Source organism: Symphalangus syndactylus, chromosome 2, assembly GCF_028878055.3.
Source record: "Symphalangus syndactylus isolate Jambi chromosome 2, NHGRI_mSymSyn1-v2.1_pri, whole genome shotgun sequence".
Lineage (NCBI taxonomy): Eukaryota > Metazoa > Chordata > Mammalia > Primates > Hylobatidae > Symphalangus > Symphalangus syndactylus.
Window position 1 is genome coordinate 37,089,975 of NC_072424.2, and position 288,358 is coordinate 37,378,332.

General features: G+C 41.8%; 1 protein-coding gene, 1 long non-coding RNA gene and 3 other non-coding genes across 13 annotated transcripts in view; 2 read left to right on the forward strand and 3 right to left on the reverse strand.

Annotated features, from left to right (window-relative positions):
- Positions 1-3,906: 3,906 nt before the first annotated feature.
- On the reverse strand, positions 3,907-217,966 carry BTRC (beta-transducin repeat containing E3 ubiquitin protein ligase). Of its 9 annotated transcripts, none has more exons than XM_063627685.1 (15): positions 217,789-217,966; positions 138,380-138,487; positions 106,135-106,212; positions 88,474-88,563; positions 45,798-46,029; positions 41,528-41,714; positions 35,879-35,975; positions 34,784-34,921; positions 34,149-34,267; positions 32,628-32,877; positions 32,065-32,183; positions 30,881-30,991; positions 29,161-29,239; positions 10,311-10,504; positions 3,907-8,061 (listed from the first exon to the last, which is right to left on the reverse strand). In XM_063627685.1, exons 1-14 carry the CDS (start codon positions 217,834-217,836, stop codon positions 10,343-10,345), a joined length of 1,818 nt encoding a protein of 605 aa, XP_063483755.1. In that variant the 5' UTR covers positions 217,837-217,966; the 3' UTR covers positions 3,907-8,061; positions 10,311-10,342. The 9 variants fall into 9 exon arrangements, with proteins under 9 accessions (XP_063483755.1, XP_063483760.1, XP_063483797.1 ...); XM_063627690.1 differs by lacking the exon at positions 217,789-217,966 and adding an exon at positions 172,444-172,565; XM_063627727.1 differs by lacking the exon at positions 217,789-217,966 and adding an exon at positions 161,157-161,296.
- Positions 199,955-200,055, forward strand: LOC129478183 (small nucleolar RNA U13). The gene has a single exon (XR_008656337.2). It is a non-coding gene; the product is annotated as a small nucleolar RNA U13 (small nucleolar RNA).
- On the forward strand, positions 207,031-207,221 carry LOC129478210 (U2 spliceosomal RNA). The gene has a single exon (XR_008656354.1). It is a non-coding gene; the product is annotated as a U2 spliceosomal RNA (small nuclear RNA).
- A 47,184-nt stretch (positions 217,967-265,150) lies between the features above and the next one.
- On the reverse strand, positions 265,151-265,340 carry LOC129478213 (U2 spliceosomal RNA). Its single transcript, XR_008656357.1, has one exon. It is a non-coding gene; the product is annotated as a U2 spliceosomal RNA (small nuclear RNA).
- An 18,429-nt stretch (positions 265,341-283,769) lies between these two features.
- The window catches only part of LOC134735180 (uncharacterized), a 5,096-nt gene continuing 507 nt past the window's right edge, over positions 283,770-288,358 (reverse strand). The window contains exons 1-2 of the long non-coding RNA XR_010117971.1: positions 287,208-288,358; positions 283,770-285,135 (exon numbers count right to left, since the gene is read on the reverse strand). The exon at positions 287,208-288,358 is cut by the window's right edge and continues 507 nt beyond it. This is a non-coding gene — a long non-coding RNA (uncharacterized lncRNA). The remainder of the gene's footprint in view (positions 285,136-287,207) is intronic.

Consider the following 288,358-nt stretch of genomic DNA (forward strand, 5'->3'; position numbering starts at 1 on the left):
CCTCAGCATCCCTCCAAGCAGATTATAGGGTGCCCTGGTGCCTCCAAAGAGGAAGGACTGAGGCTGGACCTGGGGGCTGGTCAGGGGCTGGGGTCTGGGGCCTGGCTGGAGAAGTGAGAGTGGGAAGGAGGCCGTGCAGCTGGGGTGAGAGGGCCTGGGCTGATGCCTGGGTCTCAGCCAGGAAGAAGTGGGTGTTTCTGTGTGAGCATAAGAGAGCGCTAGGTGTGATTTCAAGGCACTCATGCTTGGGGGTAAGTGGACCCTTGCCAAGGCCTGGGGTGGGGGTGTCTAAGAGCCAGGCCTGGAGGACTCAGCCTGCAGACCAGTAACCATAACAAGGCTCTGGTGTGCCAGACTGGCTTTTTTTTCTGGCCTAGGCTTCAGAGACTCTCCTGAGGGCTGATTTGTCCTTAGCTGGGGGTCAGGATACAGGGCAAGGATCTGGCCACCTGGAGGGAGGAGAGACGGGCTCCTATGGCCGACCTGGCTTCTGCTGCTCTCCCCTTCAGCAGGGCAGGCCTCCAGCCACCCCTTGCTCCACAGCTCCAGCCTGGGACCACATCTAAAGTTGCAGGCATTGGTTGTCCTTGGGAGGCCTGGGGCTTGGGACACCTCTTCCTCTCCTGAGGATCCCAAGGCCTGTTTGGCCTGGGGCCCCCACTCCCACTTACCCTCAGGGAACAGGAAACACTGAGCATACAGTCAGGTCACTCTGAAGCCAGCCGGCACTATGACCACTCCAGGGCCAAGGCATGAAAACCTGCCCCTTGGGAGCTTGGTGGCCTCAGCCTCTTAGCCCTACCCGCTGTGGTGGCCCCTGGCCAGGTCCTTTGGAGTGTGTGGGCCAACCCCACTGGGGAGAGGGATGGGTGGGGAACGGTGGGAGCCCAGGCAGGCAGGCAGACGGGCGGGAGGAAGGCCCTTGACAGCAGGACAAATGCTTGTAATTTTATAACCAATCGCAGCGTGTCCATGGGGGGCCGTTTGTGCCTCCACTCAGGACCAATCAGCCTGACAGAGCTATGAGTCCGCCTGAGTGAATGTGAACAGCTCACCCCACTACTTACTGCAATCTCATTACCCGGCCAACTCAAGACTGGCCAGAGCTGTGGGGCTGCAGGGAAGGGGGAGCCACCCAAGCCGAGTAGAGCCAGGCCAGAGCCAGGGTGGGCCTGGGGCCAAGAGGGCAAGGTGGGCGGGCCTTGTAGACCCAGCAGCTCAGAGGAAGGGGGAGGAAGGAGTCAGAATCTCAGGAAACAACAAACAGTAAACATCGACTGGGTGCGGAGCATTTAGGATCCAGAGAGAGCCTAAGCCCCTGCCCTCAAGGGGCTCGCAATCTCCTCAGGGCAGATGGAAGATTACAGATAGATAGGCCTTGGGGAAAGGGCGGCTTAAGATGGAAGTGTTCAAAGTACAAAAAGGAGGCTGAAGGCAAGGTGAGGGACAGAGTTCTAGAGCCAGGCTGGTACTGGGCAAGGGGCTGGAGGGCAAGAGTAGGTGAGAGAGGGAACGGGAACCAGAGACAGCTCGGGAGTGCATGTAGAGCCCGGGCAGAGAGAGACAGGGGCTGGGGAGAGAAATGCCCACCCACGGGAGGGAGAAGGGGGCAGCCAGGGGAGGGTTGGGCTGGCCAGTGGTGGATATTAAAGAATGGCCTTGCTGGATCTGGATATCTGGCTCTGGGGATGGCTATGTGCCCATTAGTCTCCCTAATTGTCAAAAATCTAATTTAGTGTCTGGAGCCCGGGCTGGCCTCGGGTTAAGTGGAGGGAGGCAGGCCTAGTCATAAATCTGCCCTCACGGGCTGATGCTAATTCTGCAGTTAACTGAGGGGTGAGGTGGGCGCAAGATGGGACAGGCAGGGCTCTGGAGAGGGCGTGTCCCTGCATGCCAGCCCCCATGTGTTAGGTCATAGCCAGGCTCTCCTCTCTTGCAGGGGGCTCATTTGGAGCGCCCAGGGGAAGCGCCTCACATTCAACATGAGCTCAGGGACAGGAGTCGCTCAAGGGTCTGCACGGCCGGGATTGTAAAACTGTCAGCCCCCTCTCCTCCTCTCCTCCCGGACCCATTCAGGGTCTACGTGGGCTGTGCTCTTGTTAAACGACCAGGGACTGTCCCTCACGGGTGGGAAAGGCACATTTCCTCCATGAAATCATGAGCGTTTGTTGAGGAAAGGAGCATGGGGATTCACACTATGTGAACAAGTGACTGGTCATCCAGTGACTGTTAGGGATGGCCCCAATGATGAGGACCAGGTGACATTCACCTGAGCTGCTTGGGGAGTCATGCCCCATTCCTTAGTAGGGAGAGCACACTCCCCATTGGGCTGCCCAGCCTCTCATTCCCTGGGCCCAGGCTCACGAGGTGCCTGGGAGTCTGGCCAGCCCCTGAGGACCGCATGCAGCCTGAGGTGGTGCTGGTGGTGGTGGGGGTTCCAGCCTGGGTTTGGTAATGACCTTGCTCCCCTCAGAGTTGCTAATTGAAAGCAAGGGGTGTAGTAGGCGCAGCGGGAGGGTGGGGACCGAGAAGGTTCCCTGAGAGGCTCTGCTTCCATGGGGGGAGGAAAACAATTTCTCCCGGCTTCAGCTCCATCTCACCAGGCACCCACTTGGCCTCTCCTGCTGCTAACGAAGTGCCTTTAATTAGCAGCCTAATAAAATGCTGTTAATTGGCAAGAGCCAATCAGGAAGAAGAGAGGTCTCCTCCCCTTAGTCATTGCTGATGGTGGCACAGCTATAGATTTAAAGTGGGGAGGGATTCCTGGCCCAGCCTGGCAGTAGGAAACCACGGCTATAGGGTTGAGACTTCCCAGGGCAGGCCCTAGACCCCACCCTTCCTGGGGAAGAGATCTATAACACAGTTTGAGGGTGAGGTCCACAAACTGTTAGGCTCAGCCTCTGCTCAGGAGCCCAGCTGGTGAGGAACATTAACTGAGCAGGTACCAGTGGCCCCACAGTGGCTCCTCTGACACCTCCCTCCTTTCCTTCTCTCTCTTGGGTGCTGCCTGCCCTTAGTTGTTAGGGAGGATTCTTCAGTGTAGTTTTGGGCAATGTGCGTCCCTTTTCTTGCTCCTCAGTTTCCTCATCTGCCAAGGGTTGGGTGGACCTGATGCTCTGACATTCTTCCAGCTCTAGTAGGGAGGGTTCTGCACAGCGGTCCTGATGTTGACCACAGTCTGAGATTGCTCATGGCCAGTGGTCAGTCCAGACAAGACAATGAGACTACAAGGCTGATGGAAGCCAGGGAGCCTTGGTCATGTGGAAGGGTTATTAATACAAAAAGCCCATAGATCTAAAAGAAGGATGGGTCAATTTTGACAAGGATCCTGTTTGTGACACTAGAGAGGGGAGGGGAACAGGGCCAACGGGGAGAGAGAGTCCTATTCCGCCACTGCCTGCAACCTTGTGCCTCTCTAGGTTTGGCTGAAGGAGGGAAGGGGGGTTTAGGGGGGTTTCACTCAGGAACTGCAATATCATATCCCACATAGTCAAGGGTGCCTTCATTCTTACAGCTTGTTGGAGTCCCTCTGGAAATTGCTCCCAGATGTGAGCTTGCTTGCCTATAAACTGATCAAATGGGATGTAGGGGAAACTCAAGTCTTTTCACCACTGAGGGGCAGAGAAAAATTTAAATTCTGCATTCAGGTTGGGCTGTGGTTGGCTAAGGTGACCAATTCACAAATGAGACATGACTTTGGCTTTAATTTAACTCAACATGGAACAGTAGGCGTAAGCCAGAGACCCCACACTCATCCACAGCGTCCAGCCCTGCTTTCTCTCAATCTTGTTTTCTCATGTCAGATTATCTGCAAAGGTATTCTATCTCCGCACTCCCTCAGTCTGTATACTGAAAAGTGTATTGTCCTTTTGGATGTTGGGGCAAGGAGACAAGACGCTTAGAAAATTCACTTTAATCTTATATTTGTAATTTACTTTTTTTCTGAACAGTTAAAAAAAAACCAAGACACACTCTATTATCATGATCCTAGGTTGTGAACATATTGGTACACTGACTACACATCACCATAACATAATCACAAAAGTCAAAGCAGTCAGTACTTAAGAGTCTAGAGAACAAAGAGCTGAACCAGCTGAAAGCTCTCGGGGAAGCTCATGTGTTGCTAGGCCTGTCCCATCGTTGGAGTGCACTGGCCATCCCTCAGATTTGTCTGGGCTGGCCTGAGTGGTCACTGCTTTGAGAAAGCTGTTAAGTTTCCTTGGTGCCCAGAGGGCTAACATCCTAGTTGGCCTTTTCCTTCAGTGTCCAAGAAGGGGAAGGTTTAGGAGGGGAGGTAACACTTTAAAATACGACTTGCTGCACTGATCCTTAACAAAACACACACACAACCAATCAGGAGCTAAGAGCGCCAGCTGTGCTGGTTGGAAAGCACATATTTTAGATGTCATCTGCCTCCAGGACTTTTTAGATCACAGGTACTCAACTTCCAACAGAAGGGGCTTCTAAAGATCAATGCATTAAGTTCCACCTGAAACCAGGCAGCCATCATCATGCTCTTTTGATTTCTCTTCAGCTCCAAGGATTCTGACACTACAGATTAGCTAAAGGCAAAGAAGTGAAACTCAGTTTTATTCCCCTAAGAAATGGCTCTTTCTGACACTATGTTGACATTGTGGTTAAAGGAGGTCTGGTCTGTTGGTGACCAACTGCATGGAGGAAGACCAGGGAGGTTGCACCCTAAGCCTCAGGGCTGCACTAATCTGGGTTGGACTGCTCTGCTTCAGACTGGAGGGTGTTGCCATCTAAGGCAAAAGGGAGATGCTGAGAAGGTCAACAGTACAAAGGTATCTAGTCCAATTATGGGAAAGAAAAAAATTGCCCTGATTATTTCCAGTATTCTCCACCCCTCCCACCTTTGTTTCCCCACACAATCAAGTGCTAAGTAAGGAGTAGACCAACTACAGCTGTTCAGACCAATGGTACCAGGAGCCGGCAAGGGAAGAGTGCATTTTTTTTTCTCTGTAGCTTTAGACTGTACAGAAGAAAAATAAAAAAGGATTGTTCTTACTCAAGCAAAAAAACCAGAATGATGTAGGGGTCTCACAGTCTTTTCTAGTTCAGAAACAAGTTATGAGGGCCAGACTTTATTACTTGTCAATAGAGATCCAAAGAGTCCCTGTCTCTGAAGTTAGGAGACACCAGAAAGAATTTTGCCAAGTGACATGTACAAATGGCCTTCCATCCATGATTCACATCCTTTCAAATTGCACACCAAGTTAAAGGATGTTCTCAGCAGTGAAATACACACACGTGCAGCAAGGCATGCTGGCCTTGTCCAAGCAGCCCAGGTGTGCACCAAAAAGTCACGTGTCTGTACCTCCTCATCTGCCTTCGAAGGGGTTTCAGCCTGTCTTTAAGAAAGGTTTCCTTTAGGCCCTACATTGGAAAGTAAATTTTGGTGAGAAGAGACTAATCTACAATGGGGACACCTTCAGCTCTGTTTCTACCACTCCTTGGAATGTGCTGAGACTTTGTCTCTCTTTTCGTTTTAAAAAGGTCAAACTTTACATTTATTCTAGCTCAGTTGGGGATTAGTGATAATCAATTCCCACTGAAATCATGCAGAGATGGTAAGTGGGGTTTACCTTCTCTGGAAATGAACTTTCACTTACCCGATTATTTCTTCTACAATGAACTGGTAAATAACCCCCAGAGCTGAGAAATGTGAACCATTCAAGTTTTTCAGACCACTTAACTTCATTCCCATTTCCATCAGCAGCAGAGAGGACAACTTGGAGAATATCCTCAACTGGGCTAATGGCTCCACACCTGCAGGGTTCGCCCCAATCTCCTTTGTGATGTACTGGACATGTTTCAAAACAGTCTTAGAAACAATATTCCTTCAACTGAACCTAGATTGGAGAGCAAAACCCTGGGCACCAATAAACATTCAACAGCTTCCACTTTGTAATAGCAGCATATGACAGAAGGGCTGGTAAAATTATGGCTATTGGGCAATATTTTGAGACAGCTCGAAACCCATGCCTTTTAAATGTCTGACCTGTGTGTTTTTCAGGGCTGACAGCCCTCTACCTTCATCTATAGCAAAATCCTCACCCAATCAAAAAGCCGTTAATAGTCAACACAATAGATGACAAACCCTGACAGTGGCCAAGTAGAAAACATTTCTCTGTAGCATTTGGGTAGCTGGGAAGGGAATTACATTGAGAAAATATTTCCTAGGCTATGATGTATCATTATACTGGGAAGTATTTTCTGAATATAACCTTGAACTAAAAGCTTAGAAATACTCATAAAGCAGGAAAGGTAGAATGCATATGCATAAACTGACTCAATATGTAGTAACAACATTCAGTGTGGGTACACCTTGGGAAGAGGATACCTTCTTGCCTGGGGAGACCAGCTGGGTGCACATTAATAGTATTCTGTGTGCTCCCAGGTTGGTGTGGCACAGGTACCCTTGCACCTGAAGCCCACTAGCTTGGCAGCTCACACAGCTGCCTTCCGAGTGACTGGGTTTGCCTGACTCTTGCCGAGGTCCAGCCGTTTATGCTGTTCACCAATCACCACAGACATTTTATTGGCTGGGGAGAGTGAAGAGCAAAATAAGGTCAGGAGGAGGAAGAAAAGGCAGTTTTTGCCCCATTAATAAACCCTGTATGCCAAACTTCACCCTGATCCTCTCTCTTAGGCAGCTTTGCCCTTCTGCAAATACTGGGTGTGGGAGAAGCAGAAGGAAGGTTCTGCAATACAAGGTTGATATGGTGAGATCAATTTTTGAGAGATTATATTTAACTGGCCAAAACAAAACAACAAAAAAAACCAAAAACAGTGTTTTCTCCTGACCATCTCTCTTAAGCTACCTTGATCACGGTCTTGGCAAAGATACAGGCACCTGGGTATTCACAGGCCCTGATGAGGAAATCGGAGATGGAAACCATTACGCGGAATGCACCAAGCGATTGGCTCTGGCCATTTCAAATCTTTCTGTAGGCTGAGCCTTACCAGTGATTTAAGATGAAGTACAATGCTTTTTATTACACACCTAATTGTTAATGAGAGGAAATGCAATCAGCAACTCCTTTCCACACGCTACATGGAATCAAGGAGACTGCTGAGTCCAGAAAAGATGCAGCCATTGACGGAGCCCAGGAAACTTCTCCCCACCCCCTCCGCCTGCCCTCATCGCCAATCCTCCTCTTGGGTGTGGGGAAGAAAGACAGAGGAGTTGCAAATATGATGAGAGTATCATGTCTGAGAATCCACTGTTGCCACAGGGTTACGTGCAGCAAAGGCCTGGGGCTGAAATCTTCACTGAACAGCATTTAACTCTTCCAAGTGTTGCATTTTCTGGCTGATCTGGCTCATGCTAGAGGAGGACACTCTCTTCATACACTTTCTTCTCAGGTGAAGCAGACAGAGAAAAAAGGTTGAAGGGTCGTAGGGGAGTAGATGGGAAGAGGAACAGAAACAGAGAAGGCAGGCAGGAGGCCCAAATCTTCCAGTGTATACATTCTTGTGTTTTCTTTTTCTTGCCCCAGAGGCTATACAGAGGGAGCTCTGTCTCCTCCTAAGCATATTGGGGCTGGGCTGCTCTGGCCAGGTGCTTGGCATTCCAGCAGTTAACAGGGAGACACTGGGCACTGTCTGGCTTGAAGCTGCATCCCCCATCCCCTAGAAGTGGGTCTCTCCCAGCAGGCTATACAGGGAAACTAGTTCTTCTGCTTAATGGCAAAGCAAGAGAGATTCTGGCAAAACACTAAATACATTTATAAGTCATCTTTGTCTGGAACCAATGGGAAAAAACTAGGTGCAGAGGTGAAAGGAGGAGAGGAGGGGAGGTTTAAAAGTTCCAATCATTCACAAAAGATAGAAGACATCTTCTGATAGCAGCACTGAAGCAGTCAGCTGTGCTAAGTAGACCGTCCTGGGCCGACTGCAGACCAACTGTGTCCCAACAGGAGTCTCAAAGCCCTGCTCCTCGGCTAGTCCGGGGAAACTGGGCAGTAGTTTGATTGTTACTGTTGTTGCTCATCCTGGTATTGGCAGATACGTTAAATACCGCAACTTTAATGGGTCCTGTGTGAAAACAGAGCAAATAGTCATTAGCCCCTTTTTCGATATTTCTTACTTGCTTGAAGAGAAAAGAGCATTCACTTAGCTGCCAATGCGGAAAAGGCTTAGGGATCCTTCCTAATGCCTGCTCTCTGCCTATGCCACGCAGGAGCTTCTGTCAAAAGTGACCTGGCCTGATGGGGAAGTTATACTAAAGGCAGGGCTTGCCGACATGCTCAGGGCTGTGGTGTTCAAGCAGAGTGACTCTGATGTCTTGAGGCTGAGATGGTTGGCACAGCTTTCACCTGCCCTGTAGAATGGCAGGGCAGGGATGGGGGATGGTCTGTGGGCCCTGCCTTTTGAGTGGCCGTGAGCATGGCAGTGCTACTAACAGAAGTGGGGAATCAAGGAAAGCTGGCCTGGCTGTGTGGCTGCAGAGTATCAGCAGTGTAAAGGAGGGGACAGTGTAGTTGAGGATGTGAGCACTAGAAGTGCTCTTGCTATCTTCAAGGACAGCTGTGTAGATGGCAGCTGGAAATGTGGCCTGGAGATTAAGGCAGAGGCTTGGACTGGAGACAGAAATTTGAGTCTTCTACAATGAGATGAGATCTGAAGCCTTGGGAATAGAGAAGGCAGCCTAAGAAGGAACTTAGATAAGGAAGAAAAGCCAGAGGCAGGCCGGACATGGTGGCTCACACCTGTAATCCCAGTAACTTTGGGAGGCCAAGGGAGGTGGATCACTTGAGCTCAGGAGTTCGAGACCAGCCTGGGCAACATGGTGAAACCCCGTCTCTCCAAAAAAAAAAAAAAAATACAAAAAATTAGCTGGGCATGGTGTTTTGTGCCTGCGGTACTCAGGAGGCTGAGGCAGGAGAATCACTTGAGCCTGGGAGGTGGAGGTTGCAGTGAGCTGACATTGTGCCACTGCACTCCAGCTTGGGTGACAGGAATGAAACCCTGTCTCAAGAAATAAAATAAAATAAAATAAAATAAAAATAATAAGAAAAGCCAGAAACAGACTCTTAGGAGTGAGGGGGAAGGAGGCACAAATAAACAGAGAGTCAGGAAGAATATTAAAAATGGCAAAGTAACACAGAAGTCTAAGGAAGAGAAAATTTTGGGCAAAAGGAGGGGGTAGGTATATGGAGATAGCAATATTAATACTCATGACCAGTTTTTCCTGAGGGCATATTATGTATTCGGCACTGTGCTAAGCACTAGGAATTTTCCATACAGTATCTCCATGCAGCCTTCACAGGGCTCCGTGAGGTGAGTGCTGCCCCTCATGTTACTCATCAAGAAATTCAGGCTCTGGGAAGTTACTTGTCTAAGGGCACACAGCCTATGCGACTTGGCTGAGGAACGACGAACCGTGTCCTTTGTGAGAGAAAGAGGCGCTGAGGCAAGCCCAGTTGGGTGTGAATCACTGCCCTCAGCGGAACACTGCAAAGAGAGATGCAGAAACGTGTAGCGAACATGAACTTCTGCCATGAGAACTGAGGCACACGTGGCAAATCCTAAAGACAGCAACGCTCCTCAGCAGCTAGGGCAGCCATCTCAAACTGGCAACAACCTAGTGTATTCGAACTGGTTAGAACAGCAGGTATGACCTGAATATACCACAATATGTATGGACCACCTGGGTATTTTAGGATCTTCCCCTGCCTGAGAGAGAGGCTGGACACTTGAGTGGGAGGACATGTGGAGTTCTCACCAACGTCAGAGGTCAAAAGACAGGTCCTCTTTTTGGAGGGTTGAGGAATGGGGATAGGGATATAAAAGCTACTTTTTATATTCCTTTTAAAATCTGCCCTTTTATTTATATGTCAGTGTGAACTTTCACCAAGAGATGTTTCCATTCATACATTAGACATCAGAGTGTTTACTTGGCTTGAAAGGTCTCTATTGTAGGTATTGTTTGATCTGGGAACTTAAACATCACAGGCCTTTGGGTCATTACAGTACTTAGTTTTCAAACTGATTCGAATCTCATTTTATTTTCATAATAGTACTACTGGATAACTAGGGCAGGAATGACTAGGCTTACCACACAAGTAGGACCCTAGAATCATCTAGAACTGAGGCTGGCTACCTTGGTGAAAGGCACTGTCCACACTGTGGCAGCTTCAGCCCTGTCTCACATTGTCTGCTTCCTCAGCTTTACAGGAGTTGGTGACCCAAATGGCAGGAGAAAGCTCCATGAACTAGCAACACCTTACAGCTAATATCCCGTCTCCTACCCACAGTGTTATGTACATAATAGATTTTGATACCTGGGCAAGTAATGAGGTCAGTGTATGGTTATTTATCTGGAGATGTAGGTGTATGTTCGAGAAGGGGAACGGGGGGGTTCAGCCTGGGCAGCTGGATCATTTAGGAAGTCCCAGATGAGGATTGTGTCATCATGTGAACTACTGACAATCTGGAATTCATCAAACTGGAGTCGAAAAACTCTTCCGGAATGCTCCTAAAGAAGTAGAAACAAAAAGGGTAGGAACTTGAACTACTCAAAATCAATAGGACACAAATTCAGCAACATGTCAAAAGGAATCTATGGAAAGGCTATGGTTTGCTGTTAATTTTCCACCATTAAGTTGTTTTTTAAAATGAAGAGGCTGGGCGCAGTGGCTCACACCTGTAATCCCGGCACTTTGGGAGCCTGAAGCGGGCAGATCACGAGGTCAGGAGATTGAGACCATCCTGGCTAACACGGTGAAACCCCATCTCTACTAAAAATACAGAAAATTAGCTGGGCTGGTGGCAGGTGCCTATAGTCCCAGCTACTTGGGAGGCTGAGGCAGGAGAACTGCTTGAACCTGGGAGGCGGAGGTTGCAGTGAGCCGAGATCACGCCACTGCACTCCAGCCTGGGCAACAGAGTGAGACTCTGTCTAAATAAATAAATAAATAAATAAATAATTAAAAAAATAGAGAAAATTTACTTTGGCTAAAGGCAGCATGGAAAAGTCAAATACTAGGCAGCTGTAAACAAAGTAATACTCTTTGGCCAAGACATGCTAAATAGCATGCTATTAATAGTTTCTCATGGCCAACCCTTTTTGGCTTGTATGAGAGCATTCCTTACTACCTCCCTGGTTTTCATCTTCTAAGTTCCTTCTACAATCAGAGGTCAAAGATTGGTGAGCAATAAGAAGCAGTATGCTGATAAATGTTTATCAACCAAACTTTGCTACTTTGTAAAACCATCGGTAGACTTCCACTGCATTAAAAACTCCTACCATGGCCAATTATAAGCTAGTCATAGTCAACCAGCTTGCAAAATTCATGAATATCTAATAGTTGGCTCTCATAAGTGAGTATGAGCCTGTTCTAGCACACCACTGGCAGTTACCACCCTGATGAAGATGTAGAATGTTCCCAGCATACTGGAAAACAATCTCACACCCCTTACTAAACAACGTTACCTCCGCTTCAATTTTATCATCATCATCTTTATCACCATCATCATTTTTTTTTTTTTTTTTTGAGACAGAGTCTCGCTCTGTCGCCCATGCTGGAGTGCAGTGGTGCCATCTCGGCTCACCGCAAGCTCTGCCTCCTGGGTTCACGCCATTCTCCTGCCTCAGCCTCCTGAGTAGCTGGGACTACAGGCGCCCGGCACCACACTCGGCTAGTTTTTTGTATTTTTAGTAGAGACAGGGTTTCATCGTGTTAGCCAGGATGGTTTGGATCTCCTGACCTTGTGATCCACCCGCCTCTGCCTCCCAAAGTGCTGGGATTACAGGCGTCATCATCATCTTTTTTTTTAGAGACAGGGTCTCGCTTTGTCGCCTAGCCTAGAATGTGGTAATGTGATCATAGCTCACTGTAACCTCAAACTCCTGGGCTCAAGTGATTTTCCTGCTTAAGCCTCCCAAGTAGTGAGGACTATAGGCGCATGCCACCACACCTGGCTTTTTTTTTTTTGTAGAGATCAGGTCTTTTTGTTGCCCAGGCTGGTCTTGAACTCATGGACTCAAGCAGTCCTTCTGCCTTGGCCTCCCAAAGCTCTGAGATTATAGGTGTGGGCCACTGTGCCTGGCCCAATGTTGTTATTACTTTGTTTAGTCTCTTATTGAATTTCATATAAATATAATCATATAGTATGTATTCTTTTGTGCCTGGCTTTTTTTTTTTTTTGAGACAGAGTCTCGCTCTGTCGCCCAGGCTGGAGTGCAGTGGTGCAATCTTGGCTCACTGCAACCTCCACCTCCTGGGTTCAAGCGATTCTCCTGCCTCAGCCTCCCGAGTACCTGGGATTACAGGTACGTGCCACCACACCCAGCTAATTTTTTTTTATTTAGTAGAGACAGGGTTTCACCATGTTGGCCAGGATGGTCTCAATCTCCTGACCTCGTGATCTGTCCACCTCGGCCTCCCAAAGTGTTGGAATTACAGGCCTTAGCTACTGTGCCCGGCCATGCCTGGTTTTTTTTTTTTTGGAGATGGAGTCTTGCTCTGTCGCTCAGGCTGGAGTGCAGTGGTGCTATCTCGGCTCACTGCAACTTCTGCCTCCCAGGTTCAAGCGATTCTCCTGCCTCAGCCTCCCAAGTAGCTGGGACTACAGGCACCCCCCGCCATGCTTGGCTAATTTTTTGTATTTCAGTAAAGACGGGATTCCACCGTGTTGCCCAGGCTGGTCTCCAACTGCTGAGCTCAGGCAATCTGCCGGCCTCAGCCTTCCAAAGTGCTGGGATTACAGGCATGAGCCACCAAGCCCAGCTCATGCCTGGCTTCTTTTAGTCAACATTATAAGATTCTTCCATGTTGCTGCATGTAAAACAGTAGTTCATTCTTTTTTATTACTGGTTGATATTCCACTGTATGAATATACTACAATCCATCTATTCTCTTGTTGGCGGACATAGGGGCTGATTATAGTTTATGGCTATTATAAAACAAAGCTGCTAGGAACATTTACGTACGTGTCTTTTGCTGAATATATGCACCCATTTCAACTAGGAGTATACTTGCTGGGCCATGGGGTAGGTGTATGTTTGGCTTTAGAAGATACTATGAAACAATTTTTTAAAAGTCATGCCAATTTATACTCACACCAACAGTTTATCAGAGTTTGTTACTCCACATCTTCACCAAAAATTGATATTGCCAATCTTTTACATTTATTTTGTAGGTTTGTAGTAGTATTTTATTATAATTTTAATTTGCATTTTTCTTTATGAAGTTGAGGAAAAGCCTCTCTATCCCTTGTTTGCTGAGAGTTTTTATCATGAATGGGTGTTGGATTTTGTCAAATGCTTTTACTGCATCCATTGATATAAGCATGTGATTTGTCTTCTATAGCCCCCGATGTGGTAGATTACACTGACTGATTTCTGAATGCTGAACCAGCCTTGCATACCTGGCATAAATCTCACTTGGTCAGTGTATAATTCTTTTCATACATTGTTGGATTTAATTTGCTAATATTTTGTCAAGGAATTGTTTTTAAATTTCAGAGTTACTACATTTTATTGGCACATTATTACATTTTAAAATATTTTAGAAATCATGAAATTGCTAAACATAAGGGCAATAATAAGGCCATACATGGCTGGGTGCAGTGGCTCATGCCTATAATCCCAGATCTTTGGGAGGTTGAGGCAGGCGGATCATGAGGTCCAGAATTCGAGACCAGCCTGGCCAACAAGGAGAAACCCAGTCTCTACTAAAAATACAAAAATCAGCTGAGCATGGTGGCAGGCACCTGTAATCCCAGCTACTCGGGAGGCTGTGGCAGGAGAACAGCTTGCACCCAGGAGGCGGAGGTTGCAGTAAGCCAAGATTGCGCCATTGTACTACTCCAGCCTGGGTAACAAGAGTGAGACTCTGTCTCAAAAAAAAAAAAAAAAAGAAAAGAAAAAGAAAAACCATATATTTACTTATTTATTTTGAGACAGAGTTTCGTTCTTGTCACCCAGGCTAGAAATGGTGCGATCTTGGCTCACTGCAATCTCCGCCTCCTGGGTTCAAGCATGAATCATATAGTTTAAAATACAGATGCTCCTCAGATTACAATGGGTTACATCCTGATGAAGCTGTTGTAAATGAAATTATCCTAAGCTGAAAATGCATTTGATCTGCCTAACCTATTGAACTTCATAGCTTAGCCATTATTAGTCTGTATTTTTCTTTTCCTATATTGTGTTTGTCTGGTTTTGGTTTTAGGGTAATGCTTCATAGGATGAGTTAGCAAGTTATTCATTCTATTTTTATCTTATAGAAGAGATGATAGAAAATTGATATAACTTCTTCAAATGTTTGGTAGAATTCACCAGTGAATCTACTTGGGCTTAGTTTCTCTGTTTGGAAAGGTAATTATTAAGTATTGATTCTGTGAAGATCTAGGATGTCTTTCATTTCTGATATTAGTAAATTACGTCTTCTTTGTTTTTCAAGTCTGGCTAGAGGCTCATCCATTTTATTGATCCTTTCAAAGAACTAGCTTTTGGTCTTGATGTAATCCATTGATTTCCTGTTTTCAATTTCATTGATTTCTGGTCTAGTTTTTATTATTTCTTTTCTTCTACTTACTTTGAATTTAATTTGCTCTTCTCTTAGTTGGCTCTAGTAGAAGCTTAGACTATTGATTTTAGATCTTTTCTAAGATATGCATTCAGTGCTATAAATTTCCCTCTAAGCACTGCTTTCACTGCATCCCACAAATTTTGATAGCTGTGTTTTCATTTTTATTTACTTCAAAATACTTTTCAAAACATCACGTTCCCCATAAATATATAAACCTACTATGTACCCACTAAAATGAAAAGTAAAAATTAAAAAAAATACATTTCAATTTATCTTGCAATTCCTTCTTGACCTACATGTTATTTAGAAGTGTGTTGCTTAATCTCCACATATTTTGGGATTTTCCAGCTATCTTTCCATTACTGAATACCACTGGAATCTTAGAGCATACGCCGTACGATTTCTACTCTTGTAAATTTTTTAAGGTACACTTTATGGCCCTGACTGTGGACTGCCACGGTGTAATTTCCTTGGGAGCTTGAGAAGAATGCGTATTCTGCTGCTGTTGGATGAAGCATTCTATAGATGTCAATTATATCCACTTGACTGATGGTACTGCTAAATTCAACTATGTTCTTACTGAATTGGCTGCCTGCCAGATCTGTCCATTACTGATAGGGGGTGCTGAAGTCTCCGACTATAATAGTGGATGCATCTATTTTTTCCTTGCAGTTCTATGGTTTTTTGCCTCATATGTTTTGATGCTCGGTTGTTAGGTGTGTACATGTTAAGGATTGTTAGGTCTTCTTGGAGAACTGGTCCCTTTACCCTTATACAACACTTCTCTTTATCTCTGATAATATTCCTTGCTCTGAGGTTTGCTCTCTCTCTAATTAATACAGTTACCCCAACTTTCTTCTGACTAGTGTTAGAATAGTCCATCGGGGCTAGGGGTGCCATAACAAAGTATGGCATACACTAGGGGGCTCAAAAAATAGAAATTAATTTCCCTACAGTCTGGAGACTAGAATTCCAAGATCAAAGTGTTGGCAGTGTTTGTTTCATTCTGATGCTTCTTCCTTTGACTTGTAGATGGTCATCTTCTCCCTTTATCTTCACATGGTCTCTGTGTGTCCCAATCTCCTCTTGTTATAAGGACACCAACACCAGTCATATTGGATTAGGGCCTACTCCAGTGACTTCATTTAACCTTATTTACCTCTTGAAAGCTCCTATAACTCCAAATACAGTCACATTCTGAGGTACTGGTGGTTAAGACATCATATAAATTTTAGGGGAACACAATTCAGCCTATAACATGTGTTATATCTTTCACTAACCATTTACTTTTAAGGTGTATGTGTCTTTAAAGCAGCTTTCTTGTAGACAACATATAGTTTAGCCTTCTTCTGCAAATTGCTCCGACAATTTCTATTTTTTTAATGTGAAGTAGGAAAAATACAAACAAAACCACACCAAGACACATTATAAGCAAATTGCTGAAAACTAATGATAAAGAGAAAATCTTAAAAGCAGCCAGAGGAAAAAGATACAGAATGGAGATGAGTGACTTCCAACTTCTAGTCAGAAACCAGGCCAGAAGAAAATGGAATGACATCATTAAAGTGCTGAAAGACACTGTCAATCTAGCTTTTTTTTTTTTTTTGAGACAGGGTCTCATTCTCACCCAAGATGCAGTGCAGTGGCACATTTGTGGCTTACTGCAGCCTCAATCTCCCGGACTCATATGATTCTCACACCTCAGCCTCCCAAAAGTTGTTGGGAGTACAGGCACGTGTCACCATGCCCAGCTAATCTTTGTATTTTTGAACAGAAGGGATTGCCATGTTTCCAGGCTTGTCTTGAACTCCTGAGCTCAAGCAATCCACCCGCCTCAGACTCCCAAAGTGCTGGGATTACAGGTGTGAGACACCATTTCTGGCCTATATAGAATTATTTAGCCAGCAAAAATATCTTTCAAAAATGAAGGCAAAATGAGAACTTTTTCAGAGCCAGGTGCAGTGGCTTGCAACTGTAATAATCTCAGCTACTCAGGAGGTTGTGAGGCAAGAGGATTATCTGAGGCCAGGAGTTCAAGACCAGTCTGGGCAACACAATGAGACCCTATCTCTAAAAAAATAAAGAAAATTAGCCAGATATGGTGGCACAAGCCTGTAGTCAGCTGTGAGAGGCTGTCAGGAGGATTGCTTGAGATTAGGAGTCCAAGGCTGCAGTGGGCTATGATCATGCCACTGCATTCCAGCCTGGGCTATAGAATGAGACCCCATCCCTTAAAAACAAAAAAAACAAAAAAACAAAAACAAACAAAAAAACTTTCCCAAGTGAACAACAAGTGAAAGTATTTGTCACCAGTGTACCTGCATATATGAAATGTTAAAGTAAGTTCTTTAAGCAGAAGGAAAATGATATCAGATGGAAATAGAATTTATACAAAGGAATGGGAAGTAATAGAAAAGGTAAACATGTGGGTAAAAATAAACTCTCTTTTTTCCATTAAAAAATTTCTTTAAAAGACCAGCCGCAGTGGCTCATGCCTGTAATCCCAGCACTTTGGGAGCCTGAGGCGGGCGGATCACGAGGTCAGGAGATCGAGACCATCGTGGCTAACATGGTGAAATCCTGTCTCTATTAAAACTACAAAACATTAGCTGGGTGTGGTGGCGGGCGCCTGTAGTCCCAGCTATTCAGGAGGCTGAGGCAGGAGAATTGCTTGAACCCGGGAGGCAGAGGTTGCAGTGAGCCAAGATCACACCAGTGCACTCCAGCTTGGGTGACAGAGCAAGACTCCGTCTCAAACAGAAACAAAAACAACAACAACAAAAAACATCTTAAAAGATGGTTGATAGTTTTAAGCAAAGCAAAAATAACAAGTGCTGTGGGGATTATAACATATTAAGTAAAATCTATAGCAATAATAGCATAAAGGATGGGGGTGAAAAATGAACATTTAGTGATTTAAGTTTCCTACATTATACATGAAGTGGTACAATATCATCTGATAGTAGACTGCAATAAATTAGAGATAACTACTGTAAACCCTAGATCCCTCCTCACCAAATTAGTGAGATATAACGAAGAACCCATAATAGGAGCTAAACTGAGATTTAAAAAAAAAAAAAAGAGCATGAAAACAGGAGGTAATAAACAAAAGGAGACCGGTGGAGCCAAGATGGCCGAATAGGAACAGCTCCGGTCTACAGCTCCCAGCCTGAGCGACACAGAAGATGGGTGATTTCTGCATTTCCGTTTGAGGTACCGGGTTCATCTCACTAGGGAGTGCCAAACAGTGGGTGCAGGACAGTCGGTGCAGCGCACTCTGCGCGAGCCGAAGCAGGGCAAGGCATTGCCTCACTCGGGAAGCGCAAGGGGTCAGGGAGTTCCCTTCCCTAGTCAAAGAAAGGGGTAACAGACAGCACCTGGAAAATCGGGTCAGTCCCACCCTAATACTGTGTTTTTCCAACGGGCCTGGAAAACGGCACACCAGGAGATTGTGTCCCGCACCTGGCTCAGAGGGTCCTGTGCCCACGGAGTCTCGCTGATTGCTAGCACAGCAGTCTGAGATCAAACTGCAAGGCGGCAGCGAGGCTGGGGGAGGGGCGCCCGCCATTGCCCAGGCTTGCTTAGGTAAACAAAGCAGCCAGGAAGCTCCAACTGGGTGGAGCCCACCATAGCTCAAGGAGGCCTGCCTGCCTCTGTAGGCTCCACCTCTGGGGGCAGGGCACAGACAAACAAAAATTCAGCAGGAACCTCTGCAGACTTAAATGTCCCTGTCTGACTGACAGCTTTGAAGAGAATAGTGGTTCTCCCAGCACGCAGCTGGAGATCTGAGAACGGGCAGACTGACTCCTAAAGTGGGTCCCTAACCCCCAAGCAGCCTAACTGGGAGGCACCCCCCAGTAGGGACAGACTGACACCTCACTCGGCCGGGTACCCCTCTGAGACAAAACTTCCAGAGGAACTATCAGACAGCTGAATTTGTGGTCTCACGAAAATCAGCTGTTCTGCAGCCACCGCTGCTGACACCCAGCCAGACAGGGTCTGGAGTGGACCTCTAGCAAACTCCAACAGACCTGCAGCTGAGGGTCCTGTCTGGGAGAAGGAAAACTAACAAACAGAAAGGACATCCACACCAAAAACCCATCTGTACATCACCATCATCAAAGACCAAAAGTAGATAAAACCACAAAGATGGGGAAAAAACAGAGCAGAAAAACTGGAAACTCTAAAAAGCAGAGCACTTCTCCTCCAAAGGAACGCAGTTCCTCACCAGCAACGGAACAAAGCTGGACGGAGAATGACTTTGACGAGTTGAGAGAAGAAGGCTTCAGACGATCAAACTACTCCGAGCTACGGGAGGAAATTCAAAACAACAGCAAAGAAGTTAAAAACTTTGAAAAAAAATTAGATGAATGGATAACTAGAATAACCAATGGAGAGAAGGGTTTAAAGGAGCTGATGGAGCTGAAAGCCAAGTATCGAGAACTACACGAAGATTGCAGAAGCCTCGGTAGCCGATGCGATCAACTGGAAGAAAGGGTATCAGTGATGGAAGATGAAATGAATGAAATGAAGCGAGAAGGGAAGTTTAGAGAAAGAAGAATAAAAAGAAATGAACAAAGCCTCCAAGAAATTTGGGACTATGTGAAAAGACCAAACCTACGTCTGATTGGTGTACCTGAAAATGACGGGGAGAATGGAACCAAGTTGGAAAACACTCTGCAAGATATTATCCAGGAGAACTTCCCCAATCTAGCAAGGCAGGCCAACATTCAGATTCAGGAAATACAGAGAACGCCACAAAGATACTCCTCGAGAAGAGCAACTCCAAGACACATAATTGTCAGATTCACGAAATACAGAGAACGCCACAAAGATACTCCTCGAGAAGAGCAACTCCAAGACACATAATTGTCAGATTCACCAAAGTTGAAATCAAGGAAAAAATGTTAAGGGCAGCCAGAGAGAAAGGTCGGGTTACCCACAAAGGGAAGCCCATCAGACTAACAGCTGATCTCTCGGCAGAAACTCTATAAGCCAGAAGAGAGTGGGGGCCGATATTCAACATTCTTAAAGAATTTTCAACCCAGAATTTCATATCCAGCCGAACTAAGCTTCATAAGTGAAGGAGAAATAAAATACTTTACAGACAAGCAAATGCTGAGTGATTTTGTCACCACCAGGCCTGCCCTAAAAGAGCTCCTGAAGGAAGCACTAAACATGGAAAGGAACAACCGGTACCAGCCCCTGCAAAAACACGCCAAATTGTAAAGACCATCGAGGCTAGGAAGAAACTGCATCAACTAATGAGCAAAATAACCAACTAACATCATAATGACAGGATCAAATTCACGCATAACAATATTAACTTTAAATGTAAATGGGCTAAATGCTCCAATTAAAAGACACAGACTGGCAAACTGGATAAGGAGTCAAGACCCATCAGTGTGCTGTATTCAGGAAACCCATCTCATGTGCAGAGACACACACAGACTCAAAATAAAGGGATGGAGGAAGATCTACCAAGCAAATGGAAAACAAAAAAAGGCAGGGGTTGCAATCCTAGTCTCTGATAAAATAGACTTTAAACCAACAAAGATCAAAAGAGACAAAGAAGGCCATTACATAATGGTAAGGGGATCAATTCAACAAGAAGAGCTAACTATCCTAAATATATATGCACCCAACACAGGAGCACCCAGATTCATAAAGCCAAGTCCTGAGTGACCTACAAAGGGACTTAAACTCCCACAAAATAATAATGGGAGATTTTAACACCCCACTGTCAACATCAGACAGATCAACGAGACAGAAAGTTAACAAGGATATCCAGGAATTGAACTCAGCTCTGCACAGAGTGGACCTAATAGACATCTACAGAACTCTCCACCCCAAATCAACAGAATATACATTTTTTTCAGCACCACACCACACCTATTCCAAAATTGACCACATAGTTGGAAGTAAAGCTCTCCTCAGCAAATGTAAAAGAACAGAAATTATAACAAACTGTCTCTCAGACCACAGTGCAATCAAACTAGAACTCAGGATTAAGAAACTCACTCAAAACCGCTCAACTACATGGAAACTGAACATCCTGCTCCTGAATGACTACTGGGTACATAATGAAATGAAGGCAGAAATAAAGATGTTCTTTGAAACCAACGAGAACAAAGACACAACATACCAGAATCTCTGGGACACATTCAAAGCAGTGTGTAGAGGGAAATTTATAGCACTAAATGCCCACAAGAGAAAGCAGGAAAGATCCAAAATTGACACCCTAACATCACAATTAAAAGAACTAGAAAAGCAAGAGCAAACACATTCAAAAGCTAGCAGAAGGCTAGAAATAACTAAAATTAGAGCAGAACTGAAGGAAATAGAGACACAAAAAACCCTTCAAAAAATTAATGAATCCAGGAGCTGGTTTTTTGAAAAGATCAACAAAATTGATAGACCACTAGCAAGATTAATAAAGAAGAAAAGAGAGAAGAATCAAATAGACGCAATAAAAAATGAAAAAGGGGATATCACCACCGATCCCACAGAAATACAATCTACCATCAGAGAATGCTACAAACACCTCTATGCAAATAAACTAGAAAATCTAGAAGAAATGGATAAATTCCTCGACAAATACACCCTCCGAAGACTAAACCAGGAAGAAGTTGAATCTCTAAACAGACCAATAACAGGCTCTGAAATTGTGGCAATAATCAATAGCTTACCAACCAAAAAGAGTCCAGGACCTGATGGATTCACAGCCGAATTCTACCAGAGGTACAAGGAGGAACTGGTACCATTCCTTCTGAAACTATTCCAATCGACAGAAAAAGAGGGAATCCTCCCTAACACATTTTATGAGGCCAGCATCGTCCTGATACCAAAGCCTGGCAGAGACATAACCAAAAAAGAGAATTTCAGACCAATATCCTTGATGAACATTGATGCAAAAATCCTCAATAAAATACTGGCAAACCGAATCCAGCAGCACATCAAAAAGCTTATATACCATGATCAAGTGGGCTTCATCCCTGGGATGCAAGGCTGGTTCAACATACGCAAATCAATAAATGTAATCCAGCATATAAACAGAACCAAAGACAAAAACCACATGATTATCTCAATAGATGCAGAAAAGGCCTTTGACAAAATTCAACAACCCTTCATGCTAAAAACCCTCAATAAATTAGGTATTGATGGGACGTATCTCAAAATAATAAGAGCTATCTATGACAAACCCACAGCCAATATCATACTGAATGGGCAAAAACTGGAAGCATTCCCTTTGAAAACTGGCACAAGACAGGGATGCCCTCTCTCACCACTCCTATTCAACATAGTGCTGGAAGTTCTGGCCAGGGCAATCAGGCAGGAGAAGGAAATAAAGGGTATTCAATTAGGAAAAGAGGAAGTCAAATTGTCCCTGTTTGCAGATGACATGATTGTATATCTAGAAAACCCCATCGTCTCAGCCCAAAATCTCCTTAAGCTGATTAGCAACTTCAGCAAAGTCTCAGGATACAAAATCAATGTACAAAAATCACAAGCATTCTTGTACACCAATCACAGACAAACAGAGAGCCAAATCATGAGTGAACGCCCATTCACAATTGCTTCAAAGAGAATCAAATACCTAGGAATCCAACTTACAAGGGATGTGAAGGACCTCTTCAAGGAGAACTACAAACCACTGCTCAATGAAATAAAAGAGGATACAAACAAATGGAAGAACATTCCATGTTCATTGGTTGGAAGAATCAATATCGTGAAAATGGCCATACCGCCCAAGGTAATTTATAGATTCAATGCCATCCCCATCAAGCTACCAATGACTTTCTTCACAGAATTGGAAAAAACTACTTTAAAGTTCATATGGAACCAAAAAAGAGCCCGCATCACCAAGTCAATCCTAAGCCAAAAGAACAAAGCTGGAGGCATCACGCTACCTGACTTCAAACTATACTACAAGGCTACAGTAACCAAAACAGCATGGTACTGGTACCACAACAGAGACATAGATCAATGGAACAGAACAGAGCCCTCAGAAATAATGCCGCATATCTACAACTATCTGGTCTTTGACAAACCTGACAAAAACAAGAAATGGGGAAAGGATTCCCTATTTAATAAATGGTGCTGGGAAAACTAGCTAGCCATATGTAGAAAGCTGAAACTGGATCCCTTCCTTACATCTTATACAAAAATTAATTCAAGATGGATTAAAGACTTACATGTTAGACCTAAAACCATTAAAATCCTACAAGAAAACCTAGGCAATACCATTCAGGACATAGGCGTGGGCAAGGACTTCATGTCTAAAACACCAAAAGCAATGGCAACAAAAGCCAAAATTGACAAATGGGATCTAATTAAACTAAAGAGCTTCTGCACAGCAAAAGAAACTACCATCAGAGTGAACAGGCAACCTACAGAATGGGAGAAAATTTTTGCAACCTACTCATCTGACAAAGGGCTAATATCCAGAATCTACAATGAACTCCAACAAATTTACAAGAAAAAAACAACCCCATCAAAAAGTGGGCGAAGGACATGAACAGACACTTCTCAAAAGAAGACATTTATGCAGCCAAAAAACACATGAAAAAATGCTCATCATCACTGGCCATCAGAGAAATGCAAATCAAAACCACAGTGAGATACCATCTCACGCCAATTAGAATGGTGATCATTAAAAAGTCAGGAAACAACAGGTGCTGGAGAGGATGTGGAGAAATGGGAACACTTTTACACTGTTGGTGGGACTGTAAACTAATTCAACCATTGTGGAAGACAGTGTGGCGATTCCTCAGGGATCTGGAACTAGAAATACCATTTGACCCAGCCATCCCATTACTGGGTATATACCCAAAGGATTATAAATCATGCTGCTATAAAGACACATGCACAGTATGTTTATTGTGGCACTATTCACAATAGCAAAGACTTGGAACCAACCCAAGTGTCCAACAACGATAGACTGGATTAAGAAAATGTGGCACATATACACCATGGAATACTATGCAGCCATAAAAAATGATGAGTTCATGTCCTTTGTAGGGACATGGATGAAACTGGAAAACATCATTCTCAGTAAACTATCGCAAGGACAAAAAACCAAACACCGCATGTTCTCACTCATAGGTGGGAATTGAACAATGAGAACTCATGGACACAGGAAGGGGAACATCACACTCCAGGGACTGTTGTGGGGTGGGGGAAGGGGGGAGGGACAGCATTAGGAGATATACCTAATGCTAAATGACGAGTTAATGGGTGCAGCAAAACAACATGGCACATGGATACATATGTAACAAACCTGCACATTGTGCACATGTACCCTAAAACCTAAAGTATAATAAAAAAAATAAAAGGAAAAAATAGAAAATAAATAGCAACATGATAGATTTAAAACCAAACATACAAAAATTACATAAATGGTCTAAACATGACAAAGGCAGAGATGGTCAGGCTGGATTAAGAAAAAAAAAACAAAAAAACAAAAACAAGGCCCAACTATATGCTGAATATGAGAAATTCATTTAAAATATAAAGACACAGGCATATTAAAAGACTATAATAAGATATACCACACAGACACTAATCATAAAAAAGCAGAATGTTTACATATAATATCAAAGTATTAATTTCCCAAAACAAAGAATACTATAAACATCAAGGAAAGACATTTCATAATGTTAAAAAGTCAGTTAATCACTAAGACAAAGATCCTAAGCAGGCAGGTACCCAATAATAGAGCTTAAAAATACATGAAGCAGCCGGGCGCGGTGGCTCACGCCTGTAATCCCAGCACTTTGGGAGGCCGAGGCGGGTGGATCACCTGAGGTCAGGAGTTCGAGACTAGCATGCCCAACATGGTAAAATCCTGTCTCTACTGAAAATACAAAAAATTAGCCGGGCATGGTGGCAGGTGCCTGTAATCCCAGCTACTTGGGAGGCTGAGGCAGGAGAATGGCTTGAACCCAGGAGGCGGAGGTTGCAATGAGCCGAGATCGTGCCACTGCACTCCAGCCTGGGTGACAAGAGAGAAACTCCGTCTCAAAAACAACGACAACAACAAAAAAAACCATGAAGCAGGCCAGGTGCCATGGCTCATGCCTGTGATCCTAGTACTTTGTTGAGGTTGAGCTCAGGAGTTCCAGACCAGCCTGGGCAATGTGGCAAAACCCCATCTCTAAAAAAAAATACAAAAAAGTTAGCCGGATGTGGTGGTGCACGCCTGTGGTCCCAGCTACTCAGGAGGCTCAGGTGGGTGGATTGATAGAGCCTGGGAGGTTGAGGCTGCAGTGAGTCATGGGTGTGCCACTGCATTCCAGCCTGGGCGACATAGTGATACCCTGTCTCAAACAGACAAAAACCATGACACAAAAGCTGTCACAACTGTAAGGAGAAACAGACAAATTCAAAACTACACTGGGAGACATAAAAATTCCTCTCTCAATAATTGGTAAGGATGAATAGAAAAATCACTAAGGATACAGAAGACCTGAATATTATAAACCAATTTGACTTAATTGACATTTTTGGGATGTGGCTAAAGTAGTGATTAGAATTACTTCTAATAATATTTATAGCTTCTACTGATTATATTTAAAAAAAGGTTCAAAGTTAATGATCTTAGTTTCTAACTTAACAAGCTAGAAAAATAAAAAAAATCAATGAAACCGAAAAAGGAAACAGGACTGTGCTCCTACAGGCATTAAAAGGATAATAAGGGAATATGATGAATAACTTTATTTCAATAAATTTCATAATTTAGATAAAATGGCCAAACTGCTTGGAAGACAAAGTATTAAAGTGGACTTTAAAAGAAATATTAAATCTGAAGAGTGCTGTATTTATTAAAGAAACTGAAGTTGTAATTAAAACTTTCCACAAAGAAAATTCCAGGTCTAGATGCTTCACTAGTGAATTCTATCAAGCATTTAAAGAAGCATAACATCACATATGCAAACTCTTAGAAAATAGATGAGGGAATACTTCAAAAATTATTTTATAAGGCCAACATTATCATGACAGTCAACCAGAGACATAGAAAATAAAGCAACAAACCAACATCCCTTACAAATACAGATACACACACACACAAAAATCCTTAAAAAGATATTAGCAAGGTGAATCCAACAACACATAAAAAGGATTCTACCTCATGAACAAGTGGGGCTTATACCAGCAATGCAAAGGATTTAAAGCTAAAAAAATTCAATGTAATATACCAATTAACAGAATAAAAGTGAAAAACCATATGATTATCTCAATGGATGTAGATAAAGCATTTCACAAAACCCAACATGCGTTCCTCATTAAAACTCTCGGCAATCTAGGAACAGAAGGGAACTGCCTAATCCCCTGATAATGGGTCATTATCAAAAACCCTAGGCCGGGCGCGGTGGCTCATGCCTGTAATCCCAGCACTTTGGGAGGCCGAGGCGGGTGGATCATGAGGTCAGGAGATCGAGACCATCCTGGCTAACATGATGAAACCCCGTCTCTACTAAAAAATACAAAAAATCAGCCGGGCGTGGTGGCACGCGCCTGTAGTCCCAGCTACTCGGGAGGCTGAGGCAGGAGAATGGCGTGAACCTGGGAGGCAGAGCTTGCAGTGAGCCGAGATCGCACCACTGCACTCCAGCCTGGGCTAAAGAGCGAGACTCCGTCTCCATAAAAGAAAAGAAAAGAGAAGAAAAGAAAAGAAAAGAAAGGAAAAGCCCTATAGCTGACATACATCTATATACACACATATGTGAAATGGTGAAAGACTGAATGCCTTTCGCCTAAGATCATGAACAAGAAAGGGACATTCACTCTTACCAATTGTTTTTAACATTGTACTGGAGGTCTTAGCCAGTGCAATTAAAAAAAAAAAAAAAAAAAAAAGAGGGAGACAGAAATAAAAGATACACAGATTGGGAAATAAGTAAAAGTATATTTCTATGTATTTGCAATGAACAATCATAAACCAAGGTTTAAAAATACCTTTTCCAATAGCATTAAAAATACAAAATATTTAGGGATAATTGTGACAAAAAGATGTGCAAAACCTTTACACTAAAAGCTACAACATGGCTGGGAAATTTAAAAAGACCTAAACAAATGGAGAGAGAAAGACTCAATATTGTTCAGAAGTCAATATTCTCCAAACTGATCTACAGTCAACACAAGTCCAACAAAAATCCCAGCAGATGGAGTGGTTCAGGCCTATAATCCAAGCACTTTGGGAGTCTGAGGTAGGAGTACTATTTGAGGCCAGGAGTTTGAGACCAGTCTGGGCAACACACTGAGACCCCATACCTATTTATTTATTAAAAAATTAAAAAACATTCCCAGCAGATTTTTTTTTTTGGTTGAAATTGGCAAACTGATTTTAAAACTAACATGAAAAATCAAAGGCCCCAAAAAACTTCGAAAAAGACAAAGCTGAAGGACTCCCATTACTTGACTTCAAGAGTTGGTAAAAAGCTGCAGTAATCAAAATAAAATTATACTGGAATCAAGACAGACAAAAATCAATGGAACAGAACAGAGTCCCAAAGAAGACTCACACATATATGGTCAATTCATTTTTGACAAAGCTGCAAAAGCATTTCGAAAGGACAGTCTTTTGAATAAATGGTGCTGGAACAACTGGATATTCATGTGTAAAAAAGCCCAACCCTTTGATCTATACCTTGTACCATATGCAAAGATTAACCCAAAATGGATCATAGACCAAAATACAAACTGAAAATTATAAAACTTAGAGAAGAAAACACAGGGAAAAATCCTTGTGACTTTGGATTAGTCAAAGGTTTTTTTGAGATACAATAGCAAGTAACATACGCCATAATAGAAAAAGTCAATGCAGTAGACTTAAAATTAAGAACCACTTTTTGAAAGACATTTTTAAGAAAACAAAGAAACAAATTATGAACGTGGAGAAAATATTTGTGAATTACATCTGATAAAGCATTTATAACTTAGAATATATAAAAGAATCTCAAAACTCAATAACCACTCAATTAAAAAATGGGAAAAGATTTGAACACACTTCACCGAAGTAGATATACAGATGGCAAAGAATAGATGCTCGACATTATTAATCATTAGAGATACACGAATTAAACCACAATGAGAATGACTAAATTAAAGACTGTGCTCAGTACTGGCAAGTATGTGGAGTAACTGGAACTCTCATACACAGATATACTATAATGTAAAATGGTAAACCACTTTGAAAAACAGTTTGGCAGTTTCTAAAAATTTTAAACATACACTTACCATATGACCTAGTCATCTGCTCCTAGGTATTTACCTCAGAGAAATAAAAGCAAAAAGCATATATTCATCCCAAGACTTCTACATAAATGTTTATAGAAACTTTATTTGTTAATAGCCAAAAATGAGAAACAATCAGTGAATGGGCATAACCATACAATAGAATACTACTCAGCAAATGTTCAAAAGAAATGAAATATTGATATACATCAACAACATGTAGTGCCACTTCACTATAGCCTGGGTGACAGAGGAAGACCCTGTCTTACACACATACACATAAATCCAACAAGGAAGACAAGAAATGTAACCTCTTTCTCTTCTCCAGAGCCAAGAATGCCTAAATGTTGACAGTCAGGATTTAGAACACTGGGCTTCAAATGCTTGCTCTCATCTTTTCTCTGAGTGGTGTCTGTCCACCCTGTTGCTCCAACTAATTTTCTAATGGAAGCAGCATTTATCAATCTGGGCCCTTGGCTAACAACATGATAAATAATTTAGTGCTTCTGAAGGTGATATTCCTCCTTTTGAATCACTTTTTTCCCCAAATATGAAAAGGGGGTATATGGGGAATAAAAAGATGGGCTCAAGTTGCTGGAGGCACTAGCTCATGAACAGGCTGCATAACTAAGGGGCTGGCCAGGGGGATTCATGCAGATTCCCAGGGCACTTTTTTTTTTTTTTAAGACGGAGTTTCGCTCTTGTTGCCCAGGCTGGAGTGCAAGCACGATCTCGGTTCACTGCAACCTCTGCCTCTCAGGTTCAAGTGATTCTCCTGCCTCAGCCTCCCGAGTAGCTGGGATTACAGGCGCCTGCCACCATGCTTGGCTAATTTTTTTTTATTTTTAGTAGAGACGGGGTTTCACCATGTTGGTCAAGCTGGTCTTCAACTCCTGATCTCAGGTGATCCATCCGCCTTGACCTCCCAAAGTGCTGGGATTAATAGGCATGAGCCACCACACCCGGCCCCCAGGGCACTTTTTTAAGGCACACGTGTACAGGTCCTCAGATTTTGGACAGGTTCCAATTTGAATAATTATATTCTCTCTCCCTTAGTACCCCCTGCTGTTTCTGGTGGATACAGAATTCTTATTCACTCCCCACACTAAACTTGTGTACAGTTGCTGTGCAGCTGTTAAACAGCTGCCACATTTCTCTCCATATATAGTCTCTAAAGCATTTTTGGATGAAAGGAATTATATAAACATATTTTATTGTCATGTACCGGTTGCCTTACCACTTAGTTGTAGGTTTTGTGAGGTTGTAACTATTAAATTCAAATCTATATTCCACAGCACATCAACGTTTACTTTCTTCCCCCACCTGCTCTCCAGTGCTCTCTAAACAGCAAGGCTCTTACCACAAGGGTCCGTAGACAGAGTGTCCCTGCAGGAGCACGGGGGTCCAAAGCAGCCACAAGATCCCACACTTTAATTTTTCTAAAGATCAAAAAAGGGACAAAAATGTTAGTTAAAAGCGAAAGTAAGAGAACACAGGGAAGAACAGAAGAAATTCATGGCAATAAATATGGATGGTGAGTATAGTTTAAATATACGTGATTAACCTACAAATGAGAAACAGGCTAGCTTTAACCAAACTGAAGACAGTTAATAGTAAAGTTATACCATACTTTGGGATCAAGAGGAGATCTTATACATTAGACCTCTTAATGATAAGATATTACACAGACCTAGAAATCTAAAACTCTGAAGCATCCTCTTCCTGGTCACTTCTAAGAGTGGCCCAGGTCACATGTACTGAGGGACTGGGGTCCATGTAAGAGCAATGGAGTTTATATAAGCAAGCCCTCATCTTTTGATTTAAATAAGGTAAGTGTAGTTCTTTCAAAAATCTTTTATAGGCCATGTTTCCTCAAGGTACATAGCAGACAAATTCCAAGACAGGTGGGTACAGATCAAAGCCAGGGCAATAAGAAAATATTGTCTTGACCAAGCTGGAACATGTCACCACACTCTGAACAATTTCCCAAGGTTGTAACAGTGATGGCTGTCCCAAAGCAGAAGAAGTGAGCAGTCTACACTTCCTGCTGCTTGCATTGGCTAATGAATGTATCAGTATATTTAGCTCATGAACTAAAATAATGTTGTTAGTTTCTGATATTTAAAAAGCTGCCAAAATCAGGCAGATTGACAAAAAGAAATGATAAGAGTCCTTCCTAAGTGAATAACTTTTTTTTTCTTTTTTTGAGACGGAGTCTCGCTCTGTTGCCCAGGCTGGAGTGCGGTGGCACAATCTTGGCTCACTGCAACCTCTGCCTACCTGGTTCAAGCAATTCTCCTGCCTCAGCCTCCTGAGTAGCTGGGATTACAGGCGCCCGCAACCACACCTGGCTAATTTTTGTACTTTTAGTAGAGACTGGGTTTTGCCATGTTGGCCAGGCTGGTCTCGAACCCCTGACCTCAAGTGATCCACCTGTCTCGGTCTCCCAAAGTGCTGGGATTAAATGCATAAGCCACTGTGCCCAGCCTACTTTTGTTTGAATTTACTCTGTGTTTAGGATTGGTGGACATGGGGTCCATTCACAAAATTAATGGATTCCATAACCACTAGAAATTAGAAGAAAATAAAGATGACTAAACTCATAAATGAAAAGCTAGGATGACAAGTGATGACAAGAGAACTGTACTCTTAAAAATTACTCAAAGAGATAAAAAACCCAAGAGATCAAAATTCAAGATCTTACCACACTAAGTCCCCAAATACTGCCCTCTAGTGTTTCTGTTTTGTTAACGGGTTACCCTTTTACATGGGTAGCCTGTTAACACTGGGTTTTTCTTGTTCTTTGCTTTACAGGGCAAAACAGTCAAATACATAACCAAATAACCAAAATATGAATGACAACCACGTGCAAACAAGTATAATAAAATAAATGGAAAGAATATTTCAGGACACTAAACCAAAGAGAGGTAAATATATGGATTAAAGAAATATGGTATCAGATATTTTGTGTAAAATCTATAAGCTTTTAGAAACAAGGAATGGTTATGTTTAACACCATAAACATAAGGAAGGATTAAGACGCAGATTTTCTCTTTTTTACACTCTGTTAGCACACTCACCCATCATAGGCCCCACTGACTATCCTCTTGTTATCAAATCGAATACAACGCACCAATTCCTCATGGCCTTCTAACACTCGTAAACATGCACCACATTCTATGTCCCATAATCTGGAAGAGAAAATTAAGTCAAGTGAATTATCACATATTCTTTTCTAAGCCTGGAATGTTATAATAATACACTTCATATGCCTTCTAAAAATTCACAAAATAAAATCAATCACCACCCACACAGATACGTACTGCTTTCAATGTAATGTATTTCCTTTCTGCTATAGAACTCACACAGAAAAACGTAGGTTTAAGTTGAAACGTAAAATGTATTTTCAAAGCACAGTGCTTTACTAATTCTGTAAACAGGTTCTTCCAGGCATAAAAACAAATTCAATGCACACAGTTGCCTGAGAAGGAAATGACCAAGCTAAGAAAGTAGTTTCCTGAAGTCACCAAACTGAAAGAGATACAGATTATCAGTGATGTCCTTTTCTCACAAAGCACCTCCCCCTCTGCCACGGTGGACACTTCTTTCACCACTGGCCAGGACAGCTCTTCTCAGAGAATGGAAGTGCAGAGTCAGTTCTCAAAAACTTTTGTGTACTAATTTTAAAAACTGTATGTTTTCAGAGCAATTCAAGTGATTCCTAGGAATAATTTCCTTAGATATAACAAACAGTAGCTCTATCTGTTGTTTTTTTTAATGGCCTTTTCATCCTTTTAGTACTTCACTGAAGGGAGAGGATGGATAATCTTCCAAATTCTAATCATATCTATGTCATTCATCTTTGTGAAGGGAAAACCCCAAAAAGGACATCCAACTGTGAAATCTTCATAATTCAAAGACAGATAACTCTCTGGCCAATTATGTAATGCTAAGACAAAAATTACATAATTTCTAGTAAGGAAACAAATCTTTCATTTCTTAAAAACAATGGCAAAGCAAAGGCTGTTAGCTGTTTATTAGCACTTTTCAACTGTAGACAGGAGAAATTTAAAAAGAAGGGCAACAAAAGGCTTTGCTGTGCTGCTTCTCTGCTTGGGGCAAACTTCTGACCTGTAAGAAGCTACAGAAAGGAAAAACAATTGATTATAAACATAACAAAATTGAAGACTTGTATGATCTGTGCATTAATAATGAATGGGAGCATAATATTGATCCCTTATGATACAAGGCACTTGCTGCTCACCTGATAGTGTTGTCAGATGAGCCACTCACTACCAGCCTGTCCCTGTACTGCAAACAGGCAATGCCTCGTTTGTGTCCATTTAAGGTCCTTACAAATTCACAAGTACTTGTGTTCCATACCTGAAAAAGAAAATGGCATTGAGCAGTTGATTTGGTGCTTTTATTGGTAAAATCTATGGCAACTGGAGTCTTAGGGAAGCAGAAAACAGGACTGAACCATTAGAGGGAAGTCAACTTCTCAAACAAATAAAACAACGGACAATTTAAATTCATGGTAACACAGGCTAATTTGCAGTTGGCTGTTATCACATGAGAATTCCTCAAATTGATTTACTCTTCTAGGGTTAGTCTCTTCTCACACTCACCATTATTTATAGGAATAAAATATCTAGGCCAAATTGTCACACAACATCTCACATATTACCTTTTCACTTGTAAACTAGTCTCTGAATTAAATATTACATTTTTCTGTAGCAAAGTTTAAATATTAAATTGCCCTTGATTAAATTTTCATATGAATTCCCCCATTCTAAGTTGGAAACTTACTGAAAAATGCCTTATTACCTTTATAGTTCTATCCCCAGATGCAGAAACGATGTACTTGTCATCAAAGTCTACAACATTGACAGCAGCTCGGTGTCCGACCAGCACCCTCCGGAGAGTAATATCAGTTGGGGAGGCCATATCCCATACAGCAATGGAACGATCTTTGGAGCAGGTCACCATCATGCCATTATTGAAACGCAAGTGCAGAACTGCTTCACAATGGTGAATCAACGTGTTTAGCATTTCACCTGTATTCACATCCCACACTCTGGAAGTGATAGATGAGATTTAGATGATACTCAAGCTACAATCTGTTACCTATATTTGACCATCATGTGCCCTTCCACCCCTTACATTTAGAGAGAGCGCCCGACTGGGAGAGTGGGAGAAGGAAGGGGATGGGATGCTGCCAGTGTGTCCTTAAGACATACTGCTTGAAATATGGGCAAGTTGTGGAGGGCAAGGATGAGGTGGCACCACTGTCACCTAATAATTTGGCCCAGACTTGAAGATTGTAAAACTTCTCACATTCAATTTGATACCATTAGTAAGATACATTTTAAATGAGGAATCTGATTAATAACAATAGCATTAGTGCCCATTCCAATGATAGCCCCCAGGAGCCAGAAATGAAATAGGCCAAGATGCTTCCGTCACATACTTAGTAATGTGATGTTAGTTAGCATCTGCAGTGTTTCAGATTCTGTGGGGCACTCACTCCACAAGCACCAATAAATGTTAAATGTCAGTAACTACAAGGGCCAAGTTTGCTATGCCTTTAAGTCAAAAGACAAAAAACAGGAACAGTCTTTTCTATTCACAGAGGATAACTTGGAATAGTAAACATTTAACTTCAGAGTATCTAACAATGCAGTTAACTGCTTTTTTCCTAGGTCTATTTTTTTTTAAGTTACTTTTGATGCATTATGTTTGCTAAATCCTTTAGCTTAAGGCAAAATTCCTAACAGAGGTTCCCAGCAGTGCTGCTGGTACCCAGAACTCAAGCTATCCTGGACTCCAGCAGTATAATGGCTGTGTCATCAAATCACTAATGCCTCTGGAAATTGAGGGCCCCTCCCTGAGTGAAGCTTGCAATTAAAAACTGCAGGGATGGCAGGGGAGGGGCTGGCAAAGAGAGCACAGCTCACCTGTACATGTTTCAAAGGAGATAATACAGACCTGCACTACAGTTACCACTACCTGAAAGGAAGGCTTTATTGCATTCACGTTATTCCCCTGTGAGGTGGTTTTTGTAAGGAATGCAAAGTTTACCATAAGGATAAGAAAAGTTTCTGTAATAGACGATCCTCCAAATTAAAATAGAATGTGTAGTTCCTTAAATGTGCGAAAATGTAAACTTACCTCAAGCATTTCTAAATCAAGTTTTCTAGTTCTAGACTGACAGAAATGATGGGGACCCGGTGGTTTATTCTTCTTTAGTTTCAGAACTGTGCCGATATATACAAAATTACTATCTATGACAAAGAACAGAGCAGAGCTGATATTTCAGAGTTCAAAAGAGCATTTGAAATTTTCTACCTGACCGTGGAATCCGATGATCCCGTTATGATCACTCTCTCATCATACTGGAGACAGAGGACTGAACCCGTATGGCCTGTGAGAATTCGCTTGCATTCCAATGTGTTTTTATCCCAGATCTAGGATGGCAAATAAGATCCTTTTGATCAATGTGATGATGGGGTGCTGTGGAGACTTGTTGGTCCTATTATGTGTCTGATCCCCCAAAATAATCAAAGCCCAGAGTAGTGTGGAATGCATTCTTTTCTATAGGTATAGCTAAGCACACACACACACACACACACACACACACACACACACACACACACACACACACATATACATATATGGTTTCAGTACTAATGCAAACTTTTATCCTTTTCATTAAGGAACAGGGTAGTCTATAATTATGTGAGGGCCAAAAGAGTTACAGCCCATTCAGTGCTTTTCAAGAAGAGAATTTAACCCTAGGACTACCCATTTGTATAGTATTCTGGGGGGAAACTGATGTCTGTCCTTTAAGGAAATGATTTTGGCTTTGGGACTGGAAACAATCTAAAATCTTCACTTACTTTCTAGAAATAATGCTTAGAGTTTATGCTTTGGACTGCGCTATGAATGTGGTCACTCTCGCGCTACAACTGAATAGACCTCACCTTGATTGTGTTGTCTCGAAGGCCGCTTACTATTTTCTGATCATCATACTGTAAACAGTAAACTCCTTTGCTTGTTTCACTTCGGCAGTGAATTCTCTGTAAACTATGTCTTCCACATCTCCAATTAGATTCTATTGTCTGAGAAGAAGGAATGGGAAAGAGGCAGTGTTAGGAAACGCCTAGAATCAAACTATTTTTAGGCTTTAATGACAATCAATGGCTCAATGCTTTATGGGATATACACAACTTACGGAAAACTAAAAAATGTCTTTAAAAGGCTACTATCTACATTTATAAAATATTTTTCCTTTTGCAAGGTAATTAAAGTTTGTTTCCTAGAACTCCCCTGCCTATAATTTGTTCAATTAAATAATAAATCTGGTAGAAAGAGACTACTCACCAAGAGAAGAAAAGCTACGAACTATGTGAGGTTATACACTCAGTGCTCTTACATATGTGATGGCCATTGCTACTGGTGAACTTCTAAGGAGGTTCAATTCAGAAGATATTTAAATATGAGCTTATGAGTACAAGTTTACCAGTCACGTTGCTATTGTATGAAGGGATCAATCTCTTTAACTCTCTCATCTACTTATTTATTAGTAAACAATTTTTTAAAGCTTTAAAATTTTGCCTAGCAATTTATTTTACCTACCCTACTTGCCTGTAAAGAGATTGATTTTCTTTTCTTTTTCTTTCTTTTTTTTTTTGATGGAGTCTCGCTCTGTCGTTCAGGAGGGAGTGCAGTGGCGTGATCTTGGCTCACTGCAACATGTGCCTCCCAAGTTCAAGTGATTCTCCTACCTCAGCCTCCTGAGTAGCTGGAATTACAGGCATGTGCCACCATGCCTGGCTAATTTTTGTATTTTATTAGAGACAGGGGTCTCACCATGTTAGCCAGGCTGGTCTCAAACTCCTGATCTCAGCCTCCAAAAGTGCTGGGATTACAGGTGTGAGCCACCGCGGCCAGCTAAGAGATTGATTTCCAACTCATGTCAATAAACCTTCATGGGCTTGCTGTAACCATATTGTGACTGAAGAATGCTGATAATTCTGTGCCCTTGGGCAAATACCCCAAAATACATAGATTCTTACCTCAATGTCTTGTATAATTTTAGGATAAAGTGCTCTATAAAAAGAGTTGGGAGGAGCATTCCCGTCAGGAGGTTTGTTTTTGAATAAATACTGTCCCCTAAAAAATAACAAATATTTCCCAATGAAAATCATGACATTATATATTTAAATACATATATATTTTGAGACAGAGTCTCGCTCTGTTGCCCAGGCTGGAGTGCAGCAGTGCGATGTTGGCTCACTGCAACCTCCGCTTCCTGGGTTCAAGTGATTCTCCTGCCTCAGCCTCCTGAGTAGCTGTGATTACAGGCATCTGCCACCACGCTGGCTAATTTTTGTATTTTAGTAGAGATGGGGTTTCACCATGTTGGTCAGGCTGGTCTTGAACTCCTGGCCTCAAATGACCCGCCTGCTCAGCCTCCCAAAGTGCTGGGATTACAGGCGTGAGCCATCACACCTGGCCGACATTATATATTTATAAGGAACTTCATATATTTTCAAAGTGTTTTCATGGTTACCATTCCATATACTCTCCATAGCTGCCTGCGGAGGAACAAAGGTAAGCCTGATTTCAGGAGTCCCATGTCAAAGAGTAACCTTCTGGGCTCTAAGGAATCTGACCAACACTGATTTGCTTTTGGGTAAAACATGATTATTTCCAGCATAGAACATCGGAGTACCAAGCCTTTAGGAATATTATAGTATCAGTAAACAAATGGAATATATATAATCAGAATTCAACTATTAGTCTATTAAGACTACTGCTTAGATTCACTGGCCTCATCTTTTGGAAATTTTGTTAGTAATGGTAACTATTACCTTTGAACTAGCACATGCCCTATAGATTTTTTTTCCCCCTTTTACTGTGTCAGTGGTCCCCAGCATTGTAGACAGCAGCAATGCCTCTGGCATGGAGATCACTTTTTCTAGGTCTTTATTTGTGCGGGGTAAGGTGTGGTGGCTGCTCAGTCACCCAGGCTGCTGCTAATCAGTGCAACTATGCTTTGAAAGGAGCAATTCAGTTCATTTCAACAGAAAACAAAAGGATCACAGGTGTGTCCAGCAGCAGCTAGGGAAGAAGAAAAAAATGCCTAAGAGCACTGCTATCAAGTCTAAGGTATGAAACTGATTTTCACAGGTGTGTTCCTGGCTGTGTACATACATACATGTACTTAACTGCCTTCCCTGATTCCAGTGAGCAACATTTGTTAGTATCTCCTTCCTTGTGACAGCACATCTCTGGAATACTCGTATCCCAAGCTAGATCTTTGCTACAAAAAAAAAATCAGTAAATGGCAATCACTTCCTGCTGGGTAAAAAATTTAATTCCTCATCCTGAAGTTAAGAACCCACCAAACACGGTGTGGAAGCTAGTAAACCCCACTATGGGTGTACTAACTGCTGTTCTCACTGGCACCGTGCCTTGCAAAGTGGAGACAGGCAGAAATGCCTCTGAGTGTAATCCTGGCACCAGAGAAATCATGTTTTCTCTGGGCCAGTCATCCACTCCTCCCTCTATAGCTCCATTACAATATAATTAATTGTTTGGTGTCTCCAGGAGTGTTTCTCCCCTGCCCTCTCCCTATTATACACCTTGAAAATTAGTTGAGAAAATTTCCTGTCAGGAAGGTAGCTGGCTCTAACTTCTGTGTTAATACAGAAAAGAAAATCTGAAATAGAGAAGTGAAAATAATACTTATAAAAAGGGGGATTAATGAAACATGATACACCAGCATAAACAAAAGGGGAAACAAGATGCATTATGAAAGAATTCCAGATTAACGGTACATTTCTCTGTACAATATTATTCCACAAACACTTTGCAGGCAAATAATAGATTTTGAATGTGAAGATTTTAAGTCTGACTCCTGAGCCCCCCCACATTCTTAACTACTTTATTGTTTCTCAGTGCTCACCATTCCTGAGATTCCTGTCTTCTTTTAATCTCTAGCACTCTAAGACTTTTTTCCTATGCAATGATACTATCTCTACATTCTAAGGAAAGAGAACTCATATAAGCTTCTGATCTTGTTTTCCACCTCACCGCACTTACCATGTCTTGGTAAAGTATCTAAATTTCTTCAAATCAAAGTGTTACAGAAAGGGGTGGCTAGGTACTGAAAACTGGCTTCTGTCTTTATGTTTTAAGTCAAAACCTTTTATGATGGAAGATCTTTGACAACAGGGACTACTTCTATGTGAAATGCCTAGTACCTACGAGAATGTGAGTACATGATAAACGTTAAATATTAAATTCAGAATGTTATCATAAAATGTGATCTGCTGATTAAGAAAATTGACTTTTCCCAAGTGGTCTTTTATTATACTTTTAAGAGTTACCATTACTGAGCAGACAGCATATTAGTATTATTCAAGAGAGAAAACTACAGAGTTCATGTCCCAGGGAAAGACTGTCAAATCCATCTAGATATAAAATACAACATCAAATACCAAGTTAAAACTTAGAGATACAAAGCTTTATTAGAAAACTGTATTTACTTACTATTTTTGGTTAGTAGAAATGGAAGAACCTTTCAAAGCTAGCATATGGGAAATATGGGAAAGGTGTAACACAGAAAAACTTTATTGACTTATTAGGCTTGGTAAGACAACTTGAAAGAAGAAAATGAGAAACTGATGGAGTAAACTTTTTTTTAAAAAAGGGAGGACAACTGACACAGGAATAAAGTCAACATGTAAAAACAGAAGCAGCAACAAGAAAGTCGAGGGAATAATGGAGGAAGTCGACACAGGATGTATAAGTATTTGGAATTTCATGGGTGTATCATGGGATTAAGAGGATAAACATGCCCAAAGACAAGGGGATATAGTCAGAACTCTGAAGGATACTCAAAAGAGTGGGAATGGGTTTCTGTGGATAAAGAGATAGAGGAAGAAAGTGGTAATTAGTGCTGGATCCTGGATTATTTCACCTACCCTTTAGAAAGGCTCAAAAGCCATCTTCTCAATGATTGTTTTTTCTTTGTAACTAACATAAAAGATCTTGCCATTTAGTGCCAATCCCAAGCAAAACTGTGGAGCCTTTTACCTTTGGCATTTTCACATCCATCTGCCAAGAACTGCCCACTTACTTCTTGATCTTTCTGCCTTCAAAAAAGGACTCAGTAAACTCCCAATGTCTGATGAAGGTTTACTGTCATTTACAGTCCAAATGGGAACACAATGTATTTTAACAGGGAACAAAACCTTTATAGCTAAAGGAATGAATCTCCTTAACTGAAGTTTCAGGAGTTATTTGGAGAAGAGATTCTTTTTTTCTGAGGGATAAAGAAATCTTCTCAGCTGCCCTAAAATTTTCTCATGTAAGCAATTGCCTGCTGTATCCCCAAGGCTGGTCCCAGCATTCTTAGCAAAATGATGGACCCCGAATACCATATAACTCTATTTTTATTTGCTTTATTGTACTATTAAAGAGTTTATTTCCATAACCAGGTTATGAAAGATTTCTATTTTTCTATGTAGTGAAATAAGTGAGAATTAAAAAACATATTTGAGAAGTAGTAATATTCTTTTGTGTGTGTGTGTGTGTGTGTGCACGTGTGTGTGTGTGTGTGTGTGAGAGAGAGAGAGACAGAGAAAGAGACAGGGTCTTGCTCTGTTGCCCAGGCTGGAGTACAGTGGCATGATCACAGCTCACTGCAGCCTCAACTTCCCAGGCTCAAGCCATCCTCCCGCCTTAGCCTCCAGAGTAGCTGGGATTACAGGCATGCGCCACCAGGCCCAGCTAATTTTTTGATTTTTTTGTAGAGATGAGGTCTCACTATGTTGCCCAGCCTGGTATCAAACTCCTGGGCTCAAACGATCCTCTTGCCTTGGCCTTCAAAACTGTTGGGATTACAGGCATGAGCCACCCCGTCTGGCCAACAATATTCTCTGTTACATAGCCTAAAAATTGCCTAGTTTTTTTGTTCCTTTAATTCAATTTGAGAGAAAAATTTAAACAGTCTTCCTAATAGCCAGAATGATAAAAATCTCTGAGGCATTTGGTATAATATTTATAGGTCATTGTATTTATTATGTGTTAATAAATTTCAAAGATAGAAAAAAAGAAAGAGAGCCAACTACTTTTTCATGAAAATTCGAAGGAAAGCTGGCCCATGAATATTTATCTTTTAAAAGTGTTCTCTATTTTTAACTGTTTTCCTCTTTATGATCCAAGATAAACAACTGATAAAATTAATTTGGAAGGACATCACTAAGCACACACATGCCTATTATAATTTTTTCTGTCAATGAGAATATTTAATATGTCACCTTTATTTGTGAACTATTACTACGTAGCTTTCCTATAGTGACATTCTAGAGACATACTCTGAGAGAAAATTATTTAAAGAAAGATCTTTCAGAAGTTCTAATGAAATGGTACTGTTAAGAGAACAACAAGGCCGGGCGCGGTGGCTCAAGCCTGTAATCCCAGCACTTTGGGAGGCCGAGTCGGGTGGATCACGAGGTCAGGAGATCGAGACCATCCTGGCTAACACAGTGAAACCCCGTCTCTACTAAAAAATACAAAAAATTAGCCGGGCGTGTTGGCGGGCGCCTGTGGTCCCAGCTACTCGGGAGGCTGAGGCAGGAGAATGGCGTGAACCCAGGAGGTGGAGGTTGTGGTGAGCCGAGATCGCGCCACTGCACTCCAGCCTGGGGGACAGAGAAAGACTCCGTCTCAAAAAAAAAAAAAAAAAAACAGAACAACAAAAAAAAATAGTTAAGTCTCTTAGACTGCTAACTATATGATGCTTTGGGGAATTCGGAATTAAGTCAGAAAATCTTGAAAAACAGAAGTCTTAAGAAGAAACAATGATTTATACTTAATTTCATTTTCACTTTTTCTGATAGCTAGAGTTCTTATTCCACTTGGGCATAAAAATAATTTTTGATTACAAAGGTGACAAAACACCAGAGGCATAAGATAAAGGCAAGAAATTTTCTGAAAGAAAATAAAAGCATTTGTCCTGGATTATTTTAGGGGAAAGCCATACTGGATGGTTCTATGTGATTCAAAGTCATCTACTTTTTTTTTGCCTCATAAATTGCTCATCAGTCCTTTTGCAGGATACCAACTTTTTTTTTTTTTTTTTGAGACAAAGTCACGCTCTGTCACCTAGACTAGAGTGTAATGGCTCAGCCTCCGCTCACTGCAACGTCCACCGCCTGGGTTCATGCGATTCTCCTGCCTCAGCCTCTACAGTAGCTGGGATTACAGAAGCACGTCACCACACCCGGCTAATTCTGTATTTTTAGTAGAGACGGGGTTTCGCCATGTTGGCCAGGCTGGTCTCAAACTCCTGGCCTCAAGTGATCTGGCCTCCGAAAAGTGCTGGGATTACAGGTGTGAACCCACTGTGCCCAGCCACAGGATACCAACTTCTGCCCAGATAACAGAATGCTTTAAACAGAAGGGCTGGTCAGCTTTCCATTATTTTTTGCAAAGCAGTATTAATACAGTATCTGGTCATTTTGTGAGTGACAGGTAAGAAGAAAAACTGTTGAGTACATGAACATTTGTTCTCTGTTACAGTTTAAGCTACAAATCAACAAAATCACCATATTAAATGAGAAGTGGTCTCATTGGCTCCCCAAAAATCTTTCAGTGACTGTGAATGGCCAGGTCCTGAAGCCGTGTAATAGTAAGAAAAGTTAAAGGCTCACCACCCTCTTCGTTCTGCCAGGCCTCTCCACAGAGAATCTGTCCTGACCATTCTCTCGATGAGCTTCTTCCATAGCATGCCATCAGAGGTCACTCGGTACCATTCCTTGCACACAAGTTCAGCAGCACACAGTGATTTGGCATCCAGGTATGACAGAATGTTCTCAGCAATATGATCCAAACCCCGAGCTTTCAGTAGGGGGAGGAGGCAAAGAAAAAGAACACAGAGGGTGGTGAATGATTTTTCACAAAAGGTCCTTTAAAACAGAACAGCATTTGTTCTGCTATGAAGACACATCATTGTCCCTAGTGTGGTCCAGTTTCTTTTTCAAACAGAGGCTTGGGTAAAATGAGTGTCAATAATTTTTCCATAAGGTTACAGAAATGAACAGTATTTTCCATCTTCCTTTAGATAAGGAAGTTAAAGCTAACAACCAGCAAACCCCCCAAGACATTAAAAATAAAAAGGATTCCAGAAAACAATTCACATCTATCTATATGGATTTCAGCACTAGGGGATGTTCTATGGATGGCATCTCAAACTCTATGATTCAGACCCCCCCAAATCTCTATATTAGGTCCATTTCTCATTCTGTTTCTATTACTGCTGTAGTTCCAAAGCTGTTCGGTAAAAGAAATATCCTTTAAATGTACTGGGGGAGAGGCACTAAGTCAGAATGTGCTCGGTTATAGAATTTTGGGCATGCAGAAAGGAGAGAAGGAAATACAGGATGGCATGGAAATATCCCAAGAGAAAGACAGAAATCTATGTTTAAGTTCAAGAATAAGTTTAATTTCAGATTAAAAAAAACTATATTTGGTCATAGCTGCTGCTATAAAACCTAAATGACAGTTGAGCAAAAATGAAAAAAAAAAATCCAGACCAAAAGATAACTTGGTTAGCATTTCAGAGAATATTTTGTAGGAGGTGCAGAGGAAAACAGTGGAGAATAGATCTTGGGGAGTGTAAACCAGAAGGGCTTCCCAATTAAAGTTCTCCACCACCCAAATCTGTACTGAGGTCTCAGATGAAAAGATCCTATAAAATAGGATGATCTCACTAAAAAAAACTTCTTTTGCCTGCTGTTCTACATTTACAACTGAGATAAAAACATTCAAAGTTATTTCTGTTTACAAAGTACATATCAGAGGTTTTCTATAGACTTAAATAGTTCAGAAGGATTCCTTCATACTCTCACTCCCGTCGGCACAAACTTAACAAGAAAGAGAACATGGCATTTCATTTTGGGCCTTTCCCCTGAATCATATCATTTTAATTATAAAGCTTGTATGGATATCAGTCACACTTTTCAGCAGACTTAAGAAAGCATTAAATGGATTTTGTTTGGCTGGCATCACATGTTCGTATGTAAGCATAAGCAGATGGAGACATGCATTACCCCATTCTTATTAAAGGAACATGAACAAAAGCCAATTAAAGATATAATAATTAGTTCTTCATGTAAAATACAGTAATGGTACAATTTATATTAAAACTTTCTACACCATAAGAAATTTCCAAAATGCAGTCCTGTGTTTTTAATGGGTGCCACCAAATTGCTCCTGATCATTTCACCATGTACCTATAATAAGTCTTTGGAAGTAATTTCACCTAACACTCCAAACAAACCCATTACATTAATGGACTACAGGTACTTTTTGAAGTAGTTTGGTTTACTAAACATAGCCAGATGGTATAGGTTTATAAGTTTAAATGGCCATAAAGCATTAGATTGATGATTTAATACCTCATAGAGTGGTCAGCGGATACAAACCAGGGATCAATATTAGGTAAAGGATATACAGGTCTAATCAACTCCTGTTCAATTCTTAGTGGTATAAGCTTGAGATAGTAACATGTCTCAGTGATTGGGGAGAACAAAGTAATGAGGTACACACAGACTGTTTTGTACAAAGAAAACTGCCTATGGCTAAAACAAAATCCAGTGAGCAAAGAGGGGGCAAAAATCTATTCTATTTAACAAAAGATATAGGTAAAATTCAGTTTTTATAGTGGTTATTCCTAAGATATAAATAGGTACTTCTTTTGTTTTAAACAGCAACTTAAATTCCTAGTTTAGAAAAACAAAAATTTTAAAAAGGTATAATTGGCAAATATAAAACAAAGTAGTATTAATAGTTGGGAGGCTATGAGCTGGTATATTTTTATTAGGGGATAGTTTGGCACCATGTATTAAAAGCCTTAAAATGTTCATATACCTTAATATATAGCGATTCTATGTCTGTATTTTTTTCCCTAGGATTCCCACAAGATTAATGTATAAAAATTCATCATCATATGGTTTATAATACAAAAAAATTTTGAAACTACCTAAATGTTCAATAAAGGGGTTAAGTAATATGTGCTTCAACCATTGTAAAGAATATTATGCAACAACTGAAAAGTATGTTTTAAGAGAACACACATTTAGAAAAATACATTGAGAATGTATTAAGAAAAAATGCTCACAAAACATTTATGATCAAAGCTTTATAGGCAAATACACATACCTAGACAAAACAGGCTACCTGCCAAAATATTAATTACTTAGCAAATCAGTAGTTCTTTCTGAATGGTGGGGTTCTAGGAAATGTTTTTTAAATATTTTCTAAGTTTCCTGTAACTTCTATAATTGGAAAACAACAACCAACACCCCCTCCCCTAACAAGATAATGATATTTAAGATAAGATTCATTCATGTTGGTATGATTTTTTTCTCTTAAAATAAACTTTGAATACACAAGACTCTTATTTTCCTGAAATAGCATTCCCCCCAAATACTGACACCTTGGCAGTGTTCTCGTCTGCCCTCAAGCATTCAGAAAAACCACAGCATCCTCCAAAAAAAGGATTTTACATATCATTTTATATTTATTTAACACCACAACAAGGCTTATGAGATATCCTTCTAAAAACCTCAACTAAAAATGTTTCTTACTCATCTGTAGAATTTATTTATCTATTTATTTATTTATTTTCTGAGATGGAGTCTCGCCCTGTCGCCCAGTCTGCAATGCAGTGGTGTGATCTCGGCTGACTGCAACCTCTGCCTCCTGGGTTCAAGCGATTCTTCTGCCCCAGCCTCCCAAGTAGCTGGGATTACAGGTGCGTGCCACTACGCCCAGCTAATTTTTGTATTTTTAGTAGAGAGAGGGTTTCAGTATGTTGGTCAGGCTGGTCTCGAACGCTTGACCTCGTGATCCACCTGCCTCGGCCTTCCAAAGTGCTGGAATTACAGGCGTAAGCCACTGCGCCCAGCCCATCTGTTGAATTTAAATATTCTGTTGATATATTCTCACAGAAATACAAATCCAAGTACATAAACATATCTTGAAACTAAGACGTGTTATTATAAAAGACATATCTTACACCAGGTAACACCTCAGAAAAGATTTTATTTGGACCTATGTATGGGTAAAAATAGGTTGAATAGAAGGGCATGAGTAAGAAGATAGGTAAAAGGAGTCTTGGCTGGGCGTGGTGGCTCACGCCTATAATCCCAACACTTTGGGAGGCCGAGGCGGGTGAATTGTTTGAGGTCAAGAGTTCGAAACCAGCCTGGCCAATATGGTGAAACCCCGCCTCTACTAAAAATACAAAAATTAGCCAGGCATGGTGGCAGGTGCCTGTAGTCCCAGCTACTCGGGAGGCTGAGGTAGGAGAATTGCTTGAACCTGGGAGGCAGAGGTTGCAATGAGCTGAGATCACGCCACTGCACTCCAGCCTGGGTGACAGAGTGAGACTTTGTCTCAAAAAAAAAAAAAAAAAAAAAAAAAAAGGAATCTTTATTTCTAGAGTTTTTTTTTTTAGAAGCTTTATACCGGCTGGGCATGGTGGCTCACGCCTGTAATCCCAGCACTTTGGGAGGCCGAGGCAGGTGGATCACGAGTTCAGGAGATGGAGACCATCCTGGCTAACATGGTGAAACCCCGTCTCTACTAAAAATACAAAAAATTAGCCAGGCCGTGGTGGTGGGTGCCTGTAGTCCCAGCTACTCGGGAGGCTGAGGCAGGAGAATGGTGTTAACCCGGGAGGCGGAGCTTGCAGTGTTGCAGTGAGCCAAGATCACACCACTGTATTCCAGCCTGGGCGACAGGGCAAGACTCCATCTCCAAAAAAAAAAAAAAGCTTTATACCAGAAAGGTACAGTTAAGGAACTTAATTTGCAAAAATCAAGCCAATAAAGACTTTTAAAGAGAGATATATAGCTGGAGATCTAGTTCTGTTATCATCATAGCAAATTAATGGTTTACAAACACTTGTAGACATACCTGGCAGAGCAGTTATGAAATCTCTCTGCAACATAGGTTTAAGATACGAGTTTATGTGCCCATGTTGGTAATGACACATTTGGGATATAAGATGTTCCACAAATTCCACTTGATCTGACTCTGACCACTGCTCAAAGTATTTGACACACAGTTCCTTTTCCTTTTCATAGCTTGCCGAGAGTTTCCGTTGCTTGGGCACAATCATACTGGAAGTGCCATTGGCAAGTTTTGTCTGTAGAAGGGGGTTAAAAGAAACATAAAATGATTAGTATTGAAAATGAGGGAAATATATATGATTTTCTGGTATGGCATGCTATATTATGTCTACACGATTGAGCCCACTCTGTTTTTCTATTAGCAATTACGTGGAAAACCACAGAAATACCATAGAAAGTTGGTAAATCAACTATAATGCCAGAAGACTAAGCATCCATTTCCAAAAGTTTGCAGAAGACATTCTTGATATTTGAAGCTACACAAATAAAAACCGAAAGCTGAAAACATGTTATTACTAGTTGTGGGACATTCATACAATTACTTGCTCAACTTTTTTTTGAGACAAGGTCTCACTCTGTCACCCAGGCTGGAGTGCAGTGGTGAGATCATAGCTCACTGCAGCCTCCAGCTCCTGGGCTCAAGCAATCCTCCCACCTTAGCCTCCAGAGTAGCTGGGACTATATAGGTACACACTATCATGTCCCGCTAATTTTTAACATTTTTTTTGTAGAGATGGAGTCTTCTTTTGTTGCCCAGGCTGGTCTCAAACTCCGGGCTTCAAGCAATTTTCTTGCCTTGGCTTTCCAAAGTGCTGGGATTACAGGTGTGAGCCATTGTGCCCCGTCATCACAACTTTTTTTTTTTTTTTTGGAGACAGAGTCTTGCTCTGTCGCCCAGGCTGGAGTACACTGGCACGATCTTGGCTCACTGCAACTTCCACCTCCCAGGCAGAGAATCAAGTGATTCTCTTGCCTCAGCCTCCCAAGTATTGGGACTACAGGTGCCCACCACCACGCCTGGCTAAGTTTTATATTTTTAGTAGAGACAGGGTTTCATCATGTTGGACAGGCTGGTCTTGAACTCCTGACCTCAAGTGATCCGCCCACTTCTGCCTCCCAAAGTACTGGGATTACAGGCGTGAGCCACCGTGCCCGGCCAACAACTTGGTTTTTAATCGTCAAATAAGAAGTCCTTCATGAAAAGAGAAACCAATGAATATTCTGAGACTCTGTGGTACCTTTTTGGACATAAAGCTAAAATAACACTCATATGCTCAATCTACCTTTTTCCATAAAATAAAATATTCTGTATTTCCCATGAAGTCTTTTTTATTAATTGATTCATTCAATAAGTATTTACTGAACATCTACAATGTGCCAAACACTGTCCTTGGTACTAAGAATATAACAATGAACAAAAATGACAGTCTCTAACATCACTAACATACACTCTTAGTGTGAAAGACACATTAAAAACAGAAGCAGCCAGGTGCAGTAGCTTACACCTGTAATCTCAGCATTCTGGGAGGCCAAGGTGAGGAGAACACGCCTGTAATCCCAGCTACTCAGGAGGCTGAGGCAGGAGAATAGCTTGAACCCGGGAGGCAGAGGTTGCAGTAAGCTGAGATTGCACCACCTCCCTCCAGCCTGGGCAACAGGGCAAGACTCTGTCACCCAAAACAAACAAACAAAGAAAATACAAGCAAATACTTAGAAAATATAATGTAGGTAGTGCTATGAAGAAAAATAAAGCAGGATAAGGGGACAGGAAAAAAGTATATGTTATTGTGGTAGGCAAAATTCTAAGATGGTCCCCAAGATTCTTTTTGTTTGTTTGTTTTGAGACAGAGTTTCAGTCTTGTTGCCCACACTGGAGTGCAATGGCGCAATCTCAGCTCACTGCAACCTCTGCCTCCCGGGTTCAAGTGATTCTCCTGCCTCAGCCTCCCGAGTAGCTGGGATTACAGGCACACAACACCATGCCCAGCTAATTCTGTATTTTTAGTAAAGACAGGGTTTCTCCATGTTGGTCAGGCTGTTCTCGAACTCCCAACCTCAGGTGAGCCGCCCGCCTTGGCCTCCCAAAGTGCTGGGATCACAGGTGTGAGCCACTGCACCCGGCTGGTCCCCAAGATTCTTGGCCCCTGGTGTACACATACCTTCTCTGAGTTATTCAAACAGTAATGTAGGTATTGCTGTGATTAAAAGAGGGATCCAAATCAGCTGACCTTAAGATAAGGAGGTTACTCAGGTGGATCTGACATAATCATATGAGGCTTTAAAAGCACAGAGTTTGCTCCAACGGGTTGCAGAAGAGGAAAGGGGACAGCTGGCAAGGAATGTGGTCAGTCTCTAGCTGCTGAAAGGAGCCCCCAGCTGACAGAATGGGGGCCTCAGTCCTACAATGGCAAGGAACTGAATTCTGCCAACAACAAGAATGAGCTGAGGGCCGGGTGTGGCGGCTCACATCTGTAATCTCAGCACTTTGGGAGGCCGAGGTGGGTGGATCACCTAAGGTCAGGAGTTTGGCATCAGCTGGACAACATCGCGAAACCCTATCTCTACTAAAAATACAAAAAATTAGCCAGGTGTGGTGGCGGGCGCCTGTAATCCCAGCTACTTGGGAGGCTGAGGCAGGAGAATCGCTTGAACCCAGGAGGTGGAGACTGCAGTGAGCCGAGATCACGCCATTGCACTCCAGCCTGGGCAACAAGAGCGAAACTCCATCTCAAAAAAAAAAAAAAAAAGAGCTGAGAAGAGGATTTTCCCTCCGAGCTTCCAGATGAGAACTCAGTCCAGCCCAACACCTTGATTGATTTAAGCCTTGAGATACTCTCAGCAGAGAACCCAGCCACTATGTGCCACACTTCTGACCCTCAGAACTATACACAGAAGTAACAAATACATGTTGTTTTAACTTGCTAAGTTTGTAGTGATTTATTAGGCAGCAAATAACAAAAAATAGGATTATTTAAGTCTAAGTGGTTAGAGATCGTTTCCTGAAAAAGGTGACATTTTAACTCAGATATGAAGGAAATGACTAGACAGCGAGGAAGAATGGTCTAGGCAATGGAAATTTTGAGACCCTAGGTCCTGGGTGGCAGTCGGCCTGGCATGTTCAAGGAACAAGAGGGCCTGGTATGGCTGGAACAGAGTGAGCAAGGAAAAGTTAAAGCTGGAGAAGTAGCCTGGGTCAAATCATCCTTGTCATTCTGGTGGTGGTAACTAATCTCCACAGATTGGCCCCAGCAACTCCAGCCCTCCCTCTACATGAATGCTACTCCTCCCATGAAAAGACGGAGATTATGTCCTATTCTGTGAATCTGGGCTTTGACTAAGAGAATGGGGAGAAAGTTGCATTCCATTCTGGGACTTCTAAGCCCAGGCAACTTCTGCTTACTCCTTACAGCGTTGAACTACCATGTAAGAAACTCAGGCTAATCTGAGAGAGAGACAGGTACGGAGGATGAGAAGCCATACAGAGGGACCACACAGGCAAACACCCAGAAGCATAATAGCGACACAATCTGACACCGTTTAAAAGGACCACTGCTATGTGGGACATAAGTCGAAGGAGGCCAATTAAGATACTACTTCAACAGTCCATGGAAGACAGAACAATCTCTTGGACCACAGTGGTAGCTATAGAGATGGTGAGAAATAATTGGGATTCAGTGTATACTCTGAAGACAGATCCTACTGAATTTGCTGATCGACTGGATATGAGTATGAGAAAAAAGGAGGAGACAAAATCACACCCAAGTTTGAAGCTGGGGGACGCTGGAAAAGATTCAGAAATCAATAGAAACTTTTGCTACTCTGAAGAAAGTAGGATTTTCTTTAAAGGATAATCACAAATGGGTACAACTGGGTACTTTTCAATGTAATTTGATGGATCTTTGGCATATTTACTTAAGGCAACCCAAATGTGGCAGGAAGACCCATGTTGCCATAGAGTTCATCCCTGCTCAGACATACTCAATGTGGAACATGCTGTAAAACGGTACCACATTTAGATAATTCATTTCAAGGCTCAGGCTTGCCTTATTTTCTTTTATTTATTTACTTTTATTTTTAGAAACAGGGTCTTGCTCTGTCACTCAGGTTAGAGTGCAGTGGTGTGATCATAGCTCACTGCAGCCCTGAACTCTTGAGGCTTGCTTATTTTCTAGATGTTAAATCCTAACACAGGCCTCTTTACAAAGTAAAGATACACAGCTGAAAGCATATTTTCAAGAATGGCATTAGGCCATTTTATATACACAGAAGGAGCTGACACCTGTAATCCTGGTGTATCGAGGTGGATGTTTTCTAGCATAAATGCCACTGTTGCCTATGATACAGACTAAAAATGATTACTAAGAACGTTGTTGGACACAGGCCTTGGGGGGACTTTAGGGCTGCTTTTTGTGTAAGTTATTAGTTTGTATCTCAGAAATGACAACTCATGACATGTGAAGATTTAGAGAACTAACACATAGGCAAACTTATAAGCTTGACTAAATGCCACTTCTAATCCCAATAATGAAAACCTCCAGAACTCTATCATTTTTTATATATTTGCCTTTTAAAATGCACCCTTTGTCTTTTAAAAGGTGGAAATGGACATGAGTTGGGTGCTACTGGAGTAATGTTTTCTGGATAAAGACCAGAATGCCAGTAACAGAGAAGAACAATCAGCAACTTAATGAAATTATTCCACTTATACATTAAATAAACGAGATATTGCTATAATCATGAGGAGTCATGCTTTGCTCAGTGGCTATCAGACTGTTAGGTAAAACTGCCTAAGGATTTAAAAAGTTTGGGTATCCTACTGCAGAAGCTAAAGATAAGACTTTGTGATACTTTCAATGATTAAGTCATAAGTGGGAATCACACATTTGGTTATTAGACATAAAGAATAAACTGAGATTTCACATATTTATCAACTGTTCTGGGCTATTCTAGCTGGTATACATTTTAGTCACTACCCCTCAAAACGAGTATTTTTTTGATGAGGCAGAAAGACACATACCTGAGATCCATTAACAAATGGGTTACTCTCAACTGTAACCCATACTGTACTGTATTGTTTAAAAAGCTTTGGCCCTGGAGTAAAAAGACCTGGTTTCAAATTCTAGCTCCTCGATTTAGCAGCTGTGTGACATGGAATAAATAACTTGATCTTTCTGAGTCTAATTCTCTCATTTATAAAACGGGGAAAATAACATAATAGGTTCTATTCACTGGGTTTTTGTAAGGAACAAATTTAAAAACCCTCATGAAAAGCCTGCTTAGCACACCACCTAGCATACAGTCAAGTGTTCCACCAATCAGCACTCTTAATGAGCTTGTAACACTGTTGGAGCTGAGCCTTCCCTCTCTTTTTGAAAGTACATTCTTCTTTTTCACTATATATTTTTTTCTATTTTAATTTTCATTGAAGTATAACGTAAATAAAAATGCTTAATCTTAAGTGTACTCAACTAATTTTCACAAGGTGAACATACCCACATAACCAACACCCAGATCAAGAAACAGATCATCATGAGACTCACTAGCCCCCTTTGTGTCCCTTTTCAGGTCACTAGTCACCCTGAGAGTGACTCCTACACCTATTAAAAAAGAATACATTTTTTGAAAACCATCCACCTATACAATTTTTAGTACCATAAAAACACAAAATTGTCAGAAATAAATTTGATAAAATTAAGGCTGGGAGCGGTGGCTCACGCCTATAATCCAAGCACTTTGGGTGGCAAAGATGGGCGGATCACGAGGTCAGGAGATCAAGACCATCCTGGCTAACAAGGTGAAATCCCATCTCTACTAAAAGTACAAAAAATTAGCCAGGCGTGGTGGTACGCACCTGTAGCCCTAGCTACCCTGGAGGCTGAGGCAGGAGAATCACTTGAATCCAGGAGGCGGAGATTGCAGTGAGCTGAGATCATGCCACTGCACTCTAGCCTGGGCGACAGAGCTAGACTCTGTCTCAAAAAAAAAAAAAAAAAAAAAAAAAAAAAAAATTGATAAAATTTGTGTAATACTTATAAATTGAAAACTATAAAACATTGCTGAGGGAAATTTTAAAAAGACTTAAATAAATGGAGAGATACACTATATTCAGAAATTGGATCTATTAAGATGTTTATTCTTTCCAAATCAACCTATAGAGTTAGTGCAATATCAAAGTCTCAGCAGGCAAATTAACTCGCTGATTCTAAAATTTGTAAAGAAAAGCAAAGGACCTAAACTTAACCAAAATATTCCTGAAAATAAAAAAACGGTTGGGTGTGGTGGCTCACACCTGTAATCCCAGCACTTTGGGAGTCCAAGGTGAGTGGATCACTTGATGTCAGGAGTTTGAGACCAGTCTGGCTGACAGGGTAAAACCCTGTCTCTACTAAAAATACAAAAATTAGCCGGGTGTGGTGGTGCATGCCTGTAATCCCAGCTACCCTGAAGGCTGAGGCAGAAGCATTGCTTGAACCCGGGAGGTGGAGGCTGCAGTGAGCCAAGATTGTGCCACTGCACTCCAGCCTGGATTACAGAGTAAAACTGTCTCAAACAAAACAAAACAAGGGCCGGGCGCGGTGGCTCACGCTTGTAATCTCAGCACTTTGGGAGGCCGAGGCGGGCGGATCACGAGGTCAGGAGATCGAGACCACGGTGAAACCCCGTCTCTACTAAAAATACAAAAAATTAGCCGGGCATGGTGGCGGGCGCCTGTAGTCCCAGCTACTCGGAGAGGCTGAGGCAGGAGAATGGCGTGAACCCGGGAGGCGGAGCTTGCAGTGAGCCGAGATTGCGCCACTGCACTCCAGCCTGGGCGACAGAGCGAGACTCCGTCTCAAAAAAAAAAACGAAAACAAAAAACAAAACAAAACAAAACAAAACAAAACGCCAAAAAACCACAAAACCCTTTGAAAAAAGATGGAAGACTCAGACTAGTAAATTTCAAGATATGTAATAGTAATCAAGATAGTGTGGCTTTGGTGTAAGGACAAAAGTGTAGATCAATGGAAAGGAATAGTGAGTCCAGAAATACATACAGCCAACTGACTTTCAAGAAAGATGCCAAGATAATTCAATGGGGAGGCCAGGCATGGTGGCTCATGCCTGTAATCCCAGTACTTTGGGAGGCTGCGGCAGGCAGATTACCTGAGGTCAGGAAATCGAGACCAGCCTGGCCAACATCGTGAAACCCCATCTCTACTAAAAATACAAAAATTAGCTGGACGCCTATAATCCTAGCTACTAGGGCAGCTGAGACACGAGAATCACTTGAACCTGGGAGGGGGAGGTTATAGTGAGCCTAGATCGTGCCACTGCACTCTAGATTGGGTGACAGAGCCTTCTAAAAAAAAAATAATAATAATAAATAAAATAAAATAAAATAAATAGGGAAAGGATTGTCTTTTCAACAATTGGATATCCATAGAGGAAATAAAGTCTGTTCCTAACTTCATACCATATACAAAAATTAACTTAATTCTAGATTTATATATAGGAGCTAAAACTATAAAACTTCTAAAAGAAAACACAGGAGGAAACCTTGACATTCTTGGAATAGGCAAACATTATAAAAGGAAAAACAAGTCAGTAAATTGGCATGTTCAAAACATGATTTCCAAAAATGATTTGTCATTTTTATTAACATTTGCAATAAATGTATTTCACAAAGGACTTGTATCCAGCATCTATAAAGAACTCTTAGAACTCAGTAATAATTTTTTTAAAAATCCTGTTTTATTAAATAGGCAAAAGATTTGAACAGATACTTCACAAAAAAAGATCCACAGATGCCAATAAGCATATGAAAAGATGTTCAACATCATTAGTCATTAGGGAAATGCAAATTAAAATATCAAGACATTAGGACACACTTACTAGAATGTCTAAAATTTAAAAGACTGACAATACTAAGTGTGGATAAGAATGAGGAACAACTGGGTCTCTCATATATTGTTGGCAGTCACGTTTAATGGTACAACCACTTTGGAAAACAAGTTGACAGTTTTTTGTAAAAAAGTTAAAACATATACTTATCAAACAACCCAACAATTCCACTTTATAAAATGAAACACAGTTCAACACAAAGACTGTACATTAATGTTTTTTGCTTCTATATTAATAAAAATCCAAAACGGTAATAATCCAAATGTCCATCAAAAGATTAACTGGTAAACAAACTGTGATGTTGCTGTAGAATGGAATAGTACTCAGCAACAAAAAGAATAAACTACAGACACACAAAATGGTAAAGATGAATCTCAAAAACACGCTGAATCAAAGAAGCCAGGTACAAATAAGTCCATTATGATTCTACTCATATGAAACTCTAGGAACAGTAACTCTAATTATTAGAAAAACAGATCAGTGGTTGCCTGAGGCTGGATGTAGAGATGGGACTGACTGGGGAAGGGTACAAGGGGTGTTTTTGGGACAATGAAAATGTTCTCTAACTTGATTGTTACACAAGTTGCCAACATTCATTGAACTACATACTTAAAATGGGTGTATTTTATTGTATGTAAATTATATTTTAATAAAGTTATTTTAAAAAAACTTCTAAGGGTAGAGTATTCCTACTGATAAATCCACTGTAATACGAATTTTATTTGTAACTAAGGTATTATGTTTGTAGAGAAATCTAAAGATAAAGGTCTTTGTTGTCAAGCCCCTTTCTTCTACCATTCTCCAATACAGATTTTTCTACAATTATCTAAAGTAAATGCAGCAAAATTCCAATTTGAGAACTTCTGAAAATCTACAAGGACACAATGAAAAAGTTCAATTATTAAAAAACCAAAAGGTTGTATATTAGAGTGTATGGGAGATATAATGGTTACTGGTTGCAGTAGAATTGATTTGGCTTTCCCAGCAAAAGCCTGATGACTCAACCACTACTGTCCAAGTGTCTTGGAAAGCTGACAAACAGCCTCAGCTTAATGGTAACACTAAGTTTCTGCCACCCCTGCACATCTCCCTCTTCTTCTTTTCTGTTTATAGTGAACAGCTGTCTCCACAAGAAAGAAAGAAGCTGTCAGGTGACAAGCACACAAAATGAAAGGAGTTAAGTATTTCTAGAACTGTCCTTCAGCTTAGTTCTCAAAGGCTAGGGGCTAGTTTCCTCTCCGAAAACATATTTCATGTACCACTTTCAAAATTACCATGAATTTCTCTGAAGCTGCAGCCTGGGCCAGGAGGGAAAAATAGACACTTGCAGACACCAACTGGCTTGACCATCAACTATCACTGTAATACTAAGTATGCTGACTTTACTAATTGTATTATGTATAGGTTGGGAAATACATAGTGGACTGACTGAACTTTATGGTGAAATGACAAATATTTCTAGTTTGCATCCAAATCTGCTTTAACCAAAAGGAAGGGTGTAGTAAGTAGAGAAAGACATTCCAGACATAGGACACTCTTCAGAACTGGGGTTGCAAGGACTAGATGAAGAAAGTATTTATGACAAGAAAGATGCAAATTATAAAAGATATCTAAGGATTCCATTGGCTTCGAGAAAGGCTTTAAGGAAAGGCTCTGGCATTGAGAACTATGGGGGGAAAGGAGATATAATGATTAAATGCTGAATTAATTTAAGAATAAAATGGGCCAGGGTTTTGCAGGGGATAAGGCTGTAGCCTAGGAGGGGCAGGACAAGAATTTTGACTAAAGCTGGAACTTTAGTTGTATCAATCAACCAACAACAGTTTATTGAGTGACTACTCTATTCTGGGCACTTTACCAGGTAATAGGGAAACTGCTGTGAACAGGCATACAAAGTGTCTTTGCCTTCTCTGAGGAGGAGTGGCGAAAGAACATATATAAATATGTTAATTTCAGAAACCAGTAAGGATTGTGAAGAAAACAAAGAAAGATAAAATAAGGAGTAAAGGCAGGCATGGTGGCAGCTCATGCCTGTAATCCCAGCACTTTGGGAGGCTGAGGTGGACAGATCGCTTGAGGCTAGGAGTTCGAGACCAGCCTGGTCAACATAGTGAAACTTCATCTCTATTAAAGATACAGCCGGCATGGTGGCCCACGCCTGTAATCCCAGCACTTTGGGAGGCCAAGGTGGATGGATCACTCGAGGTCAGGAGTTCAAGGCCAGCCTGGTCAGGCATACATAGCGAAATCCTGTCTCTATTAAAAATACAAAAATTAGCTGGGCTTGATGGTGTGTGAACCCTCGCTTGAACCCGGGAGGCAGAGGTTACAGTGAGCTGAGATTGCCCACTGCACTCCAGTCTGGGCAACAGAGTGAGACTGTCGCAAAACAAAACAAAACAAAACAAAACAAAACAAAACAAAACAAAACACCCAAAATACAAAAATTAGCTGGGCATGGTGGTGCTCACATGTGGTCCCAGCTACTTGGGAGTCTGAGGCACAAGAACTGCTTGAATGCCTGGGCAACAGAGTGAGATCATGTCTAAAAAAAAAAAAGAAAAAGAAAAGAAATAAAGAGTGCAGCCTACTTTAACTGGAGTGGTCAAGAAATGCTTCTAAAGGAAGTGATACCTGAGCTGAGATTCGAATGACACGTCAGTCTTGTGAAGATCCTGTGGAAGATCCTTCTAGATAGAAGGAAGAGCTAGTGCAATGGTATGTTCAAGTGAAAGATAGAAGGCCAATGTGGCTGGGCAGAATGAATAAGAAAATGGTGGGAATTAAGGAAAAATGGTGGGAATTAAGGTGGCTGGGGCTAAAATCATATAAGGCCTTCTAGGCCATCCTAAAGAGTTTAGATTTCATCTGAAGTGTAAAGGAGAGCCCCTGGAGGTTTTGAAATAGTCACATGTGGCATTGTCTGATTTGTGCCTTACAAATATTTATACTAGCTGCCACACAGAGAATGGACCAGGGGCTGGAAAGGTGGGGAGGGGATAATAAGAGCAAGTTGCAAAAGCAGAGGAAGAAAGATCAATTAGAAGGCTGATAAAATAATCCAGGCAAAATGTGACTATGGCTAGGATTAGATTAGGCAGATTAGGAAATGTTTAAAAGAAAGGTATTTTAACTCTCATGACAGAGGATGAAGGAGGAGAAACTCCCTGTTGAGAATTGTAAGTCTGGGTCATAATATACATTTATTTTAGTATAATACTTTACTACCTCATTAAGGCTGATCCTTTAGATATTTAGTCTGGTACATTAATCTGGATGGGGATACAACAGTGTTCTTGCTCCTGTGGCCAGGAGAAACAAGGCAAAACTTACAAGGATTTTGAGGGGGAAAGGAAGAGATTTTTTAAAAGTCTATGTTATACTCTCTAGAGGCTTGTCAGGCTTTAGTTAAATAAACATCTAACAACGACTTTTTTTTTTTTTTGAGACGGAGTCTTGCTCTGTCGCCCAGGTTGGAGTGCAACGGCACGATCTCGGCTTACTGCAAGCTCCGACTCCTGGGTTCATGCCATTCTCCTGCCTCAGCCTCCCGAGCAGCTGGGACTACAGGTGCCCGCCACCATGCCCGGCTAAATTTTTTTGTATTTTTAGTAGAGATGGGGTTTCACCATGTTAGCCAAGATGGTCTCGATCTCCTGACCTCGTGATCCACCCACTTCGGCCTCCCAAAGTGCTCAATTACAGGCGTCAGCCACCGCACCCGGCCAAAAACAATGACTTTAAAGATCTTTTTCTGATTATTTTCCTTTGATTTCTTTGTAAAAGCATCTTTCTTTCTTTCTTTTCTTTTTTTTTTTTTTTTTTTGAGACAGTCTTGCCTGTCACGTAGGCTGGAGTGCAATGGTGCGATCTTGGCTCACTGCAACCTCCGCCTCCCAGGTTCAAGCGATTCTTGTGCCTCAGCCTCCCAAGTAGCTGGGATTACAGACATGCACCACCACGCGCAGCTAATTTTTGTGTTTTTAGTAGAGACAGGGTTTCACCATGCTGGCCAGGTTGGTCTCAAACTCCTGATCTCGTGATCCACCCGCCTCGGCCTCCCAAAGTGCTGGAATTACAGGCATGAACCATTGCACCCGGCAAAAAGCATCTTTAAAAAAAAAAAAAAAGCCAGTCAGGCATGGTGGCTCATGCCTGTAATCCCAGAACTTTGGGACGCCAGGGCAGAAGGACTGCTTGAACCCAGGAGTTTGAGACCAGCTTTGGCAACATAGTGTGACTCCATCTCTACAAAAAAAAAAAAAAAAAAAAAATTAGCTGTGTGTGGTGGTGCACGCCTGTAGTCTCAGTTACTTGGGAGGCTGAGGTGGGAGGATTACTTGAGCCTGGGAGGTTGAGCCTGCAGTGAGCCGTGGTCATGCCACTGCACTTCAGCCTAAACAACAGAGAGAGACCTTGTCTCAAAAAAAAAAAAAAAAAAAATCCATATTGCCATTGTCATGCTTGAATTGAGAGGAAATAGGATTGTTTACACTTTGATTAGAATGGAAAGAGATAAGTAAGCACACCTAGTGATGAAGATGGTGATAGCAGGAAGACCTAGATTTCTAAAGAGCTAGAATGGAAAAGAAAAGGAACCCAGAAGGGATAGAGCCCATTGGCACCTGAGCATCCTTTTACAAGGAGATTTCAAGATAAATTGAAAGAATTTAGCCACAAATCGAACATGCAGAAAAAAGGAAATTAATGCTCAAAAGTGGGATAATAACTTTTAACATTCTACTTTTAGTTCTTTTTTTTTTTTTTTTTTTTTTTAAGAGGGAGTCTTGCATTGTTGCCCAGACTGGAGTGCAGTGGCACAATCTTGGCTCACTGCAAGCTCCGCCTCCTGGGTTCACGCCATTCTCCTGCCTCAGCCTCCCGAGTAGCTGGGACTACAGGCACCCGCCACCACACCTGGCTAATTTTTTGTATTTTTAGTAGAGACGGGGTTTCACCCTGTTAGCCAGGATGGTCTTGATCTCCTGACCTCGTGATCTACCCGCCTCGGCCTCCCAAAGTGCTGGGATTACAGGTGTGAGCCACTGCCCCCAGCCTACTTTTAGTTCTTAAACTTTGTAACTCTCAGTGATCAAAGGAGCAGTCCATTCCTTTTTTTGGAGTAGGGTGGGAAGTGGGAGTGCAAATGAAAAGAAAATGGTACATATAGAATGGGGCACACATTTCAACAGAAGTAAACATCGTATTTCTCAATGGGATTATTGTATTAATATTTTAACAGCCTCTACTAAATATGATTACATATTAGGTGAACTCATAAACATGTCAGATCTGATTAGTGAACATGGAAGACAGGAAGGGGCAGATTTGTCAGCAGAGGGAAAGTTCACATTATGAATCTGAATGATTTCTAATAACCAACAAGAAAAAGCTTGCAGTCATTCCAATTCCTTCATATAAAACCCAGTAGGAAATGAACTGACATTGCCCGTATATACGATTATTTAATGACTGGACATTTGCCAATCTTTTTTTCTATTTACTAACTATAGGAAAAGTCATATATAAAATTCATCAAATTCAGAACAAAGCAGTTTTTCATTATTTTCTAATTTCTGACATAGTTAAAGGGACAGGATTGTCATTTAACATTTTTAGGCTTCAAAACTGAAACTCTTGCTTCTTTATTGGCCCCCTCATGCAACTTTATAGCTTCCAGGGTGATAGGTTCTTTTGTTCTAAACCAAGAAATTCACAGCAGTTTAATTTACTGCTGCATTATTATAGTTACTAACTACGCACACCTCCAAGGCTGGTAAACCCACTGATGTAGATAGTGCCACCTTAAAAGGATTTTTGGATGGGTCCTAGTGGTGAGGAAAAAAAAAGGACATAATGTTTAATTATAAGAAATGATTGAAATAGGCACAGACATACCCCGGGTGCCTCTGCACTGCAGCAAGCTCTAAACTTGTTATCGTTAATGGTTTAAATTTCACTGTGCTAATCATTTCAGGACACAAGCCTTTCTTGATAATCTAATGAATTATTCCAACATCCTTCAGCAAAAAAAAAATCTTCCATGACAGCACTAATTACAAGACGTTTTCCCAGTGCTTATGTAAAATATGACAGAGCAGCAGCTTAGGGAATTGCAGAAAACTGCTTCTAATTTCCACTGAGAAACTGACAAACACCTCTCTTTCATCTCTCCCAGCTCTCAAGTAAGATTTAACTTTCTCATTTAGTTAATTACCGAGTGAGGATCATCATTTCCCCGGATCGGAGCGGCACAGAGCCTTTATCGTGTTAACTTGTGAACTTGATCGATGGCTGCTGCTAAAACTTAATAACTTCACCCCCTGGCAAATTGTAAGATAAATATAATAGGAGAAACTCTGACAGTAAAAACCTGCCAGAAATGAGCGCTGTGTTTATGTTTCTTTGCAGGCAGCAAAAAATCAACCGACAGCTTATTACTGGTTGCGTGTTACTTATATTTAAAAGACTCCAGGCAGTTAACTTTCTACGTACTGTTAAAACTTTGCTCACAAGATGGGAAAAAATGGGAAAAAAGCACCAGTGATACAGACTTGGGGAAGTGACAGAAGAAAAAACAGGGAGAAGGGCAATGCAAGGGAACAAATACATGGTATAAAATCTTTTAAAATGTCGTGGTTATCTTATTAAATGTTCAGTCAGCATATATAGGCATAAAATCCTTCAAAAATAATTCTGGATTCCTAAGACATGGTATGAACTATATCTAGGAGCAAAGCAAGAGAATTTTGCTCACTCAAATTTTTTCAGAGACCCTGAGTCCATGCTTGAAGAATTCAATTAACTGCAGAATTCCTAGATCTCTTTTCAAAAACCCCTGCAGCTAGAAAAGCATTCACTAACTACATAATTTAACCCTTTGTGAAACAATGAGTACACTATAGCCAGGAAATAAGTAAACTTCAGTTGTTTAGAGCACTTCATCTAGCCTTGCCATCCACCTTCCATACCTAGGGTTAGTCAACTGAGATTTAAATAGTCTGCTGAAAGATTTCCTTTCAGTCAATTTTGAATCTGAGCTTGGAATTTTAACATTTAACTATGGCAGAGTTGGCATCTAGGCTTGGTACAGCATGACTGTTACACTTTTTATAACCAACACTACCAAGGACAATAAACAAGGTATATAACAACAGAACTGCTGCTCATCAATGCCTGTCCTCCCCACCCCCAAGAGTGATAACAGGGCTGAAAACAAATCTGCATAAAAATTGACAAGTCTATCAGACTGAACACTCTAATATTGAAATATTACAAAAAACCATGAACTAAATTTTGGGAGGACAGAGAAAGGCAGGAAAGGTCTTATAGGACTTAGAGTTGAAGCCTAACTTGAGCAACTGTATTTAACATTCACCATGTGCTACAATAGTGCCAATGAGCTGATGGCTTCATGCTTCAGTTCAAAGGACCACACATTTTGAAAGGTAAAAAAATTTGGAAAACTAGCCAGGCATGGTGGCTCACGCCTGTAACTCCAGCACTTTGGGAGGCTGAGGAGGGCGGATCACCTGAGGTTGGGAGTTCGAGATCAACCTGACCAACATGGTGAAACCCCATCTCTACTAAAAATACAAAAATTAGCAGTGGGTGGTGGCCGGCACCTGTAGTCCCAGCTACATGGGAGGCTGAGGCAGGAGAATTGCTTGAACCTGGGAGGTGGAGGTTGCAGTGAGCCGAGATCGTGCCACTGCACTCCAACCTGGGTGACAGAGCAAGACTCCATCTCAAAAAAAAAAAAAAAAAAAAAAAAAAGGAAAACTGAACATCAAAATAGCAAACCAAATTCATCTGCAAAAAGGATCAAATCTGAGTCATTTTGTTTTCACTTTCATTAAATAAAGATCTATGGGGGGGTCAAGCAAAGAACGTTTATTCATTTTCTAAAACTAGCATTTTTTTTTTTTTTTTTTTTTTTTTTAAGACGAAGTCTCGCTCTGTCACCCAGGCTGGAGTGCAGTGGCACGATCTCGGCTCACTGCAAGCTCCGCCTCCCGGGTTCACGCCATTCTCCTGCCTCAGTCTCTCTGAGTAGCTGGGACTACAGGCGCCCGCCACCACGCCCGGCTAATTTTTTGTATTTTTAGTAGAGACGGGGTTTCACCGTGGTCTTGATCTCCTGACCTCGTGATCCGCCCGCCTCGGCCTCCCAAAGTGCTGGGATTACAAGCGTGAGCCACCGTGCCCAGCCTAAAAATAGCATTTGTAGTAGACACATTTTAGTAAATATGAAAAATTCAGAAACACAAAATACATGGAAATTGCCCATAATTTCAACTATCAACAAAGACATAATGTTCATATTTTGGTGGGTATATATCTTCGTTTTTTTAATTATTTTTTTATTTTTATTTTTTATTTTTGAGAGAGAGTCTCGCTCTGTTGCCCAGGTTGGAGTGCAGTGGCACAATCTCTGCTCACTGCGAGCTCCGCCTCCTGGATTCACGCCATTCTCCTGCCTCAGCCTCCTGAGTAGCTGAGACTACAGGTGCCTGCCACCACGCCTGGCTAATTTTTTTGAATTTTTAGTAGAGACGGGGTTTCACCATGTTAACCAGGATAGTCTCGATCTCCTGACCTCATGATCTGCCCACTTCAGCCTCCCAAAGTGCTGGGATTATAGGTGTGAGCCACCACACTCGGCCATCTTTCTGTTTTTTATTTAAAAATGTATTAGTCAAGGGCCAGGCATGGTGGCTCATGCCTGTAATCCCAGCACTTTGGGAGGCTGAGGCAGGTGGATCACTTAAGGTCAGGAGTTTGAGACCAGCATGGCCAACATGGTGAAACCTCGTCTCCACTAAAAAAAAAAAAAAAAAAAAAAAAAAAAAATTAGTTGGGCGTGGTGGCGCGCGCCTGTAATCCCAGCTACTTGGGAGGCTGAGGCAGGAGGATTGCTTGAACACGGGAGGCAGAAGTTGCAGTGAGCTGAGATTGTACCACTGCACTCCAGCCTGGGTGACGGAGTAAGACTTAGTCTCAAAAAGAAAACAAAAATTTTTTAAAATTTATTAGTCAAATATTTGAAGAATGTGGGGGGGGGGGAGTGTATCTGTGCCATCTAGAGAATTCTTTGTTCATAATATCAAATTGATCAGAGCAAGCAAAATTAATCTTTGCTGTTAGAGAAGTCAAGATTGATCCTGGAGGACAGAGAATTATAGGTTATTGTGATGAGAGGAGCAGAAAGGAAGGGAGGAAAGAGGAGAAAGGAAAGAGAGCCAAAGGGAGAAGAAGTGAGGAGAGAAAGAAAAGGGAAAGGGAAGGGGGAAAATGGGAAAGCAGAAGGAGGAGAGGAAGGGCTAGGGCTAGAGAAGAGGGTAGGAGAGGATGAGGAATGACAAAAGTGACTGAGGATTGGGGAAAGGACAGTGGAGAATAGGCAGTGGGGTTGGTGAGAGATGGGAAAAGGATGAAGGAAGAGGGATAAGCAGGTCTAGGGGAAAGATGGGGACAGGGAGAGATGATGAGCTGGGGAAGAGATGGAGGGAAATGGCTACAGGAGACATGAAGTGAGAAATAGGTGGGAAGGGGGAGAATGAATATAACCAAATGCAAAAGGGACTTAGCATTACCAGGCTCACCTGCTCTAAAAGGAGCAATATGCTTGTTGGACAAACATCCTCTCCCACACAATAAACATCAAGAGGGAGAGGAAATGAAAAACTATCTTTTAAAACCACTACTTAATGTTTCAGGCAGAGTAATAAAGTTTAATTATCTGGAATCTAGTTGTTCTTTCTGTGTAACTTCCTCAGGTGGAGGTTGTTCACCTAGATGTCAAATTATGTTAAGATTACCAGAATAAAATTTCTGTGATGCTGAAAGTTGAAACTGAGAGTCTTCTGCCCAACTTACCCCCAACATCCTTCTCTCCCTTTAGTTAGCATCAGAAAATTCAGTTCTAACATTAGTAGGGAATACATCAGATGTCAGAGCAAAACACAGAGGCACATGTAAAACAGTTAAAAAGTGTATGGGAAAAATACAGTCGGGTTTAAATAAAGAAGGAAAAAACTACCTGCTCTTCTTTGTGCTCTAATCCTTCAATTTCTATGTTCTATAAAAAGGCCTCAACAACTTGGTAAAACTTGCTCCTGAAAAAAGCCTTTGAGAAGCTTTATTTAAAACCGGGATTAGGAAAATACAAAGTTTTTTGGATAGGATCTCAAGAAGCCAACTCAGCTTTCTAGAAGAAATTCAACTCTTTTCAAATGCTTGTTAATGCATGTTAAATGCAGCAAGAAATAATCCTATGAGGCAGCAGCACAGGCCTCTCTTAGCTGCCGTGAATGAAGTAAATGACTTGTAATTTCTGGAAGTCTTGGTTATCTTCAGGTAAAACTTTAATAACCCTGGGAACATCAAGGGACTAACGACATTTCTCTCTGGAATACTTCGGTAATTGTTTTCTTAATTTATCCAGGAAAAGCTTAGTTTAGATGCAGCATCTGTTTTTTCAGCAGAGGTGATCAAAACAACTTGCTCAGATTCACACGAGTTAGTAAAGTTCAGATTTCAAAATGCAGTTGTTATATAAACTGAACAGTTTTTCTAAAATGAAATTCTGGTCCTCTTCCTCTTTTCAATGACAATGAAGCTCCAAGTCAATGACTATGACTAAATGCAGAAGACCAGGACTGCTTTGCATAGATGGATAAATGCATTTCTATAACCAAAAGAGGTTTACATATGCACTGAGACTCAAAGTGCCACACTGAAGCCAGCTTAAATATCTTTCTGAAGGAGTTTATGTAATAGAATATCATAAAAAAATCATAATTTGGCACTGATTCTATCCCAGCTCTACTATTTACCTGGAGTGTGATCTTGAGTAAATTAATTAACTTCTCTGGGCTTCAAATTCCTCATCTATAAAATGGTGACAGTTACAATACTTAGCTAGAAGGGCTAATGTTAAGATTAAAATAATACATATAAAGGTATTCAGAAAGAGTACCTGGCACATAGTAAGGGCATAAGTTGTGATGAGTTTTAACTAGAAAGGATTGTATCTACATAGTTACTTATTATAATTAGCTTAACGCTTCACTATATTTAAATATACTCTTCTTTGCTTTTACAATAATTTTATGTCCAGAAACTTTCACTTTAAAATAGATTATCACATAAGTTTTCAGTATCTATATAACAGCAGCTCAAAAATATTTGATAAACTGAACTGTTAATCTAAACGAATGAGGAGGTGGGTATTGTTTTTTGTGAGTACAATGGTAAAATGTCTTGTGGTGTAAACATATTTGGAGTCTCCTTCTCTCACCAAGAAGGATGCCACGATCACTATATTGATGCTTTGTCCATAGGTACTCAAATTTGGCAATCTAATCCATTTTCTAAAATTGGTATGTAAAAATGTAAGAACCAAAGTAAAACTGAACTCCCAAAAGGAATGAAGACTAACCGTAGGTTAATGTTTCATGAAACTTAATAATTGAAAACAGAAAAGAGCAAAAGGAAGCCCTCAAAGATCTTCTACAATATGGAATAAAAGACATTTGCCATTGATTTTTTTTTTCATTTTCAATCTTTCAGAGCTATTGCTACAATGTTTTCCCGTAACACCCAACTTCAGGGAAGGAAGAACAGTAAGGAAATTATCAGAATGGTAACAAGACTCTCAGTGCATTACTCTAATTTTTAAAATCCACTTGAACAATTTCTACCAAAGAGCTAACATCCTGTAGGGCACAGAGTACATTTTGCTTCCTTCTGATTTGTGGCATTGTTTTAGAATCAGCAAAGACAAGAGCCAGGGCAGAAACCAGACTAAAATTCTGGCTGTTGTCAGCATCCACTTTCCTTTCTCTCAGAAATAGGCAGAAAAACTCTACTACCTTGTAACTTTGGAGGTTATTTATATGTCCCCTACATGGGCACCATTTTTAATGGGGTTTCATAGACCAGAGATTGCAGATTTTTGGTCTTTCTAAGAAAAGACATAGAATTTTGAGGGTCACTAAAAATGGTTTGTTTGTTTAACCTAGAATGGGACAAACTCCCACCAGGGGTTTTGTGTAGGTGTTTTCTGGGAAGAGGGGTTGTAATAAGAAAATGGAAATCGGGAAGATAGTCACCTCCATAAAATTTATGCACTTGATTTAAAAATAGGACTTGTATCCTTTCTTTGAAGAACTTGGCTTTTCTTAGAGCACAAAATAGTTTCTATAAAGACATTTTCTGGTTTACTACCTAACCTTTTTATTTTACCATATTTAAGTTCATATGGAGCACTATAAATATGAGGCTCAAGGGTACTAATAACTCTTTCCCATGGAATTTTTCTATGTATCAAACACTGTAGTTTATTTCTATTTTCTATTTAAGGAATACATACTGAAATTTGATGCTCTGGAAACAAAACATTCATCAAAAAGTTTTCTTATAGTCGACAAAAATGTTTTAATGTAGCCTGAAAGCAAAAGTGAGGCAACATGATGCTAAAGAGATTTAGGCCCAGTCTAAATCACTAATTAGCCATATAACCTGGGGGAAGTATCTACTGGCATGGGAGCTCATCTGTAACATGAGTGAGTGGATGGGATTATCTGAAGCTCAGTCTGGCTCTTAAACTTTGAGTCTATAATCCAGTTCTACTGTAAGTTAAAATAAAATTGCATACATACATTTAAAAATAGAGATTCATTCTTCATATGTTCTTACTTAAAACCCATCATATTGGAGTTTAAGCATATACCTTTTTTTTTTTTTTTTTGAGACAGAGTCTCACTCTGTTGTTGCCCAGGCTGGAGTGCAGTGTACTCCACTCACTGCAACCTCTGCCCCCTGCCCGGGTTCAGGCAATTCTCCTGCCTCAGCCTCCTGAGTAGTTGGGACTACAGGCGTGTGCCGCCATGCCTGGCTAATTTTTTTATTTTTAGTAGAGGCGGGGTTTCGCCATGTTGGCCAGGCTGGTCTTGAACTCCTGACCTCAGGTGATCCACCTGCCTTGGCCTCCCAAAGTGCTGGGATTACAGACTTGAGCCACTGTGCCTGGCCCTCGAATTTTAAAAAACATTTTTCACAATATTATTTGGGCAAGCAAGATATTCTATAATCCCAAGAATAGGTCAAACTTTTCTTAAACAATTGAGTTTTTAATGCAAAGAAATGCTATCATTCTGAGTGACAAGTACACAGGTAATATTATTCTCTGACTTTTCTACATGCTGACTCTAAAATTAATAATTTAAAACCTTAAAAGCTTTAAGGTTTTAGCCTTCTTCATGGCTGACACTAGGATCTGAAGCCCTAGTAATGCCTTCTTGAAGTTTTCTGTTTCAATATGCCTCATTTCTTTCACATCAACTCTTCTGATAATTTCCCCAACTATCCCTCCACACAGTTTCCAGTATTTAATGAAGGTTTTCTAGAAAACTGTCTATAAATGAATGTATCTATTAATAATCCCTTTGCTTCATAAGAAGGCGAAAAATTATATACACCAACTGGTCTCCCTTAGGGCCAAATAAAAGTATAGTCATGCACCATGTGATGATATTTTAGTCAATAACTGCATATACAACTATGGTCCCTAAGATTATAGTATTGTATTCTTACTATACCTTTTCTGTGTTTATATACACAAACACCATCATGTTACGATTGCGTACAGTATTCAGTATGCTGACATGGTGTACAGGTTTGTTGCCTAGGAATAATAGGTATACCATATAGCCTAGGTGTATAGGAGGCTATACCATTTAGGTTTGTGGAACTACACTCTATAATATTTGCAATACGACAAAATTGCCTAATGACACATTTTCATACGCATCCCCATCATTAAGCAGTGCACAACCACAGTAGGGCCACAAGAAAAGTCTGCAACTAGATATAAAAAACCCGTTGGAATCCTCTCAAAGCTTTATTAAGATAAGTGCTCATGATCAGATGGCTACTGTTCTTTGCCAGTTGTATTTTCAGCATTATAGTCTATAGCCTGCTGTATTACAGAGAGCTTTTTCTTTCAGATTCCAAAGTCCATCAAGCGCCCTCAAGACCAATGTGGCATATTAGCTATTGTAATAACTAAATGAATATGGACAAGCACTGAGGCTTGATTTCCATTTGAAAGAATTAAGTCTCATTGAAAGTTAGAAGCAGAATTTGTAACATCATCTTTCTGTGGTGATAGCATTTTTTGATAGCGAGCAATCTGGTAGGATTACATAGTAAGTAAGGATGGAAGAGTGGGCTGATATCAGAAAAGACGTGAACTAGGAAAGCAGCAGTGAGAATGGGGATTAGGGGTGTGACAAAGACAGAATCAAGACATTTTGGGCCGGGCGCGGTGGCTCACGCCTGTAATCCCAGCACTTTGGGAAGCAGAGGCAGGCGGATCACGAGGTCAGGAGATCGAGACCATCCTGGCTAACACAGTGAAACTCCATCTCTACTAAAAATAGAAAAAATTAGCCGGGCGAGGTGGCGGGCGCCTGTAGTCCCAGCTACTCGGGAGGCTGAGGCAGCAGAATGGCGTGAACCCTGGGGGGCGGAGCCTGCAGTGAGCCGAGATGGTGCCACTGCACTCCAGCCTGGGCGACAGCGAGACTGTCTCAAAAAAAAAAAAGACATTTTGGAGGGTAAATTCTTAAATATAATACAAAGGACCCAAGGCTTTATTTATGGAGGTGGTAAGATACATAATTATTTAAAAGGTAGTACTGCATAGTGGCCAGGCATGGTGGCTCATGCCTGTAATCCTAGCACTCTGGGAGGCCGAGGTGGGCAGATCACTTTGAGGCCAGGAGTTTGACAGCAGCCTGGGCAACATGGTGAAACCCCACCTCTACTAAAAATACAAAAAATTTTAGCTGGGCATGGTGGTGCATGCCTATAATCCTGGCTACTCATAAGAATTGCTTGAGCCCAGGAGGCGGAGGTTGCAGTGAGCCCAGATCACACCACTGCACTCCAGCCTGACAGAACGAGACTCTTGTCTCAAAAAAAAGGTAGTATTGCATAGTGTCAGACAAGCCCAGGTACAGGCCAAGTGTCTGCCATGTACAAGCTATGTAGACCTGAACAAGTTAGTTGCCTTCTTTAAGCTTCACTTTTTCTCCCTGTAAACGAAACTAATACCACCTACTTCCTAGAATTGTCATATGAAATAACAGATTATGTATATGAAATACTTGGAACAGGATCTAGCCCGTACATGGTTACTGAAGGTGGCTATTATTATTTTCTTTTTCCTTTTTTTTTTTGAGACAGAGCCTCGCTCTTGTTGCCCAGGCTGGAGTACAATGGTGTGATCTCAGCTCACTGCAACCTCCGCCTCCTGGGTTTAAGTGATTCTCCTGCCTCAGCCTCCCGAGTAGCTGGGATTACAGGCACGCACCACTACACCCGGCTACTTTTTTTGTATTTTTAGTAGAGATGGGGTTTCACTATGTTGGCCAGGCTGGTCTTGAACTCCTGATCTCAGATGATCTGCCTGCCTCGGCCTCTCAAAGTGCTGGGATTACAGGTGTGAACCACCATGCCTGGCCTGCTATTATTATTTTCTAGCACCAAGAAACCATCTCAACAATTCAGGCTGTATTAAGACCTGCCCACTAAACTTTAAAACTGTAGTTTTAATAGAAACTTAATGCCAAATTCCCCAGGAGGGGAATTATGACTAAAATACTTTACAAATGTGCTAACTTGTGTGGCCACCATTAGCTTATGGGACTGAGGACAGAATTGTGAAGAAAAGAAAAAAGAGTTATGATGTGATTTAGATTGTAATAGCAGCTTAGGAGGCCGGGCGTGGTGGCTGACACCTGTAATCCCAGCACTTTGGGAGGCTAAGGCGGGCAGATCACCTGAGTTCAGGAGTTCGAGACCAGCCTGGCCAAAATAGTGAAACCCCATCTCCACTAAAAACACAAAAATTAGCTGTGCGTGGTGGCACATATCTGTGGTCCCAGCTACCAGGGAGGCTGAGGCAGGGGAATTGCTTGAACCCAGGAAGCAGAGGTTGCAGTGAGCTGAGATCACGCCACCGCACTCCAGCCTGGGCGACAGGATGAGACTCCATCTCAAAAAAAAAAAAAAAAAAGGCAGCTTAAGAAAGCCAGGTTAAAAGGCTCTGGGCAAAATCAGAAGAAACTACAACTTAGGGAATTTTTGTGTGTACACAGTAATCACTCTCTCTGTATGTGTCAATATATATCTCAACTTTAATTAATTAATTAATTAATTAAGAGACGAAGTCTCGCTCTGTCACCATGCTGGAGTGCAGTGGAATGATCACGGCTCACTGCAAGCTCTGCCTCCCAGGTTCAAGCAATTCTCCTGCCTCAGCCTCCCGAGTAGCTGGGACTACAGGCACATGCCACCATGCCCAGTTAATTTTTGTATTTTTAGTAGAGATGGGGTTTCACCATGTTGGCCAAGATGGTCTCGATCTCTTGACCTTGTGACCTGCCCACGTTGGCCTCCCAAAGTACTGGGATTACAGGCATGAGTCATCACGCCCAGCCAACTTCATTTATTTATTATGGGTTGATTGATTGATAGACAGGGTCTCACTCTATCACCCAGCCTGGAGTGCAGTGGCATGATCATGGTTCACTGTAGCCTCAACCTCCCAAGCTCAAGTGATCTTCTCACCTCAGCCTCCTGAATAGCTGGGACTACAGGTGTGCACCACCATGCCTGGATAAATTTTTTTTTTTTAATTTTTTATTTGTGGAGACAGGGGTCTCACTTTGTTGACCAGGCTGGTCTCAAACTCCTAGGCTCAATCCTCCCACTTGGGCATCCCACAGTGCCAGGATTACAGGCATGAACTACCATGCCCACCCAGCTTTAATATATTAATATTTAAACAAATATATGAAGACTGTTCCATGTTCAAGTGCTGTAGTACTTAAGGCGTGGATCACACAGCTGGTAAATAATGGCGATTCTAAAATTTATATGGAAATGAAAATAACCAAGAATAACCAAGATAATCTTGAAGAGTAACAACAAAGCTAGGGCACTTACTATTAGAGTTCAAGATTTTGATAAAGACCTATAGGCATATGGTCAAAGAAAACAATCCAGTATAAGAGGAACTACACATTTCAATAAATGGTGCTAGGTCAACTGGGTATCACACCGGAAAACAAAGAATTCTCACCTCTACCACACATCATACACAAAAATCAAATGAATTATAGATCTAAACATGAAATGTAAAACCATAAAAACCGAGAAAACAATGTCTGCAAGACATTGGGATAGGCAGATTTCTTAAGTAGAATATAAAAACACTAACTGTATAAGGCAAAGATCCATAAATTGGACTCTTAAATTAAGAACCTCTGTTCATTACAGACATCATTTAAAAAGTGAAAAGGCAAGTCACAGTTTAGGAGAAATATATGCAATACATACATCAGACAAATAACCCGTATCCAGAATTTATAAAGAACTCTTATAAATCTTTAAGAAAAATACATAAAATCCTATAGAAAAAAAATGGGCAAAAGAGTTGAACAAGAACTTCACATCCAAATGGCCAATCAACATATAAAAATATGCTGAATTTTAATAGTGTTCAGAGAAATTTGAATGAAAAACAATGTGACAACAATGTGAATATACTTAAAGCTAATAAACTGTATACTTAAAAATAGTAAGATGGTAAATTTTATATTATTATTATTTTTTAAATTGCAATTTTTAAAAACATCAGTAATTCCAGCACTTTGGGAGGCTGAGGCAAGAGGACTGCCTAAGGCTAGGAGTTCGAGGTTACAGTGAGGTATGATTGTGTCAATGCACTCCAGCCTGGGTGACAGAGTGAAGCCATCCCTCTAAAATAAAAATTAAAAAAAAAAATCCAAAATGTCATACATAATACTACTACGTATCACCAGAATGCTACAATGAAAAAGATAGACAACACCAAGTGTTGGTTGGTGAGAAAAAGGAATGATGGAACTTTTATTCACTGCTGTATAAAAATTGTGCTAGTTTGGAAATTCCAATTCCTCTGCTGGTTAATATACCCATTCAAATACACTCATTGTACACTTGATCTTAGCCAAAAGGCCGAGAAGCGATCAAATACACTCATTGTATATATTCATGAAAATATATGTAAAATAATCTTTTGTAGTTATGAAAATCTGAAAGAAACCCAATGTTCACTTACAGTAAAATGGATAAATTATGGCATATATGTATAATGAAATATTGCATATCAATAACAAATTATAACTATATATATATAACAATATAAACGACTCAAAAACAGTGAAATAATTCAGACAGTAAAAAAAATACTATATGGTTCCATTTATATGAGGCTCGAAACCAGGCAGAACTAATATATGGTGTTAGAAGTGAGGATAATGTTTACCCTTGGAAGGGTTGTGACTTAAAGAGGGTAGCAGTGGGCTCCGGTAATGGTCTTTTTATTTCTCTTTTCCTATTAAAATCTGGGTGGATATAAACTTAATCTGGAATTTTTAAAAAATAAAAATAAAATCTGATGGTAATCACACAGGTATGTTCACTTCATGAAAATTCACTATGATTATATTCATAGAAAGGGCAATAAGGATGAACACAGTTCTGTTTGGCTATAGATAGACTGTCCTAGCCCTTATTTTCAGATATAAAGGAAACAGGGACTTCTAATAAAAAAGATTTAAATTTTTGCCACAGAAGAGCCTGAGACTATATCTTCACTTGCAAACCTATGGCCACATATAGACAATTGTTCCCATATGCCACCACTCTGAACAAGGTTAGAGCTCCCTCTAGCACTTTTAACTAAGGAAACACCACAGGCCCTTACAGAGCTGACACAGTTTGGTGCTGCCCACGGTTAAATGCAATATGGTGATTTTTATTTTTAATTTGCTTTAATTGTTGCTATGATATGAATAATTAATAGGCTGCCTATGCCAGTTTTGTAAAGTTCACAGCACAGAAAGCCAGGAGAGAAATATCTACTTAGAAAGGAGGCTTAAAAATGGTTATAACTGCTATAATATTAGATAATTCAGAATATTTATTCATGGTTTGTGGCAACATTATGTTCCACCAACAAAGCAACATGCTACCAAACATTTCCTACTAAAAAATCTTTCTGGTCTCATTTATTTTTCTCTTCATGGCTGTATAACCACTGTACCTGTAGTATTGTCTAAGAGCAAAGTAGGTCAGTATTAGGAGAAGCCTGCTCTTTGGTGGAGGAAAATAGAAAGTTTTGGCTGTAAACACTTAACCTAGTTCCATCCATTCCAAAACAAGTATTTATTAGCATTAAATAACCCCCTGGAGGGCAGAGACCTTTTTCAACGTAAAGCCTGTATTCTCTTCCTATGCTCGTAAACTCCCTTTACCATTGACACTTTAAAAGATTGAAAATTATGATGATATCACTGCCTCCACACAACAATGTCTATTTCACATTTGAATATTATCAGAAAGTATAATTTAGATATGATGTTGTAATCCTACGCAATCCAGACAGAATTTGAGCAGGTGTTAAAAGTTCAATAATTATACTACACACTACTATTCTGGGAATGCAGCCAGAAATACAAGGGGCTTCATTTTTCGTGGTTGGATTTCAAATCTTTCTCATGCTGAAAGAAACATGGCTTTTCTATACACTTGTTAAAATCAATACATGTATAAAACCAGCTAATTAATAAGTTCCTTGAATCAAGGAGGGAAAATGAGAGAAAGAAAAAGCAGAAAATGCAGTCACCTTAAAAGTAAATTCATTTTAGGGAAGACAGTTATGTCTTATTCAATATTTGGCATTCTCAAAATTAAGAAAATATTTTTTGAGTTATAATATAGCAAACATTTCCTATCAACTTATTTTAAAGCATATGGATCCCTCAAAAAGTATGTCTATAATTAAAGTCAGCTTTAGCAATTTCCTAGAGAAATGGTTGCCATTTTGTTTTTTAGCATATGACATGAAGATTAATATAAATCAGTATGACTTCCTCTCTTGTACTCTGGTTATGGACAAGCACTCTTCAGCCAAAGACAGTATACCTCTGACACCAATCCTGGATCTTTCCTGCATGTGCAACAAAGCCAAGATGCCAATTTCCCACCACAGTTTGGTTTTGCATTATGTCTGCTGGTCACATTAACCTGGCCACATTCATTCTAAGAGCAGCTCAAACTAGGGGTGAAATGTCTGAAAACAGTTATTCATTAACCTGCTGATAGCCTCAATCAAGAGTTGTGTTTTTCCTAAGACAGTATTCACTATAGCTCCTCTTTCAATTCACCAAGTGAGTATCTGGTGGGAGCTGTACATCATGAACTAGAACAAGAACGACAAGGCTAAATTAACACGACAGAAAAGCTATTTGATGCTGCCCCTTGGTTTCTCCACCTCACTCTCTTTTGTGGCATCCAAAGGCTTCAGAACTCTGGCATTAATTAAGCCACAGTTTTATTACACACAATCAAAGCTTGAAAAGAAAAGCCTAACAGTAAGAGATTACAAGGTTCAATTAACAGTTTTACTTTTTTGTGGCTGCTAATTGAGGCATTTTTAATTTTTATCATCTCATATGGAAGGCTAAAAAGGAAAATACCGTAAGTGCAAGAGAAGAACAATAAACCTAAGATGTATTACTCTATCATAATTTTGATATAACCAATTTGCATACTTCTGTGATTTCCAAATCCTGGATAGTTGTTAGTAAATTGTTAACATTCAATAGACACCACAGAGAATGTTTTGGATAATCCCCCCATTTGCTGCATCTACCCTAATTTCTATGTACTAAAATTCACACAGTGGTTTGAAAGCACAAGGCCATGGGGCCAGATGGTCTGGGTTCAAATTCCAGTTCTGCAACACACAGTATGACCTTGGGCAAATTACTTAATCTGAATTCTACTTCATTTGTGTGTAAACACAATGAGACTATTGTGATGATTTCAGTGAAAATGTATATGCCTAGTACATCATAAACATTCAATAAATACCTGTAATGGTGCAAAAAGGCTGTCAAATGTGATGATAAAATCTTTGGATTTTAGTACTTTTTAAAAATTTTTCACTTTTTTTTTGTTTGAAGTCATTCACATTCAAATACATTTTGAGAATCCATGAAAGTGAAAATAAATCCTATACAAACTCTATAATAAGACCATTTAGCTTTGGATACAATTAGTCTTTTATAAATAACCTTTACTACACATTTTCTATTGAAGGAAAGCAGGGAGTAACTAACAATTGAAACTTCCAACTTTAGAAGTTTCAAGAGCACTAAATAATACTAGTAATTTGCGATCAACAGCAACCTAAACTGCTGACTAAAAAATCAGTTTTATAAAATCTTACTTAATACTTACCTTTATTACATGTTATAATGTTATAATGTTGAGATAGTGGCTCCTCTAGTGTCCCAGGCTAGATGTATTCAAGTTCATATTAATTAGTACCTAAACCTTTGAAAAGCATACCATATCCACAAAACTATCACTGCAAATGGAATCTGCTATAATCTGGACACTCGTGGTATCTATACTCCATCTTTTGTAAGAAAAAAATTAAAAATAGCTGTATTTTATGAATTCAATACATTTCAGAAACTACCTCGTCTCCTTATTATCTAAAGAAAGGGTTAAAGAAAACGCCTTCAATCTATCAATTTTAAAGTCTAAAATGACACTATATTAATACTACAAAAATAAATATGGAGCAAGATTCATGGAAACAGATTTTTTTAAAAACCAGTAGAAAGTTCCATAATTAAAATGTCAGATTTGTAAATACTATAATCACAAGAATAAGAGAAAAATATACAAACTGAAAATGAACGTCACACATAGATGTAAATAAAAGCACTCTTTAGGTTGCCCATTAATCCACAAGTAGCATATTCATCTTATTTACAGTATTATACCCCCTGCCATGATATTCCATTACAGAGTCACGCTACAGACTCCATAGTTAACACTGTAGGAACCATTTCTTTTTAAACATGGTTTTCTCTCTATATTTCCCTTTTGGCTTGCTCCCACATTGAAAAAAACAAACAAACCCAAAACTGTATAATTAAATTTCTTATGCTCTTAGATATTCCTAGAAAATGTGGATTAAATTAGAGAAGTGATGTGTGAGGTATAAAACATAAATTTATGTTCATTCTTCTAGAAATATTTTACTGCTCCTGTTTGTCATGGTCTTAGTGCTCCATGTTGAGCAAGTGCTTCTTACATACTTTTATGAGTCTGTGTGAAAAATTTATGCCACCCTTAACTGTCAAGCATTTCTGACCTTTCCATTACAGAATATCCAGGGAGTTAAAAAAAAAAAACAACTACACATACACACAAAATAGTAATATTGGTGTTTGTTTGCTTTGTTTTCATTTGCTTTAAAAAAACCTATTTCTTCTAATCACTCATCCCTGTCCCAAGCCTTTTCTCCGAGACAGAGGATTTCAAGGTCCAGCTAAATTCTCATAACCTCATCATGTCTTCACAATCACCGAACCATCTAGAAGCATGAATCAAAATATAAAAATATTTACTGAAGTGTAATCAGACAGACCTGAAGCTTTAAGAGACTTTTTTTTTTTTTTGAGATAGAGTCTTACTCTGTCACCCAGGCTGGAGTGCAGTAGCGCGATCTTGGCTCACTGCAACCTCCGCCTCCTGGGTTCAAGCAATTCTCCTGCCTCAGCCTCCTGAGTAGCTGGGCTTACAGGCGCCTGCCACCACACTCAGCTAATTTTTTTGTATTTTTAGTAGAAACGGGGTTTCAGCACACTGGCCAGGCTGGTCTTGAACTCCTGACCTCAGGTGTTCCTCCCATCTCAGCCTCCCAAAGTACTGGGATTACAAGTGTGAGCCACATCAGGCCAAGGGACACATTTTTAATTGACAAAATTAATAACCAAGTTTAAGTGGGAAAAACAAATGTGTTAGTATGAAAGGACTGCCAATGCATGCTTACACTACAAATTGTGACACAGACAACAGGATAAGATCTGTATTCCAAAACAACTTCTAAAACAATTACTAAAGTAAGTCACCACCCTGAACCAGTTGTCTAACATTATCTCAGTCATTTTATATACAGAACAATGTAATATGGAGCCAAGAAGTCATCTTAGATCCTTGAAAGATCTGTATACTATGTTAATAAGGCAGGTGACTATTTAAGCTACATGGAATTACTGACTAGGTAACCCAGAAAAGAGAGAATTCTTTTTTTTTTTTTTTGAGACAGAGTCTTGCTCCTTCACCTAGGCTGGAGTGCAGTGGCGCGATCTTGGCCCACTGCAACCTCTGCCTCCCAGGTTCAAGTGATTCTCCTCACCTCAGCCTCCTGAGTAGCTGGGACCACCGGTGCAGCCACCATGTCCAGCTAATTTTTGTATTTTTAGTAGAGACAGGGTTTCATCATGTTGGCCAGGCTGGTCTTGAACTCCTGACCTCAAGTGATCTGCCCACCTAGGCCTCCCAAAGTGCTGGGATTACAGGTGTGAGGCACCACACCCAGCCGAAAAGAGATAGTACTAAGTTTTCTGAATACACTACTTCTCTCAGTTCAGCGTGAACAAGATATTTATACAAGCAGCAAGAGGTAGGAAGAGGAGAAAGACGAGAAAATAACATTTGCTAGATGTCAAAGTGCTATAGAAATCAAATGGAGAAAAGCTATAGGTGCTGCACAATGCGATGGGGGAAGTATCCTGGTAGGAGAGGTGCAGAGGCCTCCAAATACTACCTGAAAGGCAATCTAGTGAGCAAGAACTCTGAAGTCAGATCTTAGTTCAAAACTTGACTCTATCATTTAAAGATGTGAAAATTTGGAAAAGGTTTAACTTATCTAAGCTTCTCGTTCCTCGTTTGTAAAGTGGGATCCTGTCCATCTCACCAGGTTCACATGAGAATCCAAATAAGTAACACATAGCTAGCACTATATAGTGCCTGAACACTGGGGCTCAATACATTTTAATGTATTCTCTCTCCTCCTCAAACTTCTTAGTATAAAACTGAAAAGGAAGGAAGGAAGAAGAAAGGAAGAAAGAGAGGGAGGGAGGGAGAAAGGGAAGGAGGGAGGGAGGGAGGGAGGAAGAGAAGGAAAAGATCTTCCATCTTGAAGATACATGAAAAGAAAATGGACTTTTTCGATCTTTATATGGAAACACACCCTGAAAAAAAAATTGGGGTGGGAGAGAAAACTTAGAATTATGATAACCTTTATAATAGATACAACTGGTCCCATGCATAAGAACTTTAATTAAGGGTGTACTGGGTAAGTGCCAAAGGACTAGACTAATGAAAATTTCTCCAAGGTGAACTTAATTGGAATCAGTAGACTTTAAGGTGACTTGTTAACTTTAGCTCTATTAGGAAATTAAAAGGGAGTTTCCTGGCCATTCAGCCAGTTGGACATTTTTGGGATTACAGTATAAACAAAAAAAGATGCCTTCAAAAACAGGACATCTATTTTAATGCTAATCTTAAGAAACAAATCTTTTAACGATGGGAACAAATACCGGCAGAAACACTAGTCAGATGAAACTTTCCTTTTAGGAAAAAGGAAAAAATACAATTTTATTTTCATAGAAACTTGGTATAGAGTAGAAGAGTCATTTAAATTCATAGCTCATTTCCCTCATAAGCTGAAGTCACGACACAAGAATAAAATTTTATATGTATGGTTCCTGAGCTCATGGGTAGTAAAAGGTTCAAAAGGAAGGCTCAGGTTTCACAAGCTTTGTAAGTGATCTTTTTACACCATATGACTAAGAACATATTTATTCATGGAGAGCTTATGAACTTAGGCTTTTGAAACTGTCAAACGAGAGAGGAGAATATTTACACCCATAAAAAGCCACAAAAATCCATACAAGAATAAAAATCTCTCTTTCAGATTAAGGGATGCAGAAAAGGATCTGCAAAATAATAACAAGTGGACTTTAAATATTAATATGCACAGTAGCATCAGACTATTAAGGAGTTATCTGGGTTGCTTTTATTCTTGATTCTGGGAAAGAAAAAGAATTGTCTGGGGGGAGTCCTAGATACTATTTGGTATTACATCACTGATTCTAAAATATTGGTACATACAAGTCTAAATGAATGTTTTCAGGAAAAGCTCACTATCAGTCAAAATAAAACATGACAAAAAATCAGATTTCTGTTCCAACAGAATCCTAAGTTTTTTCAGGGAAGAGGATAGGGAGATGGTACTAGGGGGAAGTGAGGTACTTTTGTACAATGAGTTTTACATAGAGGCATAATATTAGAGACTTAAGTTTCTGTAAATGCAGTATCTTAGCACTGAAAGCCTAGAGAGTTATACATATTATGATACATATAATCTACATTAGTTATAAATATTGTGAAAAAAAGTCCTATGAGAAAAGATCACCTTATACCTAACCTAAATATTTCACACTAACTTTAGGCTCTTTCCTACCAATTCTGTACTCAGGTGGGTAGCTGGTAACCAGCTTTTGCCTATTAGTACTTCAAATAAATGCCTAATTATTAGTATCAAGAAAAAAATATTTTGTGTATCTTTGGAAGATATTTGAATTCATTTACATAGCCTATAACATATTACTTGCTTTTATAGTAAGTCACTAAGTCTAATATATAAAGACTAACATGCTGCAAATCATGATGGCCTCATATACTTTCCCAAAATTAAAGCCTTCCAAAAAGGTCTAGGAAACAGAAGCTGATTTGGTTCAGAAAATTTTGCTCATTTATGTCTTCTATAGCCTTATACCATTTGATTAACAAGGTTACAATTTTAGTATATCTGAGCTTTGAATGGATGAATCAGCCTTTAGTCTCAGTTAATGCCTAGATTTTCTTCCTCTTCCTCCTATAAACACCTCACTTGATTGATATTCAGTTCTCAATTACATAAATTGAAATAACACAGCCTAACACTGAGAAGTCAATAGCACAGGTAATAGAAAAACAAAACAGCAAATTTCTAATAAACAGAATCAGGAAAGGAATATAATTTAAATATGCCATAGCTGGCTGCCTGGATTTTGCTCCTCTTTTAAATAATCCAAAGTGACAGAAATGCTCCAAACCAGAAAACTCTCATGTTACTTGCAAGGAAAACTCTAAATTGGAGTGATGAGGAGAGAGGACGCTGACAAGGCAGAACTTTAAAAAATGTAATTCCTCTGGTTATCTGATTTTCAGAAAAATGAAGCTTAAAACCCAGAGTACAATGCCAAAGAAAGTATGCTGGTAATCAAAATCAAATGACCCCTGATAGAATTATAGTCTATAGATTATTAATATATCAACCATATTTGTGGCATTACTTTGGAAAGTAGGCAGTATTTCTTGAGCCTGCAACCAGCTCTAGAATGGAAAGAAAATGCCTGTACACAGCAAGAAAAAAGTAACATAAAACACAGATTTTTTTTCTTTCCTTTTCAGAAACTGTGGCTGGCATTGTGCAGCTGTGGTGCTGCCTTCATCATTCCCTCTGTTTCCACTCTTGCTAATTAAAAGGTTGATCACAGAACACTGTTCTTCTCATTAATTTCAGTGTTCCGATTGGGTAGGATCCCTGCTTATCCCACCTGATCTTTTCACACTGTTGAAGTTAATGTGACAGGAGTCCAAAGATGGATTACCTGCTGCCATATTGCCCATCGCCTCCAATCAGGAGCTATCTGTGTAAACTGATTGTTCTAATTTGCTCTCATTATTTTTACAATATCAGGAGAAAATAACGCACACAGCTCACTGTCAAAGCCATGAAAATCAGCCATTAGTTAAACCCAGACACTGAATGGCTTTATTAGAGGCACTGCGGTTTATTGATGTAGCTCCAGTCAAAGAAGGCTGCATTTGCTTCAGTAGAAGGAAATGTTTAAGACTGCAAGTAAGTATTTATTGTGGTAATACCCACAGCAACAGGATATTTTGAAAAATCCTGTTCTTCATATAGTTGGTTTTGACACAAATTATATAGCAATGAAGAAATGGGTTGGCATAAGAAAGTAGGTAACACTGAATAAACATTGAGTAGCATGAAAATCTATTAACTCAAATCCATAAGCACGCTTCACCTCCTATACCTTATATAATAAGAAACCCTATTCTGTGACTACAAATGCTAATCAATTAATAAGGGTGATTTTATTTTGCCCCATATAACAACAAACATTTTTTCCAAAACAGAAATTTTATTACTTAGGAATCAAAATTATTTCTATAATGATCACACAAGTATAAATTTAAATGATACTATGTTCTTACAAAATGTAATGTTTCAATAAGATTGATTACTAATCCTAGTATCATAGATATTCACAATATATTTCAGAATGAGAAAATAAGCAGTGCAGCTAAGCAAACAAGCTGAGATTTAAACCCTTCAGTAAGTGACAGTTTCTTAAAGCAGAAGTCAGAACACCACAGAAAGGTCTGATATTCAGTGAGATAGTATCTTTAAAAGATTTGTCCTGGTCATAAAGAATATACATTTTCATGTTGTAAAGAAAATGCTAACTCCAGAAGCAAACAGATTTAAACTCAGCATTTCTAGGCTTGTCTTGAGTATGAACATCTTCTAAAAATGTTAGCTAAATGCTGCCTGAACAGCATTTTAGGGGGCTGGAGATGAAGACATAAATAATAGAAACCGATGCCTTTTAAATAAAGGAATTTAACGAATTCACACACTCTTTTCCCCACCTCCCCTCTTTAGTATTAGAAGGAAACATGGCTTCCTCCTGTTTTCTTTCTACACTAAGATTCCTAGGTAATGTGAAGGCAAGAGTATGCCCTTCTTGCTGTTCCCCTTTTAATGGCCACTTTTTTTTTTTTTTTCCCTGAGAAACGTGTGCCACGCTTTTCTCCTTAAAATTCCTGCACTAAAAGACTGCACCATACTGCACTCCGCAAAACGTGCTGATGGCGCCAATTACAAGCCCCCAGCCGAAAGCTCCAGCCCCCACCATTCCGGCAGATTTATGCGGACTCTTGCCGACGTTATTACAAGTCAGAGTTTATTGGGAAATTGTTACATTATGCGGAGTGTCTAACAAATTGCTTATGCTGCTATAATTGGATTACAACAGCCGCTTGCTCCCACCGGTAAGATTAGGCAAGTAGGACTCCTGCCGATCTCTGAGCGTTAGCAGTAATTTTATTTGCCTTGCCTCTCTCTTTCCTAACAACATGCCTCTCTCCCTGCCAGCTGTCTGCTGAAAAGGCACAGGCTTGTTCCTTGGCCCTAACAATGCAATTACAGCCCCGCAGATCGCACTGTTTGTGCATTAAGTACAGAGCCAAAACGAGGCGAATTGATCGTTTGACTTTTGGAGAAGCCATGTGATCTCTCTGTGCGGGTGATCCGACATGCATCAGCAGGCAATACTGCAGTCAATTCTTGATGAAGAACTTTCTTCTTTCATCCCTCTTTCCCCCAACCTCTCCCTTTTCACTGAGGAAGACACTGACTGGGCTCATTTCATGCTAATCTAGATCAATCCACAAAGACAAGCTTGAGCTTATTAGCTCCCTGGCTAGATAGAAATATGAATAGGTTCTAGCATCTTGAAGTGCCTCAGTCAGATATATCAGTGGTTCCCAACGGCTGAACTGCTGCTATTTAAAAAAAAAAAAAAAAAAAAAGGTTCATAGAGTTCACTGAAGAAATTTACAGAAACACGGCAGTTCAAAAGAACTACAGAAAGTTTTAGATTTGTAAAATAAAACTGCCTTGGAATGGCTTTGTTATAAGCCGTCTATATTCTGTCTATATTCAAGGGCCAACCAGAATCAGCACTAAAACCTGGGTCCTGCCTTTCTCTGCAGATCTGCTCTGCTGGAAGATGCTGGTGGCCAACGTGTATAATCAATGCGGCTGGACTTCAGGCTTAAAAACAGCCAGTCTGATGAAGTTTTAAACACATTTTGTTGACAGCTTTCAGTTTCTTGTTTCTTTTTCTTGTATGTTTAACAATGAGTGCCGAGAGCAAGAAGACTGCACAAGCAATTATTCTTATTTTAAGGCATAATTCATAAAGCTTCTGGGCTGGGTTCTGGACTTTTTAAAATCTCTTTTTGGTTGAAAATGGCTTAAATTTTACCAACTTTAACATAGACCAAGATTCCTGTTTACACTTTCCTCAACCAATGGCATATGCTACTTAGGGTTCCTGAAGCTGATTACACAACAAATGTGCAGTCAATCTGCTGATCTGTTTTGGTGCCCCATGTCTGTATTTTTCTTAAACGGCATGCACATCTAGAAGAAAATGTATTCTTGCATCCTTAATCTGACAAACACACAAACTCTTGTCTATAAGAGGGGTCCTGGCTTCTCTTATTAATGTAAAGTGAACTTGGAAAAGTCATTTAACTGTGTATATCTCTGTAACCCAATTAACACATTAAGCTCATATGAATATTAAGATTTTCAAAAAGAATATTACATCTGAAGTTCATTCCTGTCTTTTTGAAAGAGCAATAAGCCCAATGTGTAACACGTTATACTCCAAGTTTTTCCAACCACATCGGCCTCAATGACATGGTTATATCTTAGTATGTTCTCCGTAAAGCTAATGTTTAGACCTGACAGAGGTGCCTGTGTGAAGAACGGACCATATGACACGCTACTTGTGGAACAGTATCTTAAAGAAGCCTGTTAACATGTAGTTTAAAACTCAAAAGAAACTCTGAACAGCTGAAATGCCTTATAAATAGCACAGACCCAGAGGAAGTGCAAACGTCTGCATTGTGAATTGTAGATCTTAATTACCGACAATGGCTGGTACAGCAAGTAGCACAGAAAAAAAGTGAAACAGTTGCACTGTTCATGGTCGGCAATAATTCTTCAGGAAAATATTTACTATCAATCAGTTATGAGAAAAGGGACTCTGTGCTCGTAAAACAGCACGTTGCTTCTCATACCAGGACCATTTTGCTTCAGCATAATCTGAATTTAAACAGCTTGTTTCCTGCGGATATAATTTTGGAAATAAATAAAACAAGTCTTCTATCAAAATCTGGAGTGAGTGGAAAGGAACATCACATTTTTCTGTCTCAGTCAGTTTCAAACAGATTATTAGTCTCAAATAAAAAAACAGTGACAACAACCAATAACAACTAAAATACAGAACATCCACAAAGGGCTACTGAAGGGGTTTATTTCCCAAACATAAAGAGGAAAAACTTCTCTTATCTGGGCCAGGAATCTCGATAGATGTATTCAAATAATTCAATTTTAACTGCATGTATTTATCTGTGGGTGTGGGTAAGGGTAAATTAGGAAAAAAACCTAAGACCAAAATTTGCTGTAATAGTTTAATAAAGCCAATAGCAAGATAACATAAAAAAGTAATGCTTTTCAGCCTTCCAGTTAGTTTTCTTTACCAATTAAAAAAAATCATTAAGGTTGACAAGTAATAAGCACGATATGATTATGGATTTTAAAGACTAAGTTGACAGTTAATAATGACTGTCCATTTAAAGCTACAATAAACACAGAGCTCATCATGCTCCAAACATAAATCTCATGAAACACGGGGCCATAACCAGGAGAAAGAATTCTGAAAAAAAATAAAAAGGTATCTCAATGCCTCCAAATATTACTTGGATTAAGTTATAGTGATAAAGTAGACCCTCCTTCATTTTTAGTTTTTTTTTTTGAGACTGAGTCTCGCTCTGTCACCAAGGCTGGAGTGCTGTGGCATGATCTCGGCTCATTGCAACCTCTGCCTCCCGGGTTCAAGCGATTCTCCTGCCTCAGCCTCCTGAGTAGCTGGGATTATAGGTGTGTGCCACCACGCCCAGCTAATTTTTATACTTTTAGTAGAGACAGGGTTTCACCATGTTGGTCGGGCTGGTCTCGAACTCCTGACCTTGTGATCCACCCGTCTTGGCCTCCCAAAGTACTGGGATTACAGGCGTGAGCCACTGCACCTGAGCCACCGCACCTGGCCATTTTTAGTTTTAAATTTTTTCTTAGGCCTGTTTCTTCAAGTTAAAGACTAACAAGATTATTGCCAACTTAGGGTGGTTGTAATTTGTTTTACAGCTTTGTTTTCTTGTATTCTACAGAGGACTAATTGATACCCTTCGTATGGAGCTATCGTAAGACTATGATATTTCTGGCAAAGAGTTACAATCAAGGTATTATAGGGGTCCAAACATAATACCATTGCTGCTTTTAGGGAAATAAATGGTATTAATGTCTTCTCTAAAACTTACATGAACCATACTCAATAATAAGGTTTTGGACTATAATTAGTATCTCTAGCCAAGCCAAAGTCACTCTTTGAACTAAAGAACAAAAATGGTTGATACCGCTGTATTATAGTTGTTCACACATGGAAATGGTTACAGATTCAGGCCACAATGGAGTACAATCTGAATCAACAACAGACACTTGTACCAAGTTGAGAAAACACTGCAGCCATATCATTGCAGCAGATGAAACTATTCAGTTAAGGGCTAAAGGTGAAGAACAGGAAATAGAGACAAGCTTGCAGACCAACACAAATAATGACAAGTCATTTCATTCAAAGGTCAAGCAATAAATGAGGCCAACAGAAACAGCTGGCCGGGCGTGGTGGCTCACGCCTGTAATCCCAGCGCTTTGGGAGGCTGAGGCAGGCGGATCACGAGGTCAGGAGATCAAGACCATCCTGGCTAACGCGGTGAAACGCCATCTCTGCTAAAAATACAAAAAATCAGCCGGGCGTGGTGGCGGGTGCCTGTAGTCCCAGCTACTCGGGAGGCTGAGGCAGGAAAATGGCACGAACCCAGGAGGCAGAGCTTGCAGTGAGCCGAGATCGTGCCACTGCACTCCAGCCTGGGCGACAAAGCAAGACTCCATCTCAAAAAAAAAAAAAAAAAAGAAAAGAAACAGGGATCATGAGACACACAAAACACATGTAAATAAAAAAGAAAAAACTTGGCCAGGCGCAGTGGCTCACACCTGTAATCCCAGCACTTTGGGAGGCCGAGGCAGGGAGATTACTTGAGGTCAGAAGCTTGAGACCAGCCTGGCCAACATGGCGAAACCCTGTCTCTACTAAAAAATAAAAAAATTAGCTGGGTGTGGTGACACACTTCTGTAATCCCAGCCACTCGGGAGGCTGAGGCAGGAGAATGGCTTGAACCCAGGAGGTGGAGGTTGTAGTGAGCCCAGATGGCACCACTGCACTCCAGCCTGGGCGACAGAGTGAGATTCCATCTCACAAAAAAAAGGAAAACCTTTTTCAGTATTCTCATGCTATGGGTACCTCACTGGAGACTGTTGCAAGAAAGAAAATTTTTCAGCTACGTGTTTTTATTTGACATTGACCAACTGATTATTTGGCTCAAATCTGAAGTAATGAACCAGAAGACAGGATGTGGGCCAATAAAAGGAACCAGTGATTTAACTGGGTTCCAATAGGAAATGACAGACATCATTATTAAATTAGATTATTTAAGAAGACGATGAAAGGATATAGGTGTCAGAATAATGTTAAAATAAGCAACAATACAATGAGGAGGTCACCACCTGGGAGCAAGTGAAACACGTTGATGAGCAGCAATGAGCAAACTTACTTTCTCACTCAAGACCCAAAAGCATGGAAGAAATTACATAATTGTGCTAGATGGCAGAAGATTTTTAACCATGTACCAATAAAGCAGAGGGTGGGAGAAAAAAACAATAAAAAAAAAACTCCACATCATATAGACACACACCAACCTATTTAGATTAGAGATCCTGGCTTACAAAGTATGGAGAAAACAAAAGGAACAGATGCTCACTTGGCCAGCTCTCAATGAAACTCATTAAAATCGTCACCCTGTCCTTGGATTGGTGCTCATGGTAAAATTTTACCTTATTTAGCCAGAAGTCGCCCACTTGTGATGAAACTAAGAGCAGCATGGCCAAAAAAAAAAAAAAAGAAAGAAAGAAAGAATATTTTTAAAGGCCCAAATAACTGTGTATCCCTGTTTCCACGCACAAAAGCAGGATATAAAGTAGACTTGGGCTGGGTGCAGTGGCTCACACTTGTAATCCCAACTCTTTGGCAGGCCTAGTGGGGAGGATCACTCAAGGCCAGGAGTTCGAGACCAGCCTAAGCAATACAGCGACACCTCATCTCTACAAAACAACTCTAAAAAACCAAAAACCAAAAATTAGCTGGGTGTAGTGGCATGCACCTGTGTCCTTAGCTACTCGGGAAGCTGAGGCAGGAAGATCAGGGCTTGAGCCCAGGAGGTAAAGGCTGCATTGAGCTAGGATTGTGCCATTGTACTCTACCCTGGGCGACAGAGCAAGACCCTGTCTCTAAAAATAAAATAAAACAAAACAAAATAAAATAGGGTCAATTAGCACTTGTTAGTTGTAACTAAATGACTGAAAAAATAAATATGTAATTTATAATAATTACATTTTGTAACAAAATATTAACACATTTGAATTTAAGAGACATTTAACTGATGAACTCTACATTTTTAAACTGTAATTTTAAATAAATTCTGATATTTCTTACATGTATGATTTCGACGGTTATATTTTGTGTGATATATTTCCAGTTGACAGAGTAGGCCCAGAGACTACTGCATGTTTTAAGGAAAAATAAACAAAAACTCTGCTTTTGCTATGGTCTGAACGTTTGTGTTTTCCAAAATTCATGAAGGCAGACCCCTTGTAAATGGGATTAGTACCCTTAAAAAAAAGAGACCTCGGATATCTAGCTAGTCTCTTCTATCATGTGAGGATGCAGTGAGAAGGCACCATCTATGAGGCAGAGAGCAAGCCCTCACCAGACACTGAATCTGCTAGTGCTCTCATATTGGACTTCTCAGCCTCTATAAGAAAAAAATTAGTTTTGTTCATAAGCCACCCAGCTTACAGTATTTTTGTTATGGCAGCCTACATGGACTAAGACAACTGTCATTAGATTTTTGTAGCAAAGGATAGCAGTGACATGACACCAGTCCTGGCTCTAATAATAACAGTAAGGAACTGAGGGCCTGGGTCTATAATAAAATAGGTTAAACTAAAATAGTTCAAGTTGGGAATGTTGTAACAGTAGCAAATCTATGAATAGATATAAAGGCAATATTTTTGCAGATAATTCAAGTAAAAGAAACAAAGCCTATACTTAATGGTACTTATTCCTAAAATGTCTGACACTGAATTTATGTCAAAATTCCTCAGTAATTACAGATATTTGGAAAATGTGAGTTATGACAGACATAAAAAGCATCAGATCTCTAATATTTAAGATTAATTTTACATCTAGGCTATAGAGATGACATATATACATGAAAAAGAGGTAGCCCATAGACATGACTAAACATACTTGTTCATGTGGATCAAGATCATCAAAAGCAGTATTTCTAACATTAGCCACTCAATAAATAATAATGGTGATACAATAATTGGGTTGTCTATAGCATATTTCACAGTCCTTGCAATGATGTGATGTACTCTATACATAACTGCATTTAAAAATCATAAACTTATCAAAACAATTGTACATTATCTTATACAAATCCTAATGATATGTGATAATCTACAACTAGTGTCAAGAAACAAATGTGAATCAGTCTAAAGAGTGACCAGAATTCATAAGCAAAAGATTCCGTTGCAATTAAGAGGTGGAGAATCTAACTTGCAATCTGTTCTAGATAAAATGATGCCTGTTTGTTTATTTTTTTCTTAAATATATAATCCTGTAATAATCCTTAAGCAATACTGAGTAAAGATGCCTACAGATATGGCACTGTTGTGGTGTGGTATAATATACAGTATGAGCACTATTACTTACTTTGGCCACACAATTCTCAGTCTTCATAGCAGTGCTTGCTAAACATACTGTTTCTTGGTTTAAGCAGAGTCTGGTACAGCTGTTGTATGTCTGTAAAGAGAATTTGTTGGAAACAGGTTTTTAAAATATTGAAATACTGCCATATACTGTTTTCAAATTCTGCTCTATTTCTCAAGTCAAAACACAAATAGATTTTATCTATAAATTAAGACTTACGGGAACTGAGAGGTAAGTTAGAAAAGGAGGAGGGCAAAGATAGAGGCTACAAAAGCCACGGATGTGCCTATGAACAAGTACGTAAGCAGCAGTGGCTTCACTGTATTAATGATTAATGGAAGGTGAGGGTACTGATCATGTAGCATTTTAAAATGCAAATTTGAAGAGCTTAGTTCTGTTTAAAACAGCAGTTATCGTTCTGAGAAAAGATTTATTTTTGTTGTTTTTCCTTCTAAACTTTCAAAACCATCAAGATCTGAAAGTAGTTAGAGGGCATGTTTATTTATTTTTTTTCCCCCCAGATGGAATCTTGCTCTGTCGCCCAGGCTGGGGTGCAGTGGTGTGATCTCGGCTCACTGCAACCTCCGCCTCCGGGGTTCAAGCGATTCTCCTGCCTCAGCCTCCCAGAGAGGACATGTTTCTTTCTCTTTTTTTTTGAGATAGGGTCTTACTCTGCCACCCCAGCTGGAAGTACAGCGGTGAGATCTTGGCTCTCTGCAATCTACGCCTCCGGGACTCAAGTGATCCTCTGAAGTAGGTGGGGGACTATAGGGACACGCTCACCCACCCAGCTATTTTTTTGTATTTTTTGTAGAGATGGGGTTTTGCCATGTTGCCTAAGCTGGTCTTGAACTCTTGAGCTCAAGTGATCCTCCTGCCTCAGCCTTCTAATGTGCTGGGATTACAGGGACGAGCCATTGTGCTCAGCTGACATGTTTCTTATTCAGAACAATAAATGAAAAAATTTTAAGCTATCCAGAAAAAAAAATTATTTTAAAACCAATCATGAAATATTTTTATAAAAGAATCTCAGTACAAGCTTTGACTTTTGGCTTTAAAAAGAAAAAATAAACCAAAATTGAAAGAACATTGAAAAAAGATAAAACCAACATTTACCTAATCTTTTTTTTTTTTTTTGAGATGGAGTCTTGCTCTGTTGCCCAGGCTGGAGTGCAGTGGCACAATCTCGGCTCACTACAACCTCCGCCTCTCAGGTTCAAGCGATTCTCCCACCTGAGTCGCCCGAGTAGCTGGGCTTACAGGCGCCTGCCACCACGCCCAGCTAATTTTTTGTATTTTTAGTAGAGATGGGGTTTCATCATGTTGGCCAGGTTGGTCTTGAACTACTGACCTCTCTCAGCCTCCCAAAGTGCTGGGATTACAGGCATGAGCAGCCTCACTGGGCCTATCTAGACCTTAGAAGTTATCCCTTAAGTACATCTGGTAATGTTGAGGAGATACAATAGAAAAATCAGGCCAGGTGTGGTGGCTCACACCTGTAATTCTCACACTTTGGGAAGCCGAGGTGGGAAGATCGCCTGAGCTCAAGAGTTTGAGGCCACCCTGGGCAACATGGTGAAACCCTGTCTCTACTAAAATACAAAAAATTAGCCGGGCATGGTGGTGGGTGCCTGTAGTTCCAGCTACTCAGGAGGCTGAGGCACGAGAATCGCTTGAGCCCAGGAGATGGAGGTTGTAGTGAGTCGAGATCATGCCACTGCACTCCAGCCTGGGCAACAGAGCAAGACATTGTCTCCAAATAAAAAAGAAAGAAAAAAATCACAGGAAATGGATTTTAAAAATTGGTGGTAACTGGGCACAGTGGCTCATGCCTGTGATCCCAGCACTTTGGGAGGCTGAGGCAGGGGAATCACTTGAGCCTAGGAGTTTGAGATCAGCCTGGGCAGCACAGCGAGGCCCTGTCTCTACCAAAAACAAAACAAAACAAAACATTGGTAATACTATAGTTATACTTTATGAAAAGCAAATTTATTAATTACTGGACAATATATTAATAGAAATGTTTCCTTTTAGTCTTAAGTTTTTACTGATGGTATAAATCATGTTTATCAAACTTTAGTGTGCATCAGAATCATCTGGAAGGAGGGCTTGTTAAAACACAGATCACAGTGGGGCCCAGTGGCTAACACCTGTAATCCCAGCACTTTGGGAGGCGAAGGCAGGAGGATCACTTGAGATTAGAAGTTTGAGACCAGCCTGGCGAACATGGTGAAATCCCGTCTCTACTAAAAATGCAAAAAAAGAAAATAAAAAAATAAAAAAAATTAGCCAGGCGTGGTGGCACGTGCCTGTAATCCCAGCTACTCAGGAGGCTGAGGCAGAAGAATCGCTTGAACCCGGGAGGCAGAGGCTGCAGTAAGCCTAGATCACGCCACTGCACTCCAGCGTGGGTGACAGAACAAGACTCTGTCTCAAAACAAAACAAACACAGATTGCTAGGTTCCATCCCCAGAGCTTCTGAACATTTGCATTTTTAACAAGGCCCCAGTTGACGTTAGTGCTGCTGATCCAGGAACACTCTTCGAGAACCATTGCTATAAATATTTGTGTTGGATTTAAGAAGAAAAATCTTAACACACTCAAAACCAACAGTAAAAAAGAATTAAATTTTTTAACATTTCGAGATAATTTTAGATTTATAGAACAAGTATAAAAATAGTAAAGATCAAGCACAGTGGCTCATGCCTATAATCCCAGCACTTTGGGAGGTAGAGGCAGGAGGGTTACTTGAAACCAGGACTTCCATACAAGCCCACATTTGTATTAAAAAAAAAAAAATTAACTGGGCGTGGCAGCACAGGCCTGCAGTCCTGGCTACTCAGGAGGACTGACTGAGCCCGGGAGTTGAAGACTGCAGGGAGCTATGATTATGCCACTGCACTCCAGCCTGGGCAACAAATCAAGACACCATCTCTTTAAAAAAAGAAAGAAAGAAAAAGTAAAGATTTCCTATATACTTGTCACCCAGCTTCTCCATATGTTAATGTCTTACATAATCACAGAACATTTATCAAAACTAAGAAATTAACTTGGTACTATACAAAGTACAGAACTTACTCAGGTTTCACCAGTTTTTCCACTAAAGTCCTTTTTCTGTTCAGCATCTAATCTAGGATCCCACATGGCATTTATTTGTCATGTCTCTTTGGGCTCCTTATTTTCAACAATCCCTCAGTCTTTCGTTGTCTTTCGTGACTGACACTGCTAAACAGCACTGATCAGTTAATCTACAGACTGTGCCTCAATTTGGGTTTGTCTGATGTTTTCTCATGATCGGATTGAGGTTATTTTGGGGAAAGACACTTTAGAGGTGATGTGCCCTTCTCACTGCATCAAATCAGAAGGTATGTTGGTATTTCTGGTGATGTTAGCCATATATATATATATATATATATATATATATATATGGCAAAATACTTGGAGACTATGCAAATACTCTGTTTCTACTTGAATCTCAGCTTGCTAATTTTAGCATCCACTGGGTGCTAATCATGCCTACGGTAATTTTTACTGTGTATTCTAATAGTGAATTTATTATTTTTGTCTTTCCTTCCACATTTATTAACTGGAATTCTTCTGTAGGGAAAAGCTGTGATTTCACCCCTCATTTATTTATTTACTCATTTGTTTATTTCTATCAGCATGAACAGATATTTTAAAGAATCTGATTTTGGTCAACTATCATTCTTTGGAAAGAAAATAGATAAAATTTAAGAAAAAATGGGGAAAATAGTAGAGATATATAACTCCCCATCGATATTATAAAGTCAATTTTGTTTTTGTTTTTTGAGACGGCGTCTCACTCTGTCTCCCAGGCTGGAGTGCAGTGGCACAATCTCGGCTCACTGTAACCTGCACCTCCCAGGTTCAAGTGATTCTCCTGCCTCAGCCTACCAAGTAGCTGGGATTACAGACATGTGCCACCACACCTGGCTAATTTTTGTATTTTTAGTAGACACAGGGTTTTACCATGTTGGCCAGGCTGGTCTTGAACTCCTGACCTTAATTGATCAGCCTGCCTTGGCCTCCCAAAGTGCTGGGATTGCAGGCATGAGCCACCACGCCCAGCTGTTTTTCTTCTAAACAGGCTAAACCTTAAAAAATTTACCAACTTGTTTTATTCTTATAATTTAAGTAAAAATTATTTCAAAATATATATGAAAAAATAGAGCATTAGAAATTAGTGTACAGATTTAAATATTGGTGCATGTAAATTCTGGGCTCTAGATTTGTTATTTCTTTTACGTTGTCTAATTCCACAAACATTTACTATTCATACACACACACCATAAATATTTTTAAAATAAAATTCACTACGTTTTAAATATAAATTTATGAAGTAATCAGTATTTGCTGAATAAAATATAACTTGACTCAAAGAGTTCTGCTTCCAGTAATGGCAGAAATGTTTGTATCAGATTAACCCTCCTGCAGATAGGAAAAACATTTTAAAGCTATGTAAACGCACTGGAGATTGACTTAAAACAGGCAGAAAATGGGGAAGGAGTGGCCTGATCTTGAAAGAAGAGAACCACACTGGGTGAGATGTGTGTTTATGTGCTTTTCCCCTGAAGGCACTCACGAGTCCACTTGGTGCAGGGTGACTAGAATTCAATCTGAAAGCCACAGTCTATTGGCTTGAGATACCAAGTGATAAGAGTTCAAAATTGCCATAGTGGCTGGCAATAGAGAACAGAAATCCCAGAAAGGAAAGAGAACCACAGGGGAAGGAAGAAGACTGAAAAATTACATATAAATTCCCCTCAAATATATGGCTAACCCCCAAACTACATACATGAAGGGGAGATTCCAAGGATTTCAATGGAGAGCAACAGCTGGAGGGTTGAAAGGCCTGTGCAGATATTCCAGCTGCTGCTCATGAGGGGAGAAAGAGTTTAGAGTTTGACTTCTATCAAGTTAGAGGGACTTAATAACATCTTAGGCTTTCCATTGAAAATTCAAAGAGACCATGAGGTTAGATTGAAGAGTATGTCTTAGGACTAAGGGCAAAACCAAAATACACCTGACCTTAACAAATACAAAACCAAGCCTCCACAAGGTCATAGTGATCGGCCAGTAATTTAATTAGAGGAAGAAAAAATGAATTCACAGTTTCTGCAATGTACCATTTATAATGTTGGTTATATGATCAAAAATTACTAAAAATGAGAAAAAGGAGATAAATGGGATCCATTGTCAAGAGAATAATGAACCAAAAACCAACCCTGAGAAGACCTAGTTGTAGAAATTAGCACATATTAAAGCTCTAAAGAAGCTATAATAGATATGTTCAAACTTGAACATAGCAATAAAAGATATGATCACAATGAATAAACAGATGAAAAATTCTACCAGAAAATGAAAAACCAAAAATAAACTAAACAGAAATTCTAGAACTGAAAAGTGCATTATCTGAAATGAAAAATTCAGGCTGGGCATGGTGGCTCATGCCTGTAATCCCAGCACTTTGGGAAGCAAGGCAGGAGGATAGCTTGAGCCCAGGAGTTCAGGACCAGCCTGGGCAATGCAGTGAGATCCTGTCTCTACAAAAAATAGAAAAAATTGGCCAGGCCCAGTGACTTACACCTAGCACTTTGGAGGCCGAGGCGGGCGGATCACCTGAGGTCAGGAGTTTGAGACCAGCCTGGCAAACATGGTGAAATCCCATCTCTACCAAAAATACAAAAATTAGCTGGGCACGGTGGCACGTGCCTGTAATCCCAGCTACTTGGGAGGTAGAGGGAGGAGAATCGCTGGAACCCAGGAGGTGGAGGCTGCAGTAAGCCAAGATTGCACCACTGTCCTCCAGCCTTGGCAACAGATTGAGATTCTGTCTCAAAAAAAAAAAAAAAAGAAAAAGAAAAAAGAAAAATTAGTTGGGCGTGGTAGTGCACACCTGTAGTCCCAGCTACTCAGGAGGCTGGGGTGGGCGGTTGCTTGAGCCCAGAAGGTCAAGGCTGCAGTAAGCCATGTTCATGCCACTGCACTTCAGCCTGAGCAACAGAGTGAGACCCTCTCTCAAAAAAATCAAAAAATTTACTGGAGAGGCTTAAAAAGCAGACTGGAAGTGACAGAAGAAAAGGTCAATGAAGACAGATAAATTGAAAAAAAAAAAGGCAGATAAACTGAAATCATACAAACTGAAGAACAGAGAGAAAAAAAGGAGAAAAGAAGAGATACACCTAATGCTAAATGACGAGTTAATGGGTGCAGGAAATCAACATGGCACATGGATACATACGTAACAAACCTGCACATTGTGCACATGTACCCTAAAACCCTAAAGTATAATAAAAAAAAAAAAAGAAAAGAAAAAAAAAAAAAGGAGAAAAGAAAAGAAAAAAAAAGATCGGTCTTAGTCACTGTGTGGGACAATTCTGGGTTATCTAGAATATATGCGTGGCTGGAGTCCAAGGAAGGGAGAAGAGAATGGTACAGCAAAGAAGTTATAAAAATAGTGATCAAATACTTCCCCAAATTTTGTGAAAACTAGTGGCTTTCTGATTTAAGATCAGCAAACCCCAGTCATGTTAAAAATACAAAGAAAACAACATATAGGCCCATCACAGTCAGAACTGATGAAAACGAGTGACAAAGATAAAACCTTGAATGCAGCCAAGGAAAAAGGGGATGTTATGTATCTAGGAGTAACGATATAAATAATGTCAGGCTTTTCATAAAAAATGAAGGCTAGAAGACAAGGGAATAATATTTTTATTTCACTGCAACCTCTGCCTCCCGGGTTCAAGCAATTCTCCCGCCTCAGCCTCCTGAGTAGCTGGGACTATAGGTGTGCGCCACCATGCCCAGATAATTTTTGTATTTTTAGTAGAGACAGGGTTTCACCATATTGGCCAGGCTGGTCTCAAACTCCTGACCTCAGGTGATCCACCCAACCTTGGCCTCCCAAAGTGCTGGGATTATAGGCATGAACCACCACACCCAGCTGGGAACAATATTTTTAAAGTGCTGAAAAGAAAAAAATCTTAAACCAGGTTTCCTATGTTAGGAAAGGGGTGGGGTGGCTCATGCCTATAATCACAACATTTTGGGAAGCCAATGCAGGAGGATTGCTTGAGCTCTGGAGTTCAAGACCAGCCTGGACAACATAGGGAGAGACCACATCTCTACCAAAAGCGAGAAAGAAAGAAGAGAGAGAAGAGAAGAGAAGAGAGGAAAAGAAAAGAAAAAGGAAGGAAGGAAGGAAGGAAGGAAGGAAGGAAGGAAGGAAGGAAAACAAAATATGGAAAGAAAGAAATCTAGAACAAACCCTGTGGGGTTGAATTAGAATTGGAGTTATCAATGTGAACTAATGGTTTTCAAAGTATATAAATATAGATGTAAAAGAAAAGTCAGTGTTTGAATCTTGGTTTCTAAATATCATTCTGCACTAAAGGGAATCACACATTCATGGAAATATGGTTGACTCCAGGACTGACCAGGGAAACTATAAGATGGAAATACTCAGAGAATGATGAAGATATGTCAAAGGGGGCATGGAAGCCTGCCTAAAGAGGCTTTCAGTAGCCCAATATGAAACAATCACAATATTAAAATAAAAGATATTAACATATTATAATCTGTTGAATAAACAGGAAACATTTCTTCAAAAACACAAATTACCAAAATTGACACATGAAACAGAAAATCTGAACAGCTCTATACCTCTAAAAGAAATTCAAATTGCTCTAAAAAATCTTGCCACATAAATTTAAATAATAAGTTTAAAAAATCTTTCACAAAGAAAACTACAGGCCCAAGTGGTTTCACTCGTGAATTCTATGAAATCTGAAGGAAGAAACACCACCAGGATTATACACAAGTGCTTTTAGAAAACAGAGGAGGATGGGAGGAAGATTTCCCAATTCATTTTATGAGACCAGCATAACCCTGATACCAAAACCTGGCAAACACTTAAAAAACAACAAACCAGTACCTCACATGAAACAGACACAAAAATTCTTAACAAAAATCAAGGTAATTTGTCGTATTAACAGAATAAAGGGGGCAAAATCCTATATGATATATCTCAGATGAAAAAAAAAAGGTAGCTATCTATCTGCCTGTCTATTTTTGGAGATAGTTTCTCATTCTGTTGCCCAGGCTGGAGTGCAGTGGTGTGATCATAACTCACTGTAGCCTCCAATTCAGTGGGCTCCAGTGATCCTCCCACTTCGGCCTCCCAAAGTGTTGGGATTACAGGCGTAAGCCACCACACCCAGCCCCTCACAGACTTCTTTTTAATAGAAAGTGCTAGGTTGATTCTAAAATTTATATAGAAATGTGAACTATCTGGAATAACAAAAAATAAAACAACAAATCTAGAGAACTCACACTATCTGATTTCATGGCCCATTATATAAAACAACAATAATCAAGACACTATGGTATTTGGTGCAAGGATAGACACCTATCATTTTTCTTGTCCTCCTTGTCTACAGGGACATAAAATAGGGATGGGTCAGTGCCTTAGCCACTGTCACCCACTGCTCTGGGTCCAGCAGCAACGTTTTCTTCAGGAGGTTCGAGAATATAACTCTTATATAACTAAATGGTTTGGACAAATGAATTCATGTAATTCAATGGGGGAAAAGAAAGTCTTTTCAACAATGGTGCTGAAACAACTGAATGAAATTATGGCAAAAATAATGAAGCCCAAACTCTACTTCATGGCACGTATAAGAATTAATTTGAGATGGATCATAGAATTAAGTATAAATACTAAACTTATAAAGCTCCCAGAAGAAAACTTAGAAGAATATCTTTACAATCATGGGGTAGACAAAGAAGATTTCTTAGGTAGGACCAAAGGAAGTATCCCATCTAAAAGAAAAAACCAGCTAGGCGTGGTGGCTCATGCCTGTAATCCCAGCACTTTGGGAGGCTGAGGCGGTCGGATCACCTGAGGTCTGGAGTTCGAGACCAGCCTGGCAACATGGTGAAACCCCGTGTCTACTAAAAATACAAAAATTAGCACGTGGTGGCGCACGCCTGTAATCCCATCTACTCAGGAGGCTGAGGCACAAGAATCGCTTGAACCCGGGAGGCGGAGGTTGCAGTGAGCCGAAATCGTGTCACTGTACTCCAGCCTGGGCGACACAGCAAGACTCCATCTCAAAAAAAAAAAAGAAAGAAAAAATTGGTAAACTGGATTTCATCCAAATATTAGAAACTTCTCATCAAAACACACCATAAACAGGCAAGCCATAGACTGTGAGATATAATCAGAGTACCTATATCTGACAAATGAATGGTATCCAGAATTCAATATAGTTGAGTCTATAACTCAATAATAAAAAGGCAAACTGCAATTTTTAAAAATGGCTAAAAACTTAAAAGATACTTCATAAATAAAATGTCTGAATAACCAATAAGCACATGAAAAAGTACTTAATATATGCTCACCAAAAATCTTTATAGAAGAACGTTTATAGTAACTTCACTTATAATGATGGAAATGGCTCAGATATCCACCAAAAGGAGACAGAAAACAAACTGCAATATATTTATTCAACTCAATGAAAGAGAATAAACTACTGATATACACAGCAACATAGAGGAATCTCACAGACATTATGCAAAGTGAATGTCAGACCCCAAAAATATAGCATTCCATTACACAAAATTCTAGAAAAGGCAAAATTATAGTGACAGTAAGCTGATCAGTATTTGATCCATTGGTGGTGTGGAAAATAAGTAGAAAGGAGAACAAGAGACATTCCTAGGTTATGAAAATATTCTATAGTTTAATTAGGGTGGTGGTTACACAGGTGGTTAGATTTATCAAAAATTCAGACTTATACAATTAATATCTGTAAAATTAACTGTATGAAAACTTCCAATAAAAGTATCTTAGGAGTAAATTTTTCCAGAGATTTGTCCAGTCATCAATAAATGTATCATGCTATTTTTCTGAAAATACTGTTATAAAAAGAAAATTTGTTTTCCTTTAAAATTACCCTCTTTTCCCTTCATGAATGAATATGTAATAACATATTTAGGGGAATATTAGATAGATTCAGAAACTCTGTGCCAGGCCTGAGGGAGTTTCCAGAGTAGAGCTATATATAGGACTTTATTTTCTAGACATTCCATCTGTAAAATGGGTAAATGACTTTGCTTATCTCCCAAGGAAGTAACACAGATCAATAAACTAAAATTTGTCATAGTTCCTTTACCACTCTGCAATTAAAAGGCTAAAACATTCAATATTTTCCATTCAATATTTTCCTATAAGACTCTTTCCAGTTTGAAATCCAACTAGTGAATATAATAGCCACAGGCAAGATAGGTTCTCTCCCCATGCAACACTTGAAAAGGTAGCTTCACTGCTGAACCAGAGGCAGAGAGTTTTGCGTTGGAGTACTTTAATACATTTTTATATCGCATATAAAGCACACAAGCATAAACTAGTAAGATGCCTTGCTGAAAACTACCTTCTTTGTGAAAGCAGGCTGTAATTCTGAACAAGTTTTCAATTTTCACACTGCTGCTAGGGTAAAACATTTTAAAGAGTTTAATTTTTTACAATGGATTCAATGACATAGGATTATCTAACAAAGTAATGGCTAATCAATAGAAGGTTTAGTTGTCAGGTGAAACATATAACACACTAAAAGGGATTGATTGCCAGACTTGCCCTTATTTACTAGAAGGTATATATTTAAAATGACACAAACTTGTTACTGGGCTGCATTGTTTTAACCTTGCAAAAAGCTGCTTAAGAAATCTGTTCAGCAGCCCTATAGCATAACAAGATATAGTATAATGAAAATGGTTAGTGACTGGGAGTGGGGGTATAGGAAGACAGGGACTTCCAGATATATGGTAACATCAAATCATGTCCCACACAAGAATATGGTATAGAAAAAGCAAACCAAAAAGTGACATCTAAGGAAGCTGGAAGCGGGTTTTTAAAATGCCACACAGATGCTACTGAATCTTGTTCAATAGATGCAAAGCTGTATCTGCTATCATTCCATGTTGTTTTTAGGGCAAATTTTTTTTTTAGGGCTCATGCAGATGAGCACAACAGGCTTCCTCCCACCCCCCACCCCCCCGCCTTTTTTAATGGTACATCCAGAGTAAGCACTGAAAACAAAATGGATTGGGCCCATATGGACTTTGACCAGCATATAAACTGTTTCCTTTATAATTTATTCCCAGTATCACAACTCTCTATATGAAAATACACTCTTTATGGTCATTGCAACCCAGGAGTTCAATACTATTTTTTTCTAGTAAGTCAGTGATTACACAATTTATCAAAGAATGATTACATTAAAATACAAATAAAACAAAGCACCAACCCCCTATACGGTCTTCCTTCCTCAAAGTAATTTTAAGAAAGCTGGTTATTAAATTGCTCCTTTTTGAAGAAGGGTTTTTGTAGCTAGGCACAAATTGCCAAACCATGTTTTCTTAAAAAAGTTATTAGACTCTAAAGGATTCAACAGAAGTGGGAAGTTATATAAACAAATCACTTCATCAGATTTGAAAAGACCACTTTTGTCTTACCTAAGAGATCTACATTAATTACCTTTAAGATCTTTTACATGGACTATTTAAAACAAGTACAATTTATTTATTTATTTCAAATGAGGTGCTTCTTCTAAAGTATTAAATAATGTCTACAAATGCAAAAGCGTTTTTATAAATAGGTAATTAAAACAGATGACTAAAATTAAGTCAAGCTGCAAAACATTACCCAGAATGCATTGTGATTTTTTTTTTTTATTAATAAACATCTCAGGCAATTTTTTTTTTTACCCAAAGCCCAAAGCACTTTAGGGGGGCAAAAAGAGGTAGTAAGTTTTATAGAGTAAAAAACAACAATAACAACAAACAACCACACATATATAATGAAATAATGCCAAACCCCAAACGAAAGTATTTACAAGACAGTCCCTTAAGTATAGTTTGTCATATTGCAATTACACCTTGCCTACTTGCCAAGACAAAGTGCTTACTATTGATTGCCACTAGAGGGAGAAGTGTCTTAACACAAAGCAACGGCAGATAGGGAATGGGTTTTCTTGAGCAATTATCAGAACAAAGCTCCCTTGGCTGTGTGCACCTTCTAATTACTCAATACAATTAAAGTGACTAACCTAAAACAAATAGAGAAAAAAAAAAAACCCTGCCTGCCTGATATCAGGGACTTCATTAAACCTTTTTCCCTCATCAATCAAATCAGAAAGAAGGGAATGCCATCATATATGAACATTACAGAGCTATTAAAGGAAGCAAATTCTGTGCTGTTTTTTTTTTGTTGTTGTTTAAAGAAGAAAAGGAGCTCTCTTGAAAAAAGAAATGTCTTGGTATTTACCCATCTGGATGCTGCTTGAAAATAAATTGTCCTCCAAAGAACAGAAATACAGTATGTTTTCTCTCAGTTCACTGGCTTATGAATGACTTTTTGTTGTTGTTGTTGTTTTGTTAATACACACTATAATGTCATTTTCTGTGTCAGTGATGTGCTTTTTCCTCCTACTCATCCAACTGTATAAAGGAGCTATGCCCATCAGACTTCCATGCTTATACTGGCTGATTTAAGTTCTTCACTGCTGTTTGTTGTCGATCTACTCCAAGGCAATGTATTGGCAGGAATTTTTTCAGGGGAGGGGAATATGGTAGAAAAGGAAAACAGCTACTTATTCCTTCTAAAAGACTTATGTAGTACCTTTTATAAGGCCCAGTCATTAACAGAAGATGACAACAGAGTCATTTTTCTTTCAGCTGACAATTGTGACATTTTTCCAGCAGCGTGCAAGGTGTTGAAAACCTGGCAGCTGTTACCTCCCGGGATGAAGATACTTTTTTATCCTCCCTTGACAGTTTAACTCAGTGGGTCAGCACCTTTAAAGACTGCAAAGTATCCTTGAAGAGGATGGAAGTTTGAATTACTGCTCCCTCCCTAATCAATGTAAACCCTCACTGCAGGTGAAGTCTCCATCTATAGAGGTGCATGGGGGAGGAAAATGTAATGCCCTAAGCCAGATGGTTTTTATCTTGTTTTTAAAGAATAAAGGAACAAGCTAACAAGGGAGACAGCTACTTTGTTAGCTTCTTGGCCTCTCTCATGGCTTTGCATCCCCAGGGTTCCAGCTACACAAGAGAAAGAATACAGAAAAACGTAAACACTTAAAGAAATATAACTAGAGGGCTGGCATCATGCTGCTTTCAAAGAGTTGAGAGAGCTCTACTCAATGCTTTATTTATCACTGCCCACGTTCTCAAGATGGTAAGTGGACACATACACAAAGGAAATGGGGGATGGGAGAGGGATTAGACAACGGTCACAATTTACTCAATTACAGAGAAAGGCAGGGCTGACAGATCCTATTAGCACCAATGAGAAGCAAAGAGTTGAACGTTATAATGCCACACTTTCAAAAAGAAATGAGTACTTTCATGTATCCTCCCAGGCCTTTGCCCTTGATTGCAGATAGGAATAAAAGCTAGGAAAACAGTGGCTATCCTTTCCTTGACTTCACATTTTTAGGAGTAAAACAAAAATTGTAGCTATTTTGTACATCCTTTAAGTAAAAGTTCATATTTAATGCCAAGAAATGAGATTATTCTGAAACTAAGAAAATTAACTTTCTTTACAAGGATATACTGCTCTACTTCCTCTCTCTACCCCAAACTCTTCCACCTTCAGATGCTGGAAATGAAACAAAAAAGCAGGTATACAAAATGACTTGGTGACAGACACAGGGAACAGTGTCTCTTAATTTCCACCTTCATTATTTCTTGTTCTGGTAATATCTTTGTCGGATTTTGGAATTACTGTTATGGTGGATTTATAAGTCAAGAAGTGTTCTTTCCTTCTACGTTTCACCTTTAAATATTTATCATTTTTCCACATCTTGATTGTGCTACCTTGAGCTGTTCACTTAAATTCTCAGAGCCTCATCATACATAAATATGTATGTATGTTTTTGCTGAACTATTTGGTAAGTCACAGATAGCATGACACCTCTATTCTGTGAAGGGGTCTGGCATAAAATTTATACCATTTCTTCCTTAAATATTTGTTGAATTCACCAGTAAAACCACATGTCCCTTCTGATGATTAATTAAATTTATTTAATAGACATCGGGCTATTCAAATTTTGCTTCACCCTGTGTTAAGAGTTTTGGTAAGTTGTATTTTTCAAGGAACTTGTTCAACTTGCCAAATTTTTGGTATAAAGTTGTTTGCTCCTCCAATATTTAGATAGCTCTCCAAATTAACATGTAGTAATGTCCTATCAACAATGGCAAAACGCTATTTTTGAATAATATATGTCAACTATAATATTAGTTAAAAACAATGCTAAATTGCTAGAATATAACTGAACTTTTAATAATCAATAGTGAGTTTCTAAAATCCCATTAGAAATACCTGCAAAAGAATCTCAAGTTAATGAGATGCAAATCCTACTTGTATCAACACTAGGTATAAGGTGGCCTTGACATCTTTTTGTCTACAGAAGTTCACTACAGGAAAAACAAAACAAAAACAAAAAAACAAAATAGCAAATGGCACTTCATTATTGTCATATGCAATAGAGAAAAGAGGGAGTTTAAACAGCTTATATACTATGTTCTACCTTAAAAAAAACCAGCAATGGGGTAATCAAGTTCAGGGCAGTCCTGGACAGCTGCCCTGTGACCCGCTTCTATTGACCCCTGCTATTCATCACTCTTCCCTAAGATAGAGAGGGCAAGCTCCTAGGGAGTGACCACCACAATAGACAGACACAAGCCAACAGTAATCTGGTTCGAGCAAAAAACCAGATGGCACTGCAATAAATTTACAAATCTGCATTCATGGGGCTGTTAAAACACCCAGAAGCTAAAAGACTCTGAGGGCCCCAGGAGGATCTCCTACTTCCCTGTTTCTAAAGGCCATTTCTCTTTCCAAGAACATTGAGTTCATGCTCTTCACAAAGAGAATGGAGATAAAACCCTTTACAAAGAAGGGAGGAGAAAAAGCCTCATGACCTAATTAATCTCCAGAGCTTGGATCTCAACACTGAATGACAGATATTAGAAAAATCATTTCAGAGCACCATGAGGGGGGGAAAAAAGGTTGTTAAAGTGGGCGGGGGGAGTAGGGAAGAGAACCTGCTAAAACAGCAGTGAAAAAAACAACATTAAATCTCTTTCGAATACTGCACACAACAGATCTTGCAAGTAGAAAATGATTCAATAATGTATGCATTTATTTTTAAAATGAATCAGATTAGTCCCATGTGTGACCTGCTGGTCCATCTGTATGTGCTGGACTTAATAGGCATGATTCTCTCTCTTGCTTCAGTTTGAAGTATGAGAGAGATAAATTTAGTTTAATTTTCAACAGATCAGCCTATCCATTTTCCAAATGGACCATCTGGATCAGCCTATTAAAATTAATTTATAACTTTGCAGAGAGAAAATTCGTTTGTTAGCTTAAATAAAGTTGCCAAAACTTTTTGTTGTGTCATTGTTTTCCGACAGTTGTTTCTGTATAGTGGGCAGAGTGTTCCTACTTCCCAATTTATCTTATTCAGTATTGTCCTATTGATTTAGATGAACAGATCAGGTGTTGATTCTCCAAACAGTTAAAATTGTAACTGTCTCAACATCAATTACTGATCATTTGTGGATTTTTTTTTTTAAAGCTTTCTGGATGATTCAATTCTATTTACTAAACAATTATTTTTATAAAAAAAAGTGTTCATCCAAAAAACATTTAACATATAGTAAATTAAAAAATGAATGTGTCACAGTTTCAAGTACTTTCCCTCTAAACACTGTATATAAACTGAAGTCAGAAGGCACAAGTAGAAACGCTTTGGAAACACTGAGATCTGAGTATCAAATCACTAATTAGCTAGACAAGTCATCTAACCTCTCTAACCCTCCATTTTCTTCATCTATAAATTGGAAATCACATCATATCTAGAAACTTTACAGCGTTATTGTGAGGGTTAAATCAAATAAGCATCATGTTCATGGTGGGTGCTCAACAAATATTAGATCTCCTATTTCCTAGAACAATGCCATAAATGCAAGTAAATTAGAATTATTTTTACTGCTGCTCAGGCTCATTGTATCCAATTTTATATTAATGAATACAAGGCCAGGTGTGATGGCTCACGTCTGTAATCCCAGCACTTTGGGAGGCCAAATTGGGCAGATCACCTGAGGTCAGGAGTCTGAGAACAGCCTGGCCAACATGGTGAAACCCTGTCTCTACTAAAAATACAAAAATTAGGTCGGGAATGGTGGCTCATGCCTGTAATCCCAGCACTTTGGGAGGCTGAGGTGGGTGGATCAAGAGGTCAAGAGTTTGCGACCAGCCTGGCCAACATGGTGAAACCCCGTTTCTACTAAAAATACAAAAATTAGCCAGGTGTGGTAGTGGGCACCTGTAGTCCCAGTTACTCAGGAGGCTGAGGCAGAAGAGTCGCTTGAACCCTGGAGGTGGAGGTTGCGGTGAGCCAAGATCACACCACTGCACTCCAGCCTGGGCGATAGAGCAAGACTCTGTCTCAAAAAAAAAAAAACAAACAAACAAAAAAAAACCCAAAAATACAAAAATTAGCCAGGCATGGTGGCAGGCACCTATAATTCCAGCTACTCAGGAGGCTGAGGCAGGAGAATCGCTTGAACCCAGAAGGCGGAGGTTGCAGTGAGCCAAGATCACGCCACTGCAATAATAAAATAAAATAAATATAAATAAAAATAAAATAAATAAAAATGAATAGGTGGCACACTTATTCTCTGGCAACATCATAAGAACTTGTGTTTTTTGTTTTTGCCAAGGACATTCTAATTTTTACAAGAACACAATGGTATTGAACTTTCACAAGTAAAATGTGTTACCTTCTATTGGGGCACGGTGGTGAGCATTTTTTTTTTTTTTTTTTTTGAGACAGAGTTTTGCTCTTGTTGCCCAGGCTGGAGTGCAATGGCGTGATCTCAGCTCACCGCAACCTCTGCCTCTGGGGTTCAAGCGATTCTCCTGCGTCAGCCTCCTTAGTAGCTGGGATTACAGGCATGCACCACCACGCCCAGCAAATTTTTGTATTTTTAGTAGAGACTGGGTTTCTCCATGTTGGTCAGGCTGGTCTCGAACTCCCGACTTCAGGTATTCGCCTGCCTCAGCCTCCCAAAGTGGTGGGATTATAGGCGTGAGCCACCTTGCCCAGCTGCTGTTTTTTTAAGTTATTATTAATAATGGCCTTTCCTTCTAGAAAAAGCAAACAAAATATTGCTCATACTAAAAGGGCTCACTTTATTACAGGCAGATCTGTTTTTATACTTTTTAAAAAATGCCTGAAGAATCTTAACAGGAAAATAGGGGTTAAAGTCAACTATTCTACCATCTACATTTAAGAAGCATTTAAAGTTACTTTTCCTGAATAAGAACTCTTTTGATTTTTCTATTCACTACATGTAACCGGCTGTCCTGTACATGTATACCTAGAATGTTTTTTTAAATAACTGGGAAAACCATGTCACCTGATTGAAAGTGATGGCTATGACCAGGCCAACGTCAGAGTACTCTTAATATAAGCTCCAGTGCTTAAAGAATAGCAAATCAAAGGTTTCCTGTCTTTTGTTTTGTTGTTGGTAGCTTTTTATTTTAAGTAAGGCTGAATTTCATACCTGTCTAAGTGAATTCTTCTCTGGTATTATCTTCCTAGGGGGTTCGCCATTATTACAGTCTTCTCTCTCTGAGGAATTCTGTGAAAGAAAGTAAGCTTTAATTCAGTTCTCATTATCTTCGATCTTATTCTTTGGGAGTAAACTGGATTACATTTCTGATTCTGTAAGTTAGAACATACATATATTTATACAATTATTCGCTTGAAGATTTGTATACATGCAGATATACACATATGTAAAAGAAAACATATGCCCATGTATATAAATAATGTAAGGATTTAGACGGGAAGTATTTCATGTATCTTTAAGCATTGTGTAGGAGATCACATTCATTAGATCTCTAGCTTGCACTTTGACACAGGTTGACACTGGATACAAGAAAGTTCCAGCCCACACTTAGCTGATGACAACTAAAACCATGATTATTACCTTTTCTCGATTATAGTAAATGTTTGGTTGGCACAGATCTCCAAGTCTGGGTCCTAAAAATAGTTATTTCTCTTCCCCCTCTTCTCAGATTTGATTTTATTTTCTTTGATAAAAGTAGCATAGGACTTAAAAAAACATTTACCCCGTAGTTTAGGATTAGAGTCCATTCCTTGGCACTGTCACCTCAAACAGCAGCTAGAGGCCCTAAAATGTCAGTGGGGTTTTTATTTTTTACTTATTTATTTATTTATTTGAGTCAGAGTCTGGCTCTGTCCCCCAGGCTGGAGTGCAGTGGCATCATCTCGGCTCACTGCAAGCTCCGCCTCCTGGGTTCACGCCATTCTTCTGCCTGGGGTTTTTACATACTTAGGAGGGGGAAAAAACAACAATCCAATTGAAAATGAGTTCATAAGTACTAAAAATCTGCTAGTCAATATATGTAAATCACTATCTACAAGGCAAAATACAGAAAATCCAAATTACATATTATTTGAGTTCCATTTTCGGCAACATTAGCAATATTAATAACATTAATATTTAAAACCCTGCAGTTGTGCTGGGTGCGGTGGCTCACACTTGTAATCCCAGCACTTTGGGAGGCCAAGGCGGGCAGATCACCTGAGGTCAGGAGTTTTAGACCAGCCTGGCCAACATGCTGAAACTGTGTCTCTACTAAAAATACAAAATTAGCCAGGTGTGGTGGTGGGTGCCTGTAATCCCAGCTACTAGGGAGTCTGAGGCAGGAGAATCGCCTGAACCCAGGAGGCGGAGGTTGCAGTGAGCCAAGATCACGCCGCTGCACTCCAGCCTGAGTGACAGAGCAAGGCTCCATCTCAAAACAACAACAAAAAACTTACAGTTAATATATTCTTCACATTATATATAGTCATAACATTCTAACAGGAGAGTTAGTTTATTTGTAGGTTCAGAAATTATTTCTAACAGAGTTTATCTGAAAATTTTCATACAAGCATGAAATTATTAATATACAATCATTACTGTGTTCTAAACCTACACATAAGTTTCACTTTTTTGGTTTGTATTAGATATTACATTTTGAAAGATACTGAAAGATAAAAAATGTACTGTGCCATTCTGAGGCCCTTTCACCTCTGTGGCTAACACCTGTGTGTCACCTTTAGTAAGCCTGACAGGCCAGTACTCTCATGTGTTTCTTTTGGGCAGAAATATCTTATGAGGTTTAACTTGATATTTTACATTTGTGATGATCCCTTGTAAAAGTCCCTAAAATTAAAGAAAAAGCATGCTATACTACAAAGAAAGGGACAGAGACTCAAGAACTTCAGAGTTCTAACTTCTTTTCCTCCCTGTTTGGAAAAAAAGGAATGGAGATCATCTACCAAAAAATGGAGGAAGGATATAATTGAATTAATGACTACAAAGCTTGGCAAATGAGGCAACTGGCAATACATGCTATGTAAGAGTATCAAACAAAGAAAGGGAAAGGTCAACATTTACCCCATAACATCAAGTTGTATATTTAACTTTGTTTTTTTTTTTTTTAAATGTAAAGATCAATGTTTTAAACACCAAAATTAAATGCCTTATATAATAAAAGCTTAAGCCAGTATCCAATTATAAACTTAGACTTTGCAAGTAACTCTCTTTCAGGTCATGAAATTCCTCCTTCAAATAAATAAAAAAAAAGATCAGATAAACTAAACCTGTTTAATTCAGTGTAAGATCCTGTATTTCAAAATTAATTATGTTTTTTGAAATGTTATCATATAACTTGGAAGCCTAATTACTTTTTGCTGGATGTTTGTCATACCAAAGATACTATAAATCACATTTTTATTCTACAGGTACTTGGGCTGATACACAATTGCTGGCAAACTCCTCCATACTGAATTATAAAGTGAAAAATAGTCATCTCAACCTAACAGCCTGAGTAGTGACTAGCCCATATTCACAATTTTCTTTTTACTGACCCTCTATTTTATCAGATTTAGATGGATAACCACTGGGTGGGTATTATGAAAATGTCTAAAGAATGAAAACACAAAGGGAGCTTAAACGGTGTTACTAACATAACATAGAACACAGAGCTCCTTAGGAGTTCCTTTCCCCTTTCTATCCCACTAGGGCAAAGAATATTTAAATGGTATTGTTAAAAAAAACTCTTAAACAAAAAAAGGGGGAAAACCCATAAACATTGGTATGCTCTTTTAATACAGATTAACCCAACACTTTTACTCTGGGCCATCCATCATGAGAAATCAAATCAAACAAAAAATCCAACTTATAATGTTGTTACAAAAAATAGAGGTAGGGACATTAAACAGTCATGATATCAGGAACAAGGATTAGGAACCCTCCTAATACTAAAGAGTAGAAGCAGAATGCCAGTGAATGAGATGACTAGGTCTACAGTCTTGAGGGTAAGGGGCAATGATGAAATAGCCATGTATACCTAGGTAGTCACCTCAATAGTTCTCAAAGCCTGTCCAACATCACCCAGAAGAGCTCAGCAACACAGTTATTTCTTGCATCTTTATCTATAAGGATTCCCAATAAGCTATGTGCATAATTTTCCTAGATCATCAGGCTAAATTATATCCAATAAATTCTGTTTAAGGATAAGTGATTAATATAAGCAAGAATCATCATTGGGTACTAAAATTAGCAAGTGGGCCTAGTACTGTGGCATGTGCGAGTAATCCCAGCTGCTCAGGAGGTGGAGGCAGAGGGACTGCTTGAGTCCAGGAGTTTGAGAGCAGCCTGGGCATCACAGCAAGACACCATCTCAAAAACCTAAGTAAAATTTAAAACTAGAATAAGTGAGTGAAAGTTTGACAAGTTAACAGGATGGTCACATAATCTCAAAATATTTTTTCTATAAAATGCTTGATAGTTACAATGAAAAAAGAGTAACCTCACAGTGGAGAAATCCAGCAGACGCCACCTTAACATTATGTGCCTTTTGATATGAGGTACTGAAAACAGCACATCACTTGTGAGGTATCCTCGTCAAAACCACAAAACTTAAATCGACTTGTAAGAAAACATCAGGCTAACCCAAAAATGAGTATTTCATTCCATAAAGTTACTAGTTTGTACCTAAGAAATGTCAAGGCCATGAAATAGACTAAGGAATTGTTTCAGATTAAAGGAAACTAAAGAGGTACAGCACACACTGTTGAGGCAATTGGAAACTTTTTAGTAAGTTCTGTAGGTGAACTAATAACACTGTATCAATATTAATTTCCTGATTGTTTCCCCACCATTAAAATTTACATACAGAAAAATTCACCCTTTTTAGTATATAGCTCTGTAAGTTTTGACAAAAACATACAGTTGTATAACACCAGCATTAAAAAATGAAAAATTCCACCACTCCCAAAATTCTCTTGAAATTCTCCTTAATAGTCAACCCTCTCCCCACTGAAAATCACTGATTTGTTGGCTCAATAATTTTTGCCGTTTTCAGAATGTCATATAAATGGAATTATATCGTATGTAACCTTTGAATCTGGCTTTTATAACTTAGCATAAAATATCTGAGATCTACTCATGTTGTTGCAAATACCAGTATTTCTTTTCCTTTTATTGCCAAGTAGTATTATCTACTGTATGGATGTGCCACAGTTTTGTTTATCCATTCAATTTCCTGATTTTGATAATTTGTACTGTGATTATTTTTATTAAAATGTCTTTGTTTTTCTGGAAACACGCACTGAAACATCTAGGGGGGATGGAACATTACGTCTGTAACTTTCAAATTGTTCAGAAAAAAACAATAAGTAAATGGATGTATGTGCGTGTGTATATGTATTTATAAGCAGATATAATACAAATGTGGTAACATGTTAACATTAGGTAAATCTATGTGAAAGGGTGTAAGGAGATCCTTTGTGCTATTCTTTTCATTTGTCTATAAATCTGAAGTTATGTCAAAATAAAAAATTAATTAAATCCATAATAAAATGTTAAGAAATGGGAGAAAAGTTAAGTGAAAAATAAATTTTAAGGGGAAAATTTCATCAAATGTAATTAACGTTATATTCTACTGCTTAACTTTAAACCAACCCTAAGCAAACCTGACTGCTCAGAACAACAGATTCCCAATACTCAGATGGAAAGTTTCATTATAGTAAATAAATTGCAGAATGTGTTTGTAGTCCTTCAGTAATAATAGTCTATGAATAGCATTACAGTAGTCCTCCCTTATCCACAGTTTCACTCACGCAATTTCAGTTACAGTCAACTGAGGTCCTAAAATATTGAATGGAAATTTTTAGAAATAGTTTTCAATTGTGCGCCTTTCTGGCAGCTCTGTCCTGCCCAAGATGTGAATTATCCCTTGGTCCAGTGTATCCACACTGTACATGCTACTCGACCATGAGTCATTGACAATGTCTGCTCCTGACATCCCACCACCAACATCTTCATGGCTCAATAATCCAGGATCACCTGAAGCAGGTAGCATGCTGTCAAAGGGTCAGTAGTAACCTAATGCTGTGTCACAATGCCTAGATCATTTACCTCACTTCATCTCATCACATAGACATTTTATTGTCTCACATCATCATAAGAAGGGTGAGTACAGTACAGTAAGATATTTTGAGAGAGCACATTCATGTAACTTTTATTACAGTGTAGTTATAACGGTTCTATTTTATTCTTATTGTTGTTAATCTCTTACTATGCCTAATTATAAATTAAACTTTATCATAGGTATATGTCCATAGGAAAAAACACAGTGTACATGGAGTTCAGAACTATCTGTGGTTTAGGCATCCACTGGGGAACATACCCCTTATGAATAAGTGGGGACTATAGTATATTAAAATATTTCTGTAAAAGATTCTACTCAACTTGTTACCTTTTATATTAACTCAAATATTTATTTCTTAGCCCAGTGCACAACTTGTTACCTTTTATATTAACTCAAATATTTATTTCTTAGCTCAGTGCTTACTAGCCTAGAATTGAAAGGGCAGAATAAAAGTCTCCCTGACAACTTTGAATTTAACTTCAAACTAGATGCATTTGGGCTGTAACACCTGCAGATACGGTAACAGAGATTTGGGTAGGAAAAGGTCAATAAAGGAAATACTGCTAAAGCTCATGCATTAGACCTCACGGATGCATTCTGGATAAAATGTTTCCACAACCAACCTGGGTGAATAAAAAAGTAATTATATTTAAAAAGTATTGAGGTGATAAGCTTAAACTGTCTCAAAATCAACACATCTAAATTTAAAGCACTCTTTTACCATCCTCACTCATTTCTAGGTGAGCTCTTTTCCTCCCAACTTTTTTTTTTTATCCTAGACTTAAATCCTCAGAGTCAGTTTTTACTCATTCCTTTTTTTCTTTGAACATATCTAGCTAATTTCCGGTCTACAAACTTTTTCTTTGAATCATCTATGTTAATACATCTGACCCTACTTTTGCATTTCCACTGTTTCTACTCTAGTCTGGACCCACAACACCTCTTACCAGTGCTATTACTATTGAGACAGCCTTCTGACATCCTTGGCTAAATCTATATCTGATATATTCTATACACTAGAGTGGCAATCATCATTCTTTTTTTTTTCTTTTTTTTGAGACAGAGTCTCGTTCTGTCACCCAGGCTGGAGTGCAGTGGTGACCTCGGCTCACTACAACCTCTGCCTCCTGGGTTCAAGTGATTCTCCTGTCTCAGCCTCGCGAGTAGCTGGGATTACAGGCATGCGCCACCATGCCCAGCTAATTTTTTGTTTGTTTGTTTGTATTTTTAGTAGCGACGGGGTTTCACCATATTGGCTAGGCTAGCCTCAAACTCCTGACCTCAAGTGATCCACCCACCTCGGCCTCCCAAAGTCCTGGGATTACAGGCGTGAGCCACCGTGCCCGGCCATTAGAATCATCATTCTAAAAAGGTTACTTTCCTGTTCAAAAGCCTTTTATAGCTTTTTGGCAATAACAGGATAAACCCAAACTTCTTAGTACAGCATCCGTAAGACAGCCAACTTAACACTCCATCAAAGTCTCTGTACCATTTACATGACATTATTTATCATTCACCAAAATAAGGAAACCACTCTTTCATCTCTGTGTTTTTGTTAATTCTAGTCCCTCAACATGTAACAGGCTTCTTTCCCAATCTCTCCATCTACTAAAAATCCCGATTCAAGAGTCAGCTAAAATTATACCTTCTCTGAGAAGCCTTTGTTTATCCCCTTATGCCCAACCTGCAGTTAGAATTAATTACTCCAAAGAAAAACTTCACTTCCAATTGGCACTTAATTCTTTATATCTCTTTATATCTCTACATGAACATGCTTCCCACCCCACACTACACTGTAAATTCCTTCAAGGCAGGGCCAGTTTCTGTTTCATCTTTTATTTCAGAGGTTCAGCACAAAGCTAGAGAATATAGTGTGAATTTTAAAATGTTTTCTTGTTGGGAGGTAGAGGCAGGAGGATTGCTTGGGGCCAGGAGTTCAAGACCAGCCTGGGTAACACAGCAAGACCCTAGCTCTACAAAAAAAAAAAAAAAAAAAAAAAATTAGCTGGGCATAGTGGCACATGCTTGTAGTCCTAGCTACTCAGGAGGCTAAGGCGGGAGGATCGCTTAAGACCAGGACTTTGGGGTGTAATCATGCCATTGTGCTCTAGCCTGGGTGACAGAGTAAGACCCTGTCTCAAAGAAAAAAGAAAAAAAAGTTTCTTGGATTGAATATTATTGCCAGGTTAATCTTTCTTAACACTGCTACTGTCACAATGGTCTTTCTCTAAAATATTTGTAGTGGCTCTTTATTTCTATGAAATCAAATATGAAGTTCTAGGCCTGGTTTTCAGGACCATCCAGAATTCCCTACTATATTGCACCAAGTTATTTTCCCCAACACATCTTTTCTGCCCCAGTTAAGCAAGTTTCTTCATAGTCTCACCAACAGGTGATATGATCTTGAAATTTCGGGGCTGAAAGGATTCTTTTTTAAAGACAGGGTCTTGCTCTGTCACATCAGGCTGGAGTGCAATGACATGATCATAGCTCCTTGTAACCTCCAACTCTTGGGCTCAAGTAATCCTCCTGCCTCAGGCTCCTCACTAGCTAAGACTACAGGTGTACGCCACTACACCAGGCTAATTTTTCTATTTTTTGTAGAGACGGGGGTTCTCACTATATTACCCAGCTGGTCTCAAACTCACGGCCTCAAGCAATCCTCCCGCCTCAGTTTCCCAAAGTGCTGAGATTACAGGCATGAGCCACTGAGCCTGGCCTGGAAGGATTCTTAACTCCAGTCTAGTTCACTCAACAATTATAAACACAAGAAGATTATCTCATCTATTCAAGTCTTACACATTCTTAAAATGAGGTTTAACTGTCATCTTCTCTAAGAAACCATAAAACTACTCCACCTTACTCTACTGGAAATTCCCTAACTAAATTTTAATCTTGATCCGCACAACTGGCACTTAGATAAATGTCTGCACTGTTACTTTCGACTAACCAATAAGATTGAAAGATTACTGGGAAAAGTCTTTGTAGCTCCCTCTACCCACTAACACATTACGTAAGTATACAGATAATAGATGCTCAATGAATAATTGAAACCCTAAACCCACACTGTCCAGCTAGCTTAAAAAAAAGTTTTGTTTTGTTTTGTTTTTAATAGCAGAGGAACTTCAGCAGCAGCCCAACTGCAGTCCTACTGTCCCACTACTTATAATGCCAGTATGATCAGTTAGAACAGCAGTTACAAGCTCTGGCCTGACACATATTTTTGCAAACAAAGTTTAACTGGCCCATAGCCATGCCCATCCATTTACGATTTGTCTGTGGCTGCTTTCACACTACAGTGCAAGAGGTAAGCGGCCACAAGAAAGATCCTATTTCCCACAAAGCCTCAAATATTTATTATCTGTCCCTTTACAGACAAAGTTTGGCAACCCTTAACCAAAGCATTTCTAACTTTGAGGTTGTATTTTTGACTGTCCAATTCAAGAAGTAAAGATGTTTTGATGGTAGCACACAGCAGGTTCATAGCTGGGGCAATATTCTCCATGACCTAGTAAGTGGCTTATTTACTATTTTCAGTTATCTATTTGAACACACAACTCCTGACAAAATGGATAATTAAGAGTTGATTATATAATCAAATAAAAAATTAAACTAATTTACACAGTGATGAAAAGTCAAGCCATTCATAATGACTTACAATAATCTTTGAGTAAGCATCTTGCTCAAGGTTGGATGGTGCAATAGAGCCTGAGCCTGTTTGAAGAGACATCTGTTATAAATAAAATAACCAGCTCCAAAGCTACAAGCTAACATTTCCCACCAATGCCACACACTTCACTGGGAGGATTCAAAGGACTCTGTAACTGGGATAATTATATCATTTTAGCAAAGCAGGTAAACTGTGGTGGATTATAACTCTGATTTTCAACACATTTTAAAAATGAAATCATCTGCTCATCATCGTGTAGAATGACAACCCACATGAAGGAAAAAATCTTGAGATCAATTTCTAGTAACTAATTGCAAACACAGTATAGTGAACCTCAATGGTAAATTAGTAATTGGATTAATACTTTTTCCCATTAACTTATTATGTGACTTGGAGCTAATTTAGCCTCCAAATATACATTTACAATTTAAAAAACAGAAATTATTATTTTACAAGGTTAACGGATATTTTAGCTACATGGACAAAATCACTCAAAATCACCTTTCTTCTATGAAAGGTGACATTAAAAAAAAACACTGTGTGTGTGTTTAAACAAATTTTAATTAATCCTTTTAGGATACAATGGGGAAAACTTAGGTCATTTAAGTTCAGAAGCTGTTCGGAAAATCCTATTCAAGGACTCATTTTAGGGAGGATCTAAAGTGTCCTCCCAAGATATTCTCTGGCATGTTTTCATGCACATTGCTTCTCCAGCATGTTTATCATTTGACATACTCTATTAAACCACAACCACATCAAGGCCTCCCTATACCGCTAAACTCAACAGATCCACCAGTTAAGGTTTTCAAGGAGTGCTCTTTTCTAGTAATATACCAATTCCAAGCACAGTGCTAACAACTAGATAGAATGGACAACATTCTCTGGGACAACCAAAGAGGACTTCCATTAGCACTGCCTTACTCCCCGTGACAGAAGTCAAAAAACTGCCAAGCAGGCTTTTTCCCTGCCACACTGTCCGACACTAATCATAAAACACTACAGATGCATCCTTTCTCAAAATGCAGAGGGATTGTGTATATTTGCAAAGAACAACTATTTTTTATGCTTCCAAATTCTTAATCCTGTTTGGAGCTGTCAGTGGGGGTTAATGGAAGCCTTGGATAGGAGAATTCCAATCTGGTTGGCAGATGGATAGGTTGGTTATAGCTGCATAACTATGTCTTGCCTGCAGGCACAATTCAGAACACTGTTAAAGCAATATAAAGTCTCTGTCAAGCTGAACCATTTGGATCAGTAGCAAGGAGAAATAATAATAAAAAAGAAGTTCATTTCTAGGCCTTGTGCATTTATGCTAGTATGCAGAAACTGATTAATTGTCATAGTGCACTGGTCTTCTATACCTCAGATTTCTACTTCTGGAGTAGATTTTGCATGCTAATATAATCATTCTCCCTCTTGAGACATTAGCAAATAATCAAATGAAAAACAGGATCATAATTTACTGAGATTCGAGCAATTCTCTATGCAAATTTGACTTGTTATTGCTGCTGCCTCGTTAATCTGAATGCCTTTGACAAACTCCTTTGATTTATGAACTTGTGACAACTCCAATGTGTATATATTTTGCTAGATTGACATTATCATTAAGAGTGGGTGGACTGAGCTCACATGAATGGCTGATTTTATTCGCTGATGTCTGCTGCTCAACAGCTGAGCATCTCCTCCTCACAAAGCCCCTGAGCGGCAGGCTCTTCCCATCTTCCCATCCATTCATCATCTCGATGTTAATTGGCCCAGGCTTTAAGCAAATTTTCAACACGATTTAAAGGCACGATGACACTGATTACTGACCCTCTGCCATACGGTGCCTATTGATTAACCTGACAGAGATGATAAGCTTGAGGGAAACTAGGTGTGTGGGGACCTCAGGGGGAAAAATATATTGTCTATGCAGGCAAACACTTGTCATTACCTCACAAGCCAGAATTTGCACAGCACACATTCTTAAAACACACTACTGCTTTAACACCTACAGCTAACACAGAAAGTGCTTTCTGTATTCAGAGATTACAGATATGTCAAAGCGCATGACACGTTCAGTATTTAGAAGAACTCCCTAGATAGATGGCTGCCTTTCAACCAATTATGCTTGTTCTGGCTGATGTATCTAATTTAGGTTAAATTCGAAGAAAGTAACTGGGTGGCGTGGTAATGCTGTATCAGAAAAAAATAAGAATGAGAAAAATCAGATTCTTCAAAATAGAGGAAGGAAGAAAGGAAGGATTAAAATTATTTGCTGCCGTTCTACCACTATTAAAAGGAGAAGTACTCTTAAAGAGGAAGAAAACATCAACCTGATTATACGAATTTTGTTTTCTGTTCTTTTAATACTGCTACCTGATTACAACTGTCAACTATTCCTGGCACAGAAATTATACTCACAACTGAATTATTTTTAAATAAAGTAATATTTTAAGTCTAATAAACATTCCCTTTAAATTCTTGCTTGCCCATTTTTCAACAACTGCTGTGCAAACTGCTATACTTAGGAAAACTGCAGGATCTTTTGACATTAAGCTTCATAAAAACTAAATGTTTCATTATCAAAGAAAAAAATGAAAGTTCATAATTAATAGTTACTGAGCACATATATTAGTAACAAACAGAAATCTGCCTTAAAATATTGCTAGGTCTGCGAATTTACACAATGTCATGCAGCACCCACTATCAGGGATCAGACAGAAAACATCTTTAGACAGGATCAGTTATTATCTAAAACAAAGCCAACAAATATCCTCCCTCTGGCCACACATATCACCTTGTTTACTTACGAGTCCTGGGGGGACAGCCAATATACAATTTTATACACGAAGATTTTGGGGCAGCACTAACAGTTATTTCAAAGCTAAAATAATAGAAAACTGAACAACCCGGCTGTAGTACCTATTACAGTGACATGGGCTGTTAATGTAAGAGATCAAATGTTTTTCAAGTCAAACAGCATTGGTGCCTGTTACACTGGAACATGTAGCTTACTCCCTAAAAGCTGCCTCCTGCTCTTTTAAGATAAACAAGCTCAACTAAGCACTGAGATACTCTGATAAGAAGGATAGAAGAGATGAACTGCACCAGGGAGTGACAAGGCAAGGGCATGAATGAGCAGTGTTGCTTTCTGTTAACTTTCAAGTCACTGAAAATATCACAATACAACATTTTAATATTTCACCATTAATTAAAAGTCTAGCTATAAAAGAAAGACAAATTTGTAGCAATAAATATGGGGACCAAAAAAGGGGGGGCTAAAACAGTTATCTGTTTTGTGAATAGGAGCGATATTACACAGCTGTCTGAACACAGTCAGCTTTGTGACTTCTTAATCAAAGGTTTGAACATCAAATTAGCAACGACTATGAGTATATAAAAGAGTTTGTAATTATGTTAATATGCTCCACATCCGAAGTAATAGTCCATTTAAACTTAAAGGTTTTTTTTTGGCTCTAAAGCCTTGATTTAAAAACAAACAAAAAAAACACTTCCTACCTTACCCCTTCGAGTAGTTTTTTTTTTTTTTACATTTTTATCGTGTTTAATGTATGAATGCAATTACAAAACTACATCTATTTATTAAAATGTGGGTTAATATTTTAAAGTCCCAAACAGGCTTGCAAAGCAGGCATCTTACACTACTGTAGGTTGTGTTTTTCATGACGGAACTAAAAGGACAACCATTCTTTCACGGAAAAAAAAAAGCAATTCACACATATGTTTACACTGTTCAAAATGCAACAACAATGTACAAAGCAGCGAAATAAGCAAGGCAAAATGAATTAAAATTCACCAGGGGGATTTAAGATAGAAAGACATACATAATAAAAAGCCAAGCATATGTATCATGTAAACCAAAATATAACTAGCTTAACTTACCTTTTACCTTTAAATCCATGGGAATCTTTTAAAAAACTGCTTTCCTCTTTAAGACATTACCTTCACGATTATGTGTTTTGGACAGATTTTTTTGTGCCATGATTTTCTTTGCTGCCATGTTTACAACAATATTTCATCCAGAGATCCTCTGCATATAGTTTTGTGTAAATTAAGAGGCAAATATTTGCTTCTACTAATAAGGACATCTGGTTATTTTTGTAACTCAAAGACCTCTGTACATTTTCTTATGTAGTTTTTTTATCAAAATAGGACTGAGAACTATAGAACCATCAGGATGTATGACAAAATTCTTTCTCTCTGATGAATTTTTCTTTTTCTGTCATCCTTGTTTTCTGGTTTTTTGTTTCTTTTTGCTACATGACTTTCATCTCCTTGGATATCTTCCTTGCTTTGGTGTTACCATTTTATTACAATTCAACAATATCTTGAAAGAAATTTAAGATTCCTTTAAACTTGATAAAAGCTAATATCCTGAGATGTAAAACCATCCCAAGTAAATAAATTACATTTTTGAAAGCTAGACTGGGCTAGATTAAAATCTGTGTTTAGGTGTATATCTCTAATATGGACTGGTCTTGTTTAATCATTTTTTTTCCTAATTAAGAAATTATTATATAGGCTTATTATTACACTGTGTCCTTCCCCACTAATGATACTGCCTTAATGTCTCTTTGGGTCTTTAAAATTACAAATACCATTCCTCTCACTTATTTCTATAAATTTTTGGTTCCCAAGGCTAAAAAACATGTCTCAGCATAGATATTGAAGGGTATGCCTTAAAGAAAAGTAACATATAGGGAGAAAAAAAAAAATCATACACCATACATTATATCCCTTGCTTTCCTCTTAAAATGGTAAGTAGACTAATTATACTCCTTATTTGGGATACTTGAGTTTAATCTGTAACTTTTGCTGTAAATCCTGCTTTCCATTTTCTGTTCACCTCCCCTACAGAAATGAAAAAACTAGAATGAGAGAAAATATGTTTTTAAACAGAAAACAGCAAATATAACTTCAGATTAACTGCATTCTCATGGGTCTCTAAGTAGCCAGACCCTAAGGTAGTATTGGCCTAAGGATTTAAAATTTGAGTGAGAAGTCTTCTATTTCTGAAGGGTCAAAGGTTATAAACACCAATTCATGTCTTCAATTTTTCATTTGTTAACATCACCAAACAACAAAATGAAAATAAAACCAAAACAGATTAGCTTGGAGTTCTACCAGAGGTAATTTAATAAATTTATTGGGAAGGATGGCTAATTTTACTGCTCCAGGTATAAACAACCTTGTTGGGTTTTTGTTGTTGTTGTTGTTTTAAAGCAATGCTCTTTGATGTGTAAGTAACAAATTTTTAAAAGATGTTTTTTCTCCAATAGAAGGAACTGCCTTTTTCTATAGCAATGCAAATAGTTTCTACTTAAAGAATACCAAAATTATTTCTCTTAAGCCTAAGGTCTTAAGTTACTGAAATGCTAGAGAATGGCTGTATACCTCTAATCTACCATTTTGCTAACTATACAGAATTTTGTGCGTTTCTGACAAATCCTACAATTAATTTGATTATGCTGCCATTACTTTCCACACCGTAACTATCTTCGATTTAAAGAATCACAAGAAATGTACATTTTCTTTTCTCAAAATTATCCCACAAGTCACTAAATTACAGAAAATTTTACTATCATTTAGCAGAAATTTTTTTTTTTTTTTTTTTTGAGACGGAGTCTCGCTCTGTCACCCAGGCTGGAGTGCAGTGGCGCAGTCTCGGCTCACTGCAAGCTCCGCCTCCCGGGTTCACGCCATTCTCCTGCCTCAGCCTCTCTGAGTAGCTGGGACTACAGGCGCCTGCCACCACGCCCGGCTAATTTTTTGTATTTTTAGTAGGGACGGGGTTTCACCGTGGTCTCGATCTCCTGACCTCGTGATCCGTCCGCCTTGGCCTCCCAAAGTGCTGGGATTACAAGCGTGAGCCACCGCGCCCGGCTGAAATTTTTTTGTTTTTTGGGAAATATTAATAATACTTGGTTGATTAAAGAAAAAAATAAGTGATAAACAATAAAAATGTTTCCAAATTATTCTGTCTTTGACCAGAACCTAATTTTAAAGTGGCCTTTTAATTTAATAACAGTTGTAGCACTGAAATTCAAATTGGGCTAATTTTAATGAATGACATTTTAAAATCTGTTATTAGCTATCATCAATGGCATTTTGTTATTACTAATCTCTGTTACTATAATTACTATTAGTAATTAATAATATACTAATATCTGTTATTAGCTATCATCAATAGCACTTGTTGCATTATGGAATGGAAAATACCACTACAGAGTTTGGTAATAGATAATTGGTTTGACAGATATCAAACATTAATTTTAATATCATAGTAGTTGTTCTTACAGTACAGAATTAGTGAATACCACAACAGGTAATTGTGCTATTAAAGTATCTCCTGCCAAAATACCCTCTTGTGGAAACCAATGTATACTGCATCTTTTGCTCCTATATACAATGAAGGAATAGTTGACTTCAAAACCAGTTGCCTATCACTGCTGTACAAAGGACATTCTGGGTAGTGGTCAGTAAAGAAAGCATGGCCATTTCTAAATGCCAGTGGTTCCCAACATCTCCTTTCTTTCTGAGTGGAATCAAGTCTGAGAGCACTGACTTGTGGGTCACTCGACCCACAAGGGCCTGGATAGGTTTCAAGAATAACAGAGGTCATGTAATTGCCAAAAGAGCATTAGCCACTCAATCATAATGGATAATTAAATGACCTACATGATTCCTGAAATAGCTGCTCTATATTTGGTCTATTACTTGTGTCCCTCAAGATAAGCTACTCGTCTGGTCTGCCTTGACCCGCAAAAGTGCAACCTGCGCCCGAACACTAGATGCATGCTTCTATTGCTTTGTAACCGGCCCCCCCACAACCCACAGTATTCATGCCCCAGACTCTGCTTTCAAGAGGACACACATAAAAAATCAATCTTGTATCCTTCTCCCTATTGTGCTCTCTGGAATACAAATGACTAAAGCAAAGAAAAAAATTAGTAAATTCCTGGTTTAGGTCTTTGGGGGACAGAGGGAAGAAACATAAGAACTACAAAGAAGGAAAGTCATGGTTAATTTTTTTTTTAAAGTTTTGCTCATATGCATTCAATGAATTTTTACATTCCATTACAAAGCTAGTCAGGGATTTTTTGTGGGCAGCAAGTCATTAAAACTCCAGTTGCCTAGACTGCATTTTTGATGGTGTTGAATATTGGAATCTTTCCTGGCCTAATTTTTTAGTCCATACAGAAAGCAAAGTGTCTCTCAACAAAATGAAATATACACAGCATCAACTGTTTATATAATAGCAGTAGCCAAAAAAGCAAGAATCTGTAATGCCTCAAATTTTCATCTCTCTGAATAGTGCAACAGTCTCACTATAATTCTTAGTCACAATTACAACCAAATAGAAGCTAGGTATATCAAGTAGCAAAAAATGTACTGGATAATTTGCTTCTTTGGGAGGAAAAGGTCTGCCTTTGGCCCTAGAGGTAGCTGCCCATCTAGCAAACACTACAGAAAAAGGCAAGAGACAAGTAACCAAAGACAACCTCACAATAATGGCAAGGGACACAGGATGTGAGGGACAAAAGAGCTCACATTTAGAATACCTTAGAGGCTAGTAGGATTTTTCTGTTTCCACAGGAAATTATGTAGCTTGAGGCTACTGGCTATCCTGATCTCTTACTAGTACATGGATGGCTTATTAAACCTAGAACATATCTGTTTTAGTTAACTTCTGAGCAGGGAGGGGGTTGGGGAGGTGGGGAGGAAAGAGAACAAAATGTACTTAAATGCTGAATTTTTTCTCCAGGCTGAATGCCTTTCATCCAATAAGACATTCAAAGCAGTGACCCAGCAAATGGATTGAAAAAGCAATCTTCCGTCCCAGTGCCACATTATCATTCCTATTCAGTATTCTCCATGAGATATCTCAATCAGCTGTGTGTAAGTGACAACGCAGCCCATTGCTGGGTTAATTAAACATTTGACTTTAACACCCTCCCCGTCATTAAGCAAATAAAAGCAGATAATTCAAACTGCACTTCATCCTCAGGGTACACAACACACATGTCAAAATTAAGAGAGTCCAAGGCCTCTGGGGAATTCTGTTGGGGCTATAATCAGTTTAAATCTTATCTGGTTTATCAATTATTCTATTGATTAAACCAAAGCAATTATACACAACTCCTCTGCCACATGGGATTGATGTCAGTAGAGCAAGAAAATGACTCCAGGAGGTTCCAAACTGATTTAAAAAGAGACCAACAGACAGACTGATAATAGTCGATTATTACATACCAGTGATCCATATACTGAAGAGTTGATTCTTAGTTTCAGGTGGGTGAAGTGAACATCACTGTGTCCCTGCACTATACCTCACAGTTGGCTTGAGTAAATTTATGTCTTGAAAGATCAACATATTTTCTACTGATTTAAACAGAAGCTAGCATGCTCAGCAGTTGAAATATATTTTATAGATACTGACCCTAAGCTCTAACAGAGAGAATCTCAAATAGGGAAAACTAAAATTTTTTTCTAATCTTCTTACCTGTATGCATGTGACCAGTAAGATGCAGGAATGAAAAGGGACATATTTGAGAGCTGATACTCCTACAAATATACAATCAGCTATTCCAACGTCCTAAAACACCATTATTCTTGAAAAACAGAATCTAAGAAATCAGAAAGATCCTACCATAGAGTCCTGACTCCTTTTATTAATTCCAAGGGCACCATCTTCAATGCCATTAATAACACTGAAAATATATAGTTGTATCTTCAAATGAAATGTCGATAACTAAACCCTAACATATCGAGTTTCTACCAGAAATTTGTAACCACAATTTAGTTACACTCCTGCCCCATTCATTGTGTAATATCTTTCAAATGTCTAGAACCCCTATAACCTCTAGGCCATGCCCTACTATATATGAGAAAACCACTAATAAAACCTACTAACAAAATGAGGGAGGGTGGTTAGACTACTCCACACCTGAAATCTGTGCACTTACAGCCATGCTCTTGAGAAAGGAAATTTGTTCACTGCTATGCTGGCACCACACGTGCATTCAACCATAATTTAACTTATCTCCTTCAGATTTTTTGTTTTCAGGCGGACTAAGTAAGAAACTTGCATTAGCATGCTGTATTCTACACTCACCACTAGAAATACTGAGGGTGCTATTTGTAATTGTATTCTTTTTAAGAGGTTTATTCTCTGCAGCTGTTTTCTGCTTGCAGTGTATTTTGTGTAATCAGCACATCATCATAAATACATTGGCTGTTCCCCTGAGGGTAGCTGTCAGTGTTTAATTTACAGAACAACCTGGCCAATGTGAATTTTAACACTACAGCACTATGGCAAGGAGTTACCACACTCTGAAAAACAGGTTTCCATGAATTTTTATATCAAGAGCTGGTCCCAGGACAATTTAGGTTCTAGAAACAGATTGTTTAAAGAAGCACTTTATACCTTGTATGCAATAGACTCTTTCTCAGTTATAGCCTCAGTAGAAGCCCCAAACTAACTATCAAATCACCAGTGGGAACTACCAGTTCTGAAGACAACAAGGACTGAAAATCTATGATCAACCAGTAGGAGGCATTGTAACAAATATTATCATCTCTTTTTAAGCTACATGTAGAGCTATCACAAACATCACTGTTCCCTTAGAAGGTATGTAAAGGCAGAGAGAAAACCATTTAAGACACAAACTAGTCTGAAATATACCTTATCACTTTTTTGCTGAGATGAGATATATCTGATATGAACATAAGTATACCATTTCCTTAGGACTACTACTAAGCCAGACTTCTAGCTCAATAAATCAGAAAAAAATACATATGACTAATGGTTAACACCAGTAATTATATGCATAGTGACTGGTATATAAGTACTTAATACATGTATAATAAATAACTATAAGCCCCTTGAGGATAGGTTCTGAATCTTAATTTATGCCCAATACTTTGTACAGTAATTGGCAAATAAAAGGTACTCTATGTGAATAGAATCGGAGTTGTGGCTAGTTGTGAATGTCCATGTTATTTGTAAAGCCTTACATCTACTTGATGTCAAAAGGATTTTCTAAATCAGTAAAATCTCCCTAAGGACAATATAAAAAGTACAAATTATAGTCATTTTAGTGAGGGCTATTCATATAAGAAATCTAAGTACCTCAATCTCACAATGAAAAACAAATTAGCCTACAAAATAATGGCATATTCAAACATTTTAATAATGAAGATTACATAGAAATTAAAACTTTTCTATGCTATATACTTGTTTCTGTATCTTTAATATGATCAAATGGAAAGTGATCGTTTTAAATGCTCAGAATGGTAACCAACAGCACTTTTCTATTACTGAAGTGGTTTTGTATGCACACATACACATTCTATAAATCAAGTGATTATACATATGTATTTTTCTGTTAAGGGCCATTTTTACAAGTTAGAATGCCTAAAGTTAAACTGAATCAAAATATATTTCATGTTGAGTTGTCCTCAGTGTATTTGCTTTTAATGTTGCGCAGGACTACATTTGCATGATGTTTTACAAAAATCAGTAAATTGTGACTAAGATTCTTTTCTTCTTTTAAAGGAACAAAATAACTGACTTCACTTAGGAGGGTTTAAAACTTGCTCAAATTTGTAATCAAGTTAATTTTTTAAACTATTAAGTAGAACAACAGAGGCCGGGCATGGTGGCTCATGCTTGTTATCCCAGTACTTTGGGAGGCTGAGGCGGGCGGATCATGAGGTCAGGAGATGCAGACCATCTTGGCTAACAAAGTGAAACCCCGTCTCTACTAAAAATACAAAAAAATTAGCCAGGCATGGTGGTAGGTCCCTGTAGTCCCAGCGACTCCGGAGGCTGAGGCAGGGGAATGGCGTGAACCCGGGAGGCAGAGCTTGCAGTGAGCCGAGATGGTACCACCCTGGGTGACAGAGTGAGACTCCGTCTCAAAAAAAAAGAACAAGTGAGATCTGTACAACTTACTTTGATAATGCTATAATTAATACAAGCATAATCATATACAAGCAAAATCTGGTAACACCTTATTTCTAACAACCAGGAAAAAAAATTGTATTTAAAAATATGAACAAGCTCTGTATCATTTATCTTTTCTATGATGCTAAGACATTTCAAAAACGTTAATTCCTCTTTACGTTTATGTCACTGAAGGGCAAAATGAGAAAAAAGATGACCCACCAACTCAATTTTTTTTTTTACCAGTTAAAGGAAATTTTTAATTCAGTTGAGTATTTGTAACTTAGTACTTAAAAACTTTATGCCTAATAAATCTTAATTTTTAATAAAGAAATTTATCACATTCTTTCCTTTTCAATTTAGAATTACAAAATTACATCCTGGGACCTTTTGAACTAAACTGGATGGGGTTAGACTGAGGTCACACTGTATTTTCTATTCCCTGGAGACCACGTAGTAGTTCCATAGGCTGCCATTAGATAGCAGCACAGTACACACCATCAGTCATGTCTCTCACAGTCTCTCCCGTTAAGGTTGGAATTATCTCATTTACACACACACATACACACACAGAGAGAGAGAGAGAGAGAGAGATTCTAATTCAATTAGTGCAGTCGGCAACTCCAGAAAAGAGTAATTCAATTAGTGCATTGTGGAGCTCTACAGTACCTCTAAACAGATGTTCACCATCTTCAGGAACTGGAGCTAGGTTTAAAATACCTGTGCCACTCTGATATGCCACTACATTGTATCATTTGTCAAAGTGCTTACATATGCTTTTCTGGCTTCAAAGAAAAGATGAGGAAACAAACCCAGGCTAAGTTCCTAGAAATTTTTCCATCTTTCAAAAAAAAAAGAAGTATACGCAATCTTAGGCAGTAAATTACATTATTTAAATTGTGTTCAAAACAAGACGTGTCTACACTGTATTCTGACTGATTACACTTTTTTTTTTTTTTTTGAGACAGTCTCATTCTGTCGCCCAGGCTGCAGTGCAGTGGGCGTGATCTCAGCTCACTGCAATCTCCGCCTCCCAGGTTCAAGCGATTCGTGTGCCTCAGCCTCCCAAGTAGCTGGGATTACAGGCATGTACCACCGCGCCTGGCTAATTTTTTGGATTTTTAGTAGAGACTGGGTTTCACCATGCTGCCCAAGCCGGTCTCAAATTCATGAGCTCAGGCAGTCCGCCTGCCTCAGCCTCCCAAAGTGCTGGGATTATAGGCATGAGCCACCATGCCTGGCCAAGAAAAAACTTTCTAGTAGAACCAACAAAGTAAAAGCAAGATGCTTCAAGAAGTTCGATTCACCAATAATGGTGGTGATCAGGGAGAGATTAGATGACTCCCTTCCAAACACATTTCATAAAGGATTTCTATATTACGAGACATATGTGACTAGATGGCCTCTGATGTCTGGTCCAATGCTGAAATTCTATGGTTCTATGAATACACTGACGTTTGCTCATGAGGCAAGCCTGGAGTTTAAATGATAAAGCTAATCATTAATTGTGAAGGTGTGGCTGTAAAAAGCCCATAAGCTGTGAGGCATTTTCACTGTATTGATGCATAATACACCAAGAAGAAATTTTGTAGTTTCTTTGTACTAGATTTAGAAAACTCCATAAAAGCACATTTCAGTCTCATTTCTTAAACACTTGCATTCCTCTTATTCTTCTAAGACTGCAAAAAATGGTTTGTTTTCATTCATCCTGTAGAAATCAGCCAATGAGAAATCAATTTCTACAAGAATGATTTTTGAAAACTCCCCCACTGAGTCAAGACAGTGGGTTCTCATAGCTTAAATGCAAATCTACATCAATGTTTATGCTTTAAAAATTCAGAGCAATATTTAAAAACAACAATCACTAGTTCTTAATATCCCTCCTTTTGGTATTACTTTCTGAGCACAATATTTTTAAGTAAGGACAAAAATCTGGCTACAAAGGAGCAGGACTTATATTTTACAAGTATTATCTTCTCTCTTTCTAGCATGACCTCAAAGCAGGAATTACCAACACCATTTTTCCAGTGCATTTCACTGGACTGATGCAGAACAGCTCTTGCTTTTCACATTTTCAGAGGAGAGGGCTAAGCTAAATAGTTGCCTTTTTTTTTTCTTTTTTGGATGGAGTCTCACTCTGTCAACCCAGGCTGGAGTGTAGTGATATGATTTCAGCTCACTGCAACCACCACCTCCAAGGCTTAAGAGATCCTCCCACCTCAGCCTCCCGAGTAGCTGGGACCACAGACTGGCACCACCACAACTGGCTAATTTTTTGTTTTTGGTAAAGATGGGGTTTCACCATGTTTCCTAGGCTGGTCTCGAACTTCTGAGCTCAAGTGATCCACCCACCTCAGCCTCCCAAAGTATTGAGATTATAGGTAGGAGCCACAGTGCCCAGCCACTGAGGAACTTTCAATACAAACTCTTTTCCATACTCCAGAAGAACTGCAAAAGGCCATTCATTCTCAGTTAAAACTTTACTTGTAAATTCGATGCCCCAAAAGGGATGAAAATGAAAGCATACATCAATAGTGCTTCCTTAGAAGAAAAACGTTTTTTTAAAATATATGTTTTAAGATGTATTATAATTTATAAACTCCTACTCACAGCTTGAAAAAAAAAGATGTAATTTAAAACATAATAGAAAACTCATTTTGTTACTACAAAATATTTTCCAAGAAATATATGGTGGCTTTTACAAGGAAGATTTTCTATTCATTTGGCATAAGCTGGACTAATATAAGCATGTTTCTTCCATATTACCTAATGAACTTTCTTACTATAAATACACACTTTCCACATTAAAAAATATTTTTCTTCCCAAAATTTTAAAGTCTTCTATAATTTGACCACTTGTTAAAGACACTGGATAATAAGAGCAATAAATAAAATAGCTGGGTGAATTTTGATTGGCCTGGCAATACTGCCATATAGTAGGCTATCAGTTTAACAAACTATGTCACTGCATCTCTTTACCCAATACCACCTTCCCAACTTCCTGCCTCCACAAAAACAGAACTGGGACCTAACCTGATTCTTCCTTACAATAGGGTGTTCCATAAATTCCACTATTAATAATATACTAACCCATCTTTATCTCCTTTGCCCCACAGCCTGCATTTATTTTCCAGTGTTAAGTTTGTTTGGCTCCATCAGCATCACTTCTCTTTAACACTGTCCCTTTTCACGCATTTAAGGCAACTACTTCCAACCCTATCAATGAAAGCAGACAAATGGGGGAGAAAGGAATGAACTGCAAACACCTCAAACAAGAAAGGTTGCTTAAAAAACCAAGTGTCACATTCTGACAGTTCAATATTTCATAGCCAATACAAGGAATGTGCAGCGATACTGCAACTTTAAATCTTTTCTTCCTATGTCAGTCTCTCTTTCTCTCATTGTAATGCCAAAGGGAACAGCAATCAGAGTGGAGATGTTCAACGTGATAGAGGTCAGGACACCATTGGATCAACGTACCAGAAACACGACCTTGTTTATTTTTTTTCCACAGTATTACTGTTTACAGGGTGCTTTGCTCGTGTACCTTGTGGTTCTTAGCTAAAAGACGAAATTACAGCCCAGGATGAAGCACTCAGGCACACATCCAATTTGTGTTTCCATCTCAGAAAACAAAAAGCTTCTAAGGCCCTCAGGCTGCCATTCAAACTTGGAGGCTGACATTTTTAACAGCATGAACCAGAGACTGGCAGAGAGAATGATCTAATGCATTTCTGACTTGTCAATCAAAGATCTCACCTCTGCTGTCTTGTAAACAGTTGGGGACCATCTAACTACATTCATAAACCTAGGGAGAGCTTACTGCCAGCTGGGGTGCTGTAGGCACATGCTCTGGCTTCTATTCACCAAAATCATGATTCAGTTTTATAATCTCACTGTAAATAGTCCATAGGCACATTTCCAGGACTACTGGAATTGAACCAGAGTAGGGAATACAAAAGAGATTTTGGTCAAATATTGTGTTATTTTCTTTTTTTTGTTTGTTTTTTTGTAGACAGAGTCTCGCTCTGTTGCCCAGGCTGGAGTGCAGTGGCGTGATCTCAGCTCACTGCAACCTCTGCCTCCCGGGTTCAAGTAATTCTCTGCCTCAGCCTCCCGAGTAGCTGGAATTACAGGCGCCCACCACCACACCCGGCTAATTTTTTTTTTGTATGTTTAGTAGAGATGGGGTTTCACCATCTTGGCCAGGCTGGTCTCAAACTCCTGACCTCATGATCCACCCGCCTTGGCCTCCCAAAGTGCTGGGATTACAGGTGTGAGCCACTGCGTCTGGCCTACTGTGTTATCTTCAAGCTGCTGGAATCCTGTACTCATTTTATCCTCATTTTTACCAATTCTCCCCAAAAGATTGCACTGTGCTGCAGTTGAAATGCTTAAAAAAAAATGACCTGCTTTTTAAAAATCTAGGGGAAATATACTAATATTATATTACAAATCTCCCTTGTAGTTTATTACCAGTAACAAAACAAGTACTTTCCCCAAACAATGGCTCATATAAAGGGTAGAAACTACAATGAACAGCAGCAACTATATTTTGGTAAAACTAATTATGTACTTTCTTTTAAATAGAAAACTTAAATTCATATACAAAAGCTTTGTACTTACTAATTTGACATAATGTAGTATATATGTATGTGTATGTGTGAGACATAAAAACATAAAATTACTTACATTGCCAATGAGAAGACCATTTTTTTTTTTTTTTTTTGAGACAGAGTCTCGCTCTGTCGCCCAGGCTGGAGTGCAGTGGCACGATCTCAGCTCACTGCAAGCTCCGCCTCCTGGGTTCATGCCATTCTCCTGCCTCAGCCTCCCGAGGAGCTGGGACTACAGGTGCCCGCCACCATGCCCGGTTAATTTTTGTATTTTTAGTAGAGACGGGGTTTCACCGCATTAGCCAGGATGGTCTCGATCTCCTGACTTTGTGATCCGCCCGCCTCGGCCTCCCAAAGTGCTGGGATTACAGGCGTGAGAAGACTTATATTGCTATTCTTTCCCTTCTGTATATGACCATCTAATCCAACACACGTAAAAAGTTAGACCCAATCAGGAATTTTCTGTTAAAGAATTTGGTACGAAAATGAATACTCCTTTTCTTCATGTCAATTTTACAGGGCACAGAATTCCATGCATGCTCTGGGTACAGATCCTCTGACTAGTTTAAGAGAGAGAAGATAAAGATCAGGGAAGACTTTAATTCTAGCTCAGCTTAAGCTGAATCTTGAAGATTAGGTAGACAAAGGCAGAGAGTGGGTAAGGGACAATAGGTGTTTGTGGAGGGGTTTTTCAGGTAAGCAGAACGGTATATGCAAAGATACAGATATATAAAAGAACACTGCACCTTTGGGGAACTGCAAAATTTGAAATGACTAACAATTACATGAGAGGGAGGTGGTGGTCAGATATAAGCCAAATTCAAACTTTGTTCAATTCAAAAACATGTGAGCAGCTATCTGAGATAAACAGTGACCAAAATCAGTATTACCAGATGATGAATGTAGAATTTGAGCAATATGATACAGGTGAAATTCAGAAATTACTAGTATCATTGAAATGGTAATCTCTGGGAGGACATTTAAAATCCTTCCTTCTTTCTACTTCTCTGTATTTTCTACAATTAATATTAAATGTTTTAATTGTATATCTCATAATTTAATTAAATGGTAATAAAAGTACTTAAAAACGAAACCATTTAATTGGGCATGTGTGTGTGTGCATGCACAGGCACACGTGGATGGATAAGTCATTCCAGATAAAAGGACACTAACATGTTAATTTAGCAATAATTATCTTAAAGTGGAAGGCATATGGGTGATACTCTTGTTTATATATTTACCAAATAATGTACATATTCCATGATAAACAATAATTCATTTTATTAGGAGAACAAAAAATTTCTGCACAAATAAACAAATAAAAAACATGTTTGATTTGTCATTCCTTGCAAACCCCTAAGGTGAGGGGTGTAGCTGGGATAAATACAAGTCAAATGTTAACATATACACAAAAAATAACTACATTTATTATACAGAAATTGTGCTACACTGAAATTATTCATATACAATAGAGGGGGTATCAGCTACAGAATGAGAAGCATTTCTGTCACAGGATAATTTTCCTTATGGTATTGTTTTGTAACAGAACTTGAATGTTAATGTATATTCAATTCGATAATCCATATTCCTCTAAAATCTCAAATGTAAAATTAAGTTTTCCATATATATAAAATGAATAATGCTTAATTTTCCTAGTATTGTTCCATTTTAACATTTCACTTTGTACATGGTAAAATTCAGTAGAATTGTAAGCATTCTTAAGTAATAAAATATAACATCTCTCCTGAATTGAATACAATTTCAACCTTTGACATGGAACCCTAGCTAATGTTAAAACATCATGTTTCACTTAGCTCAAGATTTTCCTAAAATTACTAGTTATACTTGATACCTAAAGTATTCTAGGGCCATATAAATCTATCTATCTATCTATATATATATATTTTTTTTTAAATTGAAACAGGGTCTCACTCTGTCACCCAGGCTGGAATGCAGTGGTGCAATCATGGCTCACTGCAGCCTTGACCTCCCACCTTGGCCTTCCAGATAGCTGGGACAGGTGAGTACCACCACACCCAGCTAATTTTTTGTAGAGACAGGGTCTCACTATGTTGCCCAGGCTGGTCTCGAACTCCTGGGCTCAAGTGATCCGCCAGCCCTGGCCTTCCAAAGTGCTGAGATTACAAGTGCGCATTACCGTGCCTGGGCCCTTACTTATATTCTTACAGTCAGAATTTCATTTCTCTTCTCTTTCAATATCTAAAGCAAAATAAAGAATTTTAATGACTCAGCTATTTTTAATTACTTGAACTCTATTGCTCATTCTCATTTAATATTATAGATTATACGATCACCATTTGCTGGGGATGAGCAAATGATTCCATCAAATATATCTACTGGTAATCAACAGAAATCTTCTAATCACTCATACACTTTCCAGGATAAATCAATGGAATGATGAAAATAAAAATATCTTCAAACTAAACATATCCCGATAGAATTTATTCTAACAACTTTTTTCAGCATCTTCCCTGTCACTAGTTTTCAAACCATCTCAATGCTGTGGTTTCAATTTGAACTACTGGGAGTAATCCAACAAATTCAGCAATGACTCCATAGCTCCTCCTTCTTTATTGCTGTAAGAATTTTGACTTCAGATGCTTCAAACTTACTAAAAGAATCCAATGATTAAAAAAAAAAAAGCCATGAAGCCATTACATTAAATGAGACATTTCCTTAAACATATTTGTCAGTATTAGTAAAAATGGGTATCCCTACTGTGACAACCACTTTGAAGAATTGCTTGACTGTCTCTTTTAAAGTTAAAAATACACTTACTCTGTGACCCAACAAATTCTATTCTTAGACATGTACCTAAGAGAAATAAAAATACATGCCAAAAAAGACTTATACGAAACTGTTTATAGTAGCTTTATTCATAATAGGCCAAAATTGGAAACAATCCAAATACCTATCAATAAATGAATGGATAAACAAATTGTGGTGTACTAACATAATGAAATATATTTAACAATAAAAGAGAACTACTGATATACGCAACATGGATAAATCTTAAAAACATCATACTGATTGAAAGAAAACAGACACAAAGAATGTATACTATATGACGGCATTTATATGAAGTTCAAGAATAGGCAACACTAATTCTTGGTGACAAATCAGAGCAGTAATTGCATATGGGGGATGGGTACAGACTGGACAGGAGTATGAGGAAACTCTCTCAGATTATGAAACTGTTGTGTATCTTGAAATTGAAGGTTACACAAAAGTATATATTTGTCAAAACTCACCTAAGAGTACACTTATGATCTATGTATCTCACTGTATGCAAATTTTACCTAAATAAAAATATAAGTAAATAATTTACCGAAACAAAAATCTAGGTAAATAAAATAAAACCTAAACCAGAAGGATGCAAATGCACTAAGACTGCTGCAATTCCAGTAGGTGGGCACAGAAGATACTAGATTCAAATCCAGTTTCTGCCTATTAGTCAACCAGCATTATCAAGCACCTGTGTGTGCTGAACCTGACATAGAACAAATTATTGAATTGACAGGATAAAACCAGTACATAAGCCCATTTTTGCTACATAAGACATAATAATAATCTTGTTGAGGCCGGGTGCAGTGGCTCATGCCAGTAATCCCAGCACTTTAGGAGGCCGAGGTGGGCAGATCACCTGAAGACAGGAGTTTAAGAACACCCTGGCCAACATGGCTGAAACCCCGTCTCTAAAAACGCAAATTTAGTAGAGATGGGGTTTCAGCCATGTTGGTCAGGCTGTTCTTAAGCAGTGGTTTTTCACAGGCACTATATCCCTGAACTCCTGGGCTTAAGCAATTCTCCCGCCTCAGCTTCCTGAGTAGCTGGGACTACAGGCATGCACTACTGTACCTGGTTCCTGCTCATTTTTTAAAAGTGTCTTTTGAAAAGCAGAATTTTTAAACAGTGATGAATCCAATTTATCAGTTCTTTTATGGTTCATATTTTTTGTGTCTTAGCTAAGAAATCTCTGCCTAACCCAAAGTCACAATGATTATTTTTGCCACATTTTCTATTAGTTTTGTACATTTTAACTCCGATTTAGGTCTATGATCCATTTCAAATTAATTTATGTATATAGTGCAGTATAACCGTTGAAGTTCATTGTTTTGCACAAGGATATCCAATTGTTCCAGCATACTTTGTTGAAAAAAACTGAGACCAATGGATTTTAATACAATAACAGAGGAAGTTCATTGATAAGGCTTCAGATACTATACTGCAACTAATCTTCAAGAAACTGCAACTACCTGAAAATGGTATTAAAATATCTTTCCCTTTCAAACTATATACCTATGCCAGGCCAGATATTACTCATAAATGTCAACCAAAATAACAAACCACAATAGATTGAGTGCAGAAGCAGACATGAGAATCCAGCTGTCTTTTCTTAATCCAGACATTAAAGAGATTCATAAAAATGTAATACACTAGTCTTAATTTTTTTGAAAAATATACTTTTCATAAAAATGTTATTTGCATTATATGCCACAGGTTTATTACAGTCTTTAGGTGAATTAAAGCATATTTAAATTTTTTTCTTAATTCCTATTACAAATATAGTGAATATCAATAGATATAAGCCATATAAACAAAAGCACTTTGGGGTTCTCAATAATTTTTTAACAATTTAAAGATCCTGGGTCCAAAACCAAGCTGCCATCATCTCTCTCTTCAACTACTGAAATTATCCTTTTTATAGCCAGAGTAACGTATCTAAATGCATCTTCTTATAGCCAGAGTAATGCAAATCAGATCAGGTAAAGCTTGTGTTTAAATCCTTTCAGTGACTTACTATTCTTAGAATCAAGACTAAACTACATACTTTGAATGGCCCATAAGACCAGAGTGATCAAGCTTCCCCAGTCTTTTCTCACTCTATTCTCCCCTTTCTCCTTATTCTCTGAAACAACAGTCTTGTTTTCAGTAGGGTCCTTAAATGCACCAAGCCTCACTGGCTCTTGGGGCCTTTGCACTGACTCTTCCTTAGGCCTGAAATGTCCTCCTTCTCCTCCATTCCTCCCTGTTATCGAGCTAATTCCTATTCATCCTTCAGCTCTTAAACATTGATTACCTGATCTTCTTTACCTCAAACTTCAGGTTAGATTGGGTCCCCCTTTTATATATTCTTACAGCTCCTTGAACATTCCCTTCCTAGAATTTATCAGCTTGGGAGACTACACTTTTAGAAGTATGTGATTTAATAGCTCTCAATCATTTCACAAAATAGAAATATAATAAACATCTATATATGTATGTAAAGTATTCAACACAATGTTGCCAAATACCCAAGATCAATAGTTCTCATCAGATTCCCAAAGAGATCCATGACTCCTGTGTAGTGAAGAATTACTCTTCTTTCACCAAAGAAAGGAATGGCCTTTGCTTTTGGCTACTGGAAAGCGGTCTCTGGGCCCCTGGAACTTCTTGTCTGGTGAGAGTATCTCTGTTTGCCTGAGAGATTTAGCGACTGGACAAAATGTGATTCATGTTGGGGGCACTAAACCATACCTGTAAGTTTCAACACCAGGAAGAAATAAGAGGCTAGAGGTCAGCCGTGTGAGTAGTATGTGATAGAGCCCCAGTGAATACCTGGACACCAAAGGCTCAGGTGAATTTCATGGTTGGTAATACTCTGTGAGTACTGTCACACACTGTGGCTGGGAGGCAGTAATGCCATCCATGACTCCATGGGGACAGGATGACAGTAAGTTCTACAATTGGATCCTTCCCAGATTCTGCCCTATGTGTCTCTTCTTTTGGCTAATTTTAACCTGTGTCCTTTCCCTGTAATAAACTGTGAATATAATTGTTTTCAGTGAGTTCTAAGTCCTTTATAGCAAGTTATCAAACCTAAGAGTGGTTGTGGGGGCCTCTAAACATGAAACTAGTTTCTGAAGTAGGAGCAGCCTTTTAGGCATTACAATTCCCTCAGACTTGGCAGATTGCCTAAACTAACTGCAACCCTGAAAAGGTTAAAAAAAAAAAAAAAAAAACCAACAAACTAGATTATGGATTCTTCAATGGCAGAACCTTGTCAGTATGATATGTAGTTAAAAATATAAGATATAGCCAAGTGCAGTGGCTCACATCTGTAATCCCAGCACTTTGGGAGGCTGAGGCAGGCAGATCACTTGAGCTGGGGAGTTCGATACCAGCCTGGAAAACATGGTGAAACCCTGTCTCTACAAAAAAAATACAAAAATGAGCCAAGTGTGATCGTGTGCCTGTAGTCTCAGCTACCCGGAAGTTTGAGGTGGGAGGATAACTAGAGCCCAGTAGGCAGAGGTTGCTGTGAGCCGAGATTGTGCCACTGCACTCTAGCCTAGACAACAGAGCAAGACTGTCTCAAAAAAAAAAAAAAAAAAGATATTTCACTTTGAAATAAATAAGCAGTCTCAGGATATCAATTACTCTCCAATAATAGCAATAATGTTTATAATGATCATGATAAAAAGCAGCAACCATCACTGCATGCCCTTACTACAGTATCTATTTACAGATAAGGAAATAAGTTCAGGATCATACCACTAGTGACAAAGACAGTATTCAAGACTTGATTGAGCTAATTTTAGAACCTGCATGCTTTACTATATTGTATCTCACAGTATAAGCCAAGGAAGTTTAATATTAAATTTTGTAAAAGAAAACTGAAAATCTTAAGATATTAAATTTTGTAAAGGAAAAATGAAAATCTCCAGCTTTATGATCACTAAATAGTATCATTAAAAATTAACAACTCTTAGCACAAGTTAGGAATGTGGAAAACCTAAGTTCCCCTCTTTTAGCTAAAATTTAGTCACAAGCATTCTGACACAGCCTATCTTTGAAATTCTTCTAAATAGATATGAACAACAGGTTAAAAGCAGGCAAATATTAATACAAAAACTAATTTGTTGTGTATTACTATAAAATGCTAAACACAAATTCTAAATACCTGAGGTATGTAGATAAAAGCCAAGAAAACAATCATGTATGGTACCCTAATCTATAAGCAATGAGCACCAAACTCTTTCCTACGTTTTCGTCTACAATTTTCCACATTATTTCTCTATAAGTTTCTCGCACATCCTGGAACTGACATCCTGGCCTCTAAGAAAGGCTGAGGGGTCTGTGTGCAGTGGTTCTTGCCTGTAATCCCAGCACTATGGGAGGCCGAGGTGGGTGGATTACCTGAGGTCAGGAGTTCGAGACCAGCCTGGCCAACATGGCGAAACCCCATCTCTACTAAAAATACAAAAATTAGCCAGGCGTGGCGGCGCATAGCTGTAATCCCAACTACTCAGGAGGCTGAGGCAGGAGAATTGCTTGAATCCAGGAGGCGGAGGTTGCAGTGAGCTGAGATCACGCCACTGCACTCCAGACTGCGCCATGAAGCAAGACTCTGTCTCAAAAAAAAAAAAAAAAAGAAAGAAAGCCTGAGGGGAACTGGAATCTGTTAATTCATGAAACACTAGCTAGACTGTCTCAAGGTGAATACTGTACTTAAAGGTCTCAAAGGTTTTTCCACCTAGAAATTAGAAAAGTTAATGAAGATATAAATAAAACTGGTTATAAAAAATATATACTTAGTAGTATAATTACCAGGAGATACTCTGAAGAGAGCACTTTATACTTTGAGTAATCATTTAAAAAAAAAATAAGAAAATGTTCAGGAAACTGATTGTAATTAATTGATTGATTATACTAATTGGCTTTATGTAGGTCCAGAGCAAATATTACATATTGAACTGCTATTTATTGAGATTACTTTAAAATTTACTGTCATACTTCTACTTGATCTGAAAGCCAACAGTCAAGCTGTACTATGTCAATTTTTGTAACCAATCATGATGAAAATGTCTTAAGAGTGGTTCAGTCTGGATCTACATTATAAACTAATCATTAAAGGAGTACTGAGTGATGTGAGATACAGGCAATATGAAGGAGAAAAGATGAATATAAGTAAAGCATGGGAAAGGAGGAGGCACATACTAATGAATTAGACACATACACTAATGCCCGCAAATAACCCACAGAGACAGAGAAAGTACCTGGAAAGCTGTGAGTGCGCCAGTCCCTGGGTTATACAGGCATCGCAGCGAAGGCATGCTGTCCGCCAGGCTGGAGCAGCCCAGCCACAGAGACCTGGGCATAGAGCACTGCAGAGAGAGGACAACTATGAGATGGGACAGTATGAGACAGGATGGCACAGATTACAGGAATTTTTAAGGCTTGGCTGAATGCAATATTCCAGTTGCAGATGACCTTTATGATAGAAACATCTTTAAGAAACACACTACTTACTGGTTTTAACCCCAGAGAGAAACCCAAAAGGGGCAGTAGTGGCCAAAAGGCAAGGAGGTAAAAAAAAGAAGTTATCATTCAAAAAACCAAACATTTAGTCAAAAAAATTTTGTCCCTATTCTTCTATGTATCAGTCTAAAGGAAATCTACTTCTTAATCCAGTTCATCAATTATTTTCCTCTAAGCACCTCAACTCAGCTCCCATAAACTCACCACAGGGTGTAATACTGTGCAGACTAAGCAGAAAGAGGAGGAGTTCACGGAAACATTACAGTATTAGGAATGGTAAATTAGAACACAAAACACCACAGTTAAGAGGGTTTTTTTTTTTTTTTAGAAGGAAAAGAAAAAGTATTGTATCCCTACGGCTTTGACAGCAACAAACTCTGCACAGTTTGCATATGTTTTATGTATCTTGTTAGTCTGCTATTCATTAACCAAAATGCACAGTTACCATAGCAGCTGCCTCTTCATCTTTCCAGATGGATTGGGGTCTGTGGGGGGTGGCGGGTGTAAGGCGGGGAGAAGAAACAACCCAAACAGAAGGGAAAACAACAACAAAGAGAGACAGGGACACACAGAGAGAGAAAAGAGACAGAGAGAGAAAGAAGAGAAAGAAAGGAGAGAGAGAGAGAGAGAAGAAGAAAAAGGAGGAGGAGGAGGAGGAGGAGGGGGAGGGAGGAGGGAGGAAGAGGAAGAGGAAGAAGAAGAGACACCTAGAAAGCTGTTGGTATTAAAACCTTCTAAACAAACAAACAAAAAAATACCTAAGAATGTACATATATATAATATAGTGTATTCAGTGGTCAAAAAAGGTAGAAATTACACATTTCTAGTAGCTCTAAGTAACTGACATTAGTATTATTGCACCTATAGCTTTGTAAGAAACCATACTTTTCAAAACTATTTTTACATTCTTTATGTTTCTCTAAAAGTATCCCAGGATGAAGTTTTATCCATCAACTTGAGTGCTATTACAGTCTAATAATAACTAAAAAACTAAATACCTAATCATGGCACATATAAAAACAGGGATACGTATTTTAAAATATAGTAGTCAATATAGGTAACATTAAACTTTAAAATTACAGACTTTGAAATATTTAATATTGTCATAGACTTTTTCTCCTTAAAACAATATAGTTGTAGAAAGTAATACTGGGAAGCAAAATATGGTATTCACTGTTTACACCATCTAAAATTGATAAAAGGACAATGAGAGCCATGCAAGGGGTTTGTGCCTGTGGTCCAAGCTACTCAGAAGACTGAGATGGGTGGATCGCTTGAGCCCAGGAGTTCAAACCCAGCCTGGGCAGCACAGCAAGATCCTGTCTCTTATCTAAATAAAGACAGATAGATAACGGGCTGCAAATAAATCCAAAGGAGATCTATGTAGATCCCCTGCTTTTAGATGATTATCCTAATTTTATTTACCACCCATAGGACTACGCTTAATACATTATCCTCATTTTATAGGTGACTGATGCCCAGGAAAAATTAAGTATTTATCCATGATTATGAATTTACAAAGTAGGGAAGTAGGGACTAGAATCTTGGCCTGTTGCTTTCTAGTGCAGAACTCTTCCTCCTGCCTCCATCCATCCCTCAGTCATAAAGTGGACATTGGGCTTCAAAAGAAGGGTATCTGCTAAAGGCATCACTAGATAACATACCAAGCAAAACAGCTAAACTGCTTTCAATTACTCCAACAATCTCCAAACTTTGTTCACTGTTTCCAACGTTTCCTCACCTCAAGCTATGATCCATTTTATAAACAGCAGCTAAATAGAAAAATAATTGTCTTCACTTTGTTATCATGTCACTCTCATCAATAATTCATAAGGGCTCCCTATATCTACTGTTTGAAATCCAAACACTCTATCAATCTGACATTTCCCCCACTGCCAACATCAACTCACCTTCTCTAATCTTCTAATTGGCCCTAGCATTCTAGCTAACTACCTACCTTGATATTTTGTTCAAATACTCATCTTACCCCTATGTCTTTAAACTTATAATTTCCTTCTCCCTGTCATCCTGCCAATCCACATCGACCATTTACATCAATATCTCCTTAGAATTATGTATACTAATTTCAGTCTCTGCCAGTGGTTCTTAACAGCAGAGATTCTCATATTGGAAGGAGAAGGCAACAGAAAGAGAATGGAGAAAATAGGGTAAAAAAAGCTTCCTTGCTGTTGAGAATCACATTCTACTCATATTACTTCTCTATAAGTATTAAGAATGCTTTGCTAATTTTTGTAAATAAATGATATTAAAATTTTCTTAAGGCTAATATTTTAATCATTTATTTAACAAATACTTATTAAATACTTTTCTGGTAGTAGACACTGTCCTGGGGCCAGATGTGGTGGCTCAATCCTATAATCCCAGCACTTTGGGAGGCCGAGGCAGGTGGATCCCTTGAGCCTAGAAATTCAAGACCAGCCTCAGCAATGTGGAAGACCCCATCTCTACAAAAAATTAAAAAAATAGTTGGGCATGGTGGCACACGCCTGTGGTTCCAGCTACTTGCGGAGGCTGAGATGGGAGGATTGCTTGAGCCAGGGATATCAGGGCAGCAATGAGCGGTGATCACACCACTGCACACCAGTCTGGGCAACAAGGCAAGACCCTGTCAAAAGAAAAAAGAAAGAGAAGAAAGAGAAGAAGGAAGGAAGGAAGGGACTAGTCTCAAAAAAAAAAAAAAAATCCTTAACATAAAAGTAACTCATTGTTACATGAAATGCTGTACACAGGCCGGGCATGGTGGCTCACGCCTGTAATCCCAGCACTTTGGGAGGCCGAGGTGGGCGGAACACAAGGTCAGGAGATCAAGACCATCTTGGCCAACATGGTGAAACCCCGTCTCTACTAAAAATACAAAAATTAGCTGGGTATGGTGGTGCACGCCTGTAGTCCCAGCTACTCAGGAGGCTAAGGCAGGAGAATCACTTGAACCCGGAAGGCGGAGGTTGCAGTGAGCTGAGATGGTGCCACTGCACACCAGCCTGGCGAAAGAACAAGACTCCATCTCAAAAAGAAAAAAAGAAATGGAAATGCTGTACATATGCGATTGCTTAAGGTTCTGTGTATGCTGAGTAGAAAAAAGTCTCACAGTCATTTGGAAGGAAAGATTGAATCCGAGAAAAAAGAGAAGTCAGAAGTGGGTGTAAATAAAAAGAGCATGAAAACAGGAAAAGGACAAAGGAAACAATGGAAGAAAATCGAGGAGGCACTGGAAGATAGCTTGTCACTTCTCCTGCTTCCCTTCACAAGAGGGCAGGCGACACTTTGAACCACAATAAAGCCACCTGCATGACACAAAGCAAGCACAGCTGGGTCTAGAAACCAACCAGAACCCTTTCATTCACAGACTTGGGGCTCTTTTTTAAACCAAAATATACATATTTTTTTTTGTGAATGTTCCTTGGTAAGTTTTTAAGGCCTTCCTCTTGTGAATGATTTGTCTCCTCCATTTTACATAAAAATCTGCATTATTTTTGTAGTATGTACTTGATAAATTATCTGAGTTTACTTACTTGTTCTAACACTCTTCCTCATTCATTTATCCCTATCCTCCATCAAAACTACTAACAACGAAGAATTTGAAAGTGCTTACCCCATCCCCTTAAACTAAAATTCCCAAAGAAAATTATAATCAATAATGAGCCACATACACCCAGGAAAGCCACTAGATATACCGGTGTGATTTCCAAAATAGCATTAACTTGCAAACACCACACAGAGGATGCATTCCCGATTATTACAAGACAATTGGCATGGGTATGAAAACTGCACTTGAATATAGTCAGATCTGCACATTACCAGAAGATTTTATATCTTATGGCTCAATTTAAAAACTAATCTTCAAATTGGTTTGTATTGTAACAATTAATCTTATCCATACTGGTAAATGCCACTTAATACTGAGAAAAAAATATTATTACAAAATAAATGGAGTGGGCTATAACTTTTACTCTACCTTTTTCCCTTCTATCTTCACATTTAGAAGCATTTTGTAAAAGAAGGAGCAAATAGCAAATTTGGGCAATGAGGAACAGAGTGGAAAGGACTGCCATTTTGGTTACTATCCTTATTAATTCTATACATTTCAGGGCCATTCTGATTGGTCAGTTTCTGACAAATATGTAAAACGTTTTCTGTCCTTCAACATTTAATAAATAATGTCCTTTAAAACTTACCTTTAAAATACCTGAAAAGCACATAGTTTTCTACTGAAAGTTTGGACTGTTTTTGTTGTTTTTCCTTGCAAATTATATTTAAATTCCTAAAATTTTCTTTCTAAACTTAGTTTTTTTTTTCCTTTCTTTCCTTTTATTGAGACAGTCTCACTCTCTTGCCCAGGCTGGAGTGCAGTGGCACGATCACAGCTCACTGCACCCTTGACCTCCTGGGCTTAAGCAATCCTTCTGCCTCAGCCTGCCCAGTAGCTGGGACTACAGGCGTGCACCACCACGTCTGGCTAAAAAACATTTTTTTTTTTATTTAAAAAAAAAAAAAAAAAAAAAGCAGGTTCTAAACTAAGCAGCAAATACGCATTCTCTTGTTGAAATATTTAACTTCTGTTAACTGTTAAATAACTTGCAAATCATCTACTGCCTTACATGCAGTCTCAAAAGCTATGACAAAGTTAACAGATAATGACTGCATCCTATACAAATCCAGCCCTTAACAGCACATATTAGTTTCTTCAGCTCAGTTCCCACCTAACCTCACCCCAATTGACTCTCCTTTGCAAAATCAAAGAAAGTTGAAGAGTATAACAATGTATTACAACTGTTGTTATCCAACTGAATGACTTCACTAGCCTTTAAAAAGCACACACAGCACAGAAAAAAATAAGACTGAACATGTTTTCTACTACCTGAATCCGAAAAAAAATAGAAATGTTGCAATGCGATACTAAAGACACAGAATCAACCCAGGTACCCATCAGTGGAAGACTGGATAAAGAAAATGCAGTACACATATACCACGGAATACTAAGTAGCCATAAAAAATAATGAAATCATGTCCTCTGCAGAACATGGATGTATCTGGAAGCCATTATCCTAAGTGAACTAATGCAGAAACAGAAAACCAAATGCCATATATTCTCACTTACACATAGGAAAAAAACCTTGAGTACACATGGACATAAAGAAGGGAACAGACACTGAGGAATACAAAAGGTGGGAGGACAAAGTGGGTAAAGCTTGAAAAAACTACCTATGGGTACTTCGCGCCCTCTGCCTGGGTGAGATTCATTCAGACCCCAAACCTCAGCATCGTGCTGTATACCTCTGTAACAAACCTGCACATATACCCCAATTTTATTTATTTATTTATTTTTTATTTTTTTAACTTTTAACTAAAAAGTAAACTTTAATGTCGAAAGTGCAAACTTGGCAAAGACAGAAAAGATCACACACAAGGCTGTCACTTCACACTTGGAAGGTTGCACAGAGGCGGGGCAGAGGCGCTCCTCACTTCCCAGACAAGGTGGCGGCCGGGCAGAGGCGCTCCCTGCTTCCCAGTCAGTTGGGTGGCCGGGCAGAGACACTCCTCACTTCCCAGACGGGGTGGCCGGGCAGAGACGCTCCTCACTTCCCAGACAGTTGGGCGGCAGGGCAGAGGAGCTCCTCACTTCCCAGACAGGGCGGTGGCCGGGCAGAGGCGCTCCTCACTTCCCAGACGGGTGGGTGGTCGGGCAGAGGCGCTCCTCACTTCCCAGACAGGGCGGTGGCCGGGCACAGACGCTCCTCACTTCCCAGACAGGGCAGTGGCCAGGCAGAGGCGCTCCTCGCTTCCCAGTCAGTTGGGCGGCCAGGCAGAGACGCTCCTCATTTCCCAGACGGGGTGGCCGGGCAGAGACGCTCCTCACATCCCAGACGGTTGGGCGGCCAGGCAGAGACACTCCTCACTTCCCAGACAGGGCGGTGGCATATACCCCAATTTTAAAATAAAAGTTGAAAAAACAAGATTGCAATGAAGGGCCTCCAGTGCTTCAAGAAGAATATAGTATCTAGTGCCCATCAAGTTCAATGGCACAATTCATTTACACAGAGAACACTGAAAATCTCAACTCTTTCCCCTACACTTGGCTGTCTGGAGTAATGTCACAGATCCTCTTCACTGATAGCCCTGCAGGCAAAGGGCTAGCCTCAGCATTTACTACATGAAAGCTGAATGACAAAATCTCCTAAATTAAGGTCCCTGTTGGTCAACTTCTAGGAGTAATAGAAGCTATAATAATCAACAATAAAAAGATTGCTGTACTGAGAGTTTACGTATCCTTAAGCCATGGAATAGAAGAATTCCCTTTTCACTACTATATCAACTAAGAAATTCAGAGAAATGCAGTATTCCATAATCATGTAATACATTCAGACTTTACCTACAAATCCAATGACTGCCTCTTAAGAATCCCAACTGACTTCACTCCAAAAACAAAACTCCCACCTGTCAGGTAGGATAATCATATCTGCCCAGCCTTATTGCACAAGGTTGTGGTAAAACTAAAACGAGGATTCTTTTTTTTTTCTTTGAGACGGAGTTTTACTTTTGTTGCCCAGGGTGGAGTGCAATGGCATGATCTCAGCTCACTGAAACCTCCACCTCCCAGGTTCAAGCAATTTTCCTGACTAAGCCTCCCGAGTAGCTGGCACTACTGGCATGCACCACCACACCTGGCTAATTTTTGTATTTTTAGTAGAGACGGGCGGGGTTTCTCCATGTTAGCCAGGCTGGTCTCGAACTCCTGAACTCAGGTGATCCACCTGCCTTGGCCTCCCAAAGTGCTGGGATTACAGGCATGAGCCACCTCGCCTGGCTAAAATAAGGATTCTACAAGCTGCAACGTGCAAAAGAAAAAAATGTAAATGGCATCACCACCAGGAATAGGCTTCTGTGAATGCCACTTGCATTTCAAACTGTTCTGGGAAGCCATTTATTTTTTCATTACCAAAGTGGGCACAGGTGGAGTACAAAAAGAGGATAAGTAAAGTTTACTGGGAATAAACTGTCTGCCAGGCATTGTACTAGATCCCTTAAATACATTATTTCATTTAAGCATTACCTTCTTGTCAAAGAATTATTAGTACTTTCGCCTTAACAAGAGAGTACGCTCAAGCTCAGCGAAGTTCTAGTGCCTAAATGACAATGGCAGAAAAAATACTCAAATGTGTTTGTCTCCACAAATCCACAGACTCAAGTAGTTTACACTCTATTTCAAGGAGATAAATTACTAACAAATAGTAACTACAAGGAAAAATTTAACAATGTACTAAATTGCATTAGACAACAGCTACTATAAGTTCAGGTAAATTTTCAAATATTTAGAAAAGCTCAGTCACAGACTTTAATTTTATTGTAGCACTATGTTACTATATGTATAACAAACTAACAAGCTGCATCTGTATAACATTCTCTGTATAAGAAACTAACAAGCTTTGTTAGTTAGCTTTGTTAGTCTAACAATTCATTGTTTGGCAATGAATTGCAGAACAAGCTCTTCCGCATTTCATTCACCTGTATAACAAACTAGTAAGGTAAATAAGACCCAGAGAGGGTCAGGCAAGGTGGCTCATGTGTATAATCCCATCACTTTGGGAGGCCAAGGTGGGAGGACTGCTTGAGAACAGGAGTTCAAGATCAGCCTGGTCAACATAACTAGACCCCATCTCTATTTTTATGAAAAATTTTAAAATAAAAAATATTTAACTTAATTAAAAAAAACTCATGGATAGGAAGAATCAATATCGTGAAAATGGCCATACTGCCCAAGGTAATTTATAGATTCAATGCCATCCCCATCAAGCTACCAATGACTTTCTTCACAGAATTGGAAAAAACTACTTTAAAGTTCATATGGAACCAAAAAAGAGCCCGCATCTCCAAGTCAATCCTAAGCCAAAAGAACAAAGCTGGGGGCATCATGCTACCTGACTTCAAACTATATTACAAGGCTACAGTAACCAAAACAGCATGGTACTGGTACCAAAACAGAGATACAGACCAATGGAACAGAACAGAGCCCTCAGAAATAATACCACACATCTACAACTATCTGATCTTTGACAAACCTGACAAAAACAAGAAATGGGGAAAGGATTCCCTATTTAATAAATGGTGCTGGGAAAACTGGCTAGCCATATGTAGAAAGCTGAAACTGGATCCTTTCCCTAAACCTTACACAAAAATTAATTCAAGATGGATTAAAGACTTAAATGTTAGACCTAAAACCATAAAAACTCTAGAAGAAAACCTAGGCAATACCATTCAGGACAAAGGTGTGGGCAAGGACTTCATGACTAAAACACCAAAAGCAATGGCAACAAAAGCCAAAATTGACAAATGGGATCTAATTAAACTAAAGAGCTTCTGCACAACAAAAGAAACTACCATCAGAGTGAACAGGCAGCCTACAGAATGGAAGACAATTTTTGCAATCTACTCCTCTGACAAAGGGCTAATATCCAGAATCTACAAAGAACTCAAACAAATTTACAAGAAAACAACAAACAACCCCATCAACAAGTGGGCAAAGGATATGAACAGACACTTCTCAAAAGAAGACATTTGTGCAGCCAACAGACACATGAAAAAATGCTCATCATCACTGGCCATCAGGGAAATGCAAATCAAAACTACAATGAGATACCATCTCACGCTAATTAGAATGGCGATCATTAAAAAGTCAGGAAACAACAGGTGCTGGAGAGGATGTGGAGAAATAGGAACACTTTTACACTGTTGGTGGGACTGTAAACTAATTCAACCATTGTGGAAGACAGTGTGGCGATTCCTCAGGGATCTAGAACTAGAAATACCATTTGACCCAGCCATCCCATTACTGGGTATATACCCAAAGGATTATAAATCATGCTGCTATAAAGACACATGCACACGTATGTTTATTGTGGCACTATTCACAATAGCAAAGACTTGGAACCAACCCAAATGTCCAACAATGATAGACTGGATTAAGAAAATGTGGCATATATACACCATGGAATACTATCCAGCCATAAAAAAGGATGAATTCATGTCCATTGTAGGGACATGGATGAAGCTGGAAACCATCATTCCCAGCAAACTATCACAAGGACAAAAAACTAAACGCCGCATGTTCTCACTCTTGGTGGGAATTGAACAATGAGAACACATGGACCCAGGATGGGGAACATCACACACCAGGGCCTGTTGTGGGGTAGGAGGGGGGAGGGATAGCATTAGGAGATATACCTAATGTAAATGACAAGTTAATGGGTGCAGCACACCAACATGGCACATGTATACATATGTAATAAACCTGCACGTTGTGCACATGTACCCTACAACTTAAAGTATAATAAAAATAAAAATAAAAATAAACAGACCCAGGGAGGTTAAATAAATTAATTACACGTTGATGAGTAGTTAGTAAGCAGCAAAGATGGGAGTCAAAACTAGATATTCTGACTATCTAGAATAGTGTACATTAAAATGGCACTTCAAAAGTTAAACATAAAAGTTAATAAGTTACTTCACTCATTAAGAAATGGGAAGCCAAAATGGTTTAGGGGCACAGGAATGACTACACACACTGAAGAAAGAAATCGCACCCAAGAGGTTATTATATTCATTAAAGTAATGGCCATGGAGAAGATAACATACATCAAAAGAAGGATCAACAGGACTGGATAACTGATTATAAGGAAAAATGAATTAACTTCAACATTTCAAACTTGAATGACTAGAAGAACAGTAGTGGTAGTGACAGACACTGGTAAACTGAAACTCGTTTGGAGGGTGCAGGGAGTAGCTAAGTTCAGAAATCATGAATCTGATGTGATAGTAAACCTCTATCTAGTATGTAAGAAAAATATGGCATGAAAATATGAGTATAAACCTGTAGCAATTACAGAGATGTGGGAGTAACTGACTTCTATGTAAGTAATAACAAACTAAGTTAAAAGCATTTGTTGTAAAAATAAGTGAGTTTTTCAAAAATAAAATTTAACTGATACCTCTCCCTCTTCTCCTTTCCTACCTGAACAGTTCAATAGCCATTAGGTGAGTACAGGCAAAGGAGGCATCAAGCTAAGTGGCAGAGAGTTGACTACAGTGGCCCAAAGCAGGCTTTTGGAGTCCAAGTGGTAGGAGAAGGGTATTCCCGAGAGGGAAAAGGACGAGACACAGAGTTTCAGGGCCTAAGCAGAGTGATAGGAAAAAATCTGCTGGGAGGGGAACCCAGCATGAGGTGATAGAGCCCTAATGGAACAAGGAAGGCTTCCATATAGGAACTGTAACAGCAGTGAGCAGAATGTTGAGGATGTCCACATCCACGCAGGGCAGTGGAGGGTGGGGGGATGGCAGTGAGGGTTCCCCATGTTGGCAGAAGAAGGCATGCATTAAGAGAGGGAGAGGCAGTGGTCCAGCAGTAAGTTTCAGACCCAGTGGAGTGAGGAGGGTGGAAGGGGCAGCCAAATGCAAGCTGTCGGATCCCAAAAGGGTGAGGAAGGCATGCATATGAAGTATGGGGTGAGAAATGGAGTGAGAGATTTATCAGCAACAGGAGATGGATTATACAGGAAGATTGATCAAATAAAGGTGGCAGATCAAATACAGAGGATAATAACAGCTAGGTTTCTCATAATCAGAAAAACAAGTTACAAGTACAGAAAGGAAGAAAACTAGAATGAATATTACATTGCCGAACTAGAACTGAGGATGCTGTTGTAAGCTGAAAGCTTACGATGTATTACACTGAGAAATTCCTAGGTAAATAATATATTTATGATATATATATGTACACATATACCCACAGACACACACAGACTGACTACCAACTGAGAGGGCCTAGGAGCAACCTAATAGCAACAAACACATTTAATGATTCAAAATATCACTCTCCACTAAAAGGAACCAGAGCTCCTTAGAACAATGTGAGGGCTTGGACAGGAAATTGTTTAAGAGGAGCTTGGAATATCTTCTTGAGGTGCTCAATGAATGACAGAGACATGTCAAAATAATACAGGGGCCAGAGTGAAAGGCTGAGGCAGGCTACATCTAAGAAAATTAGAATATCAAACTAAATAATGATAATAATGGATAACGGTGGCAGGCAAACTCTAACATGCCCCCCAATATTTCCCACTGCTTGGTATGCATGCCCTTGGTAAAGGTGATGGGATGCCATTTTCCTAATTAGGTTAAGACTGCAACTTCCATCTTGCTAACAGACTCTGTTGCCTTCTTGGCTTGCATGCTTTGATGAAACAAGCAGTCATACTGTAGATGTTCCCATAGCACAGACCTGGCAGTGACCCAGTCAACGAACAACTAAGAATTGAGGCTCAGTCCAACAGCCCTTGAAGAAAAGAATTCCGCCAACAACAACAACAACAGTAAGCTTGGAAGTGGTTTTTTCTCGAAATAAAACCTTCAAATGAGACCTCAGCCCTGGACAACACCTTGATCATGGCCTTTTGAGAGAGATTCTAAAGCAGAAGGCCCAGGTCAGCTGTGCCCAGACTCCTGACTGAAAGAAACTGTGAGGTATTGGCCAGACGCAGTGGTTCACACCTGTAATCCCAGCACTTTGGGAGACCGACGTGGGTGGATCACCTGAGGTCAGGAGTTCAAGACCAGCCTGGTCAACATGGTGAAACCCTGTCATTACTAAAAATACAAAAATTAGCCAGGCATAGTGCCTGTAATCCCAGCTACTCCAGAGGCTGAGGCAGGAGAATTGCCAGAACCTGGGAAGCAGAGGTGCAGTGAGCCAAGATCGCGCCATTGCACTCCAGCCTGGGTGACAGAGCAAGACTCCGTATCAAAAAAAAAAAAAAAAAAAAAGAAAAGAAACTGTGAGGTATTACATGTATGCTAGGTTACAGATATGTTAATTAGCTTGATTGAGACAAGCATTTTACAATGAATATGTATATGAAAACACCATGTTGTACACCTTAAATACAATTTTTGTTTGCCAGGAGGGCGGGTCCGGAGAGAGCATTAGGGAAAAGAGCTGATGCATGCTGGGCTTAATACCTAGGTGATGGGTTGACAGGTGCAGCAAACCACCGTGGCTTATGTTTACCTACGTAACAAACCTGCACATCCTGCACATGTACCCCAGAACATAAAAAAATAAAAAATAAAAAATAACTTTTGTTTGCCAATTATACAGCAATACAGCTAGGGAGAAAAAATATAAACATATATGTTTGGCAAAAAAAAAACGCAGATGTGAGAAAATTCTAGAAGAGGTCTAAACTATTGCCAAGGTATATCATGCTGTCAATTTGGGAGGTGGCACTCTGAAATATTGGAGCTCATAAAAATTTATTGAAAATAGATATTAAGTTTTCATTTTCTATATATTTTTGAAAAATTTAATATTGAATAACTATTTGCCATTTAAAGTTTAAATACAACTCACTTGTAAATCCCCCCCCAAAAAATATAAATGTCTGTGTTTTTGTTTTGTTTTGTTTTGTTTTGAGACAGAGTCTTGCTCTGTCACCCAGGCTGGAGTGCAGTGGCACAATATTGGCTCACTGCAGCCTCCGCCTCTCAGGTTCAAGGGATTCTCCTGCCTCAGGCTCCTGAGTAGCTGGGACTACAGGCACCCGTCACCACACCCAGCTAATTTTTTGTATTTTTAGTAGAGATGGGGTTTCACCACATTGGCCAGGCTGGTCTTGAACTCCTGGCCTCAAATGACCCACCTGCCTCGGCCTCTCAAAGTGCTGGGATTACTGGTGTGAGCCACTGCGCCCAGCCTAAATGTATGTGTTATTATAAGCCACACAATTTGAGGTAATTTGTTATGTAATAATAGATAACTAATAAAATAAGCCACTGAATAAAATTGAAATCTATGACTCCATTAATGATATAAAAAATAAACTGGGGACAGGCATGGTGAGTCACACCTGTAACCCAGCAGATTGCTTGAGGCCAGGAATTAGAGACCAGTCAGAGCAACATTTTGAGATCCTGCCTCTACAAAAAGAATTAAGGGGAAAAAAAGAAGGCATGGTGACACACATCTGTAGTTCCAGCTACTTGGGAGACTGAGGCAGGAAGATCACTTGAGCCCAGGAGTTACAATGAGGATCACGCCACTGCACTTCACCCTGAGTGAAAGAACAAGACCCTATCTCTAAAATAAAATAAAATAAATAAAATACAATGAAACAAAATATAAACTGTAAGTTTGATAAGGAGGAGGATACTTAAATAATCTCAAAATACCTCCCCACAAAATACTACTTCATTTTAATTGGAAAAATATAAAGTTAACTCTATAGTGGGAAAAAAACCGATATCCTAATCAAGTAATCAACATTAATATCACCAATATTAGAAGAAATTCACATTATGTGTCACCTGATACTATTCAATAAAAACACAACATCACCTCTGTGACATTCCTGTCGAATATACCTAATCTGGATCTAATCATGAGAATACATCAGAAAAACCTAGTTTGAAAGATGTTCTGCAAAATAACTGACGTGTAATCCTCAAAAATGTCAATGTTATGAGAGCCAAAGAAAGACTGAAGAACTGTCCCAGAGTAAACGAGACTAAATCCTGAACTAGATCTTTATGATATGATATAAAGGACATTGATTGAGATTACTAGAGAAACTTGAATGGGATCTGTGGATTAGATGACAAAATAATATGCCAATAATAATTTCCTTAATTCTGATGGTTGTTATTGGGTTATATGAGAGAATGTTCTGGTTTGCAGGAAATACACAGAGAATTCAGAGGTGATGGGACATTATGTCAGAACCTTATTCTCAAGTGGTTTATGGAAAAAAAACGTAATTTGCATTTTACTTGCAACTCTTCTGTAGTTTGAGAATGTTTAAAAATAAAACATGGAATATTAATTAATAAAAATACATACTGGGATTTTGCTTTTGGGCATAATGTAGTAATTGTTATCAGACTAAATTTCATGCAGAAAATTATAGAAGCTAAATAAAATATAGAAAATGGAAGGCATGAGAGAGAGAACAACTAATACAGCCAAAACTTCAGGGGCGAAGATCCTAGGCAGAAGGGAAATGCATTATGGTTAACCTGACATTCTGGGTATAATTTTTCCCCTATGGCATTTGCTGACTCCTAAATTTTACACTCAGAGAGTAAGATGCTGAAAAACCAAGTCTGAAGTGTATTTCAGCAGTCTCATGATGCTGTGGAGCCAAAGATTGGAGTATAGGGTGCATATAGGACAAGGTACCCTGGTAAAAACAACAACAACAACAACAACAACAACAACAAAAAAAAAACAAAAACAAAAACTCAGGCTTTCAACTGACACCATGGAAGAGTTACATGAACCAGAACAATGAAGGGCACCAAAAACAGAGATGCCTCAACTGAACCAAAGGGATATGTCTGTGAAAAGAATATTCAACACGCTGTGAAAAATGATTTCAGAATCTCTAACCTTTTCATTAAAAAATATCTAGCTCTCAGTGAATTAATTATGAAGCATTCAAAGCAAAGGGATCAAATGGCCAAATTAAAAAGCAAACAAAAACCAGGGGAAAAGGCAAACAATAAAGTAGACAGATTCAAATGGCCATCAACAGATGGGTAGATAATTAAAATCTAGTATATGCATACAATGGAATATTATTCAGCCTAATAAAGGATGGAAAAATCTGACACATGCTGCAACATGGATGAACCTTGAGGACATTATGTTGAGTGAAATAAACCAGTCACAAAAAGACAAATACAGTCATGTGACACTTAACAAAGGGGATACATTCTGAGAAATGCGTCACTACGTGATTTCTCGGCTGTGTGATCACAGTATAGCTACACAAATCTAGAAGGTATAATCTACTGCATGCCTAGACTATAGGTAACAGCATATTGCTCCTGAGCTACAAGCAGGGAGAGCATGTTACTGTACCGAATACTGTAGGCAACTGCAATATAGTGGAAAGTATTTGTGTATCTAAACAGAAAAAGTACAGTAAAAATACAGTATAAAAGATTAAAAGGGCCAGGCGCAGTGGCTCATGCCTGTAATCTCAGCACTTTGGGAAGCTGAGGCGGGCAGATCGCCTGAGGTCAGGAGTTCCAGACCAGCCTGGCCAACATGGTGAACCCCGTCTCTACTAAAAACACAAAATGAGCCAGGCATGGTGGCGCATGCCTGTAATCCCAGCTACTCGGAAAGCTGAGGCAGGAAAATCGCTTGAACTCAGAAGGCAGAGGTTGCAGTGAGCTGAGATCACGCCATTGCACTCCAGCCTGGGCAACAAGAATGAAACTCTGTCTCAAACTAAACTAAACTAAACTAGACTAGACTAGACTAAAATACAAATGGTGCCTAGGTGTGGTGGCTTTGGGAGGCTGAGGTGGGCAGATCCCTTGAGTCCAGGAGTTCAAGACCAGCCTGGGCAACATGGTGAAACCCCACCTCTACAAAAAATACTTAAATTAGCCAGGCATGGTGGCATATGCCTGTAGTCCCAGCTACTCAGGAGACTGCAGCAGGAGGATCATTTGAGCCTGGAATGTGGAGGCTGAAGTAAGCCAAGATCTCACCACTGCACTCCAGCCCAGGCAACAGAAGACCTTGTCTCAAAAAAAAAAAAAAAGACAAAAAGATAAAAAATGGTACACCTATATAGGGCACTTAACTAAGAATGGAGGTTGCAGGATTGCAAGTTGCTCTGGGTGAGTCACTGAATGAGTGGTCAATAAACATGAAGGCCTAGGACATTATTGTACACTACTATAGACTTTATAATGGTTAAAATGGCCAATAAACTCTGTGCACTTAGGCTAAATTTGTTAAAACATACTTTTGTCTCTTTAGTCATAAACTTAGCTTACTGTGTGACTTTTTCACTTTATAAATTTTTTTAATTTTATAAACTTTGACTCTTTTGTAATAACATTTAGCTCAAAACACAAACATATTGTACAGCAGTACAAAAATATTTTTCCTTACATCTTTATAAGTTGTTTCCTATTTAAGAAATATATATTATATATATTAAACATCTTTGTTAAAAACCAACACATGAACACACACATTACATCAGCCTAGGCCTACACAGGGTAAGGATCATCAGTATCACTGTCTTCTACCTTCACAGCTTATGGCACTGGAGGGTCTTTGGGGGCAATTAGCATCTACGGACCTGTCATCTCCTATGACATCAATGCCTTTTTCTGGAATACCTCCTGAAGGACCTGCCTAAGGCTGTTTTACAGTTAATTTTTTTTTAATAAGTAGAAGTAGCCCACTCTAAAATAACAATAAGGCCGGGCACGGTGGCTCACGCTTATAATCCCAGCACTTTGGGAGGCCGAGGCGGGAGGATCATGAGGTCAGGAGATCGAGACCACGGTGAAACTCCGTCTCTACTAAAAATACAAAAAATTAGCCGGGCGTGGTGGCGGGCGCCTGTAGTCCCAGCTACTCGGAGAGGCTGAGGCAGGAGGATGGCATCAACCTGGGAGGCGAAGCTTGCAGTGAGCCGAGATTGCGCCACTGCACTCCAGCCTGGGCAACAGAACGAGACTCCGTCTCAAAAAAAAAAACAAAAAAAAAAAAACTAAAAAATACTGTATAGTAAGTACATAACCAGTAACATAGTTGTTTATTATCAAGTATTATGTACTGTACATAATAGTATGTACTACACTTTTTTATGACTAGCAGTGCAGCAGGTTCATTTATACCAGTATCATCACAAACACCTGAATAATGCCTTGCATTATATGACGTTACATTGGCTACAACGTCACTAGGTGATAGGAATTTTTCAGCTCCATTATAATCTCAAGGGACCACCATTGTGTACACAGTCCATCACTGACTGAAATGTCATTATACAGTGCATGCCTGTACTGTATAAATCCACTTACATGAGTTATCTAGAGTAGTCAAATTCAGAAAGTAGGATGGTGGTTGCCAGGAGCTGAGAGGTGATCGGTAATGGGGAGTTGTTATTTAATGAGTATAGAATTTCAGTTTTGCAAGAGGAAAAAGTTCTGAAGACTGGTTGCACAATATTGTGAATGTGCTAAAACTACTGAATTGTACACTTAAAAATGGTTAAGATGGTCAATTTTATGGTATGTCCACATTAACACAGTTAAAAACAACAGCCCCCAATGTGATAAGTAATCACAGACTTTAAAATAACCATATTTAAGATATTCAACAAAATAGATTAAAAAGTTACACCAGAAAATTAGAATCTCAAATTTAAAATATATAACATGAAAATCCTGTATATAAAAAAATACGAAAGTTGAAATTAAGAATTCATTAGATTGGTTTAAGAGAAGATTAGAAACAAAGCGAGATCACATTCTAACATTTTATCCTTTGTACTTTCAATTTTGTGAAATATCTCAAGATCTTTTAATGTAAAGTTTCTTTTCCTTTAATGTAAAGATTTCCTCTGGGACATCTTCATCTTTTGCATCAAAACCACTTCCCTCAGGCTGGGCGCAGTGGCTCACACCTGTAATCCCAGTACTTTGGGAGGCCAAGGTGGGTGGATCACCTGAGGCCAGGAGTTCGAGACCAGCCTGGCCAAGATGGTGAAACCCCATCTCTACTAAAAATACAAAAATTAGCCAGGCATGGTGGCGGGCGCCTGTAGTCCCAGCTACTCGGGAGGCTGAGCCAGGAGAATGGCATGAACCTGGGAAGCAGAGCTTGCAGTGAGCTGAGATTGCGCCATTGCACTCCAGCCTGGGCGACAGAGTGAGACTCTGTCAGAAAAAAAAAAAAAAAAATTAGCCAGGCGTGGTGGTGGGCACCTATAATCCCAGCTACTCAGGAGGCTGAGGCAGAATTGCCTGAACCCAGGAGGCAGAGGTTGCAGTGAGCCAAGATTGCACCACTGCACTCTAGCCTGGGTGACAGAGCAAGACTCCATCTCAAAAACAAACACAAAAAACCACTTCCCTCATTTATGTTAATAAGTTCACCTTCAATAAGTTCCTCTGGCTGCATATCTAGAGTCTATCAAATGGTGACAGTGTCAATTTTCCTATGGTCAACTATTTATTCTATAACTTCATTTACATTTCTCTCAAATTTCAATGAAAGTGTTATCATTTTTTGTTACTTTGTTTCATATCTATTGGCCAATTTCCACTTTTGATTATCTATTTCTATAAAATATCATGTGGGCTTAACACTGGGAAAGGCAATACAACTAGACACTTTATTGTCTGTATATAAACTTAATCGCCAACAGACCTTGAAATAAATAGACTAATGTGTATCTGTTTTTCACATAGTCATGTGTGGACCGGAGTACTAGCAATGAAGTTTGTACTTTACATAGTTACTCATAGTTAATATACTATGATAACGGAAATTGGAACCATGGTGTTGGGTGACTAGTATCATTTAATTAAACTGTGCTAAATGAAATTTATGCACATTAGAAACATGTAATATGAAGACTTCTGGTACATTAACTTTAAATAAATTAAACTCTTAAGTAAAAACAAGCACTAGACTTTAGATTCTACCATAAGGCAATAATTGGTATCAAACTTCTCCTCCTACCATCAAGAAACTGAACAAAATATGTGAAACATATATTTCAAGACACTAAACAACAAACAATGCCATAATGTAATCCCTGAATGACAGGAAACAAATAAGGTGACCCTTAAAATTATCCTAGTCTTCTACCTGAAGGTACTGTCCAGGCTGCTGCACAAGAAAGGGGAACTCAAACAGAGTACAATGGGACCACTTACTTGAGGAAACAAAATATATGAAGGCTAAAAAGAATTAGTGAGACAGAATACTGAAGAATGAATTATGTAGAAAAAGGTTCCATATAGCTGAATAGGACACCCCTGACTCAGTTCCTGAATACTAAGTCCTGTATGCATACAGTGAAATTCCACAACACTAGGCAAAAAACTGTAACAGAACTATAAGCTCAACAACTAGAAACTACACAGACCTGGGACACATTTCTGTTCTGACTGGTCAGATTTCAGAAGCCTAATGAATACTTACGACATTCACTAGGAGCCTTAGAAAGCTCACATCTCAGTTGCTGGGATGAACTACACTAGAATAAAAGCTACAGTAAAACTATCATAATAAAGCTTAAAATCAGCCACAAGAGCATCAAGCTGATCTGCAAAAAACTTAAGAGCACCAAAATAAACTCAACATCCTTTTAAAGAGATTTTAAAAATACAAATATTCAATAATGCAATATCACAATGTCTACAACTAAATCTAAAATTACAAGACAAGAGGCAAAAAATATGATTCATAACTAGGAGGACTATCAGTCAATGGAAGCAGACCCAGAAAAAAAAACTGACAGAGACAACGAAATTAGCAGACCTAAAAATTAAAACAGCTATAATAACATGAACATAGTGATGTAGGGTATAAAAAAAGAGTGAAATAAGAAGTTCCAGAATGAAAAATACAATGTTTGAAATGATAATTTCATGAAATAGGACTAGCAGCAGATTTAAACTCCGAAGATCAGTGAACCCGAGGAAGCAAAAATAAAGCACTAAGAGAAAAAAGACTGAGGAAACCAACTGAACAAAGCCTCAGTGACGTATAGGAAATTGTACGTGGTCTAACACATGTATATCTGGTGTCCCAAAATAAAATTAGAGAAAAGGGATGGGCAGAAGCAGAAAATATATTTGGAAAATGCATATTTCCAAATATATCTGAAGAATGATAATAGACACAACCTATACAAAACTATAAAAAGTGCCAGAAATGGCCAGGTGCAGTGGCTCATGCCTGTAATCCTAGCACTTTGGGAGGCTGAGGCAGGTAGATTTCTTGAGGTCAGGAGTTCGAGACCAGCCTGGCCAACATGGTGAAACCCCGTCTCTACTGAAAAAACAAAATAGCCAGGCGTAGGGGCCTGCACCTGTAATACCAACTACTCAGGAGGCTGAAGCAGGAGAATTGCTTGAACCCAGGAGGCAGAGGTTGCAGTGAGCTGAGATTGTGCCAATGCACTCTAGCCTGGGCGACAGAGTGAGACTCTGTCTCAAAAAAAAAAAAAAGTGCCAGAAATACAAATATGTCAATATTTTAAAAATTGTTTCATTTAAAATTTTTTTAAAAAGTAAGCAATTTAAGCAAAAATAGTAAGTTACAGTGTTCATAATATACGTAAAAACAAAACGTATGACAATAATAACACAAAGGATAGGAATGTAGAAAACTGAAAATACAGTATATGTGAAGTGAAATATTTCCAGGCTGTGTTAAGTTAAAGATGCATATTGTTTTGTAAATCGTATCTCTAAGAACAGTTGACTATCTAGAATATACTTTTACAACTCAAAAAAATAAAAAATTAAAAAAAGACAACTCAATTAAAAAATGGGCAAAAGAATTGAAAAGATATTACTCTCAACAGCACATTAAAAGGGTACTCTTCCTTTGTTTTTTCCAAGACAGAGTCTTGCTCTGTCACCCAGGTTGGAGTGCAGTGGCATGATCTCGGTTCACTGCAACCTCCGACTCCCGGATTCAAGCAATTCTCCTGCCTCAGCCTCCAAGTAGCTAGGATTACAGGCACGCATCATCGTGCCCAGCTAATATTTGTATTTTTAGTAGAGACGGGGTTTCACCATGTTGGCCAGGCTGGTCTCCAACTCCTGACCTCATGATCCGCCCACCTTGGCCTCCAAAAGTGCTGGAATTACAGGTGTGAGCCACCCTGCGCAGCCAGGGTACTCTTCTTGACATCAGCGGTCATTAGGAAAATGAAAATCAAAACCACAAAAATGTACCCTTCACACCCACTAGTGTGGTAATTTAAAAAAAAGAACTAAAGAAAGCTAAAAAGCAGCCATCCAGATATATTAGGAGAGAAGCATACCAGGAAATCCAGATGTACTAGAAGAAGCTTTATCGGTAAACTCCTGTCCAGTCTCAAAAGCTTTTGAAGTTACAATTAAAACAAGAAAACCCACAACAGAAAATAACAAGTGCTGACAAGGATGTGGAGAAACTGGAACCTTCATACATTGCTGGTGGGAATATAAAATAGTTCAGTAACCATGGGAAACAATTTGGCAGTGTCTCAAAAAATAAAACATAGAACCACCATAGCAATTTTGGTATATACCTACTTCTAGGTATATATCCAAAGAATTAAAAACAGGTAAATAAATACATGTATACACATGTTCATAGTAGCATTATTCAAAATTGGCAAAAGGTTGAAGAAAGCCCAAAAATACTTATCAATGAATAAACAGATAAACAAATTCTGGTAACTCATGCACTGCATAATGACATTTTTAGTCAACAATGAACTGCATATACCATGGTGGTCCCACAGATGATAATACCAACATTTTAACTACATCTTTTCTATGTCTAAGTATGTTCAGATACACAAATACTCCCTATTGTGTAACAACTGCCTACAATATTCAGTACAGTAACATGCTGTCCAGGTAGCCTGGGAGCAACAAGCTATAACATATAGCCTAGGTGTATAGTAGGCTATACTACCTAGGTTTGTGTAAGTACTCTCGATGATGTTCACACAATGTTGAAATCACCTAATGACACATTTCTCAGAATGTATCCCCATCAAGTGACACATGACTGTATGTACATACAATGGAATATTATTCAGCCATAAAAATAAAGTACTAATATATGCTATAACACGACTAACCTCAAAAATATGTTAAGTGAAAGAAGTCAGACACAAAAAGTCACATACTGTATGCTTCCATTTATATGAAATGTCCAGAATAGATAAAATTCATATGGGCAGAATGCAGATTGGTGACTGCCAAGGGCTGAAGGAAGGGAATGGAAAGAAACTGCTTAGTGGATAAAAGCTTTTACTTGGAATGATGTAAATGTCTTTCAACTAGATAGAGATAGTAGTTGCTAAACTACACAGAATTGTTCACTTTAAAATGGTTAATTTTATATTATGTGAACTTTAACTCAATGTTTTGTGTGCTTTTTTTTGTTTTTTTTTTTTTGTTGTTGTTGTTGTTTTGTTTTGTTTTGTTTTTGAGAAGGAGTTTTGCTCTTGTCGCCCAGGCTGGAGTGCAGTGGCACAATCTTGGTTCACTGCAACCTCCGTCTCCCCGGTTCAAGCAACTGTCCTGCCTCAGCCTCCCAAATAGCTGGGATTTCATGTGCCCACCACCACGCCTGGTTAATTTTTTTGTATTTTTAGTAGAGACAGGGTTTCACTGTGTTGGCCAGGCTGGTCTCGAACTCCTGACCTCAGATGATCCACCTGCCTCAGCCTCCCAAAGTGCTGAGATTACAGAGGTGGGCCACTGCGCCCGGCCAACCTCAATATTTTAACATGCAAATTGTCACCTCTAAAGCACCCATTAAAACAAAACAAAGGTACCTAGTAAGCCAATACAAGGCATAAAATGGAATACTAAAATAGTAACAAAAAATAAATCCAAAAGAAAGCAGGAAAATTTTTTTAAAGGCAAAAAGGGCCAGGCCCAGTGACTCACAACTGTAATTCTAACACTTTGGGAGGCCCAGGTGGCAGATCGCTTGAGTCCATGAGTTGGAGACCAGCCTGGGGAACATGGCAAAACTCTGTCTCTGTAAAAAATACAAAAATTAGCCAGGCATAGTGGTGCATGCCTATAGTCCCAGCTACTCAGGAGACTGAGATGAGAGGATCACTTGAGGCTTGGGAGGTCAAGGCTGCAGTGAACAGAGATCACTCCACTGCATTTCAACCTGGGTGACAGAGTGAGACCCTGTCTCAGAAAAAGAAAATAAATTATAAAAAAAGGAGAAAAAGAACAGATGGGAAAAAACAAACAAATAGCAAAATGATCAATTTAAATTTAACCATACTAATCACTACACTAAATGTATGGTCTAAATATACTCTCCAATACAATAACCACTAGTCACATACGGCTACTGAGCACTTGAATGGTGGCTAGTCCAAATTGAAATATAACTTTAAAATACCCATTGATTTTTAAAAACTTAATACAAAAAAGTAAAATAGCTAATTCATAACTCTATATTAATTATATTCTGAAATAATGTTTAGGCCGGGCGCGGTGGCTCACGCCTGTAAACCCAGCACTTTGGGAGGCTGAGGTGGACGGATCACGAGGTCAAGAGATTGAGACCATCCTGGCCAACATGGTAAAACGCTGTCTCTACTAAAAATACAAAAAATTAGCTGGGTGTGGTGATGTGCACCTGTAGTCCCAGCTTCTTGGGAGGCTGAGGCAGGAAAATTGTTTGGACCTGGGAGGTGGAGGTTGCAATGAGCTGAGATTGCACCACTGCACTCCAGCCTGGCGACAGAACGAGACTCTGTCTCAAAAAAAAAAAAAGAAAAGAAAAAGAAAAAAAATTAATGTTTAAACTACACTGTGTTAGGCTGGGCACAGTGGCTCAGGCCTGTCATCATGCACTTTGGGAGGCCAAGGTGGGTGGATTGCCTGAGCTCGGGAGTTCAAGACCAGCCTGGGCAACATGGCAAAACCCCATCTCTACTAAAAATACAGAAATTAGCCGGGTGTAGTGGCGCATACCTGTAGTCCCAACTACTCCGGAGGCTGAGGCACGAGAATCACTTGAAGCCAGAGGTGGAGTTTGCAGTGAGCCAAGATCACACCACTTCACTCCAGCCTGGCAACAAAGCAAGACTGTCTCCAAAAAAATAAAAACAAAAATAAAAAATTACAGTGTGTTAAATAAAATACATTATGAAAATTTCAACTTTCTTTTCACTTTTTTGTAAGAGACATGGTCTCATTGTCAACCAGGATGGAGTGCAGTGGTACGATCACAGCTGACTGGAACCTCAAACTCCTGAGCTCAAGAGATCCTCCTGCCTCAGCCTTCCAAGCAGATGGGACTACAGGTGTATACCACTACACTTAATTTTTTTTTTTTTTTTTTTTTTTTGGTAGAGACAAGGTCTTGCTATATTACCCAGGCTGGTCTCATACTCCTGGCCTCAAGTGATCCTCCCACCTCGGCCTCCTAAAACGCTGGGATTACAAGCATGAGCCACCTTGCCCAGCTTCATTTTACATTTTCAATGTGGCTACAAGAAAATTTAAAAGTATATACTTGGTTGGCATCTGTGGTAAACATTTCTACTGGACAGTGCAAGTCTAAACAAAGAAGGACAGATGATCAGGACAGATGATTAATTTAAAAACCAGACATAATTATCTATTAATGTAAACCAATAAATTAAAAGTAAAAAGCTTAAAGAAGCTGTATCATTAAAAACAGTCATAAGAAAGCTGAGGCCGGGCATGGTAGCTCACGCCTGTAATCCCAGCACTTTGGGAGGCTGAGGTGGGTGGATCACCTGAGGTCAGGAGTTCAAGACCAGCCTGGCCAACATGGCGAAACTCCGTCTATATTAAAAACACAAAAATTAGCCAGCCGTGATGGCACATGCCTGTAATCCCAGCTACTTGGGAGGCTGAGGCAGGAGAATCACTTGAACCCAGGAGGTGGAGGTGCAGTGATCCAAGATCACACCACTGCACTCCAGCCTGGGTGAAAGAGTGAGACTCCGTCTCAAAAAAAAAAAAAAAAAAGCTGAGATGGCTATGTTAACATGAAAGTTCACCTCGGAACAAAGAGTATAAGCAGTAATAAAGAGGACTATTTCATAATTATAAAAAGATTAATTCATCGAGAATAATCCTAAAAGTATATGTACTACTACTAACAAAATTTCAAAATAAGCAAAAAACTCATAACTAAAGGGAAAATACACAAATCTACATAGTCTGAGAGTCTAACATAACTCAGCTATTGATAGAATAAGCAACAAAGAAGTGACAAGCACAGTAATAATAAACTTGATGTAATGATTTATCTAGAACACTTTACCCAACAACTGCAGTATACACACACATTCTTTTCAAGCACACTTGCTACACTTTACCAAAACAGACCTTAAGATGGGCCATGAAGGAAGTTCAAAGGACTGAACTTGCAGTGTATGTTGTTGACTAGCATAAATCAATATCAAAAGGATAATTAACTAGAAGGGGTTCTAGTTCCATGTCAGATGGAGTAAGTGCACCCCATCCTGTATTTCCCACTGAAGGCAACCACTAAGAAATGGACAGAACATATAGAACAACTATTTGAAGACTCAAAAAATTAAATACTAGCAGGTAATTGGAGAAGACTTTTACATAACACTAACTAGTAATGAACTTATCTTTTTATTATTCCTCCAGTATCCACCAGCCTGGACTGCTGCCTGAAACTCAAAAGTGAGTATTGGTGTCAGTAAAGAGAGCTCCAGGAAAAGTCCTCTAGTTCTAGCTTAAGGAGTGCAGAAGGAGTACCCTAACACTCAGAGAGAATGGCAAAAATCTCCCATTTTTCTTTAAAGTTCTTGCTATTCTCTAAAGCAATTCCATGAGGAAAGCCACAGCAGAAGCAAAGACCCAAAGAAGCCTAAAACTCTGAAGTAAGAAAACCTTCCTCTCTGATCAGAGGAGTTGTGATCCTAAAAGTGTGAGGCAAAACCTCATTGCTTTTTTTTTTCTCTAGCCTCCCATCGCGTAGCCCCATATGCAGTAACAGATGCAGGATTAAATAAAGTCCTAGCTTTCTGGCTGGAGGACTGAAAAAGGGGGCCCCAGGGAACCAGATAGCACTGGGGAGATTGTACAGAGGGAGGAACTCAGGAAAATGGCACCATAAAGTGGTTAATGAACTCCTATGTTCACCCCCAAGCTGCACATGGGTGGATATAACCCAAAACAGTAAGGCATAGACTTTTTTTTTTTTTGAGACGGAGTCTAGCTCTGTCGCCCAGGCTGTAGTGCAGTGGCGCCATCTCGGCTCACTGCAAGCTCCGTCTCCCGGGTTCATGCCATTCTCCTGCCTCAGTCTCCTGAGTAGCGGGGACTATAGGCGCCTGTCACCACGCCCAGCTAATTTTTTGTATTTTTAGTAGAGACAGAGTTTCACCATGTTAGCCAGGATGGTCTCGATCTCCTGACCTCGTTATCCGCCCACCTCGGCCTCCCAAAGTGCTGGGATTACAGGCGTGAGCCACCACACCCGGCCAGGCATAGACTTTGAGAACTGAACTACAGGATGGACTATCATCCAGATTCCACAATGGCCATCAAGTGGCACACACATGGAATATATCTCAATAGAACTGCAAAGGCTTTCAAAATGTAACAGACATTGAAACCACAATCCTACAGAAATCTGAACTTGTAGACTGAAGCCAACTGGGTTGAATGCCTGACAAAAATATCAGCATTTTCAATACAATTTAAACAAAACTGAGTTGCATAATATTAAAAAAGTCAACGATATAACCCAAAAATTACTTGGCATATTAAAAAGGGGAAAACTTCACCTGGTATCAACAGATGCCAGTATCAAGATGGCACAGATGTTGAAATTAACTTTAAAGGCAAAGACTGTAATATAGCTAGGATTGGCTAGGCATGGTGGCTCACACCTGTAATCCCAGCACTTTGGGAGGCCAAGCAGGGTGGATCACAAGGTCAGGAGATCAAGACCATCCTGGCTAACACGGTGAAACCCTGTCTCTACTAAAAATACAAAAAATTAGCCAGGCATGATGGCGGGCGCCTGTAGTAGTCCCAGCTACTCGAGAGGCTGAGGCAGGAGAATGGCGTGAACCCAGGAGGTGGAGCTTGCAGTGAGCTGAGATGCACCACTGCACTCCAGCCCGACAGAGTGAGACTCTGTCTCAAAAAAAAAAATATATATATATATATAGTATGTATATATATATATATACACACGTACACACACACACACACACATACATAGCTAGGATTAAAATGTTCCAATAACTAAAAACACTCTTGAAAGACAGTACCAGCAAAGAAACAATAGATATAAAGAACTAAATGGGCCAGGTGCAGTGGCTCACGCCTATAATCCCAGCACTTTGGGAGGCCAAGGCAGGAGGATTGCTTCAGCCCAGGAGTTCCAGACCAGTCTGAACAGGGCAAGACCCTGTCTCTACAGAAAATTTCTTACAAAATTAGCCAAGTCTGGTGGCACACTCCTGTAGTCCCAGCTACTTGAGGGGCTGAGGTGGGAAGATCTCTTGAGCCTGAGAGGTTGAGGCTGCAGTGAGCCATGATCATGCTACTGCACTCTGGTATGGGCAACAGAGCTAGACCTGTCTCAAAGGGGGGAAGTAAAAAAAGGGGGTCAGGGGAAGAACTAAATGGGAATGTGAAAACTGAAAATAAAATTTTTAAACTCACTGGATGGTCTCAATAGCAGAATGGAGATTACATACCAATATCCCTTATGGCCATATAGGCAAAAATCCTCAACAAAATAATGGCAAATAAAATCCAGCAACACAGAAAAAGAAATATACACCACGACTAAGTAGGATTTATCTTAGGAATGCAAGGGCGGTTGCCTTGTGTCCTAAAGGTATTCCAATGCCTGGTTCCAAGTCCTTATGGGGCCTGACTGAATATCTTTTTCCCTTTAGTTCCATGAGCTACCTCTGTACCCTTAAAATACTCTCCCTTCTTGCTTAAAGGGGGAATGAAGCAATATGTTACTTGAAATGAAAAGTACTTGATGAAGACAGAAATACAATTTTAAAATGTGTATCGTCCCCAGAGAAGACACCTCAGGAAGCTACACGTATTCCAACAGTGCCATCAATGCTTAGAAATTTTAATTTAAGTCTTTAAAAATGAAACTGGATTGACTTTACAAAAGCTAAATGAGTCCCTGCTTTTAAAGAGGTTATAATCTAGTAGAGAAAAAGAGATTTAAAGGTTTAGCCACCACATGTTAACATTTATAAACATTAGAAAACACCAGATAAAACTGAGATTCAAATGTAAAATATTACTAGTCTGATATCATTCCTGTTAGACCATATAAACTCACACTGTTGTTATAACCTCTGGATGCTTAGCTCACTGTTGTACACATAGCAGTGTTCAAGGAATCCCTGGTGAAATGAACTGCTGAATTATCATGACAACTGAGAAGGCATGACATATCAGGTTGTGGAACAGACTTGTCCTCAAACCAATTGTATGACTTTGAGAAGTTCACTTAATTTCTATACACTTCACCTTCTTTGCTGGTAAAATGGATAGAATAAGATATTTCTAACTACCTTACAGTAATAAAATTCCACAATTCTGTAATTTAAGTCCACCTATAATACTTCTAATATAGAATTTTTAAAATAGGAATTATTTTCTCCACGAAACTTGGACTAAAGGGATGAGAATCGCTTTAAACAAGAAAGTGAAGAGGGGGAGCAGCTCCTAATGTTTATTTACAATTGTTAAAATTTGGGTGCCTTCTAAAATAATTTATATTCATTATTATTTATTAAGTAGGCAATTAGTCAAATATAACACTGATAAATTAGAATTTTGAACAAACAAATGCTTTAAAATTCTAATAACTATGCATAAGCAGTAAATTATTCTTACTTGAATTTCTACTGCTTTGTAGAGCAGGGTTACTAAGTACGTAATTACATAAGAGAGCCACCCAACTTCCAAAGGAGCCATTCCAGTGAATTGTGTAAATAATATGCTTTAAAAAAACATAACCTCCTCACGTATGAATTTAGATTTATCAGATATGAAGTAGCTGTATACCTGTGAGACTAGCATACAGCCTTAAAAAGGCCTTCCTAATTATGAATTTACCAGAGAGACTAGAATGAACCAAAGCAAATTAATATAGACTTTTTTTCATAACTTCCTGTAAAAACATTTTCACTATTCTGCTTCAGTACACAAAACAAAAGATCTTAAAAGTCACTGGCTTGAGGTAAGAACTCCAGAGCATAAGACAATAACTAAATTTTTCTAACATCAACATTCTGTTTTTCTTTTTTCCTTCTTTTTTTGCCCTGCTGAGCACTCTAGAAAGAAACATTGTTTGTTTGTTTGTTTGTTTTTTTGAGATGAGATCTCGCTCTGTCACCCAGGCTGGAGGGCAGTGGCGTGATCATAGCTCACTGTAGCCTCAAACTCCTGGCCTCAAGAGATCCTCCTGACTCTGCCTCAAAAAGTGCCAGGATTACACGTGTGAGCCACTGCACGCAGCCTCTTTTTCTTAATTTACTCAATATTTGTATTTTATGTTTCTTTCATTTGCATCAACATAATAAATCCTAAATATTTGGTCTATGGCTGCTTTTACTATAAGATTGTTGAATCTGAAAGAGTAAGGTAAAAACAATTGTTTTTAATCCCATAAAATATTCAACATCAGAAGACGACAGGGCATCACAACAATGCCTTGATGCTACATGTTTTCTATACCAAAAAAGCCATTTTTAATACCCACCTACAAGAAATCAACCATCTTAGTAAGCAAATTTACACATACAGCCAGGTGGTATCTTTATTCTCCCCTTGACAGAACAAAAGTTAAGGATGTTCACTTACACTCTTTGCCACACTGTTAAAAATCACCTTACGCTAAGTAAAGAATTTCTGTATTTTTGAATGCTCATTCACGTGATAACAGTGAAACTGCAATTACCTCTGATTAGGTTTCACAAACTCAATCACCTATACCTGTACTTAAATACCCTTTAAATCATGCCACAAAAAAATTACTTGGCTATTCTGAAATTTCATTGTATTAAATTCAAGTCAAATCTCATTGCAATAAGCTCAAAGGGACTGTCCAAATTCTTTTATTGCCATAGAATTTATTGCATTAAATATTATTTGAAATAACTACGCTACCAGCTGAGGCCTGGGAATCATGGGGTTACACAATTTCTGATGATGTGAAGCTGGCCTATACACAAATTTCAAATGACTGCAGTGTTCAGTGGGAAGATTCAGCTGATATTTCTGAGAGATGGAGGATAGTGAGGACGGAAAAAAGGAGGGAAAGGAAGGCAGAGGAAAATGAAAAAAGAAAAAGCTTGGTTATAACAAGAAGAGCAAATAGAAGTTGAAGTAGTCTTCCACTTTGATGAAAGGTATTTGCAACACTCTTTTTTCCCCTAGATGGATTTACATGTTTGTTCATAGCAGTTGCTATGACTCAACAGAGGCTGGTATCATGTTAATAATCTACATATTAAAGCCAGGCTGGCCGCCATAGGAAAGATCAGAGCTCTTGCCCCTCACTTTCCGGGCAAAAACAGCCAAATAAGCCAGAGTAAAATCCTTTGACAGGGAGAGGAGGCAAACCCTTCTGATAGGGAGAGGAGGCAAACCCTTAGCATTAGACTTATGGATCATCTTCCTCTACAGATGTGTTTGCTCTGACAATGAGTTCAAAAGGGAGCTATCTGGAGCTTTCTTCTGAAGGAGAGGGAAACTCCACTCATGAAAGGATCCCCTGATATTCAGCAGTTATTTCGATGACTGCAAACCAAGTTTCCCAGCCCTCTTGGGTACTCCTTAATTTAACTTTTGTGTAGGAGTAGAGAAAAGAAAATTACTTGCTCATTAAGAAAGAGAATAAATGCCTACATAAATAAATGCAACCATATTACATCTGATTTCCTGGGCACCACAAATCAGCACAAAGAAGAAACTCATTTTCAGCAGTGTATTTACTTTGTTATTTGCAAATCACTGACTGGCAGCTACAATATATGAAATAAATAACAATTTCAAAGACCAAGTGTCATGTTCCCCGGTAAGTAACAAAAATGAACATTATCTACCCTCCCCATCCAGTTTATGGAATTTAGCAGGAGAACAGGTTATTGGCTATCTGATTGCCTGATATGTTGTGAGGCCTTTTTTTGTGATGGTATGGTTATTACTGAGGTTAGACAAGAAATTCTCCTTTCTCTCAGGACACTAGTATTAAGAGTTACATATTCACAAGGATTCAAAATGAGTATTTCTGAAGCAAGTGAGATATGACAAGAAATTGTGAAATGGGAGTGATGAGTATACCTGATTTTTTTTTCTTCCAGGAAAATAAAGTACCTGATCTTCCAATCCAATTTATCATAAGCCAAGATGTAAACTGGTAAATCTCAAATGCACAACCTGATGATATTGCCTACTTTAGACACCAATCTAAAAATCAGTGCATCAAATTTTAATGTAAAACACTGTAACAGATTTACGAACTTCTGTTTGCAAACTTGTTTCCAAATCTATTAAAATCTGTTAGCTTTAAAAACTTCTGTTAGGAGAAAGGGAGATTCACATCCTTGCATTGTTACATTCCAGTGGGGCAACAATAGCTAGGCACATGGAATACAGGTACTGACAGTCTTTCACTTTGAACTCCTTTACAAAATGTTAGCTAGCTTGTTAATGCAATCTTTGAACTGTTTGCTGGGTATCTGAACCATTTAATAGCCTAAGTTGTATGACCTAAGTCATGAGTCACACATGACCTGCTACCATTAAATAACGGCAAACAGGAATGAGCTTTTTAAAAATTCTAAAAAAAAAAAAAAAAAAGGTGATTTTAGTTACAGTTCTCCCTTCTCCTCCTCCATCTTTTTCTTCTTTTTAAAAATAGGTTTCTGGACAGGCATGATGGCTCACGCCTATAATCCCAGCACTTTGGGAGGCCGAGGTGGGTGGGTCATTTGAGGTCAGGAATTCAAGACCAGCTTGGCCAACATGGTGAAACCCCATCTCTACTAAAATACAAAAAAATTAGCCGGGGATGGTGGCACATGCCTGTAGTCCCAGTTACTCAGGAGGCTGATGCAGGAGAATCGCTTGAGCCCAGGAGGCGGACGTTGCAGTAAGCCAAGATCACACCACTGCATTCCAGTCTGGGAAACAGTGAGATTCTTTCTCAAAAAAAAAAAAAAAAAAAAGGTTTCTTCTCTATACCTACATGAAAGGCCAGATTTCGGTTAGCCAGGCAAAACCAGGCAATGTATACAGTGAAGAGGTTATTGATGAAAACCAACTTATGCTCAGGCAAAATCAACATAGATTTTCATGAAAATATTCAATGGATTACTTTAAAACACTGTTTCTATGGTCAATATTATTTCTCATAACTGACGAGTTCACAACGCAGTTTTCAACCACAACACAGGAACATCAAATATAAAATCCTCCACTAAAGGGCAAAGGATGATGGTATTAGTGTAGGCAACTCATACTCAGATAATGTTCAACTATGGACAATTAAATATGAATTAAAATAAGAAAATTTCAGCCAGGCGCAGTGGCTCACACCTGTAATCCCAGCACTTTGGGAGGCCAAGGCAGGTGGATCACGAGGTCAGGAGACTGAGACCATCCTGGCTAACACGATGAAACCCAGTCTCTACTAAAAAATACAAAACATTAGCCAGGTGTGGTGGTGGGCACCTGTAGTCCCAGCTACTCGGGAGGCTGAGGCAGGAGAATGGTGTGAACCCGGAAGGCAGAGCTTGCAGCGAGCCGAGATCGCGCCACTGTACTCCAGCAACAGAGCAAGACTCAGTCTCAAAAAAAGAAAATTTCAGCACACATTTTTAGATAAAATACTTAGTTTTATGGATATTTACAGCATGTGTCCGGTCTTACAGAACTCCACCTTCTTCCACCTTATTTGTAATAGAAACTGCTCTTAAACCACTTTAATACATCTTTACTAGAAGACTTATTTTACATAGTACCTACCAAGCAGCAGATCAATACTCTAATACAGAGATGCCGATTCCATTACCACAAAAACCTGTGCAAGCAGCCAGCTGCTGAACAAAGACCACAGTTTTCATCAGGTTTATTCCTAACATCCACTAGGATGAAATATCTTGCTATGACGAGCAAGTGGAATTTGGGAAGGAAATAACTGCATTTTTAAAAACACTTAAGAAGCTTTGATTACAGAGAAAGTTTGAAAGATAGAGCTAAAATAAATTTATTCACACTTAAAGGATGTTTATCATTTATCATCAAATCCATCTGTTCATAGGCAATCATAATGCTGCATGTGATGCCTTACCAATTGCCATGGTATTAGAGATTTACATTACAATTCAACACTTAAGACTAAAATGGTACAGTAAGAGGGTATGAAAAAAATGAAAATTAAGCACTGGGTGAGAAATGGGGGAAAGAGGAAAGGAAAACACCCTATATTTAAAAAGTCATTTTCAATAATTACATTTCCTAACTTTGCTTTCTAAATTTGCTACCAAAAAAAATCATTATTCACAAGCTTTTCATAGTTATTACATTTCTTTCCTTCATAGCACAATTACGATCTGAGGCAATAAAATTGAGTTGAAACACAATTAGAAAGGACAGAAATCTGTCTATTCATGGTGGTACTAGCAACTTGTGGCACCAGAGGGATTTACCTTTTGTCAAAAACCAATTCTCACTGTCTTTTCTTACACTATTTACTTTCAATGGACTAAAGCTGCAATACATCCTTTCTAGACTAGCTTTAATCATTTCCACAACTATGGTTGCCATGACAACAGGATGCAGCTTATCTGTGCTGTTTTCATTTTCCCCATTTGAGTTGCCATAACAACACAATTACTCTGCCTTTCTCCAATATGTAACAACTTTATTTTAGGATTGTATTCTTAAGGATACTGGATTTCCCCACTAACAAAGTATATAAGAGAATTTATATAAGAATTTTATTTCAATAACATAACACCCAACTTTAAAATCTTTTGGAGAGGCTGGGTGTGGTGGCTCATGCCTGTAATCTCAGCACTTTGGGAGGCCAAGGCGAGTGGATCACCTGCGGTCAGGACTTTGAGACCAACCTGGCCAACATGGTGAAACCTCGTCTCTACTAAAAATACAAAAATTAGCCAGGCGTGGTGGCAGACACCTGTAATCCCAGTTATTCTGGAGGCTGAGGCAGGAGAATTGCTTGAATCCGGGAGGCGGAGGTTGCGGTGAGCCAAGATCACGCCACTGCACTCCAGCCTGGGCAACAGAGTGAGACTCCACCTCAAAAAAAAAAAAAAAAATCTTTTGGAGATAGAATTACTTTGATAGGGACTTTCATCACGTAAAAACAAACATCAACAAACCCTGCTGAATATCTGCTGAAATCTAAAGACTGTCTACCGTTAGTAGTGACTGATGTTTCCACAGACTTTCACAAACAAGAGACAGCAATATCAACATGATTATGAGCTATGGGAAAGTGTCCATTAATATCTGTCCTAAGTAGATCAAAAATGAAAATAGTTCTATACTACATATTTTGCTGTCGTAATCCAACATTATTTGTTAAGAGTACCACAGAACAAGTGAGTAGTGGGCTTAATACTAGCTGAACTCCATTTAAAATCTTTACCTTGCTCGAGACCATCCTGGGCAACACAGTGAGACCATGTCTCTACCAAAAAAAAAAAAAAAAAAAAAAAAAAAAAAAACAAAAAAACTTCACCTCCCATTCAAGTTTTCGCATAGTGGCAGAATCTTGCAGAAATTCATAAAGTTCAACTACTTTTACAGTATAAAATGAGCATTTATAAAAACTCACATTCACTGACAAAAATGAAAGAAAAGCATTATTCTAATTGGCAGTATAAAAATTTTAAAATATTCTAGCTACTAGATCACCATATCCATTACTAGGTCCATCATGTTGGGAAATGAGAGCAAAGACAGTGTCTTTTTTAAAGAACTCTATTGTTAATGACTTTTTGTTGTACCAGTATTCGCTATAACAGAACTTTGTGTATGCAAAAGGTTATCTTTAATAGCTTAAATCACTAAGTTCAGATCCCTTATAACTTTGATCAACTAACAAAGATATATTAAAAAACCTCTCCCTATAGCTGAGAAAGCTGAGGCAAAAAACAAAAACAAAACCTTCTCCCATCATATAAAAAATACCTATGAATATATATATACATATTTGTTGCTTACAAACAAAACATGGAAATATTACTACTATTTAAGGAAAAAATATGCAAATATTACTAAATTTCCCATTAGTTCCCTACAGGCATGTAAAAGATTATTCATAATATGGTAGTATTTTTACAGGATAGAACTAATTTTCAAATACTAATGTAACAAGATACATTTTAATTTTAATCACAGCTGAGATAATTTAATAAATTTTGTAGTATGCAATGAACTGAAAAATATAATTTATTAACCAAACCTGAGAACCAAAAATAAATCTAAGATCTTTCATAGCTGATCATTTTAAGTTCATTTTTTAAAGAAAAAAATCCACTGTTATTTCAAATTCTGAAATAACAATTTAACAATTTGTATTTTAGCCATTTTTATTAAGGAGAAGAAGGGTCTATAAATGTTAAGAGCAAAATTAATTACTGGATCAAGGTCTTTTCTTTAGAATCTTTTCCACACTCAGGAAAATGAGGAACTCCTAGACAATGATAATGAAAATAAAGCAGCTGGAGCAAAAGGGAGGGTTACACTACTTACAGTCAAGGGAGGGAGAACAACAGCACAGAGGGTGTTGGGAAAAAAGGGGGGCAAAGAGTCAGACAAAATAATTTCCAATCCTAGCCTGCCTGGCTAGACTCTCACATGAAAATTAAACCAACGGAATGGGCTGAAATAATATACAAAACCCCATCTCTCTCCAACTCTGCCTTCTTTCCTTAGTTTGCTGTATTGGTAGGAAACCTCAGGAAAATCCCTCTGTGTGAGGCCTCAACTCCCCAAGCAAATGACACCTAGTGATTGATAATGACTTCTACATTAGCTGAAGCCAGTAGATCCTAGGCTATACACAAGTTGATACAATTTTGTTACAGTGCAATAACGTGAATTTAGGAGCTACTGCTGTTGGAATCATGTGAGACTAGATTTTTGTGATGCACACTGACAGGAATGGTGAATTATCTGTGCGTGCATGTCCTAGCATTCTTGGTAACTGCTATGACTCATCCAGAACACCTCAGGCCTCATCTCAAGGGCAGTCTGCTATAAGCAGAGATGCATTACATGTATGTGTAAGAAATCTGTGCTTTTGCTGTTACACCTGCTGGAACTCACTAGTCAAATTGCTATTCTTGCCCTGATCTGACAAGTCTAGCCATGTACTACTCTACGGGGAACTGCAGGCTACTGGGAAAGCCCTCATCACTCTTCTCAAGAGTGTTATACCCTGCCCAGACTGGTAAGAATTTTAACCCTTACTCTATCTGAAATAGGGACTTCTTTTATTTCTTCTCTGTTCCTAGATTAAGAGGCAGTTTGCTTTTGGTTTACTCGTAACTAGTCAGTCTGTGACTATATATTTTGTGGAGTGGGGAAGCGGAAGAAGGACCTGCTTTAAGCTTTACCTTTGAAACTAGACAACTGAGTCTTTAAATAGACAAAAATCCTTATTTAAGAAACAAATATCCCCAACAGAAACAAGGTGAAATCCACAAGCCAGGCAAGCAGGATGCTGCAAAAAGAGTACTTTTTCAATGATTTTAAGGGACATCTATACGTCCCCCAACCTCCAAGATACAAAATAGTATTTTTATAAAGATTCATTATATTAGTCATCAGCAATTAGATCTAAAAATATCCCGTTTCCAAAATTTACATTTGAAAATAATTGAGTTCCTACTTGAACCATTTCCAAATTGAAAGAATGCATTATCATAAAAAATAAATTACCAGAGTCTCCTTCTTTAATAAAAAAATTCAACATACCCTTAGTCATAGATCTCCACCTCTAGCTCCATAATATCTTCTAAATAGAATTGAGATGGAAATATCTCTTTTTAGCTAAACAATGTCTGCGTTCTATAAAATCTATCATTTAATTACTAAAAGCCCTGGAAGTCCTAGGTACAGACTCAATTATACACTCAGTTTTAGAGGGACATGCTCTACAGTCTACGAAGTCTGCATTACACTGGCTATGCTTGTTCGAAAGATGAGTTTTCTCATTCGACTGCTTTTCAACAATATATGAAATCTGGAGAGAAAATGAGAAAAGACAAAGAACTCAATTCTGCCACAATGCATCTTCATCCCTTGTGTGAGGCAAGGTGATTTCCAAAGCAGGGTGTACACATGCCAGGAGGCAGGCAAGATGATCCTCCAGGGTGGGGGAGTGTGTAGGGAAAGACACTTTCTAACCTCGTGTTTTTCCACTACACTCACACTACAATAATCATCAACACAGAAGACTTATCTGTGACCAAATGTGGGTTGTTTTTGTTTTTGCTTTGTCTAACTTCAACCCTAACCCCAAGACTGAAATGCTGTTGGAATCAGGATACTGGATTTTTGTGATGTACTTTGACAGGACTGATGAATTATCTGTCCCTGTATGTCCTAGCATTCTTGTTAACTGCTATGACTTATCCAGAACACCCCTTAAAAGAGAGCCTGGGGCCTCATCTTGAGAGCTCCAAGATTGTCCCCCATATCCCTAGATATCAGTCACAACTCTGGGCCTCTGGAGCTTCTGACTGACTGGCTTCAAGTTGGGGTTACCATGATCCCCTCTGTGGGTTCAATTTATTTGCTGAAGTGGCTCACAGAACTCAGGGAAACACTTATATCTGCTGGTTTATTATAAAGGATATTGCAAAGAATACAGATGAAGAGACCCATAGAACAAGGTATGGGGGAAGGGGCTCAGAGCTGCCATGACTCCCTGGGCACACCACCCTCCAGGGATCTCCATGTGTTCAGCTATCCAGAAGCTTTCCAAACCCAGTCCTCTTGAGTTTTTATGGAAGCATTCCTTCCTCCCACGAGGGTATGAGGTGGGACCCTCTAAGTGGAGGGTCTTAAGATCCACAATCAGAAAGGAGGTGGGGGAAGATTAGAGTCCTGCCCTGGGGCAGGTGAAAGAAGGGCAGGAGAAAGACTATTTCCTGAGGTCTGCGGCTGAGGCCTAACACACCCAACATTATTAACAAAAGACCATAAAAAGGGATATGGGAGTTATGAACCAGGACCATGGATGAAAACCTATGTATACATATATAACACTATAGGGGGAGTATTAAAACTTTTAATTGGTCGGGCGCGGTAGCTTACACCTATAATTCCAGCACTTTGGGATGCCGAGGCAGGTGGATCACCTGAGGTCAGGAGTTGGAGACCAGTCTGGCCAACATGGTGAAACCCTGTCTCTACTAAAACTACAAAAAAATTAGCCAGGTGTGGTGGTGGGCACCCGTAATCCCAGCTACTTGGGAGGCTGAGGTACGAGAATCACTTGAACCTGGGAGGCGGAGGTTGCAGTGAGCCAAGACTGCGCCACCATTGCACTCCAGCCTGGGCAACAAGAACGAAACTCTGTCTCAAAAAGAAAACAACAAAAAAACTTAATTTTAATTAATTTTTAGTTTAAAAAATAATCTTTAAAAATTTTTTTGATTATGTGTTCCCCTAATCTGATGTTAGATGGTTAAATGTCACTTACTGAAGATTGGGAATTCCACAACACAAAGGGGTTGCCAATGGTTTCTTCCCTCATTCATTCTCTTTGGGCATATTGTAAAAAACTGAAGTGTGCTCAGAATTTAAGAATATTTTCACTGGGTGCAGTGGCTCATGCCTGTAATCCCAGCAGTTTGGGAGGCCAAGGCGGGCAGATCACGAGGCCAAGAGTTCGAGACCAGCCTGACCAACATGGTGAAACCCAGTCACTATCAAAAATACAAAAATTAGCTGGGCATGGTGGCACACGCCAGTAATCCCAGCTACATGGGAGGCTGAGGCAAGAGAATCACTTGAACCCGGGAGGCGGAAGTTGCAGTGAGCTGAGATCGTGCCACTGCACTCCAGCCTGGGCGACAGAGCAAGCCTCCGTCTCAAAAAAAAAAAAAAAAAAAAAAATTAGTTTAAGTAAACTGTCAATTGACTCTTCTCTAATTCTTTGCACAAGCCCTTCATTAGTCACTTTACAAGGTAAAAATAATATTGAACTAACCATATGTGAATAAACAAAAGACATTATCATTACAACTATCTGGACACAATTTACACATATATATTTACTTATTTATATTTATTTACCCTAAGTATATATATTGTGCCTTAATATAGTAGCTAACGATGGCAGGGCATGAGTACAATTTGCAAATTTTTTTTTTTTTTTTTTTTTTGAGACGGAGTCTTTCTCTGTCCCCCAGGCTGGAGTGCAGTGGCGCGATCTCGGCTCACTGCAACCTCCACCTCCTGGGTTCACGCCATTCTCCTGCCTCAGCCTCCTGAGTAGCTGGGACTACAGGCACCCGCCAACACGCCCGGCTAATTTTTTTGTATTTTTTAGTAGAGACGGGGTTTCACCGTGTTAGCCAGGATGGTCTCGATCTCCTGACCTAGTGATCCACCCGCCTCGACCTCCCAAAGTGCTGGGATTACAGGCTCGAGCCACCGCGCCCAGCCTACAATTTGCAAATTAAGAAGTAAAAATATTTAGGATAAGTCCTTAAAATGTTTCTGATGGGTTAGGAGGCTACTGTTCTAGAGAGCAAATTTCTCAAATTTATTTTTAAAAGAACATAGCAAATTAAGGTACATGTCAACATTGCCATTTTTATAGAGTCTCTGAATCAGCTCCAAAGTACACCAGATGAACAGAGAGCATTTTGGGAAGGCTGAACTACAAAGGTTGTGCCTATGCTAAGAAATGAAAGCAATTTTTCCATTTGGTATTTGTTGTAACAATTGACTCAAAGACAATTTATTAACCTAAGACACAAAAACAAAGAATTTTATTTGCAAACATTACTATATTTTAGTATTATAAACTCCATTTGCTGTTAAATTAGATCTCTACTTCCAAAGATGACCAAACTTTATATATTCCAAAGTAATAAATTTCAAAAAAGTAGTTCTCCCAGTTGAATATATTTCTTTTAAGAATCGCTTTTCTAATTCAAAAAGATGTTCCAAGGGCTTCAAATTACACTATTCCCCAAGCCTAATATAACTGCTTAAGGGCTGAAATAGTTGAATCACAGCAGGAGCGGTAGTTACCACACAGGATAAATAGTAACCTGTACAAGTTGTTTTAAAAGACAAATCAGATTGTATTCCATATCAAGAAATCCTGATTATATACAGGCTAGTTTCAAGAAAAGTTCTTTAGGCAAAATTCTTATAAAAACTTTAATTATCAAGAGTAAAATTTCTAAATATGATAAAAGAACCATTTGTATTTACTTCTTTCCACGCAAGTTTCAAAATACATAAATAAATTCCCTACAAGTCTTAAAAAGTATAAAATTAATCTATCTTAACTGATGTACCTCCTTAAAGTGTTTGGAAGCTGCTTGGGACAGGAAAATCAGAAAGAAGAGTGCTGGACAGTACATTCACTCTTAAAAGTTTTTTTTTTTTTTTTTTTTAAGACAAAGTTGAATAAAAGTGGTTGTGTGGGATTGCAGGGTGCTTTTTTTTATTTTGTACTTTCTCAAATTTGCTCTAATGTCTTTTAAAAAACTAAAGCTCATTTATCAAAAATTATCATACCAGGCCGGGTGCAGTGGCTCACACCTGTAATCCTAGCACTTTGGGAGACCGAGGCGGGCGGATCACGAGGTCAGGAGGTCGAGACCATCCTGGCTAACATGGTGAAACCCCGTCTCTACTAAAATACAAAAAATTAGCCGGGCGTGGTGGCGGGCACCTGTAGCCCCAGCTACTCAGGAGGCTGAGGCAGGAGAATGGCATGAACCTGGGAGGCAAAGTTTGCAGTGAGCAGAGATTGCACCACTGCACTCCAGCCTGGGGAACAAAGCGAGACTCCATTTCAAAAAAAAAAAAAAAAATCATACCAGGACATCAAAACTGATAAACGTTGTTTGATTTATTCCCATAAACATTGTTTGATTTATTCCCTACAATGACTCCAGGAAGCAGGATGGGCAGTTTATCATCAGCTTCCATTTTACAAAATGAAAAAAAAAAGAAAGTGAGTGACTTCACAAATATTTATTGTCTACCACATGTCATGCACTGGGATATACTCAAGAGTAAAACACAAAATTTTACTATCATGGGCTTTATTTTCTTTTCTAGTAGAAATAATAGACAAATAAGGAAAGGGGCATTTACTTTAGATAGGGTGGGCTCTAAGTAGGTGATTAGAACTGAGATATAAAGGATAAATGAAGGACTCAAGCAAAAAGTCAGAGTTGGAGAAAACAGCCAATGCAAAGGCCTTATAGTTGTCTGGCAAGTTTGGCAAATTTAGCTCACACCTATAATCTCAACACTTTGGGAGGCTGAGGTAGACAGATCGCTTGAACCCAAGAGGTCAAGACCAGGCTGGGCAACATAGTGAGACCCCGTCTGTACAGAAAATTTAAAAATTAGCCAGGCATGGTGGCGTGCACCTGTGGTCTCAGATACTCCAGAGGCTGAGGCAGGAGGATCACTTGAGCCCAGAAAGTCAAGACTGCAGTGAGCTGTGCTGTGTTTATTCCATGGCACTCCAGCCTGGGCAACAGAGAAAGATCCTGTCTCAAAAAAAAAAAAAAAAAAAAAAAAAAAAGGTGTTTGGCAAAAGGCCAATGTAACTTGACTGTAACTGAAGACTGGGAGTAATGACCTAATAGGGTCAAAGACATAGGTGGGAAAGGACCAGCTCTGCCAGGCAAAACAACAAAGTTTACCATGCATAGCTTTAGTCCAAAAGGAAGATATTAGAACATTTTAGATCTTTGAAAGATCACTCTGGCTATTGTGTGGAGACAGACTAGATTTAAAGGGGAGAGTGGCTAGAAAACTGTTAAATTTTTCCATAAAAGAAATGATAATAACCCAAAGTAAGTTGATAGCAGTGTAGGCAGAGAGGAGTAGATGAATTTGAGATGTATTTTGGAAGTAGAACAGATAAACTTGTGAATTGCACATCGGCATAAGAAAAAGTGATGAGTAGAGGATGATTCCAGGTTTCAGGCTTCAGTAACTGGATAAATGGTGGCACCATTATTAGGATGGGAAGATCAGCAAAAGAAAACACACACACACACACACACACACACACACACACACACACAAAATCATAATTATGCAACATTCAAGTGGATAATCAGTTGAATACATAAAGCTAGAAGTCACAGTAAAAGGATGGGTTAGAGACTATTAGCCCATTAGAAATCATCAGCCCACAGATGGTATTTTAAAGCAAAAGGAATAGATGATCATCTAGGAACAAAGTATAGACAGGAAAGAGAAGAGGGCCAAGGCCCAAGGGCTAAGAAACTCTAACATAAATAAAAGACTTGTCTAAAGGTCAAATGCTTATTAAGTGATCTGGCTCAATAAAGTGCTCTTTGATCATATCCAACTATCTCTTAACATTAAGAATAAAACAGGCTGGGCTGGGTGCAGTGGCTCATGCCTGTAATCCCAGCACTTTGAGAGGCTGAGGTGGGCAGATTGCTTGAGGCCAGGAGTTCAAGACCAGCCTAGGCAACATGGCAAAACCCCACCTCTACAAAAACGCAAAAAAATTAGCCAAGCGTGGTGGTGGGCACCCATAGTCCCAGCTACTTGGGAGGCTGAGGTGGGAGGATCATTTGAACCCAGGAGGTCAAGGCGGCAGTGAGCCGACATCATGCCACTGCACTCCAGCCTGGGCAACAGAATGGGACCCTGTCTCAATCAATCAATAAACACAGGCAGGGCGGTGGCACATGCCTGTAATCCCAGCACTTTGGGAGGCCACAGCAGGAAGACTGTTTCAGGCCAAGAGTTTGAGAACAGCTGGGCAACAGAGAGAGACCCTGTGTCTACAAAAAATAAATAAAATAAAATAAAAATTAGCTGGGTGTGGTGTAGTGCTACCTGTAGTCCTAGCTACTTGGAAGGCTGAGGCAAGAGGATCACTTGAGCCCAGGAGGTTGATGTTACAATGAGCTATGACTGCACCACTACCCTCTAGTCTGGGCAACAGAGCAAGATTCTCCTCTAAACAAAACAAAAGAAAGCCATCTTTCCTAGCTAAAAGTTCTCAAATTTTAGTTTTTAATTTTGAAGTAACTCCATACTTTGGTTTCTATCAAGAATCAACTAACTTGAATCCCAATAGGTTTAGTATATTTTTGCCTTTAGGTATTTGTTGCTTTTGAACTTGACAAGCTATCTATAAAAATTCCCAAAGGCTGGGCATGGTGGCTCACACCTGAAATCCCAGAACTTTGGGAGGCCGAGGCAGGCAGATCACCTGAGGTCAGGAGTTCAAGACCAGCCTGACCAACATGGCAAAGCCCCGTCTCTACTAAAAATACAAAAATTAGCTGGGCGTGGTGGCACGCACCTGTAATCCCAGCTACTCAGGAGGCTGAGGCAGGAGAATCGCTTGAACCTGGGAGGCAGAGGTTGCAGTGAGCAGAGATTGCGCCACTGCACTTCAGCCTGGGCGACAGAGCAAGACTCCGTCTCAAGAAAAAAAAATTAGCCGGGTGTGGTGGTGGGCACCTGTAATCCCAACAACTCAGGAAGGTGAGGCAGGAGAATCGCTTGAACCCAGGAGGCAGAGGTTGCAGTGAGCCGAGATCGCACCATTGCACTCCAGCCTGGGTGACAGAGTGAGGCTATCTCAAAAAAAAAAAAAAAGTGTCCCATGAAGGTATGAAAAGCCACAAATAGCCAAGAAGAAAATAAGGTATGAGACCTTAACTATCATAAAAAAGGTGTATTATAAAGCAGTGTGAGCTATATAGGAGGAATAAGTCCTAGTGTTCTAGTGTTCTACAGCTGTAGAATGACAATAATTAACAATAAAATATTATATAGTTCAAATAGCTAGAAGGAGAATATTGAATGTTCCCAATACAAAAAAAAAAGATTGAGATACATATGCTAATTACTAATCTGATCACTATATGTATCACAATATCACTATATACCCCATAAATATGTACTTATTATGTTACATTTTTAATATGAATTTTTTAAACTAGAAAAGATTTGCCAAAAAAAGCTCTATGAATAAGATAGTGTGGCACTAATATAAATAAATGGACAATAGAACAGAATGAGTCCAAAAACTGATCAATGCATGTAATGACATGATTTATGAGGGAGATAACACTGCAGATTGGTGGAGAATGCATGCTCTTCCAATAAATGATGCTGGGGGCCATTGTAAATCCATACAGAAAAAAGTGAAATGGAATCCCTTTCTCACATCAAACCCAAAAATCAATTCTACAAAGACTAAAATTCTAAATGTAAAAACCAAAACTCAAAAAGTCTCTAGTAGAAAATATGAGGCTATTTTCATGATCTTTAAGGAAGGCTTTCTTAAGCAAATCACAAAAGTACTAATTAAGAACACCCCCCACCAATTCACCTATCAATCATATCCAGTACAAGAAACACAAGCTAAACCACAAACAAAACAAAGACTCGGAAAAGCACCAACTAGATTTGGACTTAGGAAATGTGGGCTCTACTTCAGGCTGTCATCAATTGTGACACTGGCAAGTCAAACAAGCCTTTGGTTCTTCATGTGCTCATTTTTAAAAAGAAGTTTTCCACAATAATTTTTATTGATATCTCATGAAAACTTTTTCTAAGTAGCATGTGGGATAACATAAGATAAAATCCAAACCAGGTTTTCTGGCCAAAGTGTACTGATGATCTAAAATTATCACAAAAAAGTCCTTCTTGAATGAGCTAATTAGATAGATAGCATTGTCAGTGTTGATATCTTAAGAGGATGAAGAAACAGAAAAGAAGATAAATGTTTCCCAGGCCTCCCCAGAACTGCAGAGCATAAATAAGTGAACATGTTGACAATGTTTAAGGCTGACCTTGACAGAACAGAGTTTATTCCACATGCTTCTAGATGCAGAGTGTACTCACTAGAGTAAACAGAGTAAACTGACCTTGCTGGGCATTTGCTTGGTTATACTACATCTTTAATAAAACTTATAAAAATAGAAAGGTCCTGGCAATATCAGTAGAATAATAACCAAAGGATTTAAGTGTATCTGTCCATATATCCTGAAAAGTAAAATTATCTCATCATAGACAGGGATTAATTGTGGCTGCTTGCCTGAATAGCTAGGAGAATGAGAACAGGATGTTCTAGGAGGATTTTTGATAACTACCAGCCAAGTCATCTCTGTACCATTTTTCCTGACACTACTAGGCAACATACTCAACATTTCATTAGCTTCTCAAAATGGCACTTTATGATGAAGCTTAGGTTTTATAGTCAGACCCTTATTAAAACAGGTCACAACTTAGTTATATTAAAATAATAATTATCAGCAAAACCTTTTAAATAAAAATATACTATGCAAGAATCAAAAAATAAGCTAGATCAGGGTTCTTAACCCAGGGTCCATAGATAGGATTCAGGGATTTCTGAACCTCCTGAAATTTTGTACAAAACGTGTGTGTGTGTATGTCTGGGAAGAGGAAGGATCCTGTAATACTAGATTTTCAGTGAAGTCCATAACCAAAAAAAGGTTAAGAAGCCTTGAATTATCAAGTAGAAGAACATGGGGAAAAAAAAAAAAAGAAGAAAAAACAAAAGAAAATAGAAAAACTAAATTAAAAAAAAAAAAGAAGCCTTGAATTAGATGGTCCTTCTAGACTCTTAAATCCTATGACTCCATGCAAATTTAGTGACATTTTAGATAAGGCAAATGATACATTTATTAAGGAAATAGTATTTTGCTTCCTTCCAATTCATCTCATCTATCCTTCATCCAAGTTCAAAAAAAGTCAGTTTCACTTTTTTTCTCTTGTTTTTTTTTGAGACAGAGTCTCGCTCTGTCACCCAGGCTGGAGTGCTGTGGCGCGATCTCGGCTCACTGCAAGCTCCACCTCCCGGGTTCACGCCATTCTCCTGCCTCAGCCTCCCAAGTAGCTGGGACTACAGGTGCCCGCCACCACGCCCGGCTAATTTTTTTTTTCTTTTTTTAGAGACAGGATCTCACTCTGTGCCCCAGGCTGGAATGCAGTGGCGGAATCATAGCCCACTGCAGCCTCAAAGCAAGTAGCTGGGACTACAGGTGTGCACCACCATGCCAGGCTAATTTTGTTTGGTTTTGTTCTGTTTGTAGAGACATGGGTCTTGCTAAGTTGACCAGGCTGGTCTCAAACTCCTGGCCTCAAGTAATCCTCCCACCTCAGCCTCCCAAAGTGCTGGGATTACAGGTGACAGCCACCAAATCTGGCCCCAGTTCATCTTAAAAGTTTTTAAAACTCCATGGTTTCAATTAAGCAATTAAAAATTCAGTTAAGTAGTGTCCCACAATTTCAAAACCTTCTATGTCTTGTCCTCAGTTGATCTTCCTATTTTTTAAGCCTCTCAAAGGTCTCAATTTTTAACTACCACGTATTTTACTTCTCAGTAAGAAAAATAATCTCTCCTTGGTCTTTTCCATCAGAAACCACTCTTTCTAGGTCCTATGTATATTTTCAAATCAACTGAAAATAAGAGCTCATTCTTTCCTACTGCTGATTGGCTGGACTGTTAGTCCAAACCTGAGCCTTTGAAAAAAAGCTGTTAGTCAACTGCTAGTCTGGCCAAAATTTAGTGACTGATTCCTACTCGTATCTCATAAATACATACTTTAAAAAAACACACAGCACTTACTAACTAGAACTATAATTTGCCATAAACTACCCATAAGAAACTATAGTTCTGCTGACCGGCAAGTAATTGGCAAAGGCAAATCAGTATAAATATCTACCTGCAAGTACTGGCACTAATCAGGGCATGAAATTAAACTTTTTATTCGGAAATAAATAGCTGCTTCAAGGCTGTGATTTAGCCTGGGAAGCAAATATTAAGGTCATCCTCTTCTCTCTGATGTTTATAGTATTTCTAATAGGGGAATCAAAGAATGAGGGCTGATGGCCAACTTCTGTAAAGTGAAAATAATCTCTATGACGTAACAAATTTGCCACTTGCTTTACTAATTGCACAGACTTAACAAAACCAGTTGCTAAAGTATAACAGGGATTACTTAAATACTGAAAGCACAAACTGATCACTATGGATACCTAATTTGGTTACTTCATTGAGCGAAGTAAAGAAAATTCAACAAATATAAATGCTACAAATATGTTTTACAATAACCTAGACAGGGCATGGTGATACAAGCCTGTCATACCGGCAACTATTTGGGAGGCTGAGACAGAAGAATCACTTTTGAGCCCAGGAGTTTGAGTCCAGCCTGGGCAACATAGCAAGACTCCATCTCTAAAAAATAAATAGATAGATAAAATACCCTATAACCATTTTCATTACAACATAGATAATTTTGAATTAGCTAGGTTAATGAGATCCTATTCAGTAATTTAGCCAATTGCCAAAATTTTCCCAACATTCATCAAAATCCCCTAATACAAACTTCAACTTACTCTGCTATACTATATCCATATTATTCTCATATCTATTAAAGAAAGCAAACAAGTAGAAAAGTAGCCCAAGGTCAGCACAGTGGCTCATGCCTGTAACCCCAGCACTTTAGGAGGCTGAGGCGAGAGGGCTCCCTGGGCCTAGGCGTTCAAAGTTGCAATAAGCTATGATCGAACCACTGCACTCCAGCCTGGAAAGAAGGAAAGAAAGGAAGAAAGAAAAGAAGAAAGGAAGAAAACAGCCCAAATAATCATGAGCAAAATATCTGCTCGAATGGCAAGTGCAGGTGTTTACAACTAATTGTTTCAGAACTTGACTAGCCTTTAAAAAAAAAAAAGGAAGACTTATAGAAGCCACAGCAGTTCTCAAAGTGTAGTCCCAGAACCAGCAGCATCACCTGTAAACTAGTTAGAAATGCAAATTCTCAGGCCCCAACCCAGGCCTAAAGAATGTCACTCAGCATGGGCAAAACCCTGTCTCTATGAAAAATACAAAAATTAGCTGGGCGTGGTGGTGGTGCATGCCTGTAGTCCCAGCTACTAAGGAGGCTGAGGTGGGAGGATCACTTGAGCCTGGGAGGTCAAGGCTGCAGTGAGCTGTGATAGCACCACAGTACTCGAACCTGGGAGAAAGAGTGAGACCTTGTCTCAGATTAAAAAAAAAAAAGCTCCAGGGAAGGCCCAACAAGTCCTCCAGGGAATTCAGACGTACTTTTTGTTACAAAAAGCCCTTAAAAACTTAACTCAATTCTCTAAGCAGCTTTAGTAGTGTTTTCCACTAAAGATAAAAGTTATCTTTTTTACAATGTAAAAAGTATACTTTAATTGGTCTAAGTTCAAAAATGAAATAAAGATGATAAAGCCCATGTAATGTCTTTCCAAAATAGAAAACAGTCACCATTTCAAAATTGAGAAAGAAAAAAATTATTTAGAACTACCTAAAAATAAATAGGCTGATTTTACAACTACCACAGAAGAATCACCAATGGATGGTAAAACTACTGGGTGAAACAATGTTGTGAAATAAGATATTTACACAGTCTCCAAGTTTGCTCCTCTGAATACTTACAAATATACCTTTACAACAGAGAAATCTAGTGAATACAACCTTAATAAATGATCAAACAGTATCTCCAATAATGGAACAAACTGACATTATATGCCTTCTGATGTAGTAGTGCACTAAGAAAAAAAAACACAGCATATATTATACTCCTGCCAAATTTTTTTTACCCTGATCTAATCATGGAAAAACAGACAAAAACAAATGAGGGACATTCTGTAAAACTACCTCAAACGCTTCAAAAATGTCAATTTCATGAATAAAAACCATTAGGAAACTACTGTAAATTAAAGGAAACTAAAGAGATATTATACATAACGTGATTGGATCCTGGATTTTTTTTTTTTAAAGAGCTGTAAAAGACATTCTTAGGGGCCGGACGCGGTGGCTTATGCCTGTAATCCCAGCACTTTGGGAGGCTGAGGCAGGTGGATCACCTGAGGTCGGGAGTTCGAGACCAGCCTGGCCAGCATGGTGAAACCCCATCTCTACTAAAAATACAAATATTAGCTGGGCATGGTGGCAGGTGCGTGTAATAACAGCTACTCGGGAAGCTGAGGCAGGAGAATCACTTGAACCCGGGAGGCAAAGTTTGCAGTGAGCTGAGATCACGCCACTGCACTCCAGCCTAGGCAACAGAGCAAGACTCCATCTCAAAAAAAAAAAAAAAAAAAAAAGACATTCTTAGGACAACTAGGGGTTCTGGATATGAACTGTATATTAAATAATAAAAGGTTATCGGTGATCAGTGTTAAATTTCCTGAGTGGGATCTTGTATTGAGGTTAGGAATGAGGATGCTCTTGTTCTTAGAAAATACATGCAGAAGGTGAAATATCATGTCTGCAACTCTCTCAAATAATTTAGAAAGAAAGTGTAACTATATACTAGGAAAAGTCAAATGTGGCAAAATGTTAACAATTAGATAATCCAGGTGAGGGATATGAGTTATCATTGTGTGTTTCTCATAATTTTTCTGAGGAGTTGAAAAACAAATGACACCATCCACACCTCTCTTCAAAATTATATTTCTCAAAAATAAGTCAAAAGATAACATCCCTCACCCACCAAAAAACTATAATACCTACCTAAGGTGCATGTTAATTCTACAGTTGACATATAACTTCTACTTATGGTACACTGTGATGTCAAAGTGCTTTTATGTGTACTCTCTTACTGGATCTTCAACCCAGTAGACAGAACAGTTATTGTTATTCTCATTTTAGAGAAGAGGAAATTAAGGAACATGGTTAGTATAGCACAATGATTAACCACACTCACTCTGGAGCTAGAATGAGCTGGAATACCAGCTGTGCCATTCACAAACTGATCTGGAAAAAGTAACAACCTGTCCGTGCCTCGGTTTCCACATTTGTAAATCAGGATGATAATAATAATACACACCTAATAAGATGAGAAGATCAAGTGAGTTAATATATATAGTGTCTAACCCTAACAACACAATTAAAAGAACTAGAAAAGCAAGAGCAAACACATTCAAAAGCTAGCAGAAGGCTAGAAATAACTAAAATCAGAGCAGAACTGAAGGAAATAGAGACACAAAAAACCCTTCAAAAAATTAATGAATCCAGGAGCTGGTTTTTTGAGAAGATCAACAAAATTGATAGACCGCTAGCAAGACTAATAAAGAAGAAAAGAGAGAAGAATCAAATAGATGCAATAAAAATTGAAAAAGGGGATATCACCACCGATCCCACAGAAATACAATCTACCATCAGAGAATACTACAAACACCTCTATGCAAATAAACTAGAAAATCTAGAAGAAATGGATAAATTCCTCGACAAATACACCCTCACAAGACTAAATCAGGAAGAAGTCGAATCTCTGAATAGACCAATAACAGGTTCTGAAATTGTGGCAATAATCAATAGCTTACCAACCAAAAAGAGTCCAGGACCTGATGGATTCACAGCTGAATTCTACCAGAGGTACAAGAAGGAACTGGTACCATTCCTTCTGAAACTATTCCAATCGATAGAAAAAGAGGGAATCCTCCCTAACACATTTTATGAAGCCAGCATCGTCCTGATACCAAAGCCAGGCAGAGACACAACCAAAAAAGAGAATTTTAGACCAATATCCTTGATGAACATTGATGCAAAAATCCTCAATAAAATACTGGCAAACCGAATCCAGCAGCACATCAAAAAGCTTATACACCATGATCAAGTGGGCTTCATCCCTGGGATGCAAGGCTGGTTCAACATACGCAAATCAATAAATGTAATCCACCATATAAACAGAACCAAAGACAAAAACCACATGATTATCTCAATAGATGCAGAAAAGGCCTTTGACAAAATTCAACAACCCTTCATGCTAAAAACTCTCAATAAATTAGGTATTGATGGGACGTATCTCAAAATAATAAGAGCTATATACGACAAACCCACAGCCAATATCATACTGAATGGGCAAAAACTGGAAGCATTCCCTCTGAAAACTGGCACAAGACAGGGATGCCCTCTCTCACCACTCCTATTCAACATAGTGCTGGAAGTTCTGGCCAGAGCAATCAGGCAGGAGAAGGAAATAAAGGGTATTCAATTAGGAAAAGAGGAAGTCAAATTGTCCCTGTTTGCAGATGACATGATTGTATATCTAGAAAATCCCATCGTCTCAGCCCAAAATCTCCTTAAGCTGATTAGCAACTTCAGCAAAGTCTCAGGATACAAAATCAATGTACAAAAATCACAAGCATTCTTGTACACCAATCACAGACAAACAGAGAGCCAAATCATGAGTGAACTCCCATTCACAATTGCTTCAAAGAGAATAAAATACCTAGGAATCCAACTTACAAGGGATGTGAAGGACCTCTTCAAGGAGAACTACAAACCACTGCTCAATGAAATAAAGGGGGATACAAACAAATGGAAGAACATTCCATGCTCATGGGTTGGAAGAATCAATATCGTGAAAATGGCCATACTGCCCAAAGTAATTTATAGATTCAATGCCATCCCCATCAAGCTACCAATGACTTTCTTCACAGAATTGGAAAAAACTATTTTAAAGTTCATATGGAACCAAAAAAGAGCCCGCATCGCCAAGTCAATCCTAAGCCAAAAGAACAAAGCTGGAGGCATCACGCTACCTGACTTCAAACTATACTACAAGGCTACAGTAACCAAAACAGCATGGTACTGGTACCACAACAGAGATATAGATCAATGGAACAGAACAGAGCCCTCAGAAATAATACCACACATCTACAACTATCTGATCTTTGACAAACCTGACAAAAACAAGAAATGGGGAAAGGATTCCCTATTTAATAAATGGTGCTGGGAAAACTGGCTAGCCATATGTAGAAAGCTGAAACTGGATCCCTTCCTTACACCTTATACAAAAATTAATTCAAGATGGATTAAAGACTTAAATGTTAGACCTAAAACCATTAAAATCCTACAAGAAAACCTAGGCAATACCATTCAGGCCATAGGCGTGGGCAAGGACTTCATGTCTAAAACACCAAAAGCAATGGCAACAAAAGCCAAAATTGACAAATGGGATCTCATTAAACTAAAGAGCTTCTGCACAGCAAAAGAAACTACCATCAGAGTGAACAGGCAACCTACAGAATGGGAGAAAATTTTTGCAACCTACTCATCTGACAAAGGGCTAATATCCAGAATCTACAATGAACTCAAACAAATTTACAAGAAAAAAAAAACAACCCCATCAAAAAGTGGGCAAAGGACATGAACAGACACTTCTCAAAAGAAGACATTTATGCAGCCAAAAAACACATGAAGAAATGCTCATCATCACTGGCCATCAGAGAAATGCAAATCAAAACCACAGTGAGATACCATCTCACACCAGTTAGAATGGCCATCATTAAAAAAGCAGGAAACAACAGGTGCTGGAGAGGATGTGGAGAAATAGGAACACTTTTACACTGTTGGTGGGACTGTAAACTAGTTCAACCATTGTGGAAGTCAGTGTGGTGATTCCTCAGGGATCTAGAACTAGAAACACCATTTGACCCAGCCATCCCATTACTGGGTATATACCCAAAGGTCTATAAATCATGCTGCTATAAAGACACATGCACACGTATGTTTATTGCGGCACTATTCACAATAGCAAAGAGTTGGAACCAACCCAAATGTCCAACAACGATAGACTGGATTAAGAAAATGTGGCACATATACACCATGGAATACTATGCAGCCATAAAAAATGATGAGTTCGTGTCCTTTGTGGGGACATGGATGAAACTGGAAAACATCATTCTCAGTAAACTATCGCAAGGACAAAAAACCAAACACCGCATGTTCTCACTCATAGGTGGGAATTGAACAATGAGAACTCATGGACACAGGAAGGGGAACATCACATTCCGGGGACTGTTGTGGGGTGGGGGGAGGGGGGAGGGACAGCATTAGGAGATATACCTAATGCTAAATGACGAGTTAATGGGTGCGGGAAATCAACATGGCACATGGATACATATGTAACAAACCTGCACATTGTGCACATGTATCCTAAAACCTAAAGTATAATAAATAAAAAAATAAATAAATGTATTTCAAAAAAAAAAAAAAATATATATATATATATATAGTGTCTAGAATCCTGCATGGTATATACTGAGCTACAAGTGTTGGCTGCCATTATTATTGTTATTTTATTATTATCACCACCCAAGAATAAGGTCAGAGAACAGGTAAAAATAGTCATGCGCCCCCTAATGACACTTCAGTCAAGTATGGTCAGATACACAACATTGGTCCCATAAAATTATAATACTGTATTTTTACCGTACCATTTCTATGTTTAGATACACAAATACCATTGTGTTACAATGGCTTACAGGATTCAGTGTACAGTAACAAACTGCACAAGCAACAGGTTATATCACATGGCATTTGTGTATAGTAAGGTATACTATCTAGATTTGTCTATGTACACTCTGTGAAGTTCACACAACCACTTAATCACCTAACAATGTATTTCTCATAACGTATCACGTATTGTTAAGCAATGCATGACTGTAGTTAAGACAGGACTTGAAACCAGGTCTTCTGACTCCAATTCTTGTGTAATTTCCACTATGCCAATAGTAGTTTCAATCACTTATACTTAGACAAGGAAATGGAAAAATAAGTGTCATTTCAAAAAGGATGTGTATATATGTACATGACAGAATGCACGAACAAGAGAAGGAAGTTTGCTAATTAAAAGAGGTCGTTAACAGCCACAGCCCTGTCTGGGAAGTGGGGAGCGCCTCTGCCCAGCTGCCCCACTGTCTGGGAAGTGAGGAGTGCCTCTGCCCGGCTGCTGTGCAACCCTCCAAGTGTGAAGGGACAACCTTGTGTGTGATCTTTCTACCCTCCCCAAGTTTGCATTTTTGACATTAAAGTTTACTTTTTAACTAAAAAAAAAAGAGGTTGTTAAATCTAATTCATCTTTAAGAGACACATGATCTGGATGCTTACAGTCCTTTATAATTTTCAAAATATTTGCTCTATTTATAATAATTTCATTTACTCCTCATAACAGCTCTTTGAGGTACAAAAGTAGGTATTATCTTTGCTTTCTATATGAGGAAAGTGAGCCTCAAGGAGGTTAAGCAACATGCTCAATATCTATGACGTCTAGGAAGCAGAACCTAAAAACCAGGTCTTGTTTTCACTATGGTACAACATAAAATTTACCTACCAATCTAAACTAATTACAAGGTTATTTCGAAGAACACACACTAACAAAACAGGTAGAACTCCCATATTGTCAGTTATAAACAAAAGAAGTTATAACTAGTCCATTCAGCAAACAGATGTCACTTTGCAAAGCTTTGATATTTTTCTTAAATACTTTTGAAAACAAGGATCAAAAAATATGAACTCTTATAAAAAGGGCTTTATTGTATTTTTATAGCTTATTACATACCTTGTAACAATCATTTTGTTAAATGTGAATGTCAGTTTTATTTTCGGTCCCTTTTTTCATGGCTATTTACAAGCTTTGTAAGAATCGTTCCTTAATTAAGTCTAAACATAGTTTTATATAAATGGATTCCTGGAAATAAAACGTTCAGACTTAAGAAATGATTGTTACAGAGACTGTAACAGGCCGTAAAAAAACGAGTGCCACTTTAAACAAACATTTCTCATTTTAATTAAAAAGATAATCATCAGAACATTCCTACACTTAACAGAACCATTTAAATAAGCTTCTTAGGAAAAAAAATATGTAGTATATTATGCAGGCCTCCATACTATAATTTATAACATATTTAAATCAAAGTCTCAGTTGATCCTTTAGTATGAATTCTTATATACTGTACCTACATTTTAAAGACACATTGAAAAAGAACAGGTCCAAATGAGATAAATCACATGTCTAATTCTTTTTAACATGAATGCTTTCAAAAGATTACATTTTTCCACAAGATATTAGTAAAACACATTTAAGAGTACTTAAGAAATCCTTTATAACATGACCACATATAAACCTAAGAATTGTATGTAGTTTATTGATGAGGTGGATATGTGTCAGGTAAGAGGACCATATTCAGAAGACTACCATATAATCAAAGGTGACCCATACCTACATAAAAAGAGTTTCTACTTTCAAACTCTGATATAAGTGGAAGCAATCCTTTCTGATTTTCAAAATGCCATGTCTGGATCTGATTACAGGCCAAATTTGAAAGCAGGATTCTTCTCAATTAATTTGACTAGCTTTTAAATTGTTTTTAAATTATGTGAAATTTATAGTCAACATTCCAAGAGAGAAGGAAAGAGATCTTGTAAGTTGTCATAATAATTAGGTGCAATTTAAAAACAAATACATCAATGTTCTTCAACTTAAGTCACCTTTTCTTAATTACACTGAACACTAAACCTGAATCACTGCTTGACCGCCTATTTCTCATTTCAATATATTACTGAATACTGCTTCAAAGCGGATGTTTTCCCATGGAAACAAGTTATAATTGGGGCTGGGCATAGTGGTTCATGCCTGTAATCCTAGCACTTTGGGAGGCCGAAGTGGACGGATCACTTGAGGTCAAGAGTTTGAGACCAGCCTAGCCAACATGGTGAAACCCCATCTCCACTAAAAATACAAAAATTAGCCGGGCGTGGTGGCACATTCCTGTAGTCCCAGCTACTTGGGAGGCTGAGGCAGGAGAATCGCTTGAACGTAGGAGGTGGGGGTTGCAGTGCCACTGCACTCCAGCCTGGGTGACAGAGTGAGACTCCGTCTCAAAAAAAAATTATAATTGGGACCCTATTTCCTAACTGAGAACTCGGTAGCAAATAAAGTACTGACATGACTAACACCACCAAAACAAAGATTCAATAACTGTAAAACTCACAATCATTAAAAAGAAGGAAATTATGTTCCAGCTTCATAAAATGGGAGTAACAGACAATGATCAGCAAGTATGCATTTCAAATGTAAAAAACATAATTCTTCCATATTCACTCATTAAACAAATTTAACCTCAAGCTAATAACCAACTCAAGAAAAAACACTAAACATTTAATTAGCAATCATTTAGTTTGCTTCTTATAATACAGACTGCTGCTTGGGATGATCTACAAAGGGAGAAGAGATAGATGGGGCCAAATTAATATATTACTCAAGGGAAAGCCTTCCTTGCCTCCATCTAGATTACTTCCCTGAATAAGAGTTACTAAAATCATACCATTGATCTATGCTACCAGGAACATGAAATCAGTAAATGTAGATCATGATCTTGTTCACGATCTTGATCACAGTGTCCATAAGCGTTTCTCACTTATTTCTGCTTTAAAAAAATTATAGGCATATAAAAAAAATTTTGGTCATCCTATCTCCTCAGTTTATTAAAGGCCACAAGTGTTCTACACACCAAAGCTCACCAGAAAAAAAAAAAAATGCTCTGAAGTCATCTCTTATCCACACTGTCACATGGCTTACTTAAAACTTTGTAGATAGGTTTCAGAGTACCTCAAACTTCACTGAAAAACCATGAATATTCAATAGTACAAACTCCTTTTTAAAAATATTCATGAAGTCTTTCATAGAATGTTAAAGTTAGGTATATCAAATATTTTGTTCTCATGACCATGCATTATCTTTTGTGTTGGATCCTCCATTGATAAAAGCATCAAGAATCGAGGAATGCATCAGGGAAATGCAAATTGAAACCACAATAGGATATCACTATACACCTATTAGAATGGCTAAAATTAAAAATACTGATAATCCCAAATGCTGACACAGATGCAGATCAACTAGAACTCTCACACATTGCTTGTGGGAATGCCAACTGGTACAATCACTCTGGAAAATCGCAATTTCTAAAAAGGTTAAACCTACATTTATCAAGCAATTCTCCCTCATAGGTATTTAGAGAAATGAAAATGTTCACACAAAATCTATATACAAGTGTTTATTTATAGCAGCTTTATTTATAATCACCAAAACCAGAAACAACCCAAATGTCCTTCAGGAGAATAAACAAAGTCTGGTACACTACACAATAAAATACTGCTCAACAATAGTAAGACGTGAACTCCCAATACATGCAAAAACACGGATTAATCTAGCTCAAAGGCATTATGCTGAATGGAAGAGGTCAGTAACAGAAGATTTCATATTGCACGGTTCCATTTATATGACATTCTCAAAAACATGAAATGAAGTGAGGAAGGGGGGTTAGAGGTTGAGGAACAGTATAAGAGTTTTTTGCAGGGGAGTGATACAATTGCTCTTATCCTGATTGTGGTTTACATGAATCTACACATATTAGAATTCCTAAAACTGTATACACTAAGAAAAATCCATTTTACTGTATGTTCATTAAAAAAAAAATTGGAATCAAAAATTTGCATACAGCAGACATGAATAAATATGTATTTAAAGAGTAAAATGGAATGAGAGTGGAATGCCTATTCAATAAACTTTGGGAGTCTGTATGAATTGTTTTGTGTTAGAATGTTGTTGTAAAAGCACCACCACCACCACCACCTTACCCTATGACCTACAATGCACCTTTACATTTACCTTATTTAATTGTACTGAATTACATCTTTTTCCTCTATGTAAAGATGCCATGGCTGATGGTGATTATGAGCTGAGGGACCAGCCACAGCATCTTTAAAATAAATGAAGATGATACACAATCAACTACCAGTTTTATTGTGATGTGATTTTAATGTAGTACCTCAGTGGCCACATTCTGGGATGTTGCTATTGTCCTTCCACTAGATATACCTCTTCTAAGTGTCATAGCTTGCTTATTTTCCGACTCCCATGGTTCACTATTTCTCTAGCTGCAAACAGCCTACAGAAGTAAATTGTTTTCTGAAACCAACTTACTACCAACTAGTTGGAATTCAGAGAGTCCAAGCCTTGGCCATGAAATTTGTCTCATTCTGCCATCACTTGTTGTTGTTGTTGTTGAGATGGAGTCTTGCTCTGTCGCACATGCTGGAGTGCAGTGGCGTAATCTTGGCTCACTGAAACCTCCGCCTCCCGGTTTCAAGCGATTCTCTGGCCTCAGCCATCCAAGTAGCTGAGACTACAGGCCTGGGCCACCATGCGCGGCTAATTTTTTTTTTAGTAGAGATGGGGTTTCACCATGTTGGCCAGACTGGTCTCAAACTCCTGACCTCAGGTGATCCGCCTGCCTCAGCCTCCCAAAGTGCTAGGATTACAGGCGTGAGCCACTGCAACTGGCCTGACATCCCTTTTGATTCCAGTTAATTCAGCTCCTTCCTGCTGTGTTTCCCAAGTACAAGGCCTCACCTTTTACTCTGGTTCTAGCCACATCATTTCCCCCACTTCCCCTGTGTTGATACACTAGCCAGCACACAGTGGACTAGATATTTTGTCAAAGCATGATCCTGAGAAACACCAGCATCAGAAACATCTGATATGCTTGTTAAACATGCCAATTTTTTAGGCTTACCAAGTAAAGGGGAAGGGGGGGAAAAAGAACTAAGAATCTGTACTACATTTTAACATGAATTCCAAATAATTCCTATACCGGGTAAAGTGTAGAACTATTACAATAGACACTAATCAGTATAGGCTGAATGAATCAATTATTTGTTCCTTGCTAGGTTTCCCAGTTCCACTTTTGAGTTCAAGCTTGAAGCAATGCTTTGCCACCTGTTTCTACAGTATTCACTGATGCTTTCTGCCTATTGATCTCCCCAGAATATCTGCCCCAGACTCCCTGCCATTATTCTCCCGCTGAATGTATACCCTTGTATATGAGTCCATTTTTGCACTGCTATAAAGAAACGCCTGACACTGGGTAATTTATAAGAAAAGAGGTTTCATTGGCTCACGGTTCTGCAGGCTGTACAAGAAGCGTAGTGAATTCTGCTTCTGGTGGTTTCTGCTTCTGGGGAGGCCTCAGGAAACTTAAAATCACAGGAGAAGGCAAAGGGGAAGCAGGCGCATCTTATACGGCCGAAGCAGGAAGAAGAGAGGGGGGAAGAGAGGGGGGCAGAGAAGGTGCCACACACTTTTAAACAACAAGAACTTGTGACAACTCTATCACGAAAACAGCACCAAAGGCGGAAATCCTCCCCCATGATCTAAATACCTCCTACGAGGCCCCACCTCCAACATTGGGGACTATAATTAGACATGAGATTTGGGTGGGTACAGAGCCAAATCATATCACCTTCCCTGCTAAATTCCCCTAAGTCCACACACCTGGCTGAGTTGCCAACAGACACCTAGTCAATTTCTTTTCCCCAACTCCTAGCCACCCCGCAGCACCTGGCCTCTGTAGCTTTGTGCCTCCTTATCTGGCAGATCTTGATAAAACTGTGTCCCCAATAGACAGTGGTTATGAAATTACTCAAAACCAAATCCTGATATTTCTCTCACATAACAATTTGAGTACAGCTGGTCCAGAGATCTTCAGTTCAGCCTACTTTTTATGCGGATAAACTTTTCTTAACCTCTTATTATGGATACTTTTAAATATACAAAAAAGTACAGAATAATATATAATCTCCATCTAATCATCACCCAGCTTTCCACCTTCCAAATCTCATATATTCTATCACTTTGCCCATCTTTTTTTTTTTTTCTCTGTCTCGTTTGTTTTGTTTTGGAGACGGAGTCTCGCTCTGTCGCCCAGGCTGGAGTGCAGTGGCGTGATCTCGGCTCATTGCAAACTCCGCCTCCCTGGTTCATGCCATTCTCCTGCCTCAGCCTCCCGAGTAGCTGGCACTACAGGCGCCCACCACCATGCCCGGCTAATTTTTTGCATTTTTTAGGAGAGACTGAGTTTCATCGTGTATGAGCCACCGTGCCCGGCCCTGCCCATCTTTATTTATACGATATATCTTAAATTCGAAGTCTCCTTATTACAGTTAGGGACTATCCCAATATCTTCACCCACCAAACACTCATTTTCCCTTACCTACCTACTGCTTTCATAACCCTCTAATTGCCCTTAACATGACTGATGCCAGCTATATTTTACTCTTTTTCTTCATTTGTTCTACTTTACTCTCAGCAATCTTCTTCATTCTGTCTCCAGAATATCCTTGAATGTCTTTCCTCCTTTTCCATACTTACTGCCCTAGTTCAAGCCCAGTCTCTTGCCTAGACTATTAAATACCTTAAATGGCCTCCCTGCCTCTCTGGTACCCCTCCCTAGACTAATCCACTCTAAAGCACTAAGTGCTCTTTCATCTTTGTTGTTATTGCCCCCAGTGGGAATCAGATTCAAATGTAAATTACAGAGCTTTCAGGAAAAAGTATTCACATGTTTATAGCTTGTACAGGGGCCACAGACCTCAGATTTAAAACCTCTGCACTATTAGCAACAAAGAGGATTAAATTTTTAAAATAACACCTAAAAACATCTAATTCCTAGGAATAATTTAACAAAAGATATATAAAGATCTCTAAACAGAGAAATTCAAAACCTAAATAAATGGAAAGACACATCATTTTCGTGGACTATAAAACTCAACAGTGTTAAGATCTCAGCTCTCCCAAAACTTACATATGGATTCAATACAATTCCAATAAAAATCATAAAAGTATGTTTTGTGGAAACTGACTAGCTAATTCTTTTTTTGTTTTTTTGGAAACGGAGTCTCGCTCTGTTGCCCAGGCTGCAGTGCAGTGGCACGATCTCCACACACTGCAACCTCCGCCTCCCAGGTTCAAGTGATTCTGCTGCCTCAGCCTGGAGTACCTGGGATTACAGGCATGCCCCTCCATTCCCGGCTAATTTTTGTATTTTTAGTAGAGACAGGATTTCACCATGTTGGTCAGGCTGGTTTCCAACTCCTGACCTCAGGTGATCCACCCGCTTCGGGCTCCCAAAGTGCTGGGATTACAGGCGTGAGCCACCGCAACCGGCCTAGCTAATTCTAATACACATGAAAATGCAGGCCGGGCACAGTGGCTCACGCCTGTAATCTCAACACTTTGGGAGGCCGAGGCGGGCAGATCACGAGGTCAGGGAGTTCGAGACCGGCCTGACCAACATGGTGAAACCCCATCTCTACTAAAAATACAAAAATTAGCCGGGCGTGGTGGTGTGTGCCTGTAATCCCAGCTACTCGAGGCTGAGGCAGGAGAATCACTTGAACCTGGGAGGCGGATGTTGCAGTGAGCCAAGATTGCGCCACTGCACTGCAGACTGAGTGACAGAGCGAGACTCCATTTAAGAAAAAAGAAAAAGAAAAAGAAAATGCAAAAGGCCAAGACAGCCAACGCAATCTTGGGGGAGGAGGAAGCTGAGGGGCATATACTATCAGATATCAAGAAATGTTATTATATAAAAATATAGAAATTAAGACAGTGTGGTATTGGCACAAGAATAGACCAATGGAGCTACTGAGAAAATCCCAAAAGCAGGCCTACACATATATATAGACATTAATATGACAAAAATGACCCTGCAATAGAAAAAGAACAATCTTTTCAATAAATAGTGATGAATAAGTTGGCTATAGAACTAAAAGTAAAAAAAGAATTCTGATCCTTTTGTAGTTCGTAAGCATGACGATTGGGTTTTCAGCCTCATGTGTGAGGTGTGCCTCCCTCAAACCTTGTTACATAGGCACATTACCTGTCTGGCATGGAGAAAGAAAAAAAAAAAGAATGCTGACCTCTACCTCACACCATATGCAAAAATTAATTCCAGATGGATTGCAGAGATAAATGCAAATGGTAAATAAAACTTCTCACGGACTTGAAGAGGTACTTGTAACATATACAAATAGCAGCATTATTCACAAAGGTCAAAACGTACAAGCTTCCCAAGTGTCCATTGACAACAAATAAAATGTGGTATATACATACAATTAAATGTTATTCAGCCTTAAAAAAGGAAGAACATGGATGAAACCTGAGGACATTAAGTAAAACAAGCTAGTCACAAAAAGACAAACACTGTATGATTCTACTTATATGAGGTATCTAGAGGAATCAAATTTATAGAAAAAAAAATAGAAGGCTGGGCGCAGTGGCTCATGCCTGTAATCCCAGCACTTTGCGAGGCCGAGGTGGGTGGATCACCTGAGATCAGGAATTCAAGACCAGCCTGGCCAACATGGTGAACTTCATCTCTACTAAAAATACAAAAATTAGCTGGCGTGGTGGCACAAACCTGTAGTCCCAGCTACTTAGGAGGCTAAGGCAGGAGAATTGCTTGGTGGAGTCTGCAGTGAGCCAAGATGGCGCCACTACACTCCGGTCTGGGCAACAGAGCAAAACTCCATCTTGGGGGGGGAAAAAAAAACACCAAACAAACAAAAAAAAGAATAGTGGTTGCCAGTGGCTGGGATAAGGGAGACATGGATAGTTCGTCTAATGGGTATAGAGTTTCAGTTTTGCAAGACAAAAAAGTTCTAGAGATTATATATGCACAACAGTGTGGAATATACTTAACACTACTGAGCTATACATTTTAAATAGTTAAAATGGTAAATTTTACATGTATTTTACCACAATAAAAAATGTTTAAATGAAGCTTGTATGTGTGTGTATGTATATATGTATATGTGTATGTGTGTGTCTGTGTGTGTAGATAAATAAAATCAACATCTTGGCTCAGTGAAGTGGTGCACACCTGTAACCTCAGCATCCCAGCACTTTGGGAGGCTGAGGCAGGTGAATCACTTGAGCCCAGGAGCTCAAGACCAGCCTGAACAACATGGAGAAACCTCATCTCCACTAAAAATGCAAAAAAGTTAGCCGGTGTTTGGTGGTACATGCCTGTAGTCCCAGCTACGGAGAGGGTGAGGTGCGAGGATCGCTTGAGCCCAGAAGGTCAAGGCTGCTGTGAGCCTAGATGGGAGAAAGGGAGGGAGGGAGGGAGGGAAGGATCTGTATGATCTTGGGATAAGCAAAGAGAAAAAGTGCTAACCATAAATTTAAAAATTGAAACTCTTGACTACATTTTGACTGTAATAAACCTCTACTCATTTTGTCAGGGCCAGGCAAAACAGACATCTGCAGGATCAGCAGAGGTCTTAGTACAGGATGACAGAGTACCATCAGGATAAGGAAAAAGGGGCGGGCCCGATGGCTCACACCTGTAATCCCAGCACTTTGGGAGGCTGAGGCAAGAGGATCACTTGAGTCCAGGAGTTTGAGACCAGCCGGGGCAACATGGGGAAACCCCATCTCTACAAAAAATTAGCCAGGCGTGGTGGCAAGCACCTGTAGTCCCAGATGCTCAGGAGACTGAGGCAGGAGGATCACCTGAGCCCAGGAGGTTGAGTGAGGCTGCTGTGAGCTGTGATTATGCCACTGCACTGCAGCCTGGGCAAAAGAGTGAGACCCTGTCTCAAAACAAACAAAAAAACAGCATAAGGGATATGTCCATACAGAAATATGGCAGGCAACATGGTAGCCCTGCATAGAGTGTTGAAGTCCAAATGTGATGTGAAAAGCAATCTAGCACAGGTATCGGAGAAGGGTGTTCATGCGAGGGTGTAGGCCAGCAATCTGACATGGGGTTTTGGAGCCTAAGTAAGTCAAGGATGGCATCTATATAGTGGGTGTGGGGAACAGCAGCAACATGAGAGTGGTCACATAGAAAGGGGCTGATTGATTAAGAAAATATGTTGAGGATAATGAAAGCCAAGTTACTCACTGTCAGAAAACGGAGTTACAATCATGAAATTATTGAACAAACCCTGTGGTATTAGGCTGGAATTGGGGACATCAGTGTGAACTCATGGTTTTAAATACGTAAGATAAAATAACAACGTAAACGTGCAATGTGCACCTGTGTGTGTGGTGTGTCCAGTATGATGGCTTGTGAGCAACGACACCCCAATAGCAATGAGCACACTTAACACCCAGATCTGGACTTCTACATGTCATTCTCTACTAAAAGAAACTTCTAAAAGAGCTTCTCGGAGAAATCACTAATTCCAGGGCTAGGGCAAAAAAAGTACAAGAAGAGCCTGGAGTATCTTTCAGTAACTAAGAAAATGCTCAATGACACCAAAAAACAGAGGAAGCAGTTTGAATGCACTTCCCACTGGCCAAATAGGGAACAATTCAAGCATCAAAATAATGAGGCCAGGCACACAAAAAATAATGAGGCCCATGCCTCTCAGGGCTTTGGGAGGCCAAGGTGGGAGGATGTTTGAGCCCAGGAGTTGGAGGCTGCAGTGAGCTATGATCAGTGAGCTACGATCACACCAGTGTACTCCAGAGCCTGGACAAGAGGGCAAGATCCCATCTCTTTAAAAAATAATAATAATAATAATACTCCAATAGGGGAAAAAAGGCCAAGACTTGAATAAACACTTCAACAAAAGACCATGTCTAAATAGTCAACAAACCTAAAAAGGTGCTTGTTTACAGCAGTCATTAAGGAAACACAAATTAAAACAGTGGGACAACACCATCATCCACTACAGTGGCTACAACGAAAAAGATGATGTTGTTATTATTATTGTTGTTATTATTATTATTATTTAAGATGGAGTCTCACTCTGTCGCCAAGGTTAGAGTCCAGTAGTACCATCTCAGCTCACTGCAACCTCCGCCTCCCAGGTTCAAGCGATTCTCGTGCATCAGCCTCCTGAGTAGCTGGGATTATAGGTGCCTGCCACCACATCCAGCTAATTTTTGTACTTTTAGTAGAAGCGAGGTTTCACCACGTTAGCCAGGCTAGACTCAAACTCCTAGCCTCAAGCGATCTACCTGCCTCAGCCTCCCAAAGTGCTGGGATTAGAGGCATGAGCCACTATACCCGGCCTCAAAAAAGACAATATTAAGTGAGCACTGCAAGAATGTTCAGCAACTGGGACTCCCATACACTGCTAAAGAAAGTATAAAATGAAAAACATTAGCTGAGTGTGGTGGCACATGCCTGTAGTCCTAGTTACTCAGGAGGCTGAAATGGGAAGACAGCTTGAACCCAGGAGTTCGAGGGTGCAGTGACCCACGATCATGCCACTGCACTCCGGCCTGGGCAACAGAGTGAGACCCTGTCTCTAAAAAAAAAAAAAAGAAAAGAAAAACAGTTGCATAAGTTCTACTAAAGTGTCTTAGTCCATTTATGTTGCTATGATGGAATACCTGAGGGTGGGTAATTCATAATAAAAAAAGGTTTATTTGGCTCACAGTTCTGCAGGCTGTACAAGAAGCATGGTGCTAGCATCTGCTCCTGGTGAGAGTCTCAAGCGGCTTCCACTCATGGTGGAGGGCGAAGAGGAGCTGAATGTGCAGAAATCACACACCAAGAGAGAAACCAAAAGAAAGAAGAGGGAGGTGCCAGACTCTTAAACAACCAGCTCTGGCAGGAACTAATGGAGTGAGAACTCACTTATTTCCAACAGGATGGCACCAAGCCCTTCATGAGGAATGCACCTCCATAATCCAAACACCTCCCACCAGGCCCCACCTCCAACACTGGAGATCAAATTTCAACATGAGACTTGGCAAGGCCAAACAAGCTATATTCAAACCATAGCATAAAGCTAAACATTTTCATACCCTGTGACCCAGCGATTCCATTCTCAGGTACCTACCCAACAGAAATATGTACATATGTTTAAGGAAAGACTGTACAAGATTATTTATAATAGCACAATTTAAAGTAGCCAAAAACTGGAAATAACCCAAGTGTCCATCAAAAATAGAATGACTAATCTGAATGATTAATCACAGTGGAATACATTAACAAGAATAAACACACCACACCTCCCACAACAACCTGAATGAATCATCTTACAAACAATGTGGGACAAAAGATACCAGACACCAAAGAATACACTCTGGAATGATTCCATTTAGATGAGCTTACATACCAATAACAGTAAAACTAATCTACAGATATTATAAGAGAGTGGTTTCCCTTGGGAGTAGGGAGTTAGTAAATAAAGGGGGCATGAAAGCAACTTGTGGAGTGCTGGCAAAGCTCTATTCCTGATCTAGATAATGGTTACGAAGGTGTGTTCACTAGGTGAAAACTCAATGAGCTATATATAATTATTTGTACATATTAAAAATATGTAACTATTTGTATATATATTTTACTTTAGTAAAAAAGCTCACATTAACACATACATAAAGCACACTAGAACATTCTTCTTAAATATAGATCTAGGCCAGGCACAGTGGCTCACACCTGTAATCCCAGCACTTTGGGAGGCCGAGGCGGGCAGATCACAAGGTCAAGAGATACAGACCATCCTGGCCAACATGGCGAAACCCTGTCTCTACTAAAAATACAAAAATTAGCTGGGCGTGATGGTGCACGCATGTAGTCCCAGCTACTTGGGAGGCTGAGGTAGGAGAATGGCTTGAACCTAGGAGGCAGACGATGCAGTGAGCCAAGATCGCGCCACTGCACTCCAGCCTGGGCGACAGAGCGAGACTCTATCTCAAAAAAAAAAAAAAATATATATATATATATATATATGTATATATATACGTATATATATATATATACATATATATATACGTATATATATACATATGTATATATATACATATATATATACATATATATACGTATATATATACATATGTATATATATACGTATATATATATATAAAGTAGATTAAATCCAAACTCCCTGGGCCTCCAATTTATATTTTCCTTATCTGATATACTCAAATTATACCTATCTACCCACCTATAACTCACTGCACCTGCCCAACTTCTGATCTCCTGGCCTTTACCCAAGCTACTTCCTATTCTTGGAACTGCCCACCACAAGTCTGTCAAAATCTATCTATTCTTCAAGGTCCAATAAAAAACTTTCTTCTATAAAGCTCCTAAAAAATCTCTCGTTAAAACTAATTTCTCGGTCGGGCACGGTGGCTCACGCCAGTAATCCCAGCACTTTGGGAGGCCGAGGCAGGTGGATCACGAGGTCAGGAGATCGAGACCATCCTGGCTAACACGGTGAAACCCCCGTCTCTACTAAAAACACAAAAAATTAGCCGGGCGAGGTGGCGGGCGCCTGTAGTCCCAGCTATGCGGGAGGCTGAGGCAGGAGAATGGCGTGAACCCCAGGGGGCGGAGCCTGCAGTGAGCCGAGATCGCGCCACTGCACTCCAGCCTGGGTGAAAGGGCGAGACTCCGTCTCAAAAAAAAAAACTAATTTCTCCTTCCTTCCTTTAACTCAATTTACTTTTTTTTTCTGTTGCCTCTCTTAAATTCTATAGCACTTTGTGCCACTATTTTAGCACTTAACAAAGTGTGCCTTAAGAGATATTTATAAATGCTTATCTTATTAGATTGTGACGCTCTAAAGAAGTTTTATTCAACTTTGTATCTTCACCCCCCTCTGCCCCCATAATGTCTTCCCCTATATGTAACAATGCTTTGCAATCAGTTCAAGCTCACATTTTTAATCAAATTACATTACAGGTACATTATCATGACCTCTCTTTGTCAACCCACTGATTTTTTTCCTATACTTTATTGCCAGGTACTACTTAACAGAAAATGTGGTACTCCAGCACAATTTAGGATCATACAGTCCTAAATTTCCTATGAAAACCTTGGATACATAAAGGGGTTTTATGGTGTAAATGGACAATTAACCCTTTACTTATACATGGCAATTTAGAATTTAACATGAATTGAAAGGAAAAACAGAGACCCTTTTTAAGTAGGTAAATTAATAACAGCTGATTTTCTCGTTAAGAAAACTGGAGCTCAGAGTGAGGAGTCTGTTCAAGCAGCCACTGTCAGCCCACTGGCCAGTACTTGCTACACTGTAGTCCATGATCATTTTGTTTTATAAATGCATATACTCAATATACTAAATTTTACTTTTTCCGATTATGATATATATTCACTGTAGAAAATCTGTAAAACATTAAAGAATTGAAAGAAGGCTGGGCATGGTGGCTCACGCCTGTAATCCCAGAACTTTGGGAGGCCAAGACAAGTGGATCACTTGAGGTCAGGAGTATGAGACCAGCCTGGCCAACATGGTGAAACCGTGTCTCTAATAAAAATACAAAAATTAGCCGAGTGTGGTGATGCACACCTGTAGTCCCAGCTACTCGGGAAGCTGAGGCAGGAGAATTGCTTGAACCCGGAAGGCAGAGGTTGCAGTGAGCCGAGATTGCACCACTGCACTCCAGCCTGTGCAACAAGAGCGAAACTCCGTCTCAAGAAAAATAAAAATAAAAAAATTTTAAAAAGAAAAAAAGAAAAAGAATTAAAGAAAAGAAATATCGCCCAGCCTGGGTGACAGAGTGAGTGAGATTGTCTCAAAAAATAAAAAAAAAAGGGCCAGGCGCGGTAGCTCACACCAGTAATCCCAGCACTTTGGGAGGCTGAGGCGGGCGGATCACCTGAGATCGGGAGTTCAAGACCAGCCTGGCCAACATGGAGAAACCCCATCTCTACTAAAACTACAAAATTAGCTGGGTGTGGTGGTGCATGCCTGTAATCCCAGCTACTCAGGAGGCTAAGGTAGGAGAATCACTTGAACCCGGGAGGTGGAGGTTGCGGTGAGCTGAGATTGCGCCATTGTATTCCAGCCTGGGCACCAAGAGCAAAACTCTATCTCAAAAAAAATAAAAATAAAAAAAATTTAAAAAGGAAAAAAAGAAAAAGAATTAAAATCGCTTCTCGGCCTTTTGGCTAAGATGAAGTGTAGTATCTGTTCTCATCAGTTTAATATCTGATACGTCCTCTATCCGAGGACAATATATTAAATAGATTTTTGGAGCAGGGAGATGGAATAGGAGCTTGCTCCGTCCACTCCACGCATCAATCTGGTATTGCAGTACCTCCAGGAACGGTGCACCCCCTCTGGGGATACAAAAAAAAAAAAAAAAAAAAAAGAATTAAAAGAAATATCACCTAAATAACGCTTTTCTGTGTATTTACTAGTATATTTTCAGAATACCATTAAATATTTTGAAATATTACCCATAATCCAGCAACTCACAAATAACCACATTAACAGTTTGGTGTAGTACTTCCTGCATACAAGGATTTATGAATCTGTGCTACAAAAATATTTATCCACATGCTATAATTCCTGGATATCTGTCTCTATGACTTTTCAGTGAAAGCATGAAAGTTTTCCAGACATCTAAATATATCAGCACCCGATCTTTGCAACCTTAAGTTTAGGTGCAGTGAAGAGATGGAAAAGCTCTTAAAACTGTTAACAAAGGAGTTGTTGGGTTATTATGTATGACCTTGATACAAACTCTGTTACAGTTCAAATTCTGTTACAAATGCCATTCCAGTGACGTCAAGCTTATCAGTCCCAAAGATAGAAGAATAGCACCATGATATTGCTGAACTTTTCAGGGCATCAATGTGGAATAGTCAAGATTCTGATTCTTTATGTTTTTTTTTCTACACAACATGAAGAGAAGAAATCTGCTGTATTACATTGTGATTCTAGGAGTATCCAATCAACAGGTATTATTCAGCAACCAAAATGAAAAAGTGCTATCACGATAGTGTCAATAATGGAGAGCAGAAAGAAGAAAGCACAATAGTTGTCATAATAAGCATCTTACCATTCTTCTCTAAATCAACTGTACTAGATCATTGCAGTAGATTACTATCACTGTAGTATTGTGCAAGTTACTCCCTGCCCTGCTTGACTTTGGGCTTTTGACTTTTGAGTAAGCCAAGTTTACATCATCCACTACCCAGCAAACCCACAATTTCAAGAGAATGAATACCTATCATTGTAAGATGCTGGTATTTTGTGATTCTAAACGCCAATAGCTAACTGAAATGATACTGTGACAACAGTGGAGTCTTACTGTACTTCATCAGTAATTTAAATAATCAGGAAACCTATATGTAAATCTGGACAGTAATTCTTCCACTCTGGCCACTGCTTGACTGCCTACCTCAGAGAGATATCTGTCAAAATCTATCTATTCATCAAGATCTAATATGAAGCTTTCTTCTACAAAGCTGCTAAAGAGCTCTTCAGTTAAAACGAACTTCCCGGCCAGGCGCAGTGGCTCACACCTGTAATCCTAGCACTACTAAAAAATACAAAACTTAGCCAGGCGTGGTGGTGCACACCTGTAGTCCCAGCTACTCGGGAGGCTGAGGCAGGAGAATTGCTTGAACCCAGGAGGTGGAGGTTGCAGTGAGCCGAGATTGCACCACTGCACTCCAGCCTGGGTGACAGAGTAAGACTCCATCTCAAAAAAAAAAAAAAAAAAAAAAGAAAGAACTTCCCCTCCCTTAAATTCTATAGCACTTTGTGCTTCTATTTTAGCATTTACCAAAGTGTGCCTTAACAGATATTAAGGAAACATACCACCATATCCCACAGTTTTCCTGCTCTTCAAAGAGGAAGTATACCGCACGTAAGTAAGGCTCTCAAGTCAGACTGCCTGGATTTAATCTCAGGATACCTGCTAGCACGACTTTGAGCAAGTTACTTAACCTCTCTGGAATAATTTTCCTTAAATGAAAAATGGGGATAATAACAATACTGAATCTATCTCACAGGATTACTGGGAGGATGAAATGAAATAATAAAGAGCTTAGAACAGTATATTTAGAACAGCAAATAGTACATGCTAAATAATTATAGTCAAACCTCCGTAGCTGCAGGGAACCGGTTCCAGGATCCTCCCATCAGATACCAAAATCCACAGATACTCAAAAGTCTCTTAGAGTGCCTTATATTAAATGGCACATAACCTACACACATCCTCTCATATATTTTACATCATCTCTAGGTTACATATAATAATACAATGTAAATGTTATGTAAGTAGTTGTTATACTGTATTGTTTTGAATTCCTACTTTTATTGTTATATTGTTATTCTTTATTGTGGTCTCTTTTTCTGAATATTTTCAATCAATGGTTAAATTAGCAGATATGGAACCCACGAATATGAGGGGCCAGCTGTAATAGCTGTTAGCTATTCGTGGCTGACTGTATTAACAAAACACAAAAAATTTCTTCTGGCCGGGCATGATGGCTCACACCTGTAATCCCAGCACTTTGGGAGGCTGAGGCGGGTGGATCACCTAAGGTCGGGAGTTCGAGACCAGCCTGACCAACATGGAAAAACCCTGTCTCTACTAAAAATACAAAATTAGCTGGGTGTGGCAGCACATGCCTGTAACCTGGGAGGCGGAGGTTGCTGTAAGCCGAGATCGTGCCATTGCACCCCAACCTGGGCAACAAGAGCAAAACTCCATCTCAAAAAAAAAAAAAAAATTTCTTGCACCTCTGCATTGTCCTGTAATTGACAGCATCAGGTCAGGTCACAAGCCTAGGAGCAGGAAGGCAAAATTAGATACCCTGAAAGGAAAGCCAAACTACAGAAAGGAGCAAGATTTCAGAAAGAAATTCCAACTCAAGGCCGGGCGCGGTGGCTCACAGCTGTAATCCCAGCACTTTGGGAGGCCAAGGCAGGCGAAATCACGAGGAGGAGATCGAGACCGTCCTGGCCAACATGGTGAAACCTCATCCCTACTAAAAACACAAAAATGAGCTGGGTGTGGTGGTGTGTGCCTGTAATCCCAACTACTCGGGAGGCTGAGGCAGGAGAATCACTTGAACCAGGGAGTCGGGGGTTGCCGTGAGCCGAGATCATGCCACTGCACTCCAATCTGGCGACAGAGTGAGACTCCATCTCAAGGGGGAAGAAAAAAAAAATCCAACTCAAAAGGTTCATCTTAGGCAGGCAGAAATTCTCTCTCCCTTAGCTCTGGGGCTTTTGCTCCCTTGCTTCCCAATCCCCACCTTGGCCACATATAAAGGTAATCCAGGAACTAGCAGGTAGTGCCTCAGAGAACAATCATATTCTTAGTTCAACATTAATCTCAGTTATCTTTTTCACTTGGTTATCTGAGTCTTCTGTATGTTATAGCTGATCTCATAGCTCTATCTCAATCAGGCTATGGGAAACTAAAAGGAATAAGCCTCAGACTATTCTAATTATCCAGAAATTATCCCCAAGTACAGCGGAAATATTGTGGAACACTAGTTGAAACTGTTAAGATCCAGTGGTCCCTTCCTATAGAGATTTCTTCCCCCCTCCACTGCCTGTTTTAGAATGCTGAGATTGATTTATTACGGAAAGAGAAAGTTTTATTTTTATTGACTAAGTTGTTAAACTTAGGTAAATATTTTCTATTTCATCCTCAATGGATTCTCACTATACACATTTAGAAAGGACTTCTGTGCTACATTAAAATATTGCTGGCCAGGTGCGGTGGCACATGCCTGTAATCCCAGCACTTAGGGAGGCCAAGGCGGGTGGATCACAAGGTCAGGAGATCGAGACCATCCTGGCTAACACAGTGAAATTCCATCTCTACTAAAAATACAAAAAATTAGCCAGGCGTGGTGGCACGTGCCTATAATCCCAGCTATTCGGGAGGCTGAGGCAGAACTGTTTGAACCCAGGAAGCTGAGGTTGCAGTGAGCCGAGACTGCACCACTGCACTCCAGCTTGGGCAATAGAGCGAGACTCCGTCTCAAAAAAAAAAAATTGCTAGAGCTGGGCATGGTGGCTCAAGCCTGTAATCCCAGCAATTTGGAAGGCTGATGCAGGAGAATCACTTGAGGCCAGGAGTTCCAGACCAGCCTGGGCAACACGGCAAGACCCCATCTCTATAAAAAAATAAAACTATAGCCAGGTGTAGTGGCACAAACCTGTAGTCCCAGCTACTCAGGAGGCTGAGGCAGGAGCATTGCTTCAGCCCAGGAGTTTGAGGCTGCAGTGAGCTCAGCCTATTGATGGCAGAGCTGCGCCCTAATAAAATAAAATACTGCTAGAAAGTAGGTGAGATTTAAAAAGTATTTTAGGCTGCGAGTGGTGGCACACACCTGTAGTCCCAGCTACTGGAGAGACCAAGGCAGAAAGATCACTTAACCCCAGCCTGAGTTCAAGGCCAGCCTGGCAACAGAGCAAGCAAGATCCCATCTCTAGAGGCCAGACGCGGTAGCTAATGCCTATAATCCCAGCACTTTGGGAGGCCGAGGCGGTCGGATCACCTGAGGTCAGGAGTTCAAGAATAGCCTGGCCAACATGGTGAAACCCCGTCTACAAAAATACGAAAATTAGTCAGGGATGATGGCAGGTGCCTGCAATCCCAGCTACTCGGGTGGCTGAGACAGGAGAATTGCCTGAACCCGGGAAGCGGAGGTTGCAGTGAGTTGAGATCGTGCCATTGCACTCCAGCCTGGGTGACAGAGCAAGACTGCATCTGAAAAAAAAAAAAAACCAGATCCCATCTCTAGGCCAGGCATAGTGACTCACGCCTGTAATCCCAGCACTTTGGGAGGCCAAGGTGGGCGGATCACTTGAGGTCAGGCGTTCGAGACCAGCCTGGGCAACACGGTGAAACCCTGTCTCTACTAAAAACATAAAACTTAGCTGGGCGTGGTGGTGCATGCCTGTAGTCCCAGCTACCTGGGAAGCTGAGGCACAAGAATCGCTTGAACCCAGGAGGCAGGGGCTGCAGTGAGCCAAGATTGCACCACTGTACTCCAGCCTGGGTGACAGAGTGAGACTCTGTCTCAATTAAGTTTTTTTAAAAAAATAAGAGATCTCTTTTGAAAGTTTATTTTCTAATTTAGCAATAAATAATTTCTAAAACTACTCAAAGTTGAATTTTTACTCCACATCTAATAATTCACTTTTCATAATTTATGAAAATCTACTATCAACATAAATTTAGAAAATCAGCAAAAAGAGGCTGGACATGGCAGCTCACGCCTGTAATCTCAGCACTCTGGGAGGCCAAGGTGGGCAGATCACCTGAAGTTGGGAGTTCGAGACCAGCCTGACCAACATGGAAAAGCCCTGTCTCTACCAAAAATACAAAATTAGCTGGGCGTGGTGGTGCATGCCTGTAATCCCAGCTACAGGGGAGGCTGAGGAAGGAGAATCACTTGAACCTCAGAAGCAGAGGTTGCAGTGAACTGAGATTGCACCATTGCACTCCAGCCTGGGCAACAAGAGCAAAACTCCATCTCAAAAAATAAAAATAAAAAAAAATACAACAAAATTAGCCAGGCGAGGTGGTACATGCCTGTAATTCCAGCTACTTCAGAGGCTGAGGCAGGAGAATCACTTGAACCCAGGAGGCAGAGGTTGCAGTGAGCCGAAATTGTGCCACTGCACTCCAGTCTGGGCAACAGAGCGAGACTCAGGGTATCTCAGACAAAAAAAAAGAAAATTAGCAAAAAGAATTGCCACTAATTTCATACCCCAACACCTATAAGAGTACCCAGAAAAGAAACTGTTTGAAAGCTAATTTAAACTGGAAATAGGTAAAGTATACACACAAACTCTGACAACTTAAACTAAGAACTAGTTTCAGATGTTCATCCCACTACCTGGTAATCAATTTCACTGATGTAAAGAAAATTCCATTACAGTGAAACACCTGACAATTTATTTTAAAATGTAATCTGTGTTTAGATACCTATGTTTCCTGAAGTAAGCAAGCTTACTGAATCACATTAATTCACCCAGTATTATGTCTACAGTGACATCATTAAGGGAAGTCATGCAGGAGATCATGTTAGTGCCTTCCGAAGTTAACCTCAAAAAAAGAGACGTCTCCTAAACATTCCTAGCATTATGACCCACAAACTTGGCTGATACCATTTTTATTTTTAGCCTGAACATCCAACTAGCATAGCACCTATGGTAGCAAGTCTCAAAAGGTGGCCCCCAACAATTGCCCCTTCCCTGTTTATGCACGCCACCCTTCCTATCAATAGGTAGAGATTATTTCTCCTTCCTCTGTAGTTGGCCTTGACCGGCTTTGACCCACCGTGACATTCTTGGACTTCTAAATCTAGGATTTAGAAGACTGGCAGTCTCTACTTCCTGTCTCCTGGAATGTCCCTTCTTAGAACCTTGCCACCACACTTTAAGGAAATCCAAGCAGCCAGGTAGAGAAAGGCCCATATAGAGGAGAACTGAAGGTCTTTCCCACACCTCAGCCGATACCAAGTGAAGCAGAAAAACCATCAGATTTGAGGGGAAAAATAAATTGGTTTTTTTAAGCTAAGTTTTGAGGTTGTCTGTTAAACAGCAAATATTTACCCTTTATACTGTTTCATTTATCTATCAGCTCTACAAATAAAACTTACATACATTCTGAAATTATTTCATCCATTTCAAGCTACTGTACTTGATTCTGGGATTGGCTGGACAAGAATATATTTATCCTGTTTTTAAAAATACACGTGACTTGGCAAGGTGGCTCACGCCTGTAATCCCAACAATGGGAGGCCAAGGCAGGAAGATCCCTTGAGCCCAGGAGTTCAAAAACCACTCCTGTCAACAAAGGCAGACCCTCGTCTCTACAAAAACAAAAAAGAAAAAAAAAATAGCCAGCATAGTGGTGTGTGCCTGTAGCCACTTGAGAGGCCGAAGCAGGAGGATCGTGTGAGCCTGGGAGTTTGAGGCTGCAGCAAGCTATGACTGCACTCTAGCCTGGGCAACATAGTGAGACCCTGACTCAAAGGTGAAAACAAAAATAAAGTTCAAATTCCTCCTCAGCACGTCTTTTCAACCCCTATTTTAAATGTGTGCACGTGTGTGTGTGTGTGTGTGTGTGTGTGTGTGTTTGTGTGTTTTGGGGTCTATATTCCCTCAATCATTTTCATTTCTCTTCTTAGGTTCTCTTCAAGTTTCCATTTATACTTTTGTTAACCAAAAAAGTATTAAGAAAGGTCCTTGAGGACCTGCTAAAGCTGAATGAGAGACATTAGCACATAAGTTAATGTAAATGGTTGCTTTCAACATCATTTATTTGTTTTTAAAAGTTAAACATTCTGCTTAAACTATTTTTTCACAAGTAAAACAATAAGCTTTAAGTCTCGATCACGTGTGAATTATGGTCATCTCTGAATCAGTAGTCTTATTAATAGGATTTTATTGTAAAATTCTTTATCAAGGCACATTAGTATAGCAATGAGCAAATTTGTGAGAGTATCCATTTCATTCTGGCATTTTAAACTAATTTTACATTTGTTTAAACCATGGAAATCATGACATCTGTATAAAAGTTGTCATTAGCGATTCACAACTGAGGGAAAGGTTAAGACCAGAACAAAGCCAAATAGTAATAAAAATGTCCGTTTGATTAAAAGGATAGTTCTTCCATGTGTACTGTGCACTAATTATTTGATGCTAGCTCAAATAGCTTCCTTTTTTTTTTTGGGACAGAGTCTCGCTCTGTCACCCAGACTGGAGTGCAATGGCACAATCTCAGCTCACTGCAACCTCCGCCTCCTGGGTGCAAGTGATTCTACTGCCTCAGCCTCCCCAGCAGCTGGGACTACAGGTGCGCGCCACCAGGCCTGGCTAATTTTTGTATTTTTAGTAGAGACGGGGTTTCACCATGTTGGCTAGGATGGTCTCGATCTCCTGACCTCGTGTTCTGCCCGCCTCAGCCTCCCAAAGTGCTGGGATTACAGGCATGAGCCACCGCGCCTGGCCAATATCTTCCCTTTTTTTTTTTTGAGACGGAGTCTTGCTCTGTCGCCCAGGCTGGAGGGCAGTGGCGCAATCTCGGCTCACTGCAAGCTCTGCCTCCTGGGTTCACGCCACTCTCCTGCCTCAGCCTCCCACGTAGCTGGGACTACAGGGGCACGCTGCCACACCCAGCTAATTTTTTGTACTTTTAGTAGAGATGGAGTTTCACCGTGTTAGCCAGGATGGTCTCGATCTCCTGACCTTGTGATCCGCCCGCCTCGGCCTCCCAAAGTCCTGGGATTACAGGCATGAGCCACCGCACCCGGCCTATCTTCCTTTCTTAAAACTGACTCTGAATAAACAGACACGTTATAGCAGGGTAACTGGCACCAAAGGGAAGTTGTGACTTACTCAGATTCATAAGACTGTTACTGCACTGAAAGAGAATACCCAATCTCAAACTCTCCATTCTCTGTTTCTTTTAAGGTGTCATTCTGGTGACCCTGTTCTAGTTGACCTTTTCTCAAACGGCAGCCAAAACAGCAGGCAAGGTCAATAATGAAAGTAACTAAAATTAAAAGAAAAAATTGGCTTCTCCCTATGGAAACTGATTCAAGATTTAATAATGTGTGGTGCCCTAAAAGCTGCAACTACTACATGGTCATCTCCAAGTCCACTTTAACTCAACCAGGAGGCCATTATCAAAACATAACTACAAAGCAGAGATTAAGTAGCTGAGAATGTTACTAGGCTGAAGTCTGAGAGTAAAAAGGATGATCTCATAATGTCTCTTTATGATCTGTAAATCACATTATTCCATAAATCTGACAAGTGTCAGGATTAGGATTAAGAGTCAACCCTCTGCTGGGCGCTGTGGCTCACACCTGAAATCCCAGCACTTTGGGAGGCCAAGGTGGGCGGATCACGAGGTCAGCAGATGAGACCATTCTGGCCAACATGGTGAAACCCCGACCCTACTAAAAATACAAAAATTAGATGGGCGTGGTGGCCCGCACCTGTAGTTCTAGCTACTCGGGAGGCTGAGGCAGGAGAATCGCTTGAACCCAGGAGGCGGAGGCTGCACCACTGCACTGCAGCCTGGGCAACAAAGCGAGACTCCAACTCGAAAGAAAAAAAAAAAGGAGTCAACCCTCTAAGTAGGAAAACAAAAATAAGCAGTAACAGTTTTCTAACTTAAGTCTAGTAACTTTCACTTACTTCTAAAGTCCAGTAAAAGTTCAAGGTCTCTTCATATTTAGAATTTTAATGTTGGGCAGAAATCCAAGAACCTTCTTCAGGCTCAATGAAATTTTGTTAATGATACTCTTGAACTTTAATTAGGTGTTTTCGAAAACACTAATGAAAGATAAAGTTTTAGTGAATTTGGCTAGATTCCAAAAAAGTATTCTTATAAATGGGGCAGTTTAAAGCCTAAAATTCAATTTCGTTAGTATCCATGTTTATCTGGATTTGTTATGTTATTTTAGGCAAAGATACAAAATAACTATTTTTTTAAGCAAAGGAGTAAGATTTGGAGTGACAAGTCACAATAACTTCTGAGAAAGCAAGACTGGACTGCAAATAATATCAATGTCCCTAAGGCCACCCGTTAAGCTTAAAGTCTATGCATTCCATCATTCTTTAGTTGTAACCACAAAGTCTGGTTTTACACCTAGGAAATACAAAAAGCATCAGATTAAAAGCATCAAATACCAGTCTACACAAGCTTGCCAAAGATGAGCACAGCAAAAAGAAAAGTGTGATACAAAGTTAAAGAAATATGTTCCAAGGGGTTTAAGCACACCCACAAAATCCAATCTTTGCTCACACTGTGCTTCAACCTAAAACTGACGGGTAACCACAAATCCTGACTTATCCCTGACTTACTTCCCTCTACCTACCTCCACCCTTTTTATCTCCTAAATTTCTCAACTGATCTCATCACTTCTTATGGGTCTTTGCAACTCTCATCTCCACGGCCTTTCCTTTCCCAGAAAATGATACAAAGCACCTGGCCTCCACATTTTACCGTCCCACAATTTAAATTTTGTTTTGCTTACCCTATTAGATACTCATTTTGCCCCAATCTCCTGTACCCATGTTTCCCTGACAATCTGCTCTTACTTTTCATCACCTCGTCCTTATTACAGTATTTAGCTTCTCCTTTCAAAGTAGCGTTATGTACCCCTCTCCCTGACATTTGTAATTCCAGCTTACAGTCAACACCCTTTTCCCCTCCCAGAGACTGTCATTATAGCCCTAGGTCCTCATTCCCAGTCCTTATCTTCTTTAGTGAGGCCTCTTCCCTTCTAGAGTTTGTCAACAGTAGTTTGGCCAAGCTGGGATTCCACCCTCAAGGCAAAGGCTATCCTCCCTCCTCATTCTACAAAACTATAAGCCTCTCATCAGCCCTAGCGTTCCCTCCTCCACCCTTAAATCCATCTGCATCCAGCCCTGCCCGTTCCCTTCTACCCACCATATCTGTCTTCACTCTATCCCGCGCTCCCTTCCCCAGTCGTGAATGCACCTCCTCTCCCGGGCCTTACCGGTAACCCTCACACCAGGAAGGCCCCGCCAGCGGCCTCACGGCGTTTCTCCAAAGAGCTTCCTCCGCTTTTCAGTAACAGTCCCCACGCCCCTTTCCCTCCAGGGCCCCGCGCGCCGCCTGGAGCCCCCTCCTCGATTAAGCTCCCGCTGTCACTTGGCCTCTCATCCACAAGATGGCGGAGCTGCTGCCCCCACCCCTGGGTCCGCTCCGCAACCCCCAGCCTCCTTTCTGGAGCTCCCATCCCATCCCTCCAGCCGCCCCGCCGCCAGCCTCGGCCCACGGTCCCGCTGCCCGGTCCCGCAGTGGGCGGGCGGCCCAGGCCCGAGCTCAACGACGCCGCCAACGCCAGCGCCTCTGCCGTTCCCCGGCCTCGACCGTCTCCTCACCATAAACTTGAGTGCTTTCTCTTGCAGCACCGCCTCGGCCGGGTCCATAATCGCCGAGGCCACTGGGTCCGCTCTCCACCGGGGCCGCCCCTTTGGTGCCAGGCCGCAGCCAACGCAGCGCCTGGATCCCGCCTCCTCTTCCTTCCCCCCGCCCTCTCTTACCTCTCAGGCGCAGGCTGAGGGGCCAAGGAGAATCGGCTTCTCCGTGCTCGGGCGAAAGCCCACTGGCTCACGGGATTTGTAGTTCTGGAACTTCCCGCAGAAAAAAACTGAGGCTACGCCGTGAACCGCAACTCCCACAGTTCACTGCGGCAGCGTCGCGGTTGCCCACAAGCCAAATTTAGATAACTTGCCATTAAGCAGAGGAAATCGGCTGATGGGAATTGTAGTTTACAGCCTCTAAGGATGAGAAACGGGAGGGGCACGGGTGTCTCCGTGGTTACCGAGCGACGCCAGTAGCGGCTTGCCTGGCATTTGGTATCAAGATGGCGACCAATGCCTCACCTGTAGCCCAAATACTAAGAAAAACTGTGGCAAGAATCACGGGTCCTAGGACCTGCCTAACTGTGGTTTTAGGAAGCTGAATGTCCCCGAATTTCATATATCTGGCGTCTGCAGCTTTGCGACCCAGAGTAGCTGGGCCAATGGGCACCTGGCAGCAGCTCACAGACAAATGCAGAATTTCAAGGTCCTCCTAAGCTATCGCCACCCACACTTCTCCCGAGGAATCTTTTCTCCCCCATAGCAAGTCAGGGCCGAATAGAACTCGGTTCAAGAAATTCTCAGTGTTTAGAGCTCAAAAAGCACATAGCTTGCTATTGCTAACTGTGGGATGTAAGCCCTGCACTAAGGGTCAAACAGATACTTAAAAAGCCGTTCAACGGTAGAATATAATGGCCTCCAGCAAATAAAGCATATAAATATTTTCTTTGGCCTGAAAATGTACAATATGGGTTTATTTTGGAAATTGGGTCTACTTTAGGAGGAGAAAACTCTAGGGTTCGGTTAAAAGTGATTTAGGTTGTTTTAAGCTGCTATGTTTGTGATAATTGGTTATACAGCCTAAAAAACTAACACACACCCAAATGCCCCTCAGCAGGTGGTTGTATGAACAAATTGTAGCATATTCCATTTGTAGCACAGTGGAATATTACTTAGCAATGAAAAAGAACAATATCTATAACAACAACAACAACAACAACAAAAGTGATTTAGGGCCAGGTGCGGTGACTGACGCTTGTAATCCCAGCACTTTGGAAGGCCAAGGCGGGTAGATACCTGAGGTCAGGAGTTCGAGACGAGCCTGGCCAACATGGAGAAACCCCGTCTCTACTAAAAATACAAAAATTAGCCGGGCCTGGTGGCACGCGCCTGTAATTCAAGCTGCTCGGCAGGCTGAGGCATGAGAATTGCTTGAACCCGGGAGGTGGAAGTTGCAGTGAGCCGAGATCACGCTACTGCACTCCAGCCTAGGCAACAGAGCGAGACTCTGTCTAAAAAAAAAAAAAAAAAAAAAAAAAAAAAAAAAGTGAGTTAGATTGTGACAGCCTTGTACAAAATATCTGAATTTATAAAATAAATGAACTAGGAAAATACTTTTTCACTTGTAGAAAAAAATCTCTATTTTAAACTATCTTATTCACTCAGTCATCCAACAAATAGTAAGCATATAACCGTGTGCAGACATCATCTCAAGAAATAGGGATTCATCACTACTTGGGTGGCTAAAATATGAGACTTCACCACTATACAATTCATCTGTATAACCAAAAACCATTTGTACCCCAAAAACTATTGAAATAAAAATAAAAGTAATTAATTAAACAGAAAAAGAAATGGGGATTCATTAACGAACAAGACAGACCCAGTTATTTCCTCGTGGAGCTTTACACTTTTACTCTGTTGATACTTTGTCCTAGCCCCTATGTCCACAAAACTCAGCATGATACTTAATACATAATAGGCTTTCAGTTAATAAAAAGTTTTGTTCTTGAATTTTTAAAAAAATTCTACACAAGTGCAAAATGGAGAAGACTTCAAATGCATTCATATGAAAACTAGCTGGAAGTTTTCAGAGGACTAAGGCAGTAACATAATGGAGTTACAAAAAATAAATAAATAAATAAACTAAAAGATAAGGTGGGATGATGGTGCAGTCACTGGAAAAGGATATTCCAGGCAAAGGTAACTGCATTTTTCGTGATTGATTCTGAGAACCAAAACAAGGTCAGTGGGACTTTAGAGGAAGAGTGGCCCTAATGAGACTGCAGAAGAGTATGGGGCTCTATAGGCAAGCCATTATTTAGCCAGCATAAACTGGTCAGATGAATCAGCTGACATGCTTTCTAACTGGCATCAGGGTCTGTACCTTACCAGCTATAAAATACCTTGACTTTCACTCCAGCTTATAGGCCAAGTTCAGTCATTTAGACTGTATCCTGAGAGCTGTGAGAAACTAACTGAACAATTTTTAAAATGGTCAGATTTGCATTTTCAGAAAATCACTCAGAGTCCAGGGTGGAGGAGAGATTAAAATGGAGCACAGCTGGAAGCTTGGGGAAAGGATTATGAGGTTGCTGAAATATTCCTGGGAGAGATGATGGCAGCCTGAATGTGGTGGTGAGAACAGAAAGAAGTAGATGGATTCCAGAGATACTAAGGAGATAGAATCAGTGGAGTATGGTGATTGATTAGATGTGTCATGGATGATGTCAAAAGGATGTGTCAAAGATGACTTCTATGTATCTGGCTCAGGTAACAAATGAGGGATGCCATAAATAAATATATATATATATATATATATATATATATAATATATATATATATATTTTTTTTTTTTTTTTTTGACAGAAAGCACAGTAGAAGTGGTAGGAGGATAATCAGTTCTCTTTTTGGACATATTGCTTCAAGGTGCCTGTGAGATTTCTAAGTGGATTCAGATGTTGAGGAGGCCGTTGGATATTTGAAACTGAAGTTGGAGAGAAAGACCTGGGCTACAAATAGGGATTCCAGCATGTAGGTGGTAAATGAAACCCCACTCCTGCTTCTTCCCCTGAAAAGAATGAAATCACCCAGGGAGCCGGGTGTGATGACTCACACTGGAAATCCCAGCACTTTGGGAGGCCGAGGCAGGTGGATCACCTGAGGTCAGGAGTTCGAGACCAGCCTAGCCAACATGGTGAATCCCCATCTCTACGAAAAATACAAAATTAGCTGGGTGGGGTGGTGCTCACCTGTAGTCCTAGTTACTCCGGAGGCTGATGCAGGAGAATCACTTGAACCCAGGAGGTGGAGGTTGCAGTGAGCCGAGATCACACCACTGCACTCCAGCCTGGGTGGCAGAGCAAGACTCTGTCTCAAAAAAATAAATAAATAAAATAAAGAAAGAAAAGAAATCACCCAGGGAAAGCATGAACAGTGGAAAGAGCAACAGGCCTAGGACAGAAGAACTGTAAGATTTATAGGACGAGCACAGGAAGAGGAGCCTAGGAAGTAGCCCAAGAAGTGACCAGAGAGGTAGCAGGAAAGTCTGGTGAGTGAGGATCATGAAGGGGTTAGGGGGTGCAGATGCCACACTGCAGCATGTTGAAGAGGGAGGCGAGGATATGAAGACTGCTGAGTCTCTTCTTTACAAAACATATGGCTATCTAGGGAAGGAGAGAAAAGCTAGCACAGTGGTGGGATGTAGAAGTTGAGAGCCTAAGGAAAGCATTGTTTTGTTTGAAAGAAGGAATATTTTAGTTCAAAGGAAATTGAAGAGGCATGGCAACTAAATGCAATGAATGATCCCTGATTGGACACAGGAACAACACACATACACTGACACTGATACACAGCAGAGAAAACAGCTATAAAAGGCATTAATAGGGCCAGGTGCGGTGGCTCACACACAGGTGTGGGAAGCCAAGGCAGGAGGATCTCTTGAGCCCAGAAGTTCAAGACCAGGTTGGCAACCTGGCAAGACCTTGTCTCTCTCTCTCTGTTTTTTGAGACTGAGTCTCGCTCTGTTGCCCAGGGCTGGAGTACAGTGGTGCGATCTCGGCTCACTGCAAGCTCTGCCTCCCGGGTTCACACCATTCTCCTGCCTCAGCCTCCCGAGTAGCTGGGACTACAGGCACCTGCCACCACGCCCGGCTAATTTTTTGTATATTTAGTAGAGACGGGGTTTCACCGTGTTAGCCAGGATGGTCTCGATCTCAAAAAAAAAAAAAAAAAAAAAAAATTGGTGGATCCAAGTGAAGGGTTGTGGGAATTTGTTGTACTCTTCTTGCAACTTTTCTGAGGGTTTGAAATTTTCCAAAATTTAAATTTGGGGAATAAAATGAAGTGAGATACTTGAGCATATTGAAATGCTGATAGAAAGGATCCATTAGAGAAAGGCTAAGGATAAAAGAAAGAGGATAATGATGGCAACAGTTCCTGAGAAGACAGGACAGAAAGGGGTCTAGGAACAGATGGAGGGATTAGCCTCCTCTGAGAGACAGGAGGAGGAGCGTATGAGGACAAATGCAGTTAAGTTTAGAATTGGCGGAGAAAGGTTGAGGTAGTCCCTTCTTTTTTTTTTTTTCTTTTTGTTTTTTCGTTTTTTTGTTTTTGTTTTTTTTTTTTGTTTGTTTGTTTTTTTGTTTGTTTTTTTGAGATGGAGTCTTGCTGTGTTGCCCAGGCTGGACTGGAGTGCAGTGGCACGATCTCTGCTCACTGCAACCTCCACCTCCTTGGTTCGATTCTCCTGCCTCAGCCTCCTGCATAGCTGGGATTACAGGAACACACCATCACGCATAGCTAATTTTTGTATTTTTAGTAGAGACGGGATTTCACCATGTTGGTCAGGCTGTTCTCAGACTCCTGACCTTGTGATCCACCTGCCTCAGCCTCCCAAAGTGCTGGGATTACAGGCATGAGCCACTGCACCTGGCCGAGGTAGTCCCTTCTAATAGGTGTCGCAATAGGCAACCAACAATTTCTGCCATACAAAGAAATGAAATTTTTGTATTTTCTATTCTTCTGGATTATGTTTTTCCCTTTTCTTTTATTAGCACAATTAGTGGAAAAGTCGCTTTTCTTTTTAAATTAATACTGTTTTAAATTGAGAGATCGTAATTGTATACATTGATGGAGTACCATGTGATGCTTTGATATGTGTATAGAATGCGGAATGATTAAATCAACCTAATTAACATATCCATCACCTCACTTACTTATCCTTTTTTGTGATGAGACATGTGAAATTTACTCTTAATTATTTTGAAATATACGATACATCACTATTGGCTATAGTTACCCTACTATGTAACCCGGCCAGAATTTCCTTCTTTTTAAAGGCTGAATAGTATTTTATTGTGTATATATACCACATTTGGCTGGCCTGTTTGTAATCCCAGCACTTTGGGAGGCCAAGGCAGGCGGATCACAAGGTTAGGAGATCGAGACCATCCTGGCTAACATGGTGAAACCCCGTCTCTACCAAAAATACAAAAAAATTGGCCGAGTGCAGTGGCTCACGCCTGTAATCCCAGCACTTTGGGAGGCCAAGGCGGGTGGATCACGAGGTCAGGAGATCAGGACCATCCTGGCTAACACGGTGAAACCCCGTCTCTACTAAAAATACAAAAAAAATTAGCCAGGTGAGGTGGCGGGCGCCTGTAGTCCCAGCTATGCGGGAGGCTGAGGCAGGAGAATGGCATGAACCCCGGGGGTCGGAGCCTGCAGTGAGCCGAGATGGCGCCACTGCACTCCAGCCTGGGCAACAGAGCGAGACTCCGTCTCAAAAAAAACACAAAAAAACAAAAAAACAAAACAAAACAAAACAAAATTAGCCGGGCATGGTGGTGTGCGCCTGTAGTCCCAGCCTCTTGGGAGGCTGAGGCAGGAGAATCGCTTGAACCCAGGAGGCGGAGGTTGCAGTGAGCCGAGATCATGCCACTTCACTCCAGCCTGGGTGACAGAGCGAGACTCTGTCTCAAAAAAAAAAGGGGGCCGGGCATGGTGGCTCACGCCTGTAATCCCAGCACTTTCAGAGGCCGAGGTGGGTGGATCACCAGAGGTCAGGAGTTCAAGACCGGCCCGGCCAATGTGGTGAAATCCCGTCTCTACTAAAAATACAAAAATTAGCTGGGCATGGTGGCGGGCGCCTGTAATCCCAGCTATTCGGGAGGCTGAGGCAGGAGAATCGCCTGAACCAGGGAGGTGGAGGTTGCAGTGAGCCAAGATCACACCACTGCACTACAGCCTGGGCCACAAGAGTGAAACTCCATCTCAAACAAACAAACAAACAAACAAAACCAAGTAGCTTTCTTTAGATTAGTGCTGTTCTAGACTAGTAATTCTCAACTGGGAGCAATTTTGTTCCCTGGAAGACATATAACAATGTCTAGAGATATTTCTGGTTGTCACAACTAGGGACAATGGGAGCTGCTACTGGCACCTAGTGGGTAAAGACCAGAGATGCTGCCGAACATCTTATGATGCACAGGGCAGCCCCCCACAACAAAGAATTGTCCAGCCCAAAATGTCAATAACTCTGAAGTTGAGAAACCCTGTTCTAAACCAAGGCTGTCCAAAAAATTATTAATCGTATATTGAAACTCCAGTATAACTCTGTTCATGCCCCAGGTGACTTTAAGTAACAAAACGAGTAATTATGAGTCATCATTGATTTATCCATTCACTACAAACTTATTTTATACAGTACAATATACCACAGTGTTTAACAGCATTGGGCTCTGGAGGCAGACTACTTAGGTTCAAATCTGACTTCTATTCCTGTGTGTCATTTTCCTTACCTGTAAAATAATGATTATCACAGTAACTTCATCATAGGATTGCTCTAAGAATGAAATCAATTTATAAACATAACACACTTAGAGCATTGGTACATACTAAGAACTCAGTAAGTGTTAACCATTATTATTGTAATGATTAACTCTCTGCCATGAAGGGTACACAGAGAAACAAGAGACATTTCCTTCCTCACTGTCTATGAGAAAACTGGGAAGAAAAAAAAAAACCAAGACTACAATATATTGTGATTATCGCTATGAGTGAGGAGTATGGGAAATGCCATGGTAGCATCCAATAGGATGTTAACTATCTCTGCTTGGGAAATAGGAAAAGACAAAAGCAATAATATTTGAACGGAACTGTAAAGGATAAAGACTAATAACACTTTGTTTACTATTTCTTTGTTAACACTTTGTCTTCATAGGCGTGAGCACCTGTTTTGTTTGTTTTTAGTGTGGCAGCCTATTATTAAGAAATGCATGGCCAAGGCCAGGCATGATGGCTCATACCTATAATCCCAGCAGTTTGGGAGGCCGAGGCAGGCGGATCACCTGAGGTCGAGACCAGCCTGGCCAATATAGTGAAACCCCTTCTCCACTAAAAATACAAAAATTAGCCAGGTGTGGTGGTGGCTGCCTGTAATCCCAGCTACTCGGGAGGCTGAGGCAGGAGAATTGCTTGAACCTGAGAGGCGGAAGTTGTAGTGAACCGAGATGGCATCATTGCACTCCAGCCTGGGCCACAGAAGCGAAACTCCATCTCAAAACAAACAAATAAAAAGAGAAATGCAGCTGGACACAGTGGCTCACACTTGCAATCCCAGAACTTTGGAAGGCAGAGAGGCAGGATGATCACTTGAGCTGAGGAGATCAAGACCAGCCTAGGTAGGCAACATAGCAAGACCTCAACTGTACAAAAAAAATACAAAAATAGTTAACCATGCATGGTGGCACATCCCTGCAGTCCCAGCTACTCAGGAGGCTAAGGCAGGAGGATAGCTTGAGCCTCAGAGGTCGAGGCTGCAGTAAGCTATGATCCACTGCACTCCAGCCCGGGTGATAGAGTGAGACCCTGTCTCGAAAAAAAAAATAAATAAAAAAGAAAGAAAGAAAAAGAAAAAGAAATGCGAGTACATGAGAAGTTACTGAAGGTACAGTCTGGTCTGCACAGAGGCCTGTCAAGCTTCATCACCTGCACTTCCTTCCACGGGGTAAAGAAATGCAGGCAGGGGGCCGGGTGCGATGGCTCACCCCTGTAATTCCAGCACTTTGGGAGGCGAGGCTGGCGGATCACCTGAGGTGGGGAGTTCAAGACCAGCCTGACCAACATGGAGAAACCCGTCTCTACTAAAAATGCAAAATTAGCCAGGCGTGGTGGTGCGTGCCTGTAATCCCAGCTACTCGGGAGACTGAGGCAGGAGAATCGCTTGAACCCGGGAGGCGGAGGTTGCTGTGAGCCGAGATTGTACCATTGCACTCCAGCCTGGGCAACAAGAGTGAAAGTCCGTCTCAAAAAACAAGTGCAGGCGGGTGAGATTGAGAGAATTGGATTTCTTTCTTTTTTTTTTTTTTTTTTTTTTGAGACAGAGTCTCGCTCTGTCGCCCAGGCTGGAGTGCAGTGGGGCAATCTCGGCTCACTGCAAGCTCCGCCTCCCGGGTTCACGCCATTCTCCTGCCTCAGCCTCCCGAGTAGCTGGGACTACAGGTGCCCGCCACCATGCCCAGCTAATTTTTTGTATTTTTAGTAGAGACAGGGTTTCACCGTGTTAGCCAGGATGGTCTCGATCTGCTGACCTTCTGATCCACCCGCCTCGACCTCCGAAAGTGCTGGGATTAAAGGCGTGAGCCACTGAGCCCAGCCCTTTACTTTTTTTAGACAGAGTCTCACTCTATCGCCCAGGTTGGAGGGCAGTGGCGTGATCTCGGCTCACTGCAAGCTCCTCCTCCCGGGTTCACGCTATTCTCCTGCCTCAGCCTCCCGAGTAGCTGGGACTACAGGCATTCGCCAACACGCCCAGCTAATTTTTTTTTTTTTTGTATTTTTAGTAGGGACGGGGTTTCACCATGTTAGCCAGGGAGGTCTCATTTCCTGACCTCGTGATCCACCTGTCTCGGCCTCCCATAGTGCTGGGATTACAGGCATGAGCCATAGCGCCCAGCGAGAATTGGATTTATAACGTTTCTTGATCGGGATAATGGTTACACAGATGTGTTCATTGATTAAAAGTTCATTGGACGGGAGTGGTGGCTCACACCTGTTAATCCCAGCACTTTGGGAGGCCGAGGCAGGCGAATCACTTGAGGCCAGGGGTTTCAGTCCAGCCTATCCAACATGGTGAAACCCCATCTCTAAAAAAAAAAAAAAAGAAAAGAAAAATTACCTGGACGTGTTGGCATGCACCTGTGGACCCAGCTACTTGGGAGGCTGAAGCATGAGAACTGCTTGAACCTGGGAGGTGGAGCAGCAGTGAGCCAAGATCGTACCACTGCACTCTAGCCGGGGTGACAGAGTGAGCCTCTGTTTAAAAAAAAAAAAATGTACTGAGTTGTACACTTACGATTTCTATACTTTTCTATATGCATATTTTATATTAATAAAAGTAGACATATCCATAAAAAACTTAGAGTGTTTCTAAAAACAGATACAATCAAACTACATTTAGTTCAAACTCCCCAGTCTCCAAACTTTTTCCCTCCTTTTTATTTCTTTCCTTGTCTGTATTGAATGTTCAAGTTGTACCCATCTACTTAACCTTAATGCTCCCTGCATCTGCCCATCTCTGCTCTTCTGGCCATTTCCAACCCAGTCTGTCTGCCTGGAATGCCCACCTCAGGTATGACCCGTGAAAGTATTGTATGTAGCTCTGAAACTCTTGAGGCCAGTCAATATATTTGGATTGTAGCCAATGTAATTTGTATTAGTTAACTCTATTTTTGTTTTTTTATTTTAAAATAATTTCAAACTTCCAGAAAACTTGCAAGTGCAGTACAAAATTGCAAATCTGAAACCCCAGAATCTTTTTTTTTTTTTTTTTTTTTTTGAGATGGAGTCTTGCTCTGTCGCCCAGGCTGGAGTGCAGTGGCACGATCTTGGCTCACTGCAAGCTCTGCCTCCTGGGTTCACACCATTCGCCTGCCTCAGCCTCCTGAGTAGCTGAGACTACAGGCACCTGCCACCACGCCCGGCTAATTTTTGTATTTTGTTTAGTAGAGACGGGGTTTCACCGTGTTAGCCAGGATGGTCTCAATCTCCTGACCTCGTGATCCACCTGCTCGGCCTCCCAAAGTGCTGGGATTACAGGCTTGAGCCACTGCTCCTGGCCCAATACTTTAGCATTTCTTTTATTTATTTTATTTTAATTAATTAATTTATTTATTTATTTTGAGACAGAGTCTCGCTCTTTCACCCAGGCCGGACTGCAGTGGCGCTATCTCGGCTCACTGCAAATTCCGCCTCCCGGGTTCATGCCATTCTCCTGCCTCAGCCTCGTGAGTAGCTGGGATTACAGGCGCCCGCCACCACGCCCGGCTAATTTTTTGTATTTTTAGTAGAGACAGGGTTTCACCGTGTTGCCCAGGCTGGTCTTGAACTCCTGACCTCGTGATCTGCCAGCCTTGGCCTCCCAAAGTGCTGGGATTACAGGCGTGAGCCACCGTGCCCGGCTATTTATTTATTTTTTTGAGACAGAGTCTTGCTCTGTCGCCCAGGCTGGAGTGCAGTGACTCGATCTTGGCTCACTGCAAGCTCCTCCTGCCGGGTACACGCCATTCTCCTGCCTCAGCCTCCCGAGTAGCTGGGACTACAGGAGCAGGTGGCCACGCCCGGCTAATTTTTTTGTTTTTTTGTTTTTTGTTTTTTTAGTAGAGACGGGGTTTCACTGTGTTAGCCAGGATGGTCTTGATCTCCTGACCTCGTGAGCCGCCCGCCTCAGCCTCCCAAAGTGTTGGGATTACAGGCATCAGCCACCGCGCCCGGCCTACTTTAGTATTTCTTACACACAAATACATTCTATGTTACTAGTATACAACCACCAAAATCGGGAAATTAACATTAATACATATCTACCATCTAATCCTCAGATTCCACTCAAGTTTTGCCAGTTGTCCCAATAATGTCCTTTATTGCAGAAGGATCTAGTTCAGAATCACAAATTATATTTAGCTGTCATATCGCTTTGGTCTCCTTCAATATGAAATAATTCCTTCATCTCTTCTTTAACTTTCACGACCATGACACTTTTGAAGCTTACAGGCCAGTTATTTTGTAGAATGTTCCTTAATTTTGATTTATCTGATGTTTCCTTTTTTTTTTTTGAGATGAAATCTCACTCTTGTTGCCCAGGCTGGAGTGCAGTGGCCCAATCTCAGCACACTGCAACCTCCACCTTCCGGGTTCAAGCGATTCTCTTGCCTCAGCCTCCTGAGTAGCTGAGATTACAGGCACCCGCCACTATGCCTGGCTAATTTTTGTATTTTCCGTACAGACGAGGTTTCACCATGTTGGCCAGACTGATATCAACCTCCTGATCTCAGGTGATCTGCCCGCCTCGGTCTCCCAAATTGCTGGGATTACAGGCATGAGCCACAGTGCCTGGCTGTGATGTTTCTTCATCATTAGATCTAGGGTATGCATCTGTATTAGTTATCTATCATTGCATAACAAATAACCCAGAAGCTTAACAGCTTAAAACAATAATAAGCATCTTTTTAAATCTGACATGCATTAGAATTTAAGGAACAATTTAGCTGAGTGTTCTACCCAGTGTCTCACAAGATTGGAGTCAGTGTTGGCCAGGGCTCTAGCCATCTGAAGGTTTAACTAGAACTGGAGGATCTCCTTCCAATATGGCTCACTCATGTGGCTGGCAATTTGGGGGTGACTGATGGCAGAATCGTTCCTTGTCATGTGAACCTCTCCATAGGGCTGCTTATGGGATCTCACAACATGGTGGCTAATTTTTCCCAGACTAAGGCAGAAGCCACAATATCTTGTATAACCTAGCCTTGGGCGTCACCTTCCATCATTTCTGTAATGTCTTATGGAACCAGCGTTCTTTTATAGGTAGTCTAACTCCAGATCTTAAATGCAGTGACAGTGTTTTTTATTTATTAACACATGTATCCAAAGCATTAATTCATGTCTAAACAAACAAAAAGAGTATTCACCTTGGTTATAAATATATACTTCATATATTTGCTACATATGTTTCCCAGATTGAGAGATTAATCAGTTTTTAGTCTTCAGTGCTGACAAAGCTATCTTTCCCATGCTTTCTGTGCCTGGATTTCTTAGACACTTTTTGACCAACATTGTTTAACATACTTTATTTTGTATAGTTTAGTCAAAGTTTGAACAGGTTGTTTTATCTTTAACTGGCATTTGTCCAGACTCCCCCATACCATGTCTTCAAGCTGGTGATTTCCTTTATCTGGCTGCTATAATTTCCCAGACATTTACGTCATCTGCAGCTATATTTCGTTGGATACCCCTTCCCTCCTAAAAATGCCTTTTGAGGAAGAGGTGATTGAGGTCAGGATTACTTCTAAGAGTCAGTGTTAAAAACTCACTATTTTTCTTGTGTCTATCACTCTGCAGATAAGAGATGGGCCTTGCCTTCAAGAAGCTTTCCATTATGTGAAGGAAATAAGACATAAAAATAGATACTAACCAGGGCTCTCTTGACAATAGTATGGATTTGTATCAGTCACAGTCCTGGCATATGTAGACTTGATTAATTTCAGAAGGGTTTAATTAAGGACCTATTTGCAAAGGTGTGGACAGAGTGAAGGGAGACCAACAAGGGCTAGTGCATAACCCTCAGCTAGCAACAGCAGATAACCATATTACTCCTAGGCCCGAAGGGCCAAGGGAAGGGCATAGTTACCAAGACCCTGAGAAGGTGGCTGTGGGGAAAGGGCCGCTTGACCATAGCTATGGCATTCGAAAAGGGATGCAGCCCTTTCATGGCAGCCCAGCAGGGAGGGATCTGGAAGAATCATATACCAGCATCCTCCTGCTCTTTAATCTTCTGATATCTCCTTTTGGTTAAACACAAACAGAAGCCAGAGGACAAGAGAGCCTTTGATGCAGTCCATTTGGGTTCATCTCCCAGGTCCAGAGAGGGCTGGGAAAGGATGGAGAGTGCCCCTAGAAAGGCAAAAGGAAGAGTTTAGCATGGGACTGGTTTGGGGGTGGATGATAGCTGGCAGCTGGACAGACCTTCAGGGAAGGGCAAGGTCATTGAGGGAGGCCCCAGAAGCAGGTACCAGGAAAAAAATCAAGGGGGGCTTTCAGTGGGAAGGATCTTTGATGACAAGCAAATTAGTAGGCAGAGAGAAATCCAGATAGCCAGGCTATCAACCCCAGGAGGTCTGGGAGCAGGTTGGGGCAAGAAGTGGGGAAAAGGCAGGACTTTCTTATCAGAGAATTGCCTCTTAAATTAAATGCAATGTCATTCATGCATCAAGAAACATATTTTGAGAGGAACAACCCTGGGAAGGGGCAGCAAAGGGAAGGAGAGAACCAGGGCAGCTGTCCAAAGAGGTCTGGACTCCCACCCCAGACTATTTGTCTTCATGGGACTCTCCTATGAATGTCCCTTTTATAGGCACCTGGATTTTAGGAACCCATAACTATCTTTTTCTTACTGGCCCAAAAAAACAATTTGACTTGGTTTGTCCTTATCACAACTAAAATAGGCTATTTTTAAAATTTTTTAAATAAATGATTGATTGCTTGTTTATTCATTATGTATGTTTCTCTCTCTCTCTCTCTCGTTTTAGAGGCAGGGTCTCACTTTGTTGCCCAGATTGGTCTTGAACTCCTGGGCTCAAGTGATTCTCCCACCTCAGTCTCCTAAGTAGCTATGCCACTGCACCCAACTGGCTTTTTTTTTTTTTTAGATAGAGTCTTACTCTGTCACCCAGCCTGGAGTGCAGTGGTGTGATCTCGGCTGACTGCAACCTCTGCCTCCTGGGTTCAAGTGATTCTCCTGCCTCAGCCTCCAGAGTAGCTGGGATTACAGGTACCCACCACTACGCCTGGCTAATTTTTTTTGTATTTTTAGTAGAGATGAGGTTCCACCATGTTGGCCAGGCTAGTCTCGAACTCCTGACCTCAAGTGATCCAACTGTCTTGGCCTCCCAAAGTGCCGGGATTACAGGCGTGAGCCACCATGCTTGCCTGAACTGGCTATTTTTTTTAAAGCACCTTAATTCAGAATAACAAAACAACCAGGAAAAAGAAAACAACTAGAATGAAAAACACACACACACATACACACACACACACACACACACATACAAAGAAAAGGAAAAAAGGTATGGAAGAATATGGATGTGTGTATTTATTTATTTATTTTTAATTTATTTTTGAGACAGGGTCTCACTTTGTCACCAGGCTGGAGTAGAGTGGTGCCATCTTGGCTCACTGCAGCCTCGACCTCCCAGGTTCAAGGGATCCTCCTGCCTCAGCCCCCAAGTAGCTGGGACTGCAGGTGCTGACCACCACACCCAGCTAATTTTGTATTTTTCGTAGAAACGGAGTTTCCCCATGTTGCCCAGGCTGGTGTCGAACTCCTGAGCTCAAGTGATCCACCCGCCTTGGCATCCCAAAGTGCTAGGATTACAGGCGTGAGCCATGGTGCCCGGCCAGGGTATGTATATTTAACTTTGAATTTAACATTCAAACATATAAAAAGGTAAAGAGAATAATACAATAAATTTCCTTTTACTCATTACCCAGCTTCAAAAATACTGACTTATAGTCACTTTTGTTTTGTGTGTGCCCTTACCCACTTCTTTCACCCTTCTCTGGCTCATATTGATGCAAATGTCGGGTATCATATCATTTCATAACTATAAAAGCAGCTTGCAGTATATTAAGGTCATGAAGTGCTGTACTGATCTGTTTCTGATCTCAAAGCTTTCCTGAGCATAGAGTTCCCTTATCCTTAGCAAGCACTTTTCTACATAGTTATTCAATGGACGCATGACCAAACACTACTCTTCAGTCTCTGTCAGAGAACTGTCCCAAACCTGTCTCAACTGCCAGCAATCTATCTAAACTTTATGCCCAACCCCTGGCTTCTCCCTGCTGATTCCAGTGCTGGTCTGAGAGTCTGCCTCATTCATAGCAGAGCCCCGGAGACTGACCCTCTGGTTTAGACTTAGTAGTCCAGATTTAGCTGGACCAGGAGGAGACAATCTATGTAAAGCAGTTTGCCCAGGCCCCAGCTCATGGTAAGGACTCAGTAAACATTAGATGCTAGTAATGATGATGATGATGATGACAACGATGATGACAAGGGCCCAACAAAGAATCCTGTCAAGGACTCAGGCCCAGGAAGGACACACTGAAGCTTCATTTGGCCAGGCGCGGTGGCTCATGCCTGTAATCTCAGCACTTTGGGAGGCTGAGGAGGGCAGATCACGAGGTCAGGAGTTCGAGACCAGCCTGGCCAACGTGGTGAAACCCTGTCTGTACTAAAAACACAAAAATTAGCCAGGCACAGTGGTGAGCATCTGTAATCCCAGCTACTCAGGAGGCTGAGGCAGGATAATTGTTTGAACCTGGGAGGCAGAGGTTGCAGTGAGCTGAGATTGTGCCACTGCACTCCAGCCTGGGTAACAGAGCAAGACCCAGTCTTGAAAAAAAAAAAAGGATTCATTTACCAGAATTCAGCTTTGAACCTAAGTACAGCAGAATAGATTTTTGTTTGTTTATTTGAATTCTCCAGACATAGAGAATTTAACAGGAAGGAGACATTCTATTACCCAATATGGAGATGTGCAAAGGATTGTAAAGCTGGGCTTTTGAACTTTTTTTCTTTTTTTTTTTTTTTTAAGATGTGGTCTTGGCTGGGCACGGTGGCTCACACCTGTAATCCCAGCACTTTGGGAGGCCCAGTCGGGCAGATTAGCTGAAGTCAGGAGTTCAAGACTAGCCTGGTCAACATGGTGAAACCCCATCTCGACTAAAAATACAAAAAAAAAAAAAAAATTAGCTGGGCGTGGTGGCGGGCACCTGTAATCCCAGCTACATGGGAGGCTGAGGCAGGAGAATCACTTGAACCTGGGAGATGGAGGTTGCAGAGAGCCAAGATCACGCCACTGCACTCCAGCCTGGGCAACAGAGTGAGACTCTGTCTCAAAAAAAAAAAAAAAAAAAAAAGTGGTCTTGCTATGTTACGCAGCTAGTCTTGAACTCCTGGGCTCAAGTGATCCCCTGGCCTCAGCCTCCCGAGTAGCTGGGATTACAGGTACGTACCACTACACCTAGCCAAGCTGGGCTTTTAAAGAACTAATTATTGTGTTATGAGGGTTTGCCTCCCAACATTCTCCCCAATTCAATCACCTGTCGGGGAATCCAACAGAGGGAGTTCTTCAGAGAAAGGGCCAGACCGTGGGAGTCAGGAATAAAAGAGGGTCTGAGGATGGACCAAGGTGGAGGTGGAAAAGAAGAGAAGAGGCAAATGGAAGGTCATGCTCTGCCCCCAAGTAGGGTCAAGGGCACGAAGGACCCACACTGACTGAGCAGGAGAAGGAGCCAGACAGCAGAGCTAAAAAGCCACTCTTGAATCTTCAGGTCTCTTTGTGGCTACAACAGGTAAAACAGGCTGGGTGCAGTGGCTCACGCCTGTAATCCCAGCACTTTGGGAGGCTGGGGCAGGTGGATCACTTGAGCCTAGGAGTTCAAAACCAGCCTGGGAAACATGGTGAGGCCCTGTCTCTACCTTAAAAAACTAAAAACATATATAACTTTTTTAAAATAAAAAATAGGGAAAACATTTGCATTGAGTTAATCAGTACTAGGTGAGAAATTGAATGGCTCAAAGGCAAACTCCTTGGGGCATGGACCGTTCTGACTCCGCCCTTCAATGTCAGGGCATCATCTTCGACAGTTCAGGAACAAAGCAGTGTAGCTGCTAAAACCACCAATGAGACTCTTGATTCTAAAGCTTCAAGCTCCAAAACAGAGCTCCTTTGTGATTCTTCCAGTGATAACCGTGAGAAACCAGAGAAAAAAGGCAGCTCAGAGGCTTCCTGTAGGCTTAGTTCAGGGACAACTCCATTGAGGATAGACTGAGGGTTGATTTCAAATTTGTGTTGAGAGAGAGGAGATGCCATACTGGCTACACAGGTGTATCTGCTTTCTAAAAATTAATTGAGCCATATATTTATGCATTCTCTGCACTTTTCTGTATATTATACTTAAGTAAAAATTACATTATAAAAGACAGCGAGAGGCTGGGCGCAGTGGCTCACACCTGTAATCCCAGCACTTTGGGAGGCTGAGGCGGGTGGATCACCTGAGGTCAGGAGTTCGAGACCAGCCTGGCCAACAAGATGAAACCCTGTCTATACTAAAAATACAAAAAAGTTAGCCAGGCATGGTGGCAGGTGCCTGTAATCCCAGCCACTTGGCAGGCTAAGGCGGGAGAATCGCTTGAACTTGGGAGGCAGAGGTTGCAGTGAGCTGAGATGGTGCCATTGCACTCCAGCCTGGGCAACAGAGCAAGACTCTGTCTCAAAAAAAAAAAAAAAAGAGAGAGAGAGAGAGTCCTACACTAGGCCCAAATGTTTAAAACACAAATATAGGCTGGGTGCCATGGCTCACCCCTGTAATCTCAGCACTTAGGGAGGCTGAGGCAGGTGGATTGCTTGAGGCCAGGAGTTCGAGACCAGCCTGGCCAACATGGCGAAACCCCGTCTCTACTAAAAATACAAGAATTAGCCAGCATGGTGGTGGGTGCCTGTAATCCCAGGTACTGGGGAGGCTGAAGCAGGAGAATCACTTGAACCCAGGAGGCGGAGGTTGCAGTGAGATTGGCCCACTGCACTCCAGCGTGGGCAACAGGACAAGACTCCATCTCAAAAAAAAAAAAAAAAAAAAAACCAACCGGCCAGGCGCGGTGGCTCACACCTGTAATCCCAGCACTTTGGGAGGCAGAGGTGGGCGGATCACCTGAGGTCAGGAGTCCGAGACCAGCCTGGCCAACATGGTGAAACCCTGTCTCTACCAAAAATACCAAAAAAAAAAAAAAAAAAGCTGGACGCGGTGGCATGAGCCTGTAGTCCCAGCTGCTTGGGAGGCTGAGGCTGGAGAATCACTTGAACCTGGGAGGCAGAGGTTGCAGCGAGCCAAGATCACACCACTGCACTCCAGCCTGGGTTCCCGTCAGATATTTGTCAGTTTTGATGAACATCAGATATAGTATCAAAGTAAGCATGTTATTATTGTGAAAATTAAATAAATTAATGCATGAAAGCACTTACCACAGTGCCTGGAACATGGTAACTCTGATTAAATGATGACAAGTGTCATTATTTCCTTTGTAGTCCTCCTCTCCTAGCCATTCCCTCTGCTAGCTTCTTCCCCAACATTGAGTAATAGAAGTAACTGGTGGCTGGGCACAGTGGCTCATGCCTGTAATCCCAACACTTTGGGAGGTCAAGGTGGGAGGATAGCTTGAGTCCAGGAGTTTGAGACCCCATCTCTACAAAAAAATTTTTTTTTTAATTAGCCAGGCATGTCACAGCTACTTGGAAGGCTGAGGTGGGAGGATCACTTGAGCCCAGGAGGTTGAGACTGCAGTGAGCTGTGATCACAGCACTGCACTTCAGCCTGGGCAACAGAGAGAGATCCTGTATAAAAAAACAAAAAACAACAACAACAACAACAAAAACACCCTTCCTTCCTCCACCCTTCCCTGCCTTCCCCAGTGCCAGGGCAGCCAGTCAAGGAGAAGTCTCACCTCCATAGACCTCTATCAGCATCTCTGTGGGAGGGGGTTTTCACTGAGACTCTTAGTCTTTTTTTTTTTTTTTTTGAGACAGAGACTCACTCTATCACCCAGGCTGAAGTGCAGTGGCGTGATCTTAGCTCACTGCCACCTCTGCCGCCTGGGTTCAAGCGATTCTTCTGCCTCAGCCTCCCGAGTAGCTGGGATTACAGGCGCCTGCCACAGCGCCTGGCTAATTTTTGTATTTTTAGTAGAGACGGGGTTTCACCATCTTGGCCAGGCTGGTCTTGAACTCCTGACCTCGTGATCCACCCGCCTCGGCCTCCCGAAGTGCTGGGATTACAGGTGTGAGCCACCACGCCCGGCCGGACTCTTAGTCTTATCTGTCCCAAATTTTGCTAATGCTAGGTCTAATTTATTTTAGGTCTTGGATTTGTGACTTCAGGTTAATTAATGAATTGATATAGTTGTACCTTGTGAGAATACAGGTCTCCTTATCTTGGATTGTCTCCAGCAGGAGGTTGAGAAATCGGTAGAAACCAGGAAAATTTCTCAAAGGTGGTAGGAGAACAGGTGTCAGCATTGTCATCTTTTAATTTTTTTTTTTTTTTGAGACAGGGTCTGGCTGTCACCCAGGCTGGGGTGCAGTGGTGCAATCTCAGTTTGCTGCAACCTCCACCTCCCAGGCTCAAGCAATCCTCCCTCCTCAGCCTCCCAAGTAGCTGAGACTATAAGCACATGCCACCATGCCCAGCTAATTTTTGTATTTTTTGTAGAGACAGGGTTTGGCCATGTTGCCCAGGCTGGCCTTGAACTTCTGGGCTCAAGCAACCCGCCCACCTTGGCCTCCCAAAGTGCTGGGATTACAAGCATGAGCCACCACACCTGGCCCAAAATTCTTTATTTAGGAGCAAGCACAGCAATCATTCCTCATCACTTCTCCACCGGAGCAGCTCAAATACCAGCAGCCCAGTGTTTGCTAGAACTTACGAGAAGGGAATGGCCAGACTTGCAGAACCACCCTCCCTTCCATGGCCAGGCTTCAACTAGCACATCTAGCAGTTATTTGTCAATATTATTTGTTGTTAGCTTAATTGTAGGAAAATTGAAAAGTGTAATGCATAGCCATGAAACCCTTAAGGCTGGTTAATCTTTTTGGATTGTAACCAATGTAATTTTTTATTAGCTGATCTCATCTTGATTATAATATGCAGAGCCCTGGAAAAGTTGCTGAAGGCTCCAAGTCATGGTATGCACAGAGAACAGGCAGCCTCCATCATCTGCATTTTCTACCAGGGAGAGAGAAAGGGCAGAGGGGGCTGAATGAAAATAATTGGGCTTGGGATGCCAGCGGGGAGAGGAAAGCAGTCTCCAGGATGGACACAGAAATGATCCTGGCAACCTGATGAGGACAGGGGCTAGGCCAAGCCAGGTTAGGTTCTGTGCCTTTATATGGTAGGGGTGCTGAGGCCCAGCAGTGTGCTGAATGCTGAGATGAGAATATTTGAGTAGGAGCCATAAGCTCAGAATTAGGTTTTAGTAGAGGAAACCGAGACAAATCCAAAAGGCCAAAAAAAAAAAAAAAAAATTTTCTTTCCCTCATCACTGGTTTATTTATGATTATTTGGAGAGACCCTATTCTTCAGATCAGGCACAGTGGCATCCGAAATCACAACTATATTTGTGACTTAGAATTTGGAATTTGGAGGCCAGACACAGTGGCTCATGCTTGTAATCACAGCACTTTGAGGGGCCGAGGCAGGCGGATCATTTGAGGTCAGGAGTTCAAGACCAGACTGGCCAACATGGTGAAACCCCATCTCTAGTAAAAATACAAAAATTAGGCCAGACTTGGTGGCTCATGCCTGTAATCCCAGCACTTTGGGAGGCTGAGGCAGGTGGATCACCTGAGGTGAGGAGTTTGAGACCAGCCTGGCCAACATGGTGGAACCCCATCTCTACTAAAAATACAAAATTAGCCAGGTGTTGTGGCACACACCTCTAGTCCCAGCTACTCGGGAGGCTGAGACAGGAGAATCACTTGAACCCGGGAGGCAGAGGCTGCAGTGAGCCGAGATGACATCACTGCACTACAGCCTGGGCGACAGAGAGAGACTCTGTCTCAAAAAAAAAAAAAAAAAAAATTAGCTGGGCTTGGTGGCTCACGCCTGTAATCCCAGCTACTGTGGAGGCCAAGGCAGGAGAATCGCTTAAACCTGAGAGCCATAGGTCGCAGTGAGCTGAGATGGGGCCACTGCACTCCAACTTCTGCAACAGAGGGAGACTCTGTCTCAGAACAAAACAAAACAAAAAAAGAATTTGGAATTTGTCCCAGCACTTTGGGAGGCCAAGGCGGGCAGATCACTTGAGCTCAGGAGTTTGACACCAGCCTGGGCAACATGGTGAAATGTTCCCAGCTACTTGGGAGGCTGAGGTGGGAGGCTCACTTGAGTTCCGGAGGCAGAGGTTGCAGTGAGCCAAGATTGTGCCACTGTACTCCAGCCTGGGTGACAGAGTGAGACCCTATCTCAAAAAAAAAAAAAAAAAAAAAAAAGAGAATTTGGAACCTGTAAAGGATGACTGTAACAGTCTCTGGTACTTCTCTGGACTTTGATTTTCTGCACCAAAGAATGGGGAACAGATGTTGTCATCCATTCTAACACTCCTTTCTTGACTCTGACATACGAAGGGGCTTTCTTTTCTGCTTTGACATCTCCAGAGAAGGAAGGAGTTTTGCCCACTCTTGGATGCCACTCAGTACCCAATCCAGGAATGAGAACCCCCCCCCCTTTTTTTTTTTGAGACGGAGTCTTGCTCTGTTGCCCAGGCTAGAGTGCAGTGGCACTATCTCGGCTCACTGCAAGCTCCATCTCCCGGGTTCACGCCATTCTCCTGCCTCAGCCTCCCAAGTAGCTGGGACTACAGGCACCCGCCACCACACCCGGCTAATTTTTTGTATTTTAGTAGAGATGGGGTTTCACCATGTTAGCCAGGATGGTCTCGATCTCCTGACCTCGTGATCCGCTTGCCTCGGCCTCCCAAAGTGCTGGGATTACAAGCGTGAGCCACCGTGTCCGGCCGAGACCCTTTTGAAAGGTGAAGTTGGGGGCCAGGAACACTGGGATCCTCCTGACACTTGACTTGTACCCTTTACTCCCAACCATAGACTCCAGCAGATAAACCAGCAGCCTATAAACCAGCAGCCTATTCTAGATGAATGGGGAGCCTAGAGGTAGCATGTGGGCATTTTTTTTAGCGCTTTCATGAATATAAATATTTAGTGCATGGTGTTTTGCAGAATTAAATCTCTGAGTCTAGATTAGCCTGGTAATATCATTATGTAGATGCCAGGGATGAGATACCTGTGACTGCTGTGTGTCTTCTCATTCAACGATGCCTGTGATGACTTGATGCACTTTAATTTGCCAGGGCAATCATTAATTGCATATGAAACAGTTGGTGTTTGGCTTTAAGGGAAGCTGATTGGGTCAGTCACTGAGTGTTTGGCTCAATGATCTACAGCTGGCTCTTTGCTCCTGCACTCCTGCTTCCTTTTCAAAAGCATTCCCACTCAGTGTTTTTGGGACCCCCTGAGGAAGAGGCCATGAAACACTGGGGGTTTTCATTTGTTTTCCTTTGGGCATTATAGCTCTAATTTTAATATTTTGGATAATAAAGAATGATTTTAAATTAAATTTGCAAGGCTGCCATCTGTGATTCTTTGGACATTTTCCTGTCTGGCGGTTCTTTGACTTAATTTTTTTCCGAACATTAGCAAAAGTGGGTTGAGGGCAGGAGGGGCAAGGGGCAGCAGAACAACAGGTCAGCCCGGGAACTGAGAGAAATGGGGCAAGGCTTCGATCCCTGGCCTTTGGCCCTGGAGGGTGGTACAAAAGCTTGATGCCCAGAGTCAAAATCACAAAAGTCAACTCAGAAGTAATTGCAGCTGCCTGTCATGACCTCTTGATTTGAAGTTCAGAAAGGAGTTTCCCAAGATTATACCTGAGTTTGCCCATCCGTTAAATAGAGAAGTGATTTTAAATAGAGAAGTAACCCCCTGAGTGCCATTACACTTTTGATACAGTTCTTCATCCAAGGACAGCCTACTCAAACCCAGCGTATTGTCATTATCCACTGAAGGCTAAAGGGTCTGAGGGCATATGTGTGTTTCCAGATCTAGAGCTAAATCTGAGAAATCTCTCCCTAAAAATGTGTTCCCCGTGTTGTCAGTGAAATCCAAGAAGCAGAATTTTCTACCCTTCGGAGAGAAGTGAGGACACATCATCATCACCACTGCAGACCATGGCATTAATGAGTCAGACAGACAGCACCACTGAACACACAGACAAATGCTGAGTGAATGCCAGAATAAAATGAAAAAGCACCTGCCAGCAGAGGGGCTGGTATGATGAGTGGGTTAGCTAGGGAAGGCAAGAGTGTGGGGCTTGCACAGCAAAGCAGGTAAGTCTCCCTCCTCTATTCAGTAGAAGGAGGCTTCTGGGAGAGGTCAGATTTTGCATTTTGGGAGAGGGAGAGAGTTGGAGGAGCTTGCCCTGGCAGAGCACGGGTCCATCTGAGAAGAAGCCTAGAGACAAGAAAGTGAGATGATGAGGGAGGCTAAGAGGATGAGTGGAAGGAGACAGACCAGGGAGGGAGATAAAACGGAGGATGAGCAATGCCACCTTAAATGCTTTCTGAAAACAAGAATGGGTCAGACACAGAATACCAGGTAGCTGCTGGAGGCCTTAAGTCGTGTGTAGGTAGGAAGCTTTGCTAGCATCAGAGCAGTTTCCCTTGCAACTGCTGATTTTCCCACCTTCCCCCCTCCCTCACCCCAAGTCCTGCTTTTATCAAATCCAGGTGGGGCTCTCCTAGCCACCTTCCTACACAGAGAAGGACCAAATTCATTGTTCCACAGGTCAGAAGGCAAAGGTTCATCAAATGACCTTGAAGGTCAGGGAGGCAATATTCATGGCTCTGGGCAGGATCAAAGCTCAGGTACACAACAAGTATTTATCATGTTTTTAAGACCTCACAATAGCATCCTTTGTCCCACATGACTAAGAGATAAGCTTGCAATCTCAATCAATCTGTCTCTCCCTCTCTCTCTACTCTTTCTTCCCCCCCAACACACACACACACACACACACACACACACACACACACACACAGAAAGAGAGAGAGAGAGAGATTCTCTCTCTCTCGCCTCTTTTTCCTCTTTAAAATCCCTGGTTCTCCTAAATACAACCTTGGTATCCCCCCAACAGTAGAAAACAACCCCAACAAGTGCCTGTGAAAAAAAGCCTTTAAGACTCATGAATATTTAGCTCGTCCTCATGTAAAATATATGACTTTGTGTAAGGATCAGGCGAACGAGGTGCATGATTTTTTTCTGATTTATGGGCCTAGAGACGGATTATTCATAGCAGAGCAGCTGTGTGGAAAGATTCATCCGCTGCAAAATGTGATTGTACATCAGGCAGTGTGTGGGAACGGAGCTATGACTAATGGCTGCTTTACATATAAATGAGAAGGTTTGTGCTAGGAACTGTAAAAAAATACAATCACTCAGCTGACGGGCAGGCTCCTTATCGTGGGTACAGGAGAGGGACCACAGGAAAGGTAGGCAAACGAATGCTTCACCCCACTCTGAAAAGCTGAGCCAGGTGGTGGTGAGAGGGAGCAGGAGAGAGAGAGAAGGGGGAATGTTTGGAGATACAACCGATTCTCCCGATCTGGCCATAGTCAGTTTCTGTATTTATAACTCCATCTTCCAGGCCCCACTGTGACCTCTGAGAATCTGTTGGGGCAGAGATAGGGCCCAAGAGAAGAGGCTGCATTGCCATCACAGCCAGGGGTGATGACCAGGCCCCAAACACTCCAGAGTTTGGCATTGGGCTGCTGATAATTCGGGTCAATTTTAGAAGCCAGCACAGCAAGCCTTTGGGTAAACCTCTGAAGAGAAAAATTGTATGAATCTGAGACTTCTCTGCCACTCTTCATGTCTCCCTCACTTTCCCTCATTCGTCTCTCTTCTGTCTTGTAGCTGAGACAGGCTGTCTAGACATTGCAGATGTGGACAGATGTTGGGTCTGTAATTTATAACAACGGCCTCCAGAAGGCAATTCCAATTTGTTTCGGTAAGGCTTTGTGTTACAGGCAGAAAAAAATATCCTGTAAATACCGTTGACTTACATGGTAACTACACCAACGGTTTATTTAGTGAACAATCACTAACTACAGCATAATTACATATCCCTGCAGATTACCAGAAAATTTAGTGGCACCGAGCAGGCAATGACCACTAAATTGAGCTTCTGGCTTTAGGAGGGCCTGGAGAGCAAGGGATTTGACCCACACTTAACAAATTTATGCCTATTTCTTCAAATCATCAGTTAGTCTCCATTTTGAGGGGCCTTTCAGTTTTATCTACATACTAGACATCCCCTCACCAACATACTGAACTCCAACCAGGGTGAATGCTGGTTGTTGCTTTTCACCAATGGAGTTTTAAACCATGCAGTATCTGTAGGTACTCCCAAAATCCGCAGACAGCCCAGGATCCTGGAAAATTATCTTTGCTGTTATCATAATGGGTCATGCACTGAGTGGCAGGGCTGAGCTACACTGATCCATCCTCATTTTCTCCTGGTGACCGATGGCTAAACAGCTGTCCAGGCCAGCAGTAAAGCTGACTGGCCCACTCAAGATCATGTTAATCCTCTTGAGGACTATATTCTGATCTGGTAATGATAGTGAGAAATATAAAGGTGAATTTCTAGAATAGTATTCCAAGAAGTTTAGAATGCTTCTTGCTATCATCTGGGGTGGTGTGTGTGGAGGGGGAGCAGGAGGCTGATATTAAGGCCAATACACAGAGAAGTTAAGCCATCTGACCATGACCAGAGACTGTTGGTAGCAGAGGCCCAATCTGCACTGGGGTCTGCCATCCCTGAGAACTCTGACCAGCTGGTCTCTTTGGGATTAGGGGATCAGAGTTGGGTGGCAGCTGGGGAGCTCAGGCTTCCCTAGATATATAGGGTTGCAACTGAAATAGCCATCAAGGTATCATTTATGTCAGTCTGGGCATGGGGAAAGGGGAGTGGGAATAAAGGGGGTAGGAAAATGTGAAAATCAAATAAACACATCAACAGGGTTGGATTCCAATTTCTAATCCATCACCAACCTCTTCTAGTTTATTCATTCCATATAGTCTTCCTTAACGCTCTTGCTTGTCCAAAGACAATCAAATAAAACTTAATCTTAATACACTTCTAGGCACAGACCCCTGGGTTTATGCAGATCCTGCAAAAAAAAAAATGTCTTATGCCAATTTCAGGACAGATACTGTCTGGAGAATCCTGATGTTTTTTGCGATGATTGGTTGTGTTATCTCTCTTCTTTCCCCTCTACCCTGTACCTTCTTTACTGAATGCTCTGTATCTGTACAACTTGAATGATATCTTGCTTCACTTGAAGAAGTAGGTTTGGTTTGGAATGTCAGCTCCTGGCAGAGCCAAAGAACCTATCATTAGCTAGGAGGATAAGCCACTTGGGCCAAAGGAAAGGAGTTAGGATTATCAAGTGTGTATTAGTCCATTTTCACACTGCTAATAAAGACATACCCAAGACTGGGAACAAAAAGAGTTTAATTGGACTTACAGTACCACATGGCTTGGGAGGCCTCAGAATCATGGCAGGAGATGAAAGGCACTTCTTACACAGTGGCAGCAAGAAAATGAGGAGGAAGCAAAAGTGGAAACCCCTGATAAGCCCATCAGATCTCATGAGACTTATTCACTATCATGAGAACAGCATGGGAAAGACTGGCCCCCATGATTCAATTACCTCCCCATGGGTCCCTTCCACAGCACATGGGAATCCTGGGAGATACAATTCAAGTTGAGATTTGAAAGGGGACACAGAGAAACCATATTATTCTGCCCCATCCCCTCCAAATTTCATGTCCTCACATTTCAAAATCAATCATGCCTTCCCAACAGTCCCCCAAAGTCTTAACTCATTTCAGTATTAACCCAAAAGTCCATAGTCCAAAGTCTTTTCTGACACAAGGCAAGTCCCTTCTGCCTATGCGCCTGTAAAATCAAAAGCAAGTTAGTTACTTCCTAGATACAATGGGGGTGCAGGTATTGGGTAAATACAGCCATTCCAAATGGGATAAATTGGCCAAAACAAAGGGGTTACAGGGCCCATGCAAGTCCAAAATCTAATGAGGCAGTAATTTTAAAGCTCCAAAACAATCTCCTTTGACTCCAGGTCTCACATCCAGGTCATGCTGATGTAAGAGGTGGGTTCCCAAGGTCTTGGGCAGCTCTGCCTCTATGGCTTTACAGGGCACAGCCTCCCTTCTGGCTGCTTTCATGGGCTGGCACTGAGTGTCTGCGGCTTTTCTGGGAGCACAGTGCAAGCTGTTGGTGGATCTACCATTCTGGGGTCTAGAGGATGATGGCCCTCTTCTCACAGCTCTACTAGGCAGTGCCCCAGTAGGGATTCTGTATGGGGGCTCTAACCCCACATTTCCCTTCTGCACTGCCTTAGCAGAGGTTCTCCATGAGGGCCCCGCCCCTGCAGCAAACTTTTGCCTGGGCATCCAGGCATTTCCATAAATCTTCTGAAATCTAGGCAGAGGTTCTCAAACCTCAATTCTTGACTTCTGTGCACCCACAGGCTGAACACCACATGGAAGTTGCCAAGGCTTGGGGTTTCCACCCTCTGAAGCCATAGCCTGAGCTGTACATTGGCCCCTTTGAGCCATGGCTAGAGCAGATGGCACACAGGGCACCAAGTCCCTAGTCTGCACACAGCACGGGGACCCTGGGCCCAGCCCACAAAACCATTTTTTCCTCCTGGGCCTCCTAGCCTGTCATGGGAGGGGCTGCCGTGAAGGTCTCTGACATTGCCTGGAGACATGTTTCTCATGAGGATTAACATTAGGCTCCTTGCTACTTATGCAAATGTCTGCAGCTGACTTGAATTTTTCCCCAGAAAATGGGTTTTTCTTTTCTACTGCATCATCACGCTGCAAATTTTCTGAACTTTTATGCTCCATTTCCCTTTTAAAATGGAATGCTTTTAACAGCACCCAAGTCTGAATGCTTTGCTGCTTAGAAATTTCTTTTGCCAGCTACCCTAAATCATCTCTCTCAAGTTCAAAGTTCTACAAATCTCCAGGGCAGGGGAAAAATGCCACTAGTCTATTTGATAAAACATAACAAGAGTACCTTTGCTCCAGTTCCCAACAAGTTCCTCATCTCCACCTGAGACCACCTCAGACTGGACCTTATTATTCATCACTATCAGCATTTTTGTCAAACCCATTCAACAAGTCTCTAGGAGGTTCCAAACTTTCCCACATTTTCCTGTCTTCTTCTGAGCCCTCCAAACTCTTCCAACCTCTGCCTGATACCCAGTTCCAAAGTCGCTTCCATATTTTTGGGTATCTTTTCAGCAATGCCCCATTCTACTGGTACCAATATATTATATTAGTCCGTTTTCATGCTGCTAATAAAGACATACCTGAGACTGGGAAGAAAAAGAGGTTTAATTGGACTTACAGTTCCACATGGCTGAGGGAGGCCTCAGAATCATTGCGAGAGGCAAAAGGCACTTCTTCCATGGTGGTGGCAAGAGAAAATGAGGAGGAAGCAAAAGCAGAAATCCCTGATAAACCCATCAGATCTCGTGAGACTTATCCACTATCATGAGAATAGCATGGGAAAGATCGGCCCCCATGATGCAGTTACCTCCCCCTGGGTCTCTCCCACAACACGTGGGAATTCTGGGAGATACAATTCAAGTTGCGATTTGAATGAGGACACAGCCAAACCATATCAAAGTGTCATGACTGAAACTATACTTCTCTGGTAGGCATTGGCCAGTGTGTCTGGTCTCAGGTCTCACCTAGAAAAAATGTCAGCTGCAGAAGGATGGGTTTAGGAAACAATTTGTGTCTTAGAAATTTAAGGTTTTAGATACAATGTCTAGAGAAACCCCTGAGACTTATTTTATAGAGACTTTAAAAAATATGAGTGAGTCCTGCCTGCCAGGGATGTGTGAGATTTTCATCCTACTGAGAGATATGGATGACAATGGCTGGGAGCCATCTAACCAGAGGAGACCTTTACAAGCGCACCAAGCCTCACATAGCTCCCTGGCAGGTGTAGATATAGGTAGTTGTACTTCCAGACATAGCAAGGCTATGATAGAAGGAGGGACGCCCTCTGGTCAGGGAGGACAAATGAGCTATAATAATGTTAATAGCTAACGTGAATTGAGAGGTTACTGTGTGCCAGGCATATATTATTTCTTTGATGATACATCTATGCATTAGCATTTTGATAAAGAAAAAGTTAACTACTGCCAGGGAGTAGAACTTTCCTCAAAATAAGAGGAAGCAAATAGCACTGTATCCCACTCTATGGCCCGTGAGCATTAGCTGGAAGGTCACATACAGTTTCTAGGAGTGGAGGACAGAAGCAAAGAGAAAAGGCAGGTCCAGGAACACCTGTCCATAGATGTCTGTGGGGAGGGAACCTCAGGGTGCAGACATGGGGTCTGCATACACAGATAGTAGATACCATTGAACTACAGGAGAACTAATGAAAGGATGGATTTACTAACACATATGTATATATGCATGAACACATGTCTACACAGAACATGCACACACAACTATGTATCATCTGGTGAGTAAACATCTCTGAGTTAATGAGAAACAGTCACATAGCTTGGGCACAAGGGACGTGGGTTGATTCTACCCATGCAGGAGTAATGTTCCATCTCCCAGACAAGTGTCTTGCTCAGTCCTTTTGATAAGTTAACCCAAGTTTGGGACATTGAAGGAAGACTGGACAGGATGGGGAAGGGTTCATCTATGGACATCTTCCAGAGGGCTTAAGTTCTGGTCTTCTCTAGACCTAAACTTCCTGCCCTGGCCAGGCCTGGTGTCTGAGGTGCCATGTGCAGCTGTGGGAAGGCTGTGGATCCCAGATCAGAGAAAGCACAGATTCAGAGCCCAACATCAGATTATTTTTCTAATACTGACTCTGAGAGTTCAAAACTAATTGCTTGGAATAAAGAGTAGAAAGAGATAAGGGCTTTGGAGCCAAAAAGTCTAGGCTTGAGTCCTGGCCTTTCTGCTTATTAGCTTCTCATTCATTCATTCACTCAATAAATATTTAACAAGTATCCATTGTATGCCAGGTGTGTGACCTTTTGGGGGGCAAGCTATTTAAACTCAGCTTCAGTTTCCTCATCGCTAAAACAAAAATAATATACCTAGATATCACAGTTGTTGTGAGAATGACATGAGATGAGGTGCTCAGCACATAGTAGATACTCACTAAATGCTTCACTAGGAGGAGAAATCTGGTTATCGCTCTTCAACAAAGTTTCTTTCATCTGTTGGTATTTTTACCCCACAAGTAGCTAAGCTATGTATTGGGGAAGTTCAAGGAGAATTCTCTATGGCCCCAGAGAATCAGCCACATTTTGTAGGTGACTATGCCAGTGGGCAAGGATGTGGCTCTTCTCTGGAGTAAGGCAGCACAGGACAGGTTTAGCCCCACGGCTGTCTGTCTCCCTCCCCTCATGAGCTCCTCATGGGCAGGGACTGTGTCTTCACTTGTTTAGCACTGTAGCCACAGTGCCTCTGATAGTGCCTGGCACTCAGAAGGCATTCAGTAGATGTTTGTGGGAAGGAAGGAAAGAAGGAAGGAAGGAAGGAAGGAAGGAAGGAAGGAAGGAAGTTTCTTGCCTTGTAATGGTTGTGCATGCCCCTAATTTCTTCATTCAACACATTTTTTTTTCCCATCAGCTGCTTCCACATAGCATCAACAAGTATTTATTTATTTATTTATTTATTTATTTGGAGGTGGAGTCTTCGCTCTGTCACCCAGGCTGGAGTGCAGTGGCACAATCTCAGCTCACTGCAAGCTCTGCCTCCCAGGTTCACACCATTCTCCTGTCTCAGCCTCCCGAGTAGCTGGGACTACAGGCACCCGCCACCTTGCCCAGCTAATTTTTTTGTATTTTTTAATAGAGATGGGGTTTTACCATGTTAGCCAGGATGGTCTCGATCTCCTGACCTCGTGATCTGCCTGCCTTGGCCTCCCAAAGTGCTGGGATTACAGGCGAGAGCCACCGCGCCCAGCCCATCAACAAGTATTTATTTAGCACCTACAATGTCCCCAGGTACTGTGCCAGGGGCTGGGGATATAATGGTGAGTAAAAGAGGCATGGTCCCTGCCCTCATGGAGTGCAGAGTCCAGTGGGAGAATCCAGGCTATAATGAAACAGTCACAAAAAGAAGTAAATGATGCCAAGAAAGTGTATAAAAGAGGAGAGAGCTACGTGAGTGAGTAGTCACAGAAGGCTTCCCCTGAGATGCAAGGCTTCAGCTGGCATCTGAAGTGGGAGTAGTAGTTAAGACCATGCTGGACGGGGTCTGGTGATGCTGCCGCTGCCAAGGGGAGTCTTCCAAAGAGCAGGAAAGGCGTGTGCACAGCCCCCATGGCTTCTTAGAACACAGCACCTTATTCGGACTATGGGAAAAGGCCAATATGGCTGGAGCACTGTTGTGACTGGGAGCATGGGACAAAGAAGCTGAAGAGGTAGGGTCTTAGGGGACATCCTGCAATGGTATCCCCTAAGAGCAAGGGGGCACCATTGCAGGGTTTTAACCTAAGAGATGGTAGTGATGACATGATCACTACCTGGCTGAGTAGAGGGAGCAAGAGGGCCCAGAGGGGGCAAGAGGGCTCATGGAGCAATCAGTCAGGAGGGTACTGAGGTATCTAGGCAACAGATGGCAATGACTTTGGGCTGGGATGGGGGCAGGGTGCTGATGGGTGGAGAGTAAAGAGTGGAAGAGAAGAACATTTTCAAGTGGCATCGAAAGGGCTTGCGGATGGCTGGTTGGGTCATGCAATTGTTGAGGGTGGGGGAGTAGCCATGGAGAACTCCTAGGTTTATGAAACTTGCCCCTCGTGTCTGTCTGCTCCTTATTCACTTTTATAAAAGGGCTTCTTTCTTGTTCACTGGAGAGTTTTGTTCTGATAGTCTTCAGAGGTGGCTGGGTTTCTACTTCCAGAGGATGGAAGAGACTGTTAGGGGCCCTGCAGTAACTGGGATGCACCCAGAGGGCCATTTCCCCAACCAACCCCTGGCCACTTAGGCACTCACATTCATCCTCCCAAACTCACCCAAACCCGCAGACTTCCAAACATTCCCTCCAGACCACTTCAACCTACTCTTATTCATCCTCACCTCCCCAAAGCCCTCTGTGCCCCTCCCTTACTCTCTCTCCTCCTGACCCCTGCCCAGCCCCTACCTCCCTCTGACTCCACTTCACCCTATTAAAAAACAACAACCCCACAGAAACCCCTGCCCCCGGCTGCTACTCCCTGAGCCCCGCCTGCCCTCCCTCCTCCCGCTCCTCTCCCTGACAGATGCCTCAGAGCCCCGGGCCGCAGTTAAGGTGACGAGATGCAGCAATTCTTTATGAACATTTCATTCCTGCTCGCTACACGACGTAAATTAGATGGTGTGTTACATTCGGGCAATAAGAGAGATATGTCACCACGACGCTGGCCCATTGGATGGAGAGGGTAATCCTGCCGTGAATTTCATTACTGCTTTTATATAGACAGAATTAGCTCGGTGACAGCGAGCCTGATTGTCTTTCACTAGGGGTTTGGCGAAGAGCTGAAAGGATTTCACCCTGATGTGCACACTACTGAGTGACCCCGCTCACCAGCGGCTCCGCTGATTGCTTTGCACCTTGCAGACGCCGCAATTGGCTCAGCCTCTCTGCCCGCCTTGCCTCCCACCCTGGTCCCCAGCCCTCCCCGCCTGGCTTTTTCTTGAATCAAGAAGAAAGACCTAATGGAGTCACAAGGTCATGAAGGGAAATGGGGTGGGGTGGGGAGGAAGGTAGCAGAGTGAAAAAAACACCACCTAAAGCAATCCCTTTCTGATAGGGGTCTCCGAGACAGAGGCTGTAGCCACTCACTCTTCTGCCCCAGAAAAGGGCAAGAAGGACCCTGTGTTCCTGTGAGCAGGGGCTGGTCTATTCCTGTGAATCTGCCTGTAGAGACTCTAGAGCTGTCATGTTCCTGTTCCTTTGCCTCTTGCATGTCTGGGTCCTTTACTTGTGACAGCTCAGGCTTCCTTTCTCATCTCCTAGTCAGCGAGAGTTGAGAATAAAAAGATCAGGAGGCCGGGCACGGTGGCTCACGCCTGTAATCCCAGCACTTTGGGAGGCTAAGGTGGGCAGATCACCTGAGGTCGGGAGTTCGAGACCAGCCTGACCAACATGGAGAAACCCCGTCTCTACTAAAAATACAAAATTAGCCTCGCGTGGTGGCGCATGCCTGTAATCCCACCTACTCAGGAGGCTGAGGCAGGAGAATCACTTGAACCTGGGAGGTGGAGGTTGCGGTGAACTGAGATGGTGCCATTGCACTCCAGCCTGGGCAACAAGAGCGAAACTCCTCAAAAAAAAAAAAAAAAAAAGCAGGAATGGCAGTTGCTCCTAGCCTGTGCTGTGGACCCAGTGGTTCCAGTGTGAAAGCAGTGGACACAGGCAGATTCCCTTCACTCCATTCCCCACACACATCTGATGGTGGCACTGCCTCCACCCTAGTTCCATCACACACACACACACACAGACACCCCGCTCCCAGTGACCTTCCAAATCCTTAATAGACCCAGATGCCTGGCCCTGGCAGCCTGAAAACAAGCCCAGACAAGGGTCTCTCTCCCCCAGGTCAGTTTCTGTGGGGGTGGCTGGTCCTGAGGGGGTCAGGCCCCTCCTGTTCCTTGGCCTCTGCCTCACTGACTCTCGCCTTCTGTCACCTTGTCCACTCCCTCCCTCACCTCTGCTGACCCCTCGGCAAATGCCTTCTGCCAGGCCTTTTGGAGGCAGCCTGGGGCTGGCCAGGGAAGCTGACCATTGCTGGGCCCCTGCTTAAAGCTCTGGCCCTTTCTAGAAGCCACCAAGGATGCCCTCTGAGCTTCCATTTCTCGAGGCTTAGGGGCCAACTATGGAGCGGACAGCATAATCTCCGCAAAGCCCCTTTTGGTCTTTTGGTCAATCCGGCACATCTGTCAGGAAAGCTTCTCCCGTGGCCTAGAGCAGCCAGCACTGTGCCTCTGTGATGGGAAGGATTAAGGTCACAGTCTCCACTTTCCAGCGGGGGAGGAGGCTCCCCGGACCTCAGCAGAGCTCAGCAGGCCCTCTGACGGCCTGGCACAGGGTCTCTGCACCCTGACTCTTCTGCCCGGGGGAAAGCACACCGAGTTCCTTCTCCCAGCTCCTCACTCAGGGCACCCTCAGCTTCAAATGCCTGTCCTGCATGGAGCTCAGGAAGAGGGCGTTTCCTCAGCCGTTGACTCCTGTGGTTATACTGGAGGAATTTTACACTGAAAGCCCTTCATGATGCTACAGCCACACTCCAACCTTGCCAGTATGATAGCTGCATAATATGGTAGGTCATTACATTTCTCTAAACTTCAGTTTCCTCACCTCCAATATGAGAGTGGTAATTGCTATAGTAGGTGCCATGGTGTCAGGCCGCATTCCCCTTCCATACTGAAGGACGGTCCCCTAAGCTGCCACCCTTGCCTGTCAGCCTTCCTTGGATTTGCCTCTGCTGAAGAGTGCTGCCCCGCCTAAGGTCATGCCCCTTTTCTGGGGCAGCCTGCATCCAGTGACTGGTCACCAGGGGTGTGTGAAGGCCCAGCTGCCTCTCTCCAACTCAGGACGGTTCTGAAGGGCCATCCAGCTTCAGAGCCCCCTGTGGTCAGTCAAGGCCTTTTTTGAGACTGCAGCACAACCCCACTTCTCCCTTGCCCAGTCCTGCACTTCTAGCACCTTCCCAGAGCACTCTCCAGTGAAGCTTCTGCACAGTACTTGTCATCTCCAAGTCTGCTTCCAGAACCACACCTGGGGACAATTCCTGCCCTACTTATCAACAGAGCTACCACAACGATAAAGGTATTTGGTAAAGTACAGTGCCACGAAAAATATAGCTGCTATTTATCATTGTCAGCGCCATCATTTTCATTGTCTTCACAGCAGGGCCTACCCAGCTGGTGTGGAGGCTTATCATAGTTTGGCCAGGAAGTATTCTCATTGTACCCTAAGGACAAGGTCCTTTGCATTCTGCTTTTTATCTTCTGATTAGAATGACCTTCCCAAATTGCCCAGACTTGTCTCTTGGGAAGCCTAACATGATCTCAAGGATCTAGGGGTTCAAATTGCTGCAGTTTTGTTACCCACATCTCATTCTCCGCTCCAAGAAAGAATCTGTGATCTACCGCCCATTGGATTGTCTCTGCTACACTCTCCGAATGCATTCCTTGTTGGCTTCCTACTCTTACTTAAAGTGTATACTTTCATAAACCAAAACATACATCCTTTCCAGGGGTCAGACAGAAAGGTCTCAAGTGAGGCCTGAGAGCAGCATCTCCTCCCCTTTGAGCCAAGACTTCCTTCCTTCTGGGCCTTGTTTACAGGTCCCCCAAAGAAAGAAGGCCTAAGATCTCTCCCTCCTAGGCGATAGGGAGGAGCATGGGCAGTGGTCCCCAACTACTGTTACCCTTCTAGTATGCCTACACTGTCTCACTGCTGGACCCACAGGCTTATCAGCATTTTGGAATGGGATGGCAGGTAGGGACACTGCCAGATGAATCAGACCTCCAACACAGTCCCTATTCCTGGGCCCTGACCCAGAAATGTACTCTCAGGAGGGCAATGCCCTATGTCTTTTCCTCTTTTCAGAAGTGTTCCCTTCAAGGCTGCAGAGACTGAGCTGGGAGCTAGGGATATGGGGGATGGCAGTTTCTCCACCCACCCCCTATCCTTGCCTGACGTCACAGCCCTCACTTTCTGACTCTAATTGGTTGCCTTGGAAACAAGTTCCTTAAAGTACATGATGACTTGAGCTAGTGGGAGGGAGAGCCACAGAAGCCAGCCCTGCCATCAAGAGCTTCAGATTCTTTGTCATTCATTCAGCAAGTACTTGTAAGCCTCTGCTATGTTGTAGACCCTGTGCCAGACTCTAGGGATATATCCAGGAGTTGGCAGGGCCCTATTCTTACAGAGCTCACAATTAACCTCTTACACCACCTTCTTCTACACTCACGTGTTCATCCCATGACTAAGTATCTCTCAATTTTCTTCTTGCATTCTGGTTCTCCAAACGTTGAGAGCTCACTGGTTTGGTAGGTGGGGTGCAACTTGCATGTTATCCCTTCTACTCATGGGCTTTCCAAGAGTTGAGAACCTTGATCCTGTTAATGCACATCCTTACTTGGCACTAAACCCCAAGATTTGGGGCTCTTCAAGCTCCCTTGTCACCCCATTGGTTTCTTTTTTTCTTTTTTTTTTTTTTTTTTTTTTTGAGACAGGGTCTTCTCACTCTGCTGCCCAGACTGGAGTGCAGTGGCACAATCTTGGCTCACTGCAACCTGCACCTCCCAGGCTCAAGCGATTCTCCTGCCTCAGCCTCCCGAGTAGCTGGGATTACAGGTGCACACCACTACCTCCTGGCTAATTTTTGTATTTTTAGTAGAGACGGGGTTTCACCATCTTGGCCAGGCTGGTCTCAAACTCCTGACCTCAAATGATCCACCCACCCCGGCCTCCCAAAGTGCTGGGATTACAGGCATGAGCCACCGGGCCCGGCCCCTATTGGTTTCTAAGTCCAAATTACAGGAAACAGCTCCCAGTGCCAGCCTTCCAAGGATGCTGGATCCTTTCCTTCCCTTTCAAAGCCAAGGAGCAGAAGAATGGTTGGAACTTGAGAATGAGAGAAGAAAGGTGTCCCTGCTGTGTGTCCACTGGAGTTCATGCACAAGCCAGACACACAGCCATGCTTCCACACACCTGTGTCCTGCCATCACATGTGCACTTTGTTGGCTAGTACCAGTATCTGTGACTTCTCTGAAATTGGCCAGTGCAGGGGTGTGAATGTGTGTGTGATTCGACTTATGAGCATGAGTGAGCATGTGTTCAGGGGAAGAGGAATTTAGGGGGATGTCTCTATGTACGTTTTTTCCAAATGCTTGGCTTTTTTCAAAATGGCTTAGAGCACTACTGTCATTTATGGGGTTTAAAATGTCAGAACAGGGCCCGCGGGGAGGCAGGGGAGATTAAACTGCAAACAGTGAAGGTTATAGATGACGTTTCTGATAGGCTGACAGGCAGACTCAGATGATGCTGCACTTTAACAATCATTTAAACACACACACACACACACACACACACACACACACACCCCAGATCATCTTTCCATATTTTAATGGCATATTCTGAAGGCTAAAAACATAAAAGACCATGACTAGAAAACCACAGTTCTGCTTTCAAAATCCAACCAGCAGCTCTGTGTGAGGTGTGTGTGTGTGTGTGTGTGTGTGTGTGTGTATACTCACTCAAGTGCATCTACCTGTGCAAAATGAACACAAGTGCTTATTTGTCCTTTTGTCTGTCTGAGTTAATTCTACCTTACTTTCACATAGTACCCTACATAATTAACAAAGTATATCACATCCAAGTCTACCTCAGCATCATAACAATCTGTTTAAGGTAGGCATGGTGGACATTGCTATGCCCATTTTCCAGAAATGAGTAAGAGAGGCTAAAAGACGTCTGATGGGTTGCCCAAGACCACCCAGCTAGGAAGTGATAAAGCTGGAGTGTGGAACCGAGCTCTTTTCTCCAGGCTGCTGTTCTCAGCGCTGGCTACATATTAGAATCAGCTGGGGAACTTTTAAAACCCATCAGTGCCTGGGCTCCACTCCCAGAGATTCTGATCCAATTATTCTGGAGGTGGCACTTTTGGTATATTTTTAACACTCCCCTCTCCTTAATTCTAACAGGCAGGCTGGTTGAGAACCACTGCTCTGGGGCCTGGAGGCCGCACTCACATCACCTCTACTGTGAATGTGGCTTCCAGTCTCTTTCCTCTCGAAGTCTCCCTGCATCACTTCTCAGGAGACTTAACTTCCCAGGAGGATCAGATCATCTTCCCTCTGCACACCCCTCCCAACTCCCCACCCTCCTAGACTCTGGAGACTTCAAAGGGTGCTTGCTCACTCAGGCTGATGAATGCAGGCTCACTGTGGCCGTCTCCTAAGGGTGGACTTTGTTGTCCCTCCAACAGTAAGGGAGAAGAACCAGCTCCACTTAGCCCAGTCACCAGGAGAAGGCCAGGGAGGTGAAGAAAGCTGCCTTAGGGGCCTAGACGGAAGGAAGGAAGGAAGGAAGGAAGGAAGGAAGGAAGGAAGGAAGGAAGGAAGGGAGGGAGGGAGGGAGGGAGGGAGGGAAGGAAGGAAGAAGAGAAGAGAAAAGGAGAAAAGAAGAGAAAAGGAGAAGAGAGCTGGGCCGTTGGAAGGCTACACTGACCACCTAACTGCTAAAAAGCAGGAACGGTATGCATGTCACTTGGCCCTCTGCAAGACAGGTGGTGTAGCACACATTTGGTAGTGGCCTGCCTGGGCTTGAAGCCTGGTTTCTGCTTACTAGTTGTATGAGTTAGGGCAAGTACCTGTGCCTCAGTTTTATTATGTTCAAAATGGCAATGATAATAATACTTGCCTCATAGGGTCTCAGGAAGACTCAGTGAATTCACATAAAGCCAGGATAAGTACTAGGTAGGTGTTAACTACTATTATTCTCCATCATTTGATGCTTTTGAACTCTCCCTTCTTGAAACTTTGTCCTCTCTTTACTCCACAACACCCCTCTTTCCTGTTTCTCTTCCTATCTTCCTGAACATTCCTTCTCGGTTTTCTTTGCTAGCCTGGGTCCTCTGCCCTCCCTCCAAGCCTTTTTCTTTTTTCTTTTTTTCTTCATTTTTTTGAGGCAGGGTCTTTCTCTGTTGCCCAGGCTGGAATGCAGTGGTGAGATCTTGGCTCACTGCAACTTCCGCCTCCCAGGTTCAAGTGATTCTCACACCTCAGCCTCCCCAGTAGCTGGAACTATAGGCATGCAGCACCACACCTGGCTAATTTTTTTATTTTTATTTTTATTTTTTATTTTTGGTGGGCGGGGGGGGTGTTTACAACATGTTGCTCAGGCTGGTCTCGAACTCCTGGGCTCAAGTGATCTGCCCGCCTTGGCTTCCCAAAGTGTTGGGATTACTGGCGTGAGCCACCGCGCCCTGCCTCCCTCCAAGTCTTTGATTCTCAACCCCAATGCCATATTAGAATCACCTGAAGGACTTTTACAGCTCACTCCCAGAGATTCAGATTTAGCTGGCCTGGGGAGGGGCCCAGACACTGGTGTTTTTCTTTTTTTTTTTCTGAGACGGAGTCTCGCTCAGTCACCCAGGCTGGAGTGCAGTGGTGCCATCTAGGCTCACTGCAAGCTCTGCCTCCCGGGTTCACGCCATTCTCCTGCCTCAGCCTCCTGAGTGGCTGGGGCTATAGGCGCCTGCCACCACACCCGGCTAATTTTTTGGTATTTTTAGTAGAGATGGGGTTTCACCGTGTCAGCCAGGATGGTCTCGATCTCCTGACCTCGTGATCCACCCGCCTCAGCCTCCCAAAGTGCTGGGATTACAGGCATGAGCCACCGTGCCTGGCTGACACTGGTGTTTTTCAAGCTCCCCATTTCATCCAAATGTGCTACCAAGGTTGAGAATCACTCTTTTAAATGTGGACATTCCCTAACACTCCACTCTTGGGCCTCTTCAAACTTGTCTTTCCCAAGTAAATAACCTTGTTCCCACAGCTTTAATTACCATCTATATGCTAGTAACCCTCAAATCCACATACTCTGACAAAACTCTTTTTTTGTTGTTTTTTTTTGAGACAGAGTCTCACTCTGCCACCCAGGCTGGAGTGCAGTGGCGCGATCTCGGCTCACTGCAACCTCTGCCTCCCGGGTTCAAGCGATTCTCCTGCCTCAGCCTCCCCAGTAGCTGGAACTACAGGCACGCACCACCACACTTGGCTAATTTTTTTTTTTTTTGTATTTTTAATAGAGACAGAGTTTCACTATGTTGGCCAGGCTAGTCTTGAACTCCTGACTTCAAGTGATCCACTCGCCTTGGCCTCCCAAAGTGCTGGGATTACAGGCATGAGCCACTGCACCCAGCCCAAAACTCTTTTGAATGCCATACATGTATTTCCAACTCCCTACCAGACTCCAGATGTATGGAGATAAAGTTCTTCAATTCTCTTAATCTCCTGGATATCTTTATTGAGACATACCCCAGACTCTCAAAGTATGTGTCTCAATCAGATCTTAGTATTTTTGCACTCTCCCCAAGTCTATTCCATCGCTTCTACTCTCCATCTTTGTCATCATCCCACCGTTCACCCAAGGCAGGAACCTGGTGGCCATCTAGGAATCTTCCTCTCAGTCACCTCCCACATTCAATCAAGCACAAAATCCTGTCCGTTCTTTGCCATGCGCGGTGGCTCACGCCTGTAATCCCAGCACTTTGGGAGGCTGAAGCAGGTGGATCAGGAGGTCAGGAGATCGAGACCATCCTGGCTAACACGGTGAAACCCCGTCTCTACTAAAAATACAAAAAATTAGCCGGGTGTGGCGGCGGGCACCTGTAGTCCCAGCTACTCGGGAGGCTGAGGCAGGAGAATGGCGTGAACCCGGGAGGCAGAGCTTGCAGTGAGCAGAGATCACGCCACTGCACTCCAGCCTGGGTTACACAGCGAGACTCCTTCTCAAAAAAAAAAAAAAAAATCCTGTCCATTCTTTCAGAGGCCCTCTCTAGTCTGTGGGCATGGTGGCTCATGCCCGGCCGAGCATGGTGGCTCAATCCCAACACTTTGGGAGGCTGAGGGGGATGGATCACCTGAGGTCAGGAGTTTGAGACCAGCCTGGCCAACATGGTGAAATCCCATCTCTACTAAAAATACAAAAATTAGCCGGGCGTAGTGGCGCACACCTGTCATCCCAGCTACTCAGGAGACTGAGGCAGGAGAATCATTTGAACTTAGGAGGCAGAGGTTGCAGTGAGCCAAGATCGTGCCACTGCACTCCAGCCTGGGCCACAGATTGAGACTCTGTCTCAAAAAAAGAAAAAAAAAGGCCAGGCACAGTGGCTTATGCCTGTAATCCTAGCACTCTGGGAGGCTGAGGCAGGTGGACCACCTGAGGTCAGGAGTTCGAGACCAGCCTGGCCAACATGGTGAAACCCTGTTTCTACTAAAAATACAAAAAATTAGCTGGGTGTGGTGGTGGACGCCTGTAATGCCAGCTACTTGGGAGGCTGAGGGAGAAGAATATCTTGAACCCAGGAGGCGGAGGTTGCAGTGAGCTGAGATTGTACCATTGCACTCCAGCCTGGGGGGAAAAAAAAAAACCTCCCTGGTCTCCTGGTCTCCAATCTCCAATGTTCCCGATTGCACCCTTCCCCCATTCTCTGTATCATCCTCAGAGCTATTTTTCTGAAATGCAAATCACTCCATGTGAACGCCCTTCTGTGGCCCCCAGCTCATAAGGTGAGAGCGTAACTCCTTGGCACAGCCCTTTACTCTCTTTCTCCTTCTGCTGGCCTCTCTCCCAAAGTGCCCTCCCTATGCTCTCCTCTGTACTTCAGTGGAGTTCTCCAGATGTGCCAGGCTGTTCCACACCTTAAGGCTTTTGGATGTGCTATTCCCCCTGCTTGAATGCCTTTCCTTCTCTTTGCCCTCCCATTTTGCCCATATTTATGTTAGCTGGAGCACCATCTCCTCTATGAAGTGTCACCTGGCTCTTCAGACTGAACTGACCACTCTTTTTCTGCCCTGCTGCACCCTGCAGTTATCTCTATATGTGTCTCTCACTCTGTGCTTCCCTTCCATGTTCTCATGCCTGTCCCCCAGTACTGGGCAATGATCACCTGGAAGGCATGGACCCTGTCTGTGAGCAGTGGAGTTAGGCATAGGGAGGAAATCCCTATGAGTTTACAGGTGGTTCAGTTCCCTTAGCTACAGCACTTGGTTAATAATGTGTTGGTTGGCTGGGCACGGTGGCTCACGCCTGTAATCCCAGCACTTTTGGGGGCCCAGGTGGGTGGATCACCTGAGGTCAGGAGTTCGAGACCAGCCTGGCCAGCATGGCAAAACATGGTCTCTACCAAAAATACAAAAATTAGCTGGGCACGGTGGCACAAACTTGTAGTCCCAGCTACTCGGGAAGCTGAGGCAGGAGAATCACTTGAACCTGGGAGGTGGAGGTTGCAGTGAGCCGAGATGGTACCACTGTACTCCAGAATGGGTGACAGAGCGAGAACCATCTGAAAAAAAAAAGTGTTGGCTTATGGCTCTGGATTTTGAAGGGTAGCTTCTTTCCTCTTGGAGCCAGGGGAGAGAGGCTAATTACTAAGGAAGAGACCCAAACCTGCCACTAGCCAGACACTCTACCCCTAGCTTCCTCCCTGAGTCTGCCTCAGTGATACTGGCTCTCTAGGCCCCAGAGCTGGGAGCTCTCACTGCCATACTCCTGAGGCCCCTCCTGGCTCAGCTGAGGTGAGTAGAGTCTTCTTTCCCCTCTTTCACGTGAAATCAGCTTGGAGTGGCTCCAAAGGAGCCTTCAGAGAGAAACCAAGAGAAAACTAAAAGCGAGCAAGCAAACTGACCCCCAAACACTTAGAGCTACAGAAATGGACAGAATGAGAATGTCTGATTCTAATTTGTCTCCCCTGCCTAAGAGAGCACATTCAAGGGTCACCTTCTCTCCTCATCCAGGAAAGGGGCTGGGCAGGAGTCCTAGCTCCAACCTCAGAAAGCAGGGCAACTGAAAAGGTGCAGTTCTTATAGCCAGGGAAATTGAAGCAAGTCCTCATCCTCCACAGGAGTGAAAAGACAAGGCCATTAATGGACACTTGCCTTAGAAAAAGTCAGGGGCCCAGACAATAACCCACAGAGAGAGTGTGGTCTACAGGACAGCCAGGACAGTGTTGGCCTTACTCATGGCTGGATCCACAGTGACCCTTAATTGGGAATATTCGAGAGCTCTTGTCACATATCAACACTGTGCCAAGCACTAGATGAGCCTGAGTAACCCTCACAACAACTCTATGAAGTAGGGACTATTATTATTCCTGTTACAGATGAGGAAACTGAGTCTCAGAGAGGCTGTGACTTTTCCAAGACCACAAAGTTAGTAAGTGTTAAGTCAGGATTCAAACTCAGATCATCTGTCTCCAAACCCTAGGCTCCTAACCTCCATGGTGCCCTGTGTCACAGACATAGCAGATGATTATTCAATAATTGCTGATAGTAATAATTGCTAACATTTATTGAACATTTAACAATGTGCTGAGCACTGTGTGAAGCACTTGACATACATTATTTTATTCAGTAGGTATATTATTATGCCCGTTTTATAGATGAGGACACTAAGGCTTAGAGAAGTTAAGAGCACTGTCCACGATCCCAATGCTAGTTTAAAAGAACTGGCATACAAACTCAGGGGGGATAGAAACATGAGTGACCAGAGGCACAGAAAATTCCCCCGCCAGAACAACTACCAACCTGGAGAATGTCCATGAAGGAAAGAGAAGCCCTTTCCAGGAGCTCCGACAAAGTAGCTGACACCTTGATCAAGGATCTGCGGGCCTTTGTCACATGTCCTGGCAAAGGCAGCTCCAGCCTGGACTGCCGTCAGGCTCAGGACACAGCCGTACTCAGAAGTGTACCTAGGAGGCTGGGCCAGTTTCCTCTCTTCTCTGCAGGCATCTCCAGAGTACCCTCTCACCAGCTGTATCTACTCCCAATCGTCTGGCATTTGGAATCTGGTTGAGTTTGGGTCCCTCAATACCCAGAAAAATCAGAGCCTCCAGGACCCGCCCCTAAGCAGGAATTTTTCAGATCTCCCTTCTGAGTCCTTTGGTCCCTAAGCCTCTGGCTTTGGCATTCCTGGTGGGAATCCTTGCAGAGAGCTATCCTGGTACCTAAGGAAAGAGGGAGAGAGAAGCGAAGGAGCAGAGTCCCCTCCCTGCTCCTCACCCTCCCGGAAAGCCTAGCTGGCCACCCCACCCCCACTCCGCAGTTTCTCACCTTCAGGCAAAGGCAGATGATGGCAGAGCTGGGGAGCAGAACTTAACTGAGCCATGGGGCACAGCAAATCCCTGCCATTAGTATTTAGAGAATGTGAGTCCCAGAGGATGAGGGGGAGAAAGAGGCAGTGGGAGAGGAAGGCAGAGGTGCTCAGAGACTCAGAGATCACCAGGAGGGGTTGCAGAGAGACAGAAAAGGAGGGTGTGAAGGAGGAAAAGAAAGACTGAGGTGGGTGGGAGAGAGGCAGAGAAAGGGGGGAGGAGAGAGAGAGAGAGACAGAAAGAGCCAGTTGCTTTATTCATGGCTGATGATATTATAGACTGAGTGAAAATCACATTATCGTAATGGGAAAGTTAGAGTTGCTGAGATGATGCCCTGAAGCCCCTGCGCTGATTGGGGTGTGATTGCTATCTGTATTTATATGTAGAAAGCAAAGTTCACTGCCAGTTCAAGATGGTGGCGGCTGCTTTATGCAACATAATTCTTCGGTAGGGAGACGCCCCGAGCAAGCTGAGCACACCGGGCCGGGAGTGGGAACGGGAGCCGGATCGGGAGCCAGCGATGGAGCAGGAGATAGAGCCTGGCGTGGAGCCGAGCGGGGCTCAGCTGCGGAGAACGGAGGCCAGGAACCAGAGATGGAGCCGGGACAGCGCCTGGGGCCCGGGCCCAGCCCGAGGCCTGAGGCGGGTGGGGCAGCAGGGGGCTGGAGAGCTTGGGGACTTAGGGGTCAGAAGGAGCCCCTCCCACCATCTGCCCCCTCTCAGGCCCGCCCAGAGTTAGACTCCCCGGAAGGGAAAAGAGAAGCTGGTGCCCCAAAGGCAGGGCTGGGCTAGACCTTTCTTATTTTATTTTATTTATTTATTTATTCTTTGAGACGGAGTCTCGCTCTGTCGCCCAGGCTGGAGTGCAGTGGCGTAATCTCGGCTCACTGCAAGCTCCGCCTCCCGGGTTCACTCCATTCTCCTGCCTCAGCCTCTCCGAGTAGCTGGGACTACAGGCGCCCGCCACCACGCCCGGCTAGCTTTTTGTATTTTTAGTAGAGACGGGGTTTCACCGTGGTCTCGATCTCCTGACCTCGTGATCCGCCCACCTCGGCCTCCCAAAGTGCTGGGATTACAAGCGTGAGCCACCGCGCCCGGCCTGGGCCAGACCTTTCTAAACCTTGACCCGACTGACTCCACCCTCATCCGCACGGTCTAATTCAGTGCTCAATCGTACAATGAATGACAGGAAGGTTTCATTCTTTCCCAGGCGGACAGCTTGACGCTTTTTTTTTTTTTTTTTTTGTGATGGAGTATCGCTCTTTTTGCCCAGGCTGGAATGTAATAGACCTCGGCTCACTGCAACCTCCGCCTCCCGGGTTCAAGTGATTCTCCTGCCTCAGCCTCCTGATTAGCTGAGATTAAAGGCGTACGCCACCACACCCGGCTAATTTTGTATTTTTAGCAGAGACGGATCTCCTGACCTCAGATGATGCGCTGGCCTCAGCCTCCCAAAGTGTTCGGATTACAGGTGTGAGCCATCGCGCCTAGCCAAATGTCTTGATTTTTTTCTTTAATTTTTCATTTCTTTTTCGGAGATCCCTGCTGTGCTGGTGCACCACTTGTGGTTTGCTTGGTGTGTTGAGCAGCCTAGTACTGGGATGAAAAATCCCTTTTGATTGGTAAATGGGTGTGATCTCTGACGTCCTCAGCACAGAGCCTGGGAGGCTGGACAGCGTAGCCCAGACTCCAAGCCCTGCCTCTTCCTAGCCACACTCAGGAAGGGAGAAAAGGGCTGTCAGCACAGCCTGCACAATCTAATTGAGCTCAGACCATCCCTTACTTGAGGCCTGTACCCCTCAGGACTTCCTTAGGAAACGGGGGTAGAGCTGGGCCAGGCTGTCACCCCACTTCCCGCCAAGAAGTGCCAGATAAAATACAGGACACCTGATTAAATTTGAATTTCAGACAGATAATAAATTTTTAGTATAAGTATATCCCATGCACTATTTGGGATATACTTAACTGTTTGCTCTTTGTCTGAAATTCAAATTTAATTGGGCATCCTGTATTTTTATTTGCTAAATCTGGTAACCCTACCCTACCCCCACCTTGCCCATTGACCTCAGGTTCTGTATTGATTGAGGAAAGGAGTGCCCTTGAGTGGAAACAGCTAGATTCCCCAGTTAATAGCTGTGTTGTTTTGGACTGGTTTTTAACCTCTTAGATTCTCAATCTCCTTATCTGAGCAATAGGAGATAATACCACCTACCTCACCAGATGGTTATAAACATTTAATGAAATAAAGTAAGTAAAAGGCTCAGTTCACTGTCTGACACAAAATAAATGACCAAAGAAACTTAAAAAAAAAAACCCAAAATCTAACACTCAGTAAACAGCAGCTATAAAAGATCAGCTCCCTTACAAAGTTCACCCTTTCTTACATTCCCATTGCCATCCTAAGCTTCTTAGAAGCCAAATAAAAGGCTTGTATCAAGATTCATGTCTTAGAAGCTGCTGCCTGTGTGGGGGCATCCCAGGGATAGATATGATCTCAGTATGGGTCCCCTGTGGTAGAGCCTGACCCTATAAGCTCCACTGAAGTTCTGGAAAGCTGATTGCAAGGATGAAGCAGGTACTAAGAGCCAGCCCTGTTCCCAGCCTCAAACCAAGCCCCACATGTTTCCAGCTACTCTTCCAAGCTTCCAAAACAAAATAGAATCGATCCTCCTTTGGGCCTCCAAACTTCCTTTTCTCCCAGGGAGATGGGGGATGGGGCAGGGTGGTGATATGACGCTGGTCAGGAAGGAAGGCTCTGCCTACCTGAGAGGCTACACAATGGACTGAGCAAGCAGTCTACCCAACGCCCATCCCAGCAGCATGTCAGGCCAAATCCCTTTCCATCCTCTGGCAGAGGCCCATGTCTAGGACACACCAGTTGGAAACAAGTGTGTCCCTCAGGGTCTGCGGGCTTGTTCTCCTTCTAGCTCTCATATATCAGCCTCAACTCAAACTCACTTGATGAAGGCAAGAGGCAGTGTTCAAAATAGAGGTTTTGGAGTCCCACGGAGGCAACCTGGAGTCTAGTATCACAGTATGATCTTGGACCCCTCTCTCGTAGAAGGTTGGGACTTGTTTGCTTCCCTTGTACAGATGTCTTTGACTCAAGAAAAAAAAGTGGCTTCCAGTACCCTTTAGTCCCAGAGAAGCTGGTGGCTGGACCCCAGCCATTATCTCTGAGGGAAGCTAATGATTCAGAAGCCAAGTGATGGGCAAATAGGGGCCTATTTCCTTTTCTTCAAGAGATCAGAGTCAAGACTTTAGTGCTAGGCAGATTATATAAGTGACGCAAGTAGTGAAATGCAATAGAGTGGCAGGGTCTATGGCTGCACCTGAGAAGCACACGTTTTCCTAAAGGTATTCAATTTCATGTTTGTTTTAAACACTGTGCTCATCAAACCAAACACCCAAGTGCCCTGTGGGCAACCCCCTAGTTTCTTGTTCTTCACACAGATATCCTCAGCCACGTGGTCACCAAGCATTGTCACAGAGTAGAGAGATACCACACGTGCAGATACACTGACCCATGAGGATGTGCAGAGCCAATACCATGCCCCAAATGAGTACAGCTTCGTAAGCAAAGCACAAGGACACTCACAAGGGAGTGGCCCATCTCCAGGCAGCCTGCCTTCCTGTCCACCTCCTGCCAGCCTCCCACCTGTTGCCTCCTCTTCCTTGTTTGTTCACTGGCACCCAAGTCTGCTACTCACACCATCTCATCCCCTCACCCCTCTCTCTGGGAGTGGAACTCTCTCTTGCCCCCTGGTGATGCACCATTCCTGGAGGTCCTGCAATACCAAGTTGATGCATAGGAGTGGATGGAGCAAGCTCCTTTTCCACCTCTCTGCTCAAAAAACCGATTTAATATATTGTTCTCAGATAGAGGATGTATCAGATGTTAAGCTGGTAAAAACATACTACATTTGATCTTAGCCAAAAGACCGAGAGGTGATAGGAGTGGAACTCTATAGAACCCAAAGGGTGCGAATGGAAATGGTGGGGGTGGAGGTGCTCTGCACAGCTGACCCCTGTAGTAGCAGCATCACGCATGCATCTGGGGACCTCATGACATACCCTCCTGCTTTTTTGATCCTCACAACAAGCCTGTACTGGGGCTTCTGGGGAAAATTGATTCCCTTTTCCCCTCTTTAAGGCACACCTTTCACTCTGGAGCTCTGGAGTGGAACTTAGCTCCTCTACTCAGTCACCAGCTAAGAGTTCAGGAATTCTACAAAAGCTCCTAAAATCTCAGGGTCCTAGAAAAGATCACTGAAAGTTCATCTCTGCCATTCTCCTGTCTCCAGGCAAGGGTGATCCTCTTCATGGAGACACGTGGCATGGAGAATCTACACACTCCCTTGGCCCTACTTAGCCTTGATATCAGGAAGATGAACTCTGGTCCCAGTGATTTAATCCATGTGTGTTAATAACTCCACCAGGATATGTGAAGCTCCTCTCCCAAGGAATACCTAGGCATCCCCAAGACCTCCTGGGTTCCTCCCCGGGGGACCATGCCATAAAGCAGAAGCCCCAGGTACTCAGGCCATTGACCCCAGAAGGATCCCAAGAGGGGATGTAGAGTCTGGGGCTTTTCCATGCTCTTTCTGGTACATTTCCTCTTTGGCCATCAGTGCTAGAACCTAAGCAAACTCTTCCTAGGCTTAGTCATTTCAGCAAAACAGAAGTAGATCAATCAATTGCAATAAATAAAAGAAAATAAATTAAAATCCAAGACTCTTGCAAAGATCCTGATAACTGATTTCCGAATGATTCACTGGAGTTTTCTCTGCTCCTGTCCCTTTCCTTTTCATGATTATAAATAATGTCGATCATCACCAGCATCTTATTGAAGCTGGGATGTCACCACATTAGAGAATGAGTACCCAATCACATGGGGGTGGGCCAGGAGGCAGTAGAGGGCCCAACAAATAGGGTTTTGTCATCTTAGAGGTGAGGAGAAAGTCCAAGGACCTCTGTCTTGTCTTGGAGACATGAGTCTTTGAGGATGAAAGTGAGCTGTCTCCAAGGGCAAGAGGTTTGTCTGGCAGCTCATTTATTCAGATTCCTCTGAGGTTCCTATTTTATGTCCCATTTGGGCTGTGTCAGTGCAGCTATGTTTGGGGACTGTGTATGTGTCCCTGATTCCTAGAGTGACCTAGCAAGATGAACTGAGGTTTAACGGAGAATATACTGCTGTGGTAGAGGAAAGATGAGGCACCTGCCCCAGAACCACCCCCAACTCCCCTCACTGGCCAGAGAAGAGAGAAAAGAAAACAGCCCCATGCCCCTGGGACAGAGAAAAGCTAATCTGCTCAAAAGCTGGAGGCTGGATCAAATGACCCCTGCCTGGGATGGATGTCAAAGGAATGTCTCTGAGGAAATGTCATTCCACTCCCCCAGAGGGCCCTGGAGGTGGTTGGTAATCCACCCGTGCTCCCCCCACTCGAGTCCCCCCCACAACCCACTCCCCTGCAACACACGCACAGGCGCGTGCACATACACACATACGCATACACATAAATCTTAATTGTGTCCGGGGCTTTTTACAGCGTTAATTAATCATATTTAGGGCTGTTTCCAGCTGTTGCTGAGGGAAAGAAGGTCCCACACGCCTGTGACTTAGAGTAAATCCAATCAGACGGAGGAATTCTTTGATTCTGGAGAAGCCAAGCATGGGAAAGACACTGCTAATCCCAGAGCCTCTTCGACCCCTGCCTGCCACCTCCCCATCGCTGCCTTTGGAAACTGATCCAAGCTGAGGAAGGGGACAGGAGGAGGAGGCAGAAGTGGGCACAGGGCTTTGCTGAGCTGAGCTGACTGCCTGGAGCCCTGCTTCAGATGAGAGGAGGGTTGATGGGAAGGAGGGGTTAGGGCTTCGGTGCTGACCGGGAGCTTCTGCCCCTGTACTTAGGCCATTTAGTGAGCTCGGGAGAGCCCCTGATTCCTGAATAGCTACTGGGCCCAAGAGTTATTACAAGAGGCTGGGCCTGGAATAGCAGACCAGTGGGTGGGCAGAACTGACCTAATTACAGCTCTGCACAGTCTGTGTGGTCTGAGAGGGGGCCTTGCCCAAGCCTTTCTTCTTGCTTGTGACTTCTCCCGAAGCCCCAGGGGCAACACTCTCGGCTCCCTCAGGCTCTCATGTGTGTCTCTCCGTATCTGGGCCTGGTTTATCTCCCTCTTCCTAGGGCTCTGCAGCTGGATTTCTGACTCTTCTACTGATCTCTGAAATCCTGGGGCACCACCTCACACCTTCATGGAGACAGATGAACCTTCAGACAGGGATGTCTTCAGGGGAGGGGCAGCCTGGCAGGTGCTAATGACCTCTTCTTTGGTTTACGCCAGCGGCCCATTGGGTACTCATGTGGAGCAAATATGGGATGGAAGGGGAGAGAGCTGCTGCTGAGGATGGGGGCAGGAAGGGACTGTCTTGCTCCTTAGAGACCTACGTGTGTGTGAGTTGGGGAAGGGGGGTCCCAGGGTGGAAAGTGAGAGGGTAGAGGGCTATAAAGCCAAACAGAGACCAAGTAGTTGCTGCCCTATCCTCCCCTCTACAATGACTCCACCCCAGCATATCCCCTTGTCAAGGCTTTCTGGGTCCTGGCCTACCTGGGCCTAAATAATTGAGGAGCCCATTATAGCCTTGCTGTTTCCTCACTGTCAAGTGTAAACGCTGCACTGGTCGGGTGGGGAAATGGGGCTAATTTGAATTGATAATAGGAAACGTGGGGAAAAGTCATCTATGGTGAGTGAGGAGTGAGCGATCCCTGAGCAGATGCTAAATCTTGTATAATGAAAGAATCTGCCGATGTCAATTATGTACGAGCGTCTTTGCAGTGGTTGGAGGCGGTGGGCGGGTGAGGCAATGGAGGGCCGGGTGCATCCCATAAACCCAAACACCCATCAAAGGCTCATACATATGGAGCTGTGGAGATTGCAGCATAAATTTGAATGTTATGAATGTGGATGAGGGACAGGCAGGAAGCCCACCTCGTAAGGGGGCTGTTTTCAGTGCACGTGTACAAGGGAGCTTTTGTCCTCTTGGTTCCTCAGCTGTGTTTCCTCCATGTCAGCTGTGCTCCCTCTGCACCCAGTTGTGTCCCAGGATGAGAAAGAAAGTCAGGATATGGGGGTGCTGGGACAGGGTAAGATCAACTGTTCTTCTGGGGCCTGGATGTGAGTCGTTTGGGAGCTCTGGGCCCAAACTGCCCTTGACCCATTCAGAGTGCTGCCAGGATGTTTAGCTGGGCATGGTGGTGCACGCCTTTAGTCCCAGCTACTTGGGAGAGCTGAGGCAGGAGGATTGCTTAAGCCTAGGGGGTTGAGGCTGCAGTGAGCCAAGATCGTGGCACTGCACCCCATCCTTGGCAACAGGGTGAGACCCTGTCTCAAAAAAAGAGCGCTGCCAGGATGAGATCTAGAGATCAATGTGACCAAAGATCCAGAGGGATATCCTGAAATATCTCTGATGTGACCACAGCTTTCCCTCCCCACTGATGGAAGAGACGGGAAAGAGCAACGTAGACGATGATGCTGACCACAGATCGGGCAGGGAGATCCTGGAAGACAGCCTGGAGGAAGAGGTCAAAAACTGTGCTGTAAAGGTGGCTGACGACTCAGAAGGACAATATCAGCAGCACATCTTTCCATTCCTAAATAGAAATCCTCATCACACATGGGATCGGGTGTTTGTGAGTATACACATGCATGCACACCCTGTAACAGGGCCCAGACCCCTCCATCAGTTCCCAACCTGCAGCCTCTCCCTGAGCAGACTTTGTGATTTGTGGTGCAGGCCACCCAGGGACTTTAATCTTCACCGTGACAAATGCAATAAAAGGAACAATTTGGAGATCACAGCTAAGGAAGACACATTTACAAATCCTTCCCCAAAGGTTGGATGTGGCTGTCACCATGTGATTTGTGCTGGAGATGAAGCAGGGAGGGGGAGAGAGGGAGACAGAGCTGGAGAAGGAGGGCTGGAGAAGAGGAAGCATCCCCGGCTCTCTCCTCCTTACCCTCTCTGCTGGATCACAGTGGAAGGGGCTAAGCTAGCAGAAGGAGGACTGGACCCACCGGCAGCCACTGCCACCCTCCCCCGTCATGACTAGGGAGCACAATTCAATTACCAGGAACACAGCCCAGAACCACAAAGCTGCAGAGATTCATCTCAGCAGTTCTGGGGCTCTATCTAGAGGAGGGATGGCAGGTGGGGGTGGAGGGGGTAGGGTTTGGAGAAGAGCAAGAGAAAGGGAGAGGCAGAGTGGAAAAGACATTTTAATAGAAAGACAGTGACATCTCAAGTTGCAAAGGGAGCGCCCTAAGAAGCTATATTCTGAGACAGGAAAGGGGAGGGGAGATTTTCCAATCCGGGCTCTTCCATCAGGCCTATCTGGAAGGATCCAAACATAGAGCAACAATGTGGGTGGAGGGGACACTTAATCTAGGGACAAATCCATTGGGCAGGCAGATAAGCCTGGAGTTCCATAGGATGAGGTCAAACTGAGATCTTAGAACTAAGCTAGTAGATGACTTGAGATGGTGGGTGGTACAGTCAGGAACCTTCCCATCCCCTCTGAGTCTTCTTTTCTCTATCTATAAAATGAGTGCTAGGCCAGATGATCTGTAAGGTAGCTGCCTGCCTTGCATCTTAGACTCTCTGAGACCCAGATGTCTTGGAGTCAATGACGGGAGACTGGATAAGAGAGACAAGTAGTAATCCACCACTCCCTGACCCTGACTTTCTCGTGGCTTATAGTGGTTACTAACACATGGGCTCCTTTCTGTTGGGATCTCAGCTGTGCCCCCCAGGGTTCAGGTCTACAGCTCCCTCAGCCACTCCCATCCCAGTAAGAGTTCAGAAGGAACCCATTGGCCCTCTTTGGTCTCTAAAAAGCTGGTCACGCTTAGCTTCCTTTTTGATAAGATCATCCTCAAACCCAGGCCATTCTGTCCCTAGCTCCCTCTACCCAATGCACAGGAGATGTTCTCTCTGCTCCAGGATTTAACTTTGAAGCCTCTAGGTTGCTTCCAGTTTTCTAACTTTGAGCTTTGAAAAAATTAGATATTTGTTCCCTTGACCTGTGCCCTCCCACCCCATTCCCCACCTTCCATCTACCTGTGCCCCCCAACTCCTCACCACCTCACTTCCAACCAGGCTGAGGGACCACAGAGGTGCCATGTTGGCAGGGAGGGGAATGTTACTAGGCTATGAGGCATTGGTTTTTCATCGCACTCAAGGCCATACCTCAGATCTCCTCCACCTAACTGCTGCCCCTATGCTAGCCTGGTCCCCAGCACAGGACCATCTCCTTGTGCATCTCCAGGGCCAGACCTGGTCCTCATATCCAGGAAGTAGGCCTGGTGAGTGCCTAAATGGGGGTAGGGAAAAGAAGACATTAGGAGTATGGGCCCTCATTGGAAACTCCCTAGGGATGATGGGGGTCAGATGCTAACAATGTCTAGTTGTCACAGTCATGGCTCAGCATGGCCACAGGGCAGAGAGACGGGCCTCTCCAGGGTGGTGAATCTGGGCTGGATCATGGCCTCCAAGGGCATGTAGGAGGTAGGGAGTTGGGGAGGTTGAGGAATGTAAGGAGGTGGGGAGTGGACAAAAGTATGTTTTCTAAGTTCTAGACACAAAGGAGAGAAGCCTCTACATAGGAATGAAGAGAGGAACTTGGGAGGGACTAAATCAGGGCTGACTTTCCCAAGGAATCTCTCCTTGGGGCAGGGGCTAAAAGTGTAAAAACATTCAAACAAGGTGAGTCCCTAGATAGGGGCTCCATGGTAGGCAGTGACGCAAAGGGAACTGAACTGCTAATGCTGGATGGGGCAATTCCCATGGTCCTCTGCTGCCTCCCTCTGGAGAGGGCATGAGGGTGAGCTCTGCTCTGCTGCCAGCCCCTCTGCAGGTCCTCCTGGCTTCTCTTCACTGCACCTCACCTCCATCTAGGTCCTTGATTTCTCCCCAGGTCCTCATACACTGTATTAGTCAGGGTTTTCCAGAGAAACAGACCAAGAAAGAGAGAAAGAAAGGAAGAAAAAAGAAAGAAAGAAAGGGGAGGAGAGAAGGAGAGAGAGAAAGAGAGAGATAGAGATAGAGATAGAAAGAAAGAGTGAAAGAAAGAGGAGAAAGAAAAAAAGAAAAGGAAAAGAAAGGGAGAAAGAAGCAGACAAGGAGAGAAGGCGAGAAAGAGAGGAAGAGAAAGAGAGAGAGAGCGAAAGAAAGAGAAATAGAAAGAGAGAGAAAGGAAAAAGAGAGAGAAAAGAAAAAGAAAGAAAGAAAAAGAAAGAAAGAAAGAAAGAAAGAAAGGGAAGGAAGAAAGAAGGAAGGAAGGAAGGAAGGAAGAAGGTAGATAAAGGGATTTGTTGTGAATGATTGAGTCACACAATTATGGAGGCCAAAAAGTCCCATGATGTGCTGACTGCAAGCTAGAGGCCCAGGAAAGTGAGTGGTATAGTTCCAGTCTAAGCCCAAAGGCCTGAGAACTGTGGGGGGCAGGGAGGGGCAGATGTATAAGTCCTGGTCGAAGTCTTAGGCCCCCAAAACCAGCAATGTCAAATCATAAGACAAGAGGAAATGGATGGCCTAGATCAAGCAGAGAGCAAATTCACCCTCCCTCTGCCTTTTTCTTCTATTCAGGCCATCAACAGATTGAATGATGCCCACCCACAGTGGTGAGTGTGAGTCTTCCTTACTCAGCCTACTGATTCCAGAAACTCCCTCCACGGACACACCCAGAAATAATGTTCTCCCAGCTATCTGGGCATCCCTTAGCCCAGTCAAGTAGGCATATAAAGTTAAGTATTCCAGGCTGAGAGAGGTGGCTCACGCCTGTAATCCCAGCACTTTGGGAGGCCGAGGCGGGTGGATCACCTGAGGTCAGGAGTTTGGGACCAAACTGGCCAACATGGTGAAACTCCATCTCTACTAAAAATACAGAAATGACCTGGGTGTGGTGGCGCATGCCTGTAATCCCAGCTACTCAGGAGGCTGAGGCAGGAGAATCGCTTGAATCCAGGAGGCGGAGGTTGCAGTGAGCTGAGATAGTGCCACTGCCCTCCAGCCTGGGCAACAGAGCAAGACTCTGTCTCAAAACAAATATAAAAAAAAAAAAATAAGGCATCCCAGACACCATCTTCACATCCAACAATGCCTCCTGATACTCCCTCTCCCACCACAGAGAAAGCACTAGATAAAAAATACACTATGAGACCAGTGTAGTGGCTTATGCCTGTAAGCCCAGTACTTTGGGAGGCTGAGGTGGGCAGATTGCTTGAGGCCACGAGTTCAAGACCAGCCAGATCAACATAGTGAGATCCTGTTTCTACAAAAAAAAAAAAAAAAAAAGAAAGAAAAGAAAAAATTAGCCAAATGTGGTGGTGCATGCCTGTAATTCTAGCTAGTCAAGAGGCTCAGGCAGAAGGATTGCTTGAGCACAGGAGGCAGAGGCTGCAGTGAGCTATGATCATGCTGCTGCACTGTAGACTCTAGCCTGGGTGACAGAGTAAGAACCTGTATTAAAAAAAAAAAAAAGAGAAGACTAGTAGGTGGCAAAGGGGGCTCTGTGACATCTTCTCTATTCTCTGTCTCTCTTCTTAGAGAAGGAAGGGACTTTGACTTGGCTTACTCATTTGCATCCCTGCCCCCAAGGATAGGCTGGGATGGGAAGGTAGGAGAGAGGAGTAGACCAAGAATTGGCTCATTCCTTGTGGCCTCCTCCTTTCCCTATATGACTTTACCCAGGGCGGAGACCAAGCCCAAAGCCAGGTGGGAGTCTCTGTTGACTGAGTGCCCTCCCCTGCCAGAAGACTGATCCCAACTGAGCAATCCCTGACCCTCAGCTCTGTCTGCCTCTCCCTAGGCTTAGTCTAGTGGTGAGGGGTTTGAGACCCCAGATGGTGGAGGTGGCAGGGAGGGGCTGTAAAAGAGGGTCAGAAATGGCCAGTGGGTCACATGGACTCTAAGAGCGACATTTCCCTCCCTAAGTCCTTAGACTTAGTCCAGAAGACTGGAGGTTGATGGGAAAACAATGAAAAAGTCAAGGAGAAAGCCATTTTGGGTTCCCCACTCCTTCATGTTCAAAACTGTTTGGCACATTCTTACACATGCACCCAGAAACATGCATGCATGTGCGCGCGCACACACACACACACGCACGCACACACAGACCTGAGCTACATATGACACATCGTGGAGTGGGGACCAGTGTGGTGGGCTTGGGGGAAGAGCAGGGCAGGAGGCTGTAATAGTCAGCTGAGGGCACAGGTGCAAAGCAAGGGGCACTTTGTGGGGAGTGGTAAGGTGAGTGCATATGGCGGGCTGGAGGTCAAGAGAAAACAGAGAGGGAGATGAATTGAAGCAGAGGATTAGCCAGAGGCTGAGGAGGGGGGTGCCTCTGAAGGGAAGGATCTGGCCTATGAGCAGTGCTAGCAGAATTCCATGGTGACTGGGCACGCAGGCATTGGGTAAACCAGTGCACCCTGTTCTGAATAAGAGGTGAGCCATTCAGGCCTCCAAAGGCATCCCCAGAAGGAAGACAGAGGCCAGGAGTGCTCCAGGTCGAATTCTTCTTCCCTTCTGCTGTTAAGTGGATGGGGTAGGTGGGAGTTGGGCTACTGATCCCAATTTCCCCTCTCCCTCGAAAGCCTGGACTCACCCACTCTCTCCAAATTCAATTGCCCTTGATGAGATCCACTCTCCCACACTGAGCTTCCCTACCCCCTCCCAAAAGGTGCCAGGGAGACTAAAACAGGTTCTCTCTGTCTTGCTCTATTTTTTTTTCTTCTTTTCCCCCCACCATGTTCCAGGACCCAGGACACGCTCTGCCTTGCTCTAAATCCTAACCTGGACAAGCTTAGGGTAGGAAGAGTCAGCGGCGACTGTGGCTTCCTACCCATTTTCTAATTTGCCTGAGCCTGGCCTTACAACCTGTTGTCAGTAGGTAGGATGTCAGGACAGAGGGGGTGGGAGACTGAGTATTTTGACCTTGGGAGGCCTGCCCCTGTCTTTATCCATTCCCTGCCAGCCCTCAGTGCCCTTTGAAGGTTTATAGTCATATAAATCGCAGAGTCCCATGCCAGGCTTGGAATTTGCAACTATAAATAGGCAGGAGGTAAACAAGGTGGCAGATGCAGGGGCTTGGGACAAGATGGAAAATCTGCCCCTCTTTGCCTGGGCAGGGGCCAAGGCACATCCGTGGAAAGGGATATCTTCCCTCCCTTCTCACCTCTCCTCCCCTGCCTGCTGCCTGCTGGCTGCCTGTGCTCTGGGCTTCTAGTCTTTTCCCTCTAGGCATTTATCCTCCAAGGCAGCTTTCTGCTCCAACTCTCCCTGGCCACCTGCCCTGTTTCATCTTGCCCTGAGGCAAAACAGGGCGGAGGGACTGCCTCCATTAGGCTCTGTGCCCCTCGGCCTCCCTCCAGCTGCTTCACACTTTATCCCGTGCTCCTCTAGTGAAGTCTTGAGGAGGTGCCGCTTCTGCCAACCACCAGTCTCCACCATTAGGGGCGCCCTGATCCCTTCTCCAGCCAGCCATGGTGACGCTAATATTTGTCAAGCAGGAAACTGTATTAGGAAACTCTGGGGAAACAAAGCAAAGACCCTCACCTCCCACTCATTCCCTTCTAAAGCACAGAACGTGAGAGTGCACAGATTTTCTGTTGCTTAGGTTGATGGACACCTGCCTGGCCACTTGGAGTTTCTACACATGATCTCTGGGCTGTGTGAGCTAGATTCTGAGCAAAGAGTCTGAGTTTGAAACAATTTAGGTAGCATGCTTTCTAGATCCATCCCTGCCTTCTGTCTGCCCCAGGGCCGGGCTGATTTTATGCTCTGTTTTGTCCTGGCCCTGGCAGGTTCCCAGCCACCAACAGTCCTCTGAGGAATGTCAGGCCCCACTGGCCTTGCAATTACCTCTCTTCATCCCTCTTGGGAGAATCTGGATCTTCAGCCCTGAAATTCCTTCTTTCATCCTAAACCTGGGCTCTCCAATCACACTCACCCATTGGTTTAGAATCACAGAAACTAGAATGGAAAGAAATCTTATTTTTTCTCATTTTACAGATGAGGAACCTGCAGCCCAGTGTGGTGAAGTGACTTTCACCTCAGTCACACAGCTAAGATTGGCTTTGTTGCTAAAGTTGGAAACGCTCGTCTGCCAAGCTTGGCTTCTCCACCTAGACCTTAACTTCCCAGTTCCTGCTGGCTTCCTTGGTCCCCCAGAAGCAGAGTAGCCACTTTTCAAAAGTTCATTCTCCTTTGCACCCTACATCTACCTGGCCTTTACATGGGGAGAGAGAAAGGACAGACTCCAAATCTCAAGAAATGGTTGAATTCTATGTGGCTCCGTTTGCCAGTACCTTCAACCCCCCATTTCCCTGAGTCCTCTCTAATGGCTTGTCGGGCAGATGATCCTGGAGGAATGACTTCCCAGAAGCCCATCTTCATAAAGCCTTGAGGAGCATCCTCCCCACTGTGGGAAGCCGCTTCCCTGGCTGCTCCTTTATTTTTCTAACGAATGTCAATTTCCTAAATTGGATGGCAAGGTGAGACCGAGTGCGGTTCCTTGAATGGTGTCCCTTATTCCCTGGGTGTGCAATGCTCAAGGGAGCACATGTGCATGCACACACATACATACGCATGTACTCATGTTCTCATCACCATCCTGTTCAAGGGGTCTGTCTTTTTTTTTTTTTTTTTTAGTCAGAGTCTCGCTCTGTTGCCCAGGCTGGAGTGCAGTGACATGATCTTGGCTCACTGCAAGCTCCGCCTCCCGGGTTCACGCCATTCTTCTGCCTCAGCCTCCCAAGTAGCTGGGACTACAGGCACCCGCCACCATGCCCGGCTAATTTTTTATATTTTTAGTAGAGATGGGGTTTCACCGTGTTAGCCAGTATGGTCTCGATCTCCTGACCTCGTGATCCGCCCATCTCAGCCTCCCAAAGTGCTGGGATTACAGGCGTGAGCCACTGTGCCCAGCCAAGGGGTCTGTCTTAATCTATTTCTGCAGCCATAACAAAATACCTGACACTGGGTGATTTATAAATAATAGAAATTCAGGCCAGGCATGGTGACTCACGCTTGTAATCCCAGTACTTTGGGAGGCCAAGGTGGGAGGATTGCTTGAGCCCAGGAATTTGAGGCCAGCCTGAGCAACATGGTGAAGCCCCATCTCTACAAAAAGATACAAAAAAATTAGCTGGATGTGGTAGCAGGTGCCTGTCGTCCCAGCTACTCGGGAGGCTGAGGTGGAAGGATCGCTTGAGGCCAGGAGGTGGAGGTTGCAGTGAGTTGAGACTATGCCACCGCACTCCAGCCTGGGTTACAGAGTGAGACTCTGTAATAATAATAATAATGATATAGGAATTTGTTTTTCACAGTTCTGGAGGCAGAAAGTCCAAGATCAAGGGGTCAGGAGATTTGGTGTCTGGTAAAGGATATCTCTCTGCTTCGTAGTTGGCACCTCTTGCTGCATTCTCACACGGCAGAAGGGGGAAAAGTGGCAAACAACTCCCTCAAGCTCTTTTATAAGGGCACTAATATTACTTGTGAGGGCATGACCTAAGCATCTCCTAAAGGCCCCACCTCTTAATACTATTGCGTTGGAGATTCAGTTTCAATATGAATTTTGGAGGGAAACAAACACCACAGCAGGGTCCTAAGCTAGGAGCAAGACCAGAATCTCTGCGTCCATGTTTCAAATGAGTCACAAGGAAAGGAAGACAAATACAGGAATTGATTTGGGAGACAGATAGTGAGGACACGAGTTCCTGTGGTTCACTGAGGGCAAAGGGAAGGAGGTAGCACAGGTAACTAAGGTAAGTGGAGTTTTCTGGCTCCCTGATGGCTGGAAAGGGACTCCCTTTCCACTGGGCTGTCAGGATGAATGAAATCTGTAGGTGAGAGGGAAGATGCTGATGGCAGTCAGGCAGGGAGAGTTCTGAGAGGGAGTCCAGTTACCGCAGAATACTCCCATCCTACAGCTGGACTGGAGTTCCCAGTGTGCCATCTGGGAGTGCCTGGGATGTGTGTGGGGCAGCTGGAGGGATGGCCATCATCTATCCAGCACCTGTCCTGCCCCCAAAGGCTGATGATGTAACAGTATAACAATGTGGCAGAGGACAAGGGGGGTTTTGTAATGTTGCTCTGGGGGAGGAACAGTCCAGCTTTCAGCGATATGGCTGGGATAAGGCAGCTGTTGTCTCTGCTCTGAGCTCAGAAGAAGCCCCTACCCCTTCAGTGAGCAGTCTGAGCCTGGGTCCACTCACCTTCATTCCAGTCCTTTAATCATGGGATGGCTCATGACTCTCCTTCCAAGGAACAGAAATGATTTGCGCTGCACCTGTCAGCCACATAGACTCTAATCAGAGATCAAACAGGGCACAGAAAAGACCCTGCCCAGGAATGAAATGTAGACCTTCCTATGCGGTAGGGGACATTCAGGCCCTGGAAGAATCTTTTTTTTTTTTTTTCTTTTGAGACGAAGTTTCGTTCTTGTTGCCCAAGCTGGACTGCAATGGCACGATCTCAGCTCACTGCAACCTCTGCCTCCCAGGTTCAAGTGATTCTCCTGCCTCAGCCTCCTGAGTAGCTGGGATTACAGGTGTGTGCCACCATGCCTGGCTAATTTTTTGTATTTTTAGTAGAAACGGGGTTTCACCATGTAAGCCAGGCTGATCTCGAACCCCTGATGTCAGGTGATCCACTCTCCCCGGCCTCCTAAAGTGCTGGGATTACAGGCGTGAGCCACCATGCCTGGCCAAAAGAATCTTTATCCTAGGTCCCCAGGCATTGCCTCCTCCCACTCCACACCCACATCCCATCTCCCTGGTCTTCTGATGCCCCTCATTTACCCAAGTGCCTTCAATTTAGGCCTCCTGCAAAGGCCCTTTTCCCACCTTCTACCTGGTATCTCTGGAGGGCCTCACATTGGTCTTCAATGATCCTTCATCTTGGCCCTCCAGAGAATCTCACCAGGATTCCTTGCAAACACCTTGGATGTGATCTTGCCTATAGATTCATTGTCCACCATTGTCCAAGTTCCCTAGATGCTTTGCTAACCCGGCTCAGAGAGCAGACTGGAGAGTTAGGTCCTTTATCTCCCCAGTCTGACCACTTTCCCTTCTGCCTCTTCATTCAAGCTCCCCAGCTGATCATGCCCTAGAAGAGCGATCTCAGCATCTGTTTTCTCACTCTCCCTTTCCTTATCCATAACCAGAAACCCTAGATGGGAGGCTGAGACAAGAAGATTGCTTGGGACCAGGAGTTCAAGTCCAGCCTGGGCAACATAGTGAGACCCTCATCTCTGAAAAAAAAAAAAAAAAAAAAAAAAAAAAGGAACCCCCCCCCCCCCCAGTGTCATTCTCCAAACTATTAGACTGTTCTTGAAGGCAGCAGCCATAACTTACTCACTCCTGTGCTTCAAACTCAACACTTCAAAAGTTAAAGATTCAATAAATATTTATTGAAAGAATCAGTCCTCGGCCGGGCACTGTGACTCATACTTGTAATCCCAGCACTTTGGGAGGCTGAGGCAGGCGGATCACCTGAGGCTGGGAGTTCCAGACCAGCCTGACCAACATGGAGAACCCCGTCTCTACTCAAAATACAAAATTAGCCAAGTGTGGTGGCACGTGCCTGTAATCCCAGCTACTCGGGAGGCTGAGGCAGGAGAATCACTTGAACCCGGGAGGCGGAGGTTGCAGTGAGCTGACACCATGCCATTGCACTCCAGCCTGAACAACAAGAGCGAAACTCTGTCTCAAAATAAAAAAAAAAGAAAAAGAAAACAAAACAAACAAACAAAAAGAATCAGTCCTCAAACTTCTCCAGTATATTTCCTTCTTTTCTCAGTATACTGTCCTGTTAAGTTCTCAACAACCATACACTTTTTTATTCCCAACGCAGCTTTTGAGGAGCTGTTCAGAAGCATTAACCTCTTTCAGTACCAGATCATGAGGGGGAATATGCTGATATCCAGGTCTGGGACCCGGAGCTGAGCACATGGCCCGCCTGCCTCCCCTGAGCCTGGAGGCCCCAGGCGGGATTGTCTGTCCTCACTCATCCTTGCCGCCAAGGCCTCCTCGCCTGTATTTATATACACTAAACCCTCTGCTCGAATAAAACATCCATGTAAAATCCAATTTCCTCAGAATCTCTTTTGGAGCCTGGGCCTGAGATGGAGTAGGTAACCCCGGCGGTAACTGCCTGAACCACTCCTGCTGGCTGCAAAGGTGAGGCCCATTTTTCAATTATCTATCTGCTGTGACAGCAGCGGTCCAGCCACCGAGCCAAGGCAGGGGGAGGGGAGAGGCAGAGCTGGGGAGGAGGGAGAAAGAGGGCAAGGGCACGGTGGGGGAGAGGGGGAGGGAGAAACCTAGGGAGAGGAGGCCCAGGGAGAGACCCTTGTGCCTGGCACCCAGTAGGTGCTCATGAATTATTTAGAAAATGAGTGATCAAAGAGTGAATAGGGAGGGTGGGGGTGAGGCGAGGAGAGGGGGAGAGTTGGAGAGACACAGGGTGGGTGGAGACAGAGAGGGGGCGGGAGGGGGAGGGGGAGGGGAGGCGAGCGTGGATGGAGCCAACAAGAGGCTCCTGTGTCAATCCGTGGAAACGGGAGGCAGAGTGATGCGGTCACAGCTCCTGCCATCAATATCCTCTAATATAAATGTCAGTGATGCTATTTTCCGCGCAGTCATTTCGCACACTGCTGATTACATTAACGTATAATGGAGGGGCGCCGGCTCCACTGCTTTCTCCCCTAACCCTCCCCCCGGTGATGTGTCAATAGCCGCCTCCATGAACAAGTCAATTTTCTGCAGGCTTGGCAGCGGAATAAATCTGCCCGGCTATGGGGAGAGCTGGAGATATTTATATACCCGGCGCCTGCCTTCCGTGTGCGCGCGTGCGTGTGCGCGGCGTGCTCGGGCGCGGGCCGGAGCGGGGGTAGGGGGTGGTTCTGGGGCGCGCCGCCGAGCTGAATGATTTCCAGCCCCGACTCAATAAGAGGAGAATTTAGAGCGGTCCCTGAGCTGGGCTCCCAGAAACAGCCTTACACGTTTATTTTCCTTAGCTGAACAGGAAAGGCGAGAATTATATGTGGATTTATAGGACAGGCGCAGCTCAACCCAAATGCTCCCGCTCCAGGGGGCGGGGACGAGGGGGAGGGAGGTGGCAGGCCCGGCGCTGGCCGCTGGGACCCTCGCTCGTGCCTGCGTTGGTGGGGGCGCATCCCCCTCGCCGGTCGCTTTAATTACATTTGTTCTTGTCCTTCGTGAGGGCGAGACTTCGGCGCGGCCCGCGTGGGGGGCGGGAGGAGGCGCAGGCCAGGACTGCCTGGAGGGGGACGCGGGGAATGGGAACGTGGGGAGCCCGGGAGGGGGGTGCTGTCAGCTTTTGCTCAGAAGCGGATCAATAGTACGAGATCTAATGGGCTAACTGCCAAGCGGGCGCACCAAGGCGCTGCCCCGCGGGGGCGGGAGGGGGTGGGCGAAGGACGAGAGAAAGGAACGGGGGTGGGAGAGGGAGTGAGGACGGGGAGTGGGGAAGGGCAGGAAGAGTGGAAGAGGTGGGGGGAGGAGGAAGAGAGAAAATAAAGAAGGGGAGAGAAGGCCAGCGGGAGCGGGAGGGCAGGGACAGGACAGGACGGTCCTCGTAGGGGCGTCTCTTCACAAGGGGGATCCTTTCCTGGAGCTGCCAGACCCCGCAGCCGCCAGACCCCGCAGCCGCCAGACCCCGCAGCCGCCAGCCGCCGGGCCTCAACTCTGTCATTGAGCCGCCAGGGGGCGGCGCGACCCTGTGCTCTCCCCGCGGATCTCAGGGTCTCCTCGCTGGGGCGCGAGTGACCGGTCGCCGCCAATGATTGGTCCTTGCCCGGCGCCCTCTGCCCTCTCCCGGAGGCCTCCCGCGTGGCAGGGTGGGCGTACGGCGACTCCCCCCAGCTCCTGCCCCAAAGGAAGGAACCTTCTGGCTTTCCTGGTGTTGGCCCTGGCGCCCCGGGACCCTAGAGCCCCTGGGAAGCGCCCAAAGGCTGGGTCACCCTGCCCAGGGCTGGCCATGTCCCCGGAAGACCCCCAAGGCCGCGGCCGACGCGGCATGGAGGTGCTGGGAGATCTGGGCCTTCGCGGCCCGGCTAGGGAGCGTGGGCGAGTCTCCCGGACATCCTGCGCGAAGGGTCCTTCTGTGCGTGCTGCGCGGGCGCTAAGGAGGCCAGCCAGAGTGACCAGCGATCAAGGCTATAGGGCCCGGTTTTAACTCATTCGGTTTCTGGCCATTGACTGTCCTTTTCTCAGCTCTGGGGCCTCAACCCTTCCCAAACTAAGTGAGAAAATAAAATACAGCCCAATACCCTCAATGACAAGTTCTGCCACCCTGGAGAGGGGAGCCTGGTGGTGACAGCTCAGTGTTCTCGACCTGGCAGGATAGCAGAATTACTTGAGGGAGATTTTTAACATAAGCGTGTTTACCCGCACGCACGCATTGTAAGGAGCTTGTATGTAGAGGCAGGGCTTCCTGGAAGCATGCCCGGTGTCAGAGCTCCCCAGATAACGCTGATACAGAGTCCCTCATGAGCATTACCTGAAGAAACTGCCTGGAGGGGGGGCACTGGGAATGGGAACATGGGGAGACCAGGAGTGGGGCACTGTCAGCTTTGGCTCCAAGCGGATCAATAATAGTACAAGATATAATGGGCTACCTGCCAAGTGGGTACACTGAAAAATGTCACATATTTTTTCATGTTGGACGTAGTAGCTCGGCCTGGGCTATTTGCCCTCGTGGATGTATCTGTGTGTCACTGCGTGTGTATGTTGCTGGGTACCTGTGCCACTGGGTAAGCATTGCTTTGTGCATCTTTTTGTGTATCCTCTGTGTGCGGATGTCACTGGGTACGCATCATCCCATGTATCATTGGTGTTATCATCAGCGTTTACTGAGAGCACCTATTGTGTGTGTGTTGTCGTACATGCCCGTCCTGATGACAGTGAGTGCGGATCCTGGGGTGTGTTTGTGTTGTATTGAGCACATCTCTGTGGGCTCCATTGTGGGGCACAACCATTTTCTCCATGTCATTGAGAGTGTGTGCTGGCGAGAGTGTGTGCTGGCGAGAGCTCGTGACACAAATGGAAGGAAGCTGATCTGCCCTCGAAGCAAAGGCGGCAATGACCTTCTTTTTCCAATTATATCCTGGTCAGAGGTGAGCGACCTCTCTCCACTGAGGCCACTTCTTGTCATGCAAACCGAGCAGAAGGATGGAGATTAGAGGAATGTGACCGAGTCACGTGTGAAAACAATCAGCTATCAATGGGCCCCGATCAATGCCCCAGATTATAGATGAGCCCAGGGCAAGCAGTCACTTTGGAGTCTTTCCCGAGGAGGCAAAAACACACAGCACACAGCCATACATGTCACACATCCCGAGAGACCCACAGCCTGGGGACAGGTAGGAAGTGGGTTGGGGAGAGCTGGGCAAGTGAATGGCCACCCACTTTGAAGTGGTGGGCAACTGTTATTATTAGTAGGTGGTTATGTTGTTTTTGTTAAAGATGCAACCTTTATTCCGCTGGTAGCGGGAAGTGTAAAAGCTTGTGTTTAGTGTTTTCTATTTTAAGTCCAGAGAGTTAGGACTCTTAAGTGGGTCACAGGAGGCAGTGTGGGGATTTGGAGGAAACTCATGTCAGGAACGGGAGCAATAGAGGGCTTGTATTGAGAGAGTGGCAAAGGAAAGTCTTTGCTCAGCTGTGGGCAGGGGGCAGGTGTGAAGCAGAGTGGCTCCTGGGGCCAGGGCACTTGTCCTTAGGACAACTTAAAACCAGGCTGTGGGGTGAGGGGGCTGAGCTTCTGAAAGGCAGGGCCAGCCCTAACCACAAATATGCTCCATGATAGCAGGAGAGCACCGGGCTTGGGGAGTAGTGGCCTCTGAAGGGCATGACCATGAGGGCCCTCATGAAGTGTGACTAGTCTCTGGAGACAGGTGGTGCAGGCACTTGAGGGGCTATAAGGATGAGCCGAGGGGGCCAGGACTGGGTCAGAACCTATAGGGTCAAGGGAGAGCAATGAGAAGCTGGAAGAGTTCTGGAAAGGCTAGAGGACCTCATCGGACCTGGCTCTGGATTCAGCTGAGCCTGCTTGTGGCCAGCAGTCAGTGTGGCTGAGTCTAGCACCCATGCTAGCCATGGCTGAGGCAAGGGGAAGGATCATGTCCTCTGTGCCCACTGGGGTGTGTCAGGCAGTCCTTGGAGGCCTTTAGTTGTCTTGGAATCCCTTTGGTGCACATTTATGGTTGTCCCACTTTGCCTCACCCTGTGGGAATGCCATGATGGGCAAGAAAGCCCTTAGAGAGCCTACAGTCTAATGTGGAATAAAGAACTTAAATAAAGACTTTAAGGTTTATTTATTTATTTTTTTGCTTTGGAGAAAGTAGTGTTGCATAAGCATATACTGCCTGGATCAAAATCCCAGCTGTGCCATTCACCAGCTAAAGTTTATGAATTCTCAGGCCCTCCTTTCCTCCATCTGTAGGATAGGGGTACCTATCTCTTAGGATTGTTGTGCAAATCTTAGGAAAAAAGTCCTTCGAACAGGGCCTGGCCATGGTAACATAAGTGTTGGCTCTCCTAGTCTTTCCTTCAGTTTTGTAGTACAGAGCCTTTGGAAAAGTCTCCCTCTTGGTGTTAGCAGAATTAAGGTAAACAAGGACTTATTCACACCTTGGACAAGATAAGGGGGCGGTTAGAAGACCCTGAGAGGCTGGAGTGTGGTGTGGAGTAGAGGCAGGGAAGGGGTCAGCTTGGTGGTGTGGGAATCCTGGTGTGGGACCAATGGAGCAGTGAGACAGGTTCTTTCTAGGTAGGGCTGAGGGGGTGTAGGACAGAAAGGCCCTCTGCAGAGCCCAGCACACTTAGGACAGTTCAGTGCTGCTAGCTCTGCCCCCTCTCCCTGGAGGGACAGCCCCTGCTGGAACTGCTACCCCATAGATGTCCAGGGGGGCTGCACGGGTAGGTGCCCACCACTACAGGATAATCGGCACCTTTGCTCTCCTGAGATGGGCCTCTCTAAGCTTCCCTCTCCCACCACTTGACCTCAGGACAGTAGCCCCCTCTGCTGGCCTCCGCAGAGCTAGACTGGGCTTGCCTTGACCCGTGTCCTTTCTTTCCAGCTGGCTCGCTGGCTCTGATATGAGATGACAGGCCACAGCAGGCCCATTCTGTAGCCTGGGAGATTGAGGGCCAAAGGATCCCAGAACTAAGCCTACCTGTTTAACTAGACTCCAGTAACAACCCAGAGAGATCCATACAGACAGCTTAGCAAAATGGTTAAGTTGTAGGTTCTGCAAACAGAGTCCTGAGTTTGAAGCCCGATTCTGTTACTTCTTTTTTTTCTTTTTTTTTGAGACGGAGTCACGCTGTGTTGCCCAGGCTGGAGTGCAATGGTGTGATCTCTGCTCACTGCAACCTCTGCTTCCTGGGTTCAAGTGATTCTCCTGCTTCAGCTTCCCCAGTGGCTGGGACTACAGGCATACGCCACCACACCTGGCTATTTTTTTTTTTGTATTTTTAGTAGAGACAGGGCTTTCATCATATTGGCCAGGCTGGTCTTGAACTTCTGACCTCAGGTGATCTGCCCACCTCGGCCTCCCAAAGTGCTGGGATTACAGGCATGAGCCACCGCGCCCGGCCTGATTCTGTCACTTCTTAGCTGGTATGAACTTGGATATGTTGTGTGACTTGTGTGGCCCATTTCCTCATCTGAAAATTGGAAGCAACAATAATACCTACCTTGTGCGGTTGTTAAAAGGATCAAATAAGGTGGTGTCCTTTATAAAGTGTTTAGCACAGATCACCAAGTAAATGATCAACCAATGCTCCAACAATTTGCCAAAGTAAGAACTTCATGCTGTGGCAGGAGTGGGAGCCTCTAGGGGTCCTAGCCCTTGACTATGGACTTCTGTGGACCTCACTGTCCCCAGTTTGTTTATTCAAATCCCATTGCACCAAATGGCTGAGCAGCTGCCAGAAGCTGCCGCTTCTTTATGGGACTGGGCGGGAGGGATGAAATGGGGAAACCTTGGTTACTGTCCAGGGAACAAAGGGTTAAGGCAGGTGAAGGGTGCTGGCATGGGAGTGGGTCACCCCCTCCCCTTCCAGTGATTATTCTCCTTTCCAGGTGTTTTTGTGGCTTTTTTCCCCTCCCTTGGGGTGGGAGTGGGGGCTGCTGGGTCCACTTCGGGCTTAGTTATTGTTTTAATTTTGGTGCTGGCTCCCTGGTGCCTGGAGTGGATAATGAAAGAGGAAAAGAGAGGTCAGGGTGGTGCCCAGGCAGCAGATTTCTGCCCGTCAGCCTGGGCCAGGGCGGGTGGGGAAGTGGTGGGGGGAGTGTTAAGTTAATATCAATAAAGCAACTGGAGTCTCAGAAGTGAGGAGCTGCAGAGCAAAGTACAATGTCTTTGTGCTAAGGGAGCCTGAAGGGGCATTTTGCCTGTCCACGATGAATTCTTAAAATGGGGCTGGGCAGGAGGCAGGAGTCCAGTGGGCACACAGGCTGGGTGGGCGCAGCTCAGTGGCAGAGGAGTGACAGTGAAACGAGGGAGGAGTTGAGCAGAGAATAAGTCTCCGCTCGGTCTCACGCTCAGGCCGCTCGTCAGCTTTTCCTTCTGCATTGCCCTGTATCTGTTCAACCCCACACGGGGCGGATTTGAGGGGGCCATGCTGTGGGGTTACTGGAGATGGTGATAGATGGAAGAAGGAGGCAGGAAAGTATAGGGGTTGAGAGAACAAGCTTTGCTGTCAGACAGACTTGGGCTCCTGGCCAAGTTCTGCTTATTGGCTGTGTGACCTTGGGCAAGTTACTGAACCTTTCTGGGCCTCAGATTCCTGTTCTGTAAGATGACACTAATAGTGATGCCAGCTTCGCAGGGTCATTAACATCATACTCGCTGGGTGTGGTGGCTCATGCCTGTAATGCCAGCACTTTGGGAGGCCACGGCAGGCGGATCACCTGAGGTCGGGAGTTCGAGACCAGCCTGACCAACATGAAGAAACCCCATCTCTACTAAAAATACAAAATTAGCCGGGCGTGGTGGCACATGCCTGTAATCCCAGCTACTAGGGAGGCTGAGGCAGGAGAATCGCTTGAACCCGGGAGACGGAGGTTGCGGTGAGCCGAGATCGCACCATTGCACTCCAGCCTGGGCAACAAGAGCAAAATTCCGTCTCAAAAAAAAAAACAAAAAAGAAAAAATTGTACTAAGTGAATTCAGCACAGCGCTTGACATGCAGTGAGCACTCAATACATGCTAGCTACCCTGTGAAGCCTGTTTCCTCAGCTGTAAAATGGGGATATCCGTTGTAACTTCCCCATAGGGGTCTTACGGGGACCAAATTAGATAAAGCCTGTAAAGTGCTTAGCACAATTCCTAGTACATAAATAAGCCCTCAATACATGTTAGCTGTCGTTATTATATTATTTTTATCTTTATTATTCCCTGCTGTCTTGGAACTGGTGATTTAGTTGAGGAGACTGAGGCCAGGCCACTCCCTTGGCCATCTGAGGTATTTGGCTTCTATCAAAAGGGCTTTCTGAAGCCCAACCCAACTTGGAGAGTACTTGTAGTATTTCTTTCATAATCCTGTGGACAGACAGAAAGTCCCCAGGAGCTGACATGACTGCTGGATGTGCAAGAGAAAGAGACCCACTTGCGTGACCACATTTGGCCCCAGGAGAACTGTGCTGGCAACACGGCTGTCCATGGGCGGGCCAAGGGCCTCACTCTGGCCCCCACCCCAAAGTTGAAGGCTGTGGGCTGGATGAGGACGCTCACCTGTTTTCCTGTAGGGAGGCTCTGTGGGCATGTCGGAGAGAATGTGGGTCTCAGAAAACCCCCACGCTTATCCCATCCCTTCTCCTCCAATTCCTCTTCCTCTCTCCAGTCTGGGGGTGGGGGGGGGGGACTGAGCAGATCGGAAAAAGAGGGTAGTTAATGCTTCCCACTTGACCTTTCTTTCCTCCACCCCCCACCCCCACCCCCGGGCGGGCAGGCTGAGGAGATGAATGGGGTAGAGGGCACGATTTTCACATTAATGGCAGCATATGTTGTGTTTATTGACACTGCAGGGTCGGTGGTGCTTGTGGTGGTTGTGGTAGGGGGGTGCCTAGGAGGCCACAGGCAGGAGGGGGCAAGGGAAAGAGGAGGCAGAGGGGAAGGTTGCCGGCGGGTGGGGAGGGGGAGAGGGAAGGGAGCCTGGGGCCTGGGGGGAGGGAGGCAGGAACAATATTGTTGCAGGAGCACACCAGGTGCTCGCTGTCAGCCCGAACAAAAAGGAAGAGTCAGCAACTCTTGAGGGGGGGTGGTGAGGAGGCGGGAGCCACCGCCTGCTCCAGCCTCGCAGCTCCAGCCTTGCAGCCTCTCCCCGTTAACCCCTGCTCTGCCATGCAGCTGAAGAGGGGAGCGGCATCTGGGGCTCTCCCGGAGCCCAGGAGCTCCCCCCACTGAGCCCAGGAGCTCCCCACAGTCCTGGTCTCCTCAGAACCATCACGTGCCTTTAGTCACCTGGAAGATGCGGCTGTCTCTGGAGTGGGCAGTGGCAGGACTTGCCTTTGCCTTCCCCAAAGCCTGAAGGAAAAGAAGCCCCTCTCTCTGGTCCACCCTTTCCATAACAGTTGGGCCTATGTGGTCCTTGAGGAGTTGGCAAACCAGAGTGGCAGGGCCAAAGACCTTGGGCTTCTGAAGGCAGCTGTGGGTGGAGGGATGTGAAGAGGGGATGAAAATGGAGGATGGGTCCTCTTGCACATCCAGCAGTCATCTCAGCTCCTGGGGACTTTCTGTCTGTCCACAGGATTATGAAAGAAATACTAGAAGTATTCTCCAAGTTGGATTGGGCTTCAGAAAGCCCTTTTGATAGAAGCCAAATACCTCAGATGGCCAAGGGAGTGGCCTGTACAGACCCCCACAGTTCCTCTCTCTCTGTCCTG

Excerpts from the sequence above, each read along its gene's own strand:
- BTRC (XM_063627685.1), bottom strand. The coding sequence starts at position 217,836 with ATGGACCCGGCCGAGGCGGTGCTGCAAGAGAAAGCACTCAAGTTTATG. Across the intron at positions 106,213-138,379 it reads GCGCACTCACAGCTTTCCAG|AATTCCTCAGAGAGAGAAGA; the intron begins GTACTTTCTCTG and ends TTTCTTTCACAG. Across the intron at positions 34,922-35,878 it reads AAATTATACAAGACATTGAG|ACAATAGAATCTAATTGGAG; the intron begins GTAAGAATCTAT and ends CCTTCTTCTCAG.